The sequence below is a fragment of the Phodopus roborovskii genome, unplaced genomic scaffold (genome assembly GCF_943737965.1).
Source record: "Phodopus roborovskii unplaced genomic scaffold, PHOROB, whole genome shotgun sequence".
Lineage (NCBI taxonomy): Eukaryota > Metazoa > Chordata > Mammalia > Rodentia > Cricetidae > Phodopus > Phodopus roborovskii.
Genome location: NW_026126413.1, coordinates 15,970,890 through 16,215,537, shown reverse-complemented (window position 1 = coordinate 16,215,537; position 244,648 = coordinate 15,970,890). Strand labels below are relative to the sequence as shown.

General features: G+C 41.0%; 6 protein-coding genes across 11 annotated transcripts; 3 read left to right on the top strand and 3 right to left on the bottom strand.

The window, feature by feature from the left end:
• Positions 1-18,646: 18,646 nt before the first annotated feature.
• On the bottom strand, positions 18,647-39,695 carry Cenpk (centromere protein K). The gene is made up of 9 exons (XM_051182885.1): positions 39,561-39,695; positions 38,012-38,068; positions 35,505-35,577; positions 30,578-30,624; positions 27,065-27,147; positions 26,883-26,981; positions 25,130-25,256; positions 22,067-22,120; positions 18,647-18,886 (listed from the first exon to the last, which is right to left on the bottom strand). The coding sequence occupies exons 1-9, from the start codon at positions 39,693-39,695 to the stop codon at positions 18,728-18,730; spliced, it is 834 nt and encodes a 277-aa protein (XP_051038842.1). The 3' UTR covers positions 18,647-18,727.
• Positions 39,696-41,853: 2,158 nt separating this feature from the next.
• On the top strand, positions 41,854-60,508 carry Ppwd1 (peptidylprolyl isomerase domain and WD repeat containing 1). The gene is made up of 11 exons (XM_051182883.1): positions 41,854-42,070; positions 44,290-44,392; positions 45,944-46,044; positions 46,191-46,311; positions 48,105-48,552; positions 50,941-51,131; positions 52,406-52,595; positions 55,630-55,811; positions 57,281-57,362; positions 57,980-58,162; positions 59,969-60,508. The coding sequence occupies exons 1-11, from the start codon at positions 41,869-41,871 to the stop codon at positions 60,110-60,112; spliced, it is 1,947 nt and encodes a 648-aa protein (XP_051038840.1). The 5' UTR covers positions 41,854-41,868; the 3' UTR covers positions 60,113-60,508.
• A 563-nt stretch (positions 60,509-61,071) lies between these two features.
• On the bottom strand, positions 61,072-89,474 carry Trim23 (tripartite motif containing 23). The gene is made up of 11 exons (XM_051182884.1): positions 89,330-89,474; positions 85,430-85,592; positions 80,793-80,914; positions 77,911-78,189; positions 77,177-77,359; positions 75,727-75,942; positions 72,257-72,391; positions 66,665-66,794; positions 66,108-66,218; positions 64,711-64,835; positions 61,072-63,229 (listed from the first exon to the last, which is right to left on the bottom strand). Exons 1-11 carry the CDS (start codon positions 89,408-89,410, stop codon positions 63,050-63,052), a joined length of 1,725 nt encoding a protein of 574 aa, XP_051038841.1. The 5' UTR covers positions 89,411-89,474; the 3' UTR covers positions 61,072-63,049.
• Positions 89,475-89,936: 462 nt separating this feature from the next.
• Positions 89,937-117,115, top strand: Trappc13 (trafficking protein particle complex subunit 13). Of its 4 annotated transcripts, none has more exons than XM_051182878.1 (13): positions 89,937-90,177; positions 98,193-98,261; positions 99,659-99,758; positions 101,382-101,466; positions 103,916-104,043; positions 105,746-105,818; positions 106,297-106,341; positions 109,057-109,074; positions 111,178-111,311; positions 114,240-114,438; positions 115,325-115,425; positions 116,582-116,732; positions 116,851-117,115. In XM_051182878.1, the coding sequence occupies exons 1-13, from the start codon at positions 90,132-90,134 to the stop codon at positions 116,956-116,958; spliced, it is 1,257 nt and encodes a 418-aa protein (XP_051038835.1). In that variant the 5' UTR covers positions 89,937-90,131; the 3' UTR covers positions 116,959-117,115. The 4 variants fall into 4 exon arrangements, with proteins under 4 accessions (XP_051038835.1, XP_051038836.1, XP_051038838.1 ...); XM_051182879.1 differs by having other exon boundaries at positions 89,938-90,177; positions 116,585-116,732; XM_051182881.1 differs by lacking the exon at positions 109,057-109,074 and having other exon boundaries at positions 89,938-90,177; positions 116,585-116,732.
• A 4,186-nt stretch (positions 117,116-121,301) lies between these two features.
• Positions 121,302-151,520, bottom strand: Sgtb (small glutamine rich tetratricopeptide repeat co-chaperone beta). Of its 3 annotated transcripts, none has more exons than XM_051182875.1 (11): positions 151,368-151,520; positions 150,166-150,285; positions 143,194-143,297; positions 139,771-139,840; positions 136,895-136,994; positions 130,099-130,203; positions 127,031-127,169; positions 126,870-126,932; positions 124,670-124,707; positions 124,361-124,444; positions 121,302-121,539 (listed from the first exon to the last, which is right to left on the bottom strand). In XM_051182875.1, exons 2-11 carry the CDS (start codon positions 150,263-150,265, stop codon positions 121,428-121,430), a joined length of 915 nt encoding a protein of 304 aa, XP_051038832.1. In that variant the 5' UTR covers positions 150,266-150,285; positions 151,368-151,520; the 3' UTR covers positions 121,302-121,427. The 3 variants fall into 3 exon arrangements, with proteins under 3 accessions (XP_051038832.1, XP_051038833.1, XP_051038834.1); XM_051182876.1 differs by having other exon boundaries at positions 150,166-150,282; XM_051182877.1 differs by lacking the exons at positions 150,166-150,285; positions 151,368-151,520 and adding an exon at positions 145,579-145,653.
• A 289-nt stretch (positions 151,521-151,809) lies between these two features.
• Positions 151,810-234,867, top strand: Nln (neurolysin). Its single transcript, XM_051182874.1, has 13 exons — positions 151,810-151,934; positions 180,025-180,284; positions 185,056-185,204; positions 196,050-196,157; positions 198,146-198,248; positions 198,771-198,931; positions 203,420-203,555; positions 205,965-206,331; positions 210,904-211,105; positions 221,729-221,915; positions 222,255-222,383; positions 223,575-223,711; positions 234,418-234,867. The coding sequence occupies exons 1-13, from the start codon at positions 151,894-151,896 to the stop codon at positions 234,550-234,552; spliced, it is 2,115 nt and encodes a 704-aa protein (XP_051038831.1). The 5' UTR covers positions 151,810-151,893; the 3' UTR covers positions 234,553-234,867.
• The last annotated feature ends 9,781 nt before the right edge of the window (positions 234,868-244,648 follow it).

The following is a 244,648-nucleotide window of genomic DNA, read 5'->3' as shown; positions in this document are numbered from 1 at the left end:
TTTCAAAATTTAGTAAAGAAAGGTAGGGGGAAGTTTTTTTTTTTTTTAAAGAAAAAAAAGAGAGGTTGTTTAAATGGTTGTGGGATAACAGCACACCCCAAACAGCAAAAAAGAGAAAGCACCACATACCCAAAACACAGAGAAAAAAAAACCACCCACCACAGCAGGGCAGGGTGGATATTTTCCCATCCCCCCCCCCAACCCCCCCCCCCACCAGCAGGGGGTTGTTTGGGAAGGGCGGCGCCCAAATTCCCAAATATTGTGTATAACTGATAGTTTACATTTAATTGGACTTTGTTATATAAAATTAAATAAAAAATACTCTATATGCATAAAAAAAAAAGAAAAAAAAAAAGAGTTGGGGGTATGGCTCAATGGTAGAATATCTGCCTAATGTATGAGGTTCTAAGTTTGATCCTCAGGACAGCAAAAATGACAAATCAAGATATTGATCATATGTATTAATATACATTCTTACATTTCTTTATTGGCAAAACACTAAAAATTATTCACTTAGTAATTTCAAGTACATAATAATTACATATTTATATGAAATGGGTAAATGAAGTAAATTAAATTCCATGTGTTAGACAAGTAAGATGGCCCAGGAGGTAAAGCCATGTTCCACCAAGCCTCACTAACTGAGTTCAATCTCCAGATAAATTATATCAGAACTTGAAATTAGATATACATGCTATTTCTTTGTAATTTTGAAGAGTACATGTGGCTTTACAGAAGGCCAAGCTGGTCCTAGAAATCCTAGGTAAGATACCAACCACTGCCCACAAAATTTAAGCCTGACTAACAACCTCAGACTGCACACACACACACACACACACACACACACACGCACGCACGCACGCACGCACACACACACACACACACACACACACCAGTCCCAGCTCCATATCCAGGTCTACAACTTCAGAAGAAGACTTCAGCTTTACTTGAGCACAAGGCAGCTGGAGGGATCCCAGCCCTAGCAGCTGCACTGGAGGTTGAGCTGGTCCTAGGGACCCCAGAGGCTAGACCAGATCTAGGGACCCCAGACTGCACCCCATCCCTTAAGCTCCATATCTTGGTATACAACTTCTGGAGAAGACTTCAGCTTTACCAGAGGGGACACCTTACTGGACCAGAAGACATGCTAGTCACCAGAACCCCTGGCCATTTAGGCCAGAGGGCAGAAAGGAAAGAGAAACTAAGGAACAAAACAATCATCCAACAAAGACAAATGGAGGAATCAACACCTAGGCCTATAATCATATAATACAGAAGCCTAAATGCCAGTTTAAAACACAATAACAGAAAAGGCAGTACACTAAAAGCCCACAGGTGCTGGCCCAGACTACTATACTCAGCAAAGCTTTCAATTACCATAGACAAAGAAAATAAGATATTCCACGACAAAAAACATATTTAAACAATGCCTACAAATCCAGCCCTACAAAAGGAACCAGAAGGAAAACTCCAACCCAAGGAAGGTAACTACACCCACAAAAATATAGGCAACAGATAATCCCATACAAGAAAATCCCAAAGAAGGGAAATGCACACACAATACCAACAACAACCACAACAAAAACAAAAATAATAGGAACTAGCAATCACTAGTCATTAAAATCCTTAATATCAATGGACTCAATTCCCTTTAAAAAGACACAGGCTAAAAGAATGGATATGAAGGCAGAATCCATCCTTCTGCTGCATACAAGAAACACACCTCAACTTCAAAGACAGACATCACCTTAGGTAAAAGGTTGGGGAAACATTTTCTAATCAAATGAACCTAAGAAACAAGCTGGTGTAGCTATTCTAATATCTAATAAAATAGACTTCAAACTAACAGTAATCAAAAGAGAACATTTCAGATTCATGGAAGGAAAAATCCAGCAAGATGAAGTCTCAATTCTGAACATCTATGCCCCAAATACAAGGACAACCACATCTGTAAAAGAAACATTACTAAAGCTTAAATCATACATCAAACCCCACACTAGTAGTGGGGGACTTCAACACTCCACTTTTACCACTGAACAGATCTACCAGACAGAAACTTAAAATAGAAATAAAGGAACTAACAGATGTTATGACTCAAATGGGCTTAACAGACATCTATAGAACATTCAACCCAAACACAAAAGAATATATATTCTTCTCAGCACCCCTTGGAACCTTCTCCGAAATTGAACACATACTCAGTAACAAAGCAAACCTCAACAGATTAAAAAAAGGAATAACACCCTGTATCTTATCAAACCACCATGGCTTAAATTTCAAATTCAACAATAACACTGATGGCAGAAAGCCCACAAACTCACAGAAGTTGAACAAGGCTCAATCGAATCACCACTGGGTTGAGGGGAGAAGGGGGGAAAGAAATTAAAGATTTCCTAAAATGCAATGAAAATGGCAGCAAACATACCCAAATTTATGGGACATAATGAAAGTAGTGATAAGAGGAAATTCATAGTCCTAAATACTTACATAAAGAAGCTCGAGAAATCTCACGCAGGTGAACTAGCAGAATAACTAAAAGCTCTAGAACAAAAAGAAGCAAACAGCCAGTGGGAGTAGATGGCTGGAAATAATTGAATTGAGGGCTAAAATCAATAAAATAAAAACAAAGAAAACAATACAAAGAATCAATGAGAAAAAGAGTTGGTTCTTTGAGACAATCAATATGATAGACAAACCTTTATTCAAACTAACCAAAAGGCAAAGAGGGAATACCCAAATTAACAAAATCAGAAAAAAGTACAAAACAACAAACACTGAGGAAATCCAGAGAATCATCAGGTCATACTTCAAAAACCTGTACTCCACAAATTGGAAAATTTAAAGGAAATAGACAATTTTCTGGAAAAGTACCACACACCAAATTTAAATCAAGAGCAGATAAAAAAAAAAAAAACTAAATAGATCTATAGCCCCTAAGAAAATAGAAACAGTCATCAAAAGTCTCCCAACCAAAAAAAGCTCAGGAGTTTCAACACAGAATTCTACCAGAATTTCAAAGAAGAACTAAAACGATACCAATACTTCTCAAAGTGTTCCATACAATAGAAACACAAGGAACATTGCCAAACTCTTTTTACAAGGCCACAGTCACTGTGATATCCAAACCACACAAAGACTAAGCAAAGAAAGAATTACAGACCAATTTCACTCATGAACATTGATGCAAAAATACTGGCAAACCAAGTCCAAGAACAGATCAAAAAGATCATTCACCATGACTATAACAGGATAAATAAAAGACCCAGAGATTGATATTGGGGTTCAAGCTGCAATCTACAAGCTAAAGATCAGAAAAGCAAAGTAGCTGGGCACTAGCTCTTACCTCTAGCTCAGGCTGAAAGGGCTGATCCTGTCTCAACAAGTTCTCACCAAGCCTCAGACTGCTGCCTCTCCTAAGCGTGGTTGGAGAATCCTGAAACTCCTATCTTCAGTGTGGCTGGAGAATGAATGCCAGCTCTGAGACCCTGTTCCTGTTTTAAATACTGCTCATGAGTTCTGGGATTAAAGGCATGTGATCCCAAGTGCTAAGATCATCTTTGTGTGAGCTGTTTCTTTAGGACTTGGTCAATTTTGTGTAGCTCAGTGTGGCCTTAAACTAACAGAGATCCATCTACCTTTTAATCCTGAGTCCTGGGATTAAAGGTGTGTGTCTAGCTTCTATAGCTTGCAACGGACTTTTGCTTTCTGAATCCTCAGGCAAGCTTAAATAAATCATAATAAATCAGCACTTATGACCAAGTAGACTTCATCCTAGAGATGGAGGGATGCTTCAACATACAAAAATATTTCAATGTAATATAAACAGACTGAAAGAGAAAAAAACACATGATCATCTCGTTAGATGCTGAAAAAGTCTGACAAAATCCAACACTCTTTCATGCTAAAAGTCTTATATAGATCAGGGATGCAAGGGACATTCCTAAATATAATAAAGGCAATATACAGCAAGCCATTTGCCAACATCAAATTAAATGGAGAGAAACTCAAAACAATTCCACTACAATCAGGAACAACACAAGATTGTCCACTCTCTCCATAACTATTCAATATAGTACTTGAAGTTCTAGCTAGAACAATGAGATAACTAAAGGCAATCAAGGGGGATATGAATTGGAATGGAAGAAGTCAAAGTATCATTATTCATGGATGATATGATAATATACATAAGCAACCCCAAAATTCTACTGGGAACTCTTACAGCTGATACGAGATTAACCCAAAAAAAAAAAAAAAATCAGTAACCTTCCTATATACAAATTGCTAAATGGGCTGAGAAAGAAATCAGAGAAACAGCACCCTTTACAATAGCCTCAATAATATAAAATATCTTGGTGTAACTCTAACCAAGCAAGTGAAAGACATGTATAACAAGAACTTCAAGTCTTTGAAAAAATCAGAAGATGGAAAGATCTCCCATGTTCATGGATTGGTAGGACTGACATAGTAAAAATGGCCATTTTACCAAAAACAATCTAAAAATTCATTGCAATTCCCCTTAAAATCCCAACACAATTCTTTACAGACCTTGCAAGAATAATACTCAGTTTCATACAGAAAAGCAAAAAACCCAGGATAGCTAAAACAATTCTCTATATGGTATTGGCATAAAAACAGACAGGTGGATCAATGGAATTAAATCAAAGACCCAGACAGAAATCCACACTCCTGTGGACTCCTGGTTTTTTTTTTTACAAAATTATATAATGGAAAAGAGAGAGAGAGAGCATGTTCAACAAATGATGCTGGTATAACTGGATGTTGGCATATAGAAAAATATAAATAGATCCATATCTATCACCTGGTACAAAACTCAAGATGAAGTGGCTCAAAGACCTCAAAATAAATCTAGGTACATTGAACCCGATAGAAGAAAAAGTGGGAAATAATCTCAAACACATTGGCACGAGACAACTTCCTGAATAAAGCATCAGTAGCATAGACACTGGGATTGAAAATTAATAAATGGTACCTCATGAAGGCAAAGGACATCATCAATAGGACAAAATAGCAGCCTACAGGATGGGAAAAGATCTTTACCAACCCCACATCTGACAGAGGGCTGAGTAACAAAATATATAAAGAACTCAAGAAATGCGATATCAACAAACCGATATCAACAAACCAAATAATCTAATTTAAAAAGTGAGGTACAGATCTAAACAGAGAATTCTGAACAGGAGAATCTCAAATGGCCAAGAAACACTTAAGGAGATGTTCAATATCTTTAGCCATCAGAGAAATGAAATCAAAATGGCTCTGAGATACCATCTTGTACTATCAGAATGGCTAAGATCAAAAACATAAGCAACTGTTCATGTCTGAGAAGATGCAGAGCAAGGGGAACATTCCTCCATTCTGGTGGGAGTGCAAACTGTACAGCCACTTTGAAAGTCAGTATTTCAGTTTCTCAGAAAACTCAGAATCAATCTTCCACAAGACCCATCTATCCCACGGATGTGCATATACCCAAAGGATGCTCAACCATACTACAAGGACACTTGCTCAACAATGTTCATAGCAGCTTTATTTTTAATAGCCAGAACCTGGAAACAACCTAGATGTTCCTTAAGAAAATGTGGAACATTCCCACAGTGGAGTATTACTCAGCTGTTAAAAACAAAGACACCAGGAAACGTGAAGGAAAATGGATGGAACTTGAAAAAAAAAAAAAAAAACATCCTGAGTGAGGTAACCCAGACCAACAAAGACAAACATGGTATGCACTCACTCATAAGTGGATATTAGCTGTAAAATAAAAGATAACCATGCTACAATTCCTAGACCCAGAGAGACTAGGTAACAAGGAGGATTCATGGAGGGCCGCCCAGATCTCCCTTGGAAGGGACAATAGAAGAGATTTTGTAAGTGTACTGAGGGTGGGTGGGAATGCGAATGTGAGCATCAGGTGGGGTGGGGAGGCAGAAGGAGAGAGTATTGAAAGAGACTGCTGGGAGGTGGGGGGCATTTCAGGGTCCAGTAAAAACCTGGCACAAAGGAATCCACAATGGTGACTCCAGCTAAGATCCTTGGCAACAGTGGGAGCACAGCCTGACCTGCCATCTTCTGTGACCTTACTGGTGACTAGCCCAGTTGTCATCAGAGAGGCTTCATCCAGCACCAGTGAAAACACATGCAGATCCACAGCCAGTCATTTGGTGAATTCAGGGAATCCTGAAGAAGATGGGGTTGAGGACTGTAGGAACTAGAGGGGTCAAGGACACCACAAGAAAACTCAGAATCAACTAACCTGGCTCACAGGGGCTCACAGAGACTGAAATGACAACCAGGGAGCCTGCATGGGACTGATCTAGGCACTCAATATATATGTGACAGTTGTGTAGCTTGGTCCTTTTGTGGGGCTCCTAACAGTGGGAACAGGGGCTATCTCCAGCACTTTTACTGGCTTTCCCCTACTCCTCATACTGGCTTGCCTTGCCCAGCCTTAACACATGGGGAGGTGCTTAGTCTTCCTGCAATGCGATAGTCCATGTTTTGTTAAAACTCCTGGAAGACCTGCCCTTTCCTAAACAGAAACAGAGGAGGACTGGATTGGGGGGTGGAAACAGGTGGTGTGGCGGGGGAAGGACTGGGAGGAGAGGAGGGAGGGAAATTGCAGCCAGGATGTAAATTGAATAGATAAATTAATCTATAAAATTATAAGTAAGTGAAATCCATGTGTTAGAATGAACTGATAATTCCAGTTTTTATACCTAATATTTAAACCACAGATCACTGCAAAAATATAGTTGCATTTTAAGCTCTTGCATTGATTATTTCCTTTCTTGAAATATAATATCAAAAGAAGAAAAAGGAACAAAAAGCTTGAGAAGAAACAGTGAGTATAGTGTACGGCTTCTGAGTATACTACACAAGTGTCATGCAATATTGAAGAGAAAGTAAAGCCAAGGTGTCTTTTTATGGCATAGGCCCCACCTCTCTGATGTTAGTGGTGACCTTAGTCTCTCACACACACTGGTTTTGGTAACAGTGGTGATCTTCCTACTCCTCTACCTCTTCTCCCTCCTCTTCAAATAAGTCAAGTCCTTCCCTTGTAATGTTCTTCTCAAGAATTTTGGCATGTTTGATACTTTGAATCAAGTGTGCCTTAATTTAGGTGTTAATTCATTCAGAGGCCCTTCAAGAGTATCTGAGACAAACCAATTTATCCAGTAGTCACTCCTCTCCATTTTGGGAAATAACAGACTCCCCCCATTATGTTCAGAAATTTAGTAAAATATGAACAGATCATGGGTCACTTACCACTTCAAGGCCTGAACCACGATCAGGGTGAGTGTGTTTCCTTTGGCAGCAATTTTATTAGAAGTTTATAGAACCTAGTTCCAAGGCAGTGAGAAGTGAGAGAAACTTCATTAAGAATTCTGTAAAATAATAATAATAATAATAATAATAATAATAATAATAATAATAATAATAAAAACCAGGAAACACTTAGACCCAAATCTAAAGAAGAAATCTAAGAGACCCAAATCTAAAAAAAGAAGTCTAAGTCTCATAAGGACTAATATGCAGTTGGGTTTCCCATAAGAAGAAAAAAATGGGGAGAAAAATATTTACAGAGATAGTGGCCTTGAATTTTCAAATAGGAAAATCATATTTGAGTAAATTAAATGATGCTAGAAATAGTATAGTAAAGCAAAACACCAAATCGCAGCACTATTGATTTCTCAAAAACTTAACGAAATCCTTAAAATGTCAAAAAACAGTTCTCTATCCTCTCAAATTAAATCCTCTGGTATCATCCCCAGATTTGTAGCAGAACACCTATGGCAGCCTTATCTACAGCCCCTCCACCTCTCCATCTCTAAACCCCACTTCCGTTCCCATCTCCTGTAGAACCCACAGATCTCCTTTTTACCTCCCTCTACTGACTTGTTGCTTTGTCCCAGCCCCCAACCCCCAACCCCAACAGGCACCCATTGCTAACTCATGGGTCACTCCTGCCAGTGCAATAAGTAAGTTGTCCATAGACCCACACCTCTCTCCCTGTTCAACCAGATCCAATCCCCCCAGTCTTATCCCCAGTTCTATGGCAGAAAACTACTGTGGTCTCACTTTCTTCTCTGACCCCATCTGCAACAGATCACAAATACCTTCTCCTCCAGCCTTCCTTCCCCCAACTCATCTGTGGTCATCGGGGGCAGAGGGGGGGGCGCCTGGAGAGGTGGCTCCTGGAGAGGTGGGTCAGTGGTTAAGAACAGTGACTGCTCTTCCAGAGGACCTGGGTTCAAATCCCAGCATCCACATGGCAGTTTAAAACTGTCTGTAACTCTGGTTCCATGGGACCTGAGACATTTCATACCAATGTACATAAAATAAAAATGAATTATTTAAAAAAGAAAAAGAAAATGGCCCCTATAGGGAGTGACAGTATTGGGAAATGTGGCTTTCTTGTAGTAAGTATGACCTTGTTTGAGGAAGTGGGGGGGGGGTTAGGTTTTGAGGTCTCCTATGCTCAAGCTACACCCAGTGGTACAATTCACTTCCTGTTGCCTGTGGGTCAAGAACTCTCAGCTCCTTCTCCTGACTTGCCAGATGACACCATGATGACAATGGTCTAAACCTCTGAAATTGTAAGCCACCACAATTAAATGTTTTCTGTATAAGACCTGTTCTTCACAGCAACAGAATCCCTAACTAGTACATCATCGCATTATCCCAGCCTCTAACACTTGCAGGCATTCACTGGGACATACTAGCTGAGCAGACCAGGGAAACAGGTCCATAGAAAATTTCCTACCTGGCAGCACACAGCCACTACATCCTAAAGTCTAGTGAGGAAGCAGTAACCAAGGGACAAAACACTCACCCAACAGAAACAAGACCAGGTATCATCACCCAGACCTATAATTATCCCAATCCTAGATGCCTGGACATCAGCACAGAAACACAGTAACAGCCAGGACAATATGTGTCCACTGGAACCCAGTAAACCTACCGCAGCAGAACTTGCATATTCCAACATAGCTGAAGCCCAAGAAAAAAGGACTTTCAAATGGCCTGTATGAAGGTAATAGAGGCCCTTAAAGAGAAATTAATAAATCCCTTAAAGAAATCTAGGAAAACACAAATAAACAGTGCAAGGAATGAATGAAACTGTTCAAGACCTGAAGATTCTACTTCTGCTTTAAAGAGTCCATGGATGCCAGCCCAGAATACTATACCCAGCAAAATTTTCTATCACCATAGTTGGAAAAAATAAGATAGTCCGTGATAAAACCAGATTTAAGCAATCAGCCCTACAGAGGATGCTAGAAAGAAAACTCCAATCTAAAGTGGTTAATCACAACAGTGAAAATACAGAGAATAAATAATCTCAGACCATGAAAACCAAGGAAGGCACACACACACACACAATCAATCAACAGCCACAACAAAATAACAAGAATCAACAAACATTGATCATAGAGATCACTCAGTTATCAATGGCCTCAATGCCCCAATGTGCCAAATGAGACTGAGCAGTCAGAGACATCAGAAGAGTGGCCAACAAAGAACAACAGGCTAAGAGAAACAACTTCCACTCACCACAACAAGCACCCTTCATTAATGGTTGAACACCGCATGTTATCAACACACTTCCAACTCTTTATTTCCTCCTAATTCTAATCCTTTATCATCCTCTCATTGTATTTCATCCTTTTGACATGTTTGAAGAGTAATAGCTATTTTATAAGATATTTTTAGGACGATGTGCATTTATATCCATCTAATGTTTCCATGGTTAGAACTTGACTGTGGATTATCATTGATTAGGAAAGGTTACTTTGCTATGTGCTTCCTGACAGGCTTCCCCCAGCTTTGCCTCCCCAGCTGGAAGCAGCTCCCAGTGTCAGGACTTTTGCCACCATGATAGATTGTATAATCTCAAACCATGAGCCAAAGAAAACTCCCTCAAGTTGTTTCTTGTATGACATTTTGTCACCATTATGGGAAAAGTAACTAATATATAAAATTAGTAATGAGCATGGAACATTATTAAGATAAATCTATATGGTCATAGGACTTCAAAAATTATTTTCAGGAGGAAGAGTTTAGAGCCATAAGCTAGAGTAACCCTAAAATATTGCAACAAAGTACACAATCAGTGATTTTGGTGAGAAAGCCAAAAGAAATGAAGATAATAAAGTCTATGCTCATAAGCTTTTAGAGATGAGTAAGTATAACAGAAATTGGGCTGGAGGCCCTTAGGGTTGGTTATATTCTGACAAAGAAGCCGGTTACATTCCACTCACATCTTGAAAATCTGCATACAACTAAATTAAAATGTAAAAAATTAAACTGTTTGGCAGCATAAATTTCAAGACAGCATAGCATTCAGGCTGCGATACACAGTGGAAAGAATAGAAAGCAGGAATAAAATATGAAGTGATATATTACTTATGATATAATAAAACCACTGAAGATCAGAATACAAAGCTAGCCATAGCCATAGAAGCTGGGCAGTGGTGGAACACACCATTAATCTCTCAGGAGACAGAGGCCACCCAGGGCTACATGAATCAGTCTAAAAGAAGAACAGAGCTCACACCTTTAATCCCTGCACTAGATGGGTATATAAAAAGGAGCCCAGAGTCTCAGGAAGCATTCAGTGTTCAGGCACTGGCAATTAGTCTCCAGGCACGGTGAGGACAGGATCTCCCCAGCCCTGGTATAGAAAAGAGCTCTCTGGTAGCTTGGCTTTTCTGAACTTCAGCTGGTACCTCAGTATCTGTCTCTGGGTTTTTTATTATTCTTACTACAGAAATAAGTAGTAAATGTGAAAGAATGTGAATGTATATAAAGTTCCATATGGGTTGTGTTTTTAAAATAATAAGTTGTTAAAAAGATTTGCACAATTAAGGAAAACATAGGAATTGTTTCAGAGGAACAATAGGAAAAATACTTGGAGAGCAAGAATTTGTACATCATGACTCATTTGCAAAATTGGAAGTTTTTTTTAAAGTACCTAAGATGAGAGATTTCGTGAGGCTCAAACAGGACTTCCTAGAGGGATTGTTAACTAGTTCAGCCAGAAAACTGCTTAGTCTGTTGTGAACAAGTTCCAAGAAGCCTAGACAACATCTTGAACTGATAGCAAAACATGCTGTTATCCATATGGTGCTGGTTTTGCAAAACGTAGAATAGAAGAGAAACTTCCACCAAGGTTCCAGAAACTACTGAGGCCAAGCAATGTGTCACAGGGTCAGATTCCCTGAAAGGAGTCCTTAAGAGACCATCATGTAACACTTTAAAGGTGAAATATAAGTTGCAGTAAAAACCACAGAATGTTGGAGATGTCAAGAATGTAGGCTATTTACCAAGAAAAGCTGTAGGCACTGAGTGGAGTCAACCCAAGAGAATGCATATATGCTTGCAGATGGCAGGATCAGATGGACAGAGATACTCAATCCTATTGTACCCCAAATAATGCTTCCATGAGCCCTAGATGTTAGGCACAGAGGTATGGAGCTCAGTATTTTCTTTGGTCTTGGTTTCCTCTGGTCTGGTCTTTCCTAGAATTTGTTTTGTTTGGTTTTTTTTTATTTTAAAATTTTGTTTATTATTATTTAATATTTTTATTTTACATATCAATCCCAGTTCCCTCCCATCCTCCCATGCCCCCCACTGGCACCCCCAACCCATCTCCCATCCACTCTCCAGGGAGGGTGAGGCCTTCCATGAGGGATCATCAAAATCTGTCAAATCATCTAGGGTAGAGTCTAGGCCCTCTCTAGGCTAAAGGAGTATCCCTCCAAGGGAAATGGGCTCCTGAAGTCTGTTCATGCACTAGAGATACATCCTGGTTCTACTGCCAGAGGCCCCATAGACTGCCCAGTCCTCCTTGCTGACACCACATCCAAGGGGCCTGGTTTGGTCCTGTTGATTCCCCAGCTGTCAGACTGGGGTCCATGAGTTCCAACTTGCTCAGGTTAGCTGTTTCTGTGGGTTTTCTCAGCATGGGCTTGACCTTTTAGCTTCTCACTCCTTCCTCTCTGAAACTGGATTCCAGGAGTTTGGCTCAGTGCTTAGCTATGGATCTCTGCTTCTGCTTCCATCAGCTACTGGATGAAGGATCTAGGATAGCATATAAGGTAGTCATCATTCTCATTATAGGGGAAGAGCGTTTAAGGCAGCCTCTCCACTATTGCCTAGATTGTTAGTTGGGGTCATCCTTGTAGGTCTCCAGACATTGTTCCAGTGCCAGATTTCTCTTTAAACCTATAATGGCTCCCTCTATTGATGTGTCTCTTTTCTTGCTCTCCTCTATTCATCTCCCCATTCAATCTTCCTGATCCCTCATGTTCTCCTCTGCCTACCTCACTCCCAGCTATCCCCATGCTCCAAATTTGTTCAGGGGCTCTTGTCCCTTTCCCCTTCACCAGGGGACTGTGTCTCTCTTATGGTCCTCCTTGTTTCCTAGCTTCTCTGGAGGTGTGGATCATATTTTGGTAAACCTTTGTTCTATGTCTAATATCTGTGTTTGTGTTTCTGTGACTGGGATGGTTTCTTCTAGTTCCATCCATTTGCCTCTGAATTTCAAGATTCCATTATTTTTTTCTATTGAATAGTACTCCATTGTGTAAATGTACCACATTTTCTCCATCCATTCTTCAGTCGAGGGGCATTTAGGTTGCTTCCAGGTTCTGGCTATTACAAATAATGCTGCTATAAACATAGATGTCCTTGTTGTATAAATGTGCATCCTTTGGGTATGTGCCTAAGAGTGGAATTGCTGGATCTTGAGATAGACTGATTCCCATTTTCCAGAGGAACTGCCATACTGATTTCCAAAGTGATTTTATGAGTGTACATTCCCACCAGCAATGGAGGAGCATTTCTCCACATTCCTCTCCAGCATAAACTGTCATTGGTGTTTTTCATTTTAGCCATTCTAATGGGTGTAAGATGGTATCTCAGAGTAATTTTGATTTGCATTTTCCTGATGACTAAAAATGTTGAGCAATTTCTTAAGTGTCTTTCAACCATATTGATTTCTCTATTGAGAATTCTGTTTAGTTCTGTACCCCACTTTTTAATTGATTATTTGATGTTTTAGTAACTAGGTTCTTGAGTTCTTTGTATATTTTGGAAATCAGTCCTCTGTCAGATGTGGGGTTGATGAAGATCTTTTCCCAGTCTGTGGGCTGCTGTTTTGTCTTGTTGACTGTGTCCTTTGCCTTCCAGAAGCTTCTCAGTTTCAGGAGGTCCCATTTATTGTCATCTCAGTGTCAGTGCTACAGGTGTTATGTTCAGGAAGCAGTCTTCTGTACCAATTCATTCAAGTGTACCTTCTACTTTCTCTTCTAAGAGGTTCGGTATGGCTGGATTTATGTTGAGGTCTTTGATCCATTTGGACTTAAGTTTTGTGCATGGTGATAGACATGGATCTATCTGTAATATTCTACATGTCTGCATTCAGTTATGCCAGCATCATTTGTTGAAGATGCTTTTTTTTTTTCCATTGTATAGTTTTAGCTTCTTTATCAAAAATCAGGTGTCTGTAGTTGTGTGGGTTAATATCATGGTCTACAATTTGATTCCATTGACCTACTTGTCTATTTTTGTGCCAGTACTAAGCTGTTTTCAGGACTATAGCTCTATGTAGAGCTTGAAGTCAGGTATGGTTATGCCTCCTGAAGTTCCTTTATTGTACAGGTTAGTTTTGGTTATCCTGGGTTTTTTGTTTTTCCATATAAAGTTGAGTATTGTCCTTTCAAGGGCTGTGAAGAATTGTGCTGGGATTTTGATCAGGATTTCATTGCTTTTGGTAAGATTGCCATTTTTACTATGTTGACCCTACCTATCCAAGAGCATGGCAGATCTTTCCATTTTCTGGTATCTTTCTTGTCACACATTTCTTTTACCTGTTTAGTTACCCCAAGATACTTTATGCTGTTTGTGGCTACTGTAAAGGGTGATGTTTCTCTTACATACCAACAACAGTTCCCCCTCCCTCCTCTCCTATCCCCTCATCTCCTTCCACCACTCCCCCACATCTACTCCCCAGAAAGGGTAAATCCTCCCACCCAGAATCAACAAAGCCCTAGTACATTAAGTTGACACTGGACCAAGGCCCCTGCATCAAGGCAGAGCAAGGCATCCCACCATAAGGAATAGGCTCCAAAAACTAGCTCATGTTCCTGGTCCCTCTGTCAGGGTCCCACAAACAGACTAAGCCACACAACTGTCACCCACATGCAGAGGGCCTAGTTCAGTCCCATGCAGGCTCCTCAGCTGTCAGTACAGAGTCTGTGAGCTCCCACAAGGTCTGATCAGTTGTACTCTACCGAAGCTTTCCTCTGCAGATCCTTGGGGTCGGGGGAGGGTTGGAATGCATTCTTCTATTACAATTTAGCTTCCCATTAACAAAATAGCTTCTCAGAACCTTCTTTCAGAACTCTGATTCTGCCACACATTGCCTGGTCCCAGTTCTTCTGAAATCATGAAAACTCCATGGCATTCATGTTTACTGTGACTGCATGCTTACTGTGGTGCCCCATAGGCTCAGGTATGCAAACATTGGTCTCCAGTTGGTAGTAGTGTTTGGGGGACGGTTCAGAAGATGAAGTATGTCACTGGGGGAGGGATTTAAGAGTATGTAGCCTGGCCTCTTGGACTATACTCTCAGTTTCTGTATGCTGACGCTGGGGAAACACTCTCCTTAGTTAGTAATCTTTTTTTTTTTTAGGAGCAAATAGGTTTGGATTTTCACAAGATGGAGTGTCCAGTGGATAGGATTTTGCCCTCAGAGTATCTCTTATTGGGCCAGTGCAGCACAGATTTTTCTTCAGGGTTGTGCTGGCTAGTTTTGTCATTTGACACAAGGTATAGTCATTAGAGAGGAAGAGGCTTCAATTGAGAAAATGCCTCCATAAGATCAGGCTATACGCAATTCTTTAAGGGCATTCTTTTTAGTGATTGATGGGGGAGGAACCAGCCTACTGTGGGTAGTGCCACCCCTGGATTGATGGTCCTGGGTTCTGTAAGAAAGCAGGATAAGTAAGCCATGGGGAGCAAGGCAGCAAGCAGTTTCCCTCCATGGCCTGTATGAGCTGGGCCTCCACCATGCACGCTCCTCTCAGCAGTCTTGTCCCCCAAGCTTCCACAGTAGCCCATTAAGCTCTTCTTCCAGCATACTTGGGCTCTTCTGATCAAAATTCCAAACTATTCCACATCCCTCTCACAAAAAAGTATCAAAAGTCTAAAAACCATATGCTCATGTTTATCACAGTAAGTCCTCTCCCAGTACTAATCTGTCTTCTTTTAGCTCCTGTGGGAAAAATATCCTGAAAAAAAAAAGCAATGTAAGAGAGAAATTGTCTCACAGTTTAAGAAAGTCCATCGCTGTGGGGAAGACACAGAAGCAGGAGCTTGATGAATCTATTTAAATTACACCCTGTCGAGAAACAGAGGTGAGTGCTCATGCTCAGCATGGTCCCCCTTTTTTCTTACATTTATTTTTTGGGGGGAGCATGCATGTGACCTGACATGACTCACTGAAGTCAGGGGACAGCTTTCAGAAGTCATTTTCCTCTTCCACCATGTGGGAATCAGGGATCAAACTCAGGTCCTCAGGGTTAACAGTCAGCACTTTTACCCACGGATCCATCCCAGCAGCCCCTCCTTTTTGTATAGTACAGGGTTTCATTGGAAGCAATGGTGCTGCAAACAGTGGTACCTCAGGTAATCTATGATATTCCCCACACGACTACAAACTATAGGTGACTGGATTTCCAGGCCACTGAAATTAATCATCACATCACATGTCTTATTTTCCTTATGGAGTGCTGATAAAAGATTTTCAGTTTTAAAATTCTAAGTGTTAACTGATGATATACAGGAAATTAAACATTGGACACTAGGAAATTGTGTGCCTTACAACCTTACTATCAATGAATTTTTGTTCAAAGAGATTTTTTTCTTGATTCCCAGGATTCTTGTCTTAGTGCATTAAATATGACACTGAATGATAAGGGAATACATTTGCCTTGCTCTGGATATTAGAGAAAACATCTCCATTCTCCCCACTAATTATATATGATTCTGCACATATTTTTTCTCAAGTCTAAGATACCTTACTGAGAGGTGTATGTTCTTGGAGGCCAGAAGGTGTCAGATCCCCCTCTAGTCCTCACCCCGCCCAATTACAAACTGCTCATAAATTTTATCACAGATGGATATTGGATCTTGGCAAAGTTATTTTCTGTATCTTCTTGTGTGACTATTAAGACTTTTCTGCCTCACTTTTGGAGTGGTTGACTGGGGAGATTTGGTCTAGGCCTTTGTTCTCATTAACCAAAAGTTATAAACAGACATGCAAAGTAAGCAAGTAAAAGTTTTATTCATAGAGAAAATACTTGAGAGAGCAAAGCCAGATATATTGGGAACAACCTCAGCAATTACCTTTGGGGCACCTACAGATGGTAGTGAGGATGTTACTTTTTAATGAGCTCAGAGTTACTGAAGAGAACAGATCAGTTAATTAGTTCTAACTTTTATGATAATTATGGACCAAGTCATAGAACCATTGCCTTGGGGACATGCATATTATTCACTTTGTAAATTTGACTGGCAATTGCAATTGGACTCAATTTTCCCATACCGACTGAGTGCCACCAGTGGAAGGTCACAAAACTGTGACCTTTAAACAATGCACATGCGCAGGTCTTTTGTAGCTGGCCAACCATGCATGAACTGATCTCTAAAACTCTTTGAGCCCAAGCAAGTTTTTCCTCGAGTTATTTTTCTCAGATATTTGGCTAGTTATTGATGAGAGATTGTTGATGTAACCCAGGAGGGTCTCACATCCTTCTGTAGGTGTAGATCACCTTGGATTTCTGACCCTCCTGCCTCTACCATCCCATTGCTGGGATTATAAACATATGCCACCAAACCTGGTTTATGTGGTGCTATGATCAAAGGGCTTTTTAAATGTTAGACAAGCACTTTACTGACCTATATCCCAGTACCATAAGTTCTTTTTCCCCCAAAGTGGGTGGTTTAGTATTACTTGTAAGCAGGAACCTCAGGGCACAATCTTTTCTGGTAGCTTAAACAGCAAGCATCCTAAGCTAGGCGTAGTACCACATGTCCGTACTCCCATCACAGAAGAGAGGTAAGTGAGGAATATGACTGATTTTTAGGCCAGCCTGAACTATAGAGTGAGACTGTCTCAAAAACAATAAACAAACAAACAAACAAAAACACCAAGAGCACAAGCTGCTTTATTCTGTGCTAAGGATTCCAAGGGCCTTCTCTAGGCAAGCACTCTATCAACTGAGTTATATCCTCAGCACCCCAACAACTTAAATAAGTAAAAGTATTTCTATTTTTTTAGAGTGCGCTATCACACTTAGACTATTGCTTGTTTTTAAAAACAGGAGTAAATATAGTAAACAAGAAAAGTGTGACTTACAGTCAGTAGAATACAGAGAACAAAAGCACGCACAGGCTCCAAGAAAACCTGATCTAAACTAAGTTTAGAGTTTCCTAGCTTAGAGTCTGTACAATCTTTAGACTATCTTATCTATCTGGGAAAATTATTATATATTTGTAAAATATCACACCATCAATAGCTAGGTTCCTAGAAAAATATAGAATATTCAGCTTTAATGATCAGTTATCTAGCACATACTTATTAAAATTGTTTTCAGGGCTGAAGGTGTAGCTCTGTTAGCAGAGTGCTTGCTTAGCATGAGTAAGGCCATGGGCTCCAATCCACACACAGCAACCTGCTGTCCAGGTACTTAGGAAGCTGGAGGGTTAGCAAAGACAGCCAGGGCTACAGGAGACCTACTTCAAGAAAGAAAAATGAAAATTCAAGCCAGCTTTACACACTAGTTGTTTATATGTTTGTATGTTTTGGTATTTTGAGACAGTCTCTCTACATAACCCTGGCTGTCCTGGAATTCACTATGTAGATCAGGCTGGCCTCAAACTCACAGCAATCTGCGTGCCTCTGCCTCTCAAGAGCTAAGACTAAAGGCATGTACCACCATGCCCAGCTGAATATTAGCTTTTTATAGTTCAATTTATAACACATCTAGAAGTAAAGCCTATACATAAAATAGATTTGAAAATTTACCATTTACTCTATCAGATTGCTTACCTAGCATGCATGAGGTCCTGAGTTCAATCCTCACTACAAGGGAAAAAAAAAAAACTCCAAATTAAATAAGTTTTCATAATATTAAATACCAAATGGAACTCAAAAAGCTTAAATGATAATGAAGCAAGTTTATAAAGAAAAATGTTACATTAGCAAAATTATAAATTTTGTTGTTTTATTGCTAGGGTTTTTTTTCATTTTTTTTTTTTTTTTGTTATTTCAAAATCACACATTCAGAGCTAAGGTACATTAAATGCTTTAAAGGTCTAGAGTATTCTTACTTGCATTCTTACCCACACAGTTTAAAACTTCAACATACTGAATGAATTGAAAAGTCCCATTTTGAACATGTACAACAGCAATATAAGTCATTTCACAAAACAAAGATGGACAGGGTATGGTGGTGAAGATTTATAAACCTGGTTAGAACTCAGAAAACCCAATGCCAGCTGGGATTCATTAGCGTATATTTTGAAACAAAAAAGGAAGATGCACTATGCCTTTGATTTGCAAATAATATTCTTTATTTAAATAGTTGTGTGTTTTCTTTATCCATGGATAAGAAGATTCCATATTGTGTGAAAACAGACCACCATTTTACTGATGGAAGGCTTCTAATCTTATCCGTGTTGGATCTTCTGGATGTCGCAAAGCAATTCCATTCCGCAGAAGCAGCTCAATATATGGTGGCCAAAAGGAATCACTAATTTTAACATATGGATCATGTGGAACATCAAACATTCTATTTATAAGCATCTAAGAAAAAAATTATTAAAAGTGAACTTTTTCTGGAAAAAAAATCTACATACTTTCATAAAACATTCAAGTATCTACCAAAACACACTATTCTCCTTGAACCACTGTTCATAAACATTACTTTCATGTACTTAAGCAATATCTAATCTTAAAGACTATATTGTTTGATAGAATATGTATGAAAATGAAAACATTTCCTAAAACCTGCCTAAGAATATTTACAACTTTCCTACTGCTCTTAATAGAATTCCCTTAGCACAAGGGCAAAAATCGTAAGAATTAAAATTTATATAGATGAGGTGTAGAAAACTTAGCTAGCTACGTAAGGAAGGCCTTGGGTTTTATCCCTGTCACTAAAGGGGAAAAATATTAAAATTTGACAAACGGCACAACATATTTCAAAAGAAAGCTAGCAAGAGTCAATACTTGGAGGAGAAAAGCCATCAATTCAACCCCTTAAAACATCTATTCTTCAAAATAGTTAAGTTAGCCATCATTATTCTCTTCACTCTCTCCGTTAATGTCTCATTGCTTTATCAAGAATGCCAAGAATGCTACCAGGTCATGGTGCACACCTTTAATCGCAGCACTGGGGAGGCAGAGGACAGGCAGATCTCTGTGAATTTGAGGCCAGCCTGGTATACAAAGTGAGTTTCAGGACAGGTCCCACAGCTAGAGAACCCTGTCTTGAAGACAAACAAACAAAACAACACCAAAAAGTCAAGAGCTTACAACCAAATTTGAAGAACTTTGAGTGCACCTTTTCCCAAACCATATTCCACATGAAGTGGTGTCTCTTATTAGGTTCTAAGGTATTGAAAAAACAGGATTACCCCCTAGGTGAGCATCAACAGATAAGTTAAAGGAAATATATATATATATATATATGTGTGTGTGTGTGTGTGTGTGTGTGTGTGTGTGTGTGTGTATACACACACAATATAATTTTATTAATCTATAATAAATGAGATTATGCCATTTACAGAAAAATGAAACTAGAGAATATCATGTTAAGTGAAATAAGCCCAACTTAGACAGACAAAAATCCTGTTTCCTTTATGCAGAATCTAGATTTAAAAGGAGCATAAGTGTGTAGATGTGTGTAACTATGAATGGTGTGAAAGCATCCTAGGGAGAACTATACTGAAAAGAAAGAAACATGGAGAAGAGGACAGAAGAGAGTTGATAAGGGCAAGAAAGACAAAATAAGACTATTTGGTAGAAAGGAAAACAAAATAGTAACTGGGGCAAAAATGAGCAAGGCACAATGATACATGAATGTGAAAATATCATACTCAAACTTATTATTTTGTATGTTATCGACAATTTTAATTAAAAAATAAGAGAAAAGAAAACCAAGTTTTGTCATCACCAGAAAGTTAAGAGAAGCTAGCTAATGGGATCTAAGAATCAATGGTCTTCTACAAACCAACTGGCATTTGCAGAGATATTTCATACAGCAATAACATTTAATTATTTGAAAACTATTGCTTCATAATATATGGTCAAAAGGCTATATGTCTTTTATTATTTTGCCTCTTCATCTACCTCCCAGTGCTTTAACAATTTATGTAATTAGAACTTAGAGGGGTTAGGGATTGCTTAGGTACACATAATTCATGACCAATCATTAATTGCCAGGTAAAAATTCTAATTAGATATTATTATTTTAAGCATTATGAAAAGGCATAATTTATACAAATACAAAGTTTTGTAAAAGTGACTAAAGTAACCTTTCAAGCTCTAATCTTAATCATATATCATAATATCAATATTTAAAAATGAAATAAAAGTGTTGACTACCAACATTTTTCATTCCTAGGGAATGAAAAGCTCAGAATCTCCTTTAAGTATCATGTTAAAGAAATATTTTCATATTTTAGAGTAGTTGTTTATTTTAATACAGTTTAAAAGGTCATAAAAGCTGTACTCAGTGTTACAGCATTTGTCTATGGTAAGGATTTGCATTCCATCCCAATGCCACAGAAACTAAACAAATAAAATATTATTTTACATTTCTACTTTTTATTAGATTACATTAATTAAAATTCTAATACAAGATAGTAGAAATATGCTGAAAACTCATTTAAAATGAGTATGTTAATTTTTCCACTAAACTGTACCTTACCTATTATTTATTTTTGTCATTGATATGAACTGCAGAGACATATTTCATTTTCTAAGTTTTATAATGAATCCATATCATTAAAATTTATAACCATATATTTCAGATAATATTTTTTCTTTTTAGTTTTTCGAGACAGGGATTCTCTGTGTAACGCCCTAGCTGTCCTGGAACTCACTTTGTAGACCAGGCTAGCCTTGAACTCACAGAGAACTACCTGCCTCTGGGATTAAAGGCCTGTCCCACCATGACCCAGCAAAATACATTATATAAAAAAATGTTTTCAAGAAAAGAAAACAATTACAAAGCACACACTACTTACTTTTCATAGACTTCTCTGCCTAAGGTTTTCTAAAGCAATTCATATATTTAATAACCTGGTCAAAGTTTAAATTCATTTTTGCAATGCCAAAGATATCTATTCATAAAACAAAATAAAAGCTAAACTAAAAAGGTTAGACTTAGTCTTTCCACTGTAATAAAGGAAGTATTTACATAAGGAAAAGTTTTTATATTCATTCATATATTTTAGGTACAGGACTGAGTTGTAAACTAAAATTCTATCGGAATAACAGCTCAAGACAGTAGGCTGCAAATAGTAAATGAAGTAAGAAACTCTATTAAAGAATCAAATATTCTTTGGGTTTTTTTATTTTTTATTTTTGTTTGCTTGCTTGTTTTGGTTTTTCAGGACATGATTTCTCTATGAAACAGTCCTAGTTGTCCTGGAACTTGCTCTGTAGACCAGGCTGGCCTTGAACTCACAGAGCTCCACCTGCCTCTGCCTCCCGAGTGCTAGGATTAAAGGTGAGGCACCAATACCACCCAGCCTTTTTGGGTTTTTTTGTTTTGTTTTGTTTTGTTTTTTTAATGTGTAGCACAGGCTGACCTCAAATTTGTGATCCTCCTGCCTCTGCCTCCTTCAACAAATCCTACTGGTGTACGCCACCACAACCATCAAGAATCAAATATTCTTAATAGAAAATCTAGGTAGCATTTTTTGTCATTAAGTCTAATTGTTCACTGAAGGGATAGCTCTAACAAAAAACACTTACCTCTATCATTTCATTTAGTGTTATCAGCTGTGCATTTGATTCTTGAGTGTTTTTCTTTGAGAAATGTAAATAATAAAATAATTAATATTGGCAGAAATCGAACTATGTATTACAAGACAAAACCATTTCTTAGTTATAATTATAGAAGGTAATTAAAGTCAAATTCTGACAGTAAACAACTTTATAGTATACGTTAGATCCTTAAAAACAACAGAAAAATCTTCTAAGACAGTGAAAAGCCTTTATAGTTATTATAAGATATGATCCAAGCTATCCACAAACATACATTTTATTACACATATTGTACATAAGAATATAAAATAAAGTAATATGTTTGAACCAGACAAAAATTCTCCAAGCAGATAGTATTCTATTACATTTCAGAGAGGCTTCTAAAGGAGCCTTCCATTCCTTGTAACCTCCCCATAGATCTCAACAGTTCCTAACATGAACTCAATTCACTGAAATTTTTCCCTTTAAATAACACAGAATAACTCATTAAAAAATTGAAAAATAGTGACTATAATACTCAAGTGTTTTTCATATTAATTCTCCTTAGTTCCTTCGACTCTTTTTCTCAAGACATAGATTTGAGATCCCTCATAACTATAATTAAAGTTAGAAATTAGTCTCCCAAATGATCTAAGTGTGATTCACCCATCAAGAATAAAATAATACTTGCTTTGATAACTGCAAATGCTATTCATTAAATTTCTGGACATCCATTTAATCTTGCCAACTGCTGAGCATTACATCACCTACAATCCCAAAGTACTGGGCCAAGCATGGCACTGGCATGTACCATCAATCCCCAACACTTGGGAGGAAAAAGCAGTCACAACTTCATGAGTTTGAAGCCATCCTGGTCTATATTGTGAGTTTCAGGCTAGCCAGGCTAGATTACATAGTAAAATGTGAAGGGGAAAAGGAGGAAGATGGAGAGAGAAAATGAACAGAGAACAAAACAAAATTATTCCTTTTTTGTTGTTTTTTTCGAAACAGGGTTTCTCTATTAACAGTCCTGGCTGTCCTGGAACTCACTCTGTAGACCAGGCTAGCCTTTAACTCACTGAGATCTGCCTGACAAAATTATTATTGAAGTAAAGATAACTGAGTAAAGCTGGATCTCAAAATCTAACACCTTGCTAAATAAAAGAGAATAGTTAAAACACTATTATTAGTGGAGAAAGCAGTTACAGAACTGACTAGCAAATAGCAAGACATGATTCAATTTAAATAGCTTTGCTGAAGTCTCAGAAATTCTTTTTTTTTTAATTATAAATTGTTTGGCCAATGGCTCATACTTCTTTTTGGCTAGCTCTCTCTTAATTACTCTTTTTCTTTTTTGAAGATTGATTTGTTTGTTATGTATAGTGTGCTGCCCGCATACATTTCTGCAGGCCAGAAGAGGGCAGCAGGTCTCATTACAGAAGGTGTGACTCACCATATGGTTGCTGGGAATTGAACTCAGGACCTTTGGAAGAGCAGATACTGCTCTTAACCTCTGAGCCACTTCTTCACTCCCCAGAAATTCTTTTTAAACAAATCATGTGGTTAAAAATGATTGGTTTAAGGAGCTGGGGAGATGGCTTAGTGGTTAGGAGTTAGGACTGCTCTTCCAGAGGACCTGGGTTCAATTCCTAGCACATGTGGCCCACAACCTTCTATAACTCACATGTATAGACAAAATACCAAAATGCATAAAATTAATAAATAAAAAAAGGCTTTATTACTGGCTGAAATTTAAGAACTGATAAAAATAAGTAATGAATCCAATATAAAATCGGTTAAAAGCTAAAATACACATACTTATCATGGTTTTTTGAGACAATATAAATACTGAAAGTAAAAAAACAACACAAAATTGAATAGGGGTAAACATGGAAGAATGTGAATTTTCTCATTTCCATATCATTAAATTCATACTACTTAAAATTGAGGGATGAAGTTACACAAACTTAGAATATTGAATATTTTTCAGTTTGCTTTCTTTAGAAGTCTCTCTCTAGTGCTCAAATCATTTGAAGCGAAGAAATATTTACCTAAGTTTAACATTTGAACTTCATTTTTCTTCCATCAAAGTTAATTAAAATCACATTTATCATTCATAGTATACTAACAAGTATAAAATTCCACTGCTCCTATTAGCCATCAATGTTTCTACACATACTGTGTTTAGAACAATGATTCCATTTCAGTAAAAAACATGTTAATGACTCAGTAACATGTTAATGCTCAGCAGAGTTTTTAGCTTTCTTTTTTGTGTTCATCATGAAGTTGTGCAGTTCATTGTTGTAAGTGGAATTATTTAACTCGAATAATTTGTGTTTGTGCTGAACCTCAGAAAAAGTTATGTATGCAAACAGAACCATAACTAGGAAATAAGTCATCAGGGTAGGGGCCAAACCCAAAATGAGGTAGGTAGATAGGTAGGTAGGTAGGTAGGTAAGTAGGTAGGTTGTGTGTGTGTGTGTGTGTGTGTGTGTGTGTGTGTGTGTGTGTGTGTGTTCTGTAATAGGAAGACAGTGAGAACTTAAAAAATTCTTTTGCTCCCTGCACGCAGAACAGAATGAGAAGGTGCCAACTCCCAGGCAGGAATGGATCTCAACAGGAACTAACTCTGATAGTACTTTGATCTTATACTTCTAGACTTTAGAGAAAAATAGAATTCATTTTTATGCCAGGGTCTCTGGTATTTGGTCATGGCAGCCCACTAAAACAGTATCAATGCTGGCCAGATAAAGAGAAGCAGAAACAGACAGAGATAAACAGATGTGGTGGAAGGAAAAGGAGAATCCCACACACAAGCTGTGCAACATAAGCATGTGCACACCGTGTGCACACACCATATGCATACAAATAAATAAAATGTAAAACTTGTAAGCGTGCTTTTAACCAACTCCATTTTATTAAATGGTAAAGGAGCCTTAATTTTTTAATAACTATGATAAGATGAAGGTGTATTTGTGTATGTCTCACTACGCCTTCATTCCTTTGCTTCTGTTTACACACACAACAGTTATAATGATAACAATCTAAAAGAATACCTTGTCTAAAACTTACCTTTTTCTTTTTAATAGTTCCATCAGGCAGAGGAAAATGGTCTTCTAAAAACTCACCCAAGGTACATAGGAGCTTCTCCTTAAACTCTTTTATACTAAGCACCTTAGCTTTCAGCTCATTAAAGATTCTAACAATAAAAAAAATAAGACAAATGTTTAACTGATAAAATACATTAGGGCATGCCTCTGTTTATACATGAAGCTGATCAAAGCTGTTGAAACTTCATTTGATCCACATAATTAGATAATATTCTATAACATGTAGTGAAACTAGTATAGCAAGTTAAATATTCAAAAAACAAGAAAGAACCAATAGCTGGCAAAAATTAGGACGAGTGTTACGATTCCTAGTAAACTGAGCCACTTTTTTCAAATTTAAGTTTTTATATTCTTGTGGATTTCACACAATGCTTCTCGATCCCACTCATCTCCCCATCCCTTCCCACTGCCCTCTACCTTTGTAACACCACCCCCCAAGATAAACTTTAAAAGAAAAGAAAAAGTCTTGCTGTGGGAACCGTGGCAGACACAGTGACTCACACAGTCCTTTACCCATATACTGTTATGTGCAAGTGTTCACCGAATTGAGTCATTGGTGGTTTGAGGTCTCTAGTTTTGTTACATCGTCAATACTGGGTCCTCACTGGGGCTCCTCTTCTGTATCCTGTTGTTCTGTGTTATGGAGATCCCATAACTTTGGGTCTACAGGACAACCCCTTCATGTGCTCCAGCTGATCATAGCTGGGGTGGATGGATGGGATGGGCCAACTCTGGTTCTAGGTCTGGGTGTTGGCTGGGTTGGTCAGCCCACCACCTATCCTTCATCCTCAATACCAGAGTAAACTCTCTAGTACTGCCCCAGCTAGTTCAGCCTTTGTAGTAAGCAGCAAGGGGTGGGGCTGATTATCCTGCCCTCATGACCTCTGGCTTGACTTGCCCATACTTAACACTACTGGGCCAGCTCTACAGTGTTGCCAAGTGGAGATGTAGGGACCACTCTGCATAGTGCTACACGTGGTAAGAGACAGGGCCAACTGTCTCTCTAGTGACCTCAGGGGCTGTCTCCCACCTATCACGGGCCTCAGGGGCATGGGGGAGGGGCTTCTCTCCTTTGCCCACACCACCATATGGTAGATGAGAGGCCAGCTCTACTGTGTTGCCCACGTAATGTACAGGGCCCACTCTCCTAGTTCTGCATATGGTAAAGGGGGGGGGGCATTTCCTTCTCCCTCACCACCACATAGCAGACAAAGGATGTGAGGCCAGCTCTCCCACTCTCATGAAACCAGGACAGGCTCACCTGTGTCCCCATCGACAGGATCAGCACAACTATGGTACCCAGGTGAGGTTCAGGGTTTGCTCTCCTGAGTGGTACAGGCAGCCAGGCATGAGGATGGGGGGAGGGTGGGAGCGGGGGCGGGGATCTCTGCCCTGCCCAAACAACAGATGAGAAATGGTGCCAGCTCTCCCACATTTATGCCCTCTGGAGGCTCACCTGCACCATCACCGGCAGGGGCAGCTCTAAATCGTCCAGGTGAGGTTCAGGGATTGCTTTCCAGAGCGCTACAGCTGCCACAGATGGTGGTGTGGGGGCGGGGAAGGGAGGGCTCCCCCTTGTTCATACCACCATATGGGAGATGAGGGACAGTGGGCAGCTTGAACTGGGCCACCCCTAATCTACTTTAATATGAAAAATACTTTCTCAAAAAAAAAAAATATCTGTTTGAAAAAATCTGGAACACAATATTAAGTACCTTGATTCAGAAAATGTCACAACTTGGTTTTTCAAATCGCTGTGCAATATGTTAAGAGATTTCAGGATTTGTTGCTGTTCATCCAACCACTGTTGTTCCCTTTAAACATGGAAAACAATACAGTCAAATACAAATTTCAGTGCCAACTCTGTATCAGTGATTAACAGAAATTAGAAGTTTACCTTTCTAAGTCTTCCTTTAACTTTTCATTCTTTGATTGAATAGTAGATACTACCATTTCAAGATTGCATCTCAAATTTTGGAACTAAAATAAAAAAACTGCAAGTTAGTGATAAGCCTTTTGGCTTATACATAGTTTCGTTCCTGAATGATAATGAAATTGATCTATAATAACTCAATGTAAAAATGGATACCAGAAAGAATTTAAAATGGTAAATATACAGCACCCAGGTGGTAAGTTTTGTCGACACACCAATAATAAATATAAAATATAAGGAGTTTCAAGACAAATATTTTAATTTCAAACTAAAATTAAATTAGCGAACTATTTTTAGTAGACTAGGTCTCTTTTCTAACGAGGTTTAGTTCATTTTTTTTCTTCTGTTATTTATGTTTATGTGTGTGTGCCAGCATGCATGTCTCTATGAGGCTTGTCAGAAACTCTGGGACTGGAGTCCCAGACAGGTGTGAGCTGCCATGCTTGTGCTGGGAATTGAACCTGGGTCTTCTGAAAGAGCACTAACTGCTAAACCATCTCTCCAGCCCCTCTTCCCTAATAAGGGCATCTAAAACTAAAGGCAAACAAAATTAATATGATTCTTTCAGTATTGGTTCAGCCTGTTACTCAACACTCATGGATGAAGGAGGCCGGAATGCAGGTGTGAAGACAACAAAGCGATGCCCAGAAAATTAAAGAATAAACAACTGCAACATTGGTATATACCAGAGATTTAAAAAAGAAAAAAAATGAAATTGTAAGGTGCAAGATTGAGTTGTTGTGAGGCATTATAATGTGGAAAGCTGGCCAGATAACATGTAAGTACTAGAAGGGGAAAAGAAAAGGCCAAATGAAAGAAAAGAAAAAGAAACAAAGAAAGTTACTATCTAGTAAAAGAAAATTCCAGACAGAGCAAAATTTAAATTCAAAGGTACTGAGGCATGGATATGAGATACCTGACCAACACAGAAGGTCATGTAAAACAGATTTACAATAAACTTTGACCTCTTATCTAACACTCTTTTCTTGGAAGACTATATTAACTAGTATTGTATTCTCTGTATTACTAGAGATTCCACTAGCTTTTTTTCTAACTTTAAATCAGTTGTAAGTTACAGATATGCCAGATGTGCATTATAAATTCTAAAGTAACTTAAAAAAAAATTAAGGAAAGAAATAGTAATAACTATTAGTAACTAGTAATCTAATATTATAATAAAATGGCTTTTAAAAAAATACAGGTTAGAGAGATGGCTCAGTGATGGCAGCACTGGCTGCTCTTCCAGAAGTCCTGAGTTCAATTCCTATCAACACAGGACGGCTCACAACCATCTATGATGAGATCTGGTGCCCTCTTCTGGCCTGCAGGCAGAATACTATATACATAAGTAAATCTTAAAAAAAAAAAAAAAAAAAAAAAAATCAATCAATAAATCTTTAAAAATGCAAACTAAACCAAGAAAGGAGGAAAATAAGACCACAGAAAAGTAGGATTTGAAAAAAAATTAAGAGTAGATATTTTATCACTGTATCAATGAGATGAATAACAGGCTAAGCTGAACAATATCACATCAATTCTATATTAAGTACAGTCTAACTATGCAATCAAATTAGAAATTAACACAGAAAAGTAGGAAACTACAAATATATGGACAATAAGAAAATCTCTAATCTATGAGACAAGCAATAAATAGGAAATTGAGAAATTTTAATTTCAGTCATAAGTTACTGTTACTAAAATATAAAAACACATTAAAATTTCTAGGAGCAGGGCTGGAAAGATGATGGCTCAGTGGTTAAGAGGACTGACTGTTTTGTTCTACAATTCCTGGGTTCTATTCACAGCAACAACATGGTGGCTTACAGTCATCTATAATGGGATCTGATGCCCTCTTGTGGTGTGCAGGCGTACATGCAGACAACGAACCCATACTTAAAATACATAAGCAAACAAACCTTTAAAAAACATTTAGAGAATAACTTGTAGCTCTAAAACGTTGTTAAAAAACAAAGGAGCACTCTAATCTAGTTTTCTATCATAAACTTAAAAAAAAAGAAAAGAAGTAAGACTCTTAAGTTAAAGAGATGATGATGAGGAACAAAACTCAAAGAATGTGGGAGGGTGAAGGGACGTGAGGAGGACCAAGGGGACGAACACAATAATGCCCAAAGCCAGCTCTTTGAGAACCCTTAAGTCACTGCTTCAATAGACTAAAAGAAATCTGTTGCAATGGATTCAGAAAGCATGACAGTATTCACTAGCAATCCCTTCATTAAGATAAAAGACTAAGGCTAAGATGGGACTCACTGGCAGAGCTCCTGTCTAACATGCACAGAGCCCTCCCTAGGTTTGCTCTCTAACATCACAAAAACAAACTCTTAATTTTCCTCTTTCTAGTTAAACACATCTATGGTAAATCTACTACAAACTCATTCTATTTTTATTTTGCTCATTCTTGCCCACTGTTTCCATATAAGATCAAAAGGACTGGGTTCAGGGGGCTTCTAATTAGCTAAATACAAGGAGGAGTGGGGGTCTGGGATGGCAGCAAGCACACTTAAAACACAGAAGTTCCATACCCTTTCCTATACACCTTAATCTATACATCACATCTCTTTCATTTGGCTATTTAGCTGTATTTGTGTGTGTATGACACCTTTTATATTAAGTAAGCATATTTCTCTGAAAAAATCTCTAGAGTCTCTCTAGAAAACTACTCATACCTGAAGAGGGGGATAAGCAAATTTGGTGGTAATTAATTGGTCAGAAGTACAACAGAAAACTTAACTACTGTAATTGTCATCTTTGGTGAGACACAGTTTCATGAAATGAATGATCCATCAAAAAATTGAATTTTGAACTGAACTAGAGGACACCAAATTGACACCTGCTCAAGAACCATCTGCTCTAGAATCATCTAGAATCTTCCAAGGAATTAATTTCTGGTGAGGAAAAAGCTCCAAAGCATAACCTGTAATCCCAGCATGCCTAGGGCAATAGGGCAAACAGGAGAGTCCCCAGGAGCTACTGAGCTAGCAAAGCAGGCACATCCAGTGACAGACAACAAAGAAACCCTGTCTCAAACAAGGTAGACGTTTAGGACAATGAGGTTGTTCTCTGACCTCCATCCACATGCACACCAAACACTCTCACTCACACCAGGACAACTATATACACAAACAGCAAAAGCAATAGCTGGGTGGTGGTGCCACCTTTAATCCCCAGCACTCGTGTGTGAGCTCAAGGCCAGCCTGATTTACTGAGCAAGTTCCAAGAGAGCCTCCAAAAGATACAGAGAAACCCCTATCTTGGAAAACAAAAATGACGACAACAATAACAAAAAACCAAACAGCAAAAATAAAGAAAATTCAAATCTCTAAAATATTTAGTTCAATAAAACATGTAAATTTTAATGTGTTTTTGGAGTGGTTCAGCCTAATTCTTATGTCATAAACTGATCTAAAACAGTTCTATTTATAAATCATTTTGGAATACTATAAATCATAAATAACTCACCTCTTCTTTTCCTAATGTTACCAAAACATCTTCAGTCATGGGAGTTACTACAAAAATAAAACAAAAGTCAGTTATTCTCAAGAATTTGACTTTGTGGCTTTCCTAAGGTAACTCTTTTTCATTCTACTTATGTATATCTTTGCTCATATAACCCCCAAATTTATAACATTGGATAAATTTGGTATTTATAAATTTTGTTTTTATATCTTTTCCTTCCTAAGAACTTAAAAGCATTCTCAATAATGCTGAATGATAGACTCATCATAAGGTACTTTTCTCTTTCCATATGATCCTATGTACATGGACTTATATATGGAAACAAACATACACAAACACAAAAGGTTTCTTGTCATTGTATTATAAGAATACCACATCAGATATATATTATTTTCACCTAGCAGAATATCCATGGTATAAAATAATTCATCTAGTACTATAAGTAGTACTAGAATGACACTAATATGTTTTGGATAGGTGTATATAACAAAGACCCATGTGTTGAATGAAGGCTTGGGTGCCAAACTTTGGGACTGATTAGACCTAAGAGGAATTTCTGAGGTAGGTCAATAGAGAGGTGCCCCAAAGGCATTGGAACCTGGTACCCTTTTGCTTCTCTCTGAAGCCTAGCTGCCATGAGTTAAGCAATTTCCTCCAACTTGTACAGTCACCAAATTTTCTCTTGTCACAGGTCCAAAAGCAATAGAGCCAACCAACCACGGACTGAAACTTCTGAAATCAGGAGTCAAATAAACTTTAACTGTCCAAAAATTGTTCATTTATTCCAGACATTTTTCAGTGACAGCTGGCTAGCACAAGTACTAACTCATTTTGACAAATGAAATATAAAGAGTTCTGGAGACTGTTTACAATGTGAATATATACATAGGACTATACTTAGTGAAAGAATAAATTTTATGTGTATTTTGCCATAATTAAACATTTAGAAAACAGAACTTTGGGGAGACCTACAGGACTGTAACAAAAGATACAACATCATATTGCTGGAACTTCAGTAAAGGAGAAAAGGGTTAAGAGGAGACTGGAAAAATATGGAGAAATAGTGTCAGAAAGTTTCTCAAATTTTGCAAGATATAACCCCACATATTTAAGGAAGTGAACATCAGATAAGATAAACCTAAAGAGCCTATGCCACACAAAAGGCAATTTAAAAAAAAAAAAAAAAAAAAAAAAAAAAAACAACTTAAAAGCAGCCATGAGGAAAAGCAACAAAAACATAGACAGAAAACAATATTTTGCCTCACTTATAGGGGAAGAAATAAGAGTAAGTGCATCCCTCATTAGAAACCAGGAAGGCAGAAGCAGCATGCTGGTCAAGTGCCAAGTAAGAGAAGTCTGATTGTAGTCAGTGAAAATAGTCTTTTAGACTGATGAAGAAATAAAGATACTCACAGACTGGGACAAATTTACAGAAATTGTTATTTACTATAAACTATCAAAAAGAATGACTGAAGAAGTACTTGGAACAAAAATAATAAGGTCATATGCCTGATTGGTTTTCCCCCATGTCTTCTCATAAGACTTCCACAATCAAGTGATTCTTGGCCAAGAAACAAAGCAAAATCTTCCCATTCTCCAATGGTTCCAGATGAAAACTGAAACAAAATTAGGTACAACTCCAAGAAAAGACACTGGAGAACCAAGCTGAATCTGTAAAGGTTCACAAACCATGATAGGACTGTCTATACTAAATCACAGTCTTCATCAGTCCTACCAGATGGAATTCAAAAACATGGAGTAAGGGTTGGAATAATAGCTCAGTTGGTAAAATAAATGTCTTGCACTAGGACACAAGATTGATCCCCAGAACCCAGGTTAAAAAAAAAAATAAAACAACCACTGACCACGGTGGGAACGGTGGGATGTAATTATAATCCCAGTGTCAGGGAGACTGGGATAAATTCCTGGGATCCACTAGTCAGCTAGCCTAGTCTACTTGGTGAGTTCTAAGCCAATAAGAAACCCTGCCTCAAAAAACAAAAGTAGATAATATCCAAGGAACGACACCCAAGGTTGTGCAGTGACCTCTACACCCACTTGTACATAGGTATACCCAGCCACATGTGTGTATGCTCTCTGCACACACACACACACACTGAAGCTACCATGATTTTCTACAATCACAGGAAAATACATCATCCTCACAACTTGAGAAAAGCTTTGAAGTAGATCTAAACCTCTTGGTAGTCTTCAACGAGTATCTATTGTTTTAACCTTGAGATCATTAAACAGAGGACAGAACTAAGCTATGTTGATTCCTAACCTACAGGAACTTTAAGATTATAAATATGCTCAGATTCTTGATCTACAAAAACTGAAATAATAATGATCTTTTATAGAACTTTGAAAAAATCTAAAACTAAAAAAATTTAATAACGGTTTGAAGCTAGTCTTTAAGTCTGAGGTTCGTTCAACTTGTCTCTTTGTAGGTTTAAAAGTTTCAATGATGAAAGCATCACTGTTAAGAAACTAACAAAAAGTTCATCAATCATATTCACCTAATGGACTGATGAATGAAGCAGCAGCTAAGCTCAGTATTTAGTAACTGGCTATGTTTGAAATATGAAGAACCCAGGAGAAATTTAAAATGTATGTATCAGTCATCAAATATCAGTTCCTGAAGAACAAGGGATACTATGAGTTGAATATCTTAGCTAAAATCTAGGAGGTACAAAGATTTTTAAGTCCAATGATGCAGAGCCTAGTTTGGGCATATATGTGGAAGTTATTATGGACTGGAATATGTTCTTGACCCCAAATTCATGATTAAAATCTAATACCAAAAATCTCAAAATGTGACTTTACTGGTAAGTAATTAAGCTAGCTTGTTATCACTGGAGTGAAGCCTAACCCAAAGAAAGTAAGACAGAGACAGGCACAGAGAAGCACATATAAAAACAACAGAAGATGACCCAAAGGTCCATGGGTTAAAGGCTCAATCCCCAGAACTACCTAACAAGGAGATGCTGTAAACCTTAAGGAGACGGGACCTTGTGGACAGTCATTGGATCATAGATAGCACGACTCTGGAGGAGACCATGGGACCCTGGTCTTCTTTTCTCTGCTCCAGGGCTAAGGACTGGAGCAGTTTGCTCTGTTGCATGTACATAACCACTGCCACCAAGCAATAGGTGCATCTAATTTAGATCAGAGTTTCTAGGGCATTTCTAGGTTACTTATCTCAGGGACTGCTTCAGTCTCATTGTACTCAGGAAAGCTGAGTACAATGGCCATTTAAAGTCAAGGAGAGCCCCCCAAAGAAGTCAACTTTGCTGATAACTTCATCTTAGGCCGTGTGATGGTTAATCTTTATTGTCAATTGTATAAGATTTAGACTCTCATGGAAGTAAATCTCTGGGCTGATTGTGACAGATTTTTCTATATGAGGTTAATGGAAATGGAAAGGTCCACCCTACATGTGTACATTACTGTTTCATGGGCTAGGATCCCAGATGAATAAAAAAGCAGAAAACAAATTGAGAATAAGCATCCATCTCTCTCTGCTTTATAATTGGACACAAAGTGACCAGCCAATTCTTGTTCTGTCCACCTTACTTTCCCTGCCATGATTGACTATATTCCCTAGAACTCTAAGGCAAAATAAAGCCGTCCTTCCTTAAGTTGCTTTTGACAGGTATATAACAATAAAATGGTTAATACAGACTGCTAGGTATCCAGAGCTATGATAAAATGGGTTTCCCATGTTTAGGTTACATATCCCATTATACTTTGTAAGATCCTTTGTCACAACCTTAGTAAACTAATTCAGAAGTCATTATTATAGATATAACACAAAAGCTTAAAATATAATGCAGATTTAGCATGTAAGACAACACCTGACTAAATCTAAGTGTAACAGTGGTACACACCTGCAGTTCTAGTACATGGGAGCCTGAAGGACAAACACTCTAAGTTCTAGACTAGCCTTAGGCTATGTTTACACAGCCAAAACCCTGTCTCTGAAAAAACAAACAAAACAATAACAGCTGAGTACACTACATTAAAGAATACCAACATTTTCAACAGCTGCATAAGGGATGCTCAAAAAAGGAAATATTGCTAAGAAGTTAATATAATCCTAAAATGGAAAATGTCTACACAGTTTAAGGCAAAATTTAAAATTACAACTGTATACTATATACCTACCTGAAGTGCTAAAATTAAAGGCTAACAAGTAGTAATGAGAATGTGAAACAATTAAATAATTGGCATGAATAAAGTAATGAAACCAAGGTTATAGTTCTTTATCTAAAGAAAAAGAGACAGCCTAGGACTGCTACCTGGAGAATCCCCCAAACTGGCACAAAGCATAACATAGAAAAGGGAGGCTAAAACTGAAAGTGGTTGTGGTGGGAGGAGTCAAAGGAAAATATTAGGAGGATGAAAACCAGAAGATAGATGGGGAAAAAAGACAGAGCAATATAGAAAACCAGATGCAAAAGTACATGCTACAGGGAGCTTAAACTTTCACAGTAATGATAATGATAATAATAAAATATCTACTAGTTAGGAATTACAACTGTAACATTTTAAGTCATCTATTCTTTAAATATAGGCAGAAAATATATTTGGCTTCCATTGGACAAGTCAAGAAATAGCATAAAAACTACATGTTCCCTATTCTAAAAGCATATAATTTTTCCACTGTGCAAGTGTCATTCATTAACAGTTCATGGTTTCTACTGAATTCAACACAAGGTTTTTGAGGGTAAAATAATCACTATAATAAAGTTGTCATAGTCCAGGTTATTATACATGTGTAAAAGGAAAGAAAAATGGAGTGGTTCCTAGTATCAATGACCATGGGCAATTTCAAGGACAGATAGATCATGTCATTATTGAGACCATTAATTTAATACGCCATTAATTTGTTTACAAAAAAACATAAACCTAAAAATGAGAATCTTACTTTCAGGTGTTCTTTCTTTCCAATGACCAAGTTCAGCAGTCAAACATTTCGCTTGCATAATAAGTAATGAGAGCTATTTAAAAAAAAAAAAAAAAAAAGGATATTTCAAGTATTTCTCATTGAATATTGATGATAACATAATCAACACCATAATGCTAATTCTAAAATAGGCAGTTATTGAAACAGCATCACCAAACAGATTCTACTACCATACTAACTATAGCTCATGCATGACTTTTTCAGAAGCTGGAGAGATGGCTCAGAGGTTAAAAGCACTGGCTGTTCTTACAGAGGACCTGGGTTTAATTCCCAGCACCCACACGGCAGCTTACAACTGTCTACAACTCCCATTCCAGGTGATTTGATGCCCTCACACAAACATACAGGCAGGCAAAATACCAATGCACATGAAATTAAAAAAGAAAAGAATTCTGCTTTATGACCAAAACTAAAAGAACCTAAGCACATAACATTTATTTCCTAAATATACCATAAATAAACAAAGACGCTAACATAGCAAGACATCTTCCCTGCTGAAGAAAAGAAAAACAGGATGCTAAGTCCTGCCCGAAATTTCAGTCCAATTTTCGTTAAATATGTTCATTTCCTCCCTGTGATCTTTCAAAAGACTGTAACTGCTTTTAGTCGTGCTGCAAAAAAGAAATGTAAATATTTGCATGAAGATAATGATCAGACTGGTTCCAGAGCCACATATAAAAAGCATTGTAAAAATACAATAGAGTTTACAAAATGTATATACCTTATCCTGAGGCAAATTAAGGTGAGTGTGTTTTGGTGTGATAATGTCAAATTTGATTCTGCAATAAAATTAAACAACCCTTTCTAATAATAAAAGAGCAATAATGTTTTGAAAGTAATAAAATATAAAAGTTTTCTCCATAAAAATGTCTAACTTTTTGCTTCGGAAAAAAAGACTGAGCCAGGTAGAGTGACAGCTTGCAAATCAGCACTCAACCAAGTTTAAGCCAAAGCAGGCTGCATGAGACCCTGCCTTTAAAAACACAACACAGAAAACTGAGTTTGAATGCTAAAGGTACAAAGGAACTATACATGCAGAAATGAGGTATCAAAGCAAACCAGAAACCACTACTTCTCAAAAGGCCTGCTCACAGCATCAGCCCTTGACTTGGAATGATTTCAAGATGGTTTCCAAACACATAACTCTTTAAGAGTGGCTTACAGTGCCAAAACTATTCTGGCTAGATACCTGTTTTACCTTCTGGTATTTTGACATCTGCCAGGTAGAGGATGCCTATATCACAGTTCACACGAAAAATTGTGGACACTAAGTTTCTCCAACGTTAGGCAATGCTTCACATCACAAATTGACAGGCTAATTTAAATCATTCTGTTGTGAGACAGCTCCTGAAAACTTTGTATCTCATTTCCTCTCAACTTTACCCATGCATCCTTCCCCTTTGCAGACTTGCCTGCATCCTTCCACTGTAATAAATCTTAGTTTATATAAGTTTATAGAAGAAGACTATAAACGGAATCCTGTGAGTCCTCTTTGAGAGTCATCAGACTCACAAATGAGCTGAGGACCTATCGCGGTAAATTCTCACTACAAGGACCTGTAACACAACAGACCACAGTATATTCTTTGGCTATCTGTAACTTAGGACAGTACATGTTTACAGGTATATAAACACTCCTCTCAGAGTCAATGCTTGGTGAACCGGATGGAAACCACTTGCATTCCTTTGTAGGTCTAGTGTCCAGTGATTCATATTCAGTAAGGTCTCAATTTCTACATTAAGGGAACCACATTTTCCCAAGAAAATGATAGGTTAATTAACACAATGCATTTTAAAAATGGTATATCCAGTTAGACCTATTATAGTATATAGTATATTGTATATGTACAGACTCTAAAACATTTTTATGAATACAAAAACAAAAAATAACATTAGAAGCTCCAATATTTGGTGCATCAAAGTTCACAATTATTTCTTTTAATGAATTAATCATTTTATTAATATGTAGCATCTCTTATTTTATCTCTTCTAATTAGCTATGGTTTGAAATTTATTTTGCCAAGTATAAGGATAGCATGTCTCTTTACATTTTCTGTTTCCTTGGTATTTTTTTCCCATCCTTGGATATTAAGTTTTGGGGTATCTGCTACATAAATGTGTTACTTAGAGACAACAAATAGTTGGTCATTGGATTTGTTTATTGGTTTTAATTTCTGGTCCGCTAAATTCAATCCCTGAAGCCTGTAAAAGTGGAAGGAAAAACAGACTTCACTAAGTTGTGCTCTGACCTCCTCCTACACACACACATTGTGGCATGCACACCTCCACCCCCTTTACACCCCCATCACATGCATGCACGTGCACATAAACACACAAAATAATTTTTAATTAAAAAAGAATATACGTACTAACAAAGTTGCTATGTTGGAATAAATATAAACAAACTTTTTTCCAAAAAAATAGTTAAGTTTGCTTACCTATTTTCTAGAACAGTATACAAGTTCATACCTGAGCGTCTGAGTTAGTGAGTGTCTCGGTTCCCATGAGTGATAATTTATTCTGACACTTGATTTAAAAAGTAAAGAGAAATAAGTGACATACTTGAAATCCATAGACAATTCCCTTCTCCTCTCTTTTTATACTAGCCCTATACAACACCCTTCTGTAAATATACATACATATACATATATACATACATACATAAATATGTGATATGAATCTATTTAAATTTAAGTTTTCACCCAAGAAGATGAGGAAGGTAGTCAAACAGGTTCCAAAGTAAGTTTATAAAAAGGAATGAGCAATAGTCATACATGTAGCTCAGTGGTAAAGCACCTATACAGAGCCTCTGATTCCTCTACCTCACCCTCCACAGTATAGTGACTACTAGATTAAAGAATTAACACACCCAGTAGCTAGCATGAATTATAAGCTACATAATGGAAAAAATGGGAGGCAAGAGAACAAGAAAGTATTGTAGAATAAAAACAAAATAAGTAATTAAGATCATAAATAAGCCTCCAAGAGACACTGTTTGTCTGACTTTAAAAACATCCAACAATGTTAATGATTGTATTTGGTAGGTAAAAATATGAGTAATTTAGTTCTTATTTGTCCTCATTTCTGGTTGCAGTAATTTTCTGCAAATTTTTAAGTTATTGTTAAATCCAAGTTTTTAACAGAGAAAAAATAACAAAAAAATGAATTATAAAAATTATCTAGTATGTACACTAACAATATACAGAACCAAAGATTTTGCCATATGACTTTTTTAAATACTTCATCTTTCCTGCCCTGACAGTTCAGTGAAAGAACAGGATGCTACATTCATAAAAAATGCATCCTCACTCCTGTTCTGACACTACTGAAGTATTACACATATCTGTGATTTCTATCATATACTATTGCATGCTAAAGAGAAAGTTTACTGAATTAATATAATGTATTAAGTGTCTCTAGTTCATTAAAACAAAGACATATGTAACTTCAAGCTCAATACTTGTATCCATATTTTACTCATAATTCTTAGTTATATATTATTTCTATGTTCTACTGGTCCAAAACAGGTATTAAAATAATTTGTGATTCCCTCTAATCTTACATTCATTAACTTCTGTGTTCTTTTGTTCGAACCTCCTTAAAAACCTTTTGATTCCTCCCCACCACCAGAAAGGGCTCCTCTGTGTAACAATCCTGGCTGTCTTGGAACTCGATTTGTAGACAAGGCTGGCCTTGGACTCACAGAAATCCATCTGCCTCTGCCTCTCAAGTACTGAGATTAAAGGTATGTATCACCACCATAATATTGTTAATGGTACATTATATACAATATTATGAATGACTATTGTACCTATAAGAAAAATAATCTCCTTGACAACCAGAACTACCTTTTTTTTCTCTTTCCACAGTTGATCTAGTACAAAGTTTCTTAAGAGAATACTTTTAGCTCTTAGGTATAAAATACATGTAACTTATAAAATAATAACTATAGGGAAACTAAGTTTATTAAGTGAGTCCTATATTAACTAACCTATAACTTTTATCAATTGATACTTACTTCTTCCATGTCTTTCCACATTTCTTCACATTGTTTAATAAGTTCTTCCTCGGTATCTATAACTTCTGTATCTGGAGTAATATCTGGATCTAGTTCTTGCTGAGTCTCTAACATAGCCTTTATAGTTTTCTTCATCTTGATGAGAAAACTAAAGTAAAGAAAGAATACATGCATTTAACAACCATTTGCTGAAAGTAGCAGTGACTACTAGACAAAAATCCATTGAGAAACATGAGCACACTACTGTTGGAGGGAATATTTTAGTACAGCCATTAGAGAAAAGAAAGAATATAGATGTAACAGCAAAAACTAGAAAACTAGAAACTACTATAGGATCCAGAATTTCCACTACTAGACATATAGCCAAACAAATGAAACCACTATTGAAAAGATAGCTATCTATAATCTCTTGTTTGCTACAGTACTACTCATAATAGCTGGATATGGAATCAACTAGGTGTCCACCAACTGAAGAATCTGAAGAATCGATATATAAAATAATACTCTTCCAATGTAATAGGAGGGTCAGTAGAATAGTAAGAGTGTAAGATACCAGTAGGTGAGTAGATGTGTCGTGAGAGTTTGTGGAAGTCCTGTTTGGATTACTTCTTCCAACTAAGTGAATCACAACTAAGTAATCAAGTTGGAAGGGTACAGAGAAGGAATTCCAAATTTAAGAGCAGATACAGTCAGGGGTGCTGGCCCATGCCATTAATCCCTGCACTTGGGAGGCAGAGGCAGATGGAGCTCTGTGAGTTCAAGGACAGCCTGGTATAATAAGGAATTCCAGGACAGCCAGGACTACCCAAAAGAAAAAAACCCTGTTTCAGGGGTGAGGGACAACTAGAGAGATAGATTATCCCTTAAAGGCTAAGATTTACAACCAAAAATTTAAGAGTAGCAGGGGAATGGTTATATAAGAGAACTTAAAGAATATAATATAGTTCTGGATAGTGGCCCACTTTTAAATTAGTAATTAGTCATCCAAATAAAACAATAATAAGCCAGGTATAGTGGCACTCACCTTTAATCCCAGCACTCAGAAGGCAGAAGCAATTGGATTCCTGTTGAGTCCAAGGCCAGCCTGGTCTACAAAGTGTTCCAGGACAGGCAGAGCTGCTACACAGAGAAACCATGTCTCAGAAAAAACAAAAAAACAAAACAAAACAAAAACAAAAAAATGATAGCATATTTTAAAAGATGACAGTCATCATTTTTCAAGTAAAGGTGACACAAGGTTGGTGGATGGCTGCTGCAAATAATAGCAGTGATCGTATATTATGAGACTTAAAGTTAGGTCATTTCAAGGATGTAGATGGAGGAATAACAAGGAGGACTTCTAGGTTACAATGTCAAGTGAAAATCGGAACAAACACCATCCCAAAGTACTTTTTACTCATTGAATTACGTTACCAACAGGGTTGTAAAACAGTTCTAAATAAATGAGACACTATACCATGTTCCTATGTCCTTTAGTCAATAATGTAAAGATGTCAATTCTCCCCCAATTTCAACTATTTTATCTTAAAGTCTAAAAGGCGACAAAAAAGGTCCCCCCCCCTTCATGAGTAAATTTTAAAACCTATACACAAACATAGAGATCCCAAAACAGCTGTATATAACTATACTAACAGTTAAATTTAGAACCGGTTCATGAACAGGCAAATTGAAACACGGAACACAACACAGACACAGACACAGACACAGACACAGACACAGACACAGACACACACACACACACACACACACACACACACACACACACAGACGCGCGTGTGCGCGCAGGTCCAAAAAGAATATTCTAATAATGGGAGTCCACCTTACAAATTAGAGTAAAGCCAATATATATTCTGGCTGATGGAGATCTGCTTCGTTCTTTTTAACACAAAGCTCCTTTCAACCCCGCCCTCCCCTCGGCTTCTGGGACACCCCCGTAGGTTCTGGAACGCCGCTGGCCCGGGAGGCTGAGTGGAGCGGGGCGTCCAGTTCCCAGGCAGTAAGCATCCGGTATGGGGGGGTCCTGGGACCCCCAAACCCACGAGCTACCATCCTCGACAGAAAACTGGGGCTGTCACTGCGCTCCCCGACCCCGCTCACCGGGCCAGAGCCAGCTTCACCGCCCGCCGGCACCGGGCGGCCTCCTCCCTCCTTCCCTTCAAAGCAGCCGGGCCGCGTCGTTTGCGCGCGCTGCTTTCTGATTGGATCCGCGCCGGCTCAGCCCAGCCAATCAGGAAACGGCCTCTGCCGCCGCCGGAAGGGCTGCGCCGCCGCCGCTCGGGTGTCGCGCCTCTCTGACGCGTCGGGCAACATGGCGGCGGAGAGCGGCAGCGAGTCTCAGCAGAGGAGGCGGAGGCGCCGGGACCCGGAGGATCGAGACAGAGCGGAGCCCGGCGAGCGGGAACTGGCGGCGGCGGCGGCGGCGGCGGGGAGCGAAGAGAACGAGGACGAGGATGGAGAGCGCTGGGTTGGGCCTTTACCGGTGGAGGCCACCCTGGCCAAGAGGCGGAAAGGTGGGTGCGGAGCCGGCCGAGAGCGAGCTGGGGGCCGCGCTGGCGGCCTGCGCGGGTCGGTGCGGAGCGCGCTCGCCGGCGGGAGTGAGGTCGCGGGCTTGTGCGCTTGGAACGCACGGCCTCTGCTCCACACTTGATGGAGCTGCGTTTTCAAAAATAGCTAACGCCGTTGGTCCCTGACCGGCTGCCGTAGGTGCCACAACTCGAATTTCGACTTCTGTGTTTGTGTGTTTCTGTTGACCTCGCAGCTGCCGCGTAAAGTTGGGATCCCTAAATCTTGATGAGCAGGTGTGGGGGAAGGAGTATGGCTTTCTCAGAATCATAAGGACTTCAGTCCTCAGCCCTGACTCATCTACTAATGACTCTTCAGAACCTAGGGGATGTTTCTTATGTTTGCTGGGTTTGAATTTTTTTTAGGGTTGGAAACAGGATAAATTAAATTTTGCTGTTATTTCCTAAATGTGCTCGGTGTGTGTGTGTGAGTAGTATAGCTCCTTTAACCAGGTGTGTGTGTGTCTGTGTGTGTCAGTAGTAGCTCCTTTAACCAGGCTAGCTTTTTAACACATAGCCTTCTAGGTTTTAGGTGCAGTGGTTGTTGAGTATTGTCTAATGACAACTTTTTAGTTCCTTTTTTTTTTTTTTCCCCTGCAGTGTTTACCACAGCAACCTTTGCCTTCATGGCACTTACTTTTTGTAGTTGTTATTGTGTGTGCTGATGGGGTCAGAGAGGTAGGAACACACACACCGTGCTATAAGAGTGGAGGCCAGAGGCCAGCCCTGTGGAGTTGTTTCTCTACTTCTACCTTTGTGTGGGTTCCAAGGATTGAACTCAGGTCCCGGACGTGGGCAAAACACCTTTACTGTCTGAGCAGCTCACCCATCTCTCTCTTCTATATGTCCATGTTCCCTTGAACATATTCAAAGGAATTAACAATGAAAGCTATGTGGAACAGATAGGATAAAATTTATTACAGAATGCTCCCAACAGTGGCATTAAAACGATAATGGAATACTACTTTTATGTTGAAAAGTGCCAAAATAAGCAACCCAGGATTCATGTGAGACTCCAAGAGTTCCTAGGCACCTTTTGCCCAAACTTGACAAGTGCATAGCCCTCATTTTCATTGTCATGAGTTCTTAGAATTACAGCATTGATAGTCTAGCTCCAAGCTGAAAACTAAAGAAGGGAAGAAAGGGAAACATTTTAAGGACATTTCTTATTATCACGAAACACTTGGACCTTATCCCTTTATGTAGCCCATGTGGTCACTACAGAGGAATGTGAGAAAGACCTTTTAATCGAATGTTAATAGGCACACATAGAAATGGGGATTCTGTTACTCAAAAAGTTAATGGAAAGTAGTTTACCAGACATAAAATTTTGAGTGTGCTATGTAGCAGTACAGGAATCTAATGGTTTGTCATGTTTAATTTACCAACTTTATATAGGAATGTTTGATCATTTGGAAACAGTACCTTTTTTAAAATTGATTTTACCAGTAAAATTAGTCCTAATTTTCCATTTTGCCAGGTGGTATACTGCTAGAAAAATTCCTCAGGTGCACCCAACTAGATTTGCTAGGATTTCCTCAGCTCTAAACATCTAAGCGTTTAGTTTTGTATTCATGCTTCAGTTCCTGTTCAATGGCAATAGGGGGTTGCTGCCTTAAAAATAAATACACATCTTACAAACATCGGTTAGCTTTTTAGTTAAATTAACAATAGAAACTGGAATCCATGTGGTTGTGGAGATTGTGATATTTTCATAAGGCTTTAAGTCTCTGAACCTTTATATTAAGCCAGAACTGTTCACAATTATCAAAACCTTTGAAATGGGAGCTAGACGTATAACTCAGTCATTAGAAGCGCTTACTACTCTTCCAGACCTGTTTGATTCCCAGCACCCACATGAGGCAGCTCATAAACCACCTGTAATTCTAGCTCAGATGGATCTGGCACCCTCTTTTGGCCTTGCTGGGTACTTGTGCACACACGGTGTACAATGGCACAGACATAAAAATCAAGAAACAGTATCCATAGAATCCCTGAGAACCTAGCGTAGTAATTTGTGAAATAATGATATAACTGATACAACATACTGTATTTTATCTCATTTGTTGATTGAAAAATTAAAGTTTAGAAGAGAATAGAAAGTTTACAAAATTCTAAATAACATGTTAATTTCATTCATTAAGTATAATTTTTACCCCCTCCCCCAGTTCTAGAGTTTGAAAGAGTCTATCTTGATAATCTCCCCAGTGCATCCATGTATGAGCGCAGTTACATGCACAGAGATGTGATCACACATGTGGTATGCACCAAGTAAGTGTATCCTCTTTATTTGTAATGTTTTAATTTTATTATATGTGTGTGAGTGTTTTGCAAATGTCTGCTCTACCTGGTTCCTACAGAATCTAAAAAGGACATCCAATCTCTTAGGAACTGGACTACTTATAGGCCTTTGTAAACCACCATATAGGTGCTGGGAATTGAACCCAGGTCTTCTGAAAGAGCAGCCACTGCTCTTTACTACTGAGCTATCTCTCCAGTAATTCATATTATACATTCAGAAAAAAAAAAATCTAAAGCTTAATTATGAGTGGATTTACAGAATTTGGGGATTTTATAGATTTAATTCTGCAAGTTCCATAGTACTTGAACACCCCTTGCATGTTTTCTTATAAAAAAGAAAACATCCTATAAATAGAACATCCTAATATATGTAATGTATATGTGATGGTAAAAATGAGTAATGGATGAACCAGTATTATCACAGCTAATATCTAGACTCATTCTGTGTCTAGATACTCTTGTAATTTATTTCATTCATTACCTGATTTATCTTAACAGTTTTTAAAGTCATAAAATTTTCATTTTATAGGTGAGAGATCTGCAGAATAAAAAGGATAAGTGGCAGAAGAAGCTAAAGAAAAAAAAATGATAGGTCTAAATTCCAGATTTCTATTCCTTATTTGGATTTTGAACCTGTACTCAGATGAATGATTTAAAATAGGACGAAAATGGGTACGGGAGAATCGAAGGCTCATGTAGAAATTTTAATGAGTTGTAATTGGGACTTGGATGATATTGACAGTGATCAAAATACTTCAGAACAGTCTACTCATGATTTCTTAAAATGAATTGCATTTCAAATGTACATTTCTTCATATTATAATAGAATAATTCTGACCAAGTACAGTTCAAATTTGTTGATGTTTAAAGCAATTTATAGATATTGGCATTGATTTTTCTCCTAAATCAGACTTGCTTTTTAGCCCAAAGCTGTAGAGTTTAACAGTAAGGTTTTGTTTGTATGTGTATGTATGTGGTTTTGCGGTTAAGTAAATCTAAAGCCATTCACCATGGATGTAGTGTAGTGTGAACAAAACTGTGCTCAACAAATGGTTTCGTTTTTATAATGCTTGATAGGAAAAAATTCTGTTCAAAATCTTTTTGATTCTTAACCAAAATTATGTTTGACTTTTTCTGTATGTGAAAGTAGTGTGGGATCCTCCTTCATTTCTGCACCAGGCACAGCTGTCTGTCTGTCTGTCTATTCACCTAATGTTAAGTCCTCATTCAAGTATAAACTCACCTCTTGAAATGAACAGTAGTTGCTATTATTCCTACAATGGTCAGTGTAAAGGACAGTTTAAAAACACAGTCAAAACAATAAAACCTTAAGACTAGTATGAACTGTACGTAGTATGAAGTTATTAGCTTGTCATGTAGTGAGAACTTGTCTTTAAAAAAGCAAAGCAAAAAAAAAAAAAACCCCTATTATTGAAGTAGTCAATTACTGTCAGTGAATCTGCTTTGAAATTTCTCAGAGATGTATTTTGGAAATTAACTTCAAAAATTTTATATATACAGGACAGATTTTATTATCACTGCCAGTCATGATGGACATGTTAAGTTTTGGAAAAAAATAGAAGAAGGAATTGAGTTTGTTAAACATTTTCGTAGTCATCTTGGTAAGAATTTCATATTTTTTTGTAGCTCCTGTTTAAACTGTACTAATTAAAATTTCCTTCAAAATATTGTGGGGCTATTTTTTTGAGCCAGGCACATTTATTTTGTTTGTATTTATTCAAATGTTTGATTTTTTTTTTTTAAATAGGAATAATTGAGAGTATTGCTGTTAGCTCTGAGGGAGCATTGTTCTGTTCTGTGGGTGATGATAAAGCAATGAAGGTGTTTGATGTAGTGAACTTTGACATGATCAATATGCTGAAGCTTGGGTAAGTTTCCTATGAAGTATGTATAGTGTGTGTGTGTGTGTGTGTGTGTATTTAACTTAGTAAAATAATTGTAAACAAAACTCCACCATTTCATAGGTTACTTTTGAACAGAATAAATTACCTCACTATTTGGGGTTTTACATGGGAAAATCCTTGTAACATTTGGAAGCTTCTACTCTGGTTTTTCTCATTAACACAAATTTTCAAACAGTATCACCATATCCAGCTAATACCACCACTTACTAAGTTGACAGACTCATCATGTCCAACTGTTGATAGTTAGATTAACTTCCTTGCTATATCCTACTTACTTTGAAGATACAAAATTGTGCTTTTATGTGGTTTATAGATAAGTATAGAATTTGCTGGTATTTTAAACTTCAGAGTGTACCGATATTGATGTGCAAGCAATGTGGTCGAATGGCACAGTATTTAAACCTGTGCTTTGTTTTAATTTTAAGCATGGCTTTTTAAGAGATAACATGCTAAAATTATACATATCTAAGTAAATGTCAGCTTAAAAGTCATACCATATCAGAATGTTTGGGAACTTGCTTTGCTTGAGTGACAATAACAAAAGACCTTAAATTAGGCAACTTTTAAAAAACAAGCTTTTCCCTCCTCAACTGTAGAGTCTTGGAAACCCAAGGTCCAATGCCAGCATTTTCATTTCTTATGAGGGCTCTTCCTGGCTTCTTACTGTTTCTTTACTCAGTTAAAGAAGGAGTGGGGCCTGTCTTCTTCCGAGGAGGCCATGGGCTTATCAGATTAAGACACCACCTTATAATCTCATTTAAACTTAATTGACTCCTAAACACTATCCAAAAAGTCCTACTATGGACTGAATTATGTCTATAATTCAAATCTAAAGTTAGGAATTTCTTTTGAAATCAGAAAACCAGTATTACTTTATTTGGTTAGATTTCTTTTCTTTCTTTTTGGTTATAAATGCCATTACCTAATTTGATTTTATCTTTTATTCCCCACTTTGTTTCCCCTGACATTTGCTATTTAAAAAAAAATAACAAATATTTGAACATTAGCTCTTTGAGAATACCCAAAATAATCTATTTCAGGAACTGATAGAAACTCTAAAATGAAGAATTCAAAAAAGGTCTTGATCCTCAACACCATGGTGGTTGGTATAACAGTGTAAATTTCAAATGACTACTTTGCAGAAGACAGCACATATTATAAGTTTGATATGTAGATTAAATGTATCAAATTCTTTTGCACATTGTTCATCATATAACATCCCCAGTGCTTACATACAGTTTTAATGTGAAGATAGATAGTAGCTTCTTATGAGCATAGTCGGGACCTAAATATTTTGATTATAAATGCTTTAAGAATGGATTTAATGCGAGCCCATTGAAAAACTATACATAAACTGTTTTACAGATACCCAGTGCTTAGAACACCTTAAGGCCCAGATACGATTAAGTTTCCCTATCTACCCAACAGAAATAAGTATGCAGTTCTGTTCTTGTGATTGGGTATCATCATACATTATTATCATTATATTGATGACATTAAAGAGAAAATTAAGTACTAGGATATAGTTAAAGATAGAGCACTTAATATGCAAAAGATACTAGAGTCAATTCCTAGCACTGTAAGGAAAAAAAAGAATAAAAAGAAGTTTAGTAGCTATTATACTACATACATTTAAGGCAAGAATCCCATTCTGCCAACTGGTCGACTGGGACATTTTGAGTTTAGTAATGGTATAGGGAGGAGTGCTCGTTGTATTGACATTTCTTTTTCTCCTCCTCAACCTTTAACTGCTTTAGCTATTTTCCTGGACAATGTGAGTGGATATATTGCCCAGGAGATGCCATATCTTCAGTTGCTGCTTCTGAGAAGAGTACAGGAAAAATTTTCATTTATGATGGTCGAGGAGATAACCAGCCACTTCATATTTTTGACAAACTCCATGTATCACCTCTTACTCAAATAAGACTAAACCCAGTTTATAAAGCAGTGGTTTCTTCAGACAAATCTGGAATGATCGAGTACTGGACTGGACCTCCTCATGAATACAAATTCCCTAAAAATGTGAACTGGGAATATAAAACTGACACGGATTTATATGAGTTTGCCAAGTGTAAGGCTTATCCAACCAGCATATGCTTTTCACCTGATGGGAAGAAAATAGCAACCATTGGATCAGATAGAAAAGTTAGAATTTTCAGGTTTTTAACTGGAAAACTCATGAGAGTCTTTGATGAATCATTAAGTGTAAGTGCAATTAAATCAGATTTTGCTTTTCTAATAGTTTTTATGTGTTTGCTATTTCATAGATGATATTTTTCTCTCTAGACATGTGTATTGATGGCTATTTTCTCTTACACATTAAAGCTACTACTCAGTTGTCGGCAATCTTGGATTGATGTTCTTCCTGCATTGTGTGATGTTTCTCCATTATTCTCCAGCATTTATTGAGGTGACAAGAGGGAAGTGAAGAGATCAGGAATAAAGCTATGACAAAAATTGAGATTCAGAATGAGAGTTTGGCAGAAGAAGGACCCATATCAGTTAAACTAAGTACTTGCAATACCAAACATAAGTGTAAGTGTATGTACAGAAAGTAGAATAACTGGACTCCCACATTCTACAAGGGTATATATATAAATATATATTTTTTGTAGTTGAACAGAGAGTAAATGTGAAGTTTTACATTTAGCAGGTTCACTTCATATGTCCATACAGTTGTGCATCACAAAGGCCATGCTTTGAATGCCAGAATATTATAAAAAAGATTCGTAGAGGTGTTTACCAAATTGGATATATATTTATGAAATGCATGTATATGGATAGATGGGTAGCTGTAGAACTTACATCTTGAAAGCTCAGTCTTCAGCAAAAATAACCATGAATCTCTCCTACTACTAAAAAGTAGTACAGCATTCTAGGCAATTTTGGACACATAAATAACAGTAACCAGAGACAAGAAATCTGTTCTGTAAGGTTGTGCATTCATGCCTCAGACTTTAACATACCTCTTGTTTTCCTAGTTTTATATATTTTTCTTTCTCAAGAAAAAGTTAAAGTTTTAGTTAGCAAACATGAAACATATATAAATAAATGTTATGTAAGTTCAGCTTATTATCATCCATAATAAAAAGTTAGCTTTGAATTTCGATGTCCTACATGTCTGAAATGCTAAATAACAAGACCCTATCTTCTATAAGGCTCATGGAAGTACTAACACGAGGTATTCATGTTATAACCTATATCTTGAAAATTTTAAATATCAAAAGAAACCAAATTTCCAGACTATAAAGGGTACCTATAAAAACAATTTTCTTCTTAAACACATTTATCTAATAGTAATCTTAAATGCTCTTATCAAAATAACTTGAAAAAGTTTCTGATTTCATGACTTTGATATAGCAAGATATTAAGAGTTACTCAACCGGGGACTTGAGGGATCACTCAATGGTCAGGAGTCTTTACTGTTCTTGCACAGGACCCAAATTCAGTTGCCAATAGCTGTGTTAGACATTTCACAACTACCTATAACCGCAGCTCCAGACCTTCCATTTCTTCTGGCCCCTCAGACACCGATGCGCACATGCACATTCACATAGACACACTCACGCACAAATAAAAACCCTTTAAAAGTTATTCGACAAAATTTAGTATTTGCCATATGATCTTTTCATGACCCTCATACAGGACTTCACAGGTTATGTGTAGCTGTATTGCTTGACATAAATAGCTGCTTATTTATGTGACTCAAGTTTTTGTTTCGGGAAAGTGAGGAGATGTGGATTCATCTGTCATCTGTGCTGATCTGGAACTTCCTATGTAGCCCAGGCTATTCTCTGCCTCATCTTCCCAAATGTTGGGACTACAGGTGTAGGCTATGTAACTTGACTGCTTAAATGTATTTAGACCAAGTAGAGATACACCAAAAATACTATACACATAATATTCCAAAGCAACAACTTAAGTCATCTCAGTATTATAAGCTGTTATAGAAATGTTAATATTTGTGTATTTGATTGAAGAAAATAAATTCTGCTTTTTTAAAAACTTTAATATGCCTACTAAAATTTTAAATTACTTATGGGACTTAACATTATATTTCATTGAAAGTGCTACTCTGAGGCTTTTAAAGGCCAGGGTTAGTCCTGTAAAGAAATCATTTGTTATATAAATCAACTGTTTCTTAAATTAGAAGACCAATTGCTATTATTGTACTATGTTGGGTGGGGGAGGTAACAGGGATCAACCTCAGGACCTTAACACTTAATTTACAAATAAGCTCCACACACCTAAAATACAGATTTTTATTTGTATGTTGTTTTGTTTGAGACTGGGTTTCATACTGTGGCCCAGGCTGGGCTAACATTCACAGTGTTCCTGCCTCAGCCTTCAGACTGCTAGAATTATAGCTGAGAACAGTCATGTTGGCCTTGAACTACTATTTATGATTGAACTTGACAAAGACCTTTTTAATATGCTTATAGGGTTTAGGGTTGTTTCTTAAATTATATGAATATTTAAAATCGCAGTGATTCTCTGTTGTTTCTATTCAGTGCTCACTGTCACAATTTATGTATGTATGTGTGAGTATATATGTATGTAGTTTTTTTTGTTAATTCATAGCTTATTTCCTAGATGTTTACTGAACTGCAGCAGATGAGACAACAATTACCAGACATGGAGTTTGGACGGCGAATGGCTGTAGAACGTGAGCTGGAAAAGGTGGATGCTGTAAGATTAATTAATATCATATTTGATGAAACTGGACACTTCGTTCTATATGGAACAATGCTGGGCATTAAAGTTATAAATGTAGAAACAAATCGGTAAGTTTCAGCATGATTTGTATATATTTTAAATGCAGTTATCAGGAAACAATGGGAGGTTTGTTTGTTCCAGAGAAAGTGGAAAGGTCCCAAAAGCCTAAAATTAGCCAATGTTTTGACTGGATTTTTCTATGGTCTCTTAGTTGTTTATAATCTTATGTAAAAAGGTTCCACTTGTATTTGTAAAAAGGAATAGAAGATATGCTTAGTTTCAGGGTTTGGGTGGGGTTTTTTGGGTTTTTTTTTTTTTTTTTTTTTTAACAAGTTTCAGTTTGTTTTTCTTATTGATTTAAATTAGCCAGGCTTGTATTAAATGTTGCCAAATATTTTAACCACAGAATTCAGCATCATATCATGCTAGACAGAAAGGCAGAGCTAGAATGCACAAACCACAGTAACTCTTTTGTGCAAATAGCCCATTTGGTATTAGTACAGAATATCTAAATCAGGTGATATGCCTGAATGTAAAGAAAAGAATTTAGAGAATATTTTGAGAAAATTCTTGTGTTTTACATTGCTACATATAAACAGATTTATAGTTCTTGGTAGTATAAAATCATTAAAAACTTGTAAAAGATTTGAGTAACAGGAATAGGTTAAAAAGGTACACTCAACCTTTGGTATCTATGGTTATTGATGTTTAATAAGGATCAGAAGAAACAAATAGGACGAATAGATGTTTATTCAGGGAGAAATGACTTACAACATAGACAGATGAACACCAGCAGGTTCCTTGTCCCAAGGATGCCTCCCTTTGTACTCCTGTCCCTTTGCTGCAAGCCAGAGAGCTCTCTAAGCTCCTCAGCCTTAGTTCCCGCAGGTCAAGTCTGGCCCTGTCTCCACCCCAAATGGGCGTGGTCTATGCCACAGGTGCAGACAGGGTGAATATCTCACATGGTGTTGTAGCAGGATACTTGTGGATTCCAAACTCTAACGATACTCAATCAAGTATTCCCTCATATAACATGTATGTGCTTTTATATTTTAATTATGTGTAGATTACTCATAAAAAAAGTATACGTGTTCAGTATAGTCAATTGAAAACATTTTCAATGTTGAAGTTTGGATCTAAGATACAGAATCTATGAGTACAGAGGGGTGATTACATTAATGAATGCGCGCGCGCATGTGTGTGTGTGTGTGTGTGTGTGTCCGTCCGTCTGTCCGTCCGTCCTTGTGTGTCCTTGGTCTTACAAATCAATTTATCCATTGAGCTATCTTCTTAGCCTAATTCTGGCAATTGTATTATATTAAATATTTTTTTATTTTTCCAGATGTGTGCGAATCTTAGGTAAGCAAGAAAATATTAGAGTGATGCAACTGGCATTGTTTCAGGGAATAGCCAAAAAGCATCGAGCTGCAACTACTATAGAAATGAAAGCTTCTGAAAACCCTGTTCTTCAGAATGTTCAAGCTGACCCAACAATCGTCTGTACGTCTTTCAAAAAGAATCGATTTTATATGGTATGTGGTATTCTAGGAAATGGTGATCACATTGTTGTGTTTTCTTGAGCATGTTGGCACTGCTGGCAAACCTTCTGAATAACTGAAGCCCCAGCCTACAACAGCACTGTAGGATTTTAAACTAGGAATTGATTTTTTAATACTCTGTATTCTTTTTCATTTTGTTTAAAATGTTTCCCATCTGTCTTCTAGCACTTCTTATGACAATAGGAAACTAATAATTAAATTCATAATTGTGTCTATAACAGTTTTTACTGTGGGTTTTTTACTATTGTTTTTAACTTTTCATGTGAATATAATAGATTTCCCAGAACCTGTATAATTTCTTTCTCTAAATGTATTTCCTTGACTTTCCTTCACTGCAATAGTGCTATATTGAAGTGATATATTCCTGATGAATCTCTCCCTTCCCTTGGAGAACTAGGCTGCCTCTTGCTGGAGTTGTTACTCATGATCATTTACTTACCTTCCTCACATAAAGCCCTTCAACCACTCCCTAGCAATGGGAGAGGAACTAAAATGGGCTAAACTCAATCCTTGAAGCTCTTTATGAATAGTAGTGTCATCTAGGCAGACAGTGTGAAGTGCAAAGACCTGTACTCTAGCATATTATACCCTTTACACTGCAAGCAGCTTCCTAAGATCTAAGACTCCCTCCCTTATCTACAAGCAGCTTTTATCACTTTTGTAGCTTTAGCCTTCTTCCTTCTTTATTTACTACACTAATCATCAGATCTAATTACCCTATTTGCATTAATTGAATGTTATTTTTAATTATTTTTAGCCATTATTTCTTCCAATCACACATTTCCTTTCAATTTAAACTTCAGAGCTCCCCTTGAAAATCTTCTAATATCGATGTTGAGTTGCCTGCAGCTGCTCTGCTCTCCCTGTGCTTACTTCATCATATGCAGCATGCTTTGGGGGATAAATCAATACTAGAAATTGGGAGAAGTGGGTATATCTTATGACATAGCTGGTGTCTTCCACATGATTTAAAAATCAATTAATATGAAGTACTGTGGCTTCACTTTTAAGTACACAAAATTCAATCAAATGGTGTACACGTCAGTCATCAGATGTCTACAGATTGTAAGCATCTGTGATGGGTTCAAGCTAACAGTGATAAATGGATCAAATAGCAGGATCCCTATGCCAACCTAACATACATAAAATCCTTTTTTTTTTTTTTTTTTTTTTTTTTTTTTTTTTGCTTTGGTTTTTCCAGACAGTTTCTCTGTGTAGTTTTGGAGTCTGTCCTGGAACTCACTTTGTAGGCCAAACTCAAGAGATCCACCAACCTCCCAAGTGCTAGGATTAAAGGCTTGTACCACAACCACCTGGCCATAAATAAATTCTTTAACATGAGGATTTTTTTCATACAATCTCTGACACATAGCTAAAAACTCATTAATATATGCTAAATGAAAGTGTTGACCTTATTTTGATATATAATTTAGCTACTCCTAAAGTTAAAATTATCAAAGATAATTCTTGATATATACTCAAAACTATCATCACTGGTGGTGATGGCACAAACCTTTACTCCCAGCACTCAGTAGGCAGAGGCAGGTGGATGTGTGTATGCATTTAAATGCATAAATGTATCAATACAGTTTGCTCAGTCCTTTTAGTGTTACTTGCAATATATATGATTTCAGAGCTAATTGGTATTGTTTAAGCAATGAGAAGATTATCCCTGGGGAAAACTATTTCTTCTGTGCCCAACATTCCTTCTTTGACTGTAGTTGGGGTGGAGAACTGAAAGACTTAACCATTCCATGTTAGCATGTCTGTTGTTATCGTACCTATTCAGGTCTTGTTTAGGTAGCCATATTGTGAAGTGATCATGAATGACACTTCCCTATTGTTTCTGTGAAGCACACACAATCTTAGGGATTTCCTGGTCTTCTGGTTCTTACAGTTTCTGCTGCCTGTCCCCATTTCATGATCCCTGATCCTAAGATACAGAAGTTTTGTTACAGATATATCCATTGGAACAGGATAGTACATGATCAGTTGCTGTCTCATTTTGACTGGTTGTAGTTTTCTGTACTGGTTTCCATTTGTTGCAAAGAGAAGTTTCTCTGATAAGGAATGACAGGTATACTTATCTGTGGATGTAAGGATAGGTATTTAGAATCAATCAGAAACTATGCTGGTTTGGTGAAGTGATGGTATGTAGTTCTCCTGTAAGATCCAAGACCATTTACCCCAAGTTGTATTTCCAGTACCAGATATATTTCCCTTGTGTTGAGTAGACCTTAAGTCTAATTAGACAGCTGATGGTTACCTCCAAAATATGAATTACACCCTTAGTGATATCTTGCCATACTTATTATTGTAGATCCTAAATGTCACAGTTGGGTAGGACTCTTGGTTGCTTCCTTTCTTCCAGTACTATGGAAACTCATCCTTAGGGTGGAGGCTTTCAGGTCAGACCCAACTCAGATCCTCACAGTTCTGTATCCAAAGTACATGAAGCCTTCAGCATGAGGGATCTACCTTCAACCTCTGGGAACCATCAGCAGTGGCAATAGCCAACATTGTTTTGGTGGTTTCTTGCTCTTCAGTGACCAACAACTCAAAAGGGAATTCCTCATGTCTGGTACTAGTTTTTTGTTAGTCTTATCTATGATTATTGGGGGTAACACTGTCAACCCAAATGGCATAAATTCATTTAAACTATGTATATATGCATACACTTGTATGTACTATATGTAATTTTAGGTGAATTTAAAAAAAAAAGGGTCCTTTATGGCTTTTTCAAACATCCTTATTGTTACTTTATCCCTCTCCTTCAGTACTGACCTCTCTCTCCCCAATATAAAGCTCCCTTCCCCAGTTTTCACTTTCCTCATTCTTATCACCAGTATCCTACCATTCTCTTTTACCCATAGTTCCATTTTACGCTCCTGGTTTCTGAGGTTAACCCAGGTGTCTTGTGAATTCTTTCCTTTAAAAGTAAAATTTTATTTATAAACTTTTACTTGACAAGTTTTTCAATTCAACCACTCACATTTTCTTTATTGAGTTTACCAAACGAGAACCAGAAGATACAAAAAGTGCAGATTCTGACCGAGATGTTTTTAATGAGAAGCCTTCTAAAGAGGAAGTCATGGCAGCTACTCAAGCTGAAGGACCAAAAAGAGTTTCAGATAGTGCCATTGTCCACACAAGCATGGGAGACATTCACATCAAACTTTTTCCTGTTGAGTACGTATAATTTTTGTTGGCTTACATGAATATCAATGTCAATGTGTATATTTAGACAGTAACTTAAAATTGTTACTTTAATGGATTTTAAATAATTTATATGGATAAAACATCTAATCCTTAGCATTGTGACATATAAATTCTTGTAGAGAAAAAGATCAGTTTTAATGCAGGACTATTATGAAAACAAGTATGGCTGTGAAAGTGCTGCCAATTATAGGACAGTTACCCCACATGCACAGCGTTCTTGTTGTCTCCAACACCATACAGAAAAGAACAACACTGGAGGTAAATTAAAGATGTACAAGTGTATACTACTGTTACCAGTAACTGCACATCCAACTAGGTCTTATGGGCTTTTTTAATAGACTATTCTCCCAAAGCAAACTTATCGGGTAAGGATAATCATTTTTCTTTGGTGCAATTTGTTAGTAACCTATGACAATTTTTAAAGTGAATTCTAATGAAAATCATAAGGACTTTAAATTCCTTTTACAGCAAAAAGAATTCTGGACAGTTACAATATTTGTAAAATAGATTATTAATATCAAATATAATGGGATTATTTATCTGTGGCTTTCCTTGATCTAAAAGACGGTATCTTTTATAATATTTTTCAGTCAAAAGTATTTTGGATATAACAACTTGGTACTAAGCAAAGATCTAGACAGTTGTAGATTCTTAAACAATCCCTTTTCAACTGCTTGGTACATATGCATCTTTCAACCTGTTGCACAAGTACTTGAGGCAAGATTCTCTTGAGTCCTCCTTCTATTCTCAGCTCTAGGGGACATTTTATGATCATGAAATAATTTCATGAAATTAGTAACTAAAAAACTTTAAAAAAAAAAAAAAAAAAAAAAAAGCAGGGTTTCTTTGTGTGGCCCTGGCTGTCCTGGAACAGCTTAGTAGCTTTGAGGACCCAGCTGACCTCAAACTCATAGAGATCCACCTTCCTCTACCCCAGTCCCACCCCACCTCATCCCCACCACTGTGCTGGAATTTAAAGCATGCACAACCACTGTCCAGCTAAAAAATTCATATTCTTATTGAGTGATTGTCACTTTAAGTTGTTAAATTTAGAAGATGCCATTTCTGTGAATAAGTCCAGGAATGATTAACTATAACATTGTTTTTATAAGAAAATTGCTTTTCCAAGAAATAAATATAACCATGCACGCATGGGCATATGTGAGTGCATGTATGTATCTTAAGGTGCTATCTCTGGGTTTTTAAACTGCTAAATGGCTTTGAAGTAGCACTATTATCAAACTCAAATATTAATTAATAAGCATGTAAAGATAAAAGAATACTACTACATACCTGCCCTTCCCACTGTTGTCATGAGATCAGATTATTACGACAAAGACTATCCCAACATGTTTAGAAGACCTTGAGAACACTAGAGAACGGGAGTTCAAAACATTACCTTAAAATACTCTGAATAATTTCATATTTTTCTATAATAGGTGTCCCAAGACAGTGGAAAACTTCTGTGTGCACAGCAGAAATGGTTATTATAATGGGCATACATTTCACCGTATCATTAAGGTAAGTTATACAAATTTCATGTGATTTAAAGAAAATTATGCTTCTGGATAACAACAGTTAAATCTCCCAAATCCTCTTGAACACATATACTTTACTACAAGGTAAGAAAGCACTGGATGGTCATGAATGTTTAGTCAAGCATGGCTACCTTTTTAGAAACAATACTCAAGTACTTTGTCAGCAGATAAAGAAAGGGTAAAGACTGCATCAAGGGATATATATTAATTTAGTAGTTAGATAAGGCAGAGGTCTTGAAAATACAAGGGCTATAATGACATGAACCTCTGAGAACCTGAGGAAGAGTGAACTTGGTCCCAGAACTTTGTACAGCAAGATGAGGATTGTATAAAATATAAGACACTATGTAAATCCTTAATCTTTCTGCATGGTAAGACATTTGCATTTTTATTTCAGTCACTGAATAAGTAGTGATTTCAGCAATGGAAATCTAACATACAAATTTACTATGGGATTAATCTAACCATGATATAAAGACGGTGAAGATTTCACTGAATACAAAGCACTCTAGATGGAGAGATACAAAAGTGCAATCACACATAACAGAGTTATTACATGTAAAAAAGACAAGGTAATATTTTTATATTTTCTGTTAACAGGGCTTCATGATTCAGACAGGCGATCCAACAGGTACTGGTATGGGAGGAGAAAGCATATGGGGAGGAGAGTTTGAAGATGAATTTCACTCAACATTGCGCCATGACAGACCATACACACTCAGCATGGCCAATGCTGGATCAAATACTAATGGATCCCAGTTTTTCATAACGGTAGTACCGACGGTGAGTTACACTATCTATAAATGATAGGTCCATGGTTTATGATCTAAGAATATGAATTTATTGTACTATTAAATATCTCCAAATTGAAAATAGAAAAGAATTTACATCTTAAAATGAGTTTAGAAAACACTATTTCTGTCTAGTAGGAAGTACAGTGTTCTATTTCTATGTTCAGGACACGCAAGTTTCAGGTCTCTGCTCTGCCACCACGAATTTTATGCCACCTAAAGCAAGTTACTTCACCTGTCTTGGCCAATTTCCTCATCTTTTGAACTTTTATTGCTATTTATTCATTAATGTATGGTTTTTTGAGACAGGGTTTATTTGTGTGGCCCTGGCTGTTTTGGAACTCACTCTATAGACCAGGCTGGCCTTGAACTCAGAGATCCACCTGCTTCTGCCATCTGGGTACTGGAATTAAAAGTGTGTGTTTGGAGGCTGATAAGATGGCTCAGAGGTTAAAAGCACTAACTACTCTTCCAGAGGTCCTGAGTTCAATTCCCAGCAACTACATGGTGTAATGGGATCTGCTGCCCTCTTCTGGCCTGCAGGGATATATGCAGATAGAATATTCTATACACATAAAACAAAAAAGTGTGAGTACCACCAAGCTTATTTGTATATTTTAAGACAAGTTCTTCTATGTGGCCCAACCTTCCGTCTGTCAAAGTACTGGCGGGGGTGGTACCATGCCTGGCTTCTAGAGAAATTAAGAGTGTATAAATTCCTTTTTTGTTTTTTGTTTGGGGGTTTTTTGTCTTTTTCAAACAGGGTTTCTCTATATTGGAACTTGATTTGTAGACCAGGCTGGCCTTGAACTCACAGAGATATGCCTGCCTCTGCCCTACCCCCACCCCAGTGCTAGGATTAAAGGCATGTGCCACCACTACCCAGCACTGAATTCTCAATTTTAAAACACATTTTATATAATTTCTTAAGAGACTGCTATCATAATCATAATGGCATGCTTGGGAAGAACTCTCTGTTGTACCTTGCCTAACAGCTGCAGTGTAGATTTGATGAAACTAAATATGAGATTACTTAGCTCTATTTGTATTCAGTTCTCCAAAAGCAGAAAAAGTACACATTATAAACAAATTTATATACCAAACAATAAAAGAAAAGTACTTGTAAATATCTGCCAGGCTCATAGTCTAATGTAACATTCATAGTCTTTCAGTGTGGATATTCCCAGCTTAGTAATGAAGAAGAAACATGTAGCAAAGCCACATTGTACCAAAGTACATCTTCTTAAACCATTCTGCATTGTCTCATTTTGAGGGCCCTTATAGGAAATCTTATTTTCAAATGATTCAAGGTAATTTATTGGCAAATATCATGGAAATCCCTTTGGCTAAAGTAATAAAGATATTTAATTCAACTATTTGTATCATTTCCTCATCTAGTGATTTAAGCAGCTATAGACAGATACAAAAAGAAAGATTGCATCTATTTTTTTGTCAATAATTCCTAAACAATATTATTTAACAATAGTATAACATTTATATTTGGTATTCTAAGCTCTGTACCATTTTATAAAACAAGAGACCTTAGCATCTGTCTCTGTGGTATGGTGAGCAGCCTAATCCCCCAGGGACACTGAGGAATGACTTAAGGCATTTTATCTTTTCCATATAAACTAGGGATAACTTTTAAAAGCTGAGTATTCATTGTTAAGGAAGTATTACACTTCATTTTACATATATAATAAATTTAAGTAAAATTTAAATTTTGCTTAATTATCGTAATTTGATTTAATGAAATTTGTTCCATTTACCAGCATTTTTCTTTTGTTCTCCAATACAGCCTTGGCTTGACAATAAGCACACCGTGTTTGGACGAGTGACTAAAGGAATGGAGGTTGTACAGCGGATATCCAATGTTAAAGTCAATCCCAAAACAGATAAGCCTTACGAGGATGTCAGCATCATAAACATCACTGTCAAGTAAAATGAGTTCTGAACAATCCAAAGTAAAAGGGACTTAAAATAACACGAGACTTTTTCACATTTGGAAATTTAATACTTGCTGAAAATGCAAATCATGTTTTAAAAGATACAAAACTATATTTTTGTACTTTTTTTAGTTAAAGGCCATTTTTAAAAACTTTTTTTTTTTTTTTTTGACTACTTCCAGTCCTAAGGATTAACAAAGTGAAATGCACTAAATTCAGGAAAATAACATTTCTTATAGATAAATTCTCTACTGACTCAAATTCAGTATTAAGTAACGGGTTGGCACATACTTCTTGTTTCAAAACATGCCCTTACAGATTTATTGATCCTTAAAAAGAAGGTGTTATATTACTTATTATAAAATATCCTTTAAATAAAAGTATCAAATGACTACTTGAATACTTATTTAATGAAGGTTCACTATTTTCATTTGCTTTTCCTAATGTAGGTAAGAAATCTTTCTTCCAATAAATTATATTTTATTTCAGTTACCATCAAGAATAAAAGTAAACTGTAGTATCCAACAGTAGAGATTATTAATAGAGAAAGTGTGCAGGTGGAAGCAGGGTATTAACGTAAGGCCTAGACTACGTAATGCCTGAAAACAAATCAATTTTAACAGTGCAGTCACTTTAAAGTCTTTATTGATATTATTCTCCACCCCCCTTTGCCACTACTAACTGCTAATGACAACCAATTCTAGTAATAATAATGGACTTCTTTGGGGTGGGGGCAGGAGGAGACGTGAGATGGTTTTTCTGTAACAGCTCTGGCTATCCTGGAACTCTGTACAACCAGGCTGCCCTCACAGAGATCTGCCTACCTCTACCTCCTGAGCACTGTGATTTAAAAAGCCATATGCCACCACCACCCAGCAATAATGGACTTCCTAAGTTATTTACTAGCATAACCCTAGCAAACACAATTAAGCAGTTTTTGTAATAACAAAACTCCTTATAGGTTAAACATTTTATTGCTTTCTATACTGATCATATATGTAAGTGCAAGTAATGACTTCTGCTGGCTATAAATCATTCCTGAGTTACAGACCAGGGCTATACACATGACATACCTGCTGTATATAATTCATACAGTAATAACTAGATAAAAGGCAAATCCTAATGTACTATAATTAAAACATATGCTGGTTCTTAAAACCAGACACTTCCCAAAGAGTACAATCTTAACAAATGACTAGTCAAAGGATAAGTATGCATGGTAAATAGGAGCCCACCCGAGAAAAAGAACCACACATAAACACTACAGTATATCTATATTACAGTCATATTTAAGCACAATTTTAAAATTATATTTGGTTATATTTTAAGGATGTGAATTACAAAGTTTAGCAAAATTAGTGAAATAATATACTTCATAATTTACAAGAAAATCAAGTACATGTCTTAGTGTCAACACATATTTCAGTTACCTAGTACAGAAAATAGTTCAAGGGCTCACAAGCAATGCAACATTTTTATTTTTCACAGTTACTAAAATCAGTCAAATATTAAATAATTTAATTACAAAGTATTACGTATGTACACAAACTACTTGTAACAGCATGACCAGTTACTTTCTTGAAAAACCAAGGACAAAATATTTTTATTTACATATTGCCCATAATATGTGATGGGCTTTTCCTAATGCTTTTTTCTAAAAGGTTTAAAAAAAAGAAGTACATTTGAAAAAACTGAACCAGAACAATGCCATCTAAAAATTACATCCCAGTGTCAGACATGACTGTCCTTGTAACAACTGCACTACAATTTAAAAATCAACTTCATCCTAAAGAAGAACATGAAGAACAAGAAATCTAGCTATTTAAATTCAAGAAATCATGCTTCCATAATAAGAGTATCCGTTACAAATAAAAAACCATAAAGAACTCAGGATTTAACTTTTATTCACAACACAGCCATAATAAATGTAAACTTTTGTAAATGTTTCTTTTCCTATAGACATATTCTTCCTCTTAACTGAGACCTTGTCCTTAAGAGCCTTGATCCTTTTTATTGTCATGTGAATGCACTTAGTTTGGGAATTATATTAAAGAAAAAGAAATTAGCATTCCCTACTGTTTGAGTAACTTTCCCTAAGGTGTAGGTAGTTTTCTAGTTAGGTCGCTTGTGTTCATATAAAAGTGACTTAGGACACTTTACCAACAAAGGATGCACTATTACTTAGCCTAAGTAAATGCTTGAACAACTAAAGGACCAATTTAGGACCCTGACCTAGGAAATAAACCTAGGCCCAATCCTGGAAATGGTTCTTGTTAGTGAGGATCAAACAACTTTCACAGTTTTATTGTTCTTGGTTTAGAACTGCTCTAATATTCAGGTCCACTTATCCTCACTGTGTGTTGTGCAAAATGCTTTAGGAGAGAGTTCTAATAAAACTGTAGAAAACACTGATTTTTCTCTAGTTTATACTCCCCAGCATTAATGATACTGTTATACCAAATATGAAAGTAAAGCACTCCTATTTCCCTCAGTGCAACTTCAATCCCAGTACACAACTGCCATGCCTGCTGCCAAAACTGAGTAAAAAGGCAGAGTAAAGAAGCTGCACTTCCCTAGGTTCTGTTAGGCACTCCAATGGCGGTTTGGTTTGGATTGGTTTGGTTTCACTGAAATAAAGAACCTTCTCTTAGTCATTCTCTATGACTAATCCTCCCTAAACTGAAAATCTCCAGTACCTAATGTACCTTTTAAAAGTCTATATCCAAGAAATTTCTATTTAACCAATGTAATATGGCCATTTAAAACTGGCACAGAATTTTAAAAAGCAATAGCATACTTAGTTAGTACTCAGTTCAGGATTCTTATATACACATCTTATATTAACTATCAAATCTGAGATGTAAAATTTCTTAGGATACATTACATGCAGAATAACTTTTAACCATAAGCTTGAAACAACTGCTGCATTAGAATTAAGCAACATCCAACACTCCAGCAGCCACAAGTTGCCGGGACAGCCAGTCCAACCCTTCGTAGAGCCCCATACCACTTCGAGCATCACAACCCTGAATATACCAGCTCCTACCACAGCATAGTTTATGGAGACTGAGAAGCTCAGTGATTTCTTCTACTGATAGTGCTCCAGCAACATCCTAAAGGACAGAAAATATAAGGGATCATTTTTCTCTTACTATATATAGAAATATGTTGATAAATTTTTTTGTTTGTTTGTTTTTCAAAACAGTTTCTCTGTGTAGCCTTGGCTGTCTTGGAACCTCTTTGTTAGACCAGGCTGGCCTAGAGATCCATCTGCCTCTGGCTGAGTGTTGAGATTAAAGGCTTGTGCTACCACCACCCCACAGCTAATAACTTCAAATTGAATCCTAAATAAAACCTATACTTACTTTCAGTAATTATTCTGAGATTAATTAAAAAATAAAGTTTTAACTGGAATTATGTATATTATGATAATATAATGAAATCTATCACAGTTTTGCCTCCAATCTGAAAGATATTACCTAGGTCAGCGTAAGACATTAGCCACACGGGGTGTTGGTGGCACACGCCTTTAATCCCAGCACTCAGGAGGCAAAGGCAGGTGGATCTTTGTGAGTTCAAGGCCAGCCTGGTCTAGAAAGCAAGTTCCAGGACAGGCTCCAAAATTACACAAATGTCACAAAAAGAAAAAAAAAAAAAAAAAAGAAAGCATTCTAACCCTCCCTCCTGTGAAGCTCAGGCTCAAGAGCTAAGAATCTAGCTTCTCCCACCTTAATTTTCACCTTCTGTACCCAACCACTATTCTAATTCTATCTTACAGAAGTCTTCTCACCTCCCGTCTCCTTCTATTCCTCTAATTCAAAGTATTATTAATTACATACCCTGTGTTTATACCTGACTGTGTTTTGGATTGCTTTTGTTTTGTTTTTTCCCTACCCCCAAAATAAGTCTTAACATTTTGGTATGATGTTGTCATGTACTAACATGTCCAAAAAGTTTGATATTTTTTCTTCTGCATAAAATCTTAACTTTTTCATTCTAGCCCTTGAAGGCCTTTACAACATGACTAGATCTATTAATCTAGGTTTTCTTCATCCTCTACCTGAATCTCACATGGTAGTTTGATGCCACTTAAAAATACATATAATTTCTCTTCCTGTTAATATTATTTCCTTTACCTACAGGCCCAAAGACAGCTATAAAATCATCCTACCACAATTTTAATTGCAATCTTTAAAACGCCTTTTATCTTTTTGAGACAGGGTCTTGCTATGCAGCTCATGCTAGCTTTGAGATTTCTATGTAGGACAAGACAAACCCTTGTCCCTCCTGGTCTACATCCCTAAATACGCTTTGATCCTTTAAGATACCACTTTATTTAGAATAGCTGTGTCTCCTTGTTGAAGTTTATCTTTATTAGAATATAATATGTTCATATCCATATACAAGATTGCATTGTCTGCATCAATTATTTGATTTGTGTGTTTATGTGTACTCTAGGGTACCCAAGGTAATATTATCTATAGAAAAAATTTCATAGGTAGCTATTGAGTTGACTCTTTGAAATTTTCTCATTTTACTTAGGACATGGAATATACAAAGCTACCAAGTAATAAATAAAAAAAAAATCCATTACCTGTTTGTTAGCAAAAATCAGGAGCAACGCATCTCGGAGCTCTTTTTCCGTTAACAACTTTGCAAGCTCACTGTGTGCCTCACTAATTCTGTCTCTATGACTGCTATCAACAACAAATACAACAGCTGCCAAAACACACAAAATATTCAAGTAAATTTCAGTAAATTACCCAAATAATACATTATTTTAGCTAGATTTTGTTTACCATCTCTATCTTCATTTAAAGGTTGCCTATCTAATAGCAGGACTTAATAATTAATGATATAATCTTAAGTAGTTTATTTTATCCTACTCTGATAGGATTTATAAAACTAACTATCAAACACAAGCAGCTCTCCTCTCTAATGTGCTCAAGGGAGGCTCCCTGTTCTTTGAAAGCTCCTTCCTTCACAAAAAGTCTTACAAAAGCTGAAGGGGAGGACTATTTTGGTGGTGGAGGACCACTATGAGGAAGAAGGACAGTATGACATATACATATGAAAATGCCACAATGAAACTCATTACTTTGTATGCAAAAACAAAAACAAAAAAAAAAAAAAAAAACTGCTGGGTATACTCTGGAGGCAGAGGCAGAAGGATCTTTATGAGTTTGAAGCCAGGCTCGTCTACACAGCAAGCTCCAGGCCAGGTAAGGCTACAACATAGTGAGACTATGTCTCAAAAACTTAAAAAAAAAAAAAAAGCTTTAGAGAAAAAAAATATAATCTTGAAAAAATAAAGTAACACTATGATTATTTCTATAAAGTATTCCTCTCCTTCAAAATTATGGCTCATAGTAACCATAATAACCAAATTTCCTGGGTAAAAAAGTCTTAACATTTAAATGGGAAAAGGATGGATGACACACTAAATAGGTATATGAGTATGCTTCATGGGAGGGGACACAAAAGTGGAATGGAGACAGGTATGGTACAGGCGAGATGGAATTCTTGGGATATATATGGTTTGGTCAAGAGAAAGCTATGATGGTTCCTCTGGGATCCACTGACTGTAAATCAGGGCGTTCTGCTGCTGAGCAAATATAATAGGCTAAACGTTAACTTCACAGTACACATATATGCCACAAATTCAACTTCATGTTACCTTATTGTCATCAATCGTATCCATAATAATACTGATAAGACATTTCAACTTAATAACAACCAGCAGGATATAAGTATGTTTTTTTATTTTATAATAATGGCCTTTCATGAGTCAACTAATTTACTTATCCAAGTTTTACCATTACTTTTTAAATTTAAATAAAATATTTACATCATTCCCTCCACTATCCTTCCCTACTCAGATTCCACCATTATTCTTTTAAATAACAGTTTTGCTAGTTAAATCAGAGGACTAAAAACTCATCTTAAGAATTTTTTTAAATTGAAAAAAATAATGTTAATCTTGACTCTTACCTTGTGTATTGAGGTAATAATGTTTCCACAATGGTCTTAATTTGTGCTTTCCACCCACATCCCAAATGGTAAATTTTAGATTTTTGTATTCCACGGTTTCCACATTAAAACCTGTTTTGTCAAAACATTACTTTTGTATTTATATTTAACAATGAATGACACATCAAAGCAACCTGTTTATATTTTGAATTAGCAATTGTCTGTTTACAGCAATAACTACTGAAGCCAAGCCAACTATATTCCTAGTCCTTCAGGGAATGTCTACCTTTAACAGCTGCAAGAGCTCTACAGTTTCACCAGGGTCCTCAGGACCTGGGCGTCCACATGCCTGCCAGCTGGGCACTACTGTCACCTCCTCCTTCCCGACCCTGTGAGCTTCCATTCCACCTGACTCTCCCATCAGCACCCAGCCCTCTCTGCTGTGTCACCATGCACACACCAGCCCCCACCACCCTCTCACTTTTTGTCTTAGAGTCAGAAAGGGGAACCTGCATAACAACATACACTCACAGAATTCAGCTAGCTACAGCCAGCTGGCTATCAGTATTCAAACTTACCAATTGTTGGAATGGGCTGCATGAACTCATCTTGTTTTAACTTGAATAAAATAGTAGTTTTTCCAGCACCATCTAATCCTAATGTAACTACTCGGATTTCCATTTTGGGTCCAATATGGACTCTGTTGTCCTGTGGTTTTGAAAAAAACTGAAGTCAGAATATGACAATATTTATGCTTTTTGTTTTTAACCATGCTGAGTAATAGACCTTGTCCCCAATGTTAAGGCACTTGACACTAAACTCCAGCCTCCAGGTATATGCATACACATGGCTATGCAAACACATGAACATGTAAATATCACACAGAAATTTAAAACTTCAAGAAGGGAAAATTAAAAATAAAGACCACAGTTAAACTTCCAGAAATGTCTCTTAGTAATATAATACTGGTCTATATTTTTCTAGATATATTCCACATTGGATAAGAAACAAAACAAATGGACTTTTCATTTCCTTTTATTTATTTTGTTTATTTTTCTAGTGCTAGGAAATAAACTCAGGGCTACATCCTGCAACAAAAAACAATATATCCCAACTCTCCAAGTATGCTTTTGAAAAACAATATACAGATAATACAGCTATTATTTTTTACTTGCCATATGTTATGGGAAGCTTTCACTTTAATATATACTAAATGATTTTGACAGTTTATACTCTGAACTACAACTTAACCAATCTGACAGATTTTAGATAATTTCTGACTTTTTGATGTTTACAAAGAATTGAAGTGAACATATGTATATACATTCCTAGTGCAAGACCTGTCTATCTTTTCTCAGTTATAAAGATAGGACTAAAAAGGAAACATTTACTAGACTGTTTTAAATTTATGTAAAAATTTGTACAATACTTCCTGACATTTAAGTGCTATATACTGTTAGAAATTATTGTTTTGCTCCCTTTTTAGAGTACTATTTTTTAACCCTTTTTTTAAATATATAATTGACTTTTATTTTATTTTCATTGGTATTGTGCCTGCATGCATGTCTGTGTGAGGGTGTCAGAAGCCCTGGAACTATAGTTACAAAAAGGCATGAGCTGCCATGTGGGTGATGGGAATTGAACCTGGGTCCTCTGGAAGAACAGAGCCACCTCTCCAGCCCATAGAATACTATTTTCTTGACTTTTAAGATACAAAATTTTTCTGGCTATTAATGCTCTTTTTAGAATCTTATTTTCTTTCTAAATATTAATATTTTTTAGAAACTAATGTGATCTTCCTTGGTGTCCATCACTGTTCTTTCCTTACCAAACATAACAATACATAAACTAGAGAATTATAAAATACTAATAAACTGCATTCAACAACTAATTAAAATGATTATATACCATGAGCAAATGGGTTTGTGCCTGGAAGACATTTCAACATCAATTTAATATACCCCATCAACAAATGAAGACAAGAACCAAGAGATGGTCTCCACCAACACAGTACTTGAGAAAATCTATATGCCTTTACACTAAGGAAAAAAAAAACTAACAAAACAGGAATAGAAACCATACACATGAAAATCCCACAACTAACACCTCTAAGGTAAGAAAAAGATAAATCTCCCTTTTAGCCATTTCTACTTAACATGCTATTATGGGAGTATTCAATATACTACTGGATTAGAAATCTTAACTAGAACAACTAAGAAGAAAAGACATAAAAAAACATCCAAATAAAAAAAAATGTGAAATTATCTTTATAAATGGCATGATATTGATGTAGGAAACCCTGAAGACCCCTCCCAAAATAAATCTGTTAGAATAAATAAATTAAGATCAACAGGAAGACAAGTTCTATTTTTATATATCAATAATGAATAATTGAAAATGGAATCTAAGAAAGCAATCACATTTATATTGCAGTATCAAGAGCAATAAAACACTTAATAACAAACTTAGCTAAAGGCTTCAAAGACCTGTACATTGAAAACTACAAAACATAAAAATAAATAAAACTTAAGCAAAGGAAGGGCTTAGTGGGATCTGATGCCCTCTTCTGGCATAAAGGCATACATTTAGATAGAATATTCATATACATAAAATAAATAAATCTAAATTAGACAAAGACATCTTAGGCATTCCATGTTTACAGATCTGAAAATTAATACTGTTAAGGAAATAGTGTAGGTTCTACCCAAACTCCATTGACATGGAGTGAAAGTACTCTTCAGTGCTAGAGTATCTGTATAATATATGTGAACATAAAGATTAGAAAATAAAAAGACAACTTTTCTGGGGAAGAAAAAAAATCTTATAGGCCTCAAGGAACACAGCTCAAACAATTTTGAAGAAAACAGAGAGAGAGGACTAATATTTTACAAAGCTACAGAAATAAAAAACATGTGGACTGACACAAAGCCAAACAATCCAACTGAGTAAAGTGCCCAAATATAAACCACCACATATACAGCCAGATGATCTGCACCAAGGGTTCAAAAGCTGACTCAACAAGAAAAGATGGTCTCCAAACCTGTGATGAAAAAACTGGGGATTGGTGTGAGAAAGAATGAAGAGGTACACTTACTTTACACCACACACAAAAATTAACTCAAAATTAATTAAATGGAAAGCACTCCTCACTATAAAGCTAGAAGAATACAATGACTACCCAGATATGATACCAAAGCACAAGCAACAAAAGAGAAACAGGCTGGCAATGGTGGCATACACCCTTGATCTCAGCACTCGGGAGGCAGAGGCAGGCAGATATCTGTGAGTTCAAGGCCAGCCTGGTATACAAAGAGAATTTTAGGACAGCCAGAGCTACACAGAGAAACCTGGTCTCAGAAAAACACACACACACAGACACAAACACACAGACACACACACACACACACACACACACATACACACACAAAGGCAAGAATGGGTAAGTAAATTTATATCAAATGTAAAACCTTTCTGCATAATAGGCCATAATCAAAGTTAAAAAAAATTATCAAATGGAGTAAAATATCTAGAAATTTTAAAAAATCTGACAGGAGACTAATAAATACCCAGGATACATAAAGAACTCTTAAACAACAAAAGTAAACCAAAATCTTATAGAAAAACTCAAGGCAAACAGTCAGAAAACATACAAAAAGAAACATACTGTTAACCAAAAGGAAAAAAAGAAAAACAACACCACAGTTAAGATAAAACCTCATACAGATTAAGATAGCCACTATCCACAATGTGGGAATAATAAATTTTGTGCAGTATCACTAAGATTATGATATGTTAACCGTATGTAAAATAGCATGAAAATTCTTGATAACATAAAAATAAGGCTAGGGATATAGCTTGCTTAGCATGCACAAAGCTGTGGGTTCCACAAGCAGCACTACATAAACTTGGTGTGGTAGGTTTGCCTATAGCTAGGTGTGCCTATAATCCCAGCACTGAATATTGAATCATGAGTATCATCATTTAGTTCAGTGTCATCCTTAGCTATGTAGTGAGTTTGAGGCCAGCACAGGCTACATACAAACCTTTCTCACAACGAAACAAAATTAAAATTTTTAATAGAAATTTTGAAAAAACCTTACTACACGATCCACTAATTTTATTTCTGGATATATCACCACAAGAACTGAAAATAGAGGCTTGCAGAGATAGCTATACAGTAACTGGAGAGATGGCTCAGATGTTAAGAGAACTGGCCACTCCTCCAAAGGACCTGGGTTCAATTTACAGCACACATATGGCAGCTCACAACCGTCCTGTAACTCCAACGCTGCATTATGGAATCCATGAGTATTTCACACATGTGGGGCACAGGCATGCAGGGAGAACACCCATACACACATATTTTTTTTAATTAAAATTAAAACAAACTTTAAATTGCCAGGTGGTGATGGTGCATGTCTGCTCCACTGGGAGCAGAAGCAGGTGGATCTCTGTTTGAGGCCAGTCTGGTCTACAGAGCTAGTTTCAGGGCAGCTAGGACTATTATACAGAGAAACCCTGCCCCCCAAAAAATAAATAAATAATAGATAGATGGATAGATAGATAGATAGATAGATAGATAGATAGATAGATAGATAGATAGATAGATAAATAGCAAATTTTAAAATTTAAGAGTAAGGAAAGATCTGTACAACCATGAACACAACAGCACTTAATAAACAATAGATGGGAGCAATACTAGTGTCCATGAACAGATGACCAGATAAAGTAAATATGATGTGTAAATACAGAGAAACATTCCTTACTCTTAAAAGAAATGCAATCATTTACATACTAGAACATGAACTTTCAAGATGCTAAGCTTGAAAAAAGCCCACCACAAAAAAAAAAGAAAGAAAGAAATATTACAATTGTTCCAGTTAGATAAGCTATATAAGCTATTCAAGTTCACAGCAAAGATGGGAAAATGGTGGTTAGCAAGGATAAAGTACGTGTTTCAGGTGTATGTGTGTAAGATAAAAAGGCTCTCTCGCTCTGCTTTACAAGTGAATATACTTAACAGCACTAAATTGTCCTCTTAAGAGAGGAAAGGTCAGGACTAGGGCAATGGCTCAGTGTAACAGATAAGAGTGCTTGCATGAGGAACTGATTCTAGTCCCTAGCACCCACATAAAAACCAGAGTGTGGAAGACAGAGATGGAGGGTCACTGTGGCTAACTGTCCTTCAGTCTAGCTCCAGGTTCAGCGAGAGAGCCCTGTCTAAAGGGAACAAAGCAAAGAATCATAAAAGCAAAGCACCCAACATCTTCCTCTGGCTTCTGCACACACTCACACCAAACATAAATAGGTAAGATGGGAAGTCTTATATTACATACATTGAACATAATTAGAACTTTCTGAAAAGATAAAAACAGTCATATACATTGTTATGGAGTGATCTTTAGGATGTACACTTGAATAAAAAAACAAGGCATTCCACCTTTAAAAGTGGCAAAAGCATAAAACAAACATTTTTCTCTAGTTTTGATAAATAAAACTAAAAAATTCCAGATGGTTTTGTATGGTGAAGAGAGTTAGGGGGACAGGGGCAGAAGTCTTTACTGAACTCTGCACTGCAGATCTGACCTTCAACTATGTAAACAGTTTTGCATAATTATATAACAAAATTAATTTTTAATCGTTCCTAAAAATAGGAAACAAAATAGACTTCAAACAGAACCCATTATAAAAACAAACAAACATTTCCACCATATATGGACTGCCTTTGTAGTCTCAAAACAAAAACAATTAAGAATGGGATTAGATACCAGGCACTGTGATGCATACCCAGGATACCAGCAATTGGGAGGTAGAGAAAGGTGTCTCAGGCTACACAGCAACACAGAAAATTCAAGACTACCTGCTATGAGGTAGTGTCTCAAAATTGTTTTTACTTTGGAAAAAAAAAATCTAAGAAATTTGAGTATTAGCTGGTTAGCTGATAATAGAGTATTAAAAATATAAAAATTACTAAATGTCATGGGTACAATTCCACTTAAGCTGTGAAAAATAAGATCACAGATTTAGTCTTACTTGTTTCTATTTCCCACTGATTAAAGTATTTATTGAAATTTTGCAACTTATGAGTTTCCCAGTGTCCTCCTTAATTTGATTTACATTTCATGTTACTTACAATTTGTAGAAAGCAGAGGTAAAAACAAGCGCAATACCTTTGTAAAAGTGACTGGGATACTGGCATCCAACTGAATGTGATCTGCAACCTCTGTAAACTGTTGCTGCTGTTTCTGCAGTGTTTCTAATAATCTTGTAATTTCTTGTTTTGCCAAGACAACTCTGCAATCATCCTAGAAAACAAGATGGTATTTCCTAAAAAGCTTTTGTCTTAAAAATGGAGACTTCATCAACTTTCAATAAAAACCATGAAACACCACAGTATTAAAATTAAATTTTAGAAGCTAAGGAACCACAGTTCAGTTGTAAAAGGCTTGCCTCATGAGCATGAGAACTTTGAATTCAATCCTTGGAACCTATATAAAAAGCCAGGCACAGTGATACTTGCTTGTAGTGCTGGAGAGATGTATAGTACATTACATTGGTAAACCCATGTGTTGTTGTTTGAGCTCACTGAGAAGCTGCCTCAGAAACTGAGGGTTGTTTCCCTACTTCCGAGCCACGTCTGTTTATGTTAAGTATCCTCCAAACCCTTGGTCTGGTTATGGGATGCCACTAACTCTGTGATGAGAAAGGGAACAGCAAAAGAGACCAAGGGTAAAACAGTATCTTGGTTAGGTTTCTATTGCTATGATAAAACAACGTAACTAAAAGAAACTTGGGGAGGAAGGGTTTATGTCACATCACAATCCATCCCTAAGGGAAGGCAGGACAGGAACTCAAACAGGCAGGAATCTGAAAGTAAGAACTGATGAAGAGGCCATCGACGAATGCTGCTTACTGGCTTGTTCTCCATGACCTGCTCAAGGGTTTCTTATAGCAAGCACCCAGGACCACCAGCCCAGGGTGAGTTGGGCCCACCCACATCAATCATTAATCAAAAAACTCACCACAGGGTTGCCAGGAGGCCAATCCAGTGGGGGCACTTCGTCATTGCCATTTCCTCTTCCAAAATCACTCTAGCCCATATCAAGTTGATATTAAACTAGCCAGCACACATCATGTCCTTAGAAACAGCTAGAGAACAAACACTCTGAACATATATTACTACTGTTGCTTTATCCCATGATATAAAAGTTCCTGAAGTCAGAAAGAGAAGTATGAAGGTCAGCCACAGGAAGCTCATCCAAGGCTGCCTCAACTCCTCCAGGTGATCTCTGCTGGAAACTGTGAGCACCTGATTTGAATATGCTCTCCCTACCTATGGCTGTTAGCTCTTTTACTTGGAAGCCTTACTCAAGGCCCTGCTCTGCCTGGAATTCCAGGAAGAACTCTAGCTGGCTGCCTTGCCGGAGCTTCCCTAGTCAGCTTCTGCTGAACATTTATAAGACCCTAGTTTGACTATGTCACATTCCTACTGTTACTTGCTTTTTTTTTTTTTTTTTTTTTTTCCCCCGGAAAATTTCATCTGAAGGGACAATCTTCCGTAGTCAGTTTCTGCTGGATGTTTTGAGCACCCAATCTGATGTTTCCCAAGCCCCCCCACACCATCAATTTATCTATCTATAGCCATCTATCCATCTATCTATCATCCATCTGCCTATCTATCATCTATCACTTGCTACTTACTCTGTTACTTTGGCTCGATATACACTTCACTCATTTTTGAGGCAGGGTCTAAATGTATAGCTATGGCTGGTCTGGAATTCACATTGTCAACTAGGTCAGCCTTGAACTCACAGTAATCAACCTGACTGCCTCCCTAGGGCTAGGATAAAGAAGTGCACCACTACATTCAACTACATGTATAAACTTTTTTTGAATTTTCAAATTTTTATTTGTATACACCTATTAATAACTTCACATTTAGAACAGTTGCATCAACATGACCAAGAATTAAATGACAAATATTTGCAGTGGGTGAAATCAAAAAGAAAACTGTATGTACATGAGTGTTTTGCCTACATATTTCTCTATGCACCACATGCGTGTGGTGCCCACAGAAATTTAAGAACCCTGTAAGAAGGACCCATGAGCTTTTCAAAAACTCCATCTCCTCCTATGAGGACTGATAAGTCACAGGAACCCCAAGGCAAGAGTAACCCACAGCAAGCTGTTTCCTGCCTTTCAGCTTTCCCCTCTTGCTCCCTATTAAAAGCACCCAAGATGAAGCTAGAAGAAAATATACTCACATAGTTCTAGGCCCAGTATCAATAGATTTTAGAAGAGTAAGATGAATTAAAACACATTATAGATGGCATGTGTATCATCATAATAATCTTGGTCATGAATTTAATATAAATAGGAAAAGGGGCTGGGCAGTAGTGGTGCACATGTTTAATCCTAGGAATCATAAGAGACAGGCAGATCTCTGTGAGCTCAAGGCCAGCCTACCTGGTCTACAGAGTACATTCCAGGGGTCTACAGGGTACATTCTAGGATAGGCTCCAAAGCTTCAGAGAAACCTTGTCTTGAAAACCAAAGGAAAAAGGAACCTCAGTTGAGGAATTGCTTTCATTGTCTCAGTCCACTGGCTTGGCCCATGGGCATGTCTATGGGGCATTTCTTGATTGCTAATTAACGTTGGTAGGGTCCAGTCCACAGTGGGTGGTGCCACACCTGGGCAGGGAGGTCTGAGCTACATAAGAAAGGTAGTTGAGCAAGCCAAGGGAAGCAACCCATTAAGAAGCATTCCTACACAGTGTCTGCTTTTCTTCCTATCTCCACCCTCCTTCCTGGGCTCCCTCACTGATAGACTGTTATCCCTAAGACAAAAAACAAAAAACAAAAAACAAAAAACAAAAAACAAAAAAAGAACCCCTTTCCTGCCTCAAAATGGTTTCTGTCAGCATTTTACACAGCAACAGAGAACAAGCCAGGACAAACATCAACTTTTACAAGAGAATATGACATAGGTTCAACATCAAACGAGACTAATAATGAGCTTGTAGACTGACCACACTATAAGTATAATCAGACATGTAAGAGAAAAATCTCAACATTGGTAAAAGTTTTAAACTATAATTTAAAATCAGTATAATTATTAGTAACACATCAGTAGAGACAAGTTAAACTTCAAATTTTCAAAAATTCCTAGGGCAATAATTATCCCTTACCTCACACTTGTGACACTTTTGCTAGGACAACCTTGAATCTCATTAATTTAAAAAGAAAAAAAGAAAAGGAAAAAAACTCATCTACAAACTGAGTATGAATTAAAACTTCCAAGAGTAAACATTGAGTTACAGCTTGAAGAAGATTTCCAGTAAAGAAAACAATACACTCCACATCAAAAGACAGAAAATGTGTGATAAAGAAAGGCAAGAGGTCTTAGCATGATTGAACATTGACATTACAGGGATCTTAGAATTGATAGCTTCATGTCAGGAACAGCACATGAACACTGATATGGTTGGTGGAACACTATGAAGTTAGAGACCATGTACTAAGGACAATGCTAATACAAACAGCTGAACCCAGTCACTAAACTAATGAAGCGTAGCATGTATCTCTGATAATTGTGTGTTTAACAATGAAAATATAGCCTAGCCACATCTGAATTACCTACCTGCTGCAAAGTTTTTTCACAATGGAGACAGGCTGTTGAAACCTGGGACAAGAGAATAGTCATATCCTCTTGTTGCTGCCTGAGCCAAATCAGTTTTTCCCGAACATGGGCATCAACAACACTTAGAGCCATTTCTTCTTGACGACAAAGAGTTTCATGTAAATCAGAAAAATAAGCTCGGACACATGATCGGGCATTCTCTGCAGTACCAGGGACCTATGAAGACAAGAATAAATTTTAAGCAATTAAAACATTAAATACTTTATATGTAAAATAGCAAAATACAAATACCATTTACACTCTTAGAGATTTTAATTGCTCCATTAGACCTTTCCCTAAAACTATGTATGCTTTAAAATTTAATTGTTAATAAAACCTAATCTCCAGTTTTCTCCATCTCCAAATCTAATTTCAGTAAATGGTAACTTCATCCAAGTTAAAAAAAAAAAAAAAAAAGAAGAAAAAAAGAAAAACAATTCATCCTTATCATCTCTTCCACAACTAGTCTTTGAAAATTCTGCTGACTTAAAAATATTTTCAGAATCTCGCCATGCTTTACTGCCACCACATCCAAACAATGTAACTTCTCATCTGATTATGGTGAGCAGCCTCCAACTTCTCTTAATTTCCTGACTAATCAAATCACCCACCAATCAATACTGACAACTAATTGCCAAGACTTAACTACCCTTTAAAACCTCGAGTTCATCCTTTTTTATTGCTACTCCAGTATTACAGGACATAAGCATCTCTAAACTGATTTCAACAGTATCTTAACAGATCTTCCTGTTTCCACTAAAACTGTTCTTCTAACTCACTTTCTACATTTAACAGAGACATTCTTAATGTAAATGTGATTATTTCATTCCATAGTCAATAGTTTAATGGCTCATATTGCTGTTAATCTGAAGCTCTAAATTCCTCAGCATGACTAAACCTTTAAGTCTTCAGGATTTCTTCTTATTGGACCCAACTCAAAACTCCAACATAGTGAATTCTTTAGGGACCCACAATTCATCCAGCCTTTACTTATACTCACTTATGTGCATTTTTCCCTTTGGAACCCACAATTCATCCAGCCTTTACTTATACTCACTTATGTGCATTTTTCCCTTTGTGGGATAACTGACTCCCAACCCACTCTTCTTTCTGACTGAATTCCTTCAAATCTCAGTTTAACATCACTTCTAGGAAGCATTCCATGAACTATATGATGTGTTATACATCTTATGTACTACCAAGTATACTGTAGTACCTCCCTACCCACAACACAAAATAATCATCAAACTTGAACTCTCTTGTATGATAGATTATAAATACCATGAAGACAAAAACATTTTCAAAAAACTTATGTTCAGGATCCAGTGTAGTACTAGCCCACTGTAACTAGGCAATAATTAGAGAGAGAGAGAGAGAGAATGAAAAGGTTAAGAAGATAAAAAATTCATACATGTTCTGTGTGAGCCATTCCAATTCCATCTTCCACTATTTGCTCTCCTCCTTCAATGTGCTGAACAATCCCAACTAATTTTCTGGAATAATCTGAGATTTCTTCAGTGAAGGTCCGTATGCAGTGAGCCATATCTAAAATTGATGCTCGGATCTGGTTAGCTTCTGGTTCCAGTACTGAATGCTATAGATACAACATAATTATAGGGAAGAATTCACAGTGGTGAGTGGTATCTGATTTACAAAAACTACTTAAATCAAGGGATTTAATAAAAACAAACACCAGCCTCAAGTGGCTTTTGTCAAACATTTCAAACAAGTACAAAATCTATAGACAAAACAATATGTTAATTTATTTTCACTCCTTTTTTAGAGAGCTCTACTACAAAGAAATAAACCAGAAGTTAAAAGTACATGTATTCTTATAAAAGAAATCAAGAGTTCATCAAAAATTATATCCTGGGTTATCAATAGATATAAATATTATTAAGGCAGTACATAGTACAAAAACATGCACACAAAGATGAGACTTTTTGTCTCCTACTGGAAATAATCATGAAGCCTCTCTGAAGTCAAACTATTTAGAAACTAAAATCCTCAGTTTCTTCCATGCTACTGAGACCAAGTCATTAATCACAACTTTCATCAGTTCTGTCTTCATATAAATAAACAGGTCAATGAAAACAAATGGTAGGCTGGTAAAAAACTAGTTATCCAACCGAATTAAGTTCATACCTTGTGACCTTGGTGCTTTCCATATTCTTTGCAGACACAGCACATGAGCGGGCTAGTTTGACAACCTTCTTCCAAGCAAACAAACTCAATGGCATGCACCTGATGCTGAGAGCACATGGTTTTCTCATGAGGTTTATCAGCTAGAGGCACTCGCCTATGCTTTGCTAATGTCTTTGTAGAATGAGTAACTTGAGAACACTCTGAGCACAAGTGAGTTGCACACACAGTGCAATATACGGATGCAACGTGAGCTTCATCTTCATCACAGCGAATGATGCTCTGATAAACAAAAGATTAATGCCTTAAAACTGAACCCACTCATTAAAACATGGCAAATTTTGAACTACAAAAATCCACAATCTTTTCTATTTAACTTTACTAGGCTCATACATGATATTAAAAAAAGGAATTTTGTTAAGTCAGTCATTCCAAATAGAAACAAAGAACTAAGGAATTAAACAATCAGAGCAAAACTGTCCTCAAAATAAGTGGCTTCTAGGGCCAGAAGAAGTTCTGGAAAATTTAATTCATAACGCAACCGAACACATTACAGAACAGAAGAAACTGAAACCAGCTGCAGCTTACTAACTAGTCAACTGGACATAGCTTAGTCGTGATCACAAGGATTTCCTTAAGCAACCAAAGTTCAGCTTTTTCCATTAACTAAATAACGACTAAACTCTATATTGGTTTGGTTTATTGGACTCAGTACATGCATCAGTGGCCTCCTAGAAATTTTATTTAATAATGAAATACACTAGTAAGTATAAAGGTTGTGTGCTACCTACCCATCTAAAAAAATATTTATTTTGGGGATTAGAGAGATGGCTCAGCCATTAAAGGCTAGGGTCACAACCAAAAATACTGTTTCAAGAAAGTAAGATGCTATCTCTGAGACTGAATATCAACATGAGTTACAATTCTGAGGCAAAAATATATTTATTCTCATGAATAGTCTTCCCCCCCCCCCAAAGCTGGGAATTGAACCAGAACTTTATAAATGTCAGACAAATGCTCTACCATTGAATTACATACAAAATCATCTCATATATTCACAGTTAGTGTAAAGATCTCTTCTATCAAATTTTGAAAAGAAACAGGACCATGGAAAACTTACTAATATTTTAAAAAGACTTAAATTCCTACTACTTTAGTTACCTGTCATGAGGATACATAAAGAGAAAATCAGCACTATGCACTATAAATAACCTCATACTATTAAGGTACGGAATTAGCTGTGGAAACTTTGAAAATAAAGGACACATTTGACTCAAGATGGGAAATTCTGATCTCACTAGATTTTGAGAACTGAAGTAAATGTGTGTGTGTGTGTGTGTGTGTGTGTGTGTTCTAATATATACAAGTACTTTCCAATAAGTTCCACAAGTGAATGGATACCAATCATGACTGGAAACTACAAATTTAGAAGTAAGCCCTATGTCAGCTGCTAAATACTATTTTTAAGTTTCCTGAAGTACACTGCATTGAACCATACTATAAAATGCACTGGAATTGTGTAAAAATAACCTTTCAGATAATGAGGAATGCTTTGAAAACTTTTGTATGACACTAAAAGGCTGTAATTAGTGTAAAGAGACATTTTGTGTATTTTTTCAGAAATAAAAATTAGATAGTACCCACATGATATCATTTATTGACAAATTAAATTTTAAAATGACCCAAAGGTTGAAACAATTGATTCTGCAATAGTGACAAATATTTATATATACATGTGTGTGTATATATATATATACACACACACATACACACACACACACATATCATAACACATTCACATCTGTTTTCTAGGCCTTAACAAATAATTTATAAGTTCAACAGTACATAATATTCTAATGTTTTCAAAATAAAGGTAAAAGATACAACATATGAAAGTACTGTAATGGTTTTATAAATGAAAACACTTCAATCTGAAAATCATTTTTCTAGTTCATTTTAATAATAAGAAATCACCAAAGGGAAGTTGCAATAAATCTATTGCGTTTTTTTCCCATTGAATCAAATATGCAGTTTTTAAAGTCCATAACTAACACCACTAACAATATTTTACTACAAATATCCTTCTATACAGAAGCCTAACATTTGTTAGATAAGCTATGCAGACACCTCTTGAAATGCTAATAATGTGCTGGCACATTGTTAATGGATTGTTTTTGGCAATATTTAACAGACATCATCTGGTCAGGATAAGGTACATCAAGCATATTGCTTAACTTTTTTCTTGTCTTTTGTTTGTTGGTTTGGTTTTTTGGGTTATTTGTTTGTTTGTTTGTTTGTTTGTATTTTTGTTTTTCCGAGACAGGGTTTCTCTGTGTAGCTTTGGAGCCTGTCCTGTTACTTGCTCTAGACCAGGCTGGCCTCGAACTCACAGAGATCCATCTGCTTCTGCCTCCAGAGTGCTGAGATTAAAGTCTAGTAGCGCCTCCTCAGATTCGCCTGTTAATGTTTAAATTAGTTCATATCTAAACTGGAAGGCCTCTCATAAAGTTGGTCTATCTTATCTTATATTTTGCTACTTAGGTTTAGTTTTGGATTCTCTGTACTAATATATATTAAACATTTCTCTTACTTTCTCAAAATCTTGTATCTTAAAGGTTTTCCTTAGAAAGAACTGAATTGTGATAAGAGTTTACTCATTAAGCAGATTAGACATAGAATTTCAACAAATTTTCGTTTCTATTTTATTTTTTAGAACAGTGCAGACTTCAGAACTATAATGTAGTAAAAAGCTATGTTTCTAAAAAAAAAAAAAAAAAAAAAAACTCACAGATAAAGCAAACAAGAATATTGTGCTAATATTGGAAAATACCTTAGGTTAAAGAAATTCATCTTATAGTAAATATTTCAACAAGTCCCATGAGTACCTCTCCAGATATCCCGATGGCTTCCTCGGCAGCTCCATACTGACCAATATGTCCATTTTGCAAACGCTCTAAAAGCTCCAGTAAAGCAAAGTTTTTCTTCAACCCCCAGACACCTGAATCTCCTAGGGAAAATATGAAAACAAAAGTAAATATACCAAAATGGAATTTTAACCAATTTACCTAATACCTTAAAAGTCATTTCTAATACATACAGTTCAGTTATTAATTATGTCTAAAAGCTGCCAGGACAAGTGCTTGTTAATATTACCAAAGACCCCTTCAGCACAAGTAGACACATACCTTACAAATCTTTTCTTTTTCATTTTACCATACAAACTAAAATAAGTATTTCAATATTTTTCAAATATTTTTACAGCTATGTACAATAAGAAATGCATTTTATGTCACAATCCAGGCCAAGATGCACACACCAGAAAAAACAAAGTTTTACACACTAGGGGCTGGGAAGCTAGCCCAGGGGTTGCCGTGCCTGCTGCCAAGTGTAAGGACAGCGAGCTCTGCTTCTGCAAAGTCACAGAGGTGCAGGTGGGGATGATGGCTCTCTTGTAATTCTAGCATCAAAAGGTAAAGACCGGATCTCTGGAGCAAACAGTAGTAGCAAGATTATCAGTATTGGACAGTTCCCAAAGATTTTCAACATCAACTTTGGTCATCCACATACAGGTGGACAGATACATATGCACAAATACACATAAACATACATACAAGTATGAATACCATATATATAAACATGAGTGGACTTTTTAAAACTTGAAAAATACTTTTAAAACAGTGTGCAATATACTGCTGTGTCTTACTCTATTTCTTTTTAAAGATATTATAGGGGAAAGGAGTTACCTCAATGGCAGAGTATGGTCTGAGAATGGGCACAAGGCCCTAGTTCAATTCACAGTGTACACACACACAAGCACACATGTAAACAAACATACACACACAGTGTTTACAATTACATTTATTTCATGACCACAAAAATGAGCTACAATTCACATTTATAAACTATTGTATAAAATATATAAACAATGGACGTAAAAAGATTCATCTCTATGTAAACTGCAACTAGAAGAGCTAGGACTCCCAACCTTTTTTTTAACCAATGATTCCATAAATTCCTCATAGTGATGGCTGCTTTTACAAAGGATCCAGATCTGATTTCTAACACCCACACGGTGGTTCACAACCATCTGTAACTCCAGTTCTTAGGAACCTAATACCTTACCAGGTTTCAGGAGACAGCAAATGATATACAGATCATGAAAAACAGCCATATACATAAAATAAAAATTTTTAATAAAAAAAAAAAAAGACACCTCATAGAACCACAAAACAAAGCAAGACACTGAGCCCTCTCAGATAAGGTTCTGCAAAGGTTTGAGTAAGACCACAAACTGAGCACATAAGGACACATGCACATTCATGCAAAGACTTGCAAATGCCCAGTTTTCTGAGCCCACAAGTAACAGGCACATCATTCAGCAGTTAGGAGCTGGTGAGTTTCCACAGCACAAATACTATTTTATATTACTGCCATCTAGTGAGTGTTTGTTAATAAAATAAAAAGGTAAAAAGATAATGGTGACAAGTTCTACAGGCTCCTTTCCTGTTAGTCACTGTTTTTCTCTGGAAACAACCCCAAAACATTTTCTGGTTTCTTAAAGCTAGGCTGTCTTTATCCTCCTCTTCAACTTCTATAACCTCTTTTCTCAGTTGCTACTATGCAGATCACTGAAGCATGCCTTCCTTAGCTTTACTGTCCCTCTTCAAGGCTTTCTCCTTGTTTCCACTTGTCCAATGTATTTTACTGAGGTCCAGCTACTCCACTTGTATAAACATTGAATTATTCAGAACAACCACTTAAAAATACAACTTTGGGAATTTCCCCAAAATTTAGTCATTGTGTAAGGAACAAACAAATTCCCGAGTACCTAACAATTTTGTGATTATATAAAAAAAAAAAAAAAAATTTACACTCTTGATGGTTTAAAACCATCACAGATTTTTGTTGTTCCTACAAATTCTTAGGGTTTGGAGCAGATGAGAAAGGCTTTGTTCCCACTGTATGTGTATGGTGAGGAGCACTGAGCCTCTGTTCACATAGACTACCTCACTGTTGCAGAAAAGAGGATTTACTTTACATCATCATCAAACTCATCTTTAAAAACTTTTCTTTTTGTGTAGTGATACTTTGTTTGTGCTTTAACAAATAAAGCTTGCCTGAAGATCAGAGTGTGGAGCTGGCCACTAGTTAGCCATAGAGTCACATGCCTTTAATACCAGCACTAGAGAGATGGGGATAGGAGCCATATGGCTGGTTGGAGAGAGGAAAATAAAGCGGGAAGAGGCAGGAGCTCATGCATTCAGTCAGAGGATTCCTAGGGACAGGTTCACCCCTTTGGTCTGTAGATTCAGTAGAGGTAAGAAGTCTCTCTAGTGGCTGGCTCCTTAACTTCTCTGATCTTTCAGCATTTACAAGCACACACACACACACACACAGAGAGAGAGAGAGAGAGAGAGAGAGAGAGAGAGAGAGAGAGAGAGAGAGAGAGGATTTCTCTGCATAACCACCTTGGCTGTCCTGGAACTCGCTCTGTACACCTGTCTGGCCTTGAACTCACAGAGATCCACCTGCTTCTTCCTTCCAAGTACTGGGATTAAAGGTACACTACCACCCAGCTTCCTTTTAAAATCTTTTACCTGGAAGTTGACAGTTGACACTTTATTTATGCTCACATTTCAAAAGTTAAATGGAAACACCATAGTCATACCTAATTTTTATAGGGGAAGGAACAGAAAGAAGCCAGAAATACTGCTGATCAAAAGTAACAACTCAATGGACCAAACAAGAGCTCAGATTAGGAACTGATATCATCAGTAAGAGCAGTTTTCTTCTAGAAGAAGGAATTACAAACAATCTACTTTTATATTTTTCTCAAATTTTTACAATAGATAGAATGTACAGATAGCACTATATATAGTGTATACTGTATGTATACAGTATACACACACACACACACATACAGACTATTTCTATGACACAAGTACAAGTACAAGCAAATCTTTAAAAACCTGGAAGCTAGTAATTAAAAGTCACTATCATATCCCACATACAAATCACAGTTTAATGTACCCACAAGTCATAGTCATTACAATCTTTATTCAAGCCAGAGATGGCATCACTAATGTTGGTAAGACAGGAGTTGATTCCAAGCTCTGATACATCACTAACTGCTCCCTGTCATAACTTCTGCTTTTAACCCTGAGAGTAGCAACCCCCACACTGTGGTATTTCAGAAAAGTAGAGGGCTCTCCCAAACAGTGGGAAAAGGTTCTGGCCTACATTTGCAAAATGTTACCATTTCTACACATCTAGTTGTATATGAAGAAAGGATAATGATATTTTGTCTTACTGAATAAAAAGTCAACCAAATGAACCTTAAAACAGAGACATGTTTCTCTTCCACCACTATTATTATAGTAGGTTAATGTTATCTATATGATGTCATTAGTGTCTTGCATTAGTTTCCTTGAGAATATGCATAATATTCATATGAGAACAGTCAAAATCTTAAGGAAACAAAACCATGTTTCCTAGCATTTTTAAAGCCTAAATATAGAGACACCTTTGCTTCCTTTTACAGGTAGCTAAATTGTTTGAGTTTTGACACATAGTGACTATATCTGACGTTTATTACATTTATGTCCTTTTCTGTGGGGTGATGCACACACATGTAGAGAAAAGTGTCACCACACAAGTGTGGAGGTAGAGACTAACTTGCACGAGTCAGCTCGCTCCTTCCATCAGCCCTGGTCTTAAGTAGTGCTCAAGACCTGAAAAAATATAAGCCTTAAAAACTATTTTACAGAATACTCTTCTATCTTACAGAGTAAATTAAGAACTTATATTAAATTGTGAAATAATTTTTCACATGCTAATGTTCTACTTTCTAGATCTAGGCCTGTGAGATAGACCCTTGGATAAAGACACTTGCTGCAAGCCTGATCACCTGATTTGGACACAGACACACACAAACAGATGTAAAACTTTTAATGTTTGACATCTGTGAACACTGATCCTGAAGTAGTTTTAGAAGTATGAAAGGACCTAGCTGGCACATACCTTTAATCCCAGGACTGAACTGAGGAGCTAAAAGCAGGCAGATCTTGAAATTCAAGGCCAGTCTGGTCTACAAAGCAAGTTCCAGGACAGCCAGGGCTACACAAAGAAATCCTATCTCAAAATAAAACAAAGAGGAAAGTGTGTTGAGACTCAAATGATTTAATATATATTTTGACTACCTGCTTGTTCATTTTTAGAGAAAACAGTCATGGCTTTAGGCAAAGGGTTTAATCTGTGATTAATACAGTAGTCTCATTTCTTTGAATAATGGTAGCACTAAGTTCTCAGCATTAAGTATTAAATATAAAAGTCTCAGGTTTCCATTGGAAATAAAAGTGAGCTAGCTTACAGTTAGAATCCCAATGACCGTAACAAAAACTCAATATTCTGAAAGCTCTTAGAACTTAACCTAAAAAAATCAAGTGTAAAGAAACTGTTTTCTGTATCATTTGTGTTACATTAGTAATTTTCTACTTTAGATTCATAGAAATAATTTTCCTACCTAGATCTGTTACTTGTCGATCAAATGGGCAACGTATTGCTCTTCCATGCAGAGGCAAGCGAGTGAGACAGTCATGACAGACTGTGTGACCACAAAGGAGGAGGCGAGGAACTTTATCCCCTTGCAAAGAGAAGACATCTTCACAAACGCCACACTCCAGAACCTAGTATTGGAAACAGAAACATGAGTCTATAAACACTATTGAAACAATATTCTAGTATTTTAGATTTAAAAAGAATTGACCTAATTAGCATATTAAATCAACTTTATAACTTTATCCTCCATGGGGATTGAACTAAATTATAAAACCTCACATTTTTATTCATTTCCAATTCACAGACTTTCCAAAGTAAAATCTCCTTGAAGTCCTCTTATGTTGCAAATTAAGATAAGTAACATAATCCAATCTTCTGGAAACTGAACATGTAGCAATTTATAATTCTTCTGAAAACATCCAATAACAATCATTTCACTTTGCTTTTCTTTCCTTTTTAAAAAAAAATGTTTTGAGATCTATTTTTGTGTATGAATGTTTGTCTGCATGTATGTCTGTGCACCTTGTTGGTGTAGAGCCCATAGAAGTCAGAGGAGTGTGTCAGATTCCCTGGAGCCACCATGTGGATGCTGAGAACCAAACCTGGGTCCTCTGAAAGAACAGTCAGTATTCTCAACAGATCAGTCATCTCTCTAAATCTGTTTTATTTCCTTGTTAGATGATATTTCACCAAGCAGCCCTGAATGGACCTCAGTCCAAGCTGGCCTCAATATACAGTGATCCTCCTGCCTCTGCCTCCCGAATACTAGGGTTATAGGATGTATCACTGTGTCCAGCTGAAACACCACTGACTTAAAGAAAATCTAAAGTGTGTATTGGGATGACAATCTATTTTCTAAACTATAAAAACTTGTAAGAAAGTCTCCAAGGAATATTCAGTTACCTTCTAGACTTCACAAAATAATTAAAAGCAAAAGCCAGAGTAGCTGAAAATTAAACTTCAATTCCTATTCTTTAAGAAGTAGCTCTGACTTGGAAAATATTTGACTATCTTGTTGTAATCACAGGTATATGACTTACTGAAAGGCAGTCAAAAAAGCTGTGAGAACTGACTCCCTCTGACTCTCAGGTTAATATGGGTTAATATTTTATAAATAATCATAAACTAATTATAAAGCATACCATTTTCAATGCTTTCATAACTAACTACTGTTTATGCTGTTTTCAGTTTTAATTACTTTTTAAAAACATTCACAATTAATTACTCCATTGTCTACCAATCAGGACACAACAAACTGTCCTGTACCCTCCCTTCACTGCCGTATCCTGCAGACTCCTACAGTCCAAGTGTGTCCCAGGATAGAACAGTGTTTGACTCTTGTTTTACACTAATTAATGTTGAGGAAATTGGTAAGCACCTACCTTCTGGTTCCCTATAAAGGTTTTTATTTTCATAAATCAAAAAATTCCCAAGTACCTACCTCTTGTTCTACCTACCCCTCACTCCAGCTGAAACAACTACATTATCCTCTGGGTTTCCATGTACTCTCAGTATCTATCTGCCTGTCAGACTCAAACACTTCAATACTTTCATTGACTAGCATGTCTTTGCATTTTAGAACAAGAACACAGAACAGCACACTCCAAATAACAAGCACCTATATGTGCTTATGTAAATAAAATCTAACAAAATTAAAAACAAAAACAATTCAGCCCACCATCAAACACACACAACACAAAATTAAAAATAGAAAAATTAGAGTGGAAATCTCATCAGACACATTACAATTTTAAACTTGAAACTTGATTCACCAATACATTTAGACTTCGAAATTGAGATGCAGGACTGGAGAGATGGCCCGTGGTTAAGAGCACTGGCTGCTCTTTTAGAGGTCGTGAGTTTAATTTCCAGCACCCACATGTGGCTCACAGCCACCTGTAACTGTAGTTCCACAGGATCTGGTGCCCTCTTCTGCTGTTCAGATATACATGCACACAACACACCCTTATACACAGTAAATAAATAAGTCTTTAAAAAATAAGAGAAACTGAGATGCAAACAACTTTTACTATAATTAAACTGGTAATTCACAGTTGCCTTGAATACTGGTATAGTTTTTTTAAAAAAAAGTTAAATGTAGTATAGTTCACAGAAAAAAATAAAGGAGACAAATTAAGTACCTTAAATTATATTAAGCTATATATATAAAGAAACCTTTATATTAATAATTTGCTCTAACTCATTAAAATGCAAAGAAAAATTACACCAAGATACTTTTTCAAAAAGTTATTAATGCTTTGTATTAATAAAATGCAGCAGTTGGAGAAAATGCAGGAAAACAACTTCACTGACTGATATGAAAATTTATTGAGTAATAACAGCATCCATGGCAGCGATTTAGCAGTTAAGGAATTTATTCTAAACTACCTCATACATGAGACAAAATCCAAATGTTTTCATCCTCGTTGATATTGTTGTCTCTACTGCTGGGGATCCCAGATTTTTGCACGTCAGGCAAATGTTCTACTACTGAGTCACATCCCCAGCCCACATCTGACAAGAACAATGTGTTATTCTTTAACGCACCATTTATTTCATTAAAAAATTAAAAACAACATACGTGTACATATACACACTAAACTGAAATATAAATTGTAGTGCACTCATATGTCATAACTGCAGGCCATTAAAGTTTTTTATGAATATACACTGAATATTAGTAAAGTGGAAAGTGCTAAGGAGAATATACAGCACGGTACTTATTCCAATTATAGAAAAAACAACTCTTAAATTCACAAAATATTCTGCAGGTAATTTTCACTTAGCAAAAGCACAATTCAAAATATTAACCTAAAACATAAAATATGCATAATATTGAAGGCTCTTCTACATTTGAGATCTTTGTATATTCAATGTAATTTGAATTCAATTCAATATAGAAAAAAGTTAACTAAATCAACAACCAATAAAAAAGGACTAATAATAAACGATTAGCATAAATTCCTCAAAAAAGGCCTTTGTTAAAAAAAAAAAAGGTATCTACCATTTAACGAGTAATAACCAAATGGACTTGTTTCACTGTTATCAATCCAGTGTATATATGACAATCACTTCTGGGAATGTAAATGCTATACCCTTGTCAACACAGTCGGAAAGAGAATACCAGTCTCTTGGTTGCAGACTGCTTTCAAAGTTACTCAGTAAACCACTCGCTCCTTTCAGATCTATGTTACAGTGGACGGGGGACATGAGCTTGAGGTACTTTACCTTTAGTAAAATATATGGTATCTTTATAAATACATGGAAGAATCTTACAAGCAGAGGGTACACCACACACCTAGTGTTAAACCCCAACTATGCTGCAGCTGGAGACTTTTCACGCTGTTCCGTTCGGAGGCAAAGGGCGGCTCAGAAATGGACATGTATGGTTATGGAAACAATGCAACGTTGGAAAGCAGGCTTTTTACAACCAGAAAACGCTGGGCCCTCGCTACTTGCTGTATTAGCCCAAACCAAGGGCTCCTTCCACGTAAAGTACTAATTAACATCGACCTTTTACGTGGATCCTGGCGAGCTGAAACAATCTACGGCAGCGGTCTACTGTAAAGGCTGCTTAATTCATCTACGCCCACCAGCGCCCGTGGAGCGGGGGAAAGACCAATCCACGCAGGTCAACTTCCACGGGCCCACGCGTGCTTGTCACAGACGGCCCCATCCAGGCAACTTGGGGCCAGCAGGCCGAGGACCGGCGGGCGGGGCAGCGAGGCTCCAAACGCCCACCCGCTCGCCCCCGGAGGCCGCGCACCGCGCCGGCCCGAGCCTGGGCCGCACCGTCGCGGCCGGGTCTGCAGGACGAAGCCAAGGGAGGCGGCAGGTGGAGAACAGAGCACGCAAGTCCCCTCACCTTCACCACGGCCGTCCCCCGGCTGCCCTGCCGCCCACCGTCTACTCCGGCTCCGGGCTTGTTTACAGCCAGGGCAGCCATCCCGGAGCGAGCGGCGCCACAGCAGCAGCGAGAGCCTTTAACTGAGAGGAGGGGTTGAGCGACCTACCCACAAGCCTCAGCGCATGCCGCGCACGCATGCGCAGCAAGGCGCCGGGCGTGGGAGGGGGAACCGTCGCTCCGCCCCCTCCGGCCTTTTCTCTCCCGCCAGTCATTGGCTGTACGACCGGCACGTGAACGCTTTGTTTTCCCATGGTGGGTGCCTGCGAGCAACTGAGGGAAGAGAGAAAATAAGAAGAATGGATGGGGCATAAATAAAATTTTAGCGAGGAAGTGCCGAGTCTGTAATGATTTTTCCCCCGGAACAGAAAGGAGCCGCGGTGAAGGAATCTGCTCATCCCCGCCCCGACACCGCTAGTTTGAACAAAGTAAACTACAAATCCCAGCATGCCATTCGAGCACAGTCCCCACCCACTCTCCCCCTCCCGGCGCCTGCCAGCGCAGTGTAAGCCTTTGGGAAGCCATGTATTGTCAGCTAAAAGTGGCTAATTGAAGTCTGTCTGTGTAATTCTGAGCGAAGGAATGGCCTTCGTGAAAAGATTTTCACTGGGGCAGCACCAGATCTAATGCAAAGAGAAGTTATTACGAGCCGAACGACGTTGCGAGTGTGTTTGACGCCGACTCTTCCGGAACTTGTGCCTTGCAGTTTCCTTCCCGACGCAGGGTGAAACTCCTGAGCCTGAGGTCGGAAGTGCATGTCAAGATGGAAGTGAATCCCCCGAAACAGGAGCACCTGCTGGCGCTGAAAGGTAAACTCTTGCCTGCCTACGGCTCTTTACTCCTTTTTCTCCCTCCCCTCACTATTGGAAGGATTCCCAGCCTCATTCCTAACCACAGCAGGGCTCGCCCTCTTCCTGAATACTGAGAGATTGAGAGATGCCTACTAGAATGAAATGCAATCCTAAATCCCTCTATGATCTGTGCTTACCGCAGTCACCAGACTTTATCCACAGCTCATGCCTCGATCCTGCTGGGGAGATCTCTGTGAACCAGAATAAATTTCAGCTGGCATTTAAAGCAAGCTTGTTGGTTGGTTGGTTGAGGTTTTTTTTTTTTTTTTTTTTTTTTTTTTTTGTGGGGACGGTCCAGACAGAGTGTCTCTGTGTAGCTTTGGAGCCTGTCCGGGAACTCGCTTTGTAGACCAGGCTGGTCTCGAATTCGCAGAGATCCGCCTGCCTCTGCCTCCCGAGTGCTAGGATTACAGTTGTGTGCCATCACCGTCCGGTTTAAAGCAATTTTTTATTACTCTTTTATCCGTTCGTGTAGCAGAACAAAGTTACCAGGTTTTCTCTTATCTGTCGTGTGATAATACCAAGGATTTATAAAACAAATGGTAATACACCCAATACTTCTTAACTTGTTGAATATACTACACATTACTTTACTCTTTAGTACCATATTTGTGGGGAATTTGTCCAGAATGTCTTATCAACTTTAATTTTCTGTACACGGCAGTTTTGTATAAATTTTAATGATTCAATTTAAGCAGAAGAAAGCTGGCGGGGCAGATTTGCCCTGAATTTGCTTATCGAAAACCTTTTATTTAAAATAGTTTCAGCTTTATATTTTTTGTTTGGTTTTGGTTTTTCAAGACCTTGTTTCTCTGTGTAACATCCCTGGCTGTCCTGGAACACTTTGTAGACCAGGCTGGCCTCGAACTCACAGAGATCCGCCTACCTCTGCCTCCTGAGTGCTCCGATTAAAGGCGTTTGCTACCGGTGCTCGGCTATTTTATGTTTTCTGCTGCCACGTTGCACTTTCTTGCTTTTGGAATGCATGGTTATGAGGTTATGCCTTTCACTGGTCTAGGAAAATACATAGAAGACATTTTAACTAGATTGAACTGCACTTGCCTTCCTTAATGCAACCCTTTTGATATGCTTCATGTCCTCCCCCACACTCTGATCCATACATCTTAGATCCCAGAAGCTCACAATCGTGTATAGATAGCTGCAGTGAACATGACTGTCTTTGAATGTGGGACTAAGCAAGGTTACAACATTGGGTAATGCAACAAACAGACCTGTAGGTTTCCACATGATCTAGACTAAAATAGGTTGCATGTGTATAACAGTTGTCTCAGTCTTACATCTAGTGTGCGGACTAGATATTACTTATCTTTTACGGGCTAGCAACTTACTACGTACCTATCTAGTTCAAGGCAATAATTCAACAAGGCCTGCTTCATGCTTCTGAGATGCCCTGTTGACCTCCTGTTGAATGAAACAGCTTTTTCAGATAACATTACCTTATGACTTCTATGTAGTGAGATATTCGCTCTCTCTGTACCTGTGGCACTGACCACAACCATTGGGGGTGATGGGGCTGGGGAGGAGGATGTTGCGGGGGGGGGGGGGGGGGGGGAGACTAGGTCTGGGGAAGGGACCCCTTGAGCGCTCTCTTGGTCCTACATGTTGAATCATCCCCTACTTCCTCTCCTAGTCTCCTAGTCCCGCCTATTTTGCCTATCTTGCTTTCCTATTGGCCAACAATGCTTTATTCATTAACCAATACAAGAAACATATTTACAGAATGACATCTCCTACCACTTCTATATGAACTTAAAACACGTAAGTCACTAAGTGTGATTTCACACAATTTTGACACTACTAAAAATCCCAGTGCTGGGGAGTTTTATTTGTTGTTAGTCATCATTTTTAGAAACACAAAATGCTGGGCTGGAGAGATGGCTCAGAGGTTAAGAGCACTAGCTGGTCTTCCAGAGGTCCTGAGTTCAATTCCCAGCACCCACATGGTGGCTTACAACCATCTGTAATGAGATCTGGTGCCCTCTTCTGGCCTGCAGGGATACATGGAGACAGAAAAATAAATCTTTAAAAAAAAATATATATATATATATATGTATGTATGTATGTATGTATGTATGTATGTATGTATATACACACACACACACAAAGTGCCTAGTAAACAATACTTAAAATCACACAAACAGGACAAGGACTTTATATTAAACCTCTTTGATACTGCTTTCCCTACATTGTCTTAGGTAATCAAGAACTTCACAGGGTTTAGTTTTACTGATATTGACTATTCAAACATACCAATTTAGATGAATATTTAACTTTCTTACATATAAAATATTAGAATAATATCTTTTTACTCTTTTTTCTCTCTCTAGCCTTCTCTCTTCTCTAGCTCTCTCTATCACTTGTCTCCTTTTTGAGACAGGGTCACAATTGTAACAGGTTGACCTCAAACTCACAATGTAAATGAAGATAACCTTACATTCCTGGTCCTCCTGCCTCCACTTCCCAAGTGCTAGGATTACAGATGTATACCACTATACCAGTTTATGGGGTGCTGGGATTTGAACACAAGGCTTTGTCCATGTTAGGCAAGCACTCTACTGACTGATCTACACCCCCCAGTGCCTTTTATTATTCTTGAAAATATTTTACCTAAAAAGAGCTCTCAAAATTTATTTTTTTTGAGTCTATCACTGAATAAGTTCAGACAACAATAAAAGAATTCTCAGTGCCCTGCCTCACAGTGGAAGGTGTAAAGAAGGAAAAAGAAAGATAAAATCAGTAATTCTTCATCCTTGATTGCAGCCAAAAGCCAAGAAGTGATCATTATTATGTTTATGATTGAGAGAGTAATTAAATATTCTACCTATATGTTGGTAGAATTTATAAGATTTTAGAGTGTAATCATATTAATTTTATCCCACATACATTTTTTTTTTTTAGCCTAGTAATTTTGAGCAGGGCAGGATGTTGCACATTTTTAATCCCAGCATGGGGGAGCAGAAGCAGGCAGGTCTTGATTTACATTGTGAGTTCCAGGGTAGCCAGAGTGTCAGGGTGAAACCCCATCTCAAACAAACTAAAACAAAACAAAGTAAAAAACCTAGTAATTTCATTTTGCTTCATTTTAAAGTCACAGATGTTTTCTGTTTTTTAACAGTGGTTTTTTAGAAGACTATATATGGTTGTTTTACCTGCATGTTTGTCTGTACATATATGTATATTTGTGTACCATGAGTGTTCGGTGCCCACGGAGGTCAGAGGAGGTTGTCAAATATTTGAGCTGGAGTTATAGATGGTTGTGAGCAATTGTGAAAGTGCTGGGAATTGAACGTTAGTCCTCTGGAAGAGCAACTAGTGTTCTTAACCACTGAGCCATCTCCCATTGCCTACCCCTTCCCCCCCCCTACACACACACACAAATTTTACATATTACATTAAGTGATAAGAATCGCCGGATTTTTGTTTCTCTTGTGGTTTCAGGACTATGATTACCAACATTAATGATAATATTTCAAAGTCCTTAATTAAATTACAACCTGCATTTTCAGACTAAATATAATCTTCTTTGGAATCCAGTTCAGATACTTTATTGTTGTGAGAAAGGATTTTCAAGTGTGCAGTTGTATTCACATTTGTCATAGCACTTTGTTAAAATACCATACAAGGAATGGGTTTTGCTTTCTCCTCTTTGGCTATCTGTCTGCTGGCTGCCCCTACCAAATCTTATTCTTTGCAATACTTCCACTTTAGGTCCTGTTTCTTCTGATTTGACGAGAGAGACAGTCTTGTAAATAATAAATTACATTCTAGCTCTGAAGAATTCAGCTAAGACATTTTCTCTTTCTAAGAGTTAATGGATTACTGCAGAATGACTACTGAAGTAATACTACATTATCGACCATATGAAAAGGATCCCATGCAACTGGCAAAAATTGCAGAAAAGGCAATTCAAGACTTTCCTACTCATCCGCTATCAAGATTTATTCCTTGGTTTCCACAAGATGGGTCCAAACTTCCACTCAAGCCCAAAAGACTACCACCTGTAGTTTCCAGAGAGGCTGCTGAGAATGTGAAACAGTACATAACCATTTCAGAACCTAGTGTTAAATCTCAGAGCTATGATTGCACAGTAGATCTTTTGGAGTTTCAGCCTAGTTTGAAAACACAGCACTTAATTCAGTCACACGCAGTGAATGAACAAAATAATTCTGGAAGTCTGGATAGGAATTCAGGAAAAGGGAAACAGCGCAGAAAGAGATCCTGGAGCGTTTCACTTGCCAGCAAACACTGTTCAAAAAAGATTTTTCCTTTGTCTAAAACTTTGCAAGCTAGTTTAAAGACATTGCATTTGCACTCCCTTCATAGAGCAAGATGGACATTAGAATACAGTGCTTGCAACAACCAGACTCTGGAAGACATTTGGACAAAACTCAATCACCTCATCAGGCATAATGAACTTCCTTCGTGCAATGCCACTATCCAGAGACAGTTAGGCCAGATATGGGTGTTCTGTGATATTATGTACTGTGAATATGTAGGAAATGTTCTTAAAGAAAGATTATCCCTTACTGGGAAAATTCATTTGTTTGTACATAAGTATGGTGTTATTTTTAGTATGTAATGAATTCTGATTATCAGAAAAAGTATTCTAAATGAAATGAATACGGACTGAAATTATAAAATGAATAAATTTTGTCATTACATTTTTTAATGACTTAAAATTTTATACTGTGAAGAAATAATTGTCTAGAATGTATACAGTTTGTATTCAGTATATAAATGAGTATCACATAATTCCAAGGTTTGTCAGTCAAGACAGGAACATTCTAGATACTGTTTAGTAGTGTTCTTTGAAGTAAACTGTGATGAATTATTGTTTGTAATAATATTGAGAGTGTGTTCTTTGTCACCATTGATTGAGTTTAAATGAATTTTAATCCTTAAAAATCTATTTTTTTAACTCACCTAAGTGTAATACTGTATGTGTATAAAATTAAAAGTCTTAGCACAAATATGTCTGATTTTGTATTTTTCAGGATTTATCACAAGGTTGCCAATTAAGTGTCAAAAGTTGGGAAATCATGGCACTTTTGTGATACTTTTGTTATTTTGAAAAGTTTAGAACAGACCCAGAAGTGTAAGTTACAGTGAGATTATTAACAGTTTTAAAACCCAGCAGTTAAAAACAGCTTTGTTTTCATATGTAGAAGATCTGAATTTTTCAATTTACTCTGGATGAATTGCTTTCCACTTCTCTGAGGAAAAATGAAAATAATAGAAGGTTTTTTTGCATAGTGATCCAAAAAATGAAAATATTCCTTTCCCATCTACCTAAACAAGCAATAAGAGGTTATCAGGGCCTGAAAACTTAGGCCCGCTGTCATTTCCTAGAAGGCCTTTATTTTATCTTCAAGTTATTTGTTTATTGTGTCTTTGCACGATAGTGCACACACCACAGTATATAGATGGAGGTCAGAGGACAGCTTGCAGAGGTTGGCTAGGTCTCGCGCTCTATCATGTAGGTTCTGGGACTTGAACTCAGATAATCAGGCTTGGTGTGATTTTATCCACTGCTCTCTTTGTCCTGCCCACTAGGAGCCTTTTAAAGGGTGTCAGGTTTTGAACTTGGTGCTACATGTGGTTCCCAGGGGCTGGAAGATTCTGTTATTAGCTAAAGTCATGAACCAATGAAATGGGCCAAGTACAATTTGCATGTTCATTTTAGTTGGCCAGAATTATCGAGAAACTAGATAGATTCCATGTCAGATTCAATGTCTTTACTGCATTCTGCAGTGATAGGTTGTTTATGATCTAATAAAGATCCAGTTATTTCACTGTTTGGTCACACATAGAATATACTAGAGACCAAAGATAATTAGGGAAGATGCGTCAATGAGACCATTTGGAGAAATGCAGTCAGCACTCCAGGAAAGAGGCAGTACTCTCATAATTAGTTTCCTTGTTAGCCGTCTGCCTTAAATGATAGGACCAATTCAGAGTGAAAGAGGTGTTTGTTTTAACTTTGACCTGGTCTTAGACTTGATTTCCCAACTTAACAAGTAATAGATGTGTTGTTCTTGTTTTTCAAAATGAGTTCTCAGTTAATAATTTACTTCATCTTCACAAAATACCAAAAATTAATCTAGAGTTCACAGCCAAGCAGGTGAGGCTGTAAAATGCAGCAAGGACATTGGATCTGAAGTAGAATCTACCTAGTTTGAGTAATCCTAGCCAATCGAAATGAATAAGCATGTTTTTTTTTTTTTCTTAAGAGACTAAATGTATATTCTTGACCAATAACTTTACCATTCAAGCATCGGTATAAAATTACTATCCAATAACCAGGACTTCCTTTTAGTTGCTCTGCCCAGTGTCTCTTGGGAGTACCCACATGTAGAGGCCAGAGGACAGCCTAGCACCTCAGGCACAGGCCACCTTGGTTCATTGTTTTTTGTTTTGTTTGCTTTGCTTTTATGGAGTCAAGGTCTCCCTCTCTCCCTTGGCAAGTTGGCCAGCAAGCGCCAAGGATTCACGTGTCACTACCATACCCAGCCTTTTAGACATCTACCTCAGCTTCTGATGCTTGGACCCAAGCACTGACCAAATGAACCACCTTCCCAGACCACTGTCAGAGTTTCTTAAACCTTCCTTTTTTAGGTACCATTTGCTCTTGTGTACATAACATCTTCAGTTTTTGAGATCCATTAGTTCATCATAAGGAACGAGATAGCCATAAACATGCATTTGGTACTGGTAGATTTTATTTTGTCCTCTAGAAAAGGACATTGAAACCCTAGTTTGTTTTAAAGCTCAAAAAGAGACAGATGGGCGTGATACACACCCATTCCATCACCGGGGAGGCAGAGGTAGGTGAATCTGAGTTCCAGGACAGCCTGCGCTGCTAGTAACAGGTTATCTCAAAAGCACTCGGGGGTGAGCTGAGTGCTTACTTGTGGCTAAGTGCTAGTATTGAACAACTGAGACAGGAGATTCCAAAGTTCAAGGCTAGCCTGAACTTCATGGCACATTCCAGGTCATCCTGGACTATAATATGATCTTGTCTCAAAACTTCAAACAAGAACAACAGAGTTTAAGGGGTGAGCTATATATGTAATTCTGCTTGCCCAGTTTCATAAATTTGCATGCATGTGGTATGTTCAGTTGGGGCACACACCTGTAATCCCACAGTAAGAGGGCTAAGGCTGGAAGGTATAGAATCTGAGCCCACCTAGGCTTCATAAAAACAAAACAACAAAGATGGATGGGCTTTGAATTTTAGCTATTCAAATTAAAAAGGCTACTTTTTGTACCTATTATGTTTGATAATTTTCACTGTTTCTGTGTTCCTAGTTAAAGGTGAGAATGGGGGCTAGAGAGATTACTCGAAGGTTAGGAGCACTTACATATTACTGTTGCATAGGAACCAGATTCCATTATAGTGGCTCACAACCTTCCATAATTCCAGTTCCAAAGAGCCTTAGAACCTCTTCTAACCAGGCACACACATGGTACACATAGACATATGCAGAACACTCACACACATAAAAATAAGTAAATCTTAAAAAATAAAATAAAATAAAGGGTGTAGACACTAACACCATTTCTTAAGCTGGCTAACATTATTTGGAAGCGAGTTCTGCTTGACTTCCACAGGATATTCTTAATAAAGACCTCTTCACCCTTGTGACCCCAAATTTACAAGTAAGAACTGTTTTGGGGAATTCTTTGTGAGGAGCATGAAGACATCCAGTTCTAGTTTGGGTTTTGTCACTTAAGTATTATGCTATATATAATCCTTGATGTTAAAATTGCCTTCAACAGACATACTGTCCGTTTTGCCAATGTAAATAATACTAACCTTGTAGAGTATAGTGGTAGCACTTATATTTAGTATTATAATTAAGTTATAGTAGCAGGAAATTGATGAATACTGTTCATTCAACTTGAATATTAACCCTAAACAATTTAGACATTTTGTGTTTCTTAATTCACAGTGATGCGATTGACTAAGCCTACTTTGTTCACCAATATTCCTGTGACATGCGAGGAGAAAGACTTGCCTGGTATGTAAAGAAAAGTTGAAGCTTGAGTTATCCGCGTTATTTTTGAAAGAAGCTTGCCCTTACAAGTCTTCTATTACTCATTTGCTGAATTCCATTTTGCCTGTAGTTGTACTATGTGAATGGTGACCATCTAAGAGACTGGGCTCATTTATAGCCTACAATTCAAGAAGATAACAAGAGACTTTTAGTTTAAGATACGTTTATATCCAAACACTATCAGGATGTTACCTGTGTACTCATATATGCATTAGCGTTCTGTTTAAAATTATTGGTGTTTCTAAAGTGTATTTATGTCTCATGACCTGCAAATTCCTTTGTTTTCTGAAGTATTTATTCTCTGCGAGATCAGATTTTTTTTTTTTTTTTAAGTAATTTTGTTTTATTTTGGGGACAGGGTCTCAATGCATATCCCAAGGTGTCTTGAAATCTTGGTCCCTTTGTCCCAGGCATATACCACATGGCTAGAATATTTTGACATGAATTTTGTGGTAGTAAAGATTAGAAATGACATCTTACTTTGTATATTGAATTTCAATACTGTAACTCAAAAATGAGTATGAATATTGTGTCTCAGTTTTGGTTTTTTGAGACAGAGACTCACAGAGCCCAAGCTGGCCTGGAACTCACCATGAAGCTGAGACTGCTCTTAAATTCCACCCCCAGCCTCCCACTTCTGTGTGCTAGGATTTCAGGCTATACCCAGTTAGGTCTGTTTTGGGAAAGTTAAAAATTAAAACGGTAGTACTATTTTTGTCCAGAATAAAAGGAAATATGACAACCTCCCTCACCCACCTTCCCTTGGCACTGGGGATTCAAATCCAAGGCTTTATTTATTGCTGCAGTTTAGAGACACAAAGGACCCTGGGCCCCAGCAAAGGCAGCATTAAGAATAAGGGTTAAGCAGGCTAGCAGCTTCCTGGAGAGAAACACTTCTCACAGAGCGGCCTCAAATGCACGTTACAGGGAGCTTTTAAAGCAAAGAACACAGAAAAGCTACGCCCTGTTTGTCAGTTGCAAGGGGAATTAAAGCAGGCAAGCAAGCATTTGAACAGAAGCCAGGAACATGCAGTTCGCTGGTACATTTTAACCCCAAGTTTCTAAATCAGGGTTGGGACTTTTCAGAATCAATACCAAAAAAAGGGAATGTCAATTTCAGGTTAAATCTAAGACGCCTCCACCTGAAACACGATGGAGGAAACTTGGCCTGGTCACACTGTCGATACTAGGCAAGTGCTCTCCCACTGAGCTGCACACTGGCCCCCATTTCTTGCATCTTTGGTTGTGAGTCTAGCCTTTAATGGTTGAGCCATCTCTCCAGTCTGGTCCTCATTCCTTTACATAAGTAAAGCCTGCTTTAAAGGTTATGTTAGAATTTTTTTTTTTTTTTCTCACTGCAGGTGATCTCTTTAACCAGTTAATGAAAGATGATCCCTCAACTGTAAATGGTGCAGAGATTTTGATGTTGGGAGAAATGTTGACTTTACCCCAAAATTTCGGGTAAGAGTGATCAATTTACATAAGATGAGCAGTGATACCCAGAAGCTTTTATGTCGTGTTGGTATGCGGCCTAGGAAAGTGCTGCTTGTGCAGTAAGGGATAAAAAAAAAAATCGCTCTTGATAACTTTATTTTTGATTTTTTAAAGCAGTCTAGAACAGTGTCAGTAGTGGTTCTGAAAGGATGGTAGCATTTTAACTTTGTCTACCCAGCACTATCACAGCACTGTTAACATACCCCAGCCCTAGGTCTTATACTGACAGCGACTCTGCTCTACCACGGCATTGTCAACATAACCCAGCTCTAAGGTCTATTCTGGTGGTGACTGTGGGGACCTTATTTGAACTAACTGACATTGCTAACTTTTTCAGAGCACTTCCCTTGCTGGGACTCATTCACACCCTCTTCTCCATAGAACACACCAGATTTATCAGCTAATAAATCCTACATTTTTTTTTATTTCTTTTCTTATCCTGTGTTATCAATGAGTTAAAAATCTGTTTTCAAAACCGAGAAGATCTGAGACAAAAAGGAACTTTTCCAGTTTGATGAGGTTTTTATGTTTTTTGCTTTTCTTAAGCTTATAGGGTATGATCATAAACTAGTATCTTGAAAACTTGGAAGTATATTGATATAAAAACTATTAAAATTATATAGAGTAGGGGTTGAGCAGGTGGCTCAGCCCTTAAGAACACAGGCTGATCTTTGCTAGTACCTGGGTTCAATTCCCAACACCCACATTGCTACTCATAACTGCCTGTAACTCTAATTCCAGGACACCTGTCTTTATTTAGGTTTTCTATTGCTGTGAAAAAGGCACCATGACCACAGCAGCGCTTATAAAGGAAAACATTTAGTTCAAAGGTTCAGTCCATTATCATCATTGTGGGACATGGCCACATGCAGGCAGATGTGGTGTTGGAGAAGTAGCTGAGAGTCCTACGTCTTTCAGGCATCGGGAAGTCAGCTGAGACACTGGGCAGTATCCTGGCATAGGAAATTTCAAAGCCCACCCTCACAGTGTCACACTTCCTCCAACAACGCTCCACCACCTAATAGTGCCACTCCCAATGGAATTGTAGCAGCCAGTGACATTCAAACTACCACAGCATCCAACTCTCCTCTGGTCAGCTCAGGCACTACATGCATGTGGGGTACATGCATTCCTGGATAGTTGCAGGCAAAACACCTGTACACATCAAAGTTAATACTTTTTTTCAAGAAGCTAAATAGTATAAAGCCAGTGGTCGCTTTATTAGGAAAATAATGGAAAAGTTCTCCAAGGTGAGTTAATTTGGAACTTATAAATTTAGAGCGTAAGTTATTTAAAAAACAAAACTGACATTTTCTAGTGTATTCAGATACAAATCTTATGGCAGCCCAGCTCTGATTACAGGGACCATTATTTCCGGGATGGCCAGGAACTTGTGCAGCAGTTGACAGCTGTATTACAGAACGTGTAACTATACTCTCACTTTGAAGTGCCTAATGAAAGTAAAGGACACTGGAGAAATATTTCCTGCACTCTTCAGTAAATTTTCTTCACCCTGAAGTTCTTACGTGAACACAGTGACTTCCTTAAGGACTGATGAGTCTCTGCCTAAAATGCTGTTTCATTTCATAGGAATATATTTTTGGGGGAGACCTTTTCCAGTTACATCAGTGTCCATAACGACAGCAATCAAGTTGTAAAAGATATATTGGTGAAGGTAAGTGACATTCTTATTTACAAAGCATTTTATTTTTATTTTTGTTGAGTCTTAGAAACCTCATTAAAATGCATGGTCAATACCAGACTTTTTTTTTTTCTCTTAAAATATTTTTTTATTTTTATTACAATCTTGTTTAACATGTCAATCCCAGTTCTCTTTTCTTGCCCCCCACTAACCCTCTATCCCATCCCCTTTCTGCTCCCCAGGGAGGGTGAGGCTTCCATGGAAGATCTTCAAAGTCTGTCACATCATTTGGAGCAGGGCCTAGGCCCTCCACAGTGTGTCTAGGCTGAGGGAGTATCCCTCTATGTGGAATGGGCTCCCAAAGTCCATTTGTGCACTAGGGGTAAATACTGATCCACTACCGGAGGCCCCATAGACTGCCCAGGCCTCCTAACTAACACCCACATTCAGGTGGTCTGAGTCGGTCTTATGCTAGTTTCCCAGCTATCAGACTGGAGTCTGTGAGCTCCCCCTTGTTCAGGTCGGCTGTTTCCATTCAATACTAGACTTTTAAATGTTATTGACAATCACTGATGAGTACCAAATATTATGGAGGACACAGAACCATTTTCTTTCTACTCAAGGTTTCTTTCTGGTAGCTGGGATGAGAAAATGATGGTTGTAGTGTTTGTGTGTGATTAACGTAAGAGCACTTGGAAGCCTTAGGAGAGAACATGCTAGAGGTCGCTCCTAGTTACAGGAAGAGACAGTAGAGGAAAGGATGTCAGGTAGGATTTAAGGGATGAGTATAGGGCAGGGGGAGACAGAGGCAGCGTGTGCCTCTAGAGGAAAACAAAGCCACATGTGCCGTGTCAGATGGCAAAGCTGTTTCACTGGGCTTTTACTAAAACTAGTCACAGTTTGTGTTAGGAAGACTGCTGTGAGCACCATTTGGGATCAGTTGGAGGACTCTGGAATTAGCTGAGAAATCTAACACTAGAATGTGGAAGTCCTTAGCAATGAATTCAAAAGAGAAAGGGTGTAGCAAGTAAAACGTCACTATGTGGATGGATAGAGAAAATAAATGTGGCATGTATGCACAAGAGATCTGTTCTGCTGTAAAGAAAAGGAATTCTGTCATTTGCAAGGAAGTGAGTGGAAGTAGAGAGCATCATGTCAAATAAAAGAGAGGGAAGACACCAGACAGGGTGTTTTCACTCATCTGCAGAATTTAGACTTTGAAATTATATGAGCTGTGTGTGTGTGTGTGTGTGTGTGTGTGTGTGTGTGTGCGCGTGTGTGCGCGCGCACGCACATGCATGCACGTTTATATGGATGTGTATGTGAATACCCACATTTATGTAATATAAATCTAGACAAGGCAAGGGCTGGAGAGATGGCTTATCGGTTAAGAACACTGGCTGCTCTTCCCGAGGACCCAAGTTCAGTTCCCAGCACCCATATGACAGCTCATCTGTAACTCTAGTTCCAGGGGATCTCATGCCCGCTCTGACCTCCACAGGCCATGCATATGCATGGCACCCTTAAATGCAGGCAAAACACTCACATAAAGTTAAAACAAAATCTTGAAGAAAAAATAAACACGTGTTCAAGCTGGGCACCATGGCTCCTGTCTACAGCCCCAGCACTGGAAACGTGGAAACAGAAAAGCCAGAAGTTCAGAGTCATACACAGGAAGTTCAAGGCTAGCCTAGACCAGGTGAGACTCTGTATCAAAGGGAAAAAATCCCTTATGTGTTCACACTGATGATTCAGGCAAATCTAACATGAAAGGTAGCTGTGTAGACTTTTTCTGATTTGTATCTTTTTTACTCCAGGAGTGATGACTTACCTTTCTTGTTATCCATAACTATATATACACATATACATATTTACATAAATACATGCGTGCATATCCATAAATACATGCATGCTTATCTAATCATGGTGTGTACACAAAATAAATGTGTGACTTGTGTTGTCCTTTGCCTGGGACTCTGTTTCCCAAATTTAGGGGAGTTCTTTTTGTCCCTTCTCTCCCTCCTCCCGTAGCTGTAGTCTGCACCCTAGAGCTGTAAAATTCATATGTTACTGCTTGCGTTGGCACTGGATCCTCCCTGCTTCCTGGTTGGCTCCATTGCCTGTTGGTATCGCAGTGTGCATGTGTGTGGTCTTGCCATGGTTCTGAGCATGAGAGTTCTACAGAAAAGTTTTCACCACAAATGAGTGCTCTCTCTATGCCTCCATGCTCACTCTTACTCCTCCCTTGACCCTTTTTTCAGTTTCTTTAATGACCTATTAATGGTATAATCTAATGGGTTCCATTATGATATTTTCATATGAACCACACCGTTCCTCTTCAGCCCCCTCACCTCCCTGCTCCGTGGTCCTCTTCCCAGATAACCAGCCAGCAGCCCCTGCTGTCCTTCCCACCCATGCCCATCCATAGCCTGCGGACGCCTAACCAACCTCATGTGGATACTTATACCTCTCTCTTTTCAAGGCGGATCTTCAGACAAGTTCTCAGCGCTTAAACCTTTCAGCCTCCAACGCTGCCGTGGCTGAACTTAAACCTGATTGCTGTATTGATGATGTCATCCACCATGAAGTCAAGGAAATTGGGACACACATGTAAGGATTAAGTTTACTACTTCTCAAAAGCTTTTCCTCTGTCCTACCTTGACAATCAGACAGAGAACCAAAGGAGACAGGAAGAAGCCTCGAGTTTTGCTGTGAATGTACTTGAATCTGAGTCCTGTTTTTCAACCATTTCAGCCCTCTGAAATTACTTAGGCTTCTCAGGCTCGCATGGCAGTCACTCCACAGAAGCCGACTATCTCTTCAAAGGATTCCTCAGGGTTCTCTCCCCAACCATCCCTTTTCTTCTTCTCTTCATGGTAGCTAAGCTGTGCTCCACCTTATGACCCTCCTGCTTCAGCTTGCCCTACTAGGATTAGAGGCATATGCCACTATACCCAGCTCTAGTATTGTGTTTGGATCAACTTACTTTCTAGCTCCTATCATCAGTATAAGGCACCAGCATAAAGGAGAAATTATCCAACTTATCAATTAAATTATCCAATCTTACCAAGCTGTAGACCTACTGAAAGACTGATACATTTCCATGTTGTTTTAAATGCATATATATGTATGTACATATATGTATGTACAGAAGATGTTCTGTATATATCAGCCTTTTTAAGGCTTTAAACCAAAAGGTTGTTTCTAAATTTCTTTCACCATCTGGCAATGCAAAGAAACTAAGTTTCTCTAACCCTCACCAACCAACCCAAGGGATTCTTGCCAAACCTTGTAAGACTGAAAATGTTATCTCATTATTTTAGTTTCTGGACTATATGTGTGACTTGCCATTTCACATTTAGTTAACTATTTATAGGAGTGTAACAATCTATGTATTTTCATAATCTGGATATGCATTCTTTTTCTCACATTTGAGTGACACATTTGTGCTTTATTGATTGAATTAGCAGAACCCTTTATTTATTAACAATGTAACCACCTTATCATGTTTGTTATTAGAAGTATTTTATGCCACCTTTTACATTGTTTTAGTGGGTTTTGTGTTTTTGGTCGTTTTTTTTTTTAAACTCACTATGTATCTGTGGCTGGACTATAACTCATCTACCTGCCTCAGCCTCGGCCCCTGCCTGGTAAGTGCTGGTATTAAAGGCATGCGCCATCCTAGTGCTTTGATTAAAACTTGTACACAGTTCCCCATAGTGTCATGTTAACTCTACCCTGAGTTTCCTTTAAGGTGCGAATTTTTCTAGTGCAAATGAACTCTTTTCCCCTTCATGTTTATTTATTCTGGAAATTATTTTGGAACATATTCTATTTCCAAAGGAAGAATTTGGCATTCCTATTCCAGAAGTGCTAGGTATCTATTTTTTAGTTTTTTTAAATTTATGTGTATGTGTGTGAGGCTGTGTAAACATATTTATTACATTGGGTGTGTGCAGGAGCCAATGGGGGTTAGAAGAGGTGGCATATCCCCTGGAACTGGAGTTAAACAGGCTGTTAGGAGCAGCCCTGTGCCTGCAGAATCAAACCCACACCCTCCACTAGAGCAGTAGGCCCTCTTAACCACTGAGTCATCTCTGGCCCCTTGACCTCATTTTCTTAAAGAGAATTTTCTTGTTCACTTATTTATATCCATCCATATATACTAAAACTTTTTTCCTGCTGTAATCTTTCTTAGTTTCACATTGTTGTCATAATCTTTTTTATATTTCATAAATGTAGTTGAAGTATTTATTATTAAGCAATGAGATGGGAAATGATTCCAGAATATTAAGACATCTTTCTGTTTCAGATTGGTGTGTGCTGTGAGTTACACAACTCAGGGTGGAGAAAAAATGTATTTTAGAAAATTCTTCAAATTCCAGGTATTGACTATAGCGGATAAAGTTGTTTTCAAGTGCCTGGAAGTATAATCATTTCTCTTATTCCAAGGGGGAAACAAGTTTCAAATAAATATCTCACCTCTTGGGTTCACTTACAAACTGGTGTTCAAAAGTCAGACTAAGTTAAAGTCAAACATAAATTATCACCAGTAATGGTTTTATAATAAAATGAAGCATTTTATTTAAATATAAAATCTTGTCTCATTGAGGAGACAAAACACCAAGAATAAAGAGATAAAATGAATAGAAAGCCCAAATAAGATGATTGAAAATAGCATTAAATGTCCAAAGAATTATTTAAATGAAAAATTACTGATTGTTTTGCAGGAATATTGCATACATTGAAAAAAAATCTGTAACAATTAAAATTAAACGTGACTTTGAGGCTTTAACGCTTGTGATTTAAAACAAAAACCTGTTGAGTCCAAATTTCCTGATCGATGTACTTTGTGTCAACTAGGTCCTCAAGCCATTGGATGTGAAAACCAAATTTTATAACGCAGAGGTAAGTGTTAGGCACCTAATAAGTTAAACTGAAATCTGAACTGAAAATCAGAGGTGTTACATTTCCTGTCATGGTGAAGTAAATTGCTGATACAACTAATTGTGATAATAAGCCTAACTTCCAGTAAGAGATAAATTTGATTCGTTCTTCTGGGGTCAGCCAACATATAATCAATGTGTCTTGATTTCTACTCTCATAATTTTCTGGGACATTCACCTTTTTGTTAAACAACTGCCCTACAATCCTCCATACTGGTGGTGGCGTTGCATTCAAACACTAGCAATCTGCTGAATATTTGCAGTGACTTTAGGGATGTTACAAGAGTCACGTGGCGGGCATAGAAGAGAGGTATACACAGCAAGTCCTCCTTGGAAAGTCAGTGTGCCAGGTAGAGCCCAGCTGCCGAGTGCCTTAGAAGCTTATTGGGAAAGCCTCGTTGGCCAAAACTGGAGAAAGAAGTAACTTGAAGAGTAGAACATGATCTGCTCTTTAGCGTAGAGAAAGATCAAGTAGGACAGACTCTAAGAGAAAGAATTTTGTTGTTTGGATTTTTCCCCCAAATTCTCTATTACCGCTCTGGAGAGCGGTAGAAAATGAAATGTCAGCTAGGAATGTTTGCAGTCGCCTGTGATCGCTAAGGGATGCTGAAGTGGGCGTTTGGTGAATTAGGTCAACTGTGCTGCATGGTGAGCTAGAGGTCGCCCTGAGATATCATTAGTGAGAGCCTGGCTTGAAGGAAAAAGAGGGAGCTTTTTATGAAAACTTCTTTTGCCCCTCAAAATCTCTAGGATAAATTGAGAGTTACTCAGATACAGTATTTTGTCATGGGTTGTTTCTTTTATTCATACCACGTGGTAGTCAGAAATTTGTAGTCCTGTCACTGCAAATTATACTGTCTCTCAGTATACCTTGTGTGTTGTAGCTGGACTTGTTTAGCTGTCACAGTAAAGGAAGCTAGCCTGTAAATATTTACTAGAGGAAAGGAAAAAGGCATATAATTAACAAGATGACTTAGAACAGCACATAAAATAACAATGGGATAAGAAGTTGAAGCAGTCTAAAACACATCATTGGGAAAACAAAAAGAAATGAAGAGTGGAAAAAAGCTCTATGGTCTCAAAGTGCCTCAAAATTACAAGTTAGACAAATAAATACTGTTAATAGCATGAATCAAACTGTGTGTTTTAAGCAGTTAGTACAAATAATTACTGTTCAGCCAAAAGCATGAATCACATTGTGTGTTTTAAGAAGCTAGTAAACCACATCACTGTGAATGAACTAGTACATATACTTCACTATGGTCCTTGTGCCATGTGTATGTCAAACGTGTTTTGAAACTATTTCTAATCATGCTAATGTGAACCATCTAAAGAAAACCTGGCTTCATGAAAAAATTCTATTGTAGTATTCTACACTAGGAATGTCTTGCAGGAAGATACAGAAGTTAGTAGCTGGGAGTCAGACATTTGGTCACCTGCTGTCAGGTGTGGAAGCAAAATAATGTAAGCAGGAATCTTCCCTAGCCTGAGGACACTTACTCTGGTGGAGGGGGCTGCATAATGTAACCACAATTCATGTGACTCCCTGTGTCCCAAATAGTGATGTGTATTCATGTTTCAGAACAGAGCAGTGACTTATTATCACCATCTGTAGATTTGATGAAGTAGTGTCATTTGACATTGGACTTAATAAATCTACTTTTCTATATACTTACATAACACATAATAGACAAATATAATAATGATAAAAGATAATAAACTGAATTGTCTGGAATGTTCTGTCCCAACATTCCCTGAATTATGACCTCTGACAGCTTTGTGGTAACTTTAATCATCCAAGATCCTCCTCTAGGAAAGTATTCCAGCATTAGGTAAATTCCAGAGAAACTTTATGATGTTCTTTCTGTTCTCAATGTAAGATGGAGTATATGTCCACCTGAGGTATGGAGCGTGCAGTGCAGGAAAAGAATGTACACAGGAGCGTGCAGTGCAGGTGAACAGTACACAGGAGCGTGCAGTGCAGGTGAACAGTGTACACAGGAGCATGCAGTGCAGGTGAACAGTACACAGGAGCGTGCAGTGCAGGTGAACAGTGTACACAGGAGCGTGCAGTGCAGGTGAACAGTACACAGGAGCGTGCAGTGCAGGTGAACAGTACACAGGAGCATGCAGTGCAGGTGAACAGTACACAGAAGCGTGCAGTGCAGGTGAACAGTGTACACAGGAGTGTGCAGTGCAGGTGAACAGTACACAGGAGCGTGCAGTGCAGGTGAACAGTACACAGGAGCGTGCAGTGCAGGTGAACAGTGTACACAGGAGCGTGCAGTGCAGGTGAACAGTACACAGGAGCGTGCAGTGCAGGTGAACTGTACAGCAGGAGCGTGCAGTGCAGGAAAAGAATGTACAATAGGGCCCTGCAGTGCAGGAAAAGACTGTGTACAACCAGGTGAGTTGGCAGCCGCTTCCCTATCTGTCCTTGTTTAAATATTCAGTCATGATTCCTTCTCTGTCCCATTGTCACTTAACCGTAGCAATTCACCTTTTAGAAAAGTAGTTTGTCATATTTCTGTATGTTGCTTCCTGTTTACTTTCTTGTTTACTAATGCTGTCTTTAGTAAGTAAAAAAATGCAAACATGCATTTCATTTTAAAGTTATTCTTTTTCTTTAACATTTAACTCTGATTTTTCTAATTTTTCTTTTTTATTTTTCCATTAGAGTGACCTCAGTTCTGTGGTAATTTCATTTTTTATTACAAATTTATATGCTTTTCTCACCCCCTTTTGACTCTGCCTAATTAATATCTCTGCAAAACATAGTGGAAAAACAGTTAGTTGTGAATACTAGCTCTGTCACTTCAGAAAGAAAATACTTGGGCATACTTTTTAAATTGTCCTGTGAGATTGAAGATTAAATTGTCACATTGAGATGACTGCATTGTCTTTGGGTTTGTTTTGTTTTTTGTTTGTTTGTTTGTTTTGTTTGTTTTTTTGTTTGTTTGTTTGTTTGTTTTTAGAGGAGACCTAAAATCTCATTCTCTTTCATCCTTGGGATTTTCAGTATTTTGCTGTGAAATATCCGATTACTTTTCATTCCTTACATAGACTGTGCAATTGAAATTCATTTTGAGATGCACGGTGGTTTTACATCTGGGTCAGGTATAGCCGGCCTGTTGTCAAAAGCAAGCAAAAGAAAAGCAAATTCCCCCACTGGCTGAATTCCTGTTTGCAACTTTCTTGTCACAGAGAGCAGCATGTGCTTGTTACGTTGGATGTGCAGTATCAGCATTGGGAGCCTGAGCACTGAGTCCTTGGCCTAATTTTTCAGATGTCGGACTCTTTGGTACTAGCTGTTCACACTAGCTGGGTTTTCCACTATGCTCTCTCCTTTCCTTTTCTGCAAGCCGTTCATCAAATTACACAGAGGATTGCACTCTAAACTGGGAATGCGGGCCTTGGGTTATTTTAAGAGCAATGGATTTATGGGATATATTCACTTAACTTCCTTAAGAAAAAGTAACTGAGCTGGGTATGCTGGTGCACACCTTGGATCCCAGCACTCAGGAGGCAAAAGCAAGAGGATCTCTGTGAGTTCAAGGCCATCCTGGTCTGAAAGAGAGTTCCAGGGCAGCCAGGGCAGATACACAGAGAAACCCTGTCTCGAAAACCAAAAAAAAAAAAAAAAAAAAAAAAAACTAATTAGACGGTACATTGTTTAGCCAGGCGTGGCACACACTTTTAGTCAGCAGCAGTTGGAGGCCAGCCTTGTTTGCATAGTCCAGGACAGTCAGAGCTAATAGAGATGCTCTGTTTCAAAACAAAAAATAAAAAAAAAAAAATCCTTGTACTAATATTTTTATTTGAGTGCAAATCTAAAGGCTAAAGAATCTGTTTAAGGCATATAACTTCATCATATTTTACATGGTTGTCATTTTTCTGATGCCATCATTTAAAAAGCTCATAACTCCCAATTTGAGGGCATAGTAAATTTCCAAGTTCTATAACTGAAACATTTGGGGGAAGAAAAGTAATTTCTGAATACCCTTAAGCATAGCATCTTTATTCTTTAGTCGCTCAAAGGAGACCCAGAACCAAGAGGCATGAAATTAAGTATGTTTAACAGAAATAACCAGGGAATTCGTGTATTAGTAAATTGAATTTTTAAGCTACCCACCGACTCAAATGAATGATGTTTGAACTTGTTAAAGTCCACAAAATACTTCAGTGTGACTGGTTTAGAAGCTGAAATGTCATTGGGCCACTTCATCTAGTCTTGTTTCAACTTTAAATATCAGTATAAAGTGAACCAAGAAATGACTAAGTCTACTTATAAATTGCTTTAATGCAAGAAATTATACCCTGACGGGTATAAAAGCAGATTATTAATAGTTAGTGGTCACTTGGTCAATTGAATTTATTACACATTAATTACATTATGCCAGAACAGTCCAATGAAGCCCTGAGTACCTTTCCTTGGCCCAGTCCGAGTGTGCCCATCACACTGAAGTGTCTTCTAACACTTTAACATCTTACCAGATTTGGACTTTTCATTGTTACCAAAATACTAGTTAAACACGAGCTTTTAGATTCTACCAAATATATCCTAGCTATCCCGCATCCATTGTTTGACAGGGCACCTGTTGACTAACACCTCACTTTGCTCCTGTTTATTATGTTAGGATGAAGATTTCTTTTCTTGCATTAATTGTGATAAGTTTGATTTGCAGGCATGAACTAATCACTGTTGTGGTTAATGTTTTTTCATATAAGTAAGATATTTTCATTAAGGTAAATACTATAAATACCGTGACATTTTGGTGGCTTTTTTCCATGTCCTCAGACTGATGAAGTCTTTCTTGAAGCCCAAATTCAGAACATTACAACCTCACCTATGTTTATGGAGAAAGTTTCGCTGGAGCCATCGATAATGTACAACGTAACAGAATTAAATTCGGTGACCCAAGCCGGGGAATGGTAAATATGAAATGTTTGCTATTGTTTGGAAAGATTCAGGCTTTTCCAATGTCCTCTAGTCTAGTAGATTTTGATTTATTTTAAAATAATCGGTGAACGTAATCTTTTAGAGAAGTTTTAGATTAATCAAAACCATAATGAGAAAGCAGAAGTCCCATGAGTTGCCTTCCCCAGGCAGCTTCTCCTTTTGGTTAATGTTTTCTTGTGTGCCCTTTGTTTGTTTGTTTTAAAGCCAGGCTCTCTCCATGTTGCCAGGCTACGCTTAGGCTAGCCTTCTGCAACAGCTTCCCCAGGAGCATCATACTCCTCCGCGCACAGTTCCCCCAGTTCTTGTTCATGTAGCCATGCTATGATTGGCGGGCCAGTGTTGATTCTAATTACAAGCAAAAGTGCACACTGTAGATTGAAAAAGTGCATAACAGCATGTCTGCCATTGCTAATGTGTTTTCCTCACACCCACGTGGACCTCCCTCTACATAAAGATCCTCGCCCTTCCCCATCTTGTGTTGTGCTGTTCAAAGACCTTGTTCTCTCTCTCTCTCCCCTCCCTTTCTTTCCCCCTCTCGCTCTCCCTCTCTTTCCTTCTCTCTCTCTATCTCTCAGAGACCCGCCTGCCTCTTCTCTCTCTCACAGAGACCCGCCTGCCTCTTCTCTTCTCTCTCTCTGTCTCTCTCAGAGACCCGCCTGCCTCTTCTCTCTCTCTGTCTCTCTATCTCTCAGAGACCTGCCTGCCTCTTCTCTCTCTCACAGAGACCCGCCTGCCTCTTCTCTTCTCTCTCTCTGTCTCTCTCAGAGACCCGCCTGCCTCTTCTCTCTCTCTGTCTCTCTATCTCTCAGAGACCTGCCTGCCTCTTCTCTCTCTCTTTCTCTATCTCTCACAGAGACCTGCCTGCCTCTTCTCTCTGTCTGTCTCTGTCTATCTCTCACAGAGACCCGCCTGCCTCTTCTCTCTCTCTCTCTGTCTGTCTCTCACAGAGACCCGCCTGCCTCTTCTCTCTCTCTCTCTGTCTGTCTATCTCTCACAGAGACCCGCCTGCCTCTTCTCTCTCTCTCTCTCTCTGTCTCTCACAGAGACCCGCCTGCCTCTTCTCTCTCTCTCTCTCTGTCTATCTCTCACAGAGACCTGCCTGCCTCTTCTTCCTCTCTCTCTCTCTGTCTATCTCTCACAGAGACCTGCCTGCCTCTTCTTCCTCTCTCTCTCTCTGTCTATCTCTCACAGAGACCTGCCTGCCTCTTCTCTCTCTCTCTCTGTCTGTCTCTCACAGAGACCCGCCTGCCTCTTCTCTCTCTCTCTCTGTCTGTCTATCTCTCACAGAGACCTGCCTGCCTCTTCTCTCTCTCTCACACAGAGACCTGCCTGCCTCTTCTCTCTCTCTCTCTCTCTCTCTCTATCTCTCACAGAGACCTGCCTGCCTCTTCTCTCTGTCTGTCTGTCTATCTCTCACAGAGACCTGCCTGCCTCTTCTCTCTCTCTCTCTGTCTGTCTATCTCTCACAGAGACCTGCCTGCCTCTTCTCTCTCTCTCTCTGTCTATCTCTCACAGAGACCTGCCTGCCTCTTCTCCCTCTCTCTCTCTCTGTCTGTCTCTCTATCTCTCACAGAGACCTGCCTGCCTCTTCTCTCTCTCTCTCTCTCTCTCTCTGTCTCTCTATCTCTCACAGAGACCCGCCTGCCTCTTCTCTCGGTTGCTGGGATTAAAGGTGTGTGCCACCCCTACCCGGCTACACTTGTTCTCTAACTTTCATATTTCATCCAGATAAATCTGAAGCTATCATTATTACCTTGCAAATGATAAAGCTGAAACGTGGGAAGGATAGTGGAGAAGATATTAGGAAATGAAGATAGGGTGAGTGTGAATTTGAAAAAGAAATTGTCTGCATGTAAGAAGATATAGACATCAGAGTTAATGTGCAACGGTGTAAAGATATCAGCTCCCCTGGAACTGGAGGTACAGACAGTTGTGAGCTGCCATGTGACTGCTGGGAACCGAACCGGGTCCTCTGAAACTTAACTGCCATCTCTCCAGCCCAACATGTCTTTCTATAGCTATTTTAGAAGACAAGGAACAAACAATGTTTTATTAGTGTACATGAGGAGGTACAAGCTAGAGAGCGTGCCAGACTTTCCTAGTAATAATGATTCCTAGTAATTCCTAGTAATAAAAAAGCTCGTGTGGTGGTAAGATACAGAAAAGTTGACAGCCTCCTTTACTTTCGATGAGAAAACAACTTTCTACTCTTCATCTTGAAAGCAACTACTTAGATTAGAATGGTGTATCTCGAGGGTGGTAGTGTTGCTGAATGGTTTAGCACTTGCCTAGCATATGCAGCACGCTGGGTTCTGTCCCCAGCTCCACACAGAGAAACAGAGTAGCGTGTATTACTTATTCCTAAGTGAGTTTCTCTCTGCCTCCCCCTTCCTTTTTTATGGGAGGGTGGCACTGGGGACTAACTCAGTTCCTCACAGGTGCTAGGCCAGTGCTGACCACTGAGATAGCCCTGAGCCTCTGTTTTACTTTTTTATTTTGAGACAGAGCCTTACTAAGTTGCCCAAGATGACCTAGAACTCACTGCCCCACCAGGCAGACATCTCTTTTTGTTTAGATTGAAACCTCTGACCACTCCTAGATCTCTGTGCAGTAAATCATCCAATTCCTCCTCAAAAGAATTAACCACACAAGCCAGGCATGATGGGGCACACCTTTAGCATTTGGGAGGCAGAGCTCTATGAGTAGGAGGCCAGCCTGGTCTACAGAATGAGTTCCATGACAACTAGGGCTACACAGAGAAACTCTATCTCAAAAACAAAAAACAAAAAAAAAAAAAAAAAAGAGAGAGAGAGAGCGAGAGAAAGAAGAATTAACCACGTGAATAGCTTTTCCTTCAGAAAGGTGTGAACAGATTTTTCTTCTATTTCTAACCCTGCCAGTGTATCTACGTTTGGATCCAGAGGATATTTGCAGCCAATGGATACACGCCAGTACTTATACTGCCTAAAGCCCAAGAAGGAGTTTGCAGAAAAAGCTGGCATCATTAAGGGAGTGACTGTCATTGGAAAATTGGACATAGTGTGGAAAACAAACCTGGGGGAAAGGGGAAGGTTACAGACCAGCCAGCTTCAAAGAATGGTGAGTCGAGAAAACAGGCCAGTGTGGGGTTGAGTGTGCAGACGACAGGTGGGTAACTCAGCTTAGCCCTAAAAAGCAGAGCACCGTGAAGTCACCCAGATTTCTAGAAAATAGAGTATGTGTGCTGGTCCCTAGGAGAAAACTAGTGTTGAGATTCATGGAAATGTTCGGTTAGATGTTGGTTTCTCTTTATTATCTGTATTTTGTTTTTTTTTGTTTTTTTGTTTTTTTTTTTTTTTTTTTTTTGTTTTGTTTTTTTAACTTAACCAAACAGGACTTAAATTAACTGCTTATCAGCCTTTTTTTTAATCGGTTTTTCAAGACAGAGTTTTCCTGGTTGTCCTGGAACTCACTTGTAGACCAGACTGACCTTGAACTCACAGAGATCCAGCTGCCTCTGCCTCCCGAGTGCTGGGATTAAAGGCATGCGCCACTGTTGCCCAGCACCTACTGTTTGTCTGACAGTTACAGTGAGGTATTGTGGGCAATGTCCTGACCCTCCTAGACTTACAGTGCTTGCCTACCGTTTAACCCTTTGTTGTCATTGTTTGGAGACAGGGTGTCACGATGTAGTCCTGGCTGGACTAGAACTCAGCAACCCTTTGAGATCAGATCCCCTAAGTCCTAACTCATCCCTTATCTAGAGGCAAGATTCATCTTATTCTAGGGAGCCCACAGTAATTATCACAAACAGTCCGGGTCTGCAGGGTTGTCCCACCCAAGCTCGCAGAGTGGGAGTGAGACGCCCCAGCAGAGCCGCAGGATTTTCACAGGACATCGCCTGCAGGCCTTGTCTGCTGAGGAAAGGTGCTGGCATGGTGTCTTCTTAACATCGACAGGGATTTTAATAGGCGTATCTTAACTGTGTTACTTTTTTCCCCCACAGGCTCCAGGTTACGGGGATGTTAGGCTATCTTTAGAGGCCATCCCAGATACCGTGAACCTAGAAGAACCTTTCCATATTACCTGTAAAATCACAAACTGCAGGTAATGCCAGGGTGTGTGCCTGGGCCTCCTTTCTCCTTACCTCAAAGTTCTTGCCAACCCTTTAATTATCCCCCTACCCTCTTAGTTTTTGAGACAGTGTCTCTGTATAGCCCTAGCTACCCTGGAGCTTACCGTGTAGACCAGGTTCAGTGGGTTAGGGCACTTGCTGCTAAGCATGACCTGAGTCTGAGTCCCAGAGCCCACATGGGAGAGGAACAGAGCCACGTGCACCCAAGCACATGTATACCTGCACATACACACATGCATGAGATAAATAAGTAGATCATCGTCAGAGAAAACAACTTCCTAGGTTCTTACAGAATTTACTGAGTATCTGAAGTGGTCTCTAACACAGGGCCTTTCTAATGTTTGTTATGGAGATAGAAACATGTGAAAGCAAATATAATTTTAGTATGTAAGTTAAATTCTAAGTAAATATTAACACAGGAGCCAAATCCCAAGGCATACAAAACTGAAGGACTGAACATAATGGCAATAGACTAGGAATCTGGTCTTTCTGAACCTTTAGCATGATTTCGTGAAAACTTTGAAAATGAGCATGCATAGGCTGATCTAGTGGTGGTGTCTGCCAGGAGAGGAGTCTTCATGGGGACACAGTGAGCAAGCATGAATGGCTTTTATGTCCGAGTCCTGCCAGTCATTTCCTGCTAGTTACAGTCGAAGAGAACAATAGTTTGTAAAAAGACTAAACGGACTTAGGTTGTCCTTCTTCCCCGTGGAGTTCCCAGTACAGAGAGTAAGAGGCACAATAGAATGAGATTCAGATGTCTGAAGTCTAGAGAAAAGGTAAGGCTGCCGGAAGGCTTCTGTAAGCCCGGAAGATGCCATGCCCTCATTATCCTTATTTTTGTTTGTTTGGCTTTTGAGACAGTTCCTCCTTATAGCCCAGGCTGGCCTCACACTGGCTGTATAGGTGACGCTGGCCTTGAACTTGTGGCCGTCCTGCTTCTAACTCCCAAGTGGTCCCTGGCGCCCTCATAAGTTAAATAATGACATGCTCGTTTTCCATTCTTTTTCTGGTTTTTATTCTCCTGGACACCCAGAAAGTAAATGTACTGAGACACAGAAGGGATGTATGTGATGGTGTCTCCTTAGGAAATAAACAAGATTTATTCCTGTTCTCTGTTTGCTTTAGCAGTGAAAGGACGATGGATCTGGTCCTGGAAATGTGCAATACCAATTCTATCCACTGGTGTGGGATTTCAGGACGACAGCTGGGAAAGCTGCATCCTAGCTCCTCGCTCTGCCTGGCCCTGACTCTCCTGTCTTCAGTGCAGGGGCTCCAAGTACGTTCTCTTTTTGGTAATCAGCAGGATGGGCTGAATTATCGTTTCTGATAGCAGTATTTTCTCTGGTAATTATCAATGAGTGAAAACTGAAATGTTCCCCCTTTCTCTCTCTTAGAGCGTCTCTGGCTTAAGACTCACTGACACATTCTTAAAGAGAACTTACGAGTATGATGACATTGCACAAGTCTGCGTGGTCTCATCAGCCGTGGAGGTGGAAGCCTAAAGAAAGTTCCTAATGTTAAATTTCTTCTTTAATCACAGAACTGCTCTCTGTATTTTGTCAGCTTTGTGAAATTATCATTAGCAAAAATAAGTCTATGTTATTTAAATTTGTTTTCTGTAAAACAGTTAAATATTAAATATTTGTTGTAAGAACACTAGTTTTATCTTGTGAATTATATTCTGAATGAACAGAACATTTTCATATTTTCTACACATATTTCATGTCCTTTAAGATAACTGGCACCTTTTGTTTTCAACAAGCTTGATTTTTGAGGCTTTTTGTCTATCAAGTATCTTTTTATAAAAAGCAGACCTTTTTGTAAAGGGCCATGTATTCACATGTCTTGGGCTCTGGAGACAGATGAGTTCTGCCATCTGAGTACAGTACTTTGGAATTTCCATAACACTTTGTATAGAAACTTAGTTAAATTCATCATAGTCAGCTATAGTCTCTTTCCTAGGTTCTTAGCTGACAGAAAAGCCTCTTCTGAAACAATTCAGGTCCCCTTCCTGTAACTCAATTATTTCTTAATACAGGATAAACATTTTTAGTTGTTTTCAAAATCATTGTATGGTAAATATTCATGTTTTCCTGTTTGTTTGTTTGTTTGTTTGTTTGTTTGAGACAGTGTTTCTCTATGTAGCCCTGGCTGTCCTGAACTCTATTTGTAGACCAGGCTAGCCTCAAACTCACGGAGATCCGCCTGCCTCTGCCTCCTGAGTGCTGGGATTAAAGGTGGGTGCCACCACTGCCCAACTAGAATTATTTTCTTAATACGCATTTAAATGATTCCCAACTTCATATCTGATTTATAAAAGTTTTGTCTGTCCATATGATCATACCCATTTGTGTCAGGAACAAATCAGCAAAATAAAATTAAAAAAAAAAAATTAAGGCTTTAAACAGCTTTGCAATAGGAATATAACAAAAAGTTTCCCAATTAGTCAGAAAAACAAAAGTCCATGCTGTTAAATAAGCCTTATCCTATTTGACAAGTTAAATTCCCCAGTATATAACTGCTTACATATTGAGAATGCATTAAGTCAGACACAAAACCTTTTCTCTTAAATGCATAATTATTTATTGCCATGACAAATTATTTGGTCCAGAAATGAAAGGTATATTCAGAAGGCTTGACCCTCACATTAGTCATGATTGATGAATATCTATGCAAAACAAAATGCAAGCACTGAGAACTGAAGTCGGTTCCTTGGGATGACACAGACTGGTCCAATCAGTCTTCATTAGCATTATCTCCAGCATCCTCTCATGACTGAACCATGCCTTCTTCCATTCAGAATTTAAAAGTTACTCTGCTATATACTTTTAATTACAAAGTCTCTTCTGTATATAAACAACATAGGTACTTACTATTCGTACTCTAAATAAAAGTCAGATAAATGCCATCTTATAAAGGATCTGTGTCAACTATTATAAAAATTAGAATGATGATTTGGTTCAGTAAATGAAATTCCATTTCCATAAAAAGGGCTTGTTCAGTTTTGCATAGCACGGTACCAGTTTCAGCTACTCCAATGAAATGGGGTCATGGAAGCCAGGCATTCCTGATTAGAATGTGTGTAAGTACTCAGTGCTGTCCTGTTTCTCTTAGCAAGTGTATTTTCCAGACAAGGGGAAGAATACTTGGGGAAGTGTCTTAGAATTTTAAGACAGCTAGCACAATCAAGCCACACACACAATCCTCAAAATAGCTTGCGGTATGGTAATTCCAATGTGATGGAGAGACCTGACAAGTAAAAAGTGTCCTGAATAGAAGGAAACTCCATGGAAGTGGGAAGCGACATCTGGCAGTGTATTCGTTCCCAAAGAAACAAACTAAAAAAGTGAAATGGAAGATACACACCAGTTCTTTTATTTTGTGCAAAAAGAAGAGCTACTAAGGGTATTAGCACAGGAAGTCAGTGTTGGACAGCCACTGATGAGAAGTGATTATTCTCACCGGGATATTACTGGTCAAGTGAGCTGGGAACTAGCTCTTCCTCTTCTGTTTTCTGAGAGGGGATATTATTCTCCCTAAGACTTTAATAGAGTTGACCACTGAAATCACCGAGCCTATAGGGGTTTTGCTTTGCTTGTCCTGGAGGGTACTAAATTTCTTAACAGACTGGCCTATTCAGGTTATCTTCTTCACAAAAGCTCTTAATTACAAAAACCCAGGGCAAGTCAGTGTTTTCTAATTGTTCTTTTTGTAGTCGTTTGGGTTGTTTTGTTTCCTATTGGGGTTTTTTTTGTTTGTTTGTTTGTTTGTGTTTTGGAAACATGGTCTTCTATAGCTCAGGCTAGCATCGCGCTCACTGTGTAGCCAAGAATGATGTTGAATTCCTGGTCCTGCCTCTACGTCTCAAGTGTTGGGATTAAAAGCGCACATTGCCATTCCAGTTCCATGCAGCACTAGGGAAGGAGTAACCCTGGCCGGCCTTCATGCTAGGCAAGCACTACCAACTGACTATGCTCCCCATCCCCTGGTTCCCCTTTTACCATCTACAGGGTCTGTTCAATAGTGTATCTGCTCTTTTTTCTATTTTTTTTTTTTCTTTTTTAATGCAGTGATGGAATTGAACCCATGGCCTCACACACTAGGTAAACACTCACTTTCATCTCTGATACTGTTAACTTGTATTTTCTGTTTCCTAGTCAACATACTAAGGATTCACCAGTTTTATTGAACTGAAAGCTTGTTCTAGGATTATTAACATTCAACACCGGTTGGCTGGTTTTAGTTGTCAACTATGAATTTCTTTGATTGTAGTCATAACCTCTATGTAGCCAGTGAGTACTTCACTCTGCGTAGAACACTCGATGCTGTGTAATGGCAAACACAACACAGTTCTACGTCAGGTTCTCCTGTTCTCTACCGGAACTGTGTTTCCTGCCCATCCCAGGAGAGGCCGAGCCCAAGTGCTTGTTGTCTACTTGAGGAGAGACCCCCCCCCCCAACTTTATGTTGTTCTAAAGTGGAGTCCTAACTGCACTGTTTAAAATAGTGACCTACACCAAACTTGGTGATATGACTCTAAACCAGAAGTTTTAATTCATTTCCTGCACATGATGCTTACAGTGAAATTACAAAACCACTGTCTCACAAAAGGCAAAAAAAGAAAAGGTTTTGAAACCTCAAGACACTAAATGCACAGATTAAGAGGAGCTGTGGGAAGGCCCTTACCTCCTCGTTAATTTTAAATTATGTTTTTCACCTTTCCCTCATCACCTGTGAAATCATTACATACCAGCCCCCATTTAACCAATGTTTTGATTAATAGGCAAATTCCATGTAAAACAGGAATTTTCTCATCCATCAATGTACCTAGAGTCATGCCATTAGTATCTCATGCCATTTCTTTCTACTAACCATATGCCAGATGCATAAATATGATATTTGAAGTCTCATGTTTAAAATGCAGTAAATTAAAATTAAGCTTAAGACTGGCATGCCAAGCCAAACTACAGCAGAGCATTACACAAATGAGCAATGTGAGCAATAGATTCCTTTGTTATCCAGCAAATGATGGTAAAGTTAAAAAACGATCATCGTTTATGAGTGCATAATTAAATTCCACTTAGAAATCCCATAACTTGGGGTCAAGTCAGTGACTTTTTGTAAGTGTAACTGGACACACTGCCCTAGGTAAGTTCCCCACCAATGAAACTGATAATTGAGCTGAGATAACTAATAGAACGGTTGTGTTCATTGACCTGACCAGTACCGTTAAGGATCTCTAAGTGTGTTTCATTGTGTACTTAACTGGCCATGCGAATGCTATCAACACTACACCACAGACAAGATCAGTTAAAATTACACAGAAAACCTGAGCATCCTACAGTTGCTTTCTTTACATTCACAGTATCTTCAAAGCATCACCTGCACCCAACATCGCTTCCTGCCATCTGAAGACTCCATCACCAGTACGAGCTGCCCTAAGTGAGACAATACTGGTGCCCACAATAGACGTGTCACAGATGGAAGCACATACCAAAGTTTCTCTCCTGACATGCCGCCAAGCACATTTCTTTAGACCAGCATGATGAGAAGTCTTCCCACTTAGTGAGTCATCGCCCTCTCAAAACCGTGGCCAAGGGAAACCTGTAGCTAAAGAATGTTCCAATAAATAGCCCTACTGGTCAATAAATATACTCTGTACTGTCTGATATACAAATATGATGATAAAAGTTTTAAAATGGATGGGCCCTTGTCCCAAGGCTGTATTAGCACTTAACAAGGCTACTGATGGATTGTTTCCAAAGGAGTTGACATTATGTTCAAGTCTGCTTGTGATACACTATTTTCTAAACGGATGGATTCTCTCAGGTTTACACAAGAGACTTCCCTCCAATGTATTCTCAGACATTGTGTAGGGTGGTTTTTTTGTTACTCTGTTTTTGGCTATTGTCTACAGGTGGACATGTCAGAACCATAAACTATGTGTACTGGGGCAAATGTGCTGATCAAGTCAGGAGTGTTCTTCCGTGCTGCTGCTGAATGACCTGCTCCGGATGTGATTTCTCAGCTGCTCTATCAGTTCAGGGTTCTGTTGCTGTATCTGCTGAGCAAACTGCTGTCCCCTGCAGGAAAAAGGCAGAATAAACTGGTCGGGGAATTTCCAGCCACAGAATATGCATGCAAAATGAACTGCAGAAGCCGTGGGACCACCCAAGGGAACTTTTCCTATAAACACAAGTTTTAGAATCATAACACTACCAATCCCCCGCATAGTGTTACTACAGGGCTGTGTGTGTGTGTGTGTGTTCGCGCGTGCACACACACCTGTGTGTATGTCTCTCCGTGTGTGTGTGTGTGTGTGTGTGTGTGTGTGTGTGTGTGTGTGTGTGTGTAGGTGTGTGTGTGTGTGTGTGTGTGCACATAGTGTACAGGTGCACAACCCTAATCCAGAGGGGATGCCGGGTGCCTTCCTTATCACTTCCTGCCTTTCCTTGAACCTGGAACTTGCATTTTCTTGGGTAAGCCCCAAGCCATCAAACCCCAGTAGTCCTCCTGTCTCCGCCCCTTTGGCCCTGGAGTTAGAGGCGTTTGTGAGATGCCCAGATCCTTATGTGGGTGCTAAGATCAAAACTCCTGTTCTCTTTATTGTGTAACAAGTGCTCTTTACCTTTGAGCCACCTCTCTAGTCCAACAGAACCCTTTCCTGCATTCCTAAGGCTCTAGGTTCAAGCCCAGCACCTCAATAAACACTCGTACAGTTTTGAAACAGGATGGTAGTGCACATCCACAATTCCAGCAGTTGGGAGGGAGGAGCAAGAAGATCAAGGCCACACTCAACTACATAGTGACAAGAACAGCATAATCTATAAAAAAACCTGTGTCAAAAAATCAAGTTTAGACGGTTTTAAAAGCTGCCATGAGGTCCCTTGGGCCCCTCACTTTTATGAGTCCTGATGAAATGCCTATTCTTTTGTTTTTTGTCGCTTTCATTTGGATGCTGTTCAGAAACTGCACAAAATTGTTCTGGTACCCTGAAGGTCCCCTCCCTCCCCCCATGTTGCTGCCATGTGGCTGACCTCCATGCTGGCTTAACTAAAAGAACATGCATTTTGGGAGGGGGGAGTTATTTCTTTGGATGTTTGTTCTTATTTTCCCTTCTCGATTCTTCTCTGGACAGCTGCTGAGATGGATGGCTTGCCTGTCCTGGGGCCTTTCCTTTAAACGCTAACAAAATGGTCCTTGAGATTACAACAAAATGAGTTTATCACAAATTCTTGAGTCTGTGACTTCAGTTACATGTATTAAACATGACAATCATGCCACTTAAAGACCACTCTAAAAATTCGACATTCGAAGTGCTGAGTGAGTTTTAACTACAAATTAGAAGGTGGAGCTGTGGCTCCCTATAAACTTGGCAGTGGCAGTATCAAACCCATTCAAAATTCAGCGTCATGGGCAACCCTGACAGACGACAATGTGCTTGGGGGCGTGGAGCCAGTGAGAAAAGCCTGTTGAGGCTTGATGAGCGCCTGAGGGTTCCGAACATTACTATGTAATGCGGTTTTGAGATTCATTTTACTTATGTTTGTGATGCTGTGAATTAAAGCCAAATGAATGTTCTACCACTAAAGCAAGGGTGGTTTTCATCCAGGTATAGGGAGCCCATGTTTGTAATCCCAGCACACTAAGGAATGTCACCCTAAGGTGGAAGCCAGCCTGGGCTACATAGCAAGACTATGTCTCTACAATTCTAAATACGTATCTATACCTACTTAATACATGTTTTCAGTAGACATGTGACTACCACTTTAATCCCAGAATAGTTATTTAAGCTCACAAAATTTAAAAAAAAAAAGTCTTGGATCTTCATTGGTAAATGTGCTGGGTTAATTGCTTTACATATGAGACCACAATGCCTGTGCATCAGGATCCTTAGGGACCCTCCATAAGTGTTGATGATAGTACTGATATTCCCATGTAAGAAACAAAGGACCCTAATTCAATACCAAAAGCAACAAGCATTTAGCTGTCAATCAAAAAGACAGAACTGTGGTGGATGCTCTGAGCCCACAGGAAGTTATCACTTGTTCCTCAGCTCCTCTAGCTACCAATTATGGATGGAAACTAGCCCCATTTTTGTTTCTGTTTTGTTTATCTGTTTGCTTGCTTCCTGTGACAAGGTATCATTATATGAACCTGGCTGGTCTAGAACTCTGGATACTCACCTGCCTCTGCCTCCCCTGTGCTGGAATTAAAGGTGCATGACGCCACACCAGGGCTCTGCCTGCTTTTACTGCTAATAACTCTTTCTAAAGATCCGCTGGCACTTGACGGTCCCATGGAGAGAGAAAGGAGTCTGTGAACATGCACGATTTTCCCAAAAACAGATAGAGCTGGCCACACAGTCTGGGAGTCAGTCGAACATGACTCCTATTTTTCAACTTCTTAGAGTATTTAATACATTTAGTTAGGCAAGTCATGTTAACAGTAAGAGATTAAAATGAAAGCCTTGACCTCTTAGAAACAAACTGTATGGTTCTAGAACTAACCAACCATCTATGCTGGTTAGTGGTTGTCAATTTGACACAAACCTAAACATATCAAGGAAGGAGCATCAGCAGAAGGGCTGCCTCCATCCAACTGGCCTGCAGTGAAGTCTGCGGAACACTTTTCAGATTAATGATTAATATGTGAGGGTTGCACACTGGAGGCGGTGCCATCCCTGGATAGGTGGTCCCCCATTGTACAGGAAAGCAAGCTGGGAGAACCGCAGAGAGCAGGCCAAGGCAGTGTTCCTCCGTGGTCTCTGCCTCAGTCCCTGCCCTGGTTTCCCCTTCATGATGGACTATTAACTGTAAACTGAAATAACGCTTTTGCTCCTCAGCTCGCTTTTGGTCATCACCTTATCAGCCATATAGAAAGCAAACTAGGACAAACACTCACGCTTGGATAAGGCTAGACAGGTCTGTTAGGCCTCCAACTCCAGCAGCAGGTCCCCCAATGGCATTAGTCATCATTCCTGACATTCTAGGGTAATAAGAAACACATCATGGAGATTGGCATACATTTTTCCCGGGAATGAAGTCAGTCAACTCTATCAGCGCCATGGAAGGGATTAGATCAAATGGTTAAGTTGACCCCAAGTTCTAAGTGACTGGAATTCAGTGCATTTTTATCGATCATGAGATGACAGGCTCTAATTAGGAGCCTAGCAAAGAGAAGGTAAAGGCAGAAGGAGCCATTTATACTCACAGCTGTTGAACTTGAGGGTTCTGCATCAAACTTGCAGCCTATAATTAAAAATAGTATTGCCCGTTAAAATATGGCAGCAATGCTTAGAGATGTTACAACGGCTGTGCAGAGGTAAAGGAATGAAGCCTAATAATGCACATCCTAACTTTGGGTGGCATTTTAGTATGCTATACAAGTAAAATGGGGCAAGAGAGAAGGTATTGTAGAAACTGGTATCAAATAGGGATGTGAGATTACAGACAAAAAGAAAAACAAAATACAGGCCAGCAAATCCTCAAAATTCCATTTTAATCCATTTTCCTCCATTTCTATTACTTTTCTTTACTTTGACAGTACTGACGATTGAACCCAGTGCTTCTGAACACTAAGCATATGTCCCAACACTGAACTGTATTCTCTGCCCTGACTTTACTCATGTGTCCATGTATGTATGTATGTATGTATGTATGTATGTATGTATTAGAGCAGTGCTGGGTAGTCAAGCCTAGAACTCCAAGAATACTATTCCAGCACTCTGCCACTGAGGTCCATCCACATCCTCACCTTTTTTAAGAATCAAAAGATGTGCTTTTAACCCTCATTGTTTGCAACTCCTTCTACATGGTGTTGTCACACCTTATTTTGGTGTGTAGCAGGTTAGAGGCTAAATTTAATCTGAAACTAAATTCCATCTTCATATTCTATTACAGTACTATATCCTGAAAACATAACTTACTCATAACCTAGAAATGAGCAAGCCCGGTTTTAGAATATCACAAGACTTAAGAGGGGGCATGTGTTTGCCATCAAGTAGGTAAGAGGCCAACTGGATTGATAGAGGGCTGTGTCTTTTGGTTGAACTAAGAATTGGTGATTGCAAAACACATTTATTTGAGCAAAGATGAATAGGAATCGATTCCTATTCTGAGAGCACAGCACACGATGGAATGTTTGTGTTTTTGTTTTGAAACAGGGTCTCACCTAAGCTGGCCTCAAATCCTGTGTAGGTAAGGCTGATCTAAAGCTCTCCAACTTCCTTCCTCGAGCTTCCAATGCAGGGACTGCGGACATGCACTACCATGCTAGGCAGCAGAATGTTTTCATGCACAGTATGCAGTCATTCAAGATTACTATAGACCCAGGAAACATCCTACACCAACTAAGTACTGGACCGGATCATGATCGATTTCCAAAGATCCCTAAGGTATTTTGTTGATTTGAAGAACACAGGGCAAGTCCAGGGATGTTGCTTAGTTGCCTAGGATACGTGAAGTTCGGGGTTCAATCTCCAGCATTGCATAAACTGAATGTAATAGTGCGTGCCTATAATCTCAGCACTAAGGAGACAAAAAGATCAAAAGTTCAAGGTCACCTTCAGCTGCATACCAAGTTTGAGGCCAGCCTGAGCTACATAAGGGGCTGTTTTAAAAAACATAAATGTTGAGAGGCAAGCTTGGGTAATTGCCATAATCAAAATCCTCAGACACCAATTGATAGATCTATCTTCCTAGGACCAATTTTATATGACATTGGGGTTTTAAATCACTTTATTTATTTGTTTGTTTATTTATTTATATATAGGGTGTGTGTGTGTGTGTGTGTGTGTGTATGCACACACGTGTCACCATGCTTATGTGGAGGTCACCATGCTTATGTAGAGGTTGAACGGTACCCTGTGGGAGTCAGTTCTTCCCTTACACCATGGGATCTCAGAAACAGACCTCAGATCATCAGTTTATGCAACAAACGATGTTACCTTCAGGGCTGTATCACCAGCCTGAGACAGTGGCTTTTAACCTTTCATATACTCACAAATTGACAATCTAATGAAAAAAATATGAGTTTTGCCTTATAAAGTATACATAGTCACACAAACATTGACTTTTCTATTCCAGTTTAGGAAAGCTCCGGGCTTTCTAAGCTCCGCCCTGGCTTCCCTGTGAGGAAGGCAGACAGGTGAAATACCTATCTTTGCCTCTGACATTTACACCTGCCACTTACCACAAACTCCTTCATTTGTTTCTAAAAAGAGAAAATTGTGGAGCGTGCACCCTCAGTTCCTTGAGAGACTGAGGCAGGAAAATCACTTGAGCCCAAGGGCTTTGGGCCAATGCCAGAAACTATTGAAGATTCCATCTCCTTAAAAAAGTATGCCAGAAAAGGTTTGCAAATGTATTGCGGACAACAAACAGCCAGTAGATCAAAAAGAAAGTATACTCACCATGGTGATAAATGCTGGGTTATTTATCAAGCTGGCCATGTCAAAGCTCAACCCAGTTCCTGTCTGTAAAAGAGTTAGATGTGAGATTCATTTCAGCCACTATGATGTCAGTCGATCATAAAGGACAGATCTATTCCACAGACTTCACAGTGACAACTTACAGGACTAGCCACCTCTCTCAACTTCTGCTCCGCTATTTTCAGATTTGATTTATAGGAATCATTTTCAGGGTCAAGATCTAGTGCCTTCTGGTAGCTTGTAACTGCCTCTTCAAACTTATTCATGGCGGTGAGGGCCAGCCTTAGGAAAAAGAGTAGAGTTACATACACTAAAGAGCAGCAGGGTATCGTGATGACAAATACCTTAGTATTCGATTCTAACCCCGATTACACTGAATCCCTTATTACATTATGGTTCCAAGAGACAGCACTAAAATTCTCCCTAACTCCAAGATTCTATATGCCTGACTTGTCTCCTTTCTATTTGACTGTTGTCTCATTCAGATCACAAACCTAAAGCTCAGAGATGAAACATATTTACCTTTCTACTTTCTTTTTTTAAGATTTATTTATTTACTATGTATATGGTGTTCTGCCTGAATGTATCCCTGTACACCAGAAGAGGACATCAGATCTCATCACAGATGGTTGTGGGTCACCATGTGGTTGCTAGGATTTGAACTCAAGACCTCTGGAAAAACAGCCAGTGCTCTTAACCTATGAGCCATCTCTCCAGCGCCCTACCTTTCTGTTTTTTAAAGACTAACATGTAAATAAAGTAATTTGCTTTATGACTCTCTAGGCTGAGTTAAACAAAGATTTATGCCAGCAAAGGAAATCCATGATGCTGACATCATCCTAGTAAACAGGAGTGTCACGTGACCTTAGAACAATGCTGCCACCTACAGGTGTGCTGGGCTGCGTTCACAGCTATCCTGGAGCCCATGGGGCCCACAGGCCCCAGGTGAGACACACCTGCATCTAAACACTGTATTTCAAAGCATACCACATTCTTCCTTCCTAAAAGAACTTAAACACTAATATTAGTTTCTAGTTTTTTTTTTTTTTTCCTGTTTCACTTCCTACAGCTTTTTTAAACTATTGATTTATTTATGGGGGGCCGGGTGGCACCGGACAGATATGGAGGCCAGAGGGCAACTCTGTTGACTTGCTCTTTTCTTTCCACATTAACATGGGCTAGGGGACTGTGATCCGGTTGTCAGGGATACACAGCCATGATCTACTGAGCCATCCAACTGGCCCCCGTTCCTCATGCTTGTCAGAGGACTAGTCCTGACAACGTGTTAGTTGTTAGACAAAATAAGGGCCTCTTATAATTCAAATAATAAATTACCAGCACAGGCACAAGTCTACAAATTATTAAATTTCAATGTTTATCTTTTCCTACCTACAGTTTGCTTGAAAACCACATCAGAATTAAGCAATAATAGTATATATGAAACGATAGTATTGAGTGTCTTATTTGTTTTGGGATTTTTCTTGTAACAAATTAATCTAATCCCCTCTTTTCTGGATTACCTCACAGATTTCTTATGTAGGTAAAATAAGAAATTCTTACCACCCAACTAGTTTTCTATTAGTCACCCCTGAAGGATCCTCACCAGAGTTCCCAATTAATATTGAAAGCCTACTATGTACCAGGTACTATTTTAAATCCTGAGCATTCCACATTTTTTTAAAAAATTTCCTAGCTTTAAGAAATTCCCCTTGCACCTGATGGTGGTGGCACACACCTTTAATCCCAGCACTCAGGAGACACATACAGGCAGATGTGAGTTCAAGACCAGCCTTGTCTACAAGAGCTAATTCTAGGACAGGCTCCAAAGCCACAGAGAGACCCTGTCTTGAAAAACCAAAAAAAGAAAAAGGAAATCCCTTTGCACCTGAGAAGCACAGGCATCAATCATGCATACAGAACAGGGAATATTAAGCAGTATGACAGCAGAGTTTGCTCAAAAATGGCCACACCCAGAAGACATGAATGACAGGAAGTAATCATAGAGAAGATGAGGTAGGGCTATCTACCCAGGTGCAGCAGTAAACACAAAGGCCCTAAGAAAGATGCAGGTGTAGTATGCTTAAAATACAGGACAAAGGCACATAGGACAGAACACAAGAAACAAGGCGGAGAGATCACCTGGCTATGCTGGATCATACAGGACCCTTTATAGTTCAGACTATTTAACTACAGTTGCAATGGAATGATCGCAATGTTTGAATTATGCTTTCAGGTTTGGTGGGCAGGTCTGAGATCAGGCTGGCCTCCAAGTTGATATACAGCCAAGGGTGATCTTGAACTCATGATCCTCTTGCTTCTTCCTCCAAAGTGCTGGGATTGCAGGCATGCAGCGCCAAACCCAGGTTATGCCATGCTGGGACTCAAACCCAGGGCTACCTGAATGCTATGCAAATGTTCTACCCAACTTTTTGGGGCCATGCTTAAAAAGGCTTCCTCTGGCTTCTCTGCAGAGGATAAGCATTGATGAGTTATAGAACTGAGGTCTAAAAATCAGTCAGGAGGTTACTAAAGTAGACCTGGTAAGAGGTGGCAATTTGGGCTAGGCCTAGAAGCAAGCTAGTCAACAACTAATTCCAAGATACATAGGAGAATGAGACTAGACCAGAAGCGCCAATAAATGAGACAGATGAAAAACAACTTAGCCTTTAATCTATACACGGGGTCGACGGATGCTTGGAAAAGATTCAAGAAGAGAACAAGAGCTCTGTTTGAAACACATGAAATTCAAAATATCTATTAAATACTCCAACATGGAGATTAAAATTAATGGAATATATGAGTATGGTATTCAGAGAGAACTTAAGAAATCCAATGGCACATACAGTCAATTCTCAATTCACAGAAATTAAATCTTATAAAGTCTCCATGAGCATAAAACTAACAAAAACTAAATAGTAGTTTCCAGGGAAAATACATGGTTAGGGACCTATGAATGTTTTTGTGTTTTTATGGTCCAGGCTATGAAGTAAGTTTATTCAACCTGGTTTGTTACTTTCTCCAACAACTTTTTCCTGTCAGTTATGAAATACCCACTACTGACCTCATCCTCAAGTGTAGTCATTTCCTCCATTATTACATTTACTTATCTTATTATCACACAGAGTGCAAAGTTGGGATCGTCAACATCAAGCCTTAACAGCAGCATACAGGATGCTACTTGGCAACATCTTGGACATCTCTGAGCACTTACCCCATCCTTCCATAGGCCTTGCTGTATTTTGAGTCAATTGCTATTGCTTTCTCACAGTCCTTTATTGCATCCGTGTAGTGACTTAATTTGCTTTGAGCAGCAGCCCTTAGAAGAAAAAACATTAGAATCAGGCAGCTTTCAGGCACGGGTCCAGGCTTTTCAGGAGCGAAACTGCATAGTTCTTGTCCCGATTTTTACATCACTCTTCATAAATTTCTGAGTCAAACTGTCTAATTATACAACAATTTAAAAACAGCTTAAAACATCAGAAAAAATATGTAAGTTTCCTTCCCCCCCCCCTTCAATTTACAGAAAAGATGAATGTGTGGATCATAGAACCCATCTAGCTATTTATTGCCTCTCAATTTGCATGAAATGCAAACTGAGAACCCTGGGACGTCTGGACCACTAGAGAGGGAGGTTGCTATGGACTGGCCACTTTAACAGTAAGGTTAAGGATATCGAAATTCTCCAACCCATTCACACTTTCTCCCATCCATTGGCTTCTGACAGACCTCAGAATGTACCTCAGCAGAAGGCTGAAGAGGCTACTGTAGCAAAACAGCATCTGCCTAGGTAAACATCTTAGTAATCATGACCTGTCAATAATAACACCAAGTTCACTCAGCTGAGAAATGGGGAGGAGAAGCCCTAAGATTCATCCTCAGAGGCCAACAGGAACTATCAGCTGCCAAGAAAGAGTACATGAGGGACAGAGCAGGGGATTACCCCCAGGTTCTCAGGCCTCACCCCTGTTAAGGCATGCTGTGTCCTTCCAAACACGGTACCGCCAAAACCTGGGGTACCTTCTAATAGTAAAGGCAGGAAACAAACTAAGATACGGACTTAGAGTCTTTCAGGTTCTTGAGTCTACACACAAAATTCACAGCAAACACCCACACCTACACACATACACCTACACACCCACACACACACACACACACACACACACACACACACACACACACACACCTCCCCAAGGAGGTTGCATTTTGGTTTTCAGCTCTCATTTTGAGACACTATCTTGTTATGTAGCCAGGGCTGGTCTTGAACTCTCCTTCTTCAGTTCTGAACCTCTCTAAAGCTGGGATTACAAGTATGTTACCATGCCTCTCAGAAAAAGTGGCTTCGAGTCTACTTTTCTGTCAGCCGTTCTTCATACAGCTTAACTGAGGCCCTTGCTTCTTGGAATAAGATCATAAAAGTTTAGAGTTTATTACACAATCAACATACCATCTTACTTCTCAATTAAAAAAAACTGTGTGAGGAGTCAGACATGGTCCTGGGCACTAATCCACATCTCTGGAGATGCCAGGCAAGCTCTCCACCACACAACAACATCCCCAGCCCCGTCCCAGCACTTCAGCCTCTTTTTAAAACTTAAAAAGCAGACAGGAAAAGGAGCATGACTGGGGAGCATCACTGTCCTCCCAAGCTGACAATGGGGGACAAAGCAAGAGATCTGACTCAGGAGAGAATGTGGGAACAAAAGGTGACTGAGTTTCGTTCTTTGTGTGTGCGTGCATGCGTGCATGCGTGTGTGTGCATGCGTGTGCATGTGTGTGTGTGTATTGCGTGCATGCGTGTGTCTATGTTTGTGGGCACACTCGTGGCACAGGACGTGCATGGTGTCAGAGAACAACTTTTGGGAGTGGTTCTCTCCTTCTGCAGCAAGCATTGTGAGGACTGAACTCGGCCATCAGGCTTCTTGGCAGCACCGTTACACGATGACTATCCACCATGTGGATAGTTGTGTGCTTCAACCCTGACAACAGGTGGTAAGCTAAGATGAAAGTGGATTTGTGCAGCTCAGAAGCCTGGAGAGAAAGAAAACCAGGATGCGTCTGAGTCTCCCATGGATGAAGCCAAACATGTCAGCATCTGCACGCATGACAATGTGTCTGTACTCCAATTCTGCCGTCTGGTCACGGAGCAGGAATAGTAAACTTCAGTACAATAATGTAGGCACATAGGCCAAGTTTGTAGCCACCTTCCCTTTCTCGCCTTTAGAACTAGAGCATGAATATCACTTGTGTCCTATTTTTATAGAAAATAAGGCAGTAAAAAGTCATAGCTACTGCACATTTCCTCAACCATTCATAATTAAGTTATAACAAAACCTATTCTTATAACAATAAAAAAATCTTTAGACTGTTCACTGCATTTTTAGTTTAGGAAGGGACTGTTTATTTAGAATTTCAGGTTTTTTAAAGATATTTTTGTTTTTATGTCCATTGGTGTTTTGTCTGCAATGCATGTCTTGAGGGTACCAGATCCTCTGGAACTGGGGTTACAGTTGTGAGCGGCATGTGGGTGCTGGGGGCTGAAAAACCGGGGTCCTCTGAAGGAGCTGCCTCCGTTCTTAATCCCTGAGCCGTCCCTCTCGCATGGGTCTGGTTTTGCCTTGGAGAAGGTCTCACTATGTAACTCAGGCTGACATCAAGCCTGCTGTGTGGCGTAGGTGGCCTCACCCTGAAGACAGTCCCTGTCTGAGTCTCTGTGTTGAGATTACAGGTGTGTGTCACTGTCTCATTTAGACACAAGATCTCACCATGTATCCCTCGCAGTTCTGAAACTTACTATGTAGGCCAGGTCTGCCTGCTACTCACAGAGCTCTGCCTGCTTCCACCTCCTGGGTGGTATGATGAAAGGTGTGTGTCATCATGCCTAGGAACAACATATTTTGAAAGAGATTTTTGAAGTCTAGGTCTAGCGAGGCTCTTAGTGTAGATCAGTACCCTAACAGTGCACCGTGAAGTGATAGTAGCATGCTTAATTTACAACTGAAGAAACAGACTGTTAGCTGGGTGATGGCATGGCACACCTTTATCCCAGCACTCAGGAGGCAGAGGCAGGCGGATCTCTGTGAGGTCGAGACCAGCCTGGTCTACAGAGTGAGTTCCAGGACAGGTTCCAATGCTAAAGAAACAAAGAAAGGTGAACACCAAGTGTTTTCAGAAACAGAAGACACACATACTGAAAAGTGCCAACTGCAATCAATTGTTGTTTTATGGGGACATGTGTTAATGTGATAATCCAATTTCTTCATCATCACTGGAAACGCCTTACATTTCTTCAGAGCTCTCTGTCAATCTGCATGAGTTCCTGGGAGGGACACGGCTGCTGCTATGGGGCACATAAGATATGTCCCCGACTCTGCCCTGCTCGGTAACAAACAATGCAAAGCTGCATGTAGCATGAGGGAAAACAGGCTAAACCTATATAAGTGTTACATATGTGGTAAGTGCTAGATGCTCAAGAAAAAAAATAAATAAAGTTAAAAAAAAAAAAAAAAAAAAAAAAAAACCTAGGCTTTCAAAGAAGTACCCCTGGGCTGGAGAGATGACTCAGCCATTAAAGGCTAGGCTTCCAACCAAAAAGACGAAGAAGGCCTCCTGTCTCCTCTGTATCAGAAGTGAGCATGTCAAAGCATCCTTCAGAGCCAAACTGGAAGGTAAAGGCCAGAGTAACACCTCTCCATACAGCACAGTTCAGCCCAGTGCACTGGGTGGGTGGGGAACATTTTAACCAGCATTAACCTGTGAAATGGGGTGTGGGGAAGAAGGTTCCTACCTGGGAGTTCAAGCCTCCATTTCTAAGCAGCCAGGTGGCTAAGAAAAATGGAGTGGTATTTGGCCAAGTTACAGCAGCCTATGGCCCCAAATCCCCAAAATTATCCTATGGTTTTTTATTCAGCATTTGTGTTATGTAGGCAAATAAAGCTTCCTAATTTTTTAATATTCAACAGCAGGTCCTATGACTAAACTCCTCCAGGGAAAGAGCCTATTTAAATTCAAAAGAGACGTGTATTCATTAATTTCAATTTAACAGTAATTAAAAGCAAGAATAGATATTACCAAAAATCTCTAACCTTGTTATAGCTAGCAGACATACAATTATTAGTGAGTTCTAATCTCATGAAAAATGAAATATTTACTTAGGCTCAAGTTTTTCATATAAACAAGTATGTGGATTTTACAGCAATTTTACAGTATAATATTTATATCTTGTCATAATATATCATGATACTTTGAAATTTATTTTCAAGGTTTAATCTACTAAATTAAATTAAAACATTACATATAGTTATCTGGCTACAAGACTACGATTCAAATATCAAAATGTAGCTTGGGAGAATTCCTCTTCTTCAACTTATTTTTGGGTTTTCTGTTTTTCTGAGATAGACTTAGAATGATTCATTGGTTTTTCTATTTTTTATGCCTATGTGAAAAATAAAATGGAGGTTCCCAGTATGGCCCATTCAGTTCTTTATGGATCCAACCCCTCCACAAATAACTATAAATTAAAGATGAAAGCAGAAGTTTATACAACTGGGCTGGAGAGATGGCTCAGAGGTTAAGAGTAGTGACTATTCATCCAGAGGTCCTGAGTTCAATTCCCAGCAACCACGTGGTGGCTCGCAGCCATCTGTGGTGGGATCTGCTGCCCTCTTCTGGTGTGCAGGCACATATACAGACAGAACAATGTATACATAGTAAATAAATATTAGAAAAAAAGAAGTTTATACAACTATAAATTACAAACAAAAGCAGATGTTTACATGACAGAATTTCTTCTCTTCCTCCTCCTTTTCTTTTTTCAGACAGGATCACACTGTAAAGACTCAGATTTGTGATATTTTGGTCTCAGCCTTCCTGAGTGCTGGTATTACAGGTGTGTACAAAAGTGTGCTCAAAGTATGTGCTCTAAAGTGATCTCATTACTACTTGGCGGAGAGGCTCACCAAGCTTTTGTGCAAAGAATGCTAGCCTTCTTTTAAGCATTGAAAGAAAAACCCTAAGGAAATGACTCAGGAAATAATTCTACACCTATATCTCCCTAATATGGTTATTGGAGACAGAGTCATCCTATGAATCTCTGGGCTGGCCTGGAACTCGTGTAGACCAGGATGGCCTCCAATTCACAGAGTGCTGATATTCTGTTTGGTTTTTTGTTTTGTTTTTGTTTCAGCAGATATGTACAGTGTCTGAAAATTAAAGTCAGAAAAATACCCGGAATGTACAACCCAAAGGCAAAATGGGCATTTACAGGAGGCCATCATTTTGAGCCTGTGCCAATAAAGAGTCTACAATAAAAGCACAGTTTCCCACTTTGCCAGATCCTAGCACCAACGAATGATACAAGGGTGGCAGCAAGCACCTGTAACCCCAGCAATGAGTGGGGAGACACAGGCCAGTCTCGGACTCGCTGGCCAGCCAATGTAGCAACCCCTGTGAGCTTTAGAGTCAGTGAGAGACATTCTCAAAATAGGGTAGAGGGCAATAGAGAAGAAACTCGAGGTCAAGTCTGAGTCCCACACATGAGTATGTGTGCACAAGCCTGTAGTACTTTGAAAGAAAATGTCTCCCAAAGGGAGTGTCACTGTTAGGAGGTGTGGCCTTGTAGGAGGAAGTGCGTCACTGTGGGGGCGGGCTCTGAGGTCTCTTTTGCTCAAGCTTCCCTCAGTGTAATTTCCAGTCAACTTCCTGTTGCCTGGAAGATGCAGACTCTCAGTTCCAGCACCATGTCGGCTTGCGTGCCACCATGCTCCCTGTCATGATCGCAAGGGGCCGAATCTCTGAAATCATAAGCGAGCCACCCCAATTAAATGCTTTCTTTACAAGAGTCATTGTGGTCATGGTGTCTCTTCACAGCAATAAAATCCCGAACACGCACACAGAATAAACATTAAACATTAAAAAGTGAGATGGCTCGGCACATAAGACTCAACTACTGTGCAACCGCTGAGCCTGAGTGAGATCACATAAGAAGGACAAACAAACTCCCCAAACTGGCCTTTGACCTCCACATTCAAGTGTGGACCATCACTCTTTCACACATATCCACAGCACACACACACAAGAATAATTTAAGACAATAAGAAAATTCAGAAGAACCCTAACCACACACAACCAACATTTTAAGAAATGCCCTGCCTGACTAGTCAGTAAATATGAGATATAACAATCTGTATGAAAACACTATTAAAATAGTGACGATAATTAATAATCAGGGAACCTAATGTTCATAGAGACCGTGTCAAAAACAGACATATCTATCCCTAGGGCAGGGAACAAGAGAAGTTACAACAATTTTTCAGTTAGTGTCAACTTTTTAAATGTTTGTAACTGGTAAACCAACCCAATTCTTTTTCTGTGGACTGATCTAAAGTCCAGAAAAAAAATATTAGAAACACAGATGTTCACTAAGTGTAGATGACGCTGGAAAAGTGGGAACAAACTCAGAGGCCGGCCACAGCATTCTATCCACTTACTCAACAACACTAAATGCGTGTTTGCTAGCCCCATTATGGGCACTGGGAATACAAATAAGAATAAAAGGTAACAACGATTATTTAAATAAGGCTTGTGAAGAACTTCACACACTTAGGATGCTGTTAGTTCATGCCATTTACCACAGTTGGTAAAGTGCTTTGTCCAGTTCAATTTCCAGCACCACATGAACTGAGTGTGGTCAATTTAGCCCAGAACTCCTGAACCTGAGGCAGGAGGACCAGTTTAAGGCTGTCATCAGCTACACGGGAAGTTCTAGACTAATGTGAGCTACATGAGGCACAATTATTGCATGCCCAGTGAACAAAGTACACTCTAAAGTTGACTGCATTCCTATAAAACAAAATATTTTTGCTCTGAAAAAACCTTGTGGCTTTTTTCCCTCCTTCAGCTTACTTTTCTGAACTTGCTAATTTTTCTGAACAAACTTATTTGATGTCTGCTTTTCAGAGCTTTGCTTCCCAGTGCTTCAGACTGAACACGCTGACAGGGAGCCGAGTTACCTGTTGCAGTAATAAACCGCATTATTGGGGTCCAATTCTATGGCCTGCGTGTAGCAATCCACTGCAGCGGTGTAATTTTCCTCTTTCATGTGGTTATTGCCTGCAGTCAGATCAATGATAGACACTGTAAGCACCGAGTATGAAAAAGTGTAGTCTCACAGATACGTTTCAACCATAGAAACTACAACAACAAGAAGGTCACACATGAAGGCCGTGTTTTTCAGCCACACTGGGGTCGATTTTATCTCATCCCAGAGAGCTACTGTTCTTACTTTCACAGGGTTTGAATCATTTAGACAGTGTGGAGTCATGGAAATGAATGTTTGCATAACTTACAAAATCCAGGTGGTCGGGGTAAAAGCAAGCATCAGGGCTAGGTCAAGAAATGTATGCTTTCCTTCTCCATCGTCCTCACTCTGCTCCTCTTTAGAGCACTCTGTGTTCCCCCCTTCATCCCTAGCCACCACCTCAAGCTGGACCCGACCTTCCCTTCTTCCCTGTAACTCATACACACACCTCTGGACGGCTATTGGGCTAGCTGGGCTTCCTATTCTAGGAAGGCTGTTTGCTAAGAGTGAGCTGGTGAAACCAATTGTGCTAATATGTCTTTAGCAGATAATATCCTTTTTAAAGGGGAATAGGATCATTTTAAGGAGATTATAGAAGATTAATTTCTAGAGAGCTAGGATTTCAGAAGACACGCTAGCCTGCTGAGTACAGATTTTTCAGGAAGGGCAATTGCACATACAGTTGGCAGTAATTTAGTGAAATGAGGAGTTTCCTGTGACTATCTCTGCCACTGCATCAACGAAGGGGTTCACGGCCCAGCGTGTTGGTAAGAACCACTGGTGAACACAGAAAAATCCTACAACTGCAGTGGGGATGAAGGGCTTTTGCCTCAGAGCATCTGTGATTGGCCAGTGTCTGTGTTTATGTTCTCCTGATTCGCTGCTTAGTAGGAAGTGGGGTGGATGAGCCTGCAGTGAGCGGGAACTAAGGGGAATGGAGGGATAGCTCAGAGATTAAGGGCACTGGTTGCTCTTCTAGAGGTCCTGAGTTCAATTCTCAACTACCGAATGGTGGCTCACAACCATCCATAATGAGATCTGGTGCCTTCTTCTGTCATGGAGGCATACATGCAGACAGAACACTGTGTACATAATAAATAAATCTTTTTTTAAAAAACTGTTTAAAAAAACTCTAAGACGATAACAAACTTTTATGAACAAGAAAAGCATTAATCACATTAGCCTGAGGTATTTATATTTCTTTGTCAAAGACTTCCTCTTGGTTGAGATGTTTGCTGCTGCTGTTGAACTTTTTTTGTGTTGGGATAGTATTTTACCATCATCAGCATTAAACTTTACTGGGGCCTTCCTATGAACCACCTTAAATGTGTAGGTGCTATAACGTGTATATAGACATTACAAATACATACAAGATATTATAAATACATGCCAGAACTGTAACGTAAGTTAAGGAGTAGAAAGCTTCCATCTACAGGGTACTCAGGACACAGAGGAAATCTATCTGTAGACATACACAGCAGGAAAGCCCTGGCATAGCATTTTATAGTTGTGTGATAATTTTCCTACCAAACAGCCCCCTTCCACTCTCAAAGTCCCATCGGGAGACGGCAGCCTCAAGCCCTTCCTGATCTCTCTGCTCTTCAGAAGTACACGAAACATCTGAAAGCCATGCTCAGGGAGGGCACACCGCCAGTCTGCAATGACCCTGTGCTTGACAACTTAGCATGACTATCTGTTTACACATAATCTAGACACACATAATCTAGCACAATCTAGACAAAATGGCTATCATTCTGACTTGGGCTATAGCATGTCTGACATATGACCCGTTTCAGTGAAAACAAAGGACAGAAACCTTTGTTAAAGGTGAAAGCCAGCCTCTCCATCTGCTGGGTTGGAGTCTCGTGATACACCTCCCTCTAACCCACATCCTCCCAACACTCATTACATCAAAACAAAACCAAACAAAAACCTCCACAGGGATGGCCATTCCCCAATGCTGCCGTGCAGAGAGCATAGCATGGGGACAAAAATAACATTTCAATTTGCCGTGTACTTCACTAACAAACACTAGCACTAAACCAGCTGCCTCACTAAAAAGGCAGTAGAGACGGCACCGTGCAAAACCCGAGTGGGTAAAAATCTTCCATTGAAGCAGCTCCAATTGGAAAGTATAACATGAAAAACGTATTTGTATCTGGACTGCTGAAATACAAAAGCTTTGGGAAATACAACTTACATGGCAGTGAGTATTGGGTGTTGTTTTTATTTTACGTCTAAATTATGAGGTCACGGTGTGTTGATGTTTCACAGACTTTTGATAATTCCTTTTTTAGAGGAAACAAAATTGAAAACAGAGGCTAATCTACTTGTCCAAAGCACAGAACTTTATAATGTAACCCTAAAATAGCAAAAACATGGGAGAACCAGGATGTAACCAAATATACTAGGTAATAAACACGGCAGGTGCCATATGAGAGCAGGAATGAATTTCAGAAATCTCTTTAAAAGCATTAATTATTTGAAAGTTTAAATTACACTTAAAATTAATTGCTGCTTCTTGATGAAAAAGAAAGAGGAATTTGAGTCAAATAGCAAACGCATTTCCGAGTAAATAGCCTATAAGGTACTTTTTGGGCGAAGCTTACAAGAGATTGGCTAGTCTTGATTGCCTTGGTGTTGACAAGGCAATCGGTGTCACCGGGGCCCTTAGCCATCACATTCAGATCTGCCCGGCAAGTGCCACAGGGATTTACAGCCGTGCAGTCCCAACAGTGCAAACTGTGATGCTATCAGCTCAGGGCTGCTGTCTCCAGGGTGGCAGAAGGCGACTTCTGCAGTATTTACCTTCATCTTTCAATTGGTCGGCCTTTCCCACATCTTCAGGCACTGAGTTTGAAAGGGGCAGAATGTCATTCTGAAATGATATCAAAATGTGTCTCTTTTTAGCTAAATAAAAAAATCACCAGAAATCTATAAATAATCACAATTGCACACATTTTAGTAACTTGTCTGTGCTTGCATTTCACTAAATGTAACACCCAAGCCAGTGTTAACAAGAAATGGGAAAAAGTCCCCCCATGTACTTTTATTAGAAATATGATTTGTTTGAACTTTTCTAGATACTAGGTACCCGAGAACCAGCTGTTTTCTCAGTTCTGTGATTCACAAATGCTAGACAAGAGCAAACCACTGAGCTGCACCGCCAGCAGGCTGGTTTTGCCCCTTTCACTTACTTTGAAGTAGGCTCTTTCACACTAAGATGCCTAGGTCATCCCTGAACACACTTGATAACCCAGACAGGCATCAACCCTATGGTTTACTGCCTTGGAGTCAGAATTGCAGGTCCAGCGTTCTCCTCTACCCCAAATGTTTTTCCCATATCAGAAATCCCATTTCACAAAATAAGGAATTGATATACAAAGAACAAGAACAGAAGTAGAAACTTTGCAAACAGAGTGTTTGTTATCCTAAGACACATATCTTAAGTCATCAATTAAAAGGACATCTATAATGTGGTCATTTAAAGACATATAAAAATGTGCGCACACACAGGTTCACACACAAAGACTGAGACGGTGTATGCCAAAAGCTAACAGTATTAGTATTTGGAAATAAACATTTCAGTCTCTTCCTTATGTCTCCGTATTGTCCAGTGTTTTAAACAATAGTCAAATAGTAACTAACGAGTAAGATGAACAATAGCATGAAATTCTGTACCAGCACCTGCTACCATCTGTAAACCTCTCAGGGATGAATTTAAAACCAAAGGTGCTTCTAAAAGTAAACTGAACATTCAGGTAAACTCTGAATGACAGTGGAAACATGTGTATCTTTGCATTTATGGAAGACCTTTACAAAATTATATCATTTTTAACTTCACTCCAAAGTTAAAAATAAGTCTACAATATTGAAAAAAAAAGAATAATATGTAACCTTTATGCCAATATACTATCCTTAAAATACAAGGTAATCCGTCTGACCTAAAGTTTCAAGAAAATTGACAAACTGAACATGGAAATGTACTTTGCTAAAATCACTGACAAAGAATTTGACTTTTGTCTTAAAAAACAAAACAAAAACAAGCAAACAAACAAAAAACCAGGCAGTGGTGGTGCACACCTTTAATCCTGAGCACTTGGGAGGCAGAGGCAGGTGGATCTCTGAGTTTGAGGCCAGCCTGGTCTACATAGTGAGTTCCAGGACCACCAGGGCAACACAGAGAAACCCTGTCTTGAAAAAAAAAAAACCAACCAAACAACAAACAAAAAACAACAACAGCAAAAACACCAAACAGGGCTGGAAAGATGGCTCAGTGGTTAAGAGCACAGGCTACTCTTCCAAAGGTCCTGAGTTCAATTCACACATGGTGGCTCACAACCATCTAGAACGGTATCTGGTGCCCTCTTCTGGCATTCAGATATACCTGCAGACAGAGCACTCATACCTAAAAAGACATATAAATAAATAAACATTTAAAACACCAAACAAACAAACCAAAAAACCTTCTCTGTAAAGCATAGACTATTAAATTAAAAAGACACAGACACTAAGTGGAGAACTCAGGAGTAGTCACTGCCTAACTACAGTCCCTATGACTCTATATGCATTTAGCATTTCACAACTCCCAACAAACCTATGCAGTTTATTAATTTTAAAAAATGAATCATTTGGGTCAGAAAAAAAAATGGCCTAATGGAAATTTGATTATAATTTTTTCCCAACCCCTTAACTTTTAAAATGAAATCACAGTTTTATATTGAAAAGTAATTCTTTATATTGAAAGTAATTCTGAACACCTTAAAATGTGTTGGCAATTGTTATATATTTTAAATAAAGGAACGAGTCCACTTTGTATATGTATAAACCAAGCTAGGGGGCAGGAATAAAAAGCAGCATCCTAACATTAAAGTGACTAATGCCACACTCAAATATATTTGATGAGACAAACTCTTTCATCACAATGGTGTCAATGCTGCTTCCACACACTTTAGACTTCCTGTACTGCAAAGTATTAACACGCTGAGTAGAAGCTCAGGTGTGGACCTGGGCACTAAAAGATGATGCTACCACAAATAATATCCTGAAGATGTCACAGGGAGTTAGTCTCCACCAAGTCACGTTTTAAAAGAATATACAACAAATCTCCCACAACGAGGTGCAACCAGAAAGCTCCAGCTAAAGAGCTTTATTCAAGGAGAGTATAAAAGTCAAGTGGCTTTTCCTGGAAGACAGTAACCATGGTAATTAGTGGTGATGCCTTCAGAACTGTCTGTGGAGACACTAGTTTGAGAGCAAGCAAATTCCAACTGCTGTCTAATGCACAGCCCGTGGGAAACTGGGCATAAAGATCTGCTTTAGCCATGCTCTTATTTAGCAACTAAAACAGGGTGCCTCAGGAAGCCACAAACTCAGACACGGTGAAATGACAGTTTATCTTAAAGAAAAGACAAAGGAGAGCAGAGACACGCAACTCCTCACATCTTGCCCTACAAGCTCATTTGCTTGGCGAGGTAACCTGCACCTAGATTATTCTCTTCTAAGTCTAGAACAACCAAATTCCATCTTTAATGCAAGTACTTCAAGACTCTCTTGCCAACAAGTCCTAGAAACACAGCTTAATGGGGAACACAACTTAATGTACTGTCAAAGCATCCACTCAAAGCTGAAGCTAACACCTCCTGTGCCAGCATCACTCCCAAGCTCCCCATCATGCTAAACTTGGGTACAACACTAGCATAGAGTACCCGAAGTGGGTGCTGGGAACACAAGCCTGGTCTTCTGCACCAGCAGTATGTGCTCTTAACCGCTGAGCAATCTCTCCAGCACCACTGGAACTTCAACAATACACTGTGAAAGACTTCAAGGTAGGCAAGGTGAGACTGTGAGACCAGCTGCTGATATGAACATCTAAAGCACATTAAGTGAGGTATGTTTTAGTTACTAAATAATATCCAGGAGGAAGCTGATTACTTGTAGACCTGTCCCCTCAACTATTAAGAGCCCAAGACAAGCTGGGCAATGGTGGGGCATGTCTTTAATCCTAGCACTCAGGAGCAGAAGCAGGTGCATCTCTGAGCTCAAGGCCAACCTGGTCTACAGAGTGAGTTTCAGGACAGCCAGGGCCACCCAGAGAAACCCTGTCTCGAAAAAAAGGAAAGAAAGAAAGGGAGGAAGGAAGGAAAGAAAAGAAAGGAAAAAATCTCAAGATAAAACTGGATCATACTTGCATCAAATACTATTGAGAAGGAAAAAAAAATGCCAACATACCTTACAGACGGAGTTTGAGAACATTTCTGTCAAAGGCTGTGAAACTGCTAGATGTGTATCTTCTGAACTGATCTTAAAAACTGTCTCCAAGCACTGAATTGCAACTTGAAATAAAATAAGGGCAGGGAGATTAGCAACTTTAAAAAGGAACCTTCGGTTTTTCCTTACAGAAATGTAATCTCTGGTAAATCAGGGTTTATGGTCAAAGAACAGGAGGAATACTAATTGGTCCAGCTGCATGGAAATTTCTATTTATAAACGAGCTATCAGAAAAAGACAGTGGTCTCTTCTTTCTCACTGGACGGTGTTAGCCAGAGTATAATTTCTGAACATACATAGTACATCATAGTCTTGTTGAAGGCTACCAGAAAGAAGAGCATATCACTAGTATCTTATGTTCCAATACTAACATCTAATGCATTAGACAAACTTAAATTGTTATACATCATTTATATATGAAAAACAAGACTTTCAACCCAATGGAAATTAGTAACAGAAGCATAATGCCTGGCCCAAGGCAGTCACCAAATATTAATCCTGGCACAGTAACATAAAAATAGGTGTGTTTTAAAATATTCATTCATGTATGCAAATTTACTGCATGCCTGCTATGTGTAAAGTTCTGGTCAAGGTGCTCCAAGCATTGCAATAAACATAACAGGGAAAACAGATCACTGTCCATATTCTAAAGCAAAGTACGTAGCATGCTAAACGATGACAGTCGCCTCATCTATTTTCGGCGGAGGACAAAGTAACTGGTTGGTACAAGGGTACAAGGCACAGAATGATGCAAAGACACGGAGGGAGATTATGTAAGAATCAAAGACTTAACAGATCACAAGGCAGCTTCAATGACATTTTTAAAGAGTGGGACTCTGCAACTGGCAAACGGAGGGCTTTCAAGGATTTAGTGAAGGAAAATAACTGTCTGTGTTTAGCACGAAAAGGCTGGGAGGAAGGCTGGGAACAGCCTAGAACAGGGAACCAGGTGGGCTCCCACTCAAACGACATACACAATTGAGCAGCCCACGGCTGAAGCTGTGAAGAGACGCACTTTGTCCTCTCTGCAAGGACCCTTTGAGGGGACAAGACCGGTTCTTATCCTGATCGCTCTCCAGCTGGAAAAGAAAATAAGCATGTGGCCAAAATAACCGCTGCCCTTCTAACACTCCTGAATAGGTCCATGTACATTTTATGAGACTTTTAGAAGCTACTTAACGTTTTAATTGTGGTCTTGAGAAAAGTATCCCTATCATAAAATAAGTACTATTACTTTCAGCAGCCACAGAAAGATTCTCCTTAGGAAGGGCCTGAATAAAGCACCAAGTTCTACGCAGTAAGAAGTAAAAGCGTCTTTTAGGGAGAAAATAATCTATTTACCGAAGTCTAAAACTTTCTTCTTTTCCCCTCTGTGTTTTGATATTTTGGCCTCCTCAGTAGCTACAACTACAAAAAATGTGGTTTTCTCCTTTTCTATTTCTCCCAAGCAGATAAAGCTGCATGTAAAATGCTGGGCTGCAAGAAAATTTGTTCTTGGTGCCGCGACACATACAATAATAAAAATGTATGCATGTGTGTCTGTTTACTCTTGCACCCCCCCCATCCTGCATCAGACTCTCATTCTCTACCACACCGTGTACTCTGTGGGGTTCTAGTACGGGAAAGATTGTTCCATGTCATATACCATGGCATGCATGTATCTCATGCCAGACTATCTCCTGGAGGACAGGGTCTATTATCTTATTCATCTTTGGCTTTAACAAAGTCTGGCAAGTAGTAGATGGCCAACAAGTGGAATCTGTTGGCTTCTTTGTCTGCAGTAAAATATCATACTTTAACTTTCAAGGAAATTTAAAATGATCAGATCTAGGGCAGAGAGCATTTCTCCTGCCTATCACCTGGCTACCAAAACCAAAACAGCAAAACCTAAACATAAGTTCCCGAATACAAAAGTAGATCGAGAGAACAAAAACAAGCCATTAACTGCAAACCAGGCCATGGAACTTCAGAGCTAAACAGACAGGAAAGATTCACTACGGAAACATTCTATGGGGAGGGGTTGATGAATCCTGCCCAGTAGATGCAGAAACCAAGATAGAGACCAGATAAATACCAACCTAGGATTATGGAATTCAATTCAACAAACACATGTGGAGCACCTATCAAATGTCAGTCCCCTTTCTAGATACTTGCTCTACCAGTGAATCATCACACAGAATAGAACCTTAACTTCTTGGAGCAGAGGACAAGGACTATAAATAAGAAACAAGGGTAAGGAGGATGGGGAGGACAGGAGCTGAGCAGGGACACAGATTTAACTTAGAGTTCAGGGCAGGCCTCCTTGAACAAGAAATCTGGCAGACTCCAAAGGGATGGAAGTGTTACCATTACAGCAGGTACAGATGACGGAGGCTGTTCCAGGCCAAGGAAGCAGGCAGAACAAAAAAAGCCTTTAGGCACAAGGGTCTGAGGCCTCCCCAGTAAGGAAGATAATTTGGCTGAAAGCAAATGAAAAACAGCAGGTGGACAATATGTCCAAATTCCATAGATCCTTTATACAATGACTAAGGAACCTAAGGAGTCCTGGCAGGATTCTACATAGAGAATAACAGAATCTGCCAGTCTTAAGAGATGGATGTGTTTGGGTAGTCCAAGAGAAGCCAGGAGTGGCGAAGAAAGACCAGTTGGGGGTTATCACAGTATTACAAAAAATAAGCAGTTTCAACCAAGGGAGATTCCAGTGGAAATAGTAAAAGATGGTTTAATCTCGAATTGTATTTTATGGTTTCGTTTGGTTGATTTTTGCAGTACTGGGGACAGCAGACACACTGGGCAAGGACGCTGTGACTGAACTATATTCTCTAACCCCTGACTCAAGATGCATTTTGGTCCTAGTGTGGTGGCACACACCTTTAATTCCAGCACTCAGGATGTGGAAGCAGGTGGATTTTTATGAGTTTGAAGGCAACCTAGTCCATCGACAGAGTTCTGGCCAGAGACTCATGCTGGGACTTTGAGAAAGAAAGGGCAGGCTGACTTTTGAAGGCACAGACAAGAAGATTTGCTAACAGTTAGATGTAGAGTATGAGAAGAACAAGACCCTAGAATGATGCCCAAGTTCTTGGCCCAAGCAAATAGCACTGGGGCTGCTCTCCCTGGGAGAGGGAGCTTGTGGGTAGAACAGATTTTAGGTAGGAGGACTGTGAGTTCTCTTTTGGCAATGTTAATTTTGAGATGCCTACTAGACTCGAAAGTGAAGATGTGTGGTAGGAAGCTGGATATAGAAGTCTGGGTTTAGCAGAAAGGTCTGGGCTGGGGTTACAGTTCTAAGAACTGTCAGCATATACATTTGGGGTACTTCAGGCAAATAAGTTAAATACTCTCACCAAAGAAAGGACTGAAGATGGTGACCAAAAGAAAAATCAGTCAACTATAGGAATGATAGGTCAGGAAAAAAGGAACCAGCAATGGCGAGAAAGAAAGGAAATGGGATGATAACCAAGGGTTATGAGATGTTCTAGAAGATAAGTACAATACATGAGAATGGGATGAAGAAAAGAATTAGTAAGTCAGATAAAGAATAAGAACTGTTTAACTAAACACAGAATCACTAATGCCCTTAATGAAAGTAGAATGGATGGAGATAAAGGATTACAATTCTTAAAATTAAGAAATAGAAGAGTTGGAGAAAGCAAGTGCAGACAACTCCTTCAAACTGTTGTATTACAAATGAAGACAAAAAAAAATCAGGTAAGGGGGACTGGGTACAATGACAAGAATGTCCATTTTAAAGTATTATGTTTATTTTATGTGTATGCGTGTTTTGACTGTATGTACATATGTTAGTGCATCATATTTGCACCTGGTGCCACCAGAGGTCAGAAGAAGGCATTGAATCTCCCAGGGCTAGAGGTAAAGACAGTTGTGAGCCAACACATGGGTGCTTGGGACTGAACTCAGATCCACTGGAGGATCACCCAGTGTTCTAAACCATTGAGCCAACTATCTAGCCCCCAGAATTATTTGCATTTGCGTGTGTGTGTGTGTGTGTGTGTGTGTGTGTGTGTGTGTGTGTGTGCCGGTTGTGAACAGGATGCCCTCAGAGACCAGAAGAGGACTTCACATCTCCCTGAAGATAGGGCTATTGGGGGGGAGTGAACCACTCATGGACTGGGACCTAACTCAGGTCCTCTAGAAGAACAGCTATCGCTCTCAATCACTGAGCCATCTCTCCAGCCCTATTCATTTTTCTTTTCCTCAGTTTTCTTTTTATGAAAGAAGAACTAATGGTACATATATGATTGGGTAAAAATGATGCAGTGGAGTGAAAACTTGATGACGTAGACAAAGGGATAGAGAATCCACAGTAAAGTCCAAGCTGGTGACATAGGATGGGACAAATGTGCCAGCAGAGAGATGTCCACCAATAATAACAGGCGGACAGGTAGGCAAGCATGTGGGTGTTGGCAGTGAGTCAATGTAAGGAGTGTAGAAGGTGGTAGATCGTGTTTATATTATATATGTGTGTGTGTATCAAACACACATATATATGTATATATATACACACATACACACACACACATACATACATACAGTGAAGAAAGCATCTAAAGGTAAAGGCTGAAGCAAAAGCCTGGGGTCTCAGAAGATAAAGAGATTATTAAAATGACTATCTAGGATAATACAAAGGATGAATGAATGAATGAATGAATGAATGAGGAACAAACACCCTGCTCCCCCAGCAGCACTAAAGGTATGCTTAAGGTTTGCAGTCATGAATTAATATAGCTAGTCAGCAAAACTGTACATTTTGCTTCATTTATAGTCAAATGGCTATGGACACAGTAGGTAGAAAACTAAAATTAAGGTTTTTGTTTTTCAAAACGGGTGAAATAGTACGAGAAAATATCACAATGATCCACCACAGGATTTAAGACAAGTCAGAAAGAGGAAACTATGGGAGCGACAGACTGAAGGGCTGGCGGGGTTGTTCAAGGAACTGTTGGGCTATGGATACTAGGGGGAGTATGCTAGGAACACAGACAGTAGGAGTCAGGAGGTCAAATGTTTAAGATAGAGGTTGCTGGTGGCATACAATCTGGGAATGACACGGTCTAGGAAAGGAGCGCTGCGTCTCATCACCCGACACGTTAGATCAGACAGTCCCTTCTTATCCAGGCCTGTCTGGGGCAGTGTTGCCTGTTTAACATCATCTATGGCTTCTACCCATGACATGCCAGTAAGACCAGCCTCCCCAAAGGTTGTGACACTCAAAAACATCTCCAGACTTTTGCAGAACGGCCCTCAGTTCAGAAACGCAACCTAGTATATAACCAAGTGGTTGAGATCAAGGGGAGGAGAACAGGGTAAGGGGCCAGTGACGAGCTGCGAGAGTCACCCTGGAGTCTATTCATCAGGACTGGAAAGAGCAAAGATGGGGCGGGGCTTGCAAGAGTGACAGGACGCTGACAACAATCAAGAGTGAAGTAGATATCAGAGATGACAATTAGGAGGGGTGCATGACATAATCTGGTAACACACCTCAAAGCTGATGGAACACAGCTCCACAACAGTGGTAAATCAGGTGCTAGAACACTGGAGCCTTTCCTCAGGCATTTTTAAATGTCTAGAAGGTGGGCAGACACCTCCACATGACTTCATGTTCAATTAAATTAGACTCACAGAGTCAAAAATAGGGGTCAGCCACAAACAATTGGCACCATCTCCGACTCCATATATAACAAACAGCTGAAGGCACATATTTTTGGCTGAATGCCATTCTAAAAATAGGGCATAGCATCTTGGTTTTTAAAATACTCTCGGTTTTCTTTCTGTTTCATAAAAAACACCATTCTGCCTTAGATTAGAAAAGAAACATCTTTTATTACATGATCGCTTTCCTCTGTTGCCAGAGAGCAATCACAACCAAGACTTTCTTTGATAGCCAAACTACCATCATCTTCACACACTCTGACCATCAGGGAGGACAAAAAGACAGGAATATTAAAAGGGCTAATTTGCAATGTCCTCCCACTGTGCATCACCTAATCCTCTCATTGCCACCTGGAAAGACATCATCTCACCAGACAATTTAGAACAAAATGCCCAACTCTGATTTGCACCTACTTAAAGCATATCTACAAAGAAAGTACACAGAGTTAATAGATGAGTCCCTTCTATAAGAGAAGCAACTTGAAGATGGGAATTATTCAGCTCTCCCCCAATGTGCCCTCATTGCAACAATTAAGTCTCCGGACCACATCGGTTTACTGAATTTTTCACAAGCCTATGGACCCATATCATTCTATCTTCTTACAGCTATACTGAATTAAAGTTTTATAATACATAAACATGAAGCACAAAGATGGTATCAAGGAAATGCATGGTGCTTCTCCAGGCCCGCTCAGCTTTACAGATTACTGAATCCAAGATTTAAAGCTCACAAAAAAACAAGGGCAAAATCCTCTCATCTCCCAAAGTAGCCTTTGCTGGAGCTCAGTCACGGTATAATTACTTAGATTTTTTTACATAGTGCTATAGCAATGACTAAGGTTTTTTCAAGTGTTCTGAATGAGATCCTCTCCTTATTAGAAAAATGAGGAGAAAAAAATCTTTTAGAGTATGGACTGGGGTTTAAAATCTCAGCTTGCTACACAGTAACTATTCTGTAGCTTAAAATTATCTGATCTCATTTCCTCATCTGTTAAGTGGGAACAATGGTAACAGTCCCCCTGAAGAAAAATTTCCCTAGAACGTGGATGACATACTTCTGACAGTAATTTTTGAGTAAATAAACAATAGTTCTATTTTTTTTATTAGCTAGAACAAGTCTCAGGAAATGGAAATAACACATCTAGTTAAGCATGTCAACAAAATATTATGATTTTGTTATTAAAAATCATAAACTTGGGATTGTAGCTATTTTAATCTTTCTCTATAGTTACGACATGAACACAAAGAACAGATGCTTACCTTCCAAACTCTCTTGTTCATCCGAAGTATATGCATCCATCTGACTTTGCTCCCGCAAGAAACGAATAACTGCATAAACCAAAGGCTTGACCGATGACATGTTAGAAGCTTAAATACCTCCTCGATGAAAAAAAGGAGAAAATATCAATGATCATATACTATGTTAAAAGCAATGAAAATAAAAATATTCATTACCTTGATCCCTTCTCTCTTTAAAGCATCAAGAAAGCACAAATTGTTACAGTAATGTATTCCACGTGTTCATTCAAACCCAGAACTATTAAACTATGTTAAAGCTTGCCTAGGTGAAAAGACGTGTTTTGAAAACATGTGTAGCAAAGCTTAGAACGCACTCTGTCTTAACAATGCATAAGATACAAACACAAGGAAAGTATAGGCGTGCAGGGGCCGGGCGAATCACCCTCGAAGGCCTCACTTTAATTGAGATTTAGTACTGCTGACTCAGAAGGCGAGCCACAATGACCATCTTCCTTTATTCCAAGAGGTGTTTTGTTTTGTTTTTTAATGTATTAATAATTTACACTCCTCTACTTTTGTAGGTTGAGAGTTACTTGCTGACGACAAGACTCTGGAAAGGTTGTTCAACCATTGAGTACCATTGTTAATAGACAGCGTTTCTATTTAACCAACACATTGTTCAGATATCACCGTCTAAAGCGATGGATACTACAAACCGACCTGCCCCGCCTGCAGTAGCTGTGCTCTCGTGGACAAGCTGGAAGCTTCTGGCTGCGTTCATTCACATGGAATACTATGCATCCAAACAGTGGCGCAGGGCCAGGCGGCATTAATGGCTTATTTCCACTAAATCCTATCAGCAATCTGCTACCCGGGATCCCTAATTCACAGCCAGGGTGTGGTACTGGCCGCTGGGATGTTTATTGGCTTTGTACTTCTTTTAAAGGCGAGCCTAGTCTTTAGGCCAGAGAGGTTATTATACATACTGACGAAGGCCCAGGGGGCAGAAGGGGAAAAACAGAATGCAGGGTTGGGGGAGCTGTCCAACCTCCTCCAAGTTTCCCCTCCTACACCTCCAATCAGCATCCACCTCCCACCCCATGTTTCCCTCCCCGCTGTACCCCAGTTTTGCCCAGCCCAGACCGGGTTTGCACGGGGTGCGCGGTGCAGGCCTCCATCTGGGGCTGCGGGAAACGCACCCTTTCCAGATAGGAGCCCCTTACCAGGCAAGAGGACACGAGACGACGGCTGCGGGCCCGGGGGCGTCGGGAAGTGGGTCCGCCTGCCCCCGTGGTCCTAGGGCTTGAGCGGCGCTCTGGATGGCAGAGCTGGTCGCGCGGCTCCCAAACTTGCCCGGCTTGCACACCGCCGCCGCCGCCGCCGCCCCCTCAGCCCACCCGGCTGCTCGCGGGGCTCTCGGACGCAGGGTCTGGCTGGATCCGCCCCTGGGGCGGAGCAGGGACCGAGTGGGTGGAGGTGGGGGCGGGACAGGGAGGGAGGCGGGGCGAGGGACTCGGGGCGGGGCCGGGCACGGGGCGGGGCCGGGCACGGGGCGGGGCCGCGGGCGTAGGCGTGGGGCTGCCGCACGTGGGAGGGCGCTGGCAGCGCTGGCCGCCGCGTTCTCGCGCTCTGGTCTCCGCGCCGCTAGGCCCACTCTCGGCTCCCGGGCCCGTAGTCTCCAGCGCCCGCCTCCCGCACCCACCGGCCGGAGGACCAGGCGCCCGCCGCTGCCGGCTTCCCGGCGTGCCCATGATCACCCTGTGCCTTTCGGCTGTGCGAGGCCTCCACAGGTAACTGCGGTGGGCGGGTTAACCTTGACCGTGGGCAAGGTGGGGTCGCCCGTCCGCGACTGCCACGGGGCCTGGCGCAGCCCTTCTGCGCCCCTGCGATGCTCCTGGCACTGTCCCTCCACTCTGCCTGCTCGGTGGACCCCGTAGGGACACACCTGGCGCAGCGACCTGGGGCCGCCTTTCCCTCCAGGCTTCCCTCCGGAGGCCATCCTTTCCCCTTTGTTTGCGATTGCTTCAGCTGCAGTCTGTGAGAATGGTGGTTGACAGACCCAACCCAAAAGAAATAGCAAAAGGCAGGCCGACGTCCCCTGCAGAGCTGCAGCCCTGATATGGCAAGTGCCGCAGCTGTGGACTCGGGGATAAAGCATTTTCATAGGCACCTCGTGCACACGTTAGCGTCCCGGGCGATTAATATACAACCGGGGACCGTTTTCATGTTGATACTTACTTCCGTCCTTGCTTTCTAACTTGATTCTTATTTTCTTCCTTCCTATAAAACATTCGGCCCCTTAGCCTGGCAAATTGACTTGGCACCAGAATTGTTGCTTGGACACGGTTTGGAGCAGCCTAGGCTTGCTGCTTCGAATTGCTTCCCAGCTCTAACCACACCCCTCTGCTACAGACCAGTAGCAAAATGGTGAGAGAATTAAATTCTTCGCACGAATACGCAGGATTTCAGAAACAATGCCTCCACTTACCCGATTGCCAGATCTGCCCTACCCTGAAGTGAGACTTCAACAGGGGGAAAAAAAAAGAACTTTGTGCATTTTGTAGATGTGCGTAAAACTACTTTGAACCGTCCTCGTTTCTGCCTTTCATAGGCTTCTGTTGTGCTTTGCCGCTCGTCTGCGTGGATCTTTGTGTTTCTCAGTCCCCGCAGTTACTGTGCACCCAGTGGACAATAGTGGGTCTGAAGAGTTCTTCCGCTGACAGTGACCCCGTTATTTGGGCCGGGTTTGTTGTTGTTGTTTTCCTGGTCTCTTGGCAGGATGTGATACAGATGTCAGATGAAGCTGTACCTGAAAATGGAGGGCTTCACTTAGAAAAGCAAGAAGAGAGAATACAATTCCATTGTGAGGCAACTAGCACTCTTCTAACTTTTTAATATCGGAAAGCCTTTACCTTTCGAAGATTGCTGAAAACCTAGGAACATTGGTTTTGTTTTTGTCGATTATATCTGCCCATTGTTAACCATTGTAAAATGAAAACCGGGACAGTTTTAAAGGATTAATGGGTTTACCAAATAGTAATAAATACATTACATGCATATTTCCCCATTTATCTGTTAGTGGATGCTGAAGTCACAGTACAGTATAGCTTGATTCCCACATAAACCTCTGCATTTAATCTGCTCTGTTTTATTTTGATTTAAGAAGGAAATTCTTACATCATGTTCATGGAAAGAGAATATTTTAATAGCTTCCATCGGTAACCATGGGCAGATATCACACCAAAGTTGGACAGATGTCTGTTTTTAAAGGATGGGTTGTGGAGTGGGATTGGGAATGTGTAACCCTGTGTTCTTACTCTGCTACACTGAATTCCACTCGGTTTATCTTACATTCTGAATGGAGAGTGTACTCTGCCTAATTTTTTTAATATCAGTCACGGTTCATTTGGAACTTAGTGGCTGGGCTACGTAGTTCTTCTGATGTTGACATATTTGTTATATGCTATCAAATGATCTCAGCAGTGTTCACTGTAATGGATAGGATTCTCCAAAATTCTAGTTTTCATTTGAAAGGTGGAATTTTATTAGTGATACATATTCTCATATTTTTCTTTGAAGTGACATGACGTCTCCTTTTGTTACTTTTCTGGGGATGGATGGATGGATGGATGGATGGATGGATGGATGGATGGATGGATCACTCTGTAAAGCCTGTGCTGGCCATGAATTCATCATCCTCTTGTCTTAGCCTCCCAGTTGCTGAGATGACAAGCGTTGAGCCGCCTCACACACCTACTGTAATCTGTCGAATATTTAAGTCAGAGTAACCTCGAAGTTGTTTGAGTGCTAGCAATTGAACCCAGACCTCATGTTGACCAGGCAAGCAGAATAACAGCCAGAGTTATTGAAAAACCCAAAATAAATAAATATAGTATTATAATTAGGCATAGTAACGCATTTCTGTAATGTGAGCATTGGAGACTGGGGCAATAGGGTCAGGAGCTGAAGGTCAGCCCAGGGTACATTGCAAGTCCTGGTTGCAAAACATTTTAGTTAATTTAAGAAAAAAAAAATTTAAAGGTATTCCATGAAAAGAAAGGAAGAAAAAAAAAAAACATATTTCCCTTTCTTGGGGATCAAGATAGCTCTTAGTACCACTCAGACATCTCAACCAGCATGCTGTCTGCCATGATGATAATGGACTAAGCCTCTGAAACCATGAGGAAACCCTAATTAAATGCTTTCTAAGAGCTGCCTTGGTCATGGTGTCTCTTCAGAGCAATAAAACAGTGACTGAGACAGCTATCATTTACAGAAGTAGTTAAGGACTTGGGACTTAAGTGACTTAATTCAGAATCTGTTAATCCCAAAAGAGTTGATACTGAACAGCATCGGAGGCCTTCTGCGCTCGCTCCTTTTACTCTGGCGCTTGGGCATATCTGCACTAGGCTTTTATTTAACGAAGATATGTTTTCCTGTTGGCAGAGCAGATACATGTTGTTCGAAAGACAGCTTGGCAGGTAGTTCAGTTTCTTGGGAATAAACAGGCCAGGACCTTAAGATTAGATTGTAGATGTAGTTGCTGTTAACCAAGCATGCTCTTCTGTCCACTGTACCATATCTCCTGTCTTGTATATTTTTCTTTTTCTTTTATTATTTTTTTTGTGTGTGTGGGGGGGGAGTCCTCATTGTGTAAAGCAGTCTAGCCTTGGATTTGGCCTGTAATCCAAGATGGCCTGAAGCTTAGCATTTAATATTCTCCTATCTCTTCCTCTATTCCAGTGCTAGGATTACATCTATGCACTACTGTGCCAAGCTTAAATGTTCTTAATAAGTCCTTCTTTTTTCAAACCTTTATTTTCTTAGGATAAGAAATAGAATTTGTAAACCAAAGAACATTTATAACTCTCAGGCCTTCGGTCCTTCTCGTAGTCTTTCCTAAAAACTGTATAAGCTGAGAGATGGCTCAGAGGGTAGAGTGCTTGCCTCGCAAGCGTGAGGCGTTGGCTGAGCTTGGGCCACAGCAGCACTCCTGTAGAAGCTAAGACACTCAGGAAAGAGTGTCCTGCAGTGCCAGTGCTGAGGGTGCAGGGTGCAGCTGCAGGGGAGCAGGTGGGTCTCCAGAGCTCCAGTCTAGCCAGTCTAGCTGAAATGGCGGGCTTCAGGTTCACTGAGAGACCCTGCCTCAAAAACTAGGGTGAAGAGCAACAAGAAGGGTGTCCAACACTGGCTTCTGGCCTCTACATTCAAACATGCACGCGTTTATACTCCCCCCCAAAAAAATGCAAGTTATAACAAAGCATCAAAATGTATAAATGTGGTTTCTCAACACTTTTACCAACGCCTCAGCATTTAAGTCTTTTTTATTCTTACCAGTGTGGAAAGTGGAAACTTCTTGTTATAATTTACATTTCCTTATTTTTTTTGTGATTTATTAGGTGAATATAATTTCTTGACAAACTCAGGACTGTGATAAAGAAATAGACAAGGTAATTTGTTTTCTGGTGTAAGAAGATCTTTTGAAAAAGTCTTAGAAAGCGAAAAGCAGTTACTCATAAGTTCAATGATTTTTTTCCATGTCTAATTGTAATTAAATAAAATTGAGATCGCACCCCTAAGTCTTAACACATAATAACCTCCACAAATTTCAGACAACAGTGCCAGGGGAAAAAATTGTTCAATAAAGAAAGGATTTGAAGGAACAAATATCAAGAAGCTAAACTAAGATTATTTGTCAAAAATATAGATAAAAAGAAGTTACAGATGGGGGTTTTGTTGTGATATCTTCTCACTGTTGACTTTGGTCACAAAATCCTGTCACTTTTTCAAACTTAAATATAATCTTTTGGTTGAGACAAAGTGTAGAACTTCTGTGAGAAAAAAAACCCACCTGTATTAACGTTGTGAAGAGCCAGGGAAATGACTGTTTATCGCGTGAAGATTTACATGCCAACGTGTGTGTTGCAAATGGCATGTCTAGACTTTGGGAGTCTGAATCCAGCACTCCTGAGTTTGTATGCTGGCTGTCTCTATGCCTGACCAACACTGACATCTTAGGCTAAAAGGTTTTGTTTCCTCATGGGTAAACTGACAGCTGACTAGATGCTGTCTTCATGTACCAAACATTTAAGGGTGTATTAGGTCCCATAATGTCCTATAACAGAGACACAGCAGTGAACAGGGCAGACAGAAATCTTATGTTGGGGGAATTTAGCTTCTATAAAGAGAAAAACAAAGAGAATTGTTGCACATTAGAAAAACCACATTTTGCTATTTTTAGAGCAGGAAAAGGGATATTCAGTATTGACGGGATTGAAATTGTACATAATGACCTGGTGAGGGCCAGACAGAAGGTGACATTTGAGCAGTGGTCCAAGAGAAACGGGAAATCCCTGGAGCTGAGCATTCTGAGCAGTGGAAAGTGAAAAGGCAAAAACTGTTTCTGGTGAGCTGGAGAAAGCGTCAGGTTGTAAGCAGGAGATATGACGAGGAAAAGTATGTTCATGTTTTAGACTCAGAGATGATAAATATAAGGTGTTTTGGAAGTTACCGGGCTAGATCCATTCCTGTTGCCACACTGGTGCTTTGTAACTAAGTTTCCAGGAGCTACAGTAAGTGTTGGTATTGTGAACTAATCTCTGCAGTAAGGTTAGGCAGCTTTTTGGTGTTGACTTGTTTGCACACCTCCCGATGGCTGTGTGCCCAGTCGGCAGCTCAGCAGCTCTGCTTACCCTTACATGCTCAGGGCGGTAACATGCAAGGCTTGTGAGTTAATGGGGAAGGGAAACGCCACAGTTCTGTCACGTTCTGCTAGCTAAAACAAGTCCCAAACCGGGCTCACACTGTAGGTGGCATGAATGTCCTAGGGTAGGAAAAGTAAGTCCTTTTTTTTACCAACAGTCCACCACATTGTCACTTAACAAACTCTTATTGAATGAGTTGACCCTGAATTGGGACAGTCGAGCACCCCTGGTAGGTATTTCAGTTCGGGTTGTTTTGGTTTTCTTTGTTGTTGTTGGTTTTTTTGTTTTGTTTTGTTTGAGATTATTGCTTCATTTTCCTTTTTTTTTTTTTTTTTTTTTTTTTTTGCTTTTGATCTAGAAAACTTTAAAATTTGAATGGATCGGGTATGGCAATCTTTCCCCTTTTGAATTATGTCTTTGGTCCCATGCCTACAAAGCCTTCTCCACTCCAAGATCATAAATTCTTCAAATCACTTTCAACTTGTCTAATACTTTATCTTTAAGAAAATGTTACTTTGTGTCCGTGTGTGTCTGCCCATTGCATATGTCATATGGGGTGGTTTACTCAAGGACACTGGAGAGGGGTGTCAGACCCCTAGAGCTAGGGTTACAGGAGGTTGTGGGCTGTCCGGTGTGGGTGCTGGGATCCAAACCCCAGTCCTTGGGACGATCAGCAAGAGCTCTTACCTGCTGAGCCGTCTCTCCAGCCCCTACTTTTTATCTTTACTTTTATTCATTTTCATCTATCATAAGTGTCTTAGATAGGGTAACGATCGCTGTGGTAAACACCATGACCAAAGCATGGGGAGGAAAGGGTTCATTGGGCTCATACTTCCGCATCGCAGTTCATCATCGAAGGTCTAGGAGCCAGGCGGAGGCCATGGAAGAGCACTGATCACTGGCTTGCTCCCTAGGGCTTGCTCAGCCTGCTTTCTTATAGAATCTAGGATTACAGCCTGACATGGCCCCACCCACAATGGGCTGGGCCCTCCCCCATCAGTCACTAATTAAGGAAATGCCCTGCAGGCTGGCCTATGGCCCAAGTTTATGGAGGCATTTTCTCCCTCCTCTCTAGCTCTAGCTTGTGTCAAGTTGACATAAAACTGGACAGTACAACTGACCTCGTTGTCACTTTATGACAAACACATCACTTTCCAATGAGAATCTTTCTCATTCATACCCAGGATGGCACATTAATGTTATTATCACAATATAAAGACATAAGTTACTATAAGAGATCCACAGCCCTTACTAATTCAAACACATTAAAAGTTCAGTCTCTTTAAAATAGCCAATCTCTTTAAAAATCCAAAATCTCTCAGCTGTGGACTTCGCTATGTTGTGAGATATTTGATTACAGTGTGTAAAGGTGTGTCACTGCAATTGGTTTGATGAGAGGCTAGCTGGCCAGTGGCTGAGCGAGAGGTGTAGATGGGACTTCTGGACAGAAGCTCTGGGAGGACAGAGCTCTGGGAGGAGAGGGGCCGGGTTGCCAACTGGACATAAAAGGAGCAAGACATGCAAGAGGACAGGGAAAAGCCACAAGTCACGTGGCAACACATAGATGAACAGGAACAGGTCAGTTTAAGTTGTAAGAGCCTAAGCCATAGGCCTAGCTTTCATGGTTGATGACGTCTCCAGCTGGGACAGAGAAAGACTGCTTACGCTTGTTTTAAAAAAGTCAAAATCAAGTGACTTTCTTCCTTCAAGAGGGAAGAACGGGGCAGAGTCACAGTAAGATCAAAGCAGAACCAATCACTCCTCAATGCCGGATGCCTGGGATGCACCCACAATCCTCCGGGTCACTTCCCCGGCTCTGACCTCTGCGGCATGCACAGCTTGTTTTCTAGGCCCGGGCAGCTCCAATATGCTGCTGATGCTGTTCTTGGTGGTCTTGCCATGTGTGGTAGCTTGAATGTCATTGGCCCGGAATCCCATAATCTAATAGGGAGGGGCACTATCAGGTAATGCGGCTTTGTTGGAATGTGCATGGCCTTATTGGAGGAACGTGTCACTGGGGGCAGGCTTTGAGGTCTCATATACTCAGGACAGCTTCCAGTGTGCTGGTCAACCTTCTGTTGCACTCAAGGTATTTCTCCAGCTCCGCCTTGCCTTCCTGCATGCCGCCATGCTCGCAACCATGATGGACTGAGCACAAACTATAAGCAAACAGAGCTCTAAGGTAGATATGAGAGATGCTGGTAGTCTCGACTTAGCTTGCACTTCTTGGGGTGAATTTCCCTGACCACTACTGAATTCAGTCCCTCTGAATCCTGTAAGGACTTCCATTGCTTACCCAGCTTCTGAGACCGGGAACCCAGTTTTTTGTTGTTCACTTTGATGTGTCTATTACATAGTAGATGCTGAATAAATGTTTCTATTAAATGGGTAAATGAAAAGAGAGCATCAGCAATACTAACTGAAGATTCATTCTTTTTTTGCTAATGTTTAAAGAGTACAGATCTAGATTTGACAAATGTTATTGACAATTTAGATAAAAGTGAGTATAACTGAGTAGGAAGTTGATGTTTTAAACTGTTTGAAATGACTGGTTTTGAATTTTTTTTTAAGCAAAATGCCAGACAATTACTATGTCTAAATGTTAATTAGCCAATAGAAGCCTAGTTGCACACTGTAAACATGGAGTGGAGTGATCTGCAGTAGTCAGCTAGTTGTCGGCGGCCGTGCTCAAGCAGCAGATACGGAGGAATCTTGAGTGTACTAGGGTGGGCACAAGGCAGAGCTGAAGCCTTAAATGAGAAGTAGGAGCTGTGTCATATTCTAAAGTCATCATTGGAGGCATTCAAGGTCACTTGGTCCTTTACAGACCCAGCTGATAGCACTGTAAAGCAGTAGTCTAATGATTCTCCAGAAGCCAACTTTTTCTAAATACATTGGCCTGAATGTGAGAGAAGTGACAGCCTGCAAAATACTAGGTCAGAAGCAATCAAGCTGGGGAGGAGCAGAAGGCGAATGAGAAGGAGCAGAAGGCGAATCTCTCTTGAATAGGCCTGGGGTCAGCTCGTGGCAGGGGAGCCAGGCTCTCTGAACATTTATGATCCGAAAGGCATTTAAGATTGAGGACACACACATCCCTGAACAGGGCAGGATCCTGCCTTGATAAATAAGTGTGTGTGTGTGTGTGTGTATGTGTGTGTGTGTGTGTGTGTGTGTGTGTGTGTACACACATACATATATATGTAAAAGGAAAAGACTACTAAAGACAAAAAGATTTGAAAGAACATTGATTCAGTCTAGTATTTTGCTATGGGCTTTGTGGGAAGTAGGGCAAGGGAAAACATAAGATATGCGTAGTTGGAAGGTTTTCTCTGTCTTACCTGGTCCCCATGTCTCTCCCACCCACCAAGTCGCCACATTCGCTTATGAAATAACACTCTGAGGCTATTATTAAATTATAATTGTTTAGCCAGTGGCTCAGGCTTATTACTGGCTAGCTCTCTCTTATAAATTAACCCATTTTCTATTAACCTATGTATTGCCACAAGGCTGTGCTTGTTACTCCTTCAGTGGCTACATGGCATCTCCTTGACTCTGCCTGCTCTGTATCTTGTTTTGATTTCCTGCCTAGATGTATTCTCTCTTGGCCAAATCAACTTTATTTATTAACCAATAAAAGCAACACATATTTGCAGCATTCAGTAGGACATCCTACATCATATGTGAATTACTGGGGACTAGAGAGATGGCCCGGTGGTTAAGAGCCATTGCTGCTCTTCCAGAGGACTAGAGTTCTGTTCCTGGAACCCACATGAGGTGGCTCATAAGAGCCTGTAAGTTCAGCTTCAGAGAATCTGATGTTCTCTTGTGGCCCCTCAGGGCATCTGCATACCAGTGTCTTACATACACGCATATAAAAATAAAATGAATCTCTTAATAAGCAGACTCGTTGGAAGCATTTTTTCTAAGCACTGTTTCAGATAGAGTTATATGGCACACATGCACACCGATAATGTAGGTGCACTGGAGCAGTGTCATGAATATCAGCCTAAGGAATGCTATGTGGTAAGTGTGCAAGCAGACTTCAGAGGGCTAATTCTTAGTTTGCTTTTATTTTGCTTGTTAAAAAGCAAACAGTACAGTAAGGGTGAAACATCACACACTTAAATAATTAGAATATAAATGTGATGATAATAAATCCCTTAGAGAAGTTGATATGGCAATTCAGGGGAGAGGAGTCCCTTCCAAGATAGAAATAGGGAAAAGCCCATGATTTATGTGTCGCAGCTAGGCTTTGAAGGACATGGAGTTTGGCCACTAAAGACCAGTGTTCTCTAATCCCTTGTTTACCGGGACTTAAAAATAGCACAGTGGGTGAGAGGGCAAAGGCAGCTCAGAACTAAGGAAAATCAGCTAAGAAGGTGGGTGTGCTGTGATCTGTGGAGGGTTCACACTCGCACTGTCTCCTTAAGCTGAACCCAGAGGGAATATTGAAAACCTCCTACGATCTTTGTAAAGACTGCAGGAGCCAGTGTGTGGAAAATACAGCACAGTGTGTGATACCGAGCTTTGTAATGTATAACTCCCTCTCTTCATTCAGGGCAGAAGGAAGGGTTACTAAGGGCCTGGATAACTCAATACCTCCCTGTACTAATGAAAGGGGCTCAGTGGCAGAACACACACTCGGCTTGGGCAAGGCCCTGGGTTCCATTACCTACACCTTAAAAGGAAGCTGTGAAGCTGTCAGTGAGGGGAAGGGTATAATGACCTCCTGATGACTAAGAGGAAGGGTGACAGAGAGTTCTAGATGTCCACTCGTTTAGACACCAGTCGCCAAAGAGATCGTGAATAGTGTGAGGTCTCGTTTTTTCTGCTCAACTGCCCAGTAAGAGCAGGGTGACACATGGAGAGCTCCAAGGAGAAAGCTCTTAAAGCCCTGTGTAGTTTGCAGTCAGCAGATGGATGTGGCTGCCAAGAACGTGGCGGCGGGGGGTGGGGGGGTCATCAGTGATATCAGTGATGGGGTTGTGCTAAGTTTGTGCTGTCAGTCACCAAATGGAACAGTTTCCATCGCGAGCAGACTGGTCTCCGTGTGATATCACACCGACTTCCAGAGCGAGTACGCTCACAGCTGTCCTTGATGCTGAGCACTCTTCCCAGGCTCCCTTTCTCAGTGGTCTGCGCCTTGCGTGACGGATTTTCTCAGGTTGCTGTTCTGTGTGCCTCCCCTAACTTCTTTCCTTCGGCCCATGCACACACTCCAGCTTCCACACCCCTTTGCTCTGGAACCCTCCCCGATCCAGCTACCACTCAGTTCTTTTCCCCCTGCTGGGCCAGAGTCCTCCGTTGCTGCACACACGGTTTGAATGTAGAACGTCCCCTTTTGTCCCCTGTCCCCGTGTTGCACACTTGGCCCTCAGCTGAGGCACTCCTCCCGAAAGTTGTGGAGAAGCTCTAGCGGACAGACGCTGGGATTTTACAGCCTGCCACCACTTCCAGCTTCCTGCCCACCCTCTGCTGGCTGACAGTCGCCTGCTCCTGCTACCACACCAGCAGGCCATGATGGGCAGCGCTGCCTCCGCTGTAAGCCCCACGCAAGCCCCTCTTCCCTGAGGTTGCTTCTGGTCAAGTATTTGGTCATGGCAAAAGTAACCAATCACATTCCTCCTCTCTTAGGTGACTCCGTCCTTTTGAAGAATTGTACATTTTCAGATGTCAGTGTTGCTCTCTCCCACTCTCCAGGTTCCAATCCCATGTCACCACACTGGGACCAGCAAGGTGACCTGTGCAGTAAAAGTGCTGGCCACTAAGCTTGACTTGAATACGGTCTCCAGAACCCACAATAGGAAAAAAGCACCAACTCAAAAACACCTGCACACACGTAACACGTTCGTGTACACACACATACACACACACGCTCTCTATAGGTAAGAAATCTCTCAATCACCACACTTGCACACTTGCACGGTGTCGTATAGGCACCTGAGCACAAAATAATCACATCTGACCCTTACCTGGTCATCCCCAAACCTCCGTTACTGGCCAGCCCATCCAAACTAGAAATTCTGTAGCATTTAGACTTTTACAAAGTCTTGCTGCTTTTTTTTTTTTTTTTAATCACTGGAATGTTTCTGGAATCTATTATTTTTTTCTGCTACTGCTCCTTTTAATTCTTATTTATCTAGATGACTGTGTAATTTACTAGGGAGTCTCTTTTGTCCTTCAAAATTAGCTACCAGAGTGCTTAGCCCTCACCAAAGGTTTTCCGCTTGTGTGTTTTCTTGTTGGGAACAGATCACTCTGAAGCCCAGGCTGGCCTGGGGCTCACTGTAAGCCCAGGCTCTCTAACCTGTGTAGTGAGAAATCTACCCGGCCTGCACCGGCAACACTGACCACGGGGGCGTGTCAGAGGGTTAGGTTAGGCCTGGGGTGCTCGGATTGGGTCACGGACAGCAGCCCGGTCCGGTGTGGATGCTAAGAGCGGTACTTGCGGTCATCACCTGCTTTGTGTAAGTGACTTCAACAGCACTGAGTCTAGTGAGTGTTGATTCCCAGGCCAATGGGCATGCTAGAGTACAGGGTGAACTGTCATGGCCTGCCTGTCCACACAGGAGGCTCTCTAGCGTGACAGCACATGATCCCTCTCAAGTGCTGGACAGACAGTGCGAGTCTGCCCATTATTTCCCCGAGTTCGGAATGCCTACCACACCTCTCACTTGGACATTGCTGGCATCACCAACCAAATACACTGAAAATTAATGCACCCTCCCCACCCCTACCCCTCCCCACCCCTATCCCTACCCCTACCCCCGTCCCAAAAGGGAAAGAAAGACTCATCCTAACCTACTTCTGGATTTCAGCTTGGTGACTGGCACTATGACATGTCCTTGCAAAAGCAGAAACCTCTTCATCTCCGAGTTCCCCTCTCCTTCGCAGCCCCTTATTATGTGCCTCTGCTGTAGGCAGTAGAATCAGACTAGGCACGCGGTTCCACAGTTCTGATGTTCCATTGGGAACCCAGGTCTTTGTTTGGAGACAGTTAAATGGCATGTTTGGGTTGAAAGGCGATGTAGTAAATGGCTGGACTCTGGCTCTGGGATGAGATTCCCTCTCTCAGCTCACGGGTGCTGATCACTTAGCTGTGTGTCCTGGGGATGATTAACTCAGTATTTCCCACCTTGCTTTCTTCATCTGCAGAGTGAGAACTAATTGAGATAATGAACAGAAACCCTTAGCATGAGCATTCAGGAAGTAAATGGCCATGGACTCATTTAGGTGCTTTCCTTTGGTCTGAACGCATCTTCCACATCTAAAAGTCATGTTGGGTAATCAGTAGTCTTTCTTCCTTGTTGGTAAGGTGTTTTTATAGGCTACTTTTTACCTCTTATTGGTCAGGAAACTCTTCCCTGTTTTAAAGAGTAGGCTTTTAAAGTAGAAGCCAGCAAAATATCTAAAATCATTTTTATCATCGTAAGGTCAGTCTGCCAAGGTTCTCCATGTACTATAGAAATGGGAGGGGCCATGGCTACCCTCATTCCCCACATTGATGGTTGATCATGTATTCACATAAATGAGGATGGCAGTTTCTAAGGTTCACTGTGCCAGCCCAGCCCTCTGATTGTGTCCCTGCCTGTCTACAGAAAAAATCATGACAACGAAAAGAAGGGCCAAGCCTTGAAGGTGTGTCAGGTCAATGGCAACTTAGAGAGCGGGACCAAAAAGGTGATGTCGCGACTGACCCCATAGTGTAATGCTTAGCTGTGTCTACTCCGAGGCAACCTCCTTAACTTGCATGCCCCGTCATCTTATCTGAAATGATGGTGATTGTAAGGCCTGTGGCAGTATTGTTGGAAGGATTCAGTTTACATGAGGTCTTTATACAGCCTGCTACGTGAATATTTGACATTCACAGCAGGGATGGTGGGTTGACCACACAGACAAGCATCAAGAGAAGCTGCTAACTAAATGAAGCAGCCTGCAGGCTCTCTGATGGCCGCACTCACACCTCACCAACCTCAAGCTTCACGGCACCGTGTTGGTGTTACTTGAATCTCTCTCCCTAACAGTCTGTTTTCAGTATGCTCTGTGCTCTGCCTGCAGTAAAGAACTTTGCTTAAGTCTGGGCTGAGAGCTCCTTGAGACCTGACTTTTACTGGACACCATCCTAAAGTAAAGGATTTGAATGAGCTGGTTGCTAGGAGCCCTTCTCACTATGAATCCTTATGTGCTGGTCACTTCTATTTTTGCTTACTGTGTTCTGGTTTACTCTTTGGGGGCTTCCCCATTATGTCTTTGAACAGCTGGTCAGTCAGTTTGAACATGCTAATTTGAACTTCGTACATTTTTCTGACCACTTAAGTCTAGAACAGCAACTAGAACCAGGAACATGAATAATTATTAAATATATTTTAGGTGAGATGGGTGTGTTCTGGATAGTATGGCTGTAACTAAATACATTTAAATGTATTAAAACTTTTTGGGGGTGAATGTGTTTTAAGTACATTATATGCAGGCAGATATAAAAGGCTCAACCAATAAAAATACTCAGATTAAACATAGCAAGAAAACAACAATTTTGTATAAATTTTCTATCATAAATTATGCAATGACTCTCCCTGCCATGCTTCAACACCGCCAGGTCCTGACCCACACTTTTCATGCACCACTTACTCCTCCAGTGTCTTAAGCATATCTACCACTATATTTTCATCATAACTAGTTCCGTCTGTCTCACTAAGAAAGAAAATGGTTTTTCAAAACCACATAACCACAATGCCATTGTCACATATAAAAACAAACACTAGCAATGAAATCCATACTGAAAAGCAATGCAGTCATCAAATCTCGTGCGTAGATGACCTCTTGAAAAAACCATCCACGTGTAAGCAATGCACAGGAAGAGGAGAGTTGGTCTCCTGAGTAATTACTAAGGATTCAGTTTGAAAAGTGCACCCCACGTGCCAAATAAATGTGCCAGCAGCAATTCATTCCTGGGGAATGGCCTTCCTGAGGTAGCCGCATGCCCTGGCCAGGCCCTGCCTGATGATTAAGGAACTTTTTGTTGGGAATAAAGAATAATGGGTTGGCTTCTCAGGTGGAGGGTCCAAGTCCTGAGCGAGCGGATGATGGGCAGCAAACGGATGGCGAAACAGAGACCTGTAGACTTGACTCATTGAAAGTTGTATTGAGGGGGAGGCAAGAAAATAATGTAAAGAGACACAGAACAGAAGAGAAGAGGGAGACAGGAAAAGTTCTGTCTGCCTGAGGGGAACAGCAGAAAGAGCACAAGTGGGCGGGCTCTGTCTTTTAAAGGGGTCCTTCGGTCCTTTGCGCCTGCCTGCAGACTACTTAGCCATGAAACCCTGGGCTGACCAGGGTACTGCCTGAGTGCATTCTGCCAGGTGACGGCCAGGCCAGCGTAATGCCTGGATCCTTACATTCCCACCTTTGTTTATTATTGAGAAAGTGAGGAGTTAGGCGTGGCAGGTTAGGGAATCAGGGCATGGAGCTCTCGGGGGACCACCCCCTGCTGACAGTGCTTGTTCTGCCACTCTGTGGTCCAGACCACCTTGACCTGGGCCACTTATTGAACTTAATAAGCACATAAATCTTTTGTGTTTGTTTATAGTAAATGTCTAGAGCCTGTGATTAAGTCTGTATGGTACACAAAATAAGACAAAACCAGGCAATTATCTTGTTGCTTGTTTCTTAGAGTTTTTTTCTGTTTAATATAATTTTGTAATATGAACTAAAGTTCTCTTTTTCCAGCAACAGCTATCTGTCATATTTTCTTGCATCTCGTAGTCTTTTATATGACCATATTCAGTTTCTAATATTTTTTTATTCTCATAGTTTTTTTTAAAGATAATTTCACAGAATCTCTATTCATAATGAAGTTTGGAAACAAACTTTTCTCTTACAAATCCAGACTAATACTGCTTTTAAAATATCACCTTTAAAAATCAACTTTTAAAAGAAGGAATTGAAATTCACCGTTGTTCATTTCTATAGGAACATATGTGTAGTAATGTGTTCTATTTACACATCTGTCCAAAAGAGGGAGTCATACACACTGGCATAGTAGGTGGCGCTGTTGCCACAGTAGTTTTACTGGAGACGACAGAGGGAGGGATGGAGTTGGGGGAACTAAGACTGGCTAGGTGTCAGTCAGCGCAGTGGTAGAAAGCTTGCCTAGTGCTCTCAGGCCTTCGTTCAATCCCTGGATTTCCAAAGAAGGAAAAGGACCAAGCTCAGACTGTCAGATTTGCAGGACTTGTTCTAGTCAGAGAATGTGAATGCACTCTTGTTATAATGTACTCTTACAGTGGTAAGAGATAATGTGTCTGGATGTAAGGACTCACCTGTAACCACAGCACTGTGAAACCTAAGGATCTCACCCAGGCTGTAAATCCAGACACTGCCTCCCTGTCACTAACAGACAGAAAAAAAGTGTGACTGTGCTTTTGGGTAGATCAGGCAGTAGGGGCATCTCAGGGTAAATGCCAGAATTTGTGGTGCGTTTGTTTTGTGAGTAGTCATTTGCTGTGTTACCTTGGTGAGAGAACTTGGAACTCAGCGTTTTCAGTTTTTTCTAGTGCTGCCAGCAGTTTTTTCCCAATCTACACGCAGTTCCCCTCCTGTGCCAGCAGGTGGAGGCAGGAGCTGGGGAATGGCGTTGCTCAGCCTGCAGGAGTTCCTCTTTCTGTAGGCCTACTCCTCCTGCAATGTCTGCCACTCCTGTTCCGGCAGTTTCTCTTGGCATCATCCCTTGCCTGACTGACTGTGGTGATTGGTCTGAGCTTAGGAGTCATTCTAAGATAGAAATGGAGGGGTTCATCTCTCGTCTGTGTTGGTGACTGTCATTGCAAAAGCACGCCCTGTGTGCAGAGCGCTTTCTTCTACATTTGCCAAGAAATACAGGAACAATTGCGACAGGGACCACATTCCCAGGAAGCTTCCACTGAGGAAGAAGTAGAAGGAAAGTATATACCTCCCCTGAGCTGAGCAGTGACAGACCAGTAAGCCTCGATAGTGTATCTCCTGCAGGAGTGGATGGCCGGCTGCGTGCCCAGACTGCTCTGTTTACACACACAGGCAGGGATTCATTTAACAACAGATGCTGTACCAGGTACTACAGAGGGGCCTCAATTTTAACGTGAGGTTTTTCCTTTCCTGAAGGAAAAGAAAAAAGAAACCAGAATAATCTTTAAGAAAACGATCCTTTTATTTAAAATTTCAAGTATATAGATCAAGCAGCTGACTTACAGAATCTAAACCGTCAACAGAATTTTCAGTTAGAAGAAGCCAATGGGAGTAACAGTTCCTAACTTAGAAGACCCTCTACAAATGCTGTTCAAAACGAAACTGTGATGCTATAGATCAGTTCTGATACCTGTTTATCCACAGAAAATGATAATAAAGTTATTCTTTTATTACAAGTGATATAAAAGGAGAGAATCAAATCCTGGGGTTCTTCCTAAAGAGTGAGAGAGAGATGAACTTCAGTTTCTTGCAAGATTTAGCAGCTGCCACCTTTGAGTACTTAGAAAAAAAATACTGGTTTTTATTTTATGTATGCATGTGTGCATTCAGGAACCTTGAGGAGATCAGGAAAGGTGTTGGATCCCCTGGAACTAGAGGTACAATTGTGAACCACCACGTGGGTGCTGGGAACTGGACTCAGGTTCTCTGTAAGAACAGTAGACACTCAACCACAGAGCCATCTCTCCAGCCGCAACTTTTAGTAAGACCCGGGATGTCTGTCACTATCCATTGTATATCCGAAATGTCCAACACAATGAAAACATTTTTGTTGCCATCATTAGCTGCTGGAAGCTCTCTTAGAGGGCCTGGGCTTCCTCTCCTCTATTAGTGCACTGAGGAAGAGTTGCTGTGTTCCTTCAGGTGGCTTATTGATTACCTAAGAGCCAGGGAAGCTCTGGGAAAGAGAGAATGAGTGCTTGCAAAGGGCGGCTGACCAAGTGGGCCCAGCAGGGTTGTTTCGCCCTTAGGAAATGGATGGCTGACACAGCCTGTTTTTCAGGACTGGATGGGAGTTCCTCCTCAGTCCTGGCAGCAATCCCTCAGGAATGGTAGAGATAACACATCAGACTAGTGGTGTGTTTCTACTCTTCTGCTCTCTCCGTTTAAGTGTGGGGACGGGTGCTGGTGGGAAGCTTGACGGTTTCCCTCCGTGGGCCAGAGTGGAGCAGCGTCAAGAATGCATCCACACAGTGGGACCTGAGCACATTACTGTACCTCTGTCCCGTAAAATACACTGACAATGCCTGCCTTTTGGCTTGTTGGGAGAAGTAAATAAGAAAACACTTAACCTATGGCATAGTGTTTGTCTCTTAATGAATACTGATGGTGATGGTGTATACCAGCCAGTTTCTAGCTCAGATGCCTAGGTGGAGAGCAGCAAACAGTCAGGAATTCCTGACGACGAAGGAACTTTGTACTTGGTGACTTTGAGGTGTCTGTGGGTGTGCAGCTGCGGCTTGAGAGCCAGGTGCAGGCTGTTGATGTGTGTGGGTAGTTGTGGGTGATCCTGAAGCCCTGAGACCGGAAGAAGCAAGATGGAGAGAATGAAGGAAGCAGAGTGAGTGAAGGAAGATTCCGTGAAAGTGTCTGAGGCTCAGGAGAAAGGGGCCGGGGCTGCAGCTCCAGCACAGCGCAGCACCCTCCAAGCACACAGGGCCGGCCCAGAGTTAAACAGTGACAGCACTAACTATTTTTTAAAGAGAAAACTGAAAGGATCTGGAAAGACCAGAAAAGCCACTTTTGCCAGGCGCTTCTAGAGGGAGGGCAGGGAGGCCAGAAATGGAAGGTGTGTAGGGTGTAAAGGTTGAACCCCATAAATTGACTTCTTTCCTTAAAACAGATGAAAAAAAAAACATAGAAATGGGTACTTTGTCTGCTTACTAACTTCCCCTATTAACGCAGAAATGAAACAAAAATGGCATCTCTGCACATTAATTCCTCAATAAAAAGGAACTTTATTAAAAGTAGCTATTGTAATGAAACAAAGCTGTGCTTATTGGTAGAATTTGACTTGGACACTTAATGCTAGATCTAGAACATTCCATTCATTAAGCCAAACCAAATAAGATCTTAAACCAAATAAGAAGATCCTTAAGTGAACAAGTAAGTTCACTGTTGGAACAGACTTAGCTTGGGGGTGGGGGTGGGCTCTTCTGCACAGGGTTCCAAGGGCAACAGTCCATCCACACTCCGCACCCAGCACCCAGCTCGCTCGCACTTGCAGCGCTCAGAGGCATGACGCTCTCTGGGACCACATGCTCAATTGCAACTACTGGGATGGAAATGACAGAGGAAAGGATCGAACAAATAAGCCCAAGAAACATTTGAGTGTTTATTATTATGTATATGTGTATGTCTCTCAGTGTGAGCTTGTGCCATGTGAGTGTGGGTGCCGTCCAAGGCCAGAAGAGATCATCCAATCCCCCGGGGTTGGAGTTGGAGGCTGCCATTACTGCTAGAAACTGGACTAGGTCCTCTGCAAGCAGTCTGTCATGGTGATGATTTTGGTTTGTTGACAGGTTCAGGGCCTGCAACTGTCACTAAGCCCACGTCTGTGTAAGGTGTGCTGGAGACACATGAGATGCAGATGCTCATTGGCATGGCAAGTCCTCTTGGTACACGTGAGCTGAGGTGTTTGTAGGAGCACAGAGAAGTCCTTGAGTGATCTGAGTTGTTCAAGGGAGCTTTTTCTAGAAAAGATGATGTCTGAAGTGAGATCTGTAAATAAGAGATGAAGGTGATGGGCTCCTCCAGTGAAGAAGACAGTGGGTGGTAGTCTGGGGATGGGCTCCTCCAGTGAAGAAGACAGTGGGTGGTAGTCTGGGGATGGGCTCCTCCAGTGAAGAAGACAGGGGGTGGTAGTCTGGGGATGGGCTCCTCCAGTGAAGAAGACAGTGGGTGGTAGTCTGGGGATGGGCTCCTCCAGTGAAGAAGACAGTGGGTGGTAGTCTGGGGAGAGCCCAAGAGTGAGGGAGACATAAAAGCCTTCACCATGTGTGCAGCACAGATTCCAGGACAGTGGGTGGTATTGAGAAAGCCAGTGAGAAGCTCAGGTATGGACAGTTCCAGAACCGTCTGTGTGTTACGCTGAGCACCTGGTACCTGACCCCATGGTCCCTGGGAAAGATGCCACTGAATCACTGAATGGGAATGCCCTATCAGATTTGCATCTTAGGAAGCTCACTCACAGGCCGTCTGGAGAGTCGATCTAAAGACATCCAGAAAGGGTTGTTGGTATGTGGCGTGGAGTGGGGGCAGGTTTGATCTGGGGTAAAAGCAAAGATGTCAGTTTACCCTGGGGCACCCTGATTTGAAGTGGTCATTAATATCCCGGTGGATAAATGGTAGGTAGAGATAGGAGTCTAGCCCTCGGGACATGTGACACAGCTGTGACAGTGTGGCTTGTATAGCCATCTAGGTAGAAGAATGAAAACAAGGCATGACGAGAACAAAATCCCAGGAAGCTGAAGGCAAAGGAGCTGGGACAGTGGCATGGCAGCGAGTGTGGGTTGTGGTTGAGAATAGACTATAGACTGCTCCTGTCCCTCGGAGGGAAGGAGGGAGGGAGGAAGGGAGGGAGGGAGGGAGGGAGGGAGGGAGGGAGAGAGGGAGGGAGGGAGAGAGGGAGGGAGGGATGTCTGCAAGCGGTGGTGAGGATACATGCATGTTCCTAGGGGCGTACCTGCCATTGGGGCAGTACCGTGGCCCATCCACCTGCCCGAACCCCCCACCCCCCCACCCCCTCCAGCATGACTGCAAAGACAGGGGAGGCGTGAGGCCGGCCGGGAGGGCAGAGTCTGTACTGCTCTTCCAGAGGACTGGAGTTCCCAGCGCCCATGTGGTGGTTCACAAATGTCTGCCACTGCAGTTCCAGGGACCCAGCACCTTCTGGCTTGTGCAGACACTGCACACATGGGAAGCAAACAGCTCCCCCGACACATAAAGATGAATAAAGTCTTCCTTAGAGTCAATCTTTCTGAAGAGTTGGGGTAAGGCTTTGTGGTCCACTCTTAGATATATGTGACCAAAGGACAGAGGTCGGGTGATGACGGCAGCAGAGAGCTGAGCTGGCGAGGGATAGAGCAAGGATGAGGATGGGCACAGTGATGCTGGGGAAACCCTTTAAGATCTGAAGAGTGTACCCTGTCAAGGTCGCGCGCCTAAGGGACTTGAGAGAATGAGTCACTTGGTGGGTGGAGCAGCCCACTCTTCAGGAATGCAGGTGTTTGTTACCTCGGTTGTTATGACAGATTACCTGAGGCACATAGTGTCAACAGCAGGAAGCAAGTTCTGTTTTGGTTCATGGGTCAGAAGTTTCAATCGCCAAAGGCTTGATGCTGTTTCACTGGCCTCTCACAGCGCATGTGCAGCATGGATGGCGTGTGTGTGTGTGTGTGTGTGTGTGTGTGTGTGTGTGTGTGTGTGTGTCTGTGTCTGTGTGTGTCTGTATGTGTGTGTGTCTGTGTGTGTGTGTCTGTGTGTGTGTGTCTGTGTGTGTGTGTCTGTGTGTGTGTGTCTGTGTGTGTGTGTCTGTGTGTGTGTGTGTCTGTGTGTGTGTGTGTGTCTGTGTGTGTGTGTCTGTGTGTCTGTGTGTGTGTGTGTGTGTGTGTCTGTGTGTGTGTGTCTGTGTCTGTATGTGTGTGTGTCTGTGTCTGTATGTGTGTGTGTCTGTGTGTCTGTGTCTGTATGTGTGTGTGTCTGTATGTGTGTGTGTCTGTGTGTGTATGTCTGTATGTGTGTGTGATGGGGGGGTCTGTTTCCCTCAGGGAGGCTGGGAAGCTGGCAAAGTCAAGGAGCTCAATCCCCAGTTCCTCTCTAAGGGCACTCTGCCTGACTTCATGACAAAGACAGTTTAAGAAGTCTGGAAGGGTTTGTTTTGGTTCGCAGTTGAGCGGTACAGCTCCCATGGCGGGTGGGTCACAGCGAGTGGGTGGCTGATGCACCCACACGGCCTCTGCAGTCAGGAAGTAGTGCGGGCTGCCGGCCCTCAGCTTCCCCTGCATATGCAGTCTGGGACCCCAGCCCGTGGAATGCGTCACCTGTATTTAGCGTGGGGTCATCTTACCACAGGTAACCTAATCTAAATAATCTCTCAGACATGCCATGAATGATTCCAGATTCAACTAGATAGTCAACATTAATCATCACACATTTGCCAGCATCTTCTCACTCCTTTCCACCTCCCCAGGAGCTCTGGATCAGAAACTAAGCCTTTAGTTTGGGGTGACATTTAAGACCCAAGCTATAGCCCAAGATGCCACATGCCTGAATCCCACTTGGGGATTGTAATGGCGTTTGGAAGGCTAAGACAGGGATATCATGAATGTGATGCCAGCCTGGGCAGTATAGCAAGTTCCAGACTAGCCTAGACTACACAGAGAAACACCACCTCAAGAAACAAAGAACAACGGTTGATCCCAACCATAGCAGCAAAATTCTGTTAGGGCAAAGTGGAAAACGCAGTGCTCTGTGCCACAGTTGGGGTGAAGGGAAGCTTGAGTATTGAAGAGAGGTTCACCAACCAGAGTGCACAACACCAGGGTTAGGGACAGGATGTATGGCATAAAGGGCCACTCACAGGTAGAAGAGGCGGGTGAGATGGTTTAGGATAAAGGAGCTTGCCACCAAGCCTCATGACCTGAGTGTGAGCCCCAAGACACACGATGAAGGAGTGAGCCAACCTCTGCAAGTTGCCCTCTGACCTCCATGGGTACAGTGAAGTGCCCCCTCCCTCCCTCTCCCGCCTTCCCTCCCCACCTCACACACGCACACGCACGCACACGCATGCACACGCACACACACACACACATTTGGGGTTGGACACAGAGAAAGTAGTAGGTTTACACGCATTTATTGTACTAAAGTGAAGTACCAGAAACTATCAGGTTAAAATTTTCTAACTGTATCTTGGTAAGCACAGTTAATATTAATTCTCACTTTAAAAAAATTAAGATTATAAGCTGGGCTGTGGTGGCGCATGCCTTTAGTCCCAGCACCCAGGAGGCAGAAGCAGGCAGCTTTGTGAGTTCGAGGCCAGTCTGGTCTACAGGGCAGGTTCCAGAGTTCCAGAACAGGCTCCAAAGCAATATAGAGAAAAAAAAAAAAGAAAGGAAGAAATTAAGAGTATCATCACTCACATGAACAAGCCCACCCTCAAGCACACATTGACACAAGTTTTAAAAAAATCTTGAAACAAGGAGTAATGGTGCCTGCCTTTAATCTACGTAACAAGTTCCTGGCCACCTTGTTTTTTGAGAATTGAGAGCTGGCTGGCCGGTGAATGACAGGCAGTGTCCCTGCAGAGGCCCTAAGTTCAGTTCCTAGCACCCAGTCCTGGTACTAACCGATCACTGTCACCTTAACTCAGCTCCAAGAAAACCACCCCTCCTTACTCCACCTTATTAGGAGAGGGCAGTGTGTGCGTGTGTGTGTGTGTGTGTGTGTGTGTGTGTGTGTGTGTGTGTGTGTGTCTTAATTTTTTTCAGTTGTCTTTAAAACTAAGGGCATGAAATGTAAATAATCTCAGGAACGATAAAGCAGTGTGAAACTCGGTAACACCCACATCCATACAACGTTCATTTTCCTCCCCTTTCACAAAGGGTTTCTGGCTTGTGTTACACGGTCTTTATACTTCCTGGAAAAGGATACCCGGATTCTTTGAAGTGCTTGGCTGAAATTCCTGTTCCGGTTGCGCTGTCAGGGCCTTGCCCTTCTGCTCCCAGGAAGGACTTCAAGTCTTTTCCTTACACGGTGCTCTTGAAAGCAGCGTTTTCTTATTTCTCAGTACTGTGAGGATTGGGTGGGGGCTTTAACGCTTTCTGCCACCTAGATGGCAAATTGAGTCCTCCCGTCTTGTCTTTCTCTGCCCTTTTTCCTTCCAGGGAAGGCACACAGCTGGATAGGAACGTGTGCCCTTGCGATGGCACAGTCCAGGCTATTAGGTGTACCACACAGTGGCAGGCAGGGCTGAGGCCGTCTAGCCTGGGCTGTCCGTGGGACCTGACTGCACGTGGAAACGCTGTCTCTGCTGCCCAGGGTAGCATCCACTAACCATACGTGGCTGCTGAATATTCGATGTGCCCAGGCACTAAACTGCTCCGGATATTTTACTCTGCACATAAACAGCAGCAAGTGACCCTGCATTGCACAGCAGTGTAGTGGAAGGCTCTGCCAGGGGGCTGCGGGCTCCGTGAAGGAAGTGAGTTGAGTAGAAACAGATGAGCCTAGTGAGGTGCAGGGCCGGGCTCTGTCTGGAACTGGAGAACTCAAAAATCAAGGGGCCTAGGGCTGGTAAGTCCATCAACTCAGGAAGCTAGGCAAGTTCAGAACTAGTTTGGGCTACCGTGAGAACCTGTCTTTAAAACCAGAGCGTTAAAATGTAAAGAGTCCTGTGCTATGCAAGAAACCTAGGCTTGAGCCATGGCCTGATGAGCTATAAAGACAGGTAATCAATGTAGTGAGAGCAAATGAGTGAAGAGGAGAACTCTGTGAACAATAGAATCGGGATTAAAGAGGAATCCTGACAAAATAGCCAAACCAGAAATAAATAAGCATGAACAGCTCTTCCAGGGTGCGGAAGGGGTTGATTGAATGCAGACTTTAACCCGAGTCTACAGAGAAACATTTGGCTTCGCTAAACTAGGAATAGTTTCCAAGTATTTCAAAGAATGGGGTCCATTTCCAGGAAGGTATGTATGTAATATATGCCATGTATTACAATTCTTGGGGAAACGAGTATCATAGGACGTAGGCATTGTGGCATTTTACATGGGCCTTTGATGTGGGCCTGGCTCCAGTGAAAACATTCTCTTGTATAAATGCATGAGCATTGTGTGAGGTGGGGATTTGTTGGGGAAAACATGGAGGAATGTGTAGGGCATTAGGAAACCACCCATCTCTGTTGCCTTCCTGTGGTGACGAGAATTATAAATCCTCAGGTACTCGGATATACTCCCAGGTAAGAAAAGGGTTATGTGGGCAACAAGATGGTCTGTGGATGAAAGTGCTTGCTAAGTTCACGCCTGCCCCAAGTTCAACCCCTGGAACCCATGTAAAAGTCTGGATGCCGGGGTGTGTGTCTGTACCCCAGTACTTCTGTGCAGGGATGGGGCAGAGTAGGGACACTTCATCGGAAGCCGGCAGGCTGGCCAGCCTGGAGTGCAAACTTGTAGCAGCAGAACCATCAAGGAGACCCCAACAAGGTGGAGGCAAGAACTAACCCTGGACAGCTGTCCTCTGACGTCCATGTGTGCCACGGCCCTCGGGCGTCCTCACACGTGCACTAGGCAAATACATATTTTAAGGGAATATTAAGGTAAAAAGCTTAGTACGTCCCGTTGGCTGTAGCGTCATGATTTCTCCTTCCTGATCCCCCGCCCGCCCGGATTCAGGGGAAACCATTATGTTGAAGCGCGGATAAGCTTTAGTAGGCTGCAGTGAAGATGGCACGGGCTCATCATTCTCAGTGGAAGGGGGTTGAGGGCAGGCATGACACACTCAAACAGCAGCCTTTTGATGCGCATGTGGACAGAAGTGAAGGCCAGGGAAGGTTGACAGGGAAGTGTCCGATGCCAGTGTATTTTAAAGATATTTTAAACAACAGTGGAGATTTGTTTGTAGTTGCTGACTTGTTCTAAGAATAGTGATGGAGCAGAGATCCTGTATTTCAGGCAGTGCTCTCCCGTTTGCTCTCCCGGCACCAGCAACCGCGAGGCCAGGCTTCTCAGCAGCACAGGGACCTTGGTGAAAGCAGTCAGCTGTGGGCACAGCTGGGTTTGTCAGTGTCCTCCGCTCCCCGTACCCATGAGGGGTTGCAGGGATAAGCATGGTAGGAAGTTAGAGCCCACGGTGAACTTTATATGTGGGTCCAACGTCAAGGACATAAACCTTCTTGTCCAGCCCTTCACTTTTTTTTTAAAGATTCATTCATTCATTCATTCATTGTGTATGCAGTGTTCTGTGTGCATGTGTCCCTGCAGGCCAGAAGAGGGCACCAGATCTCATTGTCTATGGTCGTGAGTCCCCATGTGGTTGCTGGGAATCGAACTCAGGACCTCTAGAAGACCACCCAGTGCTTTTAACCACTGAGGCACCTCACCTTACTTCTTATACCCTGTCCTTTACAGGACTGTGACTACTGCTGGTCCTATACTACGCTTCCGCTGCCGCTGCTGCCGCTGCTTCGCGTCCTTTTCCTCCTCCATGTTTTTCCTTCCTGTACCCGTTGGGATTCTCTATGAAGCCCAGAATTCTAAAACTAGACTGTCTTAAGAGTAGAGCGGACCTGTTGGCTCACACAACTGGAAAGGCTGCCTCTGGGTCAGACTTCAGAGTCAGTTGATCTAGCAGCTCAGTGATATCATTAAATATTTAGTTTCTTCCCTTTCCCACTCACAGGGTTTATTTCAGCGTAAATCACGCCCTACTCTTTCTCATGGGGTGGCTGCCCCCTACCGTCAGGGGAGGAGTGGGACCCTTTCTCTCACAGCAGACCCCCCCTACCCGTGTGAGTTCTAGGGATGGAAGCAGTCACTTTAAAAACTCCCTGGACTATGGGGGTTGAGTGCGCTGGGAGGAAATAAATACGTGCCAAGTATTTCAAAGAATTTAGGTCAGTTTTCAGGACGTGTACAAATCATGTAACACTGTAAGGAAAGAAGGAAAAGAAGTTTGTGTAGGTGGAGGCAGGAAGAAGCCATGCTCATCTGACCAACTGCTGTAGTCTCGACTTCACCATTGGTGTTTCCCAGGAAAAATAAAACCCACTTTCGCCATAGTCTGCTGCAGCGCACCCTTCCTTCCCTGACCTTTAATAAGGCCCACCTGGTCATTAAGAACATGTTCCCCTTATCTTTCTCCTTTCCACACCCTACACTACAAACACGGGAAGTGGAGCTGCCCACGCTCCTCCCCACTTGCTATCCTGGCCTGCAGTACCACTCACTGCAGGCTGACATCTCCACCATTGTCTAAAACCCCTGCAGTGCACGAGGCTGACATCTCCACCATTGTCTAAAACCCCTGCAGTGCACGAGGCTGACATCTCCACCATTGTCTAAAACCCCTGCAGTGCACGAGGCTGACATCTCCACCATTGTCTAAAACCCCTGCAGTGCACGAGGCTGACATCTCCACCATTGTCTAAAACCCCTGCAGTGCACGAGGCTGACATCTCCACCATTGTCTAAAACCCCTGCAGTGCACGAGGCTGACGTCTCCACCATTGTCTAAAACCCCTGCAGTGCACGCACGTGCGAATGCATGAGCGTGCACACACACAGACGGCCTTGGGTTGATCACCAGGGAAAAAGAAGCCCATTGAGGTTCCCAATCTGGCTTTACCATTCTGAGCCTGTGTTTGCTGTCCTCTTCCAATAAGGTGGTTTGTCTCCCCCCACCCCCCCAACCCCCCCCACCTCCTGGTTTTTAAAGACTGGATTCTGGTTCGGTCGTCTACTCCCAGGTCCAGCCAACAAGCTTCTGATTCCAGTGTTCACACGGTCTCTGCAAACTGAACTCAGTCATTTCTACTCTCCCGAGCCTAACATTTAAGGGAAAGCCCCTGCAGCTTACCTGCTTTGCTTTGAGTTCGTTTTTCTCTTAAGGAAGAGCAGTAAGTGTTCTTAACTGCGGATGCCTCTCTTCCAACCCAGCCACTCAATCTTGTTTGTTTTGTTTTTCAAGACAGGGTTTCTTTATAACAGTCAGTCCTGGCTGTCCTGGAACTCACTCTGTAGACCAGGCTGGCCTTGAACTCACAGAGATCCTCCTGCCTCTGCCTCCCGAGCGCTGGGATTAAAAGTGTGCCACTGAATTCTTGAAGTCATATGACTCTTATTTTTACTCTCACATCGCTACTGCCTTTTGCCAGTGCTGCTACTTGTGCCAAGACTGGAGTTTCTTTTCTCTAAATCTGCCCTGCCTGTGTTTTATACCCCACTCCTCCCTGAAGCTATAGGACCTTGTGAGATACACATACCCTTTAATGGCTCTTCATGGTTTCACTGCAGACCTCGGGGCCTCTTGCTCTGGGACACGGCCTTTTAGGTCTGTAAAGACTTGAATTGTTATTTCTCACTCTCCCCTTTGCATGTACCACAAACCACATCTTGTTCAGATTGTTTTGTTTTTTTAAGTATGTGTATATCCATGAGTCTGGGTGTTAAGGGGATGTGCAGTGCCCACAGGATCCAAAAGAGGGCAGCAAATCCCCAGACATGGAGTCACAAGCAGTCATGATCTGCCCAACTTGGGTGCTGAGAACCCGACTGGGATCATCTGTAGCAGCCATTGATGCACTTAGTTCCTGAGCCTAAAGTACATCTTTGATTCCACTGGTGTTTTTTTGTTGTTGTTGTTTTTTTTTGTTTATTTTTTATTTTTTTTAGGAATGAGAATTTAAAGGCACTAAATAATACAAATTCAGGCGCCTTCTAAATTTTATATTTTTACCCATTTTTTTTTTTTCAAATTAGCCAGTTTTTGTTATCGGTGTTTCAGTAACTGCCTTTTTGAATTTTTTAAACATTTTATCTCAGGGGTGAGGAACATTATTAATTTCCATATATTTAATTATGTAAATCTGTAAATCACACCTTAATACATATGGGCAGGTTTGGAACAGTCTTAATCTTTTTCTACTGATAAAATAAATATAGCTGTGTGGTGGCACATGCTTTAATAAACCCAGCACCCAGGAGGCAGAGGCAGAGGATCTCTGTTAGTTTGAGGCCAGCCTTGTCTACAATAGAGTTCAGGACAGTCAGGGCTACACAGAGAAACCCCATCTCAACAATCAATCATTCAGGAAAACATGAATATATACCAGAAAATACAGAGCCTACCTTGAGTGAGTCTCATCCAGCTTCACATAAGAAATATTGTGAGGGAAGCGAGGTCAGTGCTAGCCAGGGTCTCGCCTGTCCTGGTGTGTGGCTCTTCTGTTCTTGGGTCTTACTTTCTTAGCCACATCGTAGAGCATTGCGTAGGTGCCGCCTCACATTCTCTGCCTCCTTCGGTGTCACACTCTAGCTTTCCCAGGTCTGGGCTCTGGCCATGAACTTCGTTGCTTTAGTTGTCGTCCCACCGAGTCTCTTGCTGTCCACACAGTTAACTCTTGCACACGTACAACAGAATTCTTAATCTCTATTCGTTGTTCTTTTCCAATTCTTTTTAGAGCTGGTGGTTCCAGGATTCTGCTGAGAATGACGTTGGGAAGAGAGGTAGCGTCTCCTCTTCAGGCTGCGTCTTCCTACACAGCCGCTGGCAGGAACATTCTGAGATGGGACCTTTCTCCAGAGCAGATCAAGACAAGGACAGAAGAGCTCATCACACAGACCAAGCAGGTGTACGATGCTGTGGGGACAATCGACCTGAAAGAAGTAACTTACGAGAACTGTTTGCAGGTGCTAGCCGATGTAGAAGTGAAGTATATAGGTGGGTAGAGACACCAGCATATCCGCACTCCTTTTTTATCTAAGTCAGTATCCGCTTTGACAGGAAACTGACTCTTACACTGGCCTGACTATTGCTTAGAATTAAGTTAAGTTAGCTAAGGACTGTGAGCATCACTAGATGCTGCACACTGCACTCTCCTCACACACTGCACTCTCTCCTCACACGCTGCACTCTCCTCACACACTGCACTCTCTCCTCACACACTGCACTCTCCTCACACACTGCACTCTCCTCACACACTGCACTCTCCTCACACACTGCACTCTCCTCACACACTGCACTCTCCTCACACACTGCACTCTCCTCACACACTGCACTCTCCCTCACACACTGCACTCTCCTCACACACTGCACTCTCCTCACACACTGCACTCTCCTCACACACTGCACTCTCCTCACACTCACTGCACTCTCCTCACACACTGCACTCTCTCCTCACACACTGCACTCTCCCTCACACACTGCACTCTCCTCACACACTGCACTCTCCTCATACACACTGCACTCTCTCCTCACACACTGCACTCTCCTCACACACTGCACTCTCTCCTCACACACTGCACTCTCTCCTCACACACTGCACTCTCTCCTCACACACTGCACTCTCTCCTCACACACACTGCACTCTCCTCACACACTGCACTCTCCTCACACACTGCACTCTCCTCACACACTGCACTCTCCTCACACACTGCACTCTCTCCTCACACACTGCACTCTCCTCACACACTGCACTCTCTCCTCACACACTGCACTCTCTCCTCACACACTGCACTCTCTCCTCACACACTGCACTCTCCTCACACACTGCACTCTCTCCTCACACACTGCACTCTCTCCTCACACACTGCACTCTCCTCACACACTGCACTCTCTCCTCACACACTGCACTCTCCTCACACACTGCACTCTCTCCTCACACACACTGCACTCTCCTCACACACTGCACTCTCCTCACACACTGCACTCTCCTCACACACTGCACTCTCGCCACACACTGCACTCTCCTCACACACTGCACTCTCCTCACACACTGCACTCTCCTCACACTCTCACACACTGCACTCTCCTCACACACTGCACTCTCCTCACACACTGCACTCTCTCACACACTGCACTCTCCTCACACACTGCACTCTCCTCACACACTGCACTCTCCTCACACACTGCACTCTCCTCACACACTGCACTCTCTCCTCACACACTGCACTCTCTCCTCACACACTGCACTCTCTCACACACACTGCACTCTCGCCTCTCTCCACACACTGCTCTCTCTCCTCACACACTGCACTCTCCTCACACACTGCACTCTCCTCACACACTGCACTCTCCTCACACACTGCACTCTCCTCACCCTGCACTCTCCTCACACACTGCACTCTCCTCTCACCCTCCTCACACACTGCACTCTCTCCTCACACACTGCACTCTCCTCACACACTGCACTCTCTCCTCACACACTGCACTCTCTCCTCACACACTGCACTCTCCTCACACACTGCACTCTCCTCACACACCCCTCTCCTCACACACTGCACTCTCTCCTCACACACTGCACTCTCCTCCTCACACACTGCACTCTCCTCACACACTGCACTCTCCTCACACACTGCACTCTCCTCACACACTGCACTCTCCTCACACACTGCACTCTCCTCACACACTGCACTCTCCTCACACACTGCACTCTCTCCTCACACACTGCACTCTCCTCACACACTGCACTCTCCCTACACACTGCACTGCACTCTCCTCACACACTGCACTCTCTCCTCACACACTGCACTCTCTCCTCACACACTGCACTCTCTCCTCACACACTGCACTCTCCTCACATACTGCACTCTCCTCACACACACTCCACTCTCCTCACACACTGCACTCTCCTCACACACTGCACTCTCTCCTCACACACTGCACTCTCCTCACACACTGCACTCTCTCCTCACACACTGCACTCTCCTCACACACTGCACTCTCCTCACACACTGCACTCTCTCCTCATACACTGCACTCTCTCCTCACACACTGCACTCTCTCCTCACACACTGCACTCTCCTCACACACTGCACTCTCCCTCACACACTGCACTCTCCTCACACCTGCCTCTCCTCCCCCTGCACTCTCCTCACACACTGCACTCTGTCCTCACACACTGCACTCTCTCCTCACACACTGCACTCTCCTCACACACACTGCACTCTCCTTACACAAAGCCATTGGGGTGTATGCATGGATGCAGAGAGACTCTCCATGGGGAGCTGGCCTGGAAGATGGCAAGGCTAAACTTCAGTGTGGACCTATAATCCCAAGACCCAAGTAGTCAGTCTACTAAAGAACTCTGCTTTACTTTTTGTGCTAACTCTCAATTGACTAGATGAGGCTAACTGCCTATGGTGGCCAGTGTTCATCTCATCCAGAACACCTACAGCTCAGCTCATAACATCACTCATCACAATGATCAATATCTTGAGTGGTGTGCTGTTCACACTTGATTTTTCTTTATCCATTTCTCTGTCTTCATCTGTGTTGTCTTCAACATGTCCTTACACTTGCACAAGCCGAGAATTAGACATATTTCCATAGGATAATAATGACTAAACAACCTTGGATGTGGATCCAGGCTTCACTTAAAATTATGTGTATAAATTTTGTACACTATGTATACAAAATTATATATGCACACTGGATTATCATCGATATTTGTATGTGTTCTGGAAACTGGAAGGCTGTCCAAAACCAGCGAACTGTAGTAACTTGTGCTTCTGCTACCCCCTAATTACCCGGTGTTCCCTGCCCCCGCACACTGTCATAAAGACACAGGTATTTTCTCTTCTCTCTGTGTTTGCTTCCAACCTCTTCACTATGGTTAATGGCTACTGCATCTTCTAAGGCCTAACTGTAAACTCCTGAGTGGAGTTGGCTTGGTCCTTTCTGCCAGTCACGGGCATGGCCAGTCCCTGTAGCATAGGGTTTTTCCAGCAGCACGGGTTTGTTCTTGATTCAAGTTCTCGCTTCTTCTTCAGCCCCTTCTCATCAAGAGGCCAGTATGTCAGCCTAACAGTGTGTGCTTTTGATTGAGAAGGAAAGAAAAGAGGGAAGAGTCGGGGAGGCACAGACTCATTTAAAGACAGTTCTCTTGGGTCCTGGGTTTCCCCAGGAAGGAATATTTTAAACCTGTATAGAAGTTTGTGGTGTTTGTCCATGCTCCCCTTAAATGTATCTTTACGGATAACCATCAAGCCTCTGAGGGAGCAGACTTCTCAAAACTAACTCCCTCTTATCTGCCTGTTGTGGGTTACATGCCACAGTAGCTGAGTCTCACTGCCTGGTGTCCGCCCTGGGCACAGACAGCATTGTTTATAGCTTGGCAGGGGGATGGAAGTCTGCTCCAGGCTTCTGCGGTAAAGGAAGGAAGGAAGGAAATGGCCGTCAGTGTATTGTTAAGATTGTTTCCAGTTTTAGGCTCCTGCACTTTTATCTTGTTACCCATTTAGGTTCTTGAGAAATTTGATTGCTTCTTAGTAAGCAGGAATTGTAACTAAAGTGGTGCACTATGTATGAAAGTTTTCCTAATTACCAAGTGTAAATGTATGTACTAAGTCACGTGCTAAAATATAATTGCAGAGTTTCATTTTTTAGAAATGTGTATTGTGGAGCTGGGGGTATGGCTCAGTGGTAGAAACTATGCATGTATTCTATTTCTGACATGTTTTAGTAGCTTTACTGGTAGCAGCGTTAAAAGGATCGATGTGAGTGTGGCAGCATTTTAACTACACTGTTCCTTACTGAGTAAGGGTGACTGAGTGTCTACTTGGATTGCTTGTGTAACTGTTACCAGTTTATAAAACAGACATGGTATGAATACCTGTATTCTAAACACTGAGGAGGATGAAGCAGGGGAGTGATAAGTTCAAGGCCAGCCAGGTCTATGTAGTGAGACTGTCTCAGAACAAACATGGTACTGAAGGAAGTAAGGTGTATCCCTTGACACAGCATGATCACAGCCATCACTGTCTTGGGTACAGCTATGTCATGGATATCAGAGATTTTTGCCCAATTAAAGTCTGTGAAATCCCAACAACTGAGTTAACATGTGAAGATTAGAGTAGTCCTTTACCATCATCATTTGACGGGCACAGCATCCAGCTGCTTGCTGGATGTATCCAGGATTATCTAAAGTTTTTGTTTATTTGATACATGCATTTCGGATGGGGCCATAATTTAGATTAGACTCTGCACGGGGTCTGTAGTAGGGGAAATGATTAAGAACTTCTTTATACAAACTTCTTCCTGCTTCATTGATTCGATTGTTTGCAAACATCCGGTGTCAGTCTCTTCTTTTCCAGAACACAGGGGACCCTTCCTTCACAGCAGACTGAGCCCTTGGAGCTGCTGCCTCTGAGCCAGTGTCCCTCTCAGTGACAACCCACAGGCTCTGCCATCTGTGTTCATGCACCAGGTCCCTCCTTTCCCAGATCATGACAGCTACATACAGGAACTATGTCTTCATAATTCACAGTTAATCGGTTATGCCCTAGAGGTACTTTCTAAGTGCCGAGTGCACAGCCTCATTGTGCCGAGTGGAACAGCTGACTCCTGCATTCAGGACTCCCTCTTGATAGTTCCCAGAGCCTTTGCCGAGAGCACGAAACAAAAACACTTCTTCAGTGTAACCCTCATCTCAAAGAGAGATTGGGCTACTACCAACTCCTGTCATGTTCACAGTTTTTCCTTGCCTCCACAGTGGAAAGGACCATGCTGGACTTCCCTCAGCACGTGTCATCTGATAGAGAAGTGCGGGCCGCCAGCACAGAGGCAGACAAAAGGCTTTCTCGTTTTGATATCGAGATGAGCATGAGAGAAGATGTATTTCAGAGAATTGTTCATTTATACGTAAGTAATTAATTAGACTAAAGCGCTGGGAAAGGAAGATGCACAAAACCTGTAACCAGTAACCTGGAGCTACAGAGAAAGCTCGGGTGGGAGCATTTGCTGCTCTTGCAGAGGAGCCACCTCTGGTTTCCAGCACCCACGCTGAGTGGCTCCCAAGCTGCTTATAATTCTAGCTCCCAGAGACCCAAACCCTCTTCTAACCACTGTCGCATACCAGCATGAACATACACAGGCACACACGAACATAAATACTTTTTAAAAGTAAGAACCTGGGGGCAGGGTACCTAACATGAGCAGGCGTGTGCGCTCAGGACCCTGTCATTAACCTTTACTACTAAAAGAGGAAAAGGTGAGAACCTTTGACTGAGAGTGAAAAGTACTTGAATTTTCGTAGAGTTTGTTTCTAGCAATTCTAGTAATTGGCATTGTATAGTGATTTCCAGTGTTGCCTTGTATCAGCTTGGTTTATGTTGAGTTCTTATTGCGTTCACTTAGAGCTAAAGACTGAATGTAGAAGGGTGCACACCCATAAATCTAAGCTTTCTAAGGCCATTGTGAACTTGGTAGCTCAATGGAAAAACTTTCAGTTTTCAAACTATTACAAGGCTTATATTAGATCGAGTCAATTAGATGCAGATGAAATTGGGTTGTTATCTGAGGATCTTGTGGTCTGGACTTTAGTATTGTGTAACAAGTCTTTTTCTGTTCCACCAGCCAGCTCCCAAATAATGACACAGAGACTTGTCATTAATTGTGAAAGCTTGGCCTATAGCTTGGCTTGTTCTTAACTTGTTCTTAGAACTTAACCCACTTATATTAATCTATGTTCTACCACATGGTTTTTACGTCTCCCATTTTGCACCTCCTGTTTCTTCTCCATGTCTCCTAGCATCTCTCTACCTCTTAATTATCTCCTCCTAATTCCTCTCTGCCCAGAAGTTCTACCTGTACCTCCTGCCTAGCTATTGGCCATTCATCTCTTTATTACACCAATCACAGCAATACGGTATACAAATACCTCACAACAGTGTTGATAATATACTGCTGATGTGCCAAAGCCATTTTCCCTGTCCCCTTATCGTTTCCAGGACTCACGTTCCACATAATGAATGTTCTAGGCGAACTTGCCTGGAATGCCTTTGATGTTTCATCACTAATGTGCATTTGCCTCCTAGCATTGTGAGCATGCCTTTTCTCAAACTGTTTCCTGACATTTCCCAGCATTCTGTTGAAAAATTCCTGAAATTTTACATATGAGTTTTATTATGCATGTTTCTTTTTGCAAAATCAGAAGTAGAAAAACTTTTTTTTAATGACAAGATTTGAAATAAGGTTTTTCTCTGTTGTTAACTGCTGCTTAATTTGCAACTCCTGACAGAACATACCACTGTGACTTTAGCATGTGAGGTGTGCATTCCCAAGCCCCATGATTATTTCTCACTCTCTAGTTGATAATCATCAGTATGGTTCTTCTTTGGCACTATAAAAATAATAAGTGCAAATAATTCTATGATACTCCTCACTTTCTAAATTCCTACAGCCCCACTCCCCAGTCCCCCACCCCCCAGCACCATTAGGGATCATACCCTGGGCCGCCCTGCTGGCCGCCCTGCCAGGCATGCGCCCTACGGCTGACCTGCACTCCCAGACTCCATCACAAGTAGGTTCTCAATTGCAGTAAGGTTTTTCTTACCTTTCCTGCTCCTCTGGTTCTTTCAGCTTTTACCCAGGTATGGAAGGTTGTCACATTAGATTCCTTGTCCTATTTCTCAATTTTGTGTTGGGACCCATCTCCCCTAAATTTGAGAACACTTTCCCCCCCTGTAGCGTAGACTGACATTCCTACTGACCTGTTAGTCACCAATGCATCCATGGGATTTGTGTGGCTGTTTGGGCTGGTTTGGGTTTGTATGTTTGTTTGTTGTTTTGTTTTGTTTTGTTTTCTCTGTGTGACAACGCAGGCTGTACTGGAACTCACTCTGTAGACCAGGCTGACCTCAGACTCACAGAGATCCTCTTGCCTCTGCCTCCCGAGTGCTGGGATTGAAGGCGTGCGCCATGGCTGCCCAGTTGGGACTGGGTTAGTTAGACTTTATTGAAACCATGTAAGATATTTCAGGCTTGGTTGGCAGTTGCCACCTCCTCCCAGCTGAGTAGTTACTTGGTGAACCCCTGTAGGGTCTTCCACTGTGCACTGAGGTTGTCTGAGTACTGAAGGCTAACAGTTGTAACCATTGTTTGTTTTTGCACTGAAACTCATTGCATTAGGTAAATGTAGTTACTTTAAAACCTCCCAGGACAAAGAGGCAGTACTTTTTTAAAGCTCCAATTATCAATGTCAGTTTTCTACCAGGTGGGTACTTTTTTCCCCAAGGTGGGTGCTTTCAAATTAATAAATATCATCCCATTTATGCATAAGGACTAAATTAGACATATCCCAAATGTTCTAAATGTAAAGGATATAGGACAGCCATAATGTAACACATGAGACTTAGCTACAGAAATGAAAATATATGTTAACTCAAAGTCAGCGATTTCAGGCAGTCTTATAATACTGAGTTGTTCAAAAAGTAACCACATACTAGATGTTATATTATCCTTTTTTCACATTAAATTAATGAATAAAAATGTGAAATTGCTGGCTATGGTGGTATACACCTTTAATCCCAGCACGTAGGAAGCAAAGGCAGGTGAATCTCTTGAGTTCGAGGCCAGCCTGGTCTACAGAGTGAGTTCTAGGATATCTGGGACAAAAAAAAAAAAAAAAAAAAAAAAATGAAGGAAGGAAGGAAAAATTAAAGTCCATAGACAGATTACTCTGGCCACACCTGAACTCAATAGATCTCTTAAGCTAAGAAGGGTTAGTACTTGAATGGGTGAAGTATGAAATTATATCTCACAGTTCTTTCTTTGTACATATCTGTGTCCAGTGAAGATTCCAATTGTCCGTTGACGTGAAGCATTTTAATTAAAATTAAAAATTAAAAAAAATTTAATTAAAATGGTCAGAAAGGGCCATAGCCATTTATTCCCTCTGTTTCTATGGACCAGGTTTCCAGGAGGGAATCTGCTGAGCAGTTGTAAGTTAGCTCTATAGAAGGAGTTTCTGTTCCTCCTGGTTCCACAGCTGTTTCATGCCAAATAAACACACTGAGGCTTAAACTAATTATAAACTGTTTGGCTGATAGCTCAGGCTTCTTATTGGCTAGCTCTCTTAATTACTAACCCATTTCTACTAAACTATATATTGCCATGAGGCTGTGGCTTACCTGTAATGCTCCGGCATGTTACTCAGCAACTACATGGCATCTCCCTGGCAGCTCCCTACCTTCCTGTTCCCAGAATTCTCCTGGTCTGGTAGCCCACCTATACTTCCTGCCTGGCTCCTGGCCAATCAGCATTTATTCATCCAGCAGTAAGAGAATCATGTATTGACAGTATCCAGAAGGACATCCCCCACCATCTCCTTTTTTCTGTCTAAATAAAAAAGGAAGGTCTTAACTTTAACACAATAAAATTATATATAACAAAACAGTTATCAAGTAAGAATTGTAGTTACACTATCTAGTTCATTCACATTTGGCAAAATTCAAAGAAAATATTCTACTGTCTGTCCTGTCTTTATGAGTCTAAAGTTTTATATGTAACTTATCCTTTATCATAACTAAGTAAATCAATAACCATAACTGTATTTAACTCCATCAGAAACCCCAGAAGGATAATATATAAACTCTAGAATTGGCAGAGACATCTCACTGCCTGGACAGTCACCCAAAGTTTCTCTGTAACATTGGGGCATCCATCTTCACTCCATAGGCCACAGTGTCTGGCAGACATTTTAATGAAGCAGGAAACCTGAAGATGTGCTCTGTCTTGGCAAGTTCAGCAGTCACTTCTGTGGGCCCTGCATATGCAGCTTGGACAACATGCTTGCTGATAGCAGTTGAGCAAGGGCAGTTCTTGCCCAATAGGGCACTTTGCCACATTGAAGGCAAACTCCATAGTGAGTTTCTTCAATGCCCATTTTCCTCACTGACGTAATTGGTGTTGCCAGGAGCAGTTATGTCTCATTGTCTGGAAAAACCCTAGACCATTTTAAATGCCATATTCTGTAGGTCTTTAAAAGGCTCAGTAAACCTTTGCTGGGGGGTGGCTGGAGATAGTTTGGTGTCTCAGACAACCCTGGTGAGCTCGGGGTGTGGAAGGCTAAGGGGGTTTGAGCTGGGTGCTGTCACTCTGGCTTGCACCCTGCGTTTTCATGGTACTCATGAGGCCTTTGTTGAGTGCTTGTCAAGGCATAAGACGAATATCTGCTCTTTTTTGTACAGATCACCAGTCCTTTCAGGGTTAATTAATTAATGAGGTCACAGCTGTGGACCTCACTTAACTTCAGCCATCTCCCAACACAGTCACACAGGGGTCAGAGCTGCCACAAATGCATTTGATGAGACACAGCTTGGCCCATTACACAGGACACATCACGTGGTCTCTTTCTGAAGTTTAGCAGAGTGTTCTTACTGCATGGCAGATAGGGGTGATGAAGCCACGGGTCACAATTTCTGCCACACTGCTCTGGGTCACTTTGGACCCTGACTATCTCCCAGTGTCCTGTGTGTTGAGTGTTTGTCCCAGCCTTTGGCAGTTGACAGGAGGTGGAACCTTTTGTGGATCAGGCCTGGTGGAAGGAAGTGAAGTCATTGAAGGGTGCCCTTGCTGGAAATGGCCCTCTCTCTGTGTGTCGTCCCCCCCACCCCCAGCCATTGTGAGGTGCCATCTACCTTGCACTCTGCACCACGCCTGCTTTCCTGTGGCCCCAAGAGTGACGTAGTCAGCTGACCATGTGAAGACGCCATGAGATAATGTAGTCTTTCTGTCAATACGAGCTGATCATCTCAGGCATTTTGTCACAGCAGAAAGCTGTGATGTGCCCAAATAGAAGATGTCACATCTCCATCTGGGGAATCTCAGTAATTTACACTCATGTTTCAAAACTCCAAACAAATCATTTGTTAGGTGAATGTGTGAAAGAAATTACAGCATAGCATAGAGCTAGCGGCAGCACTCTCCTGTTCCTAATGTGTGGTCTAAAATAGATACTTCACATCTGTATAGGCACAGAGCTGTCTGACCTAACTGACAGCTATCCGGGAGGCAGCCCTAATTCTAAGTAGGAAAGCTGAAGATCAAAAACCCACAGAAGCCGTTGGTGAGCGCTTGCTAGACACCGTGCACACTATACAAAGCAGGTAAATGCTGGCTTCTGTTTTGTACCTCTGGGAGACCTGGCACAATGTCAGCATCTAGTAAATGTTCATCAAACTAAAGGACTCAGTGTCAGATTCAGAAAAGAGGCCTCCAGTAATTGTTGATGGAACATGAGCTAGTTATGTGGGGGAAAAAATAACATTGAATCTTCTTCCTCCAAAGAACTGAAACACAATTGAAACACAATTCCAGGTCCACTAAGGTTTGCTTTTTTATTATTAGTATTAGTATTAGTATTAGTATTAGTATTAGTATTATTATGTATACAGTGTTCTGTCTGCATGTATCCCTGCAGGCTAGAAGAGGGCACCAGATCTCATTACGGATGGTTGTAAGCCACCATGTGGTTGCTGGGAATCCTCTGGAGGAGCAGCCAGTGCTCTTAATCTCTGAGCCATCTCTCCAGTCCCCCAATAAGGTCTTAAACTACACTTTAAAGCTTCTAGAACTCCATAGAGGGTGACATACTTATGCTATCTGGGCAGGGATGGATTTCTTAAGTAAGACACAAAAATTACTAACAGAAATACAAAGACACTAAGTGTAACGAGTATGGTTTTTCCACCCGCCGCCTAGTTTTGTCCCGCCAGCCCCAAATAACGCACACAGAGACTCTGTATTAGATACAGTGCTATTGGCCAGGTACTTGTTTCTTATCGGCTAGCTCTGTCTTAATTATTAACCCATTTCTGCTGATCTATGAATTTCTCTTACCGGGGAGCCAGCCGGCATACTGTTTTCTCCAGACTCTCCATCTTGGCTCTCTTTCCTCCTTGTCTCCTAGTCCCTCCTATCTTCTTTCCTATTGGCCAACAGTGCTTTATTCATTAACCAGTATGAGAAACATATATACATAATGGCATCTCCCATCACACTAAGCTTAACTGCATTGCAACGAAGGACTTTTATTACAAGGCAAAAAGACAAATGCTAGAGAAAATGACAAGGCATTGTACTAGCAAAGCATGCTAAGGTAGGTGGAAGAGAGACATTCCAGTGCAAATACGAGGTGACAGGAAGAGATAATTTGGAAGAGGCACAGTTGGTAACTGAACATATGAAAGAGCTCAGCCTCATTAGTAATCAGGGAGATATAGATGAAGACCACAATACATTACTGTTTTTCACTGACGAAATTGGCAAAAATGAAGAGGTCAGAAGATGCCAGCTGAGGCATTGAGGGTGTGAGTCAGTGCGATTGTTCATGCAGTGCTGGGGTGGATGGAATTCATCAAAAATATGAGCAACTATGGACTTTGAACACAAACTTAATAACTTAAAGCTGATCTTAAGTTCCAGTTGACCTAGCATAGCCTCCTCCATCCGACCTAGGACTTAGCCAAAGGTCCTTCTGAATTTGTGGGCAGGCAAAATTGGGCAAACATCATACCAGCATCTTAAAGGCAAAGCACTGACATATCCCAGGTTTCCATCAGAAAAAAAAAAAAAAACAAACTTATAGCACCGAACAGAATAAACTGTAGCAACCATGTAACAGTAGGACTTTAGCAATGATGAAAGAAATTGCTGAGTGTTGCATACAGCATGCCATTTTGTGCTGCTCATAGATATTTGCACACATTTACAGGGGTAAAACTAAAAAGGTGTTACCGCAGATGGAGGACATCTGTCTGTTGCATAGGTTGCCCAGCATCTGCAAATGGAAGTTGTCAGCATCAGCCATGGCTTGGTGCCCTTGCTTTAGTTTTTTGTGCCTCTCTTGTCCAGGTACCTTTTTCCCCTCACAGTACATAATACTAACATTATCTATTTGTTAGTCAACTGTTTGGTTTACACTTGACTTAAAGGTCTTAGAAGCTACTTCCTTATTCCTCTGGAGTCTGAGATAAGTAGGGACTCAGCAAATATATGTGGAACGGAACACACAGTATATTGTGTCCCGTGTAGTGTGTGCTCAGTGTCCTCACGTGCACGTATGGTGTGGTGAATACTTGGCATATCCTGGATGGACCTTGTGGTGGAGTGTGGTGCCATGTTGGCCATCAGGCAGATTGTTGTGCATCCCTCCAGGGCAGGAATTCAGACCTCTGCCTGAGGTCATCTGCCTTGCATCTCTCACTAAGACAGTAAATGTCACTGGTTGCAGGGCGGGGTGAGGCAGGAATTAAACTGCAAATGGAGGCAATAATGAGGTTCTGCCCCTTGTTTAGTATGTGCAGTAGACCCCAGTAACATTCTGATGTCTTTGAATGCTAGCAAATTCAGTTTATGAATCCATTTTTTAGATAGCATTCACAGGAACAGCCCTCAAAGTTTTTTCAGCATCATGATTTCTTCTTTTAACATTATAAAAAAAAAAAAGTTAGGGCCAGGCATAGTGGCGTATGCCTTTAATCCCTGCACTTGAGAGGCAGAGGTAGGCGGATCTTTGTGAGTTTCAGGCCAACTTGGTCTACAAAGTGAGTTCCAGGACAGCCAGGACTGCACAAATAAACTATCTTGAAAAAAACAAAAACCAGAAACAACAACAACAAAAAACCAGGCAAAATATCAAGCCAGGCATGGTAGCCCATGACTTTAATTTCAGTACCCAGAAAACAAAGGCAGCCAGATCTCTAGGAATTAGAGGGTTCCCAGCTAGCCAGCAATGTATTGTGAGACTATCAAAAACAACAAAAAACTAGATGTATGAGGCTCTTGTGAAGGGAAAAACAAAATTGTGGGCTAAAGGAGAAAAGGTTTTGAGGGAATAAAATAAAGAACAACTAAATTACTATGGAATGGCATTTACATTTAATCCCAGCGCTCGGGAGGCAGAGGCAGGCAGATCTCTGGGCCTTCCAGGCCAGCCTGGTCTACATAGAAAGTTCTAGGATAGCCAGGGCTACACGGTGAGGTCCTGTCCTAAAACAAAATCTTATTTTTATTATGAGTCTTTAAAGAATTATAATGAATTAAAGTTGATGATGGAGTAATAAGGAAAAATCAGTAAACTAAGCATTTTAAGAAATTTTCTCTGCTGTTTTTCATGTTAGACATCTGTGTTGTCGTGGGAAAATCTTAAATTTGACCTCAGTTTTCTTTACAATGTGGTTTTACAAGCATACCTGGCATGTGAAACATGAACACGTATAAAAACTATTTGTTAGAGGGGGAGGTTAGGGGAAAATAAATCTTATCCCCACAGGTAAGTGTGCCCTACTATCAGATCATGCAAATTAAATGTTAGATGCCTTGAAGAAAAGTTTGGCCTCAGGAGACTGGTGAGGCAGCTGTGGCTCGAGGGTTGCAGGTCTGCAGAACAGTCTAGAAATGGTGGTTCTCAGCCTATGGGTCTTGACCTATTTGTGGTCAAACAACCCTTTCACAGGGGTCGAATATCAGATACTTACTTTATGAGTTGTAGCAGCAGCAAAATTATAGTTATGAAGTAGCAAGGAAATGATTTTATGGTTGGGGTCACCGCAGCTTGAGGAACTGTATCAAAGGGTCACAGCATTGGGAGGGTTGAGGACCACTGCTCTATAGCATTGCAGCTTTCCGTTACTGGGGATTATAGAGGCAGTAATACCATGACTGACTCTGTCACAGCAGTACACTTTAGAAGTGCACTCCCCCACCCGTGTCTTCTTCCCGTAGGTCTGTGGAAACTTCCTGAGACCTCAGACTCTGAGTGCCAGGGAGGTATGATTATTGAGTCAGATTTTTGTTCAGTGTCGTTTTTTGTGGTGAGCTAAGTATTTCAGTATGCTAATTGGTGAGGCTTTAATTGGACCCTCAGAATATCCTTCTACCTGTCTGACCTTGTATTGCTCATTTTGAGAGTGTGTGGTTTTCATTTTAATGTAGACTGTGAATGCTCCACGCATGCTCCTGCGTGTCTCCCTGCAGATAGAGAGGCGCAGACCTACCGTGAGAACTCACAGTCATGGAGTAGCCATGGATGCCACTCACACCAGCTGATGAGACCGTGTTATTAGCTGTTGTTCCAAGCTTAGGACCAAATGTCTCAGCCTCAGCTTAACAAGGCCCAGCTCTTGCCAGGCCCTGCTCACCATACTGCTAATGGTATGGCCTACATACTCCTCCACCCGAACCTGCCTTACAGCTTGCAAAGTCGTACTGTCCAGAGGCTCCTGTTGCCGTGTTTACACTTCAGGACAGACTTTGTGGCGCTACTGAGACCAGTGAGATGGGCCCCAGTTAATGACATCCGCATTGTGATTTGAACTGTTCACCATCCCTGTGGGAACCAGTCCATAGCCAAGTTGTCTCCCTAGAAATTCTTCGCTTCTTCAGGCTCCTGCCGCTGGGATCGCAGCAGGTGCCAAAACCAGCTCAGGAGAGTTGCGACTCCGGTCATGACCACAAACTCACAATTCCACAGAGACACAGGGGGATGATGATGGAAAAAGGAGTCTAACTGTCCTTACTGTCCACTGAGAATAAACTGAGGAAACACTGAGTAATGTTGGGATTGTGACACCGATTTTCATTGATAGGCATTGTGAAATACTGTTCCTGTTCTAAGTGGTGCTGAGTAAAAATGCGACTCTGTTTACCTGCCTGTCACCAACATCTCAGGTGCCATTTCTTATGTTTTTGGTTGTGAGCCTAGCCTTTAACGGCTGAGCCATCTCTCCAGCCCCTCAGGTGCCATTTCTAAAACTGAACATCCTTCATTTAAAACTCTAATCAGTTGGGAAATCTGGCAAGCTCTGAGGTGGTTGGCCCTGGTCTTTCATGGAGAAAATGGCCAACTGACAGGAGGTTCTGTAAGCTCCGGTGACAGACGGCTCTCATTGTCCCTCAGCCAGAGTGAGTCCTTTGTACCTGCTGAGTCTGTCTGGAGTCACATTTCCTGCCAGGGTCCATGAGCTGACCGGCCACCTTAGGTACACCCCACTATCCTGTCACTGGCTGGGAGAATTTTCCAGCCCTCTCCAGGGCCTTCTGTTCTTTGGAGTGAAAGCCTTGCTGCTGCATACAGGTTTAGACTTGGAGGTGAGCAGCTTCCCTTCTGTTTTTGTGGGGTGCTGACTCATTTTCCCCAGATGCTTGTTCATATGCAGCCTGCTGGAGTCCCTTGATCTCCCTTGCCAAGTGTCAGGACAGCAGTTTTGAAGTATTGGAACCTTTTGCTGGGGTTTTATCCAGCTGTCCGTGTTTGGGATCTTGACAAGAGAGTCCTTGCCAGCATTTGTGCAGAAGTCACCCCATTATTTCTCTTCCTGCATTTCAAGTGGAACCAGGTTAACAAATGATAGAAACTAAACCCAGATGATTTGCATTAGGAAATCTGTTGTATAAAGAGCACTGCTCGGAAAGACTGCTCAGAATGAGACCATGCAAATGTGTCTATTATCACACGCTTTCCAGGGCTTAGTCTTAGTTCTGAGGCAGGGCAAGGCTCTGCTGTTTAGCTTTTGATTGAGTCAGTATTTCTGGTTTAATTTAGTAGAAGCTCACCAAAGCATAAAGGAAATTCGGTCTTTAGGAGGGCCTGCCCCATAATCGCCTGTGTGATGATGAATGTTGTATGTAGGCTTTGGCCTGGGAGCTGATTGTTTGCCTGTGTTCTATTAGAACAGAAATGATTGACATGATTGTTAATTTCAGGAAAACTGTGATTTGGAGAAGATAACGCCCGAAGCCAGGCGATACTTGGAAAAGTCAATTAAAATGGGAAAAAGGAATGGACTCCATCTTTCAGAGCAAATAAGAAATGTGAGTTTATGTTTCTTTTAATTTATTAATGAATTCTGTTCTTTGACAATTTTACATATGTTTAAGATGCATTTTATTTATTTTAATTAACCGCCTCTACCCCTATCATTTTCTTATTTGAGGAAAAAACGCAGCAGAACCAACAAATAGGCAGAGATGAGTGTTAATAGAATAACTCAGGATAAAAATCCATTTACAGTATATTTGATACCAGGCTCTTTTACTTTTCCTTTGTTAATTATGTGTGTGTCTGTGGGGGCTGATAACTACAGGAGCCAGAAAAGAGCACCCAGTGCCTGGGAGCTGCAATCACCAGCGGGCCAGGGTGGGTGCTGGGAACTGAGCAGGGGTCCTCTGGAAGAGCAGCGGGCACTCTTAACCACTGAGTCATCTCCCCAGCCCCCTTTTCAGCTCTGAAAACTTCTGCTAACCTCATTAGTAACTGAACAACTTATAACTTAATTGCTCACCCCTTTCTAAAAAATAGAGTCTCACTATGTAGTCCTGTTGGACCTGGAGTTCGCTATGTAGACCAGGCTGGCCTCACACTCAGATCCACCTGCCTCTGCCTTCAGGGTGCTAGGGTTACAGATGTGTGCCACCATTCCTGGCAACCCTGCTGTTGTTTAATCCTCTCCATGTTTTGCTTATTTTATTTGTATCAGGTTTATATCCTTTGCTATGTTTTATAAAATTCTGAAAAAGTAGATCCCTATTTCAGTAGCTGATTGTATTCTCCCTCTCGATCACATAGAGATCATGTGCATAATAAAAACCTGTGCTGATAGAGAGTTTGGAAGGCAGCACTTTAGGTAGGATATCCTGTGATTAATACACTCCCCTTACATGAAGGAGATTAGCCCCTGAAAAGCAATGTGCAGACATTTTCTTGTGTGGGTGAAATCAAAACTTCCAGGTTCTGTGATAAATTCAACTGCCTAATTAACCTCATTCTTCTTGGACAGGAAATATAATTCATGATTTACTTCCAGGCCATTCCTGTGGACGGCAGAACTGGAAATAAGTTTGACAGACATTCAAACCCGGTTTTATTTGGTGACTGATGTCATCCTGCAAGATAGAGTTGAAGGTGCCATGGAGATGTCACCACCTTTCTGCCACCGGAGTGCTCTTTGATCACTTTGTCTCCTGGTCAGCATAATTAGGTGGCTGGTGTCACTCGCTTGACCCTTTCACTCCATGGGTGCATGAAAACTGTAGTAATTAAGCTATGATTAGTTGCAACAAACAGAATCCCACTTAAGTAACTTAGGGAAGTTGGAGGGTTTTAGAGGTAGATGGCCAAATCTAAACCCAGCATTGCAGACACACACAGAACCCTGCCTCTGGGTCTCAGTGCTGCTCAGTAGGTGCTATGCCAAAGCCCCACTTTGAGAATTACTTTGTGCCTAGTAGATTTCATTACCCAGCATTGTCAGAAAAATGAGATTATGGTATATTTTTTCTTGTGGTTCTCTATCATCTCTTGGCTCTTCTACCCAGGACTTTTACAGAATTATTAGAGTGCCAGGGGTGGGTTATTGGAGTCAGTCATTACTGAAGGAAAATGGTAAGGTGTGACCTAATTGGTATAGAGGACACGATCCTAGACTGTTCACTATCAGGTTCTACTTGAACTATGTGGCTGCTCTAGAATGGGGTGGGGGTGGGGGAGATTGAGGAGGCAACAGCTATGTTCTAAGACAGTGTTGAGCAAAGTGTGTTTAGGCAGTGCTGGACTGATTGACAGCAGCTGCTTTGCAGGAGTCATTTCTAGCAAAGGACTTCTGAGAGAAGCTAGAATCCTGACTTCATGTGTGAGTGGAATGGTAGCTGATAGCGATGAAAATGAAAGGTTTTTTTTTTTTCATTGTTAATGCCCTGACTGTCTTCCTCCCTCCCTCCCTCCCTCTCTCCCTCCCTCCCTCCCTCCCTCCCTCCCTCCCTCCCTCCCTCCCTCCCTCCCTCCCTTCCTTCCTTCCTTCCAGGAAATCAAATCAATGAAGAAAAGAATGAGTGAACTCTGCATTGACTTCAACAAAAACCTCAACGAGGATGACACTTTCCTTGTGTTTTCCAAAGCTGAACTTGGTAAACTTTTGTTGTTTTGCTACATTAAATTCTGTCACCTTGCAGGCTCCAACCTAAATTCAAATCCAAAGAGTACTTTAACAATTTAAAAGTTGTCTAGTATTAGAGCCCAAGACATGGTCAGTAGTTAAGAGCACTGGCTGCCCTTGCCAAGGACCCAGATTTAATGCTTGGTAACTTACACTGGTGTTTATTTAGCAGCCTCAGCCCTGCCGTTTTTTCTGCCTCTCCATGACTCCCACACTGTAAACTAGTCTCTTACTCTGTCTGGGATCTTTCAATTTTGGGGGCTTAATTTTGCTTGTTAAAATACCATCTTCCCAGGTGCCCTGAAACATTTTCCTGTTTCCAGTTGTCATTTCTTGAGCCGCCTGGCTCATCACTGCCTTCCCTATTCTAGTACCATCCAAATGAGGTTATACAGTTGTCCCCTCGCTTGGATTTCAGTCACCACACCAGTGCCCGTGCAAAGTAAGGCAGAGCACGTGGGAAACTGATGCACGAGAAGATGACTTTTTGCAGGTGCTCTTCCCGACGACTTCATTGACAGTTTAGAAAAAACAGATGATGACAAGTACAAAGTTACCTTAAAGTATCCCCACTATTTTCCTGTCATGAAGAAATGCTGCATCCCCGAAACGAGAAGGAAGATGGAAATGGCTTTTCATACAAGGTGCAAGCAGGTACCATAAATAAATGTCTTTGTTTTGATCCTAACCGAAGATATTAAGGAGAGGATGTACTTTGTTTGCCAGTGTTGAAGTCAGCTCCTGTTTGCATGTGTGTCGCATTTACTCGTCCCACGCACCCACAAGACTGTAGCCTTTCTGTTTCTTCACTGCCAGTTTGCTTGACGTGCCACAAGTTAGACTGCATTACGAAAATAGAACAGGGAAAAAACAAACAAGAAGTATTCATTTTCTGCATTTGAAGTCAAGAGCTGATAAAGTATCTCTCCCTCCTTAATAAGTAACTACCAAGGTAGATTCTGGAAATTATTATTCCTCAGTCTGTTGGAAAGAATGGAAAAAGTGCAGATCACACATCTTTAAAAAAACTATCTCAAAAATTAAAAAAAAAAAAAAAAAAAAAAAAAGGACATACACATAGCGTCCATCAACTCTAGTCATAGCCATTGACGCAGGCTCTGTATATAGTCATATAGCTGGGAGGGACCCTGAGAAATGTGGTCTTTGTTTGACAACTATTTGCTAGACTTGGAGTTTTATTATGAAAGGAGGGAATTAAAATTGATTCTGGATCAACTTACCCATAGTCGTGGCTACCCAAGAAGCCTTGAATGCTTTTCTTTCATAAACCATGTGTCAGGACCCAGTCTTTTATTGTCTTGGGCCCAAACACCAGCATCTCTGCCATTTAGTCTTCCCCATTTGGTCTTGTGATGTAGCAGCCTACAAAAGGAAGGATAGGTAATTAGCTCTCTCACCTCCAACCCACGGCAAGCACTGGAATAGGGACAGAATGATCACACAGGAGCGAATGAACGGATGCAGGACAAAGCCAAGCCATGTGGGGTAGTGCACACACTTCATCCCAGCTGAAGCAGATGGCTCTCTGTGAGTTTGAAGCCAGCAAGCTCCAGACCAGCCTAGGACACCTTGAGACCCTGTCTCAGACAGCAGAAGGCAGAGGGGGTACAGGTACACAGGAGATGTATAGAAGTTTTCAAAAATGATCTGCCAAGAAGTCCTTTACCAATTGTATTCCATGCTCCCTACATTTGCCTATAGGGGATTCTTCCTTTACTGTTTCTTCTATGGCCGTGTCTTAGGGGATTGCTGGATAGAGTCTTGCTGGCCACTTAGAAATACAAAGGTTAGGTTAAGAACCAAATAGCCACAGTGTTTTGCATATCCTTGGTCATAAAACTTCTTTAAAAACTTAGCTTCATGTACATTTACTTCTAGACAGTTAAAATAATTACTGAAGTACTGCTTTTGGTCTTAATTCCTACCAAATCTTATTTGCTGATTCATTCCTATGTTTGTTCATCTGCTTTGGGACCTTTTGGAAAAGGGAAACTTTTGCAAGGAAAAGAAAGAAGTAGGCAATATTCACAAATTAATCTCTACATTGAGTAACCATTCACCAATTAATATTTATATTGAGTAACTACTCACATGATACTAGGAATATAGAGCACCTGGCTTTCCAAAGGTCTGAATCCTCAAGTCAGATGTCCCTTAGCCAAACATGACCTTCCATTTTCCAGTTGTCCTTTCCATTTTCCATCCTATAAACTGGCCAGGTCTTTGAGCGTGTCTCTTTCCTGTAAATTTTTCTAAAAGTAGCACATAGTGACAAGCATTATTAGTTTCCCCTGGCAATTCTAAGACCTAAGAACTAAAATCTAGTAGCAAGGTGGCATAGCTTCAAAGTTGTGTCAAACAATAAGCTGCAGCAAATTTTACCCATTATAATGATACATTGTATAGTGAGTGTCGCCAGCTTCCCAGCCTGCAGTGTCTCCCTCCAATCGCTTTCTGCTTCTGTAAATTTTTCATTTTTGTTACAGCAGCATTTTATTCTGATCATTCTCCATATTCCACAGTACATCTTTACAAAACTAATCAGAAGCATAGTAAGTCAAGCTATGAAATAGGCTTGAGGCTAGCCTCATCTACAAGCCAAGTATTCAGGAGGCCTGAGGCTAGCCTAGGCTACAGAGTGAGCACACACACACACACGAAAGAAAATATGGGGTGGGGGTGATGGCTCAGTGGGTAAAGGTACTAACTAGCCTTGCAAGCCTGACAGCCTACACAAAAAGCCAGCTGCGGTGGCACACTTGTAATCCCAGCAGACTTAGGGTGAGGAAGGACTGTGGCAGGAGAATGTGCTGGAAGCTCATGGGCCAGCTAGCCTGTTCTATGCAGTGCAGCAATAAAAATAGGGGAAACCCTGCCTCAGCGAAGTGGAAGGCAGAAACCGGATCCGGAAAGTTGTCCTCAGACCTCCACACACATGCAGTCTGCATATGTCCCCCTCCCCAACCTTCCCCACATACATACAAGTAAATTATTTTAAAATTTGCATATACAAAAAAGAAATTGGTCAGTAAATAATTTGCTGACTTGATTGTTGGGACTAATAATTTTTCCTTGGACATCTTGGGAATTTCTTTTCCAGGGCCAAAGAGATGGCCAAGGACACTTAACCATCAATAAATCCAGTCCAGGGGAGCTGATGACCTGTTTGGGTTCTTGGAGTACCAGGCACACATGCAGTGCATGCATATATATATATATGCAGGCAAAACACTCATATACACACACAGGAAAAAAATAATAATAATAAAACAAATTTTAAAAAATTTAAATAAAAAGAATTGTTTTTAGTGTTAAAAAATAAAATAACTTGCTTTGGTGGCACACACATATTAACCCAATACCCAGGACACCAAGAAGAGGATTTCCATGATTCTGAAGCCTGCACTTGGAATACATAGTGACTTTTAAGCCTGCCAGGGCCACATAGTAAGACCTCATCTCAAAAAGAAGCAAAACAAATAGTGTGGTGTGTGTGACGTGGTGTTCCCAAATATACAGGTACCAAATAGAAAAAACTGTGTTGAGAAAGAGCCCATGAAAATAATATTAAATATATACCGTGGTATTTATGCTATTTAAACAAAATACTATAGACTAGATAATTTATAAACAACCAAGATTTATTTTTTATTATTTTGGAGGCAGGAAATTCAAGATGCTGTGTGCTCACAGGGAAGAAGGAAAAACCCTTTTAAATCATGGGGTACAGGGCAAAAAGTATCTAAGCTGCACTCTTGTAAGCCTCTAATAAGTTCGTGGGGATAGTGCTAAAGGGTCCCATCTCTTAGGACCACAGCTATATAAATTGATTCTCGACATATTTTAGGGGAACCTTCAGACAGTAACATGTGGAATGAAGTGTATGTGCATTGTTCTGGAACCATCACCAACACCCCATCCATAGAATATTTCATGCTATCTAACTGATGCTGCATTTATAATAAACTAACTTCCCATTCCCTGCTCTGTTCCCATGTCTGTAAACTCATATTTATTTAGCATCTTATCATAAAGGTTTGCCATGTTGAATCGTTTCAGAATGCCCTCCTTTTTAAGGATTAATTATGTGTCTGTGTTTATATACCACATTTTCTTGACCCATTCTTCTGTCACTGAGCACTTGAGTTACCATGGTTTTACTATAGAATAATGCTGTTTTGGACATAGGTTCTACAGATATCTGTTGTGTTTCTGTGAACATAGGTATCTATAGGTATCTATTGTGTGTCTGTGAACATAGGAATCTACAGATATCTGTTGTGAGTCTGTAAACATAGGTATCTATAGATACCTATTGTGTGTCTGCTCTCGGTTCTTTCAAATACCTGCCCAGAAGTAGAGTTGGGATTACATGATAGTTTTGTAGGGTTTTTGGCTTTGGTTTTGGGGTTTTGTTTTGTTGGTGCTGGTTCTCATATAGCCCTGGCTGGCTTTACACTCTTGATACTCCTGAGTTTCCTGCCTCCACATCCCGCGTGCTGAGATTACAGGCATGTCCCCCATGCCTGGTTCATGTTGTACTGGGGATCATGAATGTCAGGCAGACTCTGTGCCCACTCAGCCCTATCCCCAGCCATCTGTGTAGAACTTTGGAAGAATTGCCATACCATTGTGCAGAACCCCTGAGCCACTTACATTCTCACCAGTAATACACAAGGGTACCAGTTTCTCTCCATCCTTATCAGCACGTTATTCTCCACGTGTGGATACAGAATAGCAAAAGAAATTGGCGTCAAGTTAAAGTGTTGAGTTTTATGTTGTGCATAATTTGCTGCAGACACATCAGGAAGTTGTACCTCTGGGTATTTGGTACTCATATAATTGAAAATAAGTGAGAAGTCACAATAGTTCATGAAGCATATTTTTGCCCTGAGTTTATAGTTCCTCAGTTTTATGAAGAACTCATAGCTGTCTCCAAAGTATCAATGTTATAAATTATTTCAGGTATAATATAACGGATTTTTGAAGTTCTCTAGGGCTGAAATGGAAGCAGTAGTTAAGACAGTCTAAAACTAGCTGGCAGTTTCACGGCCTCTCTGGTGCAGTAACTGTTCTTATCCCGTTGATCATTTTCTTCTGCGGTGTTGTTCTTGTTACTAGGAGAACACTGCCATTCTACAACAGCTCCTCCCGCTGCGAGCACAAGTGGCCAGACTTCTCGGCTATAACACCCACGCCGACTTTGTCCTTGAACTGAACACTGCAAAGAGCACAAGCCATGTGGCAGCCTTTCTAGGTGAGTCCTTTGTTTATGTTGGGTCAGTTGTGTGGTTTGTGTTTCCTTTGCCCTCTGACATCTATCTCACTACATACTATCACCTTAATGCGGGCCTCAGCTAGGCCCCTAGGCTGCCTTCGAGAACATCCTAGTTTCAGGAGAAGGGTGCTGATCACTTTTACCTTAGATGAACTCAGTTCTTGGGACTGCTGGGATTGTCTGTCTCATATCTTGATGGGACATTGACTCTACGTTTTACACATAGTGGTTTTTTATTAGAAGGCTTACCTCACTGCCTTAATTCACTGTCACTAGGTCTTTAAAACTGTACTGTAGCTACTGATAGATTTACATGAAGTAAGCTGGAGATACGGTATAAAATGGAAACAGCATATATAAATAGAAAACTGGCACTTTAGCCACCAAAGTCTAGTTTTTAATATATAAAGGTAATATAGAGTGCATAAAATGTTACATAATATCTGTAGTCATATCCACTTTGTCTTTTTTATTTTTTTAATACATCTGTCTGCATGCTGGGATTAAAGGCTGTGCCACCAGGCCTAGGCAGCATGCAGGCAGACCTCTGTGAGTTCTAGGCCAGTCTCAGCTACCTATTGAGACCCTGTCGCAGAGAAAATAGCAACAATGAAGGCTTCTGGTCCAGGGAGATGGCTCAGTGAAACAATGCCTACTACATTAAAAATGAGGGCTGGAAGGAAATCCCTAGAACCGATGTAAAAGCCAGGCGATCACGGTGGCCACCTGTAATCCCCCACTCAGCAGGCAGAGGCAGGGCATCTGTAGGGCAAACAGGCTAGCCTGGCTAGCCAGGTAACAAGCAAGCGTTCAGTTGAGAGACTCTGCTTCAATAAAGTATAGAGTCAACTCTGGGCTTGCACACACATGCCCATACACATGTGAGCACAAATGCATAAATACTATACACAAATGTATGCTCTACCTCCCGAGTACTGGAATTAAAAGCACATGCTACCTGAACTGGTTTTTTGGAGCCCATTACCTATGGTGGGATACCTTCCTCAGCCTTGATACATGAGAAAGGATCTTGGTCCTGCCTCAATTTGATATGCCACACTTTGTTGACTCCCCAAGAAAGGACTTACTCCCTCTGAGGAGTGAATGGGGGGTGGAAAGTGGGGGAGAGGGGAAACTAGGGTTATTATGTAAAATGAAAAATAAATTTTAAAAATAAAATAGCATGTGCTACTACACCTAACACAAACTTTAAAATGCTATTAAACTACTTTATTCTCCTTTAGTAAAGTATCAAAAGTACTTTCCTTTGATAGTCTTTCATTAATGTTGTTAGTTGGAACTGATTTAATAATTAACTGAAACTGGTCACAGTGGTACACCCCTGTAATCCGAGTAGTCAGGAAGATGAGGCAGGAAGATGCCATGAATTTGAGGCTGGCTTGGGTTACATAGCAAATACCAAGCCACAGATCTACAGTGTGAAACCCTGTCTCAATAAACTACAGAATAAAACTAAAATGATAAAAATAGGTTAAGAAATCAGCTTCTAGCCCAAACTCACTCCACTAATTTTTTTCTCAATAATCGTATCATGGTTTACTTGTATATATGCTGGAATCATATTTTAACCTATAAACAGGTTACCCCATCAGTGGTATCCTATAATTCATTTGTGCATTTGGGAGACATTGGAAATAACTACCTTGGCCCTGTGCTAAATGGTGGGAGCACAGACTCTGTCCCTTCCCCAGGGTGCCCCCTTGGGGAAGGAGCAGAGGTGTGAACGGGTATCCGTGTGAGATCTGAGGTGTGTTGTCCAGGAGGATGGCCCAGCTCTTTCTTCACAGCATTCTTTGGGCAGCTGCCACCATCTCACATCTTTGGGCCTCCTCTAGCCCATGTCCAATACAGACCCAAGCACGTTTTTATCTTAACATAGCAAAATTGTGAAAAGAAATACAAAAGGGCTTGTCCGGCCCATTTTTAAAATCAAATAATCAGAATTTGACTACAGCATATACATTGTGGTGACCAGCAAATCTCTTCAGCTGACAGTCTGCAAATCCTCCTCCTCCATAAGTCCCAGAGTACGGTCAAATGTGCAGAGCAGTTGTTGATTTAGGAACATAGCCTTTGCTGAGGAGTAAGCGCACGCAAGCTCAGCTTACCATTGCTTTGTTCTGAACTGTGATATCCCTGGCTTGGCGGTCTTGAGGTAGGCTTAGCCACTGTTGACTTTGGAAGAAAATGTGCCTGGGTTTTGGTGGTGTGAAAGACAAGGGGGCGTTACCAAGGAGATCACTCTGGAGAGATTGCTTTGCCTCATCCTGTGCTGTCTCCTCAGACTGATCATGTACAAAACTGGCCATCCATGTGAATGCGCTTGATCCCAAGGATGTATCCCTAACTCTGCCGTTTCCCTCCCAGATGATTTAAGCCAGAAACTGAAACCCTTGGGTGAGGCAGAACGGGAGTTTATTTTGAACTTGAAGAAGAAGGAATGTGAAGAGCGAGGTTTTGAATATGATGGAAAGATCAATGCGTGGGATCTCCATTACTACATGACACAGACAGAGGAGCTCAAGTACTCCGTGGACCAGGAGTTCCTCAAGGAGTACTTCCCCATCGAGGTGGTCACCGACGGCTTGCTGAGCATCTACCAGGAGTTGCTGGGACTTTCATTTGAGCAAGTGGCGGATGCTCATGTTTGGAATAAGAGCGTTTCACTTTACACTGTGAAGGATAAGGCTACTGGAGAAGTGCTGGGACAGTTCTACCTGGACCTTTATCCAAGGTACTGGGCAGGCTGTTAGAATCAAGCAGACTCCACCCTTGCATATTCCCTACATGTGATGCTTAGTACAGGAGTTAAAACGTATGCTTTGAGGCCAGATTGTCTGCGTTATACCTTACGAAACAGGTTATTCAGTCTTTCTGTGATGTTTCCTGAAAGATGTGGATTATTGTGAAGAGTAAATTGCATGATTACAGTCATACCATTTAGAAGAAGACTGCATAGCATATAGTTGAGTTCTTTAAAAAACAAAGTTGTGTGTACGTGTGTGTGTCTGTGTGTCTGTGTACATGTACCAGGCAGGATATCTAAACCACCTCCCCAGACCAGATAATAAGTTTTGAAAAAACATTAGCTACAACCACCATGGCCGCCTACTGTATTTACTTAATTTAAAATTTCCCCCAAAGTGTTTATTAGCCAGGTCCTCTCAAGTCTCACCGTCCTCCTCGGCCTTTCAGTGAGCAGCACTGTGAAACGGGAACGGCAGAGCCCTTGTGCTAATCTAAGGAGCCCACACACTTGACTAACACACCCTCCTCGAGATGTTTATTTCTCAGGGCCCTTAACAGGATTGTTTATGCACTAAGCATTATACATACATTCCAACCATTTAGTAACGAATAAAATTTTAAATAGTATTCTTTGAAGTGTACAACTATAAACTCCACATGTTTCATCAAACACAAAAGATTCAGATCTTTTTCTCCTTAGGCTGCTTTCTAAAACAAACCCAACTTTTTGCAATAACTAACCCATTTTACTAAATAGACCAAAGAGAATTATGGCGATCCTTCTTCAGCAAAGTGTGTAGGTGAGTAATCAGTCCACTGGCCCTGGATGGTCAGAAGGAAGCTGAATTGTGAGACATTTGTGGCATGGATGTCTTCAGCACCTAGGTTATCCCAAAGCTTTTAGAGAAAGCGTCAGGACAGCCAGCAGTGCTTGACACCAAAGCTAACAACATGAATTGATTCACAGAGGCCATAGGCCATAGTGGAAGGAGACAGCGACTGTTGCAAGCTGCCCTCTGACCTCCACACACATCTGAAGCATGCACATAGACCTACACATATATATACACATGCACATATACACAGGTGTCAGACACAGTTTTATTAGAATACCCAAGAGGGTAATCTCTTGGTCAGCAAGATAGATCAGTGGGTAAAAGTGCTTACATTTGGGCCTGAGAAGCTGAGTTTGATCCCAGGATCCCACAAGGTGGCAGGAGAGGACGAACTCCTGAGAGATGTCTGGTGTCCACCCAGGAGCTATAGCACATGCATGTGCACACAGACACATCACACACACACCACACACACACCACACACACACACACACACAAACACACATACATCACACACACACAAACACAGACACATCACACACCACACAACACACACACAGACACACACACACACAACACACATACATCACACACACACACAAACACAGACACATCACACACCACACACACACACACACACCACACATACATCACACACAACACAACACACAAACACAGACACATCACACAACACACACACAAACACCACACACATCACATACCTCACACACACAAACACACACACACAAAATAAGATTTGAAACAGGAAGTCTTTAAATACTACAATTTCTGGGTGCCTGTCTCCACACTCACTTCCCAAGGACAATGTCCTCCCTGCCTGTGTCTCTGCCATGTACTTGCTTCGTTTCATATTTAGAGATCTGGTCGTTGCTATCAGAAACTTTGTGGAGAACACAGAGTAATCATTTGTGAGAATAATGACCTAACTCATACTCATTTTCTGTCACAGCCTCTGCATACAGGTAAAATATAAATGAACTGATGTATTTGTCTGACTCAGGAACAGTAATCAGAGTGGAATCTTTAAAGACTTGTGTTTTTCTTTTTTAATCACATTTGATTTTTATTTATCAAATACTGAGATTCTCAAACAAACAAAATCTTATGATTTCAGTATAAAACTGCCAGATAAAGACTTGCAGCCATTATTACTCTATAAACACGGCATGAGGCAAAATCTCAGAATGAACGTAATTTTTAAATTAACCAAATTGAGTTTTGTTTGTTTGGTTGTTTTATTTTGTTTTGTTTGGGGGTTGTTTTAAGACAGGGTTTCTCTGTGTAGCTCTGGCTGTCCTGAAACTAGCTCTGTAGACATGGCTGGCCTCAAACTCAAAGAGATCCTCCTGCCTCTGCCTCCTGAGTTCTGGATTTAAAGGCATATGCCAACATGCCCAGCCTCAACTTCATTTTTAAAAAGGAAAGAACAAAGTCTGGAGAGAATACTGGCTGCTCTTGCAGAGGACCTGGGCTCAGCTCCTCCCACTTGGTGCTCACAGCCATCTATAACTCCAGTCCCAGGGATTCAACACCCTCTTGCTGTCCCATGGGAACTGCATGCTTGTAGTATGCAGACATACATTCTGGTAAACATTCATGAAATAAAAAATATATCTGAACAAGAAGAAAAGAATAGGGCCCAGAGAGATGCTCACTCCTCTGGAGGACTAGAGTTCAGTTCCCAGCACCCACATCAAGCAGCTCACGACCAGGCCTGGGTGACTCAACACCTGGTCTCTACAGGCACCTTCTTGAATGACATGCACATACCCATAAGTAACAAAAGTACATTTAAAATAAACATATGTAAAAAAGAGAAAGAAAGAAAATTAAAGCCTGACTGAGAAATTGAAAATTAGCAGAAAGTCTTTAATTTTAAGATAAAAACTTTTAAATTGTAAGATTTTTTAGGAGGGTACTTACCTATTGTTTCTGCAATGCATTGATACTCATTTTACACTCTTATCCTGTACTTACGGTGTAGTATACCAAAGAATACACAAGGTAACAGGACATGCATGCTCGTGTTCCTCTGTTTACCTGTTTATACATTTCCTGTTCACTCCACGAGGACTTCCCAGGACTACTGATGGGCTCGTTAAATACCCAGAGTGCTAGAATTACAGATGTGATCCTCTGTGTTCCCAAGAGTCTGTCGTATAGTTTTTAACTGCCAAATCTATCCTCTTGACTATACCTAACTAACGTTCAAACCTTTTGGCTCCTTAGCCTTGTTATTTTCTCATTTCAAATGCACTCATAGCTCTCATGTGTGAATGTGGATACCTTGTTGTTTTGCATGTGAGCAGGACAGTGAAGACTAAAGTTAATAATTTTATGCCTAAAATTGGCCTCATGTTTACTTTTGCTAGACTGTTCATACGGGGTGTTGGTTCACCTAGTAATCAGGTAGGTTGATCAACCTCACGTGCTGCAGACTCCCCCTTGTTTTAGATTGTGTTTTAGAATTGATTTGCCCACATTTTTCATGACTTTCTTCCACTACCGCTGTGTCTCTGAGCTCTTCTTCCAAGCTCTCTAAAACCAGGGGGCTGCCATGACTTGTCACTGGCTGTTTACTAGCCTGGTGAGGGGCTGGAAACTCCGTTGCTGCGATCCACCATCTGTCTCTCCTTTGTTGTTTTTGTTCATCATCTTTTCCTGAGACAGTGTTGCTAAATACCCCAGGCTGCACTCAGACTCGTGACCCTTCTGTCTTAGCCGCTGGATACTTGGGATCGAGTGTGTGCCACCACCACAGCTGGCCAGCATCAGCCTTAATCAGAGTAGCCTCTGTGTACCGTGTTTTAGGAGTGGGGCCTGGTCAGTGGGCCCGCCTCATCTACGCTTGTAAGTCCAAGCATGCGGTGTATCTCTGCCCTATGGAGGTTTTCTGTTCTGTGCCCCAAGAGCTTTGGGTTGGCACTGCTGTTCTAACAGCAGGGTCTCTTCCTGCCTGGGGCTGTTGAGGCCCATGGTCTGTAGGAGACAAATGAAAGAGCACCTAAGTGATGCTTCACCCCCTTCCCTGACTGATGACGTCCCCGGAGTGTGCGCCCATCCCCGCCCCTTTCTATGGAAGGTCCAATACTCCAAACGATGCTGCGTTTCTCTTACGTACAGCTGTGCTGTTCCATGTCCGGTCTACTCCAGCGCTGACCCTGTGTGTAGCGTCTGCCCTAACTTAAGGTGTGGGGGTTGGGGGTGCTTCCTCTCCACTGTCCTTGGAGGTCCCTGTGCTCGGCTGTGGGCTTGTTCTCTGCCCTTCCACGGCAGTTCTCTGGTAGGTTCAGAAAAGCTGGAATCTGTAGAACGTCCAGGATAGGGTCAAGACAGGAACAAGTCCCTGCCCAACTTTACACATCCAGATAATGGCCAAAACTACTTTTCTTTAACCGGCATCTGTTGACAGTGGGGGGGGGGGGTGGAATACAGGGGACCAAAAAAAAAAAAAAAAAAAAAACTGATACAGAAAACATATATAACAAAGATCAAGGTAAAACACAAACTTAGAAGGCCGGGTCACTGTTTAATTTTACTTTTTCCATAGGGTGAAGGGGCCTGTTTGTTAAAAGGTAAACTAAACATGTGACAGCATCTTCTGGTGTCAAGTGTGACGTAATGCCTGGAAGAGGCCGTGACGTGTTTTTGCTAAAGAAGAGTGTCCATTTATTTCACTGCTCTCTGTTTCTGTCTCCCAGGGAAGGAAAGTACAACCACGCAGCCTGCTTTGGCCTCCAGCCGGGCTGCCTTCTCCCCGATGGCAGCCGGATGATGTCTGTGGCCGCCCTGGTGGTCAACTTCTCACAGCCCGCAGCAGGCAGGCCCTCTCTCCTGCGACACGACGAGGTGCGGACTTTCTTCCATGAGTTCGGTCACGTCATGCATCAGGTCTGTGCACAGGTGAGCGCTTTCGTGGCAAACCCACCGGCCGCGTCCAGTTGTTCCTCATATTTTGGCTGCTGTCAGCCTTCTCCCTTTGCCGGAGTTTTTCCCAAGGTGAGCATATGGTAGCCCTGCAGACACGGCTTTCGTTATCAATCACACCAACACACTTCCTTTTCGCTTGAAGGTTAGTTCACTGAGGAAAGATCCTGTAGACTCTGCTTGTGGAGAGACAGTGCCTTCTAGCCACCTCGAACCCTTATTCCTTCTCTGCAACTGTTTGGGGATACCTCCCTTTTCAAGCCTCAGATTAAAATCACAAGTAATGCAGCCATGCAGAGCTGGGTGTGGTGGGATACTTTCCCAAGTAACCTCGCACTTGGGAAAGAGGCAGGAAGATCAGGAGCTCAAGACCAGCATTGTCTACATAACAAGTTCAAGGCCACCTTGGGCTACATGAGAACCTATTGCAAAATAAATAAATAAATAAATAAATAAATAAATAAATAAATGACTGTGTAGAGAATTTTGCCAGGACAAAAATATGTGCAGAAGATTGAAATGAAAAGTGATTGTTGCCTGTGTGTGGTGTACGTGTGTTTGTGTGTGTGCAGATGCATGTGTGTGGGGTGTGTGTTCATGTGTGTGGAGACCAGAGGTCAATGTGTAATGTTCTTCAGGAACTATCCACCTTATTTTTGGAAGACAAAGTCTCTCACTGAGACCTGGGCCTCACTGTTAGGTTAGGAAGGCAGATCTCTGTGAGTTTGAGGCCAGCCTGGTCTACAGAGTTAGTTCCAGGACAGGCTCCAAAGCTACAGAGAGAAACCCTGTCTCAAAAAAAAAAAAAAAACAAAAACAAAAACAAATAATAAAATAAACAGAGGGAAATACAACAGAAGTCTATCCAGGTGTGTAATGCCAGTTGCAGCCCAAAGAGAAACCTTTTAGGATAATCTCAAATTTATCAGATGATTGTAGAGTCTGTTCTCCCAACACTGGAGTTCCATGGGTGTTAGCCATTAATGAACTTTTATCAGTATCCTTCCTAGGCCTTTATGCTCTCTTGAATTATGATAGCTCTGCTTTCCATTTCCTAAGAGTACTTGTGAGACCAAAGTTCTAGGTATGTATCTGAGTACAGGTAAGCAAGGCTTTGCCTTTAGGATGGTTGGTCTTTTATTCATTCATTCACTTTAGTTTTGTATGTGTACGGATGTTTTGCCTGTATGTTTGTATGTGTGTATGTATGTATGTATCCCATGTGCATACAGTGCCCATGGAAACCAGAAGAGGCCATCAGATCCCCTGAGACTGCAGTTGTAGACAGTTGTGAGCTGCCATATGAGTGCTAGAAATCAAACCCGGGTCCTTTGGAAGAGCAGTCAGTGCTTTTCACTACCAAGCTACCTCTCCAGTCTTATTTATTTATTTTGAATACTTTGAAAAGTAATAGCGTTAGTCTTTTCTAAATATTTGAAGTGCATGCCACTCTGGAGAAACAGACTCTGGTTTTACTCCTCCAGAAAAATGTCCTTAGACTCACATTCTGAAAATTGTAAGGTAGATTCTAGAAGCTCACAGGAGCCCCCTGCACCCCACACACACCACAGGCTAAAGGATGATGAGCCACAAGGTTCCTAAAGCAACAGCTTACTGCTCTGTGTTGACGATCTGGCAACTTTACAAAGAGTAATTCAGTCTCTTAATCGCATTTATTAAAGTAACGATGGTCTTTCGGTGGGTTTCATTGTCCCTGATGCAGACTCTTGGGCACAGTCTTCATGCTTGTCCTGTGTTCTTCATACAGGTCCCCATAACTCTCTGTTTTTCATAGTGTTTAGCATCACTTTTGATCCTTTGAGGCATTGGAAAATACTTTCTTGGTATTCTGTGACATTTGAAAACTGATGCATGACGAAAATACATCTGTTTCATATTGCATCTGCAATTTGTTACCTATTCTATTTTTAATCTACGCTAGTATTTTATATTTGTGGGTATTTGACTGCATATATGTATGTCTACCGCTTGTGTGCCTGGTGCCAAAGGAGGCCAGAAGAGGGCGTTGGATCCCCTGGAACTGGAGTTACTGATGGTTGTGAGCCACCACGCTGGGACAGGCAATTGAGCCTGGGTCCTCTGGAAAGAAACCCGGTGCTCTTAACCAATGTCACAATGTCATCTCGCTGTGTCTACTGCTTTTTTCTGAAAGAGCTCCCCTCAGTTCTTAGCCCTTTGCTAACCATCCACAGACAGAATTATCCTTTTGGTGAGTAGTGTGTTGACACGTGCCCTTTGCTTGGTCATCTCTTCATGAGGTTACCTTTGAAAAATGTGTTTGTCTACTCTTATCATTTCAGATAAAATGCAGCATGTTCGGATATTGGAGTACTGAGACATTCGTGCTTAGAACCAGTGACCAGTACTTTTCACCTGTCATATACACTGGTCTATGTATTTGCTGCTTTTAAATTTAGAGACCTTTTGTACAGATCTCAAACCGAGGATGGTTGAATGAGAGTCATAATTTCTGTGTTCACGTCTCAATTTTCCATTCATGTGCAGTAGATTGGTTTTAAGATATGACAGCTCATTGTCTGGGCTCTGTGCTGTAACAGCCTGGAGACTGAATGACCAGTGGAGCTTGTCACGGTAATATTTAAATGTGTGTACAGGAACTTCCAGTTTCCAGGCATGTGGGTGCCCTGCTTCACTGTTAACTGTGTTGTCATTGGGGACTTGGGTTTCACTGTGTTTTCTTGTGTTTACACTGCCGGGTCAGTAATTTGGAAGATAGCAATCAGGAGAGGCATCGCCAGTATCTGTTCCGGGTTCGTGGTTTGTAGTCTCTGTAAGCCCTGGCCTTTTGAACTTCTGCAGAACTGGAGAGTAATGCTTCTCACGAGGGTTCTTTCATGCTGATGTCGCAGTAATGAGTTTTGAACTATAAAGAGATACTTACTTTAAGGGAACACCAGAATCACAATAAAACCTTCATTAAAAGTGAAAGGAATGTATAAAAGAGAGAGTCAGACAAATTTCAAATGATCTGACCTGAAATAGTCTGTAAACTAACAGCATTAGTCTTTTCTAATATTTGAGGTACATATCACTGTAGAGAAACAGACCTTGTCAGGGGAACCTGGTGTTATGACAGGACATTGGATTAAAATATATAGGGCCAGGTTCAATCCCATGTACCCCACCAAAAAAAGAAAAGACAAATATGTGATTTGGCCTTTTCAAACCCATTCATTTCTTCATTCATAAAATGGAGACAAGCCTGGCATAGTGGTTCATGCCTTTAATCCCAGTAGGCAGAGGCAAGCAGATCTCTGTGCATTCAAGGCCAGCCTTGTGTACATTGTGAGTTCCAGGACAGCCAACACTAACAGTGAGACCCTGTTTCTAAAAGCAAAGCAAAACAAAAAGAAAATGGAGACAATAGCAATTCTCTTAAGTATGCTACTGTCATGGTGGGGAAATTAAATATGTTAAAAAGCACATGGAAAAAACTAAGGGTCATATTATTAATAATTTATTTTTATTTCTTTTTCTTTTGGGAAAGGTTTTGAGACAGGGTTTCTCTGTGTAGCCCTGGCTGTCCTGGAACATGCTCTGTAGACCAGACTGGCCTCGAACTCATGGAGATCCATTTCCTCTGCCCCCTGGGTGCTGGGATTAAAGGTGTGCGCCACCACCGCCCAGCTAGTATTTTGTTTTTCAATAGAATATTTTTGTTTATTCTTTGATAGTTTTTAGTATTTTTATAACTTTATGTATAATTTAATGCTTTTAGAATCAAAACTGAAGAAATGGGAAGGGAAGCAAGAGGAAGTAGGCCAGGGGCCATGAAGAAGCGTCCTGTTGCATAGATTCGAGAACCCCGTGTTGCTGGCATTCAGAAGGCTAAGAAGGAAAGCGATGGGAAGCAACCGGAAACTTCAGAGCCGGGGCTTCTGCCTCATTCAGAGGCTCACGACTACTTCAGGGTTCGATTCCAGGAGCAAGAACAGCACAAGCTACTTATTTCCCTGGGGATGGTAGAGGAAACATAGTATTTTATTCCATAACTGACCCGAAGATACAATTATTGGGAGGAAGCCAAGGATATGTTTGGTCAGAACAACCCAGACTCAAGACAGGTGCTGATTGGGCAGGCTAAGAAGGAAAATGGAGCTGAGTGAGGTGCCCTGCAGCTATTTTCCCTGAACTCCGGAGGCTCAGGCAGAAAGATCACAAGTTCAAAGCCAGCATGGGTTACATAGTGAGTCTGTGACCAGCTTGGGCTATGTAGCAAGCCACTGCTGTCTTAGAAACACAAAAGAGAAGCAAAAGCCAAAGCTACCCAAGCCTTCTGAGTGCGTGCCAGCCCGCTCTGCCCACCTCACAGCGCTCTCACTTGGATGCTCAGAGCATTATTTTCCCCACTCTTCAAGTGAAGAGGCTCTTCATCTCAGCACACAAGTTGCCCAAAGGCAACCCAGCATGCTCCAGTTGCTCCAATGCCTGCTTAGCACTCGAGCTGTACACTAGAGGCAGGTGTGTGTCTGTGTGCGTGCGTGCGTGCGTGCGTGTGCACGTGTGGCTTGTGCACGTGTGTGTGTGTGTGTGTGTGTGTGGCCTCTGTGTGTGTGTGTGTGTGTGTGTGTGCGTCTGTGTGTGTCTATGTGTGTGTGTCCGTGTGTGTCCGTGTGTGTCTGTGTGTGTGGTGTGTGTGTGGCCTATGCATGTGTGTGTATCTGTGTGTGTGTCTGTGTGTGTGTGTGTGGCCTGTGCTCTGAGTTGATTCTCCCACATACAGACTATTCATGAACAAACGTCTTCCTAAGTTACCAGATGTCGTTCTGAAACAGTGCAAAGCCTGAATGTCTGGTCTCACATTTCCCTATGAACTTGTAGAGTTTGTGACTTAGGCATCAGACATGACTTCTTCCGGGATATCTTTTTATTGTTTTGATGTTTTGTTCTTTTAGTGTGTATACAAATGTATACATAAGCGTTTGCATAGAACAAATCCTAGTTATTATCATAAACCAAAATGTGAACATTTATAATACTTATTTGGAAATTCGCTTATTTCTTTTGTTTCCTACAATTTCTATATATGCTTTTTTAGCTTTTTGAAAAATTACATTTATGCCTGTCTTTATGACTATGGATGCCAGTGGGAACCAGAAGAGGGCGCCAAGTCCCTTGGAGCTAGAGTTATGTAAGGTGGCTGTGAGCCATTCAACATGGAACTAGGAACTGAATTTTGGTCTTCTGGAAAAACACTGAGTCCTCTTAGCCACTGAACCATCTTTCCAGCCCCGGTATTGTGTTTTAAAGTGTGTGTGTGTGTGTGTGTGTGTGTGTGTGTGTGTGTGTGTGTGTGTGTGTGTGTGTGTGTGTGTGTGTGTGTTTCTGTTTTTATTTGTTTTTAGAAGAATGCCCAGATGATTCCTTTAAAAGCAGAGTTACTGACTATCCCCCTTCTAGGTGTGACATACAAAGGCGAGTAGAATAGAATTCAAAATAAAAAGAGTATCTTGATCTTTTTTTTTTTTTTTTTTTCAAGACCTGGAACTCTCTTGTAGACCAGGATCCACCTGCCTCTGTCTTCCAAGTGCTGGGATCAAAGGTGTGCGCCACCAAGACCCAGCATGTATCTTGAGTTTTTAAGATTTAGTTCAAGGACATGAAAGGCAAGAATCCAAAAACTGAAAGCCTAATACTGTCAAGAGAAGTGAGACAAATAAAATGTTAAGTGTTCAAAGAATGTGGAGAGAGAAGCTTAGGCTGGAAGGTAGGTCAGGTGGAGCATGAAACTGTCTTTGAATTACCTGATTGGATTCTCCACACAGTGTGTCCTTGTACCTCAGTACAGACTTGGCCCCTGCGCCCTCTGGCCATGTGCTAGGTTGGGGTCATAGGATGGTGAGCAGACTCACTCACTGACCTCAGCTGTTGCGTTTAAGTGGAACGTTTACTCATTTTCATCTAAAAAGGAGCAGTTTAACTGAGTGCCTGCTTAAGCCACTGTAGGCAGTTTGAAGGCAAAACCATGAATTGAATTTGTGTTCTTTTCCTATATCCTTGGATGATGGTAGGATGCTGACCCATTGAAGGGCAGGAGAGCTGTGAGGATTAACAAAAGATGAACTGTGACTCATATCTTCTTGGTTTCTGTTACTTTGTCCAGTGATGGCTAGATATGTTGGAAGATAAAACTATGACCTCTTAGCCATCTAGTAACAGTAGAGTCTAATAGATAGTGGCCACTTGTTTGTTAATGCCTTGTTACATAAACTTCTTCATTCGCTGTAGACAAGGTGTAGATCAGAAAGATGGGGATACGTACTACATGACATTAAATCCATAGTGGATCACTTGGGTCAGCCAAAGTCACTTCACCTGAGGCCTGCCATCTTCCCTAGCCACACTGCACTTAGCTGATGCCTTCTTTTTGGCTTGGAATTTGTTACCATAAAAATGATCTGAGTTGAAACCAATAAAAGGAGCTGGTCTCTTAGACAATAATAACGCATAATACTTTGGCCTTTAAATGTTGCAAAAGTTTACATGGCAAATTTAGTTAACTTTATGTCATTTTATTGTAGTGTATAAATGTAAAAGTTAATCTCACCAAGCAGTGGTGGTTCATGCCCTTATTCCCAGCACTCAGGAGGCAGGACCAGGTGGATCTACAGAGTGAGATCCAGGACAGCCAAGGTACACAAGACCTGTCTCAGAAAATAAGGTAATCTCTTTGTCAGCAAGACATAGGCTTTAATCTGAAATGGAATATGTTTTAGAGATCCTGTTATCCATTTGGAAGATAGTAAAACAAAAACTCACATTTAGGGCTGAAGAGATGGTTCACTGATTTAAAAAAAAAAAAAATAAATGTTGCTCCTGCAGAGGACCCAGGTTCAGTTCTCTGCACCCATGTGGAAGCTCACAACTGTCTGTAGCTCCAATCCCAGGAGCTGCAACTCCCCTTTCTAGCCTCCATGCATTTATGTGCATTCAGGCAAAACACCCACACATATAAAACAAATCATTTTCTGAAAAGAGAAGAGAAAAGGATGGCAAATCTCTCATTTATGTAACTTCATTCCTCTCAAAAATCTCTATCCAAATAGAAATTTAAGCTACCCTTGTGGTTTAGGCTCTCCTGGTCAAAACATTTTCTGCAGCAAGCGTGTTCCAACTTTTCCATTGGATTGTTTTTTGGGGTGACATAACACTTAGTTTTATCTGGGAGATAGATGAGCATTGCTAGGTTTATGTTCTTATTTTCAGCATCCCCAAATTGGTCACACTGAGGACCGTATGGGGAATGGTAATCGGGTCTTTTTGTTGGGACCGTCGGCTCCCCACTAATGACATGGAGACTTAATAATTATGAAAGCTTGGCTGATAGCTTAGGCTTGGTTCTAACTAGCTCTTTTAACGTAAATTAACCCATTTCTATTCATCTGTGTGCTGTCATGCAGCCCATGGCTTTTGCCTCTCGTCCTGTGTGTCTTGCTTCCTCTACATCATGCTGGCAACTCCACCCTTTTTCTTCCCAATGTCCTCTCTGCCCTAAAAACCCTGCCTTGCCATTGGCCGTTCATCTTTTTGTTCCACTAGCCAGGTGACACATCTTCACAGTGTACAAAAAGATTATTTCATGACAGAACTGATTCAGAACTCCATAGTACAGTCCTGAGGAGTGGTGGAGGTGAGTGCTGCACACAAGGCCCCAACACTATGCAGAGCCAAAGTTTCCGGTTCCCTCTGGGTGCCGACTGTGGGGTCCTTTGACTTGGAAGTTTAGTTGTTTCTTGGAAATTGAGCTTTTTAATTTTGTCAGCTTTTTTTTTGTCCTTGTGTGGAAAAATATTCAAATGATGTTGCCCAAAGCACTCACAGAGACACAGCATGGTGACTTCTGGGAAACTGGTAAGCAGGCAAGCTATTTTTAGCTTTTACTCCTTCCTTGCAAACATATCCTTTTGTTCTTCAGGGAGCATTGTTTATCTGTTCATTCACTGGCAATGTTCTGCCCGCTACAGTAGCCTTGGGTAGAATAAGCCCTCTCTTGTCCACTCTGGTGACATAACTGTGTTGACTCTTATTGGTCCAGTTTTAGCTCTAACTCATGAATTACTCATCTGTTCATGTGTTTTCCTGGATATTGAGCAGACCTCTATATATGTGTATGTGTCTGTCTGTCTGTCTGTCTGTGTATGTGTGTCTGACTATAGATCTTTTCCCGAAGCTATGCACCTGCAAATACTGACTTAGAAATCTTCATATAAGCAAGATTTACAAAGCTTCTAATTTTGTCCTGTGTGGTGGTAGCTGATGGCATGATTTTCCATTGTTAGTATCTACTTAAATGCTAGAACCATGAAGTTAGCATCTCTGATTCAGGAGAGACAGTTGCCAAGCTTTTTCTTGTGTATCTCAGCCTCCTGTTCAGTCTTTGAGAGATCTTCCAGTCTTAGGAGGAACTCCTTTCTACCATATTCAAATAGCACTTTAATTCTTCACATAAAGGAGGAGTTTGGTAAAGGACCTTTATTTTATTTTCTTAAGATCCCCCTTTAAAAAGTTTAGTCATTTTTGAAGTATCATAATGTAACCCTTTTCTCTTTTTCTGTACAATAAAGATGCACTAAGATTTTAAATTATGGTGGGGGGGCCATCTGGTTCTAAGTCCTACTTCTGCTATTTTATCTGTCTATGCTTCAGTTTCTTATTTCACCAATAGAAATAATGGAACTTGCATCATACAATAATGGGGGGACATGTTGGGTAGAGATATGTGTGCATGTCCATGTGTGTGCTGATGTACATTTGTACACGTGGGTGTAGACGCCAGAGGTCAACCTCTGGTACTGTTCCTTAGTAGTTGTCCATCTTTTTTGAGACAGTTTCTCATTGCTACCTGAGACTCTCCAAGTAGGTTAGGCTAGCTGGCTAGCAAGACTCCTCTTTTTCCACCTCCCAAGTGCTGGGGTCACAAGTGTGAAGTGTGTGTGCCACCACACCTGCCGTTTTATCGATGCTGTCCATGCTGGTGGTCAAATTTAGGTTCTCATGTTTATGCAGCAGAAATTTTACCAACTGAGCTATCTCCTGAGCTTCTTGATTTAAATCATACTGTTCATGTAAGAGCCAGACATAATGCCTGGCTCAGGAAAGCCTCTGGGTACTGGTTGTTATAATACTTCTTTACATTGTTTCACCCATAATGTGGATGTAATCTTAAAATGTTACATTTCACCAGGCTTTGGTGGTCCACATCCTTAATCCCAGCACTCAGGAGGCAGAGGCAGGCGGATCTCTGGGAGTTCGATATCAGCCTGCTCTACAAGAGCCACAGAGAAACCCTATCTCAAAAAACAAAAAAAAAAAAAAAAAAAAATGACATTTCAGAATTCTGTTTCTAGGGATCTTTGCTTCTTTCCTTGTACAAATTTGGGGGGAGAGGATGTCCTCAACAGAAGTACCCTAATTCCGGTGCCTACTGTGTTTCCCTTGGATCTCCTGTCTTGCAGCTCTCCCTATCTGGAATCAGCACAGTTATGATGTGAAGTCAAGCAAAGCATATTTTTGCATAGAGAGGAAGGCAGAATGTGCCGTCATTTAGACATCTGTGCCTGTGCCCTGGGCCAAAAGCAGAATGTTTAGACTGCTGACTCGGCACCCCATCTGCTGCCTTCTCCGTGGCTAAGTCCTCTGCCTGTCCCCTCCATGTAGAGCCGCTGGGGGGGGGGTGATGAAACCTAGGAGAGTACCAAGGTGTGAGGACTGAGGCACAGGGAGACAGGAGGACCCCACCCAAACGCGACCGTGGGGTCAGCTCTAAGTCTTCTCTGTTGCTAACAGTTTGTTCTGTGTATGGTGTGATGATTAAAAAACATGAGCCTGGGGGGTTGGGGAGTGAAAGAAAAGCCACTAGCCTGTTACGAGGGATTGCTGTCTTTCCCTTGGGAGCTTTTACATCTGACTCAAGGATTTTTGAAACTCGGGATTTAGAACTCTTAGTGCAGGCCCCCTGAACGTCCTTTCTTCCCAGCAAAGAGGTTCTGAACTGTCAGTGTACTGACTGCTTGTGTTTCCTCCCTTTCTGCTCCCATTGACTCACGCACTTACAGGCATCCTTTCCAGGCCACTGGCTTCCTTTCTCTGCTTGATCTGAAAGGCCCAGCTCAGGCTTCCCACAGCACGGCTGTCTTAGGATGGCTGACACTTGCACATGCGCTCACAGGAGCGTGCGCTCACTCACACGCGCACACCCTCCGTCTATCCGTCTACAATGCTGTGACTTAACTCTAACTGATTTAAACTTGAGGAGTTGAGCAACGGTGGTGAAGGCCCAGAAAGGCATGTATTGAGTAAACAAGGGTAACCAACTGTGAGGAGGGAGGTGTTGGGAGAAACTTTATCTTAGGGGACTCGTTCCCCTTCTCCGCCAACCCCCAGCTGGAGTCAGCCTCACAGCCTCACATTCGGTAGACAACCCTCTGCTGCTGAGCTACGTACAACTCCAGCGCTTTGTTCTGATTCTGCCTTAAGTTTTGCTGGGTCTCAGTTATAACTCATTGCACGTCTAGTTTTACTCAGTGCTTTCAAAAACCTTTTATGTTTGCTTTCTAGACTGACTTTGCACGATTTAGTGGAACAAATGTGGAAACTGACTTTGTAGAGGTGCCGTCACAAATGCTTGAAAATTGGGTGTGGGACGTCGAGTCACTTCGGAAACTGTCAAGGCATTATAAGGATGGAAGTGTCATCACAGATGACCTGCTTGAGAAGCTGGTTGCTTCTAGACTGGTCAACACAGGTATGGAGACCCTGTGCAGAAGGAAAGCACGCTTTGGGATAGGAGTCCTTTGATGCACAACTCCTGGCCGCTCCTGCGTCAGGCTTCCTTTAGTAACATCCCCAGGAGTGCTGGAGTGTGGAGGGAGGGACACTGGAGTGTGCTGGGATGGAGACTGACGCCTGGGACTGTGTCCAAGGGAAAAGTCTCCTCCAGTCTTACGTGGTCGGGATGCCTTTTCACCTTGCTGCCCTTTTGTGATGAGTACGACGGCAATCAGTTTCCAAATCTCTGACCTGTGGTGTTAGAACACATCATTCTGTCCCCAACACATCACTCAAACACTCTCAACCTTATTAGGTCTCCTGACGCTTCGCCAAATTGTCTTGAGCAAAGTTGATCAGTCCCTCCATACCAATGCGTCTCTGGATGCTTCAAGTGAATATGCTAAATACTGCACAGAAATTCTCGGAGTTGCGGCTACGCCAGGTATGAAGCATCAGCACCTGAGTTCGTTTTTCCTGTGAAACCTCCCAGGCGGGTGGAGTTCCTCAAGCCTCATCTCATTCCTTTCTGCTCTCTGTAATGAGACCATGGCTTTCAGATAAGCACACTCTGCCTTAGGAGTTGTCCTGGCCAAATGTGCTTGGAGGGGAGGTGGCTCCAGAGTCACCACATTTCAGTGTAATCAGGCGTGAGCAATTGGCCTCCGCCCCAGAGCACAGCCATTCCCGTTTGGCAGCACCTGCCCATCTCCTCCCTCCCTGCGTGCACCAAGACTTCCCTGTGATTTTCGGTAAGACATGGGCACAAGGCATTTCAGAGAAAAGCAGGAACCCCTTCCCTTCTGATTCTGATGCCTGTTCAAGCTTTTGACTGGCAGCTTCTAACCCGATGTTTACGGTGTTTGTTAGAATATGAGTCTGAACTTGCATGTGTACTTTTTAAGCCACCTCATATGTATGCATTTGGATAGGGATTGCAAAGTGAACCTTTTCACCAAGGAAATTGTTGCTAAAATGAATCAGACACGGTTATGGAGGATAATAAGATAAGAGGGGCCCCTGACTCATCCAAGCCTCACTTCCTGATCTGCTGCTTGTAAACCAAGGAGCAACGTTGTATCTCATTGACAAAACTCTACTGAGGGCAGCCCTGTGTAGACTCACTTGGTATATCGTTTTTTCGACGCACTTTTCATTTTCAGTAATTATCAACCTACTCAAATACCATTCTATTTAGAGGCATCTTAGATATTAAGAAGTATGTCAGGGGCCTGGGTTTGTAGCTCAGCATTAGTGGGCTTGTCTAGCCTGTGCTAGGCTGGGCTTGATTCCAAGATCCTGGTTTGCAGGGGGAGGGAGGAGAGGGTGGCTTGAGCCAGTAAGTAAGGTTATCCATAGAGTATTTTAAAGGCACACTGGCATCTAAGGTCTGGCTTTCCCCTTTGAGCTAGGGTGTGTACAAAACTTCAGAAACTGTTGTTAGGCATTCCAGAGCTGGGCCTGAACTGATAGGAGAAGGGTTTGTAAACATCTTGGCCACAGGAACACACCAACTAGTGAGATGCTATCATTCACTCTCTGCTCGCAGCTGGGTTCCCCAAAGGCAAGCTACTAGCTCATAACCTGATTAATTAGCATTTGCCATCATACTGATAGAAATGTATCTTTTTTTAAGGCACAAATATGCCAGCTACTTTTGGACATTTGGCAGGAGGCTATGATGGCCAATATTATGGATATCTTTGGAGTGAAGTCTTTTCCATGGACATGTTTCACAGCTGTTTTAAAAGAGAAGGGATCATGAATCCAGAGGTAATCGTATGGCTTTCTTACCCCCTTGTGATAACAGTGGAGTTGCCCTCTCTCCCCTTGCTCCACGTGCAAAATACTTAAGAGTAGCTAGAGTTTTAAGTAGAAGACATGGCAGCAGCGTTTAACTTCTCAACTCATCACACATCATTAAGTTTCAGTGTACAAGTGATTAACTCTTAATTCTATAGGTTTAAAAAAACCTACTGCGCTTTCTTGCTTATTAACATTCCAGTATATTGCATAATTAAAAATTCAAAGCCTTGTTTATACACTTGAGAGTTATATCTACTAGTTTTGACATGTGCCATGCTGTGTTTCTGTTTTATAAGAGGTTGAGAAAGAAAGGTAAACTTGTCGGTGATGTAAATAGTCTCTGTGCTCTGACGCTCTTTACAGGGTTCTTTGTACATTTTCTGTGGGAGGCTCCCTTTTTCTGTGGCCAGCGTACTCCACCTACTCCAGAGTTTGTAACCTAAGTGCCTTTGGGGTAATTTAAGCTGCTTCATTAATCTGAGCCATTCCTTCCCATGCACAGTGAGGTGGCTGCCAGCCACGCCTTCCCGTTGCAGATCCCAGTCTCCCTGCTGGTCGGCAACTCCGCTGTCAATCATGTCTAAGGCTGGTGTATTTCCAGAGTGTTTCCAAGTTCTGTTTGGTTCAGAAATTAGAACAAAATACCCAAGTCAAAGTCTCAATGCTTATTTCAGTCAGCTAACTTGTTCTTTGGGCTTTTGTTTCTAGCCTAAGTTTCTAGCCCTTCTGCATGCACATTGAAATATATCGTATATTTTAGGCCCTCATTTCCTTCTTGTTTCTCCCTCCAGAAAACACCTCAAGGATAGCCATACTATTTATTATTCATTCCAAGCACTTTTTTCTCCCATCCTACCTCACCCAGCTGGTCTTTTTAAATGTCCTTCTATGACCGTACCCACCCAGTCACAAAGGTCTGATACTGACTCTCGTTAACAGTCTAACTTCTGCCTGACTTTCAGCCTGCATGCTGCCCTTACTTCCCTCCTCTCAAGCTGAGATGGTGCCCTCTCCAGGGTCTCCTTGAGAAGATAGTGTGAGTCCATTTACTTGCCCTACTGTTGAGTCCTGCTGGCTAACCCGAACTGGTCATTCAGTGTTACTCTGTGGTCCTCTATTGATTTCTTCCAGCCCCCTCATCCCCCACCCCCAGCCGCTCTGCAAATCCGCCCCTTCCTCTCTTCCCTGTTACCCCTATCCCCAGTCTCACTGTGTGAGGCAAGAAGGCATCAAACTCATGAACCTCTTGCCTCATCTTCTGTGGCTTTGAGGAATCCAGGCTTGTATCTCTGTACCCAATCCAAGCTTCCCCTCTGTTAAGAAAATTGAAAGAGGAATATGGCTCAGAAGTAAAGGGGTATTCTCTCAGCTCTGCCCGCCATCGTCCCTTTATTCTTTCTGTGCCTTCCACTTTAAATTTATGTCTTGTTTAAGCCAAGAGTGGTGGCACACGCCCGTAATCCCAGCACTGCAGAGGTAGAGGCAGGAGGGTCAGGAGTTCAAGGTCGTCTTTGGCTACTTAATGAGTTCAAGAACAGCCTGAGCCTCAAGAGACCTTGTTTTAAAAACAAAGTATGGCTTGTTTGTTTGTTTTAATCTGTGCCTCTCAAAAATCATACTGTTCTTTAGGATCCAACTTAAGAAGCCACTCATGGGGCTGGAGAGGCGTCTCAGTGGTTAAGAGCATGTGTTGCTCTTGTAGAGGACCCAGGTTTGTTCGCAGCGCCCACTTAAGGGCTCACAACTATCTGTAACTACAGTTCCAGGGACTCCAATGCCTTCTTCTGAGCTCTGCAAGCATCAGGTATGCATGGGATGCACACATCCATGCAAACGGGCAGAACACTCACATAAATAATCTGAAAATACTTTCTAAAACATTTGAACCCTTCCAACCAAAGTGACCTCCTGTCCACCTTCCTGACAAAATGGTGAACTTGGGCATATGGGAAAGGCTTATGCCTGGATTGTATGAAATAACTATTACATAAAATGAAAATATTCTTTGTAAAAGATCTTACACAATATTCTTAGAATATGGTTAGAACAAAAGCACACCAAAATGCTGGTGATGCTGGGTTGGGTGGTAGGGTTATAGAAGGTCTTACCATTTCTCTGTCCTTTGCATGGAAGTCTTCTTTCCTTTACATAGTTCACGAACTGAGGATACAGTAGGTTGTTGGGGGTATTTGGGGAAATTTGTTTAGTGTTTCTGAGACAGTTTTGCTGTGTAACCCCAGCCTCAAACAAATAGCAATTCTCCTGCCTCAGCTTCAGGAGGGCTGGGGTTACAAATGTGCACCACAAGCCCAGAAGAAACACTGTTTCAAGGAGAGGGAAGGTAGGTAGTCTGGGAAAGGTCCAAGAGTGTCTCCTTCCTGGCTGCTGTTGCTTGGACGGCTTCCAGGAGCAAGCGTACACTCCCTGAGTTGAGCCCGTCTGTACTTCCTCTCCTCTGGCTGCAGCTCAACCCCTCCACTCTTCTGGCCGTCAGAGCAGCAGTCACATTCGAGACCCCAGTGGGTCTCAGGCTGCTTGCACGTCCTGCAGAAGCAGGCCTGCCATCATGGCTCCCTGTGCTTCTCAGTCTAAGCTCTGTAGTTTGGCAGGCAGCCAGGCTGCTCTTCATTAGGTGAGGACAGGAGTGAACTTGGAGAAAAACGATCCCAGCAAGGCTGAGCTGTCTCCTTGGATGATAGGGAAACAGTCCAGCTGCGTTTCTGGACCCTGGCCGTACTGGGTGGGAGTCTACTTCTTGTGAAAGGAGGCTGCTTGAGTTTTCCCTTCTCCCTTCTTTTCCCTTTCCTGTCGCATGCTGTAAAGAACCTTCATTCATCACTGCCCTGCCATCACAAACCTGGCTCTGCAGAAGCCAAGAAGAGGCCCACACCCACCTTCCCACTCTTTCCTGCATATGCAGCTTCTAGAACCAACTTTTCAACAGCCACTTGATTCCCCCTGCAGTGAATGCTGTTTGTTCTTGTAGGGTTGCTTTGCTTTGTTTTGTTTTGCAAATATTTACCCTAGCACCTGACTTACAGAATACAAATATGTATCAAAAATTAAACATCCTTGGCACAACAGTCCCGTCCTGTGAAGAAGCTCCCATGTCCTCACAACTGTACAAAGATAAACAGAAAACGAAGTTCTGTTCTTCGGCTTGGCTAGCCAGGCCCTGCTTGCTCTGTGTGTGATCTCAGCCTCGCCATGGCTAACCCTGCAGAAGGCCTTCGCTGGCCTGTGTGGCCTTTGGTTTCTCACACAGAGGCTGGATACGTAAACAGAGGAACAATAGGAATTTTTGTCGTATAAAGCAATGCTCCACTTGGTCTGAAGTCATGGGAATCATCCATCACAGGCTGACATGTAAACTGTTGGCTCAGAGCTTCACACACACACACACACACACACACACACACACACACACACACACACACACCAGTGTGTTTGGAGCATTTTGAGAAGTTAGCACGGTGGGGCTGGGATCAGGACCACATCGGTCATTATTCCACAGAAGCACATCTCCAGGCTTTCTCTGGAACATCTGCTGTCCTACAAAGCTCAGGCTGTGCCCTGAGCACCACGTCATCATACCCTAGGGAGCAAAACTGCAGAGGGCACGCCGCACGCTGGGAAAACAAACAGAGGAGGGTCAGACGTCAGCCTGAAGCCTTCTGAACTGAACTGCAGCCGTGAATAGTTTATGGTACAGTGTCTTCCTTCTGCTCTGGGACCTCTCTGCCAGTTAGAATTGGCCACTTTCCTGTTTCAGCCTCCAACCCTATACCATGTTTTCTCGGTAGTTCTTCACATTAGTCTTTCTAATAAGTAAATACCACATTTTAGCTACTTAATTAATTAGCTTATTAAGTTGTCCCCAAACTCAGGCTTGGGGGGTGGTTTAGTTGGTTAAAAAAAAAAAAAGAAAGAAAAAACCAACAACCTTTGCCTTGCAAGCACGGGGGGGGGGGGGTGAGTTGACATCTCCAGCACCTGTATACAAGCCCGGCATGGCAACACACACCTGTAACCTACCTCTAAGACAAAGGCAGATGGGCTCCCAGAATTCACTGGCCAGCCAGTCTAGCTACAACCATAGGCTCCAAGGTTAGTGAGAAACCTGCTTCAAGTACTAAGAAAGGTAGAGAGGGCCAATGAAGACGCCAACGTTGACCTCTAACTTACACACACGCATGCACATGCCACGCTCACACACATAGGCCGTCACCTTCATGCTTTCATATGCTCATACATACAAACAGAAGTAAATAACATGCACACACATGCAAACCCTCACACTTCCCCTCATCCATGTGCACACAGAGAGGACAACACACACGCCTAAAGGCTGTTCTAGTAGAACATGGAGAAGACGCTGTCTCACCAGATGTAACTTCTCCAGCTCTGACAGCTGTGTTAGTAACTATGGGGGGAGCTGCTTGGGTCAAGGCCCCTCTGTCAGCTCTGGTTCTCATCCAGGGTGTCTTAAGGTTCACTAAATGTAATTTCAAAACCCAGCCCCTAATCACAGGGTTGAAAAAATAGGAGCATTTTAACTAGGGCCATTTTTTTTTATAAGGCAACTTCATTGTGGGAAGATTTCCTAAGAGGTAATAGACATTGTGGACTCAAAGGCTATTTATATATTGTTAGGCCTGAATTGTCTCTCTGTCGTTAAGAGAGAATTCTGAGCTTTGTTTCTTGAATTACTGAAGGAGAAACACAAGCAGGTGTTACTTCAGAAAGAACACTGAAAAAACAGGACTGTTCGATTAACTATTAGCTTTCAGCCTTTGTTGTCCTAGGAAGACCTCACATGCTGTAACATACATGGAAGCAGGAACACTCCTTTATGAATTGGAAAGGGATTGCCATCAGAGAATTTAATGACTAAGAATGCCGGGACTCTTAAAGCAGGATCTTGGGCTCAATCCTGCTGTAACTCCCTCACTAACAAATCCAGTCCATCTGCCCCCCTGTGCAACCACAGACTCTTGTTAAATCCAAGCCTTTCACAGCTGTGGGGGTCGCCTGCTAGAAGAGAGAAAGGAAAGAAATGGGATTGCTATTTCCCCCCTGAGACAGAGTCTGACTGTGTGCATCCTAGGACAGCTTTGAATGTGTGACCCTTAGCCTAAGCTAGGGTTGGAGACAGCCGTGTGCCGATGCCACACTCCCCGGATTTCTTCTCGAATATTTGTAAGTATAGACTCCCAAGTCTTAAACCCCAGCCAGTTCAGGTACTGGTTCTTTTGTGCGTGGGAGAAGGGGCTAAGGACTGAACCCGGGACCTCTTATGTGCTAGGTAAGCACTCTGCCACTGGGCTATGGGACTACAACCCCAAACTGGTTTGTATTAAGTTGCCCATGCTAACCTTGAAACTCAATTTTGTAGCCCAGGAAGGCCTTAAAATCGTGGCCTCCCTGCGTCAGCCTCCCAAAGAACTGGGGTTGCACACCTACACCACTGGGTCTAGCTGTCTTTTGTCCTTTTTTTTTTTTTTTTTTTTTTTTTTTTAATGACCTTTGTGCTTTACCTTGTATTTTGTGTTGAGACAACTCTCCCTGTGTAGCCCAGACTAGCCTCAAACTCTCCATCTCCATACCTCAACCTCCCAAGAACTGGGATTACAGGTGTGGACCACCACGCCCAGTGCCTAATTACATATTTCTTATCTAGGTCAGAGGGCGCTCTTGTAAAAGAGATTACTTTATTCGCCTGTGCGTCCCTTTGCCCTAAAGTTGTGTGTATCTTGGACCTTACTCTTGGTTCCCTCCACTCATCCGCCTTCCTCTCCAGCCCCTCTCTGTCTTCACTGACTGGAGGCTGCTGGGAGGTCTCAGAAGACCTCAGAGTGGATGGCTCTGCTTGCCTTTCTTCTTTCCATCTTCCTGGCTCCCAGCGCCAGCCTTCCTCTCTCCCACCTTGCCACCTTGTCACAGGCATTATAGCTTTGCCACATGCGTGCGTGCGCGCGCGCGCACACACACACACACACACACACACACACACACACATCACCACCTCACCCTTGGAGAAAACAAAGGGTGTGCCCCATGGAGGGCCCTGTGGGCTGTGCAGTGTCTCAAAGTCCACTTTGCAGACAGGTGGGGAGTATGCCAGGTGCCCAGCTGCCCTCACCTGTCCTGGGCAGGGCACTCACTCTGCTCCACATTGGAAGGCCACAAGCCTGCCTCTGCTCTCGGAAGGCTGGGTTGAAGGGCCATGAGAGGGCTGCCGTGTGTGCTGCCTCCAGGATCCAAAGCCAGAAGGAGCCTGTCCTCTCCCCTTCCCATGTTCCCGTTACTGACAGGTGACGAGCATCCTGCATAGGATAATTACATTTGCCATTAAAATATTGCCTCCAAAAATAAGGGCCTTCTCTCTCCTGCTATTATTTTCTCCCTCACCGAGAGTGAAGGTGAAGTTTCTTGGGCTTTCTTGTGCTTGATTAGAAGGCAGAAGTAATTTTAAGGAAATGTCAAAGTGAGAATGTAGTTATTTCCATGAACATAAATAAGTGAGTGCCCTTGGAGGATGGAGGGACATGGATAAGAGTTATCAAATCTCACTGTGTGTCTAATAGCTTGAAAAATATAAGGGCAGCGTATTCCCATTTTACAGATAAGGAAACCAAGGCCAAAAATTATGAAGCTAATGTATCAAGCCTGGGTTCAGGCCTGGACCTGACTCCAGAGCTCCTAACCTTGCCTCCGAAATCCTCAGGGTTAGAAAAGGCTCGCAAAGTGCCTTAAGATCCCTGCTGCTCTTCCAAGGTACTAAACCTCAGTGGCAACTGATTGATTTCCCTTCAGGGGAGAGCAGTTAGGATCTGAGTGTGTGCAGTCTCCCAGATGCCACTGGCTTCAAATGTCAGAGTTTCCCTTCCTGCCTCCCTGACAGTTCGGATTCCTTTACTGTGTAAACACCACTGATTGGCCGAGGGCCCACATCCCTCCCACCTGTGGCGGACTTCACCCAACCCTGCTTCTCACAAAGATTCCCTAACTGCCCAGTTTGTCGCTTTGGTTTGGGTTTTGAATTTTGGTGTTTTGTTTTGTTTTTCTTAACAAAAGCTAGGTCCTGTGACCAAAATGGTTCTTAAACTCTTGTCAGAGCTTCATCGTAAGGGAAATGGAACTCTTAAAAGACCATTGCTTGATAATTGAGGAAATTGAATCAGCTTGTTTGGAGGCATAAGCCGAGGAAGACTGCCTTGTGCTGAACTGAGTGCTGACACTGAACAGTGCTCTGCTCTGGCTCGGCTCTGCAGGCCGCAGGGCCGCCCCATCTCTCCACAGCTTTGTGGAAGCCTCCAGTGCTTCCTCTGCCTTCCCACTGAGCTTCCCCACCAAATTCACAGCAGTTGGTGGAGCACTTTGTCAGATGATGCATCTTGGGCTGTATCTTTAATGGTTTGTTCTTTCTCTGTAATATTCGAAGTACAAATGCCTTTGTTTGTTTTATTGTTTTTGTTATTGTTGTTTTTAAGGCAGTCTTGAGTCTTTACACACACACACACACACACACACACACACACACACACAGAGCCTTGGCTGACCTAAAACTTGCTGTGTAGATCAGGCTGGCTTCAAACTCAGATTATCTGCCTGATTGTACTGGGATCAAAGGAATATTTAAAAAAAAAATATGCAGCACTTGAACATGGAATGTTTGTGAGAAAATACTAATTATTGACAGGTGTGAGAGACACACCTGTAATCTCAGTTCTTGGCAGGCTGAGGAAGGAGCTTAAGAATTGGAGACCAAGTTGTACTATGTAGTTCCTATCTCAGAAATACTAACAGTAATAATAAGGGCAGTTGGAGATGTAGCTCAGGTGGGTGAATGCTTGCCCTGCATTCAGAGACCTGGGAACATGATCCCAAGAACTGCATAAGCCAGGCACAGTGGTGATGCTTGCCATCTCAAGGCTTGTTTTCACCAAGGTTGGGTGATAGATACCTGAGGGTTTATTGAACTGTTCTATTAGTACATATTTTGTTTTCCTTAATACAGGGTTTTTAATATTTTCCTAATTCTATAAACTAACTTCCATTGTCTGTGGCGGTGCCACACTGCTGTTCCCAAAGAGCATGGGCTCTGTTCTCCACACAGCCATTTAACACTGGTCAGACGCAAACACACTGAGCAGTGAGGGAGGGGAGTGTGTGTGTGGACTGAGGGGGCGCTAGAATGATGAAGTCTATGACAAGAGCAGCCAGGCGTAGTTTAGAGTGTTGATTACTGGTAGAATGGTGTAGACCATGTAAGGAAAAAAAAATTTAGTTGTTAATGTTTTGTCCTCTGCCTCAAATGACACCAACTAAACTCAGCTCCAAGTCCTCATTGGCACAGTGTGACCACGAAGTTCAATAGCTGTGGGTGGCAAGTGGACTCTGTTTCTTGTTCGTTTGTTTGAGACAGGGTTTCTCTGTGTAGCCGTAACTATCCTGGATCTCACTCCGTAGATCAAACTGGCCTTGAACTCACAGAGATCCGCCTGCCTCTGCCTTCTGAGTGCTGAGTGCTGAGATTGAACCCAGCCAGACTCTTAACGCATTAGAAATAAAGCAGCAAGAGTGCTGTGTGCCTTCTTGGTACCCTGCTAACCCATTTTCACACACTCCTTAACGCCACGTGCTCCGAGCCCTGAATCTAAGCCTACCGTAGCAACATCAGCAGCATCATTTGAGTTTTGTAAAACAAAACAACAAGAGCCAACTCACTGGTCTGTAAGAGATTGTACATGTTGAAATCATACCATCATGGTTAGGATGGAATTCAGAGGACCACCCCACCCCAGTCTCCCAGATAGCATGGAGTACAGGGTGCGCACCACAGTGCCTTGCTTGTAATGTTTAAGCAAATATTTCTTAATTTCATGAGGCTGGAGTGTAGCTCAGTTGGTAGGGTACTTGCCTGGCCTCCACATGGCCTGCATCAATCCCCAGCACTGTATAAACTGGGAATAGTGGCTTGTACCTGGAATCCCAGCACTTAGGAGGTAAAGACAGAAGGGTCAGAGGGCCACGGTCATCCCCGCGGCATAGCAAGTCTGAGGCCAGCTTGAGACCCAAAAATACTAATTTCATATTCTAAACATTTTTATATGTTGTTGATGGAAACTTTAAATTTAAATGTGTGCTTCATAATCCTATTGGTCTTGCTACCTGAGCATTTAGCAAACACTAGGTTTAATTGCTTATTCCTAACTAGAATTTACACTATTGACTGAGTTTGTGTCAGCCATGTCCAGCTCCGTATACTAGGCTGCATGTATCTGAGAATAGCTAGGAATTTATAAGACAGCCCAAAACAGAATCATCAACTTACCTAAAATGTTTCTTTTGGAGGAGGGGTGCTTTTGGTTTTTTTTCTGGTAATGCCATTGAGGGTTCTCAGCTGTAAACTTTATAAATGTCAGCAACCTGTCATAGCATCAAAAGATTGGGCAAATGACCCTTTCACAGGGGTCACCTAAGGCTGTCAGAAAACACAGGTGTTTATTTATATTACAATTCTTAACAGTAGCAAATTACAATTACGAAGTAGCAACGGTTATAATGTCATGGTTGGGGTCAGCACAGCATGAGGAACTGTATTCAAGGGTCACAGCCTTAAGAGGACTGAGAACCCGCTGTGCTAAACGATTTGGAAGTTTTGAGTGATTCCTGCTTATGCACAGAAGACAACCCCAAAGATTTCATCTGTTTTTTTTTTTTTTTTTTTTTTTTTTTTTTTTTTTATTTCATGGCTCTTGTAAGGCATCAGATAGGTTTGCCTTTGTCTAACTTAGTGGATTTCACTCATGTTTTATTTTACATAATAAGTCTCATGGTTGCCACAAGCAGGATCTTGTTTTCTGTCTTTGTCTCTGGATTCTCTAAATCTTCTGAACCCAAAAAAAGTTGTAGGTCCTATTGATCAGATCACATAATAAATATACTCGTGGGTGGTGCCCGCTTATTTCGTAGGACTCATTGGATTCATTACAAGGACAAAGGAAGAATGTGACAGCAACCCTAAGGATGCTGATGTGTTGCTGAGTAGCAGCTATTTACTTTCCTTACCTGCTGTGTTTGTGTAAATAAAAGCAGAGGAACTGGTTTGTTTTAAAATTCCAGACTGCCATCCCCAAAGACTTCTGACCCCCTCAGAATGCTTGTCATTTGACCACTCCTAAAAAGCTCAGTTGTGTTTCTTTGTGGGGGCTTTGGAGAGAGAGAGAGAGAGAGAGAGAGAGAGTGTTTCATGAGCCTCTTATAATAATACCTGAAGCCATTCAGCAGTACCCGAGCTCCTGCTTCAGACTGCCCAGAGCTGATTTAGCCTCTGGAACCCCTTGCTCTGCTACCGTCCCGTTTGGAAATGGGCTAACAGGCAGTGGCAAACGGTATTCCCTTTGGGTATTTGGTGTGCCTGCTTGCCTGTGCTATTGGCTCACAGTTGGGAATCCAAGGACACAAGACAGTAGTGGTGGACAGGGTAGAAGACCCAAATTCTTAACTACAGAAAGGAAGGCTGGAGCTGCCGTGTCAGCCCAAAGAATGTCAAGAGCGAGCAAAACTGAAGCTCCTTTTCCTCATCCTCGCCCCTTCTCCCTTACGCCTAGGGATTTGGAGGATTGCTAGGCCCGTGAATTATTAGGCATGATGTTTTCTTTTATTAGGTTGGAATGAAGTACAGAAACCTAATCCTGAAACCTGGGGGATCTCTGGACGGCATGGACATGCTCCAGAATTTCTTGCAACGTGAGCCAAACCAAAAAGCATTTCTAATGAGTCGGGGCCTGAATGCTTCCTAGACCCCGGATCCTGGGAGCCATCCATGTCTGGAGGACAAATCAACCCGCCATGTGGTGCTAGCCTGGAGACCGAAGGCAGTTTTACAAATGAAAACTTAGATTTCTATTGATTTGCTTTTGTTTTTCAATTTTAAAAATTATACAGCTGTAAATGCAATTATAAATACTGTGACCTAAGAAAAGACCCACTAAAAATAATTGTACTATAAAATTTCATAAAATGGATTTGATTTCTTTTGATAAAAGTTTCATATGAATGTAATTTGATTTTTTTACTATTATAATCTAGATAATATAATGTAAGAGGGCTAAGAATTTTTAATTGAATCATAAACATGATATAATTTGATCCTTCTTATATCTTGGAGTTTCATACTTGAGATTTCTGGACTGAGAAATGAATCATCACATTCTGGTAAATATTCCCTCGGAGCCCTTTGTCAACTTTGACCCTCTGCCTCAGGGCTAAGTGTCAGCTGCCCTTTGCCTGCTGGTCTCAAGGCCAGTGGACGATGCCTCAGTAATCCGTTTATCTTTCGTACAGTGGGCTTACTGAGTCAGCTTTCTGTCATGCTTTCATGTTTCTCCACTTAGATCTGGGCTGGGTTGTTTTTTTTTTTTTTCCTAAAGCTCAGTGACATTGTTTTAATTTAGTTTTAACTGGCCTAACGTGTACAAGTTTTGTGTCTTGTCCTGGAAGCCCTATCAATTGTACTTCCACATCAGAGATGTCAAGTCTTCGCTTGCGGCCACAAGTAAGAACAGCAGAGCAATCCCAGACTCCTTTGGGATTCTCGTGTTTCTTTTATTCTTGCCCTGTATTTGTTTCTTTTTATTTTGTTAATTTCAGGGAGCATCTCACCATGGAGCCAGAGGAGCCTGGAACTCATGGTAATTCCCCTGCCTCAGCCTCCCAAGCCTGGGGATTGCAGGTGTGAGGCGTCACATTCAGCTCCGTTCTCAGCTCGGTTCCCGTGTGTTTCTAACAAGGGATTGTGCCTTTGCCTCCCTTACTGACCACCTCCCTGGAGTAGCAGGGAGATGTGTGTTAAAGTGCTGAGTGGAGAAACAACAGAGCGAAGCTAAGAGCTTTAAAAAAAAAACTCCAGGAGAGGTGGGTTGGAATGGAGCATTTGAGAACAATTGCTCCCTGGTGTTACCTGGGCAAATGAGCTGTGGGGAAAAGCTCCTCAGTAACCTGCCTCATAAGGTGATTTTGAAGTGAACCTCCAGATCTGTAGCTTTTTTTTTTTTTTTTTTTTTTTTTTTTTTTTAACTGGGGCCTAAATTTCCAATTCAGCAGCAGACTGGTAAGCTCACACCACTTATTTTAGCTCTGGGAGTCTACTCAAAAAGGAAACCAAGCAGGAGCCTGAGAAGCCAATGTAAATGAACTGAGAATGGGCCATGCAGGTTCTTTGAGTCATTTGTGAGAGGTGACTTTGCTGGCTAGGGATAAAGTTAGAAACCTACTGCCCTCTAGGCCAAGTGGACTTTGTGTTAAATAAAATGTTATGCTGTGTAATAAAGATACACAGCACGGAATGTCAAGGACCTGCACCCAGGAGGGAAGCCCCTTTTTCTGCAGTCTGGTGCATGGCTTCTTCACCCATGCTGGGCGAGTATTCTGCTCTCCCCAGCTGTTTTCATGGTGGTCTTAGAAATCTCTGGAATCTTCTGTATCTTTGCCCACCCCCTTCCCCAACTTTTGTTTTCCACTTTCAGACAAAAGAAAAAACCTTTCCAGCTTTTTCTGTGTCTCCTTCAGAATAACTTTATCATAAGTCTTATTTCACTTGGAAAAGCTAATAGTTGGTGTATATTAAAAAAAAAAAAAAAGACTGCACACAATAAAGTTAGATCATTGTCCATGAGAACAAAGTCACGTTGCTTTTGTGTTTGAATGTTAAAGCTTGTATTTACAAGAGCACAAGGACACAGTGTCTCAGCATTCAGCCACCCAGTGTTGTGCTTACGGGTGGGTGCCATCATATTGCTTGGGTTTTTATTTAGTTGAATTCTGGATATTGTTTCCTCATAAAATACATGTTCAGCACACCGGTTCAGCAATGTTCTTCCTCTGTTCTCTAACCAACGCCTTTTCTATTTGCTGTTTCCTGCTACCCAGAGACTGGCCTACATTTGTTCCCATGATTTCCCATTTCTTCCTGTGATCCAGTGTCTCAGCATTTGTCCTCAGAGAGGATGTGTGCTCAAGAAAGTTCACTGACTCCCTCGAGGGTCTTCGGTATCTCTTTGACATGACACCTTTGTGACTGAGAGCTACGACTTTGCCAAGCGTATCATAGATTCCTGGCTGTTGAGTATGGAGAGATTTCCAAGTCCTTTAGCTAAAAGCAAGAAATCCAAGGTTGGGTGACTTTTCAGGCAGCCAGCTGTTTTTGCCATTTCTTACCCTTTTTTGGAAGTGGCTTGATTGCACTTCCTGTTCACTCAATATCATTTCCTTCTTGGGTGTCTGAGGGAGTTGAAGACTAGATAGTATAGTTACAGTTTTCATCATTTACCAGACTCAGAAAGGAAACTCACTAAAGAGGTGTAAAGTGTAAACGTCTGAAAGACACTGAAAGATAATTTGATAGTGCAAATTAGAATAGAAAGTAAATTAGGCACAAGACTGTGGACTCACCAAGATAGAGTAGTTAATGAAGTATTTTTTTCTGAATTTGTCAAATGCAAATGGACTAGACATTGTTGACAAATTTATTGCCTATATATATTGTATATGCTTATTGTCCTTATTGTATATAGTTTTTCTTATGTTAGTTGTAGCCTTTTTGTATTAGACAAAAAAGGGGATTTGTGGTAATGTATTGTTTATGATTTATTAATGCTTACCTGAGGATTCAGAAAGCAAAGTCAGCCACAAGCCATAGAAGCCAGGCACACATCTTTAATCCCAGCAGCCAGAAGCTAGGAGGTGGTTGTTCACACTTTTAATCCTAGGCCTCAGGATTAAGAGATAAATCCAAGGCCACCCAGATCTACACAAGAGTGAATCAGTCTAAAAGAAAATTATAGCTCACACCTTTAATTTCAACATTAGGGGAGTATATAAGATAGAAGCAAGGTCTGAGAGAGGGATTTGTTCTCCAGCCACACTGAGGAGAGGCAGCAGTTTGAGACTTAGTGAAGAGCTCATGCGTGGACCAGCCCTTTCAGCCTGAGCTAGCAGTGAGAGCTAGTGGCCAGCTGCTTTGCTTTTCTGTTATTCAACTTAAAGTTTGAATATAAGAACCGCAGTATAAGACACTGGTCACTTACTTATTCATGATACACACATTACATGTGCCATGGGGGTGCAGGAGCTGGAAAGCCATCCCGGAGTGTCTTATCCCTTAAACCTGGGCTTTTTCTAGTTTGGTTTGGTCTGGTCTGACTTAGATTGCTGCTTTGGCAGAGAGGCTTATGAGGTGTAGAAACTTTTCATAGGGAAGTCAGGACAGCAACTCTAGAAGGGCAGGAACCTGGAGGCAAGAGCTGATGCAGAGGCCATGGAGGGGTGTTACTTACTGGCTTGCCCCTCATGGCTTGCTTAGCCTGCTTTCTTATAGAATCCAGAACCACCAGCCCAGGGATGGAACCACCCACAGTGGGCTGGGCCCTCCCACATCAATCACTAATTAGGAAAATGTCCTCCACGCTTGCCTGCAGCCCAATGTTTGGAGGCATTTTGTCAATTGAGGTTCCGGTGTTTCAAAATATTAAGTTGTGTTTAGTGGACATAAAACATGCTAGCACACTTCATGTATGTAAGACCAACAAGTGCACTATTGCTGAGCCACATACCCAACCCCTAAACCTCATAGCTTCTTAATCTAGAGTTTCTGGATTGTTTGAGGATCTAAGAATAAGGCAGAGGGTACTTCCCATGACTGCCCTGAAATTATTAACAACTTTTACATGCTTGGGAGGGTCTTTACCTTGATTAAAGAAAAAAAAAAAAAAAAAAACTACCATTTTAGACAGTTCGCTTTGAACATCTGTTTTTCAATCCACAGACTCTAAAATACCTCATACACACTAGTCCTAGAACTGAAGATGAAAAAACAAAAAATGACAACCTCTCACACTGTGGCAGAGGAGGCAAATGAGTTCATAATGCATTCAAATAAATTATGGTACAGAAGTATGTATTAAAATTTTTCTCTCTTTTCATCCAACCCTATCTTACTCTACAATTGCATCATTGTGCCATGGAATTTTAAGTGGTTACCGTGCCATCTGCCACCACAGGCTTTTCTAACAAATACCACACACACACCCCTTCCATGGTTCAGTAGAAAGACTGAAAGCTATTCTCCCTTGCTGGTCATACTCTGTGTGCAAAGTTCATTGAAAACATTTTGTGATCAAAGTACAAAGTATTATAAATAAGTGACCATCAGAGAAATGATGTGGGGGTCTTCCCTACTTAAATACTATACACCCCAAGACACTGAGGCATGCAACAAAGCCGACGTATTGAAGATGAGCAGCTTTTAGAGATGGTTCAGTATTAGTCATGATTCCGTAACCTTTCCTCCCATCAGTGAGAGTAATTTCCATTGCTAACAGCCAAAGGATAAGCACTTCCATCCTTCACTTCTCATTGCCTGGGATCTGTGACTTCCCCATATGAACAGAACCTTGTTAAACAGGCCAGTGACCAGTTACAGAAGCTTAACAATTTCACAGTTTGTTGCAAGGATGAAGACAAGACCTTAAGTTCCTTCTGGTTCTTTAAACCACAAGCTTCCTGGAATTCCTTGGTTCTATCAGATCTATTACTTTATTTTCTTTAAGTAATAAGTTAAACTTTGGGAGAGATTACACTTAACGCAACAGTTTTCTGTTTCCATCCCTCCCTGGTCTCCCATCTGTCTAGCTCTCCCCGAACGTGATGCATCGCCTGTGCTCTTTATATCCTCCCAGAGGCCCTTTACACAGAAACAGGATGCCCTGGCCCTGCCCTCCAAGGCAGCATCTTGTTTATCCACATCTTTCTTTAGTGGTACTCAGTATTTGGAGATCTGCCTTTTAACTATTGGTTGCCTAGGATCCCATATGTAAGTGTGTAGCGATGTAGTCATCCCTCCACGTAAATACTCAGTAACTCAGTCTCCACTCTGTTGTTTGTTTTGTTTTTCTTTCAGTGTTGAGGGTTGACTCTAGGACCTCCCACATGGTAATTCCCACTGAGCTATTCCCCAGATGACCTTGTTCCCAGTCTTGAGACATTTTATAACTTGCCAAGATTACTTTCAGAGATACATTGTTTTCCACATCTGCTAGTTTGTCTGCTAACTAAATTCTAAAGAATGTAATTAATTCCTATCTCAAAGGATAGATTTATTTCAAATATTGGCAGATCTTGTCAAATAGAAGTCTTTGTCTTGGTAGTATTTATTACAGTTGTTTGACCCTGAGAAAGTAAAAATAAATGAGGAAAAGTGGTAATTCACAAATAAACGCCCAGTCCAGCACTACATCCTTTGTATTGCTTTCTTCGTCTGTTCAGAGACTTGGAGGAGTGGTTTCAGGCAGGAATGTTCTGTCTGTGTTAATGACCGGGTAGGTCCAAGAAGGAATGTCGGACTCCTTCCTAGAACAAAGCAGGCGTCAATGTCTTTGTGTCCAAGACAAAGTGGACAAAAGCAAAAGATGCATTTTGCCACCCTTGTCCCCTTCTGTGGTCTTAAACGTTTGTGTGACTGACAAGTGGGACCTCTGTTGTAACGCACAGCACAATGCAACCTCTGTTCTCAGTGTGCGCATGGCCCACTCGGCTTCAGTTTCAGTTATAAAATCATCAGCCAGGCGCTGCTTGCTTCTGTGTTGTTCAGTTGGTATCCCAGTTAGCAAGTGAATTTCCATCTGGGATCAGATGGCATGAGGGAATCTTCACAGCTTTACCTACTGTACCCTTCTGTTGTAGAGTCTTGTCATCGCTCTAGAGGTGATGGGACATGGGACGATGGACACTAAAAACGAGGCCGACTGCATAGTCTAATGCAGTAGTCAGCTTTACTCTGAGGGTTGAGAAGAGTCACCTGAGTAAGGTGTCCAATTACAAGGACAAGCTGCACGTGGCGGAAACATGTTTTCCCATAGAGTCATACAAACAAGGAACAACAGCCAGTTGTGATGAATAATCTGAAGTAAACTCTCTCCTATCCGCTGCACCTGAGGAGCACAAAGACACATTCCAAGAACATTTCTGTGTTATGAAGAAAGGGAGGTCACAAGACTCCTTTTCCTGGAGTTTTCCCCAGGCACTAGAGCTTTCCACTCTTAGACCGTGTTCCAACAGTCTCTGACTGGTGATAGTTTTCTGAGGTGACAAACTTTGCATTGTCCTTTCTAAGCCCAGCTTAGTTTGGGGAGAAGAGGAATGGCCTGGTGGTGTCTTTCTAGATGGAATGGAAGTTCCCCATTCACAGAGCTCAAACAGCCTGCTTCCTACCGCTAGTAATGTCACTAGGTTTTCAGGAGATAAGCTACAGCCTGTGATCTAAGCAGCCATGGAACCTCTTTCTCCCGTCTCTCATTCCTTTCTCTCCAAACTCTCACACACATGGACGCACACGTGCGCACGCACACACACACACACACACACACACACACACACACACACACACGGCAGGGACACAGCAGAAGTCAGGGGCAGAAAATGGTATTAGTGAGTCCCGCTTAACACGTTTAGATGCTGTTTAACTGGGGGGTTAGGGGGGCGGGGTGAACAGTGCTTCTTGTACACAACACTCCACTTCTAGATAGTCATCAGTGCTCTAATGTCTACAGGCAAAAGAGAGGCTTGGAAGACTCAGGGTAAACTGAAAAGGAAACTCCTTACGACTTGCTTGTGCTGGGGGTAGGGGTGTGGCCCAGCGGTGTGGCCCAGCGGTAGAGCATTTGCCTGGGCCCTGGGGATGAGTACGAAAGAACCCTTGTAGCCCTTCACATCTCACCAATTACTTTTGCTTTGTTGTTTGTTTGTTTTTGGTTGCCAGTGGCACTGGGTCTTGCTTGTGCTAAACCAGGCTTTTACTGTGGAGCGACATCCACTGTCTGTTTATATTTTGAGAGTTTCACTTTGCAGCCCAGGCTGGCATAGAACTCTTGACGCTCCTGAGTGCTGTGGTACAGGCATGCACCACCATGCTGTGCTCATCAGCCTGTCCTTTTGTTTTGCGCTGAAATTCCTGTGTGCATTTGTGTGTGTGAGCGCATATATGCCATGGGCATGTGTCGAGTTCAGAGGACACTTGTAGAAGTCTGTTCTCTCCTTCCATCATGTGGGTTCTGGGTATCGAACTCAGGTCATCATCAGCCTTGATCGAGTGCCTCTCTCTACTCATGATTCATCTCTGTAGCTCTCAACTAGTTTTGTTTCATTTTTTTCCACTGCAAAGACAAGTCTTATTGAAAGTGGAAGCACACATTCGTGCACACACAGAGCCAAGCAAGCAGAGACACCTGGGAAGTGGATCTGGAACCTGAAATCCCTCAGCTAGTTATAAGTAAAATAAGAACTTCTAGAAAGGCCAAGCTGTTCCCTCCATGTAGCTACTGAAATTCTAGTTAAGACATGGTTTGGGGAAGCCAGGAAAGCCATCTTGTTTTGTAAGTGTAGTGTACCTTGTGTTAAAGCCGACAAAGACATGCTCAGCTGTCTCCTTCACAGGTTTCTAAGTGCCCTGCAGAAATCAGCCGAGGCCCAACACTGTTTCTCTGGTGCCAGAGAACTAAATGTCAGCGTACCCGCCGCACTCCATTGGGATAACGAAAATAAAGTCATTACACTAATACAAGTTTTTTTTTTTTTTTTTTTTTTTTTTCCACTCTAAACACACTGATTCTCCGGGGTTCAGGTCACTGGTCTGGTCACTGGAGTTCAGAAGAGCCACTTGAGGAAGCTGAGGTTTTCTGGAATTTGAAGAGTGCTCGGTGTGGGGCTGAAGGGTGAGCACTTGAAGGTGACTGAACTGTTGCAAATGCAGGAATTCAAGCAGAGCAGTAATGACCCGAAGAAAGGACCTGCTGGCCTGCTCTCTGAGAGTCTGTGAGGCTAGCCACGCTGTCGTGAGACCTGAGTGAGTCCCGGGCTAGCCACGGCCACCATGAGACCTGAGTGAGTCCCAGGCTAGCCACGGCCATCATGAGACCTGAGTGAGTCCCAGGCTAGCCACGGCTGTCGTGAGACCTTGTCTTGGAGAAGGAAAAGAAGAGCAGGAGGAGGCACAGGAAGAAAGGATCTTGGTCATAAGTAGGAAAGTTCTAGTTTTCTTTTTCTCTTTATTTCTTCCTTTCCTTCCCTTTCTTCTCTCTCCTGTTCTCTCCTCTCTCCTCTCTCTCCCTTCTCCCCCCACCCCACCCCCACCTCCATCCTGGAACTCACTCTGTAGACCAGGATGGTCTCCAACTTAGACATCTGCCTGCCTCTGCCTCCTGAGTGCCGGGATTAAAGGCGTCACCATCACCCACCCACTCAGAAAGTTTTAATTTTCAAAAGTGCTGTTAAGAAGATGTCCAGCTACTTCTAAAGAATTGCCAGAACTCCTAACCCATATATAATCAAAGGTATGAGTAAAAAGAAAGGTCATGGGCTAGGCCTGGTGACGCTCATCTGTAATCCTGGTATTTGGGTAGCAGAAGCAGGTGGTTGTCAATTCCCAGGCCAGCCTAGACCCCCATAGTGAGATCCTGTCGAGGAAGGGAGTGAGAGAGCTCACGAGGCTGTCATCATCTCTGTGTAGAAAAGGGCCAGTCTCGATACTCCCATGTAGCATCACCAGAATGGACACGGAAGGAGGACTTGCTCAGCACAGTTGACAACAGGTCATAATATTTCCAGATAGTCTGGCTGATGGCTCATGCTGGTAGAAAGTTACAGTCAGCATGAAGAAGCCTCCCAAATCAGAGGATTCTGTCTTCAGTCTTGGGAACGATTGCATCTATCATGACTTGTCCCTTGAATGTTTCTTTGTGACTCCCAAACTTACTCTCTCCCTCTGCCCTTTGTGGTGGTATCTTATTTCTGCCGCATAAAGCAGAGAAAATACATTGATACGTTGAGGATGTCTGTTGATGCCAAGGCACTGAAAAGGTTAGTGTGGGAACTGAAATGCTTCTTCTATCGAGTCTGGATTTTAATCTCAGCATGTCTTTCTTCCCCCACTCACCCCCCCATCATAGGATTAAATGTTACCCTTGTCCTCATCCTCAACCAACATGGAAATATGGTCTCGTGTTTGCTAATTATCTTTCCATTCCCTCGGTCATTAGGGTGTAAATTGTGATTTAGTGCTCCAGCTTCTTCCCCCAAACATGGAAACTCTGGGGAGGTGGCTGTAAGCGTATCCAAGAGCTGGGGAGCCTCAGAGGTAGACACTGCATAAAAATAGACTGGTGTTTTGAGATGCAAAAGTGGCAGTCACTCAGTATTGTCATCTCTACATCTCAGGAGCAAGTTCAAGGAGCCCACTGACAGGGTGACAAATGCTAATTAACTGGTTGTCTGTGCTATTCCTTTTAACTCTTCTGCTCTTGGAGTTTCTCTGGCAAAAGAGAGAATACATTCCATTCTTCAGACAGAATGCAAAAATTCTGATCACTTTCAGTGATTCCCAAGTGAGTAAGAAAAAATAAAGTAATATTTGTCTCTGTAATTTAGAAAGAAAACTGGTATCTATGTATTTGTCTTTATTTTCTCTTGTTCTTTATGAGTAGCATATGATCAAGTGTATTTCAAAGGACAAATGGGTTAAATTAAGATAAGTCACAATGAAGAGGTACACTATATCGACTATAATCTTCCACAGTAGAGAAAAGAAAGATACTTGTCAGTGTACTGTAATAAAATATGTTTGACAGAGGAGAGTTTCAGATACAGAGTAGGAGAGAAATTAAAATCATTATCTTTCTGAATCAACAAGGTTGCTTGTCTGTTAACATGAAAGATAAGTACACTCAGTAATTCCATTCCATGACAGTGACCACCAGAGCAGCGTTGGCACCTGCTCAGGGAAATACCTGCTAAGATGTTTATGGTAGCTGTCTGCAGCGTTTGTCACAAAGGGCTATATACGCATAG

Bases quoted from the DNA above. Each gene is read 5' to 3' on its own strand.
- Cenpk (XM_051182885.1), bottom strand. From the start codon at position 39,695: ATGAAGAAAACTATAAAGGCTATGTTAGAGACTCAGCAAGAACTAGAT. The intron at 25,257-26,882 runs GTACTTAATATT...TTTTATTGTTAG, and splicing joins GTGACATTTTCTGAATCAAG to AATCTTTAATGAGCTGAAAG. The intron at 18,887-22,066 runs GTAAGTGTTTTT...TTTTTTTCTTAG, and splicing joins CACTAAATGAAATGATAGAG to ATGCTTATAAATAGAATGTT.
- Trim23 (XM_051182884.1), bottom strand. From the start codon at position 89,410: ATGGCTGCCCTGGCTGTAAACAAGCCCGGAGCCGGAGTAGACGGTGGG. The intron at 85,593-89,329 runs GTGAGGGGACTT...TTCCAATACTAG, and splicing joins GGGGGACGGCCGTGGTGAAG to GTTCTGGAGTGTGGCGTTTG. The intron at 77,360-77,910 runs GTATGAACTTAA...TTGTATCTATAG, and splicing joins GAAAGCACCAAGGTCACAAG to CATTCAGTACTGGAACCAGA.
- Nln (XM_051182874.1), top strand. From the start codon at position 151,894: ATGATCACCCTGTGCCTTTCGGCTGTGCGAGGCCTCCACAG. The intron at 198,932-203,419 runs GTACCATAAATA...TCTTGTTACTAG, and splicing joins TTCATACAAGGTGCAAGCAG to GAGAACACTGCCATTCTACA. The intron at 222,384-223,574 runs GTATGAAGCATC...TCTTTTTTTAAG, and splicing joins CGGAGTTGCGGCTACGCCAG to GCACAAATATGCCAGCTACT.
- Sgtb (XM_051182875.1), bottom strand. From the start codon at position 150,265: ATGTCATCGGTCAAGCCTTTGGTTTATGCAGTTATTCGTTTCTTGCGG. The intron at 139,841-143,193 runs GTATGTTGGCAT...ATATCATTTCAG, and splicing joins TCTCAAACTCCGTCTGTAAG to AATGACATTCTGCCCCTTTC. The intron at 124,445-124,669 runs GTGAGTATAAAT...TTATTACCCTAG, and splicing joins AACCCTCAAGTTCAACAGCT to AATGTCAGGAATGATGACTA.
- Ppwd1 (XM_051182883.1), top strand. From the start codon at position 41,869: ATGGCGGCGGAGAGCGGCAGCGAGTCTCAGCAGAGGAGGCGGAGGCGC. The intron at 52,596-55,629 runs GTATGTGGTATT...TTCTTTATTGAG, and splicing joins AAAAGAATCGATTTTATATG to TTTACCAAACGAGAACCAGA. The intron at 57,363-57,979 runs GTAAGTTATACA...TTCTGTTAACAG, and splicing joins CATTTCACCGTATCATTAAG to GGCTTCATGATTCAGACAGG.
- Trappc13 (XM_051182878.1), top strand. From the start codon at position 90,132: ATGGAAGTGAATCCCCCGAAACAGGAGCACCTGCTGGCGCTGAAAG. The intron at 99,759-101,381 runs GTAAGAGTGATC...TTCATTTCATAG, and splicing joins ACTTTACCCCAAAATTTCGG to GAATATATTTTTGGGGGAGA. The intron at 111,312-114,239 runs GTAAATATGAAA...TAACCCTGCCAG, and splicing joins GTGACCCAAGCCGGGGAATG to TGTATCTACGTTTGGATCCA.